Genomic DNA, 288,358 nt, shown 5'->3' on the forward strand with positions numbered 1-288,358 from the left:
ATCACTTCATTCTCTATTTCTTCTTGGTTTAGAACTCTTCATATTATCAATCTAAGATTTTCGTCCTTGCATGGGTGGAGTGTTTGCTTGAAACATTGGACACATCAAGGACATGACATAATATACCAAAAGAAGCTCTCAACATCATAATCTTAAAATAATCTACTTATAATATTTTAATGACACTTGTCAATAATATTAATATAAAATTCTCCCTTGATTTATTAAATTTTTTATTCATCAATTTAAAATATGCTCATATTATTCAATATAATTTATTGTACTAAAATTATTTAACATATCTTCGATGGGGTGTGATTCAAGAAGCGAGAGCTTGGGTCACCATGCCCACCACCCCACGTTTGATTGAATGGAGGTCATTAAATTGTGGAAGTGGCTTGGCTACCCCCATGCATGTGTCCACACGCCCAGCGTTAATTGGAAATGTTAGAGTAGAGAATGTTTTATACAAGTTAGGTTGTGAGGATTTTGGCACCGTCTCTATGCAAGGGAAGTAGTAACCTTCACCATTGTTGATAACCCTGAATCAAGGTTGATTACTATTTGCTCATGATTAAGGCAATTATGTTTTAGTTGGTCCATTGTTCTTATGAGTGAAAACATATAGAGGAATGGAGAACCTCGGTTGAGAAATGTGAACTCTAAAGCTACGTTCCATCTCCACGTTGATTTCTAGAAGGCCAGTTGATAGTCCCTGCATGCATAGGTTGGTGCCTGCTCCATTCAGGGTAACTCTTTTCTTGCCCAATTTTCCTTCCTCTATAATTTTTCTATGATTTAAAATTTGATTTTTCAGATGGATTCATATCCCCAATGAGAGAACTATTAGTTGGCTTATTGAATGGGTGTTTTGGTGCTATCATTGTGTCTGGATAAATTTTGATTTTCAATTTAATTTGAGGGAAGGGTCTTTATTTTTAGTTTGTGGAGCTGGGGAGGAAGGGGATCCACTGCTATAGGTCCTTGTTTCTCTTGAGGTTCCTATAGCGCTGGTTTGCTTGTGCTGTTAGTATTATGTGTTGCATTGTGGGTGGGGTGTAATTCTCCGAGTTTTACCACATGTCATGAAGTTTATGGCTAACTTGTAACCTATGCTAGGTATGTAGGACATCTCCAAGCAGGCTATTATAATTAGTGTCTTAAATCTTTATTTGATAATGATCACCAACCGTTGCCTCAATGGTGGTGGGAATTTCATGCTTTCTTTTAGGCTTGTGGAGGAGGTGCACAAAAAGTATTTACTTTTTCAATTTCCTTGTCAAAATGCCCAAGTAACAAGGGATAGCTTTGACCCTTTATAACACTAAATTATGTGACCAACTAGCATTGGAGTTCTCCTTGTTTGGAGTTCTCCTTGTTTGTGCTTTAAAACTGGAGGTGGTTTATCATTGATATGATAAAGAGTTGGTTTATCATTGATATGATAAAGAGTTTTCCTTCTAGTTCAAAACTTCAAAAGTCACACAAGTCAACCTACACATTAGTCATCATTTTCGACTACATAGCAACCAATTTTGCTAGTATGCTTGATTGCTAGGTGTGCTTTCATCTTCACTTTTTTGGGTTGAAAAGGAAGAGCCTTCTTTGATAGCCTTTGAAACTTTGCAAAATGAGTAGAAGACATATTAATGACTCCCACCTTTCATTTCCTTCAGAAATACCACATTGCAACTCCCTTTGTGGAATGGAATCATTCTTTGTAATGTTATAATTACCACATGCATACCAACATGTTGGTATCATTCTTTGTAATGTTATAATTACCACATGCATACCAACATGTGTTTCCATAAGGGTGATAAAGGTGGGGTGGGGTTGCAAGGGGGGAATTTATAACCTTAAAGGAAAACGAGAATTAATATTTGCATGGGAACTAGGAATAACAACAAATAATTAAGCAAAAGTCCTCACCTTATTTCAAGGTTTCATCATCTTGAAGGCTTTTGAAATCAAGAATGTCCTAATCTTAGGCAATTTTTAATTTTTCCCTCGTCATTCGTTAAGTGAGAAAGCTATATCCTTGAAATTTCTCCCTCATTTGTAGATCTATTGCTCAAACCAAAGGGATATTTTCATGATTAGAATCAATTGAGTTTTTACATATTATATGTTTGTGTAATATCCATGTAGATTTCATGGAAAATAAGCAAATCTATTCCAACAAAAAGATATTGGTTAAAAATGGAGGTAGCAAAAAACACTTATTTAATCCCATCCATGTAGATTTCATGGAAAATAAGCAAATCTATTCAAACAAAGAGATATTGGTTAAATGGAGGTGGCAAAAAACACTTATTTAATCCCATGTTGGCAAACATCAGTAATAATGTGCAATGACATTCCAATGACAAGTGGAAATCGGAGTAAGTCAAAGGATTGAGCAATTAAACCATCCTTACCCTTTGCATTCATCTCACACTTAAGCATTTGTTGTCACGGTGGGATTTTTATCTTAGTTCAAATGGAGTATTGCTGTGTGGGTGGGATGTATCAATATATTAATATGATAGGATTTCATTACTCGGAAAGCTCAGTTAGATTGCTATTTTGCTGTTAGATACTACATTGCTGACTTGTGATGCCAAAATCTTACTCTACTGATTTTTTCCTCCTCAACACACAAATCACGCTCTTCAAAATCTTCTTGAGAGATCTACTATCTCTTAGTCTACAATCATAACCTTCCGTGGAATTTTTCACTATCATCTTCAACTCACTAGTTTGCACTAATCGTGTTCAATTAAAACTCAAATCCTAAATTCATTTAAAACGCATAACCATGTTAATTTTATGTACAATCCAAAATCAAGTGATCTTAGCCAAATTGGATGTCATTTAATTCGGAACCCCTCTTTTACCAGATATAATTATCAACTAGATATGTCAACATGACAACATTCAATCCACCGATCTGAATGAGCTTCAAATATCGCTGAAATCTAAATAGGTGTGGTCTACTGATGCAATAAAATAGTTTGGATAGTTTTTTGGTTGGAATTTGGTAATTTTTTTTTTTTTAAATCAGAGTTAAGAGTGTTTGAATAGTTTTTCAGCACCATCAAAAACTCTTAGGGCACCCAAAATCCTAAAGTTTGATAACTATAATCAAGATTTTCAAAAATTCTTGCTCGAAATTTTTCATAATCTTATAAAAAATTCTGAACTATTTTGTGAGTTTTCTAAGAATACTCATATCTAAATATCTGGGGATCCATATATCTAACTCAATTTTTTCCAAGCCATATACCTTTTGTAACTTGAATGGGGTCCACACCTTTCAATCCAAATCCGGTAGCTACTCATACTATTGTTGAACTAGATAACGTTACCGGCTGAATTACCAGAAATCCTTGGCAGATCTATTCATGCCTCCATAAATTGAAGGATCTGATGTTTGTTCATGATTGAAATGGATCTGATCCGATCTTCAAATTGCATTGCAGAATCAAATGACTATAACCCTGGAACTTAAGCTACTAATCAAGAACTCCAATTTCCAATCTATGAATCAATTTCTTGCAACGTTAATTTCTTCATATAGCGGTAGTCCCTGTTGTATTGCCGGTAAACACTAAACGATTATAAAATGAGCCTTTAGTTGTTTGGACCAGTTTTGTGCCTAGTTTCCAGACAATGCCAATTAAGTTTTTAAGAAATTGCAGTCACTAGAATTGCTTGAAGTGTGTAGTCACTCGTGTATAGAAACAAACAGTATGAAAAACTTGAACTACCAATAGCAACAATCAAACAATAAGGGCCACTCACTCATTGAAGAGCAGGAACACCAACACCACCTAGCAGAATTAGTACTCCTATAACTCACATAGTAATCCTTAGGAACTAGAACTCCCAATCCACTTCAATCCTATAACGAAACATGGAAACTATCACTAAGCATCTTTCGCTCAATTGAATGTTGTATAAAACTCATAAGCAACAAAGTGACTGCCAGTTATGGCAAGAAGATGCATAGATTTTGCTGGGACGATGGGTCGCAGGGAGATGGCTAGTTTATGAGGGAGATGAGCGACGAGCAGTGTGACACAGTTTTCTTGGAGCTGAGGGGATAAGGCGGGGTTTCCCATTGCAGGCTATGAGGCAACTGGGTGACTCTACAGTGGTGGCAGAGTCGCTGTAATAGCAGAGTCAGCTGAAACTCTGGCACAGGGCACACCTGAAGAAAGCTCTCCTGCATACTGATTGGAAGTGCAGGTTTGAGAGTTTTGATGAACGGACCACAAAGGACTGGGCTGGTTGGTAATAAAGACTACTCGGTCCCTACCAAGTATCCCGACAATTTATGAGGCAACATGTGGAGACGTTTCAGAGGAAGCATGCCTGCAGATTCCGTGATTTCACATCCAGTGGTTTCCTCGTGATACACTGATCACAGTCTGGTTTATGCAAGACAAAGGTGCGTATTTTTGGCTCATCTTACACCCCCGATATGGATTCTGGTGACATTTGGGAATGTTCATACTTGATGAAACTGGCATCTGTTGCCATATTGATCCTCTGCCAAATGGTCAAAGACGCTAAGAATTCAGGAAAACACAAAACTACATTGGAGAAATCGTCGTGACAATCTGGACATACACATATTTCTCTGCTAAACAATCGGGTGGTTGTTTTCGCATGAAGGGTCTCATTGCCGAACATGCAGGATACAATGTATGCTCCCGAAACCATAAAGCAGATTTTAGAGGAAGATCGGGATGAAACAAAACAATGGTTTGAATGCAGCTTTTGGTGGTGCAATATGTTATGTTACTGTTTACAGGATCCCTGTACATGACAAAACAAAGCATCAACTGCTACTCGACAAAGAGAACTACTACAAACAGACTTGTTCCAAGTCTAGGCGGATCGATCCCGCAACCTCCCTGGACAACTTGGCACGCAAGGGCATTAATAATGGCAGGTGGAGTAGATATTTTCAAAATCAAGGTTGGGCATTGGTGCAGAAGTTATCCCATTTAGGGTCGATTGTTTTCCTAACAATCCCAATCCCCGGATAACCTCCAAATCTTTTCTAACCAACCCGCAGACATTCAGAATATTTGTCGCCTATGGACATCTACTTCAGAAGGTACACCCTGTAACCAGGTATGCTGTGGTATGGTCCACAACAGACACTTTTGGCCCATCTGTTAGTATGCTGTGGTATGGTCCACAACAGACACTTTTGGCCCATCTGTTAATCTATGTGGCGGTCAGAAGACATGGACCGGTGCGCGACAGGTCTGATTTCCTCATTGGTGAATCTTGTTTTCCCGGCTAAAGGTGGTGGATCCTTGATGACTGGTGAAAATATTCAGGCGTAGGCAACTACCTAAACTGATCTTTTAATCCACCCACAGCTGCCATGTCATACTCAATACTAGTATACAATTTATTGATGCTGGCTGTGCTCCATATATAACTCAACTCATCGCATTGATACAATTGTTCTGAACTGAAGTCATGCCACGGAAGATACAGAGTGATCCTTGCAGCTGTAAGCACTCTAATTTGATTAGACTTTGAAGGTCACCTTGCTTGTTCGCTCTGGGATTCTTCTCTGCAGGTGATTGGGGTTAATCACAATGGATGTAAAATCACCAAATATGGATCTTGATCTTGACATACAGGGGCTGATCGATATCATGGTGGCCTCTGAAAACTCCTGCAGAATCAAACATCAAACTAAAAAACACTGGACATCATCCACAATTGGGGGCACAGGCAGACATCGAGGTCCGGAAAATGTTGGGACCAGTGGTCTACATAAAAGCATTGATTTACTTGCTTCTGAACTAAACTTGGAAGTGCCGATGGTAGACCAACACTGATCTAGGACACAATTGGACCCGAAGTTGGGTCGCAATAAGGAAAAATGCAAAAAGCCTGTTCGAGCTATGGAAGAAGGGCATAAGCTCATACTGGGGGTAGACCTATATTGGGAGAACATGGTAAGATTACGAAAGAGAATGTTGGTTGGCAGATGGGAGTTCACTCGAATGAATGGCGTACAGATAAAAAACTGGATACAAAATAGCTGGGCTATGCTCCTTGGATATCGTCCTAAGGTCAGTGTGATGGTGAACAGCTGGTTCGGATTTCATTTCCTCGAAGAAGATGATGCAATCAAAATTGATGCTTTAGCCTGGGTCAAGGGGAGAGGTTTCTTGGTTCTCCAGAACTGGAAGGTTGGATTTGATCCTGTAATGGAGGTCCCTAAGAGGAAGATCATTTGGGATAAATTCCCTGAACTTCCAATTGAACTATGGACAATAGGTGTGATTCGAGAATTGGCCAGCAAAATTGGCAACTTATATCATGTGGATGAAGGCTATATGGGGCTATTGGACAAGGCTGCATGGTTCCTAGTTGAAGTTGACTTATCTGGTGGACTATCGGCTGCCATTGACATATTCTGGGGCACATTCTACAAAAGACAGCATGTGGATTACTGGGGAATACCCTTCCGATGTCTGGTTTGTCACAACACTGGACACCTCATGGCCAACTGTCCTAATCGAATCTGGGGCTCCATATGGAAAGCTATGGAGATAATACTTGATAGAAATCCATCTGCCTGGTCAGATCATGTACCTAATGGTGGCCTCTCTACGCAGAGTTCTGCTGATCTAGCAGTGGGCATATCTCACATGCAACAGGAAAACATTAGAATGATGGATGAGATGGATCGGGCTCCCATCAAGGATGGATTGACAAAGAACAGGGGAAAAGACTCCAGGATCAACAATAATTTTGATAACGTTCAGTCTCCTCCTAAAAGGATGGGCAATGAAATCGAAATCTCGGCCCAAAAAACATGTAGGAACTCCTTATTGTCCCCTATATGTAAACGGAAAGAAACTGACACTGAATCTGTTGGGATCTCAGATGATGAAGAACTCCAGGCACTAAACAGATTCCCAGGTAAAGAAAAAGAGTAGGAAAGCCAATGGTTCTTTGGAGGAAGAAGGGAACATTGGCTAGGGCACATTCGGCAAAAAGAAGAAAGAGACTAGATACAAAAGCGAGAACAGGACATTTCGAACATTACCCTTCTATATTCTGTGGGGCATATGGAAAAGTAGGAACGAGAAGATATTTGAAAGAGACTACCCCAGATACAAGAGGTGCCTGTTTAAAGATCTCTGCATATTTTATGGAAATAGGGCCAACAAAAGAGAAGGTTAACTCCAGACAAATCCAATATAAAGAGATTTCGTCACAAAATCCAGATGATTTTTTTAAGGAGCTTCTACTAACAGAATCTGTGGCAGGGGGGGTTTTCTTGTATAAAAGCCTGGCAACTACTTTCAATTTTGTTGGAATAGTGGTACATGGACTAATAAAAGAGCATCACGATTAGTTCTTTGTGGGGCACTCCTATTTGCTAGCTGGCTAGCTATAGAGGATTTATCAGTTTTGGGAAACCCAAAGTGATTCTAGATTGGGTACAGAGATCCACTTTTGGGCAACCTTCCCTTATCTTCTGGATGCTACACATCAGATCTTTCATGGGACCTTCCAGAAAATGACTTTCAGTCATATATTCAGAGAACAGAACCAAGAGGCAGATTTTCTCTCTAAGAAGAGTTGTTTCCAAGCACTGGGAAAGATCTTCTTCACCACTTTTGACAATGGCATCCTCATCAGCACATGGAGTTTTAATTATTAAGGGCATCACTGACTGTTCACTGAGAACGATCCTCATATGTCTTTTCAAGTTTTCTGTTTATTTTCTTTTCTTTTTGAAGAATGTATGGGAAATAATATAACAATGTCGCTGAGAAGGAAAGTTAGAGAGGTAAGAAATCTGTAATGATGTTATAGACCTTTAGAGACACTAGTAGATGCACAGTGATTAAGATCCAAAATTATAAAATCTTCTGAGTTTCTACTGAGACTTATCTAGAACATAGAGTTACATGGACATAAGATCTGTCACTACTGCAAATGTATTTACTTTTATTTTGATTAATGGAAGTTAGTAGGTTTTTTTTCTTTGAAAAATCACAAATGTTTAGCCTACAAATAAATGTGCAAAAGTATCGTATAGAAGCCAATAATAATAATTAATTCTCTATCTAATCATAACCTCTTAAACAATATATTTAAATTTAAACCCCAATTCAACATCTACAACTTGTGCAAAGTAAAAAAGCATCAAAATACATCTTAAACACAAACTAGCATGAAGTTGCATCCAAAAAGGCAGGGCAAAGACTACAGAGTAAACAAAATGAATAATTAATGTTAACCCTGTAACCTCTAACCACCCTTCCTTTGTCTAGCAGAGACATAAAAACTCTGAATATTCAATTGTCAATAGCTGGGTGGGGGTTGCTGCGTTGGCAGTAAGCCAAAGCGCTTCTTCAGCAAAGTGCGATGCTTTGAGTATTTATCATCTGGAGAAAACCGTGCTGTAACACAAGAACCTCATGAGATAAAAGATTTTAAAAACATCAATGCAGCAATGCTATCCTCACATATTAATGACATGACATCAAATAAAGTAGTATTATCATAAAAATAAAGGAGACATACCAGGGTGGGCTGACTGTGTTGGAGACCCTACGGGGGAATCCTTCTGCAAGAAAAAAAAAACATTAAATTAATGTGTGACTCAACATGTAAGTTAGTTTACGCTACATTGCATTGAATATAGAATATAAAAGCACTCATTAGTATCCCTTCATATCTACTTCCTAGCAACAGTGTGGAAGCAAACTCCACACATAAGACAGCATGCCTTCAACCAAAGGTCATTTACATATCAATCTCTGCGTAATTTATGCCAAGCAACATACATGACTATCTAGTATCCAGGTTTCAAGCTTGATCAGAAAAGCATTAAAACAGGCAATCTGGGTAGCAGAGTTTAAGAGCGACCGGTTTCTGCTTGTAAGAGGCTGAATGGACTCAGATATGGAGACCTTGTTTCTGTGGAAGAAAGACCAAAATCTTTTTTCTGTGGATGGAGCGAAGTTCAAGAAGGATCTTATCTCTGTAAAGATATTTTATCTTTGTTGAAGGGCAGAATCCCTAGAAGATCCGAGACCTTTTTTTCTATGGAGGGTCGAAGCCCTAGAGGAGGCCAAGAACCTCAGTCTGTAAACAGAAGGGACCGAAACCAGATCTACTGCATAGATTGAGTTCTGAGGTCTGTTTTGTTCAGATCCATAATTATTGTCTAAGTTGACCTAGGTTGACTTGTGAATATTAAAATGCACCTTTGCTGAACTGAAGAATTTCTCCTAGAAAAGATTGTTGGGTTTTCTCTCAAGTTTGGGCTTCCCAGGTGAAAATTTTGTCTCTTTGTACGCTAAGTGCTTGGCTGTCTCTTTATGATCCTACTGTCATTATTGCATTATGGTTAAGAACTTGTTTAAGAGATCATTGGAAGTAATTATCAGATTAGAAGATCGTGAAACATCAACATGGTATCAGAGGGATGGTAAAAAAGCAGCCTTAATAAAGTTCTAGTCCAAGTTCTGTCAACAATGCTTTTGACCAGGACAAAGAGAGACCAAAATTCTGTCTAAGGCCTTAGAAGACTGTGACAAAGGGGCTGAGAGGTCTCAGGATTGACCTCAGGAAGGCCTCATGACTGATTGAGCAGAGGCCGAGCAGCCTCAGAAGTGGCCAAGAGGTGCGAAGGCCTGTGAAATAGCTAGTGAAGTTCTTAATAATTGGACCAAGGATATCATCAACATACTTATAAGCATCCTTAAAATCCTTTTGTTACTGATGAACTTCTAAATTGTTTTTCCAATAGGGATCCTTTGGGAGGAGGATGTTGACATTGAATTCTTAATTTGGATTCCATAAATCTCTAGCTGCTTACGAATGATAATGACATAAGCTGTTGTGCAAAATCTTGGCCATGAGCAGGTCAGAGCCTGTACCAAACTAGGAGAGTGGTGATACAAGTTAAATTGTCTAAGAGGATTTGAAATCTTTTGCATCCCTGTTGATGAAAATTGTTTCACCATTGATTGCCTTTAGCTTCAAGGATTATATCAGAGGACACGCAGATAACATTTGTGGATTATATCTTCTACTTGCTGCATGTTGTAATCTATGTACTGAAGGAATTTTTCATAAGCTAATGGTTCATCTGAGGATCTAAATGTGTAGATTACAGAGGGCTTGTTTAGGCCTGCCTCTGAGGGAAGTCTGAGGATCTCTTATGATATTTGGAGAAAAGACCTACAATTGACACAAAGTCAAACTCTTGTTCACTATCTATGCAACAAATTCCAGGTGATCAATGAGAGGTTTGAAATGATATGATGGCATCCAATATTGACTACAGCAGGATAAATTTGCACATGTCAAGTCTGATGAAATTTTGGGCTTCAGGTTTGTAAGCCCTAGAAGACCTGAAGCAAATCTTGAGTTAATTCTAAATTCTGTGACATTCTTGAAGCCGTGGCATAAAATCGAATATTTTGAAACAAAACCCGAGCCCCATTCTAAATTGATCTTTAGACTTTTGTTGTAGCGAGTTTGTGCTTGTTGCTGTTCAAGGGTTCATTAATAAACTGATGTTTAACTTGCCATGGCTATGTTGAGCTCATAATGATGCCATTGACTATAGTAAGATTGTTGGCTGTGTCATGATTAATGTACTTAAGTATGCTGAGTGAAAGGCTGCATGAGCTAAGATGACAATTGTTGCCATGATGACCAGGAAGAGGTTTTATACTGCAATGTGTATTGCTCTATCCAAGAATCTTTTTTACTAAAGCCTGGTACTGCCAGTTTTGTTGAAATAGGAAGGGTATTTGGAAGAATCATTTATAGCAGGAGTGCTAACATTATGGCCTAACAGAAAAATGACTGATTTAGTACTAAAGCAGCAAGATTGATAGTAATCAAAAGGGCAACTTGGTACAAAAATTGAAAATCCTAGACCTATATTCAACATTATAGGTCTTGATTGAGGTACTAAAGACTGGTGATACCAAAAAAAATGGAGTTTCCACCTCCTGCACCTTTCACGCCATATAACTATTGTGAATGGAAGCGAAGGATTCTACTTCAAATCAAAAGTAGAGGTTTATATCGAATAGCCATGCAATCAAAGATTGAACCAAAATATGTAGTTAAAAAATCCAAATATTTCAACCACATGGATGAGGCCTTATGTCTCCTATACTTATCAATTCCTCCAAAATTACTATTTCATGTTGAAGCATGCACGGCTCCAAATCAAGTTTGGCCCACCTTGGATATAGTCTTTGGAAGTAGGATGATATGTGGGGTCACATCCATGAAAATGAAATCAACTTATTAGATCCAAGAAGTTTCAAAACCATTCAAGGTTTCTTCACAAGGTTCAAATCCTTGTTACTCTAGTTGAAATAATGCAAAATTGACAAATCCAAGAAAGAAATCCAAATAAATCTCACCATATTGTCAAAATTGGGTCCATGATATGTATGCTATATTTGTCTCTGCATTTCACACAATCAAGATTTTGTGTCCCATGCACTTGCTCTACATGACAAGAGGAATGGCCAACTTGAAATCTAATGAGCAATCCAAAAGAAAAGGAATGAATTGCTCATTAGATTTTGGATGCGTGGTCCCACTCCCTGAATCATGCAGATCATCCCCCTTCCACTCATTATACTCCCTTTCATCACTTCTCCCATCTGGGTCCACATTCCTCCATTTGGTCCACATAGTGTCAGCCACCCCCTCCCCTTGCCCCACATCTTGTGTCGGGCCTGAAAGGATGCCCCGGAGGTTGATGCAGCTAAAAAGAAAAGAAAAAACATAATTGGTCACATTCAACAAGAAATTGTACCACAAAATGCAAAAGATGGTCGAGACAAACACATTTAGCACGTGGGCAAAAGCCATTGCATGAGCTCTTCCCCTTTCATGGCCATCACCTTGGTTCCTAGAGGCCCTTGATGAGTCTCCTTTATCATTCAGGAACCCATGATTGTCCCAACCCTGAGTGGGCGATGAATTGCCCCACCTCAAAAGGGGGTATCCACTGCTATACTTTGCATATCATGGTCTCGTCCCTTTGAGCCTCAGGCAGTTAACCAAAGAAAAACGCAAAAGAAAAAAGGCATTTGAAAGGTGGAAAAATCAAGGTCGAGGTAACTCATGTACCATGATTGCTCCCTCCTATACATTATTTACCCAAGTGTGGGCTTCCCTTTTATTAGCTACCCTTGTGCCATGGGATGTGACCCAGGTTGTTCCCATCTGTCCCCTACTCCACTTCATCATTATATCACATGACACCACCATTTGATGTCACTCCCTTTGGAAGTAAAAACCACCTAATAGGATGATTGGTTAACCCCTTTTGGAGCTTGGAGACATTGGCACATACCAAATCCCACTATGGAAGGGCATGCCATTATGAAGTGCCCACTTAATGACCATGATTTGTAGACTCTTTTACTTTATTATTTTAATGACTTGATATGTTGGAAGGTGCAGAGACGAATTGGATCTTATTCAGGATTGCAAATGATCTCCATTTTGGGTTTGGCCTCCCTATACAGGATCTTAACCCTCTAGAGGGCTACATTGGCACATGTAGGGTGTGTGTAGACAGCCATGGGCCTCCACAACAGTAGACAGCACTCCATGGATCCCCAGAGATGTTCAAAGATTGATCGAGATTCACCTATTGGACAAGGAAGATGCACCTCGTTCACTATTCCCAGCCAGCACCACATTTGTACCATGCTCTTAACAAATGACCCAAGACTTGTGTGTTGACGTGGCATCACCTACACCATCATCTGAGACCTTACAGATGGTCTACAGGCATCTTTGATTTATTTGAAGACCCGTGAGGTTACTTGTGTGTCCCCACACCCATTGGGAGCACCACAAGTCTATTATTTTGAGAACAAGGGGCCAACCCCTTGTCCACTACTTTTGGGTGTCCTATTCATCATTGTGGCACTTGAGGACTTTATCAGGCTTCTTAGAAGGCCCAACGACATGTATTATTAATCATTTGACCTCTTAAGAGGCTTATTCTTTTGTTTATGAGCTAGTTTGGTGGGTTTGTCACCAAAAGTTAGTTATTTTGCACATTATTTTATTCTAGGGGCTAATGTAGGCCTAATTAGATAAATCAAACTCCTTAGAAGTGTATAAATACATATGATAAGAGTTAATTTGGAGATCATCACTTAGATTGGATCATATCTTCTTGTAAGATTTTCGCTATCTTTTGAGGATGAGACCTTTTGGATGAATGGATGAATTTCGATGTTTAGTTGTTCTTCTTTGTCTTGGAGCTTCCATGATTGGCATATCTTGGTGATTGGATATATTCTTCTTACATGTAAGTACCATTTTAATGTTATTTTGATTCTTTATGTTGTTGCATTCATGATATTGGGATTTTTGCTATTCTAGGATTAATTTGTTGCTTTTCTTGGAACGAAATTGTGGAAATTGAATCTCTAAATAGTGTTGTATCATGATTGGGCCATGTTTGAATGAATGTCCGTAGAGACATCCTTGTCTTGATAAATCACCAAATATTGTTGAACAAAGCATAAATGGCCTTGAAGCTACTTCCATTAAGCCCTAATGCCCAACAAAGTTGTCTTTTAGGGCTCCTTGACAAGTGGAAATCAATCCAAACTCTATATCTTCCATGACTCCATCTCTCCCAAAGAACAAAACACTGGTCCTCCTCTGGTGATCACTTTAAAGTTAATTTATTTCACCTTCCCCTCTTTTCTAGGCCTAGTCTAAATAGGTCACCTAGGGCATCAATTAGATCACAATCTAGTCATCCAAATACTTCGATTTTTGGTCCACAACTACATTGGTGTATCATCAAGAAGCCCTCCAAATTTCATGAAATTTGGACACCAAGATCTTGAGATATCACAAGTACTAGCTCGAAGACCAATTCTTGCCATTGGTTTCCTTTAAGGCTACCAATTCTTGCCATTGGTTTCCTTTAGGCTAGTAGCCTCATTGGGATCATTGTGTTGTCTTTCATTGAATATTCATTATTTGATCCCTTTCTCCTCCCTAATTAAGTCAAGCATATCATTGGCTGCTAAATCCTATCCCTTCCATCTTGCCTTCCAACTTCCAAGGCAAGCAAGCCACCATCTTGAGCCTCTCTTGTGAATAGACCTCTAAGATCACCCCTCATCCTATCCTTGATCTATTCCTCTTCATGATCCTTATTATACTGGGTCTCCTTCCATCGGTGAAAGTCCCAAAGAGTAGGGAGCTTTCGCTGGATTGACAGTGGGCTATTACTCCATTGTTTCCCTTGACCTAGCAATTGTCCCTCTAGGATCCCCCTTTAGGACCCCTGCTAGTTTGAGCGGTAACATGCAACACACACAAAAGGTACACATTGCATCTTTATATTTAGAAAACCCAATCAATTTGTGTGGTATTAATGGCTTTGTTCTCGTAAATCACTCATCACTTGGACAATTTTTACAAAAGAAATGATAGCACATTATGAGGATACAAAGAGCAATACCTTCTTTAGCGAATTGATAAATCTCAAACAAAAGTGTTCAATTGGGGAGCACATTGAGGACTTCCAAAGATTGAATATCAAGGTAAATGATATTCCAGAGAAGCATTTAATTGATGTCTTCATAGGGACTTGAAAAGATAGCATCCAACATGAGATTTGCCTTTGGGAACCTAAGTCATTGGAGAATGCATTCGAGTTGGCAAGAGAAGTTGAAAGCAAAATTATGGCAACAAGGAGGTCTACCACTCACAACTATAAAGATGGAATTGTTGTCACTCCTAGCCTCCCACTACCTACAAGGTTAACACCAAATCAACTGAAGGACAAAAAAGAGCAAAAGGGCTTTGTTACAATTGTGATAGCAAATACACTAAAGGTCACAAGTGTGCTAAGAAAAAATTATTTTACATAAATTGTGAAAAGGAGAAAGAAAAGGAACAAGAAACATCAAATGAAGAAGATATACACCAAGAACCAACCCCCGAGATTGAAAAAGAAGAAAGGAATCCGACCATATCTTGTAATGCATTGGAGGGAATTACCACTCCTTAAACTCTCAAGATACGAGGATATATCAAAAGGAAAAAGGTAATAGTGTTGATTGATTTAGATAGTGCCTATAATTTTATTCATTGCAAAATAGACAAGGATTTGGATTGTTTTCTATATTCAGCACTAGAGTGTCAAGCGATGGTTACAAATGCAGGAACTATAAATTGCTCAAGGAAGTGCCATAATATCAATCTAACTATGTGGGAATATGTATTAAATAGTCCAATGTTTTTCATTCCAATCGGTGGTGTTAATGTTGTATTAGAAATCCAATGGTTACAATCTTTGGGGATGATAGTTTTTAATTTTCAAGAACTTTTCTTGAATTTTTTCTTGGAAGGAAGGGAAATTGAATTAAGGGGTATCACAAGTAAGCCTAGGAAAATAATCAACTCTAACGGCATGACAAAGCTTTTGAATAAGGAACAACGAGGGGTAATTGCACAAATATGCTTAGTAGATGTTCAAACATCTAAGCCATCCATTTCTCAAGATCTCCAAAGAGTCATTGACAATCATTCCAAGGTATTTCAAACTCCCAAAAGTCTCCCACCTATTCGCAATCATGATCATGCTATTCACTTGATTCGAGGAAGTGTTTCTCCAAACATCAGACCTTACAGATATTCCTACGCACAAAAGAGTAAAATAGAACGTATGGTTGCAAAAACACTAGAGGCGGGTACAATTCAACCCAGCCAAAGTTCTTTCTTTTTGGTGCATAAGAAAGATGGATCATGGCATATGTGTCCAGAAAATAGAGAGCTCAACAAGCTCACTATTAAAGATAAATTTCCCATTCATGTCATTGATGAATTGTTGGATGAACTACTTGGAACAATTTACTTCACCATGTTGAATCTTCGTTCTAGATATCATCAAATTAGAATGAAGAGAGAAGACATTCTGAAAATAGCATTCAGAACTCATGAAGGTCATAATGAATTTTTGGTCATGCCTTTTGGCCTTACTAATGCACCTTCCACATTTCAAGGTTTAATGAATTCCACTTTGAAACCCTTACTTAGAAAATTTGTGTTAGTATTATTTGATGATATATTAATCTACAACAAGTGTTGGAAAGATCATGTTCAACATGTTGACAAGGTGCTCAAACTATTGGAGAAAAAAACAATTGTATGCAAAACCCTCCAATAGCTTCTTTGGGGTATAGGAAGTGGAATATTTGGGTCATATTTTATTTCATGAGGTTGTTAAGGTAGACCCTAACAAAATTAAAGCCATAAAGGAATGGAAAATCCTAACAACCTTAAGGCATCTTCCAAAATTCTCGAGTTGACAGGCTATTATCACAAGTTTGTTAATAGCAACACCTCTAACAACATTACTGAAGAAAGATGCATTTTTTTGAACTCCAAAAGCAACTAAGGCATTTGAACATCTTAAAGAGGCAATGTGTCGAGCTCTGGTCTTAGCTACACCAGACTTCACAAAAACCTTTATTGTGGAATGTGAAGCCTCAAGAAATGGCATTGGTGTTGTTCTAAGAAATCGGATTCGTCCTCCCCCACCCCCTCGTGTCTTGAATCCCACGAATCGGATACGATTCTCTAAGACACGTGTCTGATTCTCGACTCTAGCGTGCCCTAGCACATGGGATTCGATGGGCATGTGAATCTGATTCGACGGAAAGCCTTTAAAGCCAATTTGGGCCCATTTCTCATTCATTCTTTAGTGTCTCTTGTTGTGGGTGTGTGGGGGCGACTAGCAAAGGGTTTGGGAGCATTTTGGAGGTGATTCAAGCAACACGTAAGTGCATTTTGCTTCTATTTATTTTGCATTTTTGCTACAGCAATTTGCATGTCCATTTTTTTTACAATGTTCGTGCATTTTTTATTTACTTTTTACAGCATTCATGGCTCAATCAAGGGCAGCAGGAAAAGGACAAAGGAAGAAGAAGAATGTCACCATTGGTGATACCCCTCATGTTGCAATTTCATTAGGGTCTACATGTGTTCCTCTGTTGGAAGTGGGCTTGCAACAACAACTTCAAATGTTGATGGCTTAATAAATTTAGAGAGACAGCATGCTCAAGAAAGCAAATATCCCTTGTCGAAGTATGTCACAAGAGATCAAAGGCCAAGCAGCAAGTTGAAGGGAGGCAATGTTACTTGGAAATGCAACTATTGCAACAATCGTTTCAAGAGCACTTATTATCGTGTGAAAGCTCATTTGGTGGACTTACTAAGTTGTGGAATTGGAGCATGTGTAAATGTGTCTTTAGCTAAGAGGAAAGAAATGGAAAAAAAGGCCAATGTTGGTGTGGCAAGGATAGTTGTATCATCTAAAAAAAAACAAGAATGATGATCCCCTTCCATTCTTGAGGAAAAGTAGCAACAAATTTCCATTTGAGAGTTTTGGTGGGGGTGTGGGTCAAGCAGCAAAAAGAAAGGCAATGGCACTTGGTCCAATGGACAAGATTTTTCAAAAAGAGAGACGGGAAGAGCTTGATATCACCATTGCATTCTTTTTCTATCTGAACTTCATATCGTTTAATGTTGCACACTCACCTTTATTTCTTGAGACGTACCGAGCTCTAACTCAAGGGGCTCCATCAGGGTATGTGCCTCCTAGGTCAGAGAAGCTTAGAACCACATTGTTGACTAAGGCAAAAAAAGTAGTGGACAAAATGTTTAAGCCTATTAAATTAACATGACCAACATCATGGGTTAATATTGTTTCTGATGGATGGGCAAATCCAACACCCCACCCACTCATAGTTCATGGTGTCTTCCTTGAATGGACCAATTTTCTTGAAATCAGTCGATGCACTTGGACAATACAAGGATGCACAATATAGTGGTGAGTTGTTCATTACAATTATTGAAGATGTAGGTGTTGATTCTTATGTGCAAATCATTACAGACAATGCACCTGTTTGCAAGGTTGCTAGCATGATTGTGGAAGCTAAATATCCACAAGTATTTTGGACACCTTACATTGTCCATTCCTTGAATTTAGCACTTAAAATTATTCCTTCTAATGAGCCTTGGATTGGAAGTATTATTGAAGATGCACGGAATATCCGCAACTTTGTACAAAATCATACAAATGCCCTCACAATCTACAAGGAGTACACCCATTTATCATTGTTGAAAATTGCAGATACACAGTTTGCCTTTTCTTCCATCATGTTAAAGAGGTTGAAGGAGGTGAAGACTGCTCTTGGGTCCATGGTTATTTCAGAGTTTTGGTCTTTTTGGAGAAAGACAAATCAAGCAGCCCCAAAAAGAGTCAAGGACACAGTGTTAGATGATGCTTGGTGGGAGAGGGTAGATCTCACTATTAAGATCATGGACCCTATTATTGCTTTGCAAAAATTTGTAGATACATACCAACCCATCCTATGAGAGGTTTATTAGGGATGGGATTCCATGATTGAGTCTGGGAGGACCATAATTTTACAGAGTGAGTGACTTGAGTATGAGACATCATCAAAGGCCTTCTTCACCACCACACAAGATATTCTTGTCAGCAGATGGGACAAGAATTGCACACCTTTGCATTATTTGGCTCACTCGTTGAACCCAAAATACTATATAGCCATGAGTGGTTGAATGGTGGGCCTTCCCGTAAACTCCCCCCTCACATGGATGGTGAAATTTCACAGGGGAGGAACGATGCATTGAGGCAGATATTTCAAAATAGAGCTTCCCTTGATGAGGTGGAGGATGCCTTTACAGATTTTTCCACTGGCATTGGGCGATTTGTAGGCTATGTTGTGATTAGAGACAGGAGGACTAAGAAACCCTATTCTTGGTGGGAAACTCATGGGGCAACAAGTATTCCTCTACAGCAATTAGCCATGAGGCTCCTCTCTCAGGTGACTTCATCCTCTTGTTGCGAGAGGAATTGGAGCACATATGGGAATTTGTATAGTGTCAAGAAGAGCAGGGTTGAACAGTCCAAGGCAAAGGCAATGGTATATGTGCAAACCAGCCTTCGTCTTATTTATAGGCAGAGGGATGAGTGGTTGAAGGGAAAGACAAAGATGTGGAATGTCTTTCCTGATGATATGGGTTTGGACAACAGCGTTGAGTTGGCATTGGCCAACTTGGATCTTAATGATCCAGTGCTAGAGCATGTCACTTTTGATAATGGTGATACTCTTGAGGGGTCATCCTCCACACCAGCGGATGCACAGATTACATTGGATACAAAGGAGGAGGATGCAACAAAGGAGAGCAGTGGTGACCATAAGAGTGATGTTGATTTTGATGATGATAATTGATGAGCTACCTACTACCTTGTAGTTGTTTTGTATTTGCTATTTCTATTTCTATTTGCCATTGGCATAGCTACCACCTATGTAACACATTTTGATGTTGATGACTTAATGAGAACACTGCAGTTTCTTGTCTTTCTCCTAATGGATCATTTATGAATATGTCACAATTGGATTTGTACAACTTACAAATTTTAAATTTACAATGTAGAATCTAGATCTATGTCTGAATTTGTATCATGAATGAGAATTTGTTTAAGAAATATATATTTAGTATTTTATATATATATAGTGTCTTGCGTGTTTTGTTCCGAAGGGTCTACATGCCCCATGTCGGACACTCAAATTTGTGTCCTGCATGTCTCGTGTCCCCGTGTCAAGTGACTTAGGTGTTGTTTTAATGCAAGAAGGAAGACCCATTGCTTTTGAAAATTGTCCAATTAAGGGAAAGCATTTTAACAGACCTATTTATGAGAAGGAAATGTGGGCAGTACTACATGCCCTGAAGCAATGGTGTCCTTACCTAATGGGAAGACATTTCAAGGTAAAAGCAGATCATGATGGTCATAAATAGTTCTTGGAACAAAGGTTATCTTCAAAAGAGAAACAAAAATGGGTCACAAAGATGTTAGGTTATGACTTTGAGATCATCTATAGAAAAGAGAAGCAAAATGTTGTTGCAGATGCACTCTCAAGAAGGGATGAGCATGTGGTGGCATTGCTTTGTGTCATTTCTATTATTCAACTTGGTTCGATAACTAAAGCAAGGGAGGAATGGGAGAATGACAAAGAAGTTCAAACACTCATTCAAAAGTTGCAACAAGATCAAAGTGCATCTAATACATTTATCTGGAAAAATGATTCCCTATGGTACAAAGATCGTTTATATCTATGTAGGAACACCTAACTCAAACAAGAAGTTCTTTTAGAATTGCACACCTCTCCTATAGGACGGCAATCAAGATTTCTAAAAACTTACCACAGGGTCAAGAAGGAATTTTTTGGGATGGCCTTAATCGGATATTCAAAATTTTGTGGAAAAATGTATAGTTTGCCGACAAAATAAAGTTGAGACAGTTAAGATCTCGGGTCGTTTACAACCACTAGCCATTCCAAGTCAGCATTGGGAGGAGGTATCGATGGATTTTATCACACGTCTACCCAAGTCCGAAGAAAAGAGTGTCATTATGGTGGTAGTCGATAGACTTACCAAGTATGCACATTTTTGTGCACTATCTCATCATTTCAAAGCCAGTACAGTCACCTCCGCATTTGTCGAAACAGTTCAAAAGCTACATGGAAACCCAAAGATTATTGTAAGTGATAGAGATCCTATTTTCACTCAAAATTTTCGGACATAATTATTTTCTTGTCTTGGTTCTCAATTAGCTCATAGCTCATTTTATCATCCTCAATTTGATGGGAGAACTGAGATAGTGAACAAATGCTTGGAAGGATATCTTTGTTGCTTTGTATCTAATAAAGAAACACAATGGATCAAGTAGTTACCTCTAGTTGAATGGTGGTATAACACTTCCTTCCATACCTCAGCAAAAATAACCCCATCTATAGCACTTTATGGATATCATCTATCGTCCATCACATCGTCTTTAAGAGAGAATTCTAAGGTTCAAGCAGTGGAAGATCACATCGACCATCAATAAATTCTCCAACCCTTGAAGGATTACCTGACTCTAGCGTAGAATCGAATGAAGCAACAGGCAAATCAACATTGCAGTGAAAGAAGTTTTGATGTGGGTGATTGGGTATTATTACGCTAACAACCATACAAACAAATGTCCCTCAAGCAAGCTAAGAAGGATGATAAATTATCAACCAAGTACTATGGCCCTTACAAGGTGTTGCAAAAGATTGGTACTATGGCATACAAATTGGAGTTGCCTGAGCTTCATGAGTACACCTAGTTTTCCATGCTTCATGCTTAAAGAATGTAATTAGTAACAAGATCTCAGTTCAAACTATATTGCCAAAACTTGAAGAGGAAGGAAAAGTCATATTGGAGCTTGAAGAAATGACAAAACAAGAATATGGCAACCATGAAATCGACCAATTTCAAAATATCTCATTAAGTGGAAGAACTTACTTGTTGAAGATTCCACATGGGAAGATGAGTATTTTATACAAAAGCATCTAAAACTGCTCAAGCGTTGAGGACAACACTTCTTTTTTAAGGAGAGGGGCACATTAGGTCCCTATAATACTAGTTTAGCCCCCATATTGTTATTGTTGTGCCCCATAGAAGCCCACTATTGTCATTGTTGTGCTCTTACATTATTATTGTTATGTGGTCCCTAATTATATTTTGACCCTTTAGACTCCTATATATACCAATGAGGTTTTGTCATTTGAATCATCAGAATTGTTCATTTATGTGATTTAAAGGGGTATTGCTCCCTCAAAGTGGCTTATTATCTAGTCGATGATCTATCTTTTCTAATGTTTTTGTGCTATTTTTGATCTAGATACATAACTTATGAGCAGGAAGCAGAGATCTGTCACACAAAACATTACAAGGCTAAGTATATTGCAGCTAGTTTGGCAAGTTGTGAAACAGTGTGGCTTTGAAATCTACTTGCAAGATTGTTTGATCTGGTGCAGAAGACGACAGTGATGACAGGTTGAAGCACATTGAGTACCACTATATCTGAGACATGGTATAGAAGAGACCAATGAGGCTCCAATGCATTTCTACAATCGAGCAGGATGTTGGCATTCTCACAAAGCCTTTGTCCCATGGTGAAGTTTGTATACTTCAGGGACAAGCTTAGATTAGTTGAGAATGCTTCCCTCAATTAGAGGGAGTGTTGATGTTGTAGCATCAATGGGTAGACATTCTCCCTAGGTCAAGATATTGACAGGTCAAAAGTATTGACCAAGGGCCATGTAACATGGCTAGGGAGAATGGCCCAGAGTGCATCAAGGTCTAGAGTGCTCCCCCAAATTGACAAGAGGTACTTGGTTAGTGGGTAGATTGAGTGCCTTTAGCATCAGGCAAGTGTATTACCATTCAATTAGCATGCAGGAATGGTGATTGCCAAGGGCTTCACCACAGGTCTCAGGTGTTGACCAAGTTCCAAGTGACGACTTGGATAATTGGTGACCCAGGACTAGCCTTGACCTCAGAATACCAAAAAGTATTTGGCCAGTGGGACCCTAGAAGGCCTTGGCCAATGGGTGATTAGATCCATTTGCAAAGGAGAGTTGACTAGTAACCAACTAGATCCCTTTGCATGATGTTGATGCAAGATGCTTTCCACATGAAGTGGATGGATACATTACACAACAAGCTCATTCAATCTTTTCCTTGGATGGAGAAATTGTTCAGCAAAGAAGACATCGGAGAAAGTCAAAATTGAAAACCTCCCTATCCAAGAGGGAGTGTTGATTTTTGGTGGCTATAGTCGATATTCAACTCAGCCCTTGAAAAGAAAATCAAAAGAACAAATTTAAAATTAAAATTTGAATTTAGTTTGCGTCCAAAAGGCAAGTCGACCCTCTATAAGGATAAGTTGGCCCAAATAAAGGTCGTGCCCTTTGGGCACCACAAGACCTCTATAAAAGGGACACTTAGCGTCCATTAATTGACACAACAATTTGGATCAATCATCACATCCACATTCTTTGTTCCTATGGAAAGAGGAATACTTTTGGGCAGAGTTCAACATGGACAAGGTTTTGCTTGTAAGAGGCTGAATGGACTCAAATATGGAGACCTTATTTCTATGGAAGAAGGGACAAAATCTGATTTCTGTGGAAGGACGAAAGTTCAAGAAGGATCTTATCTCTATAAAGGTATTTTATCTTTGTGGAAGGGTCGAAGCCCTAGACGATTCGAGACCTTATCTTTTTGTGGAGGGTTGAAGCCCTACAGGAGGCCAAGAGCCTCAGTGTTGTAAACAGAAGGGAGCAAGACCTAGATTGAGGAGTTTTGAGGTTTGTTTTGTTCACATCCATACTTATTGGATAAGTAGACCTAGATTGACTTGTGAATATCGGAATGTACCTTTGATGAACTGAATAATTTCTCCTAGAAAAGATTGTTGGGTTTTCTCCAGAGATTGGGTTTCCTAAGTGAAAAAATTGTCTCTCTGTGTACTTGGTTGACCCTTTCTAATCCTACTGTTAGTATTGCATTAAGGTTGAGATTTTCTATGTATAATTGCTTAATGATGAATGTGACATAACTGAACTTGTTTAAGAAATCATTGGAAGTAATTATCAGATTAGAAGATCATGAAACATCAACAATCTTGCCCCAAAAAGGGGAAACATGAATGAAGTTCCAACAATTATTTTAAGCATAGGTTGATCTTAAGCATAAGCAATGCTAGCTAACCAATTTAAACAAACTCTCCTTTGAATTTTGAAGATGTTAATGACCCATGCTAATAAGGCAAAATAACGGAGCCCTGCAACATTTATATAAACTATAGTTAAAAAATTGTTAATGACACAAACCACAACGATACAAATTACAGATAAACAACTCAGATACAAGCTAACCAAGTGTAAAGAACCGGCGTGTGGGGGAAAAACTGCCAGCAGGTGGTGTAGTATGTTTCCATCTTGAAAAGCGCATCTGTGCAAACTAGGAGGTTTACTTCATCTTTGAATATATAGGGTCAAACACATTGCAAAATACTAGTTTAATTAATTCATAATCCCTCTCAAGTTTTCTTAGCTATTATATATGACAAGGAACCATTTGTCACAACTGTTTCTAACCCCTACAAATGGGAACAACTAAAGAAAAAGGCATTTCTTGGGTCTTTTGTGTTTATTGCCCATTTTTTCTCAAGAACGGGACCTCCCATTCTGGTTCTAATAATTAAGGCTCTAAATAGATCTAGAGAATGGTGCATAGATAAGGATAAAACATATGAGATACAACATGGTTTGGTTGGTGTACCATTAATTACTCATACAAGTGACTCTGACTCAAATAGTGACACTCCTATTGATAGTATTGACTCTAGATATTGGTTGGTGTGCCATTGGTTACTCATAGGAGTACATCCAACTCGGATAGTGACACTCCTATTGATAGTCTTGACTCTAGATACTGATGACCTTGTATGAAGTATTCGACTCATGACTCTTTACTATTTTTGTGTAATTTCAATTTACTATTTCACACTTCAGTACCTCTTATTTTGCTTAGTACTATTTAAAATGACGAATAATGAATCTCAATCAATGTATTTCGTTTATAAATTTGAATTGTGTTTATATCGTTTACAAATTTGAGTTCAATAATTACAATGCACAATAATGAATTTGTATAGGAAACAGGATGAATTGTTCTTGTTGGGATGTTTATTTTTATTTTTATATGTTTAAGATTATAATTTTAGAAACAAGGACCCCTATGTCTCCACATCCCCCATGAATTTCCCTAAAAATTAAGGGTGTCTCCACACGTCCCCCTTGTGCATTTCAACAATCTTGTGCTCCCACATCCCAAAAACTTGGCAGAGGATTGCATATCAACACCCACCTGTGGAGCTAAATGCACTTATTATGAATTAATTAAAAAAATTATGCATCGTTGGTAAGAATTAGGTACACACATTCCCATATGCAATGTTTATGAGATGGAGAGTGATAGCAGTGACAAAAGGTTTAAAAACTTAAAAGAACATCAATATGGAAAACAAATTCAATAGCATAGATCAGCCATGCATCATTAGATACCATGGGGCTATAAGAAGCAAAACCAAAACAGCTCGTATCAAAATAGCACAGGTGGTAACGTCTGAGAAACCCATATGTTGTTGTTGATCGAACACATCCTATGGGTGTGGATATAGTATCATTTTGAGGCCATATCTGTTGACAAGATTTTCAATGATGAATGTCTTAGTAAGATAAATAAAGTTCATTATCAATGTCACTAGAGGGGGCATTATAGAGGGGGAAGCTTTGGTGTGACAACTTGAATATTGTATTGTTTCACACACAACACTCACATGTATTTACAAAAAAACTTCTAAAAGACGAGTTAATGAAGCATAAGGAGGTTAGGAAGGCTTTCTGTGTGGTTAGTGCCAAGAGTTAGAGGTGAAAAGAAAATGAAGATGGCCAATGTCACAACAACATCTGACAATGACTTGGATACAAAGTTGCTTCATGCAATGTTTACTAAAGGATTTATTGAACGTATATTTACGATGTTTATCAACCTAAAGAATGTTGATTTTGAAGTAAAGCAAAGAGCCAGGAAAGTGGAGCCAACACCTAAAAGCATAACTCATTCAATGTCAATGTCAGTTGGCCAACACCTAAAAACATAACTCAGTCAAGAGGATTCCAGGGTTTATACAATTTATAGAGTAAGTTTGTAAAAGCATTTCACTTACTGATCTAACAACAAAAATGGTCAATTCCATTTGATAAAGGCAGTGGAAGCTACATTTCAGTCCGTAAAAAAGGCAATAACATCCAATCCAGTTTTAGAATTTACAAATTTCCCACAAACTTTTCTTATTACTATGTGGTATTTCAGAATCCACAGTCTATCAATGAAAGCGGGAAGTTAAAAAAAAAAAACTCTTGCGTTTCTGGTAAGAATGTGTTGGTTCTCACACATTCAATCACCAAGTTTAGGCAATAATACTTGGTGTCAGCACATCATCATCAAGAGAGGCCACCAAAGCCTCAAGTACTCCTAACCCAAAAACAATTATCCATGCAACAAGCCAAGTGGGTAAGCAATTTACAAGGTTCTTATTTTTTACCATAAGAACAAGATTAATAATGTTGTCACAAACTATATTTGATGTTCATAATTACAAGCTATTTTTAAGGCTGAACCTGGATGGAAAGAGGAGATATTGTGTCTATGGTAAGGATGTGTTGATTCTCATGCATTCAATCAAAAAGTTCAGGCAATAATAGTTCGGTCAGCAAATCACCATCAAGACAAACAACCAAAGCCTCGAGTACTCTTAACCCAGAAACCTTTATTCAAGCAACAGGTCAATTGGGTAAGCAACTTACAAGGGTTTTATATTTCACAACAAGAACAAGATTGGTAATGTTGTCAAAGACTCTATTAGAATGGAAGAATTACAAGCTATTTTTATGGTTGGGCCAGGAAGGGAAGAGGAGATGTTGACAGAATATGCCAATGATCCAAAAGTTGCCTCCATGTTGCTAGATAAAGATAAAAGCACACATAGGAACAAGGGTTTTTTCTGGGGTGACATCATCCAATACAAGAATTGGTTGTACCTTGTACCTAACTCCAAATTCAAAGAAAATGCACTTGGAGAATATCATTCTTGACTTGTTTGACATGTAGGATTTTTAGGAATATATTTCAGCACAAGGGCAAATTCTTTTGGGAAGGGATGAAAATAGATATCAGAAATTTTGAAGCTTCTTGTGAGGTTTCTCAAAAGAACAAGACATAAATAACAAAAATCCCAGCAATACTTCAATCATTGCCCATTTCAGATCAGAAATGGGAATTGATCAATAATGATTTTATAATAGGGTTCCCTAGTGACATAAGGAAAAATTTGACTTTTGTGGTCGTTGATCCATTCACTGAGTGTGCTCAACCATTTCTTTGGATATTTGAAATTTCAAAAAGCTATCTCACTAAAAAAACAGACCAAAAAGCCAATTGACCAAAAATATTCAAATTTTAAAGAAAAACATACAGATTCATATGCATCCACATGAATCCAAAACCATTTAATACACAAATATGCAATAGTTCTCATTTATATAGGAAGTAAGAGGGCACATTAGGAAAAATAACATTTAGTGGAATACATCTCTGAGTCTGAACCAAGAATACATCAACAAAGAGACTCTAGATGGCCTCTAGCATCAAACCAAATCATGCTATAGCCTATAATAAATACCTACATATCATCAAAATCATTACCTATATCAAGATCCTCATATATCACCCTCTAAACATTAAAACAAGATAGAAAAAGCTTAACATGTCAAATCGAGATCTAGTTTGAGTGATGGGTACATACTAGGGTCATGATAAAGGAGTTCAACAATCAATGCCACTAACATTAAGGTACATAGAGGGCTTGGTGCTCCTAATTAAATGTTGGTTCCATACCCTCGTACACAATAGAATCAAATGGAAACATTGCAATCCCCCCAATCCGGAAATCCTAAAAACTGTTAGGTCTGCTAAATTTTGAGTAGGATCTAAAATGCGACTTTCTCCATATGAAATCCAATGAGGTTGGAACCACTCTCAAACATCTTGAAACAATTGGTAATGCTAAAAGTTTAAGTAGGACCCTGGTGTTGAATATTAGGCTACATTGTACAAAACCGTTCGGCTTTGTACTGAACCAACATTTTTCGATTTTGTGCTACAACTAAGACCAGTTTAGGTATCAAAATGATCAGCCTGGCCGATTCCACCAGTTCCAACAGGCAATGTTACACCCACAACCACTCTAAAATCAAGCAGTGGAAATGCAGAATCTTCTTTTTATGACTAGAGGAATCAGCAACTAGGCCAGTTCGTACCCACGTGACACAAGGACAATTCCGACTGCTACCACTATAACCTCTAGGTGCCTGCGTACACCCTTTCCACAAACACAAGAAATCAGGGGGGTTTGAATCTTGAATCTCTTGGAACATAACAGTACATTATCACGACAACCACCAATCGAATTGGCCCTCGGAGGCTATGGAAATGGAAAATCATTGGTCCAAACCAAAATCCCCACATTTTCACCTTTTTGGAATTCAGTATGTTCCAAATTTTGGGATTCATTTCCTGTCTTCATGGATGCAGACCAAATTGTGGATTTGGCAAGCTTTAGTGTGGAATGGTTTTGAAACTAAGTAGACACCAACTCAGTGGACACCCTTATAGATTTTCCATGAGATTCTGCAACTATTATGATGAACAATCTAAAACTAATTTCTTTTCACCAATACACATAATTTCTCTACTCTAGATAAGCAGTAGAATAAAACACAAAGAAATAGAAATACAGTCACACAATAACACAATAATTTTCTTAGGAAACCCAACTGGGAAAACCCAATTCTTGTTGTAGAATTTATTGATTGAGTTCAAGCAATAGATATCTTTACAAGACAATATTGTTTCACTAGAAAATAAACTTGTTCTCACCATTGTTTTACAAAACGGCCGAATCGACTCCGACTCGGCCGAGTCGAACCGAGTTGATGGCCTTTGCAATGAAACGGTGGCTAACCCGGTTCGGTTGACCGAGTCACATATGACTCGGCCGAGTCATATGTGACTCGGTCAACCCGGCCGGGTCCGTTATGACTCGGCCGAGTCAATGTAGGGCCGGCTGGGCAGCGTAACAGCTCATGAAATTTCACTTTTTATGTGATTTTTGCAAAAGTTAAATGCAGTTAATGGATTCTAAAGGGTAATTGTAATTTGTTAAATGCTTTTGGGGTCCATTTCCCCCTCCCAAACCCTATTTAAGACAGCCAAATGCTCTCATTCACTCACAGCAGTCTTATGCATTTGAGTGAGAGTCTTCTTTGAGAATTAGTGAGCAGTTCTTGAGCTTGTTTTGGAGCAGCAGTGAGGAGTCTTGGAGGAGCATTGTAGCTGGAGTGAGGAGCTTCTTGGGCAGCCATTTGGAGCAGCATTGAGGAGCTGATTCTTGGAGCAAGCTTGAGGAGGCTGTTTGTGCCTGGAGGTATTTTTTTCCACCTCTATAAATCTGTTTTTGCTTAGTAAATTTTAGGTGCATATCAAGAAAGCTTAGAGAGTGTTTTTTGTCAAATAAATGAACATTGAATCAATTTTTTTTTTTTTTTTCATTTTCAGATTGTTTTCCTAGTCAAAAAATGGCACCTAGAGCAAAAGATCCTGCTTGGGCATATGTTGAAATGGTTGATAATCAGATGCATTGCAAGTTTTGCCATAGGAAAATTAAGGAAGGTCCTGGGGGGATTAATAGGCTGAAACAACACTTGGCAGGGATTAGAGGCCAAATTACCGCATGTACCTCTGATGAAATTGATGAGATTAGAAAGAATTTGTTGGCCAGCTTTGAGAAATTTAAAGAAGATAAGGCTAGGCAAAAAGAGATACAGGCTGAAATTGGGAGGAAGAGGGAGATACAAAGAATGATGGCTACCAACCCCCACTATGATTTTGAGGGTTCTTCCTCTATCCCTCAAACTGAGGCATCCAACCCTTTCCGTTATGTTCCTCCCTCTTTTGGTTCTGTTCAAGATAAGGGAAAGGGTAGAATGAAGGGTCATGTGACTATCAAAAGTTATTTCACTCCCTCCTCTCCATCAGATGCACATGGTCCTGAAGTTAGTAAAGGTCAAATTCAGCCCACTTTAGATGACCATTGGAAGAAAGAATTGAGGGAGATTGCTTGTGACTACATAGCTAGATGGTGGTATGATGCTGATATCCCCTTTAATGCTGCTCGTTCACCATATTATGAGCCTATGTTTGATGCCATACATGCTGCTGGAAAAGGCTTCAAAGGCCCTACTATGCAAGAGCTAAGGGGGTTTCGTCTGCAGAAAGAAATTCAATCCATTAATGAGTATTTGCAAGAGTTCAGGGACTCATGGGCAAGAACAGGGTGTACCATCATGTCAGATGGATGGACTGATCAAAGAAACCGTACCATCATAAACTTTCTTGTCTTCTGCCCACAGGGAACCATGTTTTTAAAATCAGTTGATGCATCTGATAAGGTAAAAGATGGCCACTTGTTGTTTCAGCTATTGGATGAGGTTATTGAGGAGGTGGGGGTGGCTAATGTTGTTCAAATCATCACAGACAATGCCTCTAACTATGTTCTTGCTGGTAAAATGTTAGAGGAAAAACACAAGACCATCTTTTGGACCCCATGCGCTGCACATTGCATAGACCTCATGCTTGAGGATATTGGAAAATTAGATTGGGTCAGAAACACTGTAGATAATGCCAAAAGCATAACAAAATTTATCTACAATCATACACTGGTTTTGAGTCTCATGAGGAAACACACTAGAGGCAAGGATATTATTAGGCTTGCCATCACTAGATTTGCTACACATTTTTTGACATTGCAATCTATGCTTTCCCAACATAGAAACTTGCAAAAGATGTTTTCCAGTGATGAATGGAATTAAAGCAATTGGTCTAACAAACCAGAAGGCAAAGAATTGAAAAGGAAAGTCCATGATGAAACTTTTTGGAGAAAGGCAGCAGAGATTGTGAAGCTTGCTGAGCCACTAGTTAAGGTGTTGCGGTTGGTGGATGGGGAAAGGTTGGCTATGGGCTTCATTTATGAGGCTATGGATCAAGCAAAGGAGCAAATAAAGACAGCATACAAGGATAGAGTGGCAAAGTATGGGCCCATTTGGGCAATCATTGATGAAAGATGGAACAATCAACTCCATCGCCCTATACATGCAGCTGGGTATTTTTTGAACCCACGGTATCATTATAAAGCTAAGGAGTCAGGAGCTTTGAGGGGGAGGTCAGAGATGGACTGGTTGATTGCATTGAACGCATGATCCCATCGGAGTCTGATCAGCTGGAGATACATCAACAGGTCACATCCTTCAGCAATGCAACAGGTACCTTTGGGAAGAACCTAGCAAAGATTGCAAGAGAAGCAGATGAGCCAGGTAAACAAAAATTTCAATTTTCAATTTCTTAATGGTTTTACAGTTTTACTTTTTTTATTAAAGTTTGTTAAATCATTTATAATTTGAAAGTTAGATATAATTTGTAATTTTGTTGAGCTTCAGCCTTCATCTAACTCATAATTCATTACACTTCTATGTTTTTTGCAGCACAATGGTGGGAGGCCTTTGGTGGCCAGTGCCCTCAATTGCAAAGGTTTGCAATTCGTATTTTGAGTCAAACTTGCAGTGCATCTGGGTGTGAGCGCAATTGATCTGTCTTTGAGAGGATTCACACAAAGAAGAGAAACCGTTTGGAGCAAAAACGGTTGAATGATCTAGTTTTTGTCCAATACAACCTTCGGCTCAGACGGAACCAATTGCTGAACAAAAGACCTGATTCAGATCCCATTGTGTTGGAAGACATTGATCCAACATCAGATTGGGTAGTGGAGAGTCGTCAACCAGAGTTTGATCCTGATGAGGATCTTGATGAACTTGAACTGGAACATCCACTTCAGCCTGTTCAGTTGAATGCAGATCCCAATCCACCAGCCTCAGTCTCACAGCCAACAAGGACTAGGAGTAGGACTCCAGTTGTTGGTGCTTCCTCTGCTCAACCACGACAGAAGCGCAGCCGCATATCTACTCTATCTCAGCTTGCATCTGCTGCACAGCCTGCTAGTGATACTGGCACCACTTCTACAGTTGCAGTTGGAGACAATGATGAGGAGGAGGAGCCATGGGGCCCCTTGTCTGACTCTGATGATGATGATCCAGAGATTGGTCGAGATGATCTTGGCTCCTCTGGCAGTAGCTACTAGCCAGTAGTACTAGTATTGGAGTCTGGTCACCATCACAGTTTACTTTTGTTGTAGAGGCCATTTCTAGCCTCCTTGGTTATTTGTATTTTGTTTTGAGTCTTTGATCATGTATGACAGTTGACTATGTATTGCCATTGGGTACCATTTTGATATAATGGATTGGTTCATGAGCCTACTTTGATCATATGATCATTGCCTATGTTGGGTACCATTTTGATATAATGGATTGGTTCATGAGCCTACTTTGATCATATGTTGTCTTCCATCTATATTATAATGCTGTGTGTTTGGAAACATGAATGAAAATCTTTAAAATTATGTTTAAAATATTTAAAATTATGTTTTTTTATAAAAAAAAAAAATATTTAATGTATTTTTTACAACGACCGAGTCATTGAAATCGAGCCGGCCGAGTCATTACCGAGTCAGAGTCGGAGTCGAAGTCGATCCTCAGCCAAGTCGGAGTCGGAGTCGGAGTCGTAAAACATTGGTTCTCACTGCTAATGCTTATAGCGTGAAACACCCTGCAATCAACCCGACTCTGCTCCTATTTCCTTGTACAATCTCTACCCCCAATTTCTAGCACATGAAATCTCCTATTTTCTAGCACAATAGTGGCCCCTATTATTTAGGAATTTCTGCCTAAATCCTAGTGCAGACTTGCAACAGAAATATCTCTCCATCTCAATGTATGGCTTCTCCAAAGTAAGCTCTCTATACAACAAGCTCTCCTCGCACAAACTTGTGCAAACAATAATGATACAAAGATGTGCCTTCGTCCTCCTTCTAAGCAATTCAATCATGCTATATCTGGTAAGTGCGAATTTAGAACACGTGGAGTTCGACTTGTTAATTGAATCAACTGCTAGTGTAACACATCCTTGCTTCAATCAAGTTTGACGCTCTCCAGCTCATCCTCTTCTAAATTAGAATTGGCACTTGGAGGTCTTCTTAACTATCCCTCCAATTCTGCACATGAATTAACTTGCTAGATGAACTCGTCCTATCGCCACAAACTCGTCCATGCTGAAGGAAAGATTGATCGTGGTCTTTCTTGACTAAGGCACGAGTCAAGAAGACCTTCTCTTGCTACTATTTTCAACACTCCCTCTTAGCGAGGAAGGGATTTTGTACAACTCCCAACTCATCTTTAAAATGGACAAAACTGCTTCTTGCTAATCCAACTTTGGGCAAAAATTAAGTTGTTCCATGAACTCATCCTATCACCACAAACTCATCCATGCTAAAGGAAAGACTAACCGTGGTCTTTCTTGACTAAGGCACGAGTCAAGAAGACCTTCTCTCACTACTATTTTCAACACTCCCACTTAGCGAGGAAGGGATTATGTACAACTCCCAACTTATCTCTAGAATGGACAAAATTGTTTCTTGCCAATGCCTTGGTCAAGATTTCTATTGTCTGCTCCTTTGTTGGAATGTATCTCTTTCAGCACACAATCTCTGAGATGATGATACTTGATCTCGATATGCTTTGAGTGATCATGAAACACTGGGTTCTCAGAGAGCTGGATGTAACTCTGATTATCACAGTGTATCACAATAGGCTCCATCCTCTCTTGAAAAGTCCCACAAGTAACTTCCTCATCCAAATAGCTTTGCACGCAACCAAATTAGTATCCATGTACCCCGCCTCTGTTGAACTGAGTGCAACTGATCTATGCTTCTTGTTGTACCAGGAAACAATCATTGACCCAATGTTGAAGACGCAACCTGAAGTACTCTTGCAATCTGTGGAGCACCCTGCCCAATCTGCATTTGTGAAGCCCTCAAGCCTCACTCCATCAACCTATCTGTACCATAATCCATAATTTGTTGTGCCTCTAAAATACCTCAAAACTACTTCACAACAACCCAGTGAACTTTGGTCGGCTCCATCATGAACTAATTCAGTTGGTTCACTACAAAACAAATATCAGGTCATGTGTTGACCAAATACATCAACGACCTAATGAGTTGCCTATATATATTGTAGCATCTACTCGCTCTGCTCTATTAGCATGGCCATGGGCCTACAATCCTGCATATTAAATCTCTTGAGAATCTCTTGCGTGTAGTTGCCCTATCCCAATAAGATCTCACCATCACCCTACCAAACCTCAAATCCAAGGAAACAGTGCAGAAGCCCTATATCCTTCATCTCAAACTCCCTTACAAGGTTTGCCTTGCAATCCTAGATTAGGTTGTCCTCTCCAGTCAATATAAGGTCACTAATGAGCAGAGGCCCTGCAACCACAATGTAGTACAATTTGGGATCCACCTCACTCTTAGTGAAGCCCAATCCTCAAAGGTAGTTGTCAATACGAGTGTATTGTGCTCTTGGTGCCTGCTTGAGCCCATAAAGAGATCTCTTCAGCCTGCAAACATGTATGTGTGTCTCTGTTGGATTGCTTAAACCCCTCTGGCTACTCCAAATCAATCTCCTCTTCAACCACTCCATTGAGGAATGTTGTCTTCACATCCATCGGGTGGTTCTTCCAATCCATTTGTGTTGTAAGTGCCAGAATTGTCCTAATGGATGAATATCGTGCTACTGGGGCCAAACGTCTCATCATAATCTATGCCCTCAACCTATGAGAAGCCCTTGGCCACAACCATGGCCTTGTACTTCTCCACACTCCCATCTGCTACATGCTTCACCTTGTACCCCCATCTCGAACCAACTACTGATTTTCCCTGAAATTCGTGGCACAATCTCCCAAACATCATTCATGATGGAGGAATATTCCTCCACCATGGCATCTCACCAAACCCGCTAAGAGGCTACCTCATCATAACAAGAAGGCTATATGTCCAACAACTCTGCCATCAATGCCATATATCTGATGCACCTCTGTGGCTACTTGCTCTGCCTAACATGATGCTAGGAGTCTCAACCTACTCCTAGGCCTCCTGAATCAACTTCTCATCCCACTTTGCTCTCTTCCTCCATGTGTTGGCCTACTCTCGTCTTAGTCTCTCCCCATCATCATCTTGTTGTGCATTCTGTTGTGCGACCCTCTCGCAACCTAGTTGAGACTCAAACTGTGATCCTAGTTGAGGCTCCTCCTTGGGAGCGAGTAGCTCCTCCTCAAGTACTCCTACCTGCTCTCGCTCTAAGGACTCCCTCAGAGCTTTGACCTCCTTAAACCTCACGTCCTGCGGCTTGCCTGATAATTGTCTTCTTAAGTGATGGAATATCACCCTATACACTTGAGATGCCTCATTGTAGCCCACGAAGATGCCCTTCTCTGTTGTGGGCTCAAGTTTCTTCCTGCTACCTTTGGACACATGGCAATAAACTTTTGTGCCAAAGATACAGAAGTCTGAAACATCATGCTTCTTGCCTGTGAAAGCCTCCTCTGGTGTAACTCGTCCAAGCACCTTGTGTGGACTCATGTTCTGCATAAATACTGCATGTTCTACATAAATACTGCAGTGTTGCATGCCTCTGCCCACAATAACATAAGCAATCCCTGTTCATGCAACATGGCCTTGGCCGCTCCAACAATATTGTGGTTCTTCCTCTCAGCCACCTCATTCTGCTAAGGGTTGCGGGCCGCTATTAGCTCTCTCCTAATGCCCTCTTTCCAAGTTTTCCAAGAATAATAGTCAATGAAAGTAACATAGTACTTGTGTTTCATAAGTGATGGAGAAGAGAAGGGTCCACATACATCTGAATGCACCAGTTCCAAAACCCCTCTAGCTCTGTTGTCTCAGCCCTAGACAAATGACTTGGCATACTTGCCAAGCATGCACCCCTTGCACACTCTAGTCTTGTGAAGATTGATTAGGCCATTGTAGGCATTGATGTGCCCATTGTCCAAGATTTCCTGAAAAGGAAAGTCAACAGACATCACATCAACTTAGGGGCAATCTCATAATTGCTCTTAAGACCAAATGAAGGCCCAAAAGGACCAATGCCATGGTGAGAGAATTTCAAATCAGTTGTAATGTTTTCTTAAGATTGCAGCCATATCCACAAAGGTCCATTAAAGAAAAGGTAGGGCGAAAAATGTGCCTAAAAATAGCCCTTTTGCATCATTGGTCAATGATCATCTTAGTGAAGAAGGAAAGCTTGTTCCACATGTGCATAGATTACCAAAAATTGAACGAGACTATTATGAATCGGCACCCTATCCCATGCAACGATGACTTATCAGAATAATTGCATGGGGCAGCCATGTTCTCAAAGATTAGTTTATAATCAGAGTATCATGAAATCAGCATAAGGAAAGCTAGCAGTACAACACTTCCTTTAAGGCTCATCATGACCACTTCAAATTCAAGGTAAAGCCTTTTGGGTCACAAAATTCCCAGCTACCTTCCAAGGTACCATGAATCAAATATTTCCATTATATGTAAGGAAGTTTGTGCTCATATTCTTCAATGATATTTTATATCCAGTAAGAATACGCAAGAACATCAACATCATTTATGGATTATTTTAAATTCTTGTGAAAGAATTCACATTTTGCTAAAGAATCTAAGTCTGACTTTCCAAAAAGAGAATTTGTGTATTCGGGGCACATTATCAGCAAAGGAGTTGCGAAAGAACAGTCTGCTAAGATTCAACCCATTCTTGATGTAGTCGACAAATGTTTTCTTTACGCCGAAAACCCTTCTTAAAAATAAACCATATCAAAGCAGAAGCCAGAGGGCTTAAAGAATGAGACTTACCTTTAACGTGTAGACTTTCTCTCCATTTTCATTGATATAAAACATGAGATACATTGTTGCTGGTGCAGGGTCTTCGGAATCACTCCAAATGTGTGTTTGTATGACTGTCTGTAAATTACAACAAGAACTAAATATTGTGCCAAAATCACCAAGTACCGGAAGAGTAAAAAAAAATTTGTGAACCTCAAAGCCAAGAAGAGACTGCTCGATATTACCGCAAATTGCGCTTCTTCCTTCTCGGATGTTGTTCCTCCTGTAGAAATAATGAAGTGCCACACAGTAGTACTTCATATTTTTACGCCGTAAGGCGTTCCCCTCTGAAATCAACTCCCCTCCTTACCTACGTGTCATCTTGTGCACCATACGATTAGATGTTAGACGATTGCACAAATTTCAAGCGTTAGATCAAATTAGTTACAAATTAAATCAAAATAGTTACAAATTAGTATGCATTAGTTATTGGTTATTACGTGTAACGGTTCGCGACTAACGCTTTGCGACTACCATTCTTTGAAAGACTACCATTCTTTGAGGCAAAAAACAGTTTACAACCGCACTAATAATTAGGGCAAACCTTGAAGCACCCATAGTTGCATTCACAGTTAACGACAAAGCTGCACACAACCCTTCTTCCTCTGTAACATCTACAAATGGTGGAAACCAGCTAGCCACACCCTCCTTGCGTGACTGAAGCCACGACCTATCATCGTCCTCTGTTCGTGTGCAACTAAAATTCGAGGAAGCGCCGAAAGGTACCGTCTTGATGCCAGTTTATTAATCTCCTATTTCACATGTTATGGGTTCATATAGTATGCTATTTTCTTGATATGCCACAAATTCTTAAAATAGATTGCAACAGGGCAAATTTGGGTCATAAGAGTTTTCTTTTGGCAGTGCATATAGTGTTTTCTGTTTTCTCTGTAATGGTGTATTCATTTTCCCCGTGTTTTTTTTTAATTGCCGGATTTGAAACTCTATCTATGATATTTCCGCTGAACTGCGCGTTTGTTAAGGTGTGTGACCAATGCAGTATTGAGGGTATGTACTGCAGACACTCTATGGGAGGACTCATGTTGGTCAGCAAATCCCACTACGACAAAGACTACATAATCTATGGGAAGTTGTGAAACCCTTATACACAAACATTCATCGACATTAAAAAATAAATTAGACTATTCTTATTAAAAAAAAACAGGGTCAAAATGCAGTGGAACAAGGAAATATTTTCCTAAAGACCAGGTTCTGGTCATGACTCTGCAACAGAGAATTAAGCTAGTTCTTTCAAAGGAAAGTACGCAACCAGAGGCGAGTCCAAGACCCTGTCGCTTGACGTAACAGAATTAAACTCAGAGGGATTACTCGTTTAAATTCTTTAAAGAAAAACATGGTTTGACCGCATTTCCGGGGGGACAAGCTTCCAAACCCCAACTGTAATCTAACCCAACAAATATCAACGGAGATAATTCCAGCTAAAAGCACATCAAGAAATAGTGAATAAGTATACTGTCCAATAACCTTGATGATTTACCAAACCAAACCCTCTGGTTCTAGTCATGACTCTGCAACAAAGAATTAAGCTAGTTCTTTCAAAGGAAAGTATGCAACCAAAAGCGAGTCCAAGACCCTGAATGTGAGGACTCAGGCCTAAACCCTGTCGCTCAATGTAACAGAATTAAACTCCAGAGGGATTACTCGTTTAAATTCTTTAAAGAAAAACATGGTTCGAACCTGTTTCCAGGTGGACGAGCTTCCAAACCCCAACCGTAACCAAACCCCAACTGTAATCAAACCCAACAAATATCAACGGAGATAATTCCAGCTAAAAGCACATCAAGAAATAGCGAATAAGTATATTGTCCGGTAACCAAGACGATTTACCAAAACCAAACCCTCAGCAGAATAGCATAACCAGAAGGACATATAGAAAATAATAGTCGATATGCCAGCAACGTATGGCAGCATCGCATAAGTTTAGAAAACGTTCTCTGGGGAACATAACCCAGGAATAGTAACTCAAGATAATACAAAATCGACCATTTTATTACACATTAACAAGCTTAAGAGCGTAAATGTCTTTCAGTGCCAAAATTAAAACAGAGAATGGACTTACAGAAGGTAGCTATTACAATTACAAAGTTGGCCATTGTGGCTCAAAATATCAGAGGTGAAATCCCCTCAAATTTAACAAACTTCTTAAAAAAAAATAAAAGACATGATTTAGAAATAAATTAGACTACATTCTTATTAAAGAAAAAACAGGGTCAGAATGCGGTGGAACAGGGAAATATTTTCCTAAAGACCAGGTTCTGCTCATAACTCTGCAACAGAGAATTAAGCTAGTTCTTTCAAAGGAAAGTACGCAACCAGAGGCGAGTCCAAGACCCTGAATGTGAGGACTCAGGCCTAAACCCTGTCGCTCGACGTAACAGAATTAAACTCAGAGGGATTACTCGTTTAAATTCTTTAAAGAAAAACATGGTTCGACCCCGTTTCCGGGTGGACGAGCTTCCAAACCCCAACAGTAACCAAACCCCAACTGTAATCAAACCCAACATTCTCAGCAAAGGAGTTGCGAAAGAACAGTCTGCTAAGATTCAACCCATTCTTGATGCAGTCGACAAATGTTTTCTTTACGCCGAAAACCCTTCTTAAAAATAAACCATATCAAAGCAGAAGCCAGAGGGCTTAAAGAATGAGACTTACCTTTAACGTGTATACTTTCTCTCCATTTTCATTGATATAAAACATGAGATACATTGCTGCTGGTGCGGGGTCTTCGGAATCACTCCAAATGTGTGTTTGTATGACTGTCTGTAAATTACAACAAGAACTAAATATTGTGCCAAAATCACCGAGTACCGGAAGAGTAAAAAAAAAATTGTGAAGATTTCCTTAGAAAAAAGCTTAGTCTGCTGTGAAGAAAGGTTAAAACATGGTTGCAGGAAAGAAAAACGAAAACAGAAAACTAACCAGCTGCTAACTTACTCGGAATGCCAACTCTGGCAGTGAGGACAACGATTGGCACTTCGAGCGCCTTTCAAAAACCTCAACAGAGCTCTGGTTCAAAGCTGGAATGAGACACGGTAGGAAGCAGCAGACCAAGCAGGAGCATGAGCATATAATATGTTCTATTTATGTTTATAATGTTACCAAGAAAATAAAATTAAAAAAAATTAAAAAAATTAAAAAAAAAAAAAAAAAAATTTACTGGGTTCATGCCATTATGACAAAGTAGGCACTTTGGCATATGAGCCGATTTTGTCCTAAATTGAATATGTTAACCAATGTATCTAATGTACTTGATATGTTTCAAACTTTAACAAAAATAAAATCTATTAATACATATAAAATGTATAAGTATAAACGTAAGAAAGGCCACTATTAATATATGAAATGTATAAATAGAAATGTAAGAAATGTCAATTGATCATTCTATTGGTAAATAGATAAAATGTTATAAAAATGGAAAAAATGTATTGATTGGTAGATTAGTGTATTTATGAAGCTCATAAGTACATGTATTATATTATTTTTAGTGTAGCATTTACTAATCAATCTATAAAAAAGAAGAGTTGCTAATAGAGGTTAATGGAGTTTGATAGTATTGTATTTACATTAGGGCCAAGAATTGTATTCACTTTCTTTCAGCGAGACTTATTAATAAGTCAAGAATGTTGGTAATATGATAAATATTTTGAAAATTAGAATGGATATGGAAGTTCATAAGTCTAAGAAAAATTTCTTTTCATCTTCACCCGTCTTAGTATGGCACAAGCATAGACTCTTTCTTCCCATGTTGTTTTGTGAAAGTGAATTTCATCTTCAACCCTCTTTATATGACACTCATTCTTCCCATGGTGTCTTAGTATGGCACAAGCATAGACTCTTTCTTCCCATGTTGTTTTGTGAAAGTGAATTTCATCTTCAACCCTCTTTATATGACACTCATTCTTCCCATGGTGTTTTGTCAGTTGGGAAACAAATGGTTTCACTACGAAGCTCGTTAGAATTAACTCTTATATTATAAATGTTTGTTTTCTTCCTAACATAAGCCAAGGCACATAATTTTTTTATTGTTTTCAATATTTAACTTATTTTCCCATGTTGTTTTGTGAAAGTGAATTTCATCTTCAACCCTCTTTAAAATACAGTCATTCTTCCCATGGTGTTTTGTCAGTTGGGAAACAAATATTCACTACGAAGCTCGTTAGAATTAATCGTATATTATAAATGTTTGTTTTCTTCCTAACATAAGCCAAGGCACATAATTTTTTTATTGTTTTCAATATTTAACTTATGAGCTCCTTATAATAACTTAGTTTCATTTTTCCCTCCATAAAATAAAGTATTAAGTGAAATAATAATAAAAAATAATCATAAAACATAATATTCATTGAATTAAAATATATTAATAATAAATAATATATGGATTCAATTCATACTGTTATATTGTAATCTCATTTTTGTTAATAAAACTACAAACATATCACATTAAAAGAAACAAAAAAATAAAAATTCATATTGATAACCATATATTTATATAAAAAGGTATAATTAATAAATATTAAAAATTTAATTAATTTAATTAATAAATATATAATTAAAAATCAAAATATTTATAAATATAAAATAATGATGTAAGAGCATTATATAAGTTTCATAGTTGGACTTATAGAAAGTGAATTTCAATTTACAAATGGGACTTGGATTCCCGAATTTAGGATTTATGGAGGGATAAAGAGATAAGGGGAAAATTGAAACTAAGATATCATACGGAGTTGATCAACTCTAATATTGAAAACTATAATTATTTATCTATCTTTACTAGTGTTAAGAAGAAAATGAACATTTCTAAGATAAGAAATAATTCTCTTGAGCTTCATAATGAAACTGGGCATTAGCTTATTCCCAAAACAACATGGGAAGATTCAGTTTGTCAAAATAGATGTCAAGCTACCAACCTTCTTGACCCATTAAGCTAGAAAAACTATGGTGATCTGGAAATGCTTCTCTAACTAATTTTCAAAAATAGAAATAATATGTTAAAGAATTTTGATTATTCTTTTTTCCTTCTTAAGGACTCATGATTTCTAAGGCTAAGGAAGCATGTATTGCAGTAAGATTTCATTATAGCATGGTCTTTGCCTTTTCTTGATCTTTTTTTCTCTTTTAACACTTGTCAAAGAACCATTATTTTGTTTTCATTATGGCATGGTCCTTGCTTTTTCTTGATCTTTGTTTTTTGTCTTTCAACAGGTGAGAAAGAAGCATTAAATTAGTGTTATATGACATAAGAATCGTGATTTGTAAGGCTAAGCAAGCATGTATTGCAGTAAGATTTCATTATACCATAGCCTTTGCCTTTTCTTGATCTTTTTTTTCTCTTTCAACACTTGTCAAAGAAGCAATAATTTGTTTTCATTATAGCATGGTCTTTTGCCTTTTCTTGATCTTTTTTACCTCTTTCAACACTTGTCAAAGAATCCTTAGTCTGTGTTCATTATAGCATGGTCCTTTCCTTTTCTTGATCTCTTTTTTTGTCTTTCAACAATTGTCAAAGAAGCATTAATTAGTGTGATATGCTAGAAGCATTAATTAGTGTTATATGACATATGACTCATGATTTGTAAGGCTAAGAAGCATGTATTGCATATAGCATGGTCCTTGCTTTTTGTTGATCTTTTTTTTTGTCTTTCAACAATTTTCAAAGAAGTGTTAATTAGTGTTATATGCTATCTATTGCCTTACTTAGCTAATTAGTATTATATGTTATCTATTGCCTTACATAGTGTTATATGTTATCTCTTGCCTTACGGCGTTTCCTTTGCAACATTTGGTGCAAATGCTAGTTATATGTGAGTGGGATTTATATGTAACGTGGGGGTCGATGCTGATGTTAGGGTTATGTTAGGGTGGACGCTAGGCATTTCTTAACCAAGTGAAAAATGTCTTATTGCCTATCTATTGTTTTAAATGAAATGATATATGAAATGATATTATAATAATTTTTTTAATATTAATAATTAAATAATCCAAATAAAAAATATGGAAAAGGGAAAAATATTACTTTGGCCTTTGATATTAATTTTTATGACTAAACAAGTATAAAATTTTAAATCTGAATAAAACTAAGGGTGTTCATTTTCGTAGTGTTATGTAACATATTCTTGAATTTCTTCCTATACTATCACTACTATGATAGTGTAACAATGCATGATAGTTTGTGTCACTATCTTTGTTCTTTTCCTAAATGGCCGAGGTAAGATTTAATGGCGTTGGGGGTTGTCTTACTTTGTGTCATAGATGTGTTAATTTTGTAGTATTGCTATCTAATGAAATGATATTTTATTTTATTTTATCTATAATAATGACATATGATAATTGTTATGTTATATTAATTAGAAGATTATATAGAAATTTATCATAGTTTATGTCATACCATATAAAAATTGATGTCAAAGTATAATTCAATAAGTTTTCCAATTTTCTTAATTTTTTTATTTTTATTTTTATTTTTTGTATCATATGAATTCTAGGCTTCTATTGAAGTTCTCTATTTGTTGCTTATGATGTCTAGAGGAGAATTTTATTTTAAATTATAATTAAGATTGTACAATGTTGAAATGTCATTTAATCGTATAATATTTCATATTGCACTATAGAAGGTTGTTACACAAAGAGATATATCAATGTTAATGGGGCTTCTATAGAGGGAAGGTGATATTGCTAAGATCATAAGGGCATTCAAAGATAGATTCCTTGATACATCCAAACATTTTATGGATTTTTTTCTATGCTAGATTTTCTTTTCATGTGTGAAGGAGTTAAGGAACGCCAACCCCTTTGTAAATGCTTGTGCAATATATATATATATATATATTCTAAGTAAGTTTAATCTATTAATATGATACAAAAAAGAAGTTACAGTGAGGCCTGGCCTCAGAAGTTCTGAACATCATTCATCACACAGTAAGACTGTCTAGCGTTGACTGCCCCAACAGAGGGGAAACCAGTCCAAGAAAGCATAAGAGCCTCAACAGAGGGGAAACCAGTCCAAGAAAGCAAAATAGCCCACGCAGGGGTTATCAGTTTTGATCACAAAACAACAAAACATTTTAGACATTGCAGAGTCATAACCAGGAAACACACAAACTTAACCATAACTGCCCAGTCAACAAGAAAAAACATCCACCTGGCAAACTCGACACCTGGCTGCCAATTGTCAGTCTTAGAGGTTGTCCGGGGCCAGTTCTTCCACAATCGAACACGCATATTTGTCCGAATCGTCATCCTCGTCTGATGTGCCACTGCCATGTGCTAGATGGACTCCCTCAATGCTGCATGCGCCCACACGCGTTCCAGATGTGTCGCCACGACGACTGCCTGAGGCCTGCGTGTTACCAAGCTTGCCTTCCTCAGCTTGTTGGCTGCCAGCCAACACTTTACCATGCAGGGTGGCTCTATCTTCGTCTGCTCGCTGTTTACCGGGGTTGCACCTGCTCCTGTTGCTTGGTTCTGCTTTGTTCAACTCATCATTGTGCTCAAACAGAGGAGCTAGCGGTTCAGTTTCTTTAGTGAGAGCAATTGTAACGGTGGCTATGATTACGGGACGATTCAAGGAAATATGAAATCGAAATTGTGTGGTATAGGGAGTAGGGTGCAGAGGTAGGGGGAAATTGGCAGTGTGAGCCGCCGCATCTCCTCTTCCAATGCCATGGAGCCAGGCTCTTCCTCGTCCGCTAAGGGTGTCTGGGTAACGCCCAGTGAAAGAGCTATGTGGATTGGGATTGTCAGCTGAGGAAGCAGGGGAGACCTAGTCGGGGTTGGACATCGCAGAAGAGCGGGTGCTCCCACCGCGAGTGCCACCTCTCCTACTTCGCATACAATGGCAGACCATGGTGGGGTTGAAAGCAGGGATAATAGCAGAGGGGATGGTGGAGGAACTGCGCGGAGAATGGATAGAGGAAGTGTGGACCTGAGCTAAGTTGCAGAGACTGGTGTGGGAATAATGGAATCCATTGCCCAGGTCAATGCAACTTAGCAACCAGCATCGGCTACCTGTTACAGTGCGCAAACAAGGCTCTCTAGCCTGCGGAGGACAAACACAATGAATCAGGGGGGGAGGAATTACAGAATGGTTTGTAGGCTCCATAGTTATGAGTGATTTGGTTTTGTCTCGGCTATTGCATTCATTAAATGGCGCCTGCAAGGTGCCTTGAATGCATTTCAGGTTGGCATGGTGGAAGTTGCAGGGGGCCATGTGGCCAGCCCTTCCACCGCCCGACCGTCTCATCAACTTAATGACCTTGATAATCACCCACATCCGGGTGCTTGTGCAAATATATTAGACACTATTAAGTAGATGATTTATTTGAGCAATGCTAATAGGAAGAAAGAATAAAGGATTTGATTGAGCTTGAGTTGGTCATAACAAGGAGAACAAAATTATATGAATATTTTGGTATGTATCACTGTGGTTTGATTTGGGCATATGATAATGCAACTAGAGCACTCATGGACTGAAGGCAAAAGCTAATTTTGCATTGCCCCCCTTCGATGATAGGAGTACCAATTTAATTAAGAAGCATAGAGTGTTAGAGCAGTCCTAATTGTAAGACTAATCGTGACACAAGGCGTAACACATAATTGTAAGACTAATCATTTGATCTAAGTATTGCTTAAGAGGAGTTTGGTAGGAAAATCCACCATACTTAAAAGGAAAGATCCCCATTATATCAAAGAAAAAGAAGACCTTGGAGAGAGAAAAACTGTTGATCGCGCGCGCCTGCTCTGCTTCAGCCGACTGCTGCAGCACGCCCCAGCTCCCTGTGCCCCTCAGTCCGCTCTGCCTCTCCAATGGAGGGCAGCGGGGACCCTGATCCCCCTCCTTCACCGCCTCCGGAGGTGTCAGCCTTCCGATCAATGATCGCAGCAGGTCCAAAGCGCCCCCCCTCAGCTTCACAACAGAAGTTTGTAAAAAAGCTGGATACGATTCCATCGGTAGCCCTACCAGAAGAAGAAACTTGCAAAGCTGCGTTGAACCTTGCGGAGAGAGGCCTTATAGGCCAGTTCACAGGCCTCTGGCCATCTCCCAAGTCGGTGGATGAATGGACCCAAAGGAACTGGAAGCCCCTGATCAAAGAAGGAGTTAAAAGCTATTTCGTAGGTAAGGGTTTCTTTGTGTTTGTCTTTGAAAACCCAGATGACAGAGGTTTAATCTTTAGAAATGGACCGTATTTCATGGGGCCCCAGGGCCTTTATCTGAACAAATGGTCCCCGGATTTCGATCCCACCCAGGACATCCCTTCTGCTGTACCGGTCTGGGTTAGGCTCCCACATTTGCCTCTGCACTGCTGGAACCAAAAATCTCTACAGATCATAGGTAACGCTCTGGGAAAATATATAGATCAGGCAGCGAGAAAAGACCAGTACTCATGCGCCCGTATCTGCGTAGAAGTGGACCTAGAGGAGGGGTTACCGGAAGCCATCAAACTCACTGTAGCTGGGTGGACGCATGTCCAGGAGTTGGACTACGAACAGTTACCCTTTAAATGCAGACATTGCCACGGTCATGGCCACTTTGCAAAGAACTGTAAAAAGAGAGCAGAGGAGCAAGCAGACAAACAGAATGGGGAACAATGGACCCTAGTCCAGAAGAACGCAACCACAAAAAAAGGAACAGGCAAAGGTAACACGGACGGAGGCCCTAGCAGCAGCAAAGCCAACCAGGAAACGGAAGTAAATCCAAAAGGGACAGAAAGGGCTCAGAATAATCAAGCCATCCCATCCCAGGAGAATGAAGAACAGGCGGACATTCCACCTTTAAACAAGGAGGTAGGGGAAGCAATCCAGATCGAGGCCAACCAGGGCAGCCCCTCCAATCCCTCATATGCAGAGATAGCAAGAAAAAAACCAGTTGAAAGCTCTGGTTCCTCGGAGGATGAAACCTATGAGCGACAAACGAAAAAAGCTGGAAGGAAATCCCGCAAAGAAAAAAGGGAGGAGGAGGCAGAAAGACTCAAAACACAAGGAAGCCAAGCTACCATAGAAATGACTATTGGGCGAAACATCAGACCAAGGCCCTCCAAGGGAGGGCTCAATACCCCCTCAAGTAAATAATGAATCTCGTCTCTTGGAACTGTAGAGGACTGGGGAACCCCTCTAAAGTAGAAGCAGTCAAGGATCTTATGAAAGCGGAGCCCTCAGATATCCTCATGCTCCAAGAGACCAAAATAGAAGGCCAAGCCCTTCTAGAGATCAGCAGCTCAAAGTGGAATAAAAGAGCAGGCAAAGCTGTCAGCTCAAGGGGTACTTCTGGAGGACTGGCAACACTCTGGAACGATGACCTTTTTCATCTGAAAAACCACAAGGAAACACAGCACTGGATCCACACGGAATTGATGCACAAAGCAAGTAAGTTGTCTATTTCCCTTTTCAATCTTTATGTCCCAGTTTCTTATTATGAAAAGAGAGAATGTTGGAACTCCCTCTCAGCATTTCTAGAGCAGACATCCCCCAGCAATATTATCATAGCAGGGGACCTCAACATCATTATGAAAGCAAAAGAAAAGAGGGGAGGGACAAGTAACAGAGACCCCATGCTAGACGAGGTGGAGGAACTCTTTCAGCGCTGGGACTTGCTGGACTTCAATCCTATCAGAGGCATTTACACCTGGTCCAATAATAGAGTGGGAACTGATCACATCTCAGCACGGTTAGACAGATTCATGGTACAAAGCTCCATAATGATGAATAAAAAGATAATCATCACTAAAATCCTGCCCAAACTAGCTTCTGATCATAAGCCTATTCAGCTTCTCCTGGAAGATGAAGAAGATCTAGGGCCCATTCCATTCCGATTCAGCCCCCTATGGATCGAGAAGGAAGGCTATATAGAGACAGTGAAGGCAGCTTGGGACAAAACATTCACGGGATCCCCAAGCTATGTCTGGGAGCAAAAGCTAAAAGCAACTAAGCAGGCGCTGAAGAACTGGATAAAGAGACCAGGACCCTCTCCTACTGAGCAAAGAAAGGAGTCAGTTCATGCATTGCAGACTCTGCAAACAGAGATGGAAAACAAAGACATCACAACAGAGCTGCTGGAAAAAGAAACAAAAGCCCAACGTTCTGCACACCAAACTTTCAGAAAGGAGGAAGAATACTGGCGACTAAAATCTAGAAGTTTGTGGTTGAAGGCTGGAGACCGAAACACCTCCTTCTTCCACCGACAATACAGAGCGAGATTGACTAGGAATCACATAGCAGAAATTAAAACATCAGAGGGTATCGTTTGCAAAGGTTTTAATCAGGTCAAAGCAGCTGCAGAAACCCACTTTAGGAATCTCTATAGAGAAGAAACCCACAGCAATAATGAGGAAGTCGCTGATTTCATTGCCAATATCCCCACTCTTATTAGCCCTGAAGAAAACGTAGCTCTCTGCAGGCCAACCACGGAGGAGGAAATTATAAAAGTCATCTGGTCCATGGACGCAGATAAGGCTCCCGGGCCTGATGGATTTACAATCCATTTCTACAAGTCTTGTTGGCATATCATTAAAGCTGATCTCTGCAAAATGATACGCTGGTTCATGAAAAAAGCCAAGGTAGGCGGAGGAACTAACTCCACTTATCTCGCTCTAATTCCCAAAGACATCAATCCGGAGACATTCGCAAGGTTCAGGCCGATATCGTTGTGCAATGCTTCATATAAAATTCTGGCAAAACTGATAGCAAACAGGATTAAGCCGTTGTTAAAAAGACTGATCTCTCCCCCACAAGGCGGTTTCGTTGAAGGCAGGCATATTCTAGATAATGTAATCCAGGTACAGGAGATCATCCATTCTAGCAAGCAGCGGAATGAAAAAGGCATGCTGATCAAGTTAGACATGGCAAACGCCTTCGACAGAGTGGATCGCTCTTTCCTCTGCAAGGTCCTGCTCTCATTTGGCTTTTCGTCTCAATTCGTCAACCTCATCAAAGCCTGCATAGAAAAACCATGGATCGCCCCTTTAGTCAATGGCCGCCCCACGAATTTCTTCCAAAGTCAGAGGGGCATCAGACAGGGATGTCCCCTCTCCCCATTCCTGTACATCATAATGGCGGAATCTCTCAGCCGAAAACTCACTGCAGAAAAAATAAACGGCAACATCCCGGGTCTTAAGCCTTTCCACGGAGCTGAAGCCCTGAATCACGCGTTATTCGCTGATGATTCACTTCTTCTAGGCGGAGCCTCCATCAGAATTGCCAGAGCCATAAACGCAGTCCTCAATAATTATTGCAGAGCCTCTGGGGCATTAATAAATGAGAACAAAAGCGAAGTTTATAGCTGGAACATAGATCAGAGGGAGCTCTCTGGCATAACCACTCTCCTCGGTTTCAAAGGACAAGCAATCTGGGATAGATTCAAGTATCTGGGCCTTCCCATTATATCAGGAGCAAATAAAAGATCGCTCTGGAGTGAAATAATCTCGAAAATCAAAACAAAAATTGCAGCGTGGGGAGGCTATTGGTTGACGAAGGGAGGCAAAGTAATTTTAATCAAAGCAATGTTGTCGGCGCTACCAATCTACCAGGCAACGTTTCTCTTAGCACCAAGAAATGTGGCGGAGCAAATATCCAAACTGCTCAGAGACTTCTTGTGGCAGGGAGGAAAGGGAAACGAAAATAAAATGCATCTGGTGAACTGGGACGTGGTAAAAAAAATAAAGGCAGATGGAGGGCTGCAAATCAGAGATCCAGCTCTTGTAAATTTAGCGTTGGGAGGAAAGATCTTATGGAAGCTGATCCATGAACCCACCCATCCGGTTAGTGTAGTGCTGAGCACTAAGTACAGACCCAACAAATCCCTTAGCAATCTTCAGAATGCAAATGTAGTCAACAACACGCAGGTGTGGAAACTATGTTGTAGGAGCAGTAAGTTCTTCAACAAACAGGCCTACAGGATTCCTGGCAACGGCAAACGCACCCATCTGTGGCTTGACAGAATTATGGGGAAAGAACCCCTGAAGAATAATGAGGACATAGCTGATCTCAGGGACTGGCTGAAGCAGGCAGGAGTCAACACCATATTCGAACTGTCAAATTGGGATCATCGTGGAGATTGGGCAGGATGGGATTTCCATGGAGTCCCAGAGCGGTTAACTCACCAACAAATTCTGCTTGAAGATCTGCTGGAGGAAGCAGCGCCTATCAACAGAACCATGAAAGACAAATGGGGATGGGGTCAGTCCGGAGTCTACACTACAGCAGCAGGATATAGAGCATTGCAGGCTTCAAGAAATAGCAGTCAAACCCCGGCTTTTTGGAAGAATGTCTGGGAACCCCTAGCCCTTCCAAAAGTGAATTTCTTTTTCTGGACCCTGGCTCATAACAAACTCTTAACTGGCGATAATCTGGAAAAAAGGAATATAGCAGGGCCGCACAGATGTGTATTATGCAGCAACAACTTCGAAACAGCCCAACACCTTTTCTTGGAGTGCAATTTTGCAAAAGAGGTATGGAGAATTATTTTACATGATTTTCAGATTATTCTGCCTTCACAAATCTCTGTTGCAGATCTATATGCCACTTGGAATCGTTTCTATCCCCAGTGCATCCCTTCCAAATCATTCTGGAATAAAATATGGACAGCTATCCCAAAATATGTTTGCTGGCAGCTTTGGCTAGCTCGAAATCAGCAGATTTTCAGAGAGATGAGGCACACTCCACTGCAAGTCGCAGCAAAAGCTAAATCTTTTCTACTGGAAGCAGCCCAACAGCAGTATTTTAAAGAAGATCCATTGTTATTGCCTGAAGAAAAAAGATGGCTTGGCCCGCTAGAGCCCTGTCCGCACAAGCAGCTCCTCTCCCCACAGAAGGCAAATCAGGAATGGCGCATAAGAGATGAAGATGACAAATTCCAACTATGGTGGCGGTCACAAAACTTAACCACAATTTTCTTCGATGGAGCGTCTAAAGGTAATCCCGGAGATGCAGGTGCTGGGGGGGTCATATACTCTACTGACGGGACTTCAAAAGACTGTTTCAGCTGGGGATTAGGCCAGAAATCTAACAATCAAGCAGAGATTCTTGGGCTTCTCAAAGCTTGCCACATTGCAAGAGACAAAGGTGTCAAAGACCTCCAAGTTTTTGGAGATTCAGAGTTAATAATAAAAAGCCTAAAGCTGGGAAATCTATTTAGCAATGCCAGCCTCAACAAAATACTGGACAGATTGAAGAGAGTTCTTCTAGACTTTGACACATGTAAGTTTTATCATATTCTCAGAAAGTCAAACGGTGAAGCTGACCAGCTGGCAAACAAAGGCAGCTCTCTGATGAAAGGACTGCTAATTGTAAACAGTGAAAGTACTGTACAAATGCCCTGAAAATCAAGCAGATCTTAACCAGCAACAGTTAGAAATCTGCAATGTAATTGGAGCCGCTTGGGCAAAGACCCAAGGTTTTTCAAATAAATAAAATCATAACCGTTTTAGTTAAAAAAAGAAAAAGAAGACCTTGAAGAGGAGTTATCCACTAGACAAGGTATTCACATAGAGCATTCGCCATGGCATGGTAATTATTTACATCATACACAATAGTGTATGTAAGTGGCCGCATATATTAACTCAAATAATCATTTAGTTTTATTAAGGGTTTGGAACCGGGGATTAGGATTCTGAAACTGTATAACACATGCTCATGTCAATGCTATGATTTCTACAACTTAGGATTGTAGGATGAACCTAAGACCAAACAATGTTTTTTTTTTTAAATAACTAATGAATGATGAAAAGATGATACACACAAGGAAGAAGAGGAGCCTATTGGTGGGGGGGGGGGGGGGGGGGTGGGGTGGTGTGTGGGATATTTTTTATAATGTAAATCATTCATCTTCTACGTTTAAATGACATCTGGTTTACTAGTCTTTATCTTCAATGATCTTTTACATGTGATGATTCTTGTCAAATTATCCCTTACGGAGTTTCCTTTGCAACATCTAGTGCAATTGCTAGTTTAATGTTTACAGGGCTAAAAATAGTTTATGGGACCATTTTTCTTGTTTTTTGTCTTTTGCAATTTAATTCTTTTTTTATTCAAATTCATGACTTTTTGTCTTTTGCAATTCAATTTTTTTTCTTGAATTTGATAAACTGGGCCAATCTTCCAACAACCCCCTCGCTAAAAAGACAATGCCAAGAAACCAATGCTAACATATTCTCATAACTTTCTCTAATGTCTTTGAAAGCATCACATTCCAAAATGAAATGTTTTTCCAATTTCACTGGCTCGAACGTGCAAAATGTACACACTCGTTCTTCCCAAGCTTCTTTAGGCCTTTTGCACCCCCCTGTTTCACACCAAAGTTGATGCGAGTTGGTTCTTAATTGAGTAATAAGAATCTTTTCCCTCCACGGAATGCTAGCTCCAATGAACTCTTTTTGTTGTAGATCACATGTAGGGTTGAATTCCTCAATGTAGTACTTCTTCTTTCTACACAACTCTTTTCCCCATATCCGTTTACGAAACTTCTCCATAATAAAATTATTTATTTCCTTGTTATTTGTGGGACAGACATTGAGGTAGATATTCCATTTTTGCATCCATGTGTGGTTTTGTCTCATCCATTTTTTCTTTCTTTCATTCATGCCTTCATTGAAGATAACATTAGGCCATCTACCTACTCCCATTTGCTTAATTCTTTTTAGATTTCTTATGAGTCGCACCATAGCAATTGCTTCGACGGGAGTTGTTCATGTTTCACCTAACATTATCCCATAAGGTACCGAACTTTTTATTTTGAACTTGCTCATGATCAAACATTTTTGGATTTTCTCAATTTGTTTCCATTTTGAGATGGGGGTGTTGCTAGCCCACAATTCACACCCATATAGCATCTTTGGACAAACTAGGAGTCCAAAAAGTACTTTAATGGTTTTCTAATCTCGTAACTCTGTCTCTCTACATTTGTTTTGAAGATAATATAATGTTTTCCACCCTCCTAAAATTTTCTTCTTTCTGCAGTCCTCCCAATTAAGTTTGTTGTTGAAATCAATCATGAGGTACTTGTACTCATTTACTTCTTCAAGAATGTTGCCTTCAAAGAAGAATATATGTTGGCTCTTATAACTTGTTCCCAAAGTTCGAGAAGATATGAATGCCCATTATTTCCTTGTCGAACAAGCAATTCACTTGTACCTGCTTTTTTCTACGAATAGTGGAAATTTCAGCGTGATTTTTGCCAAAATACGGTAGATATTTTGGGGAATTTAGGTTACAGTTATGAGGATTTTAATTGTTTAAGGGTTTTTTTATGGTGTTCAATCCATTTCCACCATGAAAAAAAATGAAAATCACCCAGCAAAAAATAAGCTTTCAGGCGATCACTGGATTAGAGGGAAAAATAACTTTCTCAGAAAATTTGTGGCCTTGGTAGCTAAGGCCAAAAATACACACACGTATATATATATATAGTCACCATGTTATATAGTAAAAGATGTAGTTGTAAAATGTGTATCATTAGACATCTCATTGAAAGTTACTTGCACTTTATATTAAGATATATATGTGAATGATGCCATAATAATTGCACAATTTGTAAAGATATGCACATTTTTGCTTTAAATATAATATAGTTAAACTAGACTAGAACAAGAGCCACGTGGTGGCATGTCACTGCTTGTAATACCAAACTATTCCATTTTAGTTTCTAATTTCAAAGTATTGAATCTAAATTTCCAAGTATAATTTTATAAAGTGTTTTCAATTGCAGAAAAAACATGGTGTTTTCTAATACCATTTTTTTGTGAGTTGATTCTATTTTAATTGGTATTTATTTACATGGAATGTGAAAATAAGGTTTTTTAACAAATACTTTTAGCTATATTTTTGCAAAATGTCATTTGCGTTGTTGCCTTTTTGGTTTAATTGTGTACTGATATTTACAATGATTAGTTTGATACATAACTTATTTGCTAAAACAAATAAGTAAACAGCTAGAGCAATTTGACATTTGCTTCACTTTGCATGAAATCAGCAAACAAGAATTGAGAGTACAAAAGGGTATTTGTTGGTTATTAGTTTTCAGAAGTTTAATTGTCTATGCCATAGTCTTACCAAAGGTTTATGTGCTGCATTATAAAAAGAATGTACATATGTTGTAATATTTGGAATAACAAAACAAAGAAGTGATTGAGTATGAGGACATGGATTGAAGAGTTAGGAATAGAGGATTCATGTTAGGGATGATACAATTTATTGTGCACAGAAGAAACCTAAACTTGACGATAAGAATTAAAGGCTTAGTGCTCCATGAAGTAAATGGATGGTTCATGAAATTAAATGGCTTCAGGAAAATATTCAAATCCATGCTTTTTTGAAATAATACAAGAGCAAAAGGGAACAAAATTTATGGACTGATTGTAAGAATAAAGATGGAGTAATAAGGGAGGGACATGAAACTTGCTCAAAAAAAAAAGAGGCATTTGGAAGAGATGATGTGGATAGAGTGCTATATTCAGTTTTACTGCAGACAAAAAAGATAAATATTGTATGATTACAACTTCCAATTAATGGGATATGGTGCATTACCATTGTAATAGATATGGATAAATAACAAGTGGAATATGCCTTGTTTTGAATATATCTGTGATACAACTGTGAACCAGTATTTTCCTAATTTGTATATTGATTGTGGTTATGATTATGCATGGGCACATGTGCCCTATGATTCCATGAAAAAATAAATAAGTTAATATAATAAACAATAGTAATTACAAAGTGTCTAAAGTTCAAAACTAAAGAAGAGTCCCATAGCAGTTTTTCCTAAATGCTTAATGATATCATTAGAAAATCAATCTCAACAATCTATTCAAATTACAAAACAAGATCAATTAGAACAATTGGGTTCTGAGAGTCTTTGTATTAATGTACAAATCTATACTAGAGACGCTCTATTTGACAGAGATGATCAATGTGTACATTAAGATATTTGTTTACAAAATATTGTTCTGACAGGAAAACAGTATGTGAAACATCAAACAAATGTTCTTGGGTCGATTATGTCTTGTTGTAGTGCTTCTATAGGTTTTAGCCTTTATTATGCATGAGCCTCAATTCCCACCATGGGGAGCAGTGTCAAGGAGCTGTTGAGAGAGTTCCTGAGCATTCTAGAATAGTTGGTGTGTGGCAGGTGAGGTGGAAGCCCGATGTAAGGTGGCTCCAAGCTTCTGTCAGATAAGAACAGCAGGAGTGCCTGTGCCACCATGCGAGGAATTCCCTACCCGAAGGCAAATACACGTCACACGATAGTTGTTATGCTCTTAACCTGCAAGACGATACCAGAATACCAAATATGCGAAGAAATATATCCAAAACATAGAACAATGAGAAATAACAGCAAGTATTTTATTATTCAAAAAGCAATGTTCACTTGCCTCTTCGAGGGGGCAACCTCCAATAGAGCTGAGCTCAATACAAAATAAGACACGATGCTCCTCAAGGGGAGTCTTTATCCTTTATATAGGATTCATACATGCAATACCATGGAGCAATACCATGGTTCTTATTAATACCATCTATCTAATACCATGGCCCATTTGCAACTAACTCTGGTCCCTTCATTAAATGCGGGTTAACCACTTACAATTATTAATATGGGCTTTAATGACTCTTTACTTAACTATAACTATGACTCGATCCTATTACATAAATAAGGGGGTTAGGGTTGGACCCTAACAATTGCAATTCCTTAATGTAACTATCACCCAAGCTCAGAAGGGGTAATGTCGTGGAACATCTTAGTATGACTTCGATAATGTAGCGAAGTGCTCATTTAGATCTACAGACGAAATGAATTCCTGAGAGAAACCCACAATCGAGAGGATTAGCTGGAGGTAGTTCATGCAACAGTAAACCTGGTCTCTGAGGACAGTGCAAAAATGTCGACTAAAGACTATGTGTAGTGCAAAGCCAAAGGGTCATGACACAACCATTCTTGAAAAATAAGAAAGGATGTTCAATGTCGAGCAAAGGGGCAAAATGTTGAATTTATAAAGAAAATTGGATAAGGCTTATCATGTTGCAGTTAGGACTGTGGGCAGGAAAACTTGTGATTGGGGCAACACGATTCTCCTATTGTATGATTGGACATTGCACATGGATTATCTACAAGGTTCAAGTGACGTGGTGGGTAACTGAGAGTTGGTAGGACGAAGTAATAGTTGCATAATAGCATAAGAAAAGTAGTGTTGAGACTCACTTACTTCAAGCTTAGGAGGTCGAGTCGTATTCATTTTCAGTCACTTCAAGTTAGTAGTTGCGTGGTTGGAAGGTCAGATAATTGGGAGGTTACATTTTTGCCATATTTTTTCTAGATTCAATGTTCGACTTAATATTGAGTTGATTGTAAAGTCGGGAGGTTAGATAGTCAGATGTTTTTTGTTTTATTGCGATTATTCTAATGTGAGTCGACTATATCTTAGTCGAACAAATTCATTAGGTCAAAAAATGTTGAGGTCGTGAAGTCTGGTAGTTTGATATTCAAGAATACTGAGGTCTGAAGGTCGGGTAGTTTGACAATCAGGAAATACTGAGGTCAGGAGTTCGGTTGGATTATTTATAAAAATCGCAGTCACTCGATGTTTTTAGTCGGGTGAATGGAAGGTCGCGTTGTTTGATAACCGGGTGGTTTCATTAGTTCGGTATTTTCGCAGTCGGGCATTGCTGAAGGCACGAGGTCCGGTAGTTTGACAGTCAGAAATGCTGAAGTCAAGGGTTGGGCCGATATAATAAAAAAATTGTAGTGACTTTGTGTTGGTATTCGGGTGGTCAGATAGTCAAAAGGTCGTATTTCTTTTTTACAAAATGTTTCTAAATCTGACTTCCAACTTCGAAAAAAATTGTTTAAAGCTTTTTTCTTTATGCATTTTGTGAAGAACAAAAGAAAAAATTGCAAAACAGACAAATAAAGGAGATTAGAGTTTCAGTAACTAACTCTGAAAGCACAAAAAGTACAAGATTATTGTTGTGATTGTTAGGTGTTTTTTTTTTTTGGAGTTGAACGTATAGTCGGGAGGCCAGACAGTTGAGCGTTTTTTTTTTTTTTTTTGTAATGTTTCGTTTATTCTATCATGACCTTGAGTAGACCATAGTCGCGTGAACTCATTAGGTCTGGTAGTTTGACAGTCCGACAATATCAAGGTCGGTAGGTTGGCCAAAAGTCCGACAATGTTGAGGTCAACAAGTTGGCCTAATTATTTATAATAAAAAAAATTATGGTGAATTCGAGTTCTTGGTCGTGTGGTAGGAAGGTCAAGTACTCAGGAACTTGTATTTTTTTTTACAATTTTTTCTTATATCTAACATGTGACTTAAGTCGTCAATATATATATATATATATATATATATATATATATATAAACAACAACATTATTTAAGACACTTGTTTTTATATAAAAAACTACATTATTTAAGACTTTTGTTTTTATATAAACAACTACATTATTTAAGACTTTTGTTTTTATTGATTTTGTGACACACAAAGGGAAAAAAAACTTGTTGTAAACATGACAACAGGAATGAAAATTATTTGGTGAATATTTAGATTATAAGTTTCATACCAAATAATTACAAAACAAAGAAATATAGAAAATTGGATTTGCCTTTGTCCAATAAACTGTGAAAAGAGTTCACTGTGTGCACACTGGCAATTATTTTCTTGACTCTCAGCTCAGTTATTGATATCATAAGTCTATGTGGTATATGACACTATAAAGTATTTCTAGAATTCCAATAACTAATTCTCAAAGCCTATATTCTCTATCAGTTTGTGTTTACATTTATATATAGTTATAATTGTATTTAAAGCAAAACACCTCAAACAATTGAATATAAGAACATAATGTAGCAAGGAAACACATGCTCAATCTATTTTAGACCTCTATCGTGCAACAACATATTCCAACTCTTATATGACGAAAATGGAATGCTTCATTACAATTGCATTTAAACAAATTAGGCAAAAAATTGTATGTCTTATTGAGACAATAAAGTTGAAGTTATTCACAAACTTGGGAACTGATTGCTAAATATACAACAAATGTCAATTGGACAAGCAATGCACATTGTTTGTGTTTGTCATTGTATTCAGTTGTTAGAAGAGCAACTTTCATGAACATTGATTGAGCTGAAGAAATAACATATGTTCTGAAAATACCTAGTTTGTTAGAACAAAAATCTGATAACTCTAGGTTCTCTAGTTGCGGTTGTATTCAGAGTTAAATGCTTGACACAAATTAATACAATACATAGTAATTGATAGAAATTTTTTTGACAAAATGTGCAAGTATTTGCCCAATTCCTTGTGCTAGCTTTGTGTATAATAACTCTTCTATTGGGACACTGGACATACCCAGTGTACAACCGAAGTTCAACATTGAATCCATTGTCATATTGTGCTTCATCTTATAGGCATAGCGATTTTCATGAACATATTGACACATGTACATAACAGGAGACAACAGTGCAACGAGAACTAGTGGAATGTATCTTGTTGAGGAACCTTGTACAACAATGCTCAAAAGAATAGTAAGTTTAATGTGCAATATACAATGATAAATATTTTAACAAGAAATAGATGAGTCTGCTATATTATAAGCATTGTGCATGTGAACAGAGATCAAGGCACAATTATAACTGCAACAATTAATATGCTTCCATTTAGTTTAAATAAGAAATTATTGACAGGTGGCAAAAATCCTCTTGGAACAAGTCACTATGTGCTCGATCAAAGTTCCAATTATTATTTTTTTCTTTTGGTATGGCTGCATGGCACCTATAAAAAGGTCATGTTGTTTATCTAAAACTAAAATTAAACTAAGATCTACAGCTCAATCGAGCCATCGATGACCATGAATATAATATTTTGCAAGATAATCAAAATTTTGCATGTGGAAAATTTGTGCCACTTTTGTTACATAACACAATAGATATTCTAGCTTCAATAACTGAAGCAACTGGTGCAATCAAATGTGCATACCAATTCTCATTGTACACTTTGACATATTGTCAATTAAGCAAATCTTACTTGAACAAAGTTTGTAGATCTATAGACAAAATATCAATGATTGTGATCACTGTTTGTTTGAGTCTATTTGTACACTCGCACTATGTTTTGATATGTCTAATATGAAAAAAAACAGTTGTACAATTTTTTTAATAATTGTTTCATTTGCAATGAGAATATTGCTACCAATTGCTTAAAATAACGCCTAGATACTAGAAACATTGAACAAGAGCAATGTATCATTGATTCACAAGTTTATGATATAAACGCATTACTTCCATATGCATATTGACATATAGAGGAAAAAGGTTTTGCAATACAATGAATTTGTGAACTATTTGATGTTAACATATATATCTGTAATACAAAAACAAAAAATATTTTCTTGAGATTTTGTTCATCAAACACTTGCTCCAAAGTCATGTACATTATGCATGTACCAATATCAACTACAATGCTCATTTAACTAATGATTTAATCAATCTAAATACCAACAATTAAAGAGTTTAAATGAGCATAACAGTTCGCAGAATATCATCAAATTCAATTTCCTAATTGGAATTAAATTCACAAAATTGAACAAATAAGTTTTGGCTCAACATTTAAATAAAAGCTTCAAAAATATCTTCGGATTTTGATACCATCCAACCAATTTTTTTAGTATTTTCTAGAATATCTACACATGCATGATTTAAAGTAAATTAATAACAATTTCTATGTCATAAAAGAGAGCAAATTTGCCTATATTTGAGTATTGTATTGCAATGATAAACTAGGAATAATTGAATCTACAAATTTTTAAATTTTTTATTATAAAAAGATGTAAATTGCAAAATTTTCGTAAGGAATCTTAAACAGAATTATCAAAGACTCATTGGAAATGAAATAACACAAGTCATAGAATAAAACCAGAGGCATTTATTAAGTAATTAAAATCACGCACTAACATAAATACCACAATTCATTACACATGAGCACTGAAAATGGTATTGAAAAAAGTTGGAATTTCAAGATTGATTAAAAACGTTCAAGTCTGTAGTCTTCACTGATTTTGGACCCTTTGCACCAATGCATAAAGGTCTATAAATACTAAAATGCAATAAATTAAAATAGGTCTTGGAGCATGAAAAAAAAAATTGAAACTAAAGACTAAATTCTAAAATGTTGTATGTTCAGTTTAAATCTGGCAGGCAAGCATGGATCTTCTCCTCATCTTCAAAGCCTTCGTAATTGATACTAAGTAGCAAGTCAGGTGCATGTACTTCAACATAAGTTGTCTATTGTGAATATAACTCGTACATTGCATAGAAATAATTGAGAAGAATTGATTGATGTTGATCTGACAATTGGCAATTAATCCTTGTGCCTCTTTCTTCTTCCTTTGATATTTGACCTCAAACATGGCAATAACCCTGATTCGCTCAAAAGGCAGTTGCATAAAATTTTGGAAACTTTGTTGTGTCCAATCCATAATGTTTTTTTATTTCTACCTAGTCCTTGGCAACAAGATCTTCTATGGGTAGTTTTAATTCTTTTGGAACTGCTTCCTTTAATGACTTGCTATCTGACGGGTCAAATTATTTTATAAAGTTTGTTCCTTTTTTCCCAAATTGACAAACATTGTTCATATGTGGTTTATATGTATGCTCTGATTTATTTTTGCTCTCTCTACCTACAACTTAGTGAAGCAAGCATCAATCTTTTGTTTCCCTCATAAACTCTTAGAATTTCAGTGGATTGAAATTCATTTTCCCAGTTTAGTATAGAGAGAAACTTCCTTTTAATTGATTTGTCTTATTCTACCAACAAATCAATTCTTTCACTTAAATCTTTAATTTCTTGATAAACCATTAAGATTTTATCCATTTTTTATAGAACTTTGCTTGATTCTTCCTTAAAATTAGACAAATTTGTAAGGCTTGATCTTTGAAAATATCGAGACTCTTTGTTGCTTGTTGATTCTCATTCACTTGATATTTAAGAAATTCAATTTCCTGTTGCAAAGTTGTGACAATAATGGCAAAATTGTTTTCTACTTCTTCCTTCCAGATACGGATTCGATCTTCATGTAATTTTCTCAATTCATGTATCTCTTGTTTATGTTTTGCATTCACTTGTTCCAATCGTTACTGAAAATCGTTCTGCAAGTTTTCTCTTTCTACAGTAAATCCTTGAATTAAATTAGCAGAATGTCACTGCCAGATTTCTTCACTGAACAATTCATTTTTCTTCAATTTTTCCTCCAAAGATTTATTTTTTTGTAAACTATCATTGTATGAAGTTGCAAGCTCATTCAAATGATACTGATTGTAATTGACAAAAGCTTCTAAAGCTTAGGAATATTCCTGAGATTTTTCTTTTACGTCTCCCTGAGCTTGCTAGTTAAATTCAGATACAGTTTCCAAAGTATCATGCTTTCTTTTCTTTGTTCTTTGGACAACTGATTTTGTTTGACTATTAAAATAATAATTTGTCAAAGATGGAATAGTATTTGCAATTATCTCTAATTCAGAAACTAGTTTAAACAACAATGGTTCCCAAGGAATCTTAGTAGAAATCGGTGTCACTGATGCCTGAGGAGATACAATAGATATAATATCCAGTTTGTTATATGATTCCATTTTTTTCTCATTTTCCTTAGTATTGGTTTCAGTAGATTCCTATTTTTCCTTGTACTTAGGTACTTTCATTTCTTTGATTTATACACTTTCTGGTTTCTCCTGCTATGTTTTCTTAGGAGAATTAATGACAATAATCTCATGTTCAACTGTTTCTTCCTTTTTTGGAGTCTTTGCTCTTCTTGTAGTTTCATGTTCCTCTTTTAGATTTTGTATTGATTTGGATTCAACATCTTCACCTGTAATAACAAAACCTTCTAATTTTTCAATATCTAGTGTTTTTCCCTTATGGGAAACAATAGAAGCCTCTGAAGTGAGTTCATTGAAATTAAATTGCAAAAATTCAATAGACTTTAACTCTTCGAATGAAATGTTGAGGTGTAGAGCCTTTTCCTTTAATTTGCGTACATTTCCTCTCTAAATTCTTGCAATTGTCGTCTTGATTCACTATGTAGGAATTTGTCTCTTTGGATAGCTTGTTGAAAATCATAAATGCATATAAAAGCCTCATCAAAAGGTGGTTCCCGATGAACAATTTTTTTAATATAATCCATTGTTATATAATGATGGCCAATGAAACCTTGTGGATCATAGTCATAATGGAACAAAGTAAATAACCAAATTTCCTCAAGCTCTTTGGCTTCTATGATTTCATGCCCTTTGTCTCAGATATTAATGTCACCAAACTTTATTGGGAAATTAGGCTACAGTTCCTTTTGCAGCTCACTCAATTTTTTGGCTTGCCCATACAAAACAGCTTGATTAGCCACTTCTCTCAAAGCAAGTCTTTCTGGAATATATCGGGGCAGAATATGGGGACCAACTTCGTTACCAAAATATCTGATGTAGGAAAATAATTCTTCAACTAGCCAACAATCTATTGATTCTAGGCTTTCTTTCAAATTATCACTTATTCTGGGAGGTATTGTTCCAAACAACAGTTGATGCAAAAGAATGAAAATATAATGGAAAATATCATAAAAATGGTATTTAAAATTAGACTACCATAAAATAGGAGCATAATTTTGAATCGGTAGTTGTTTGTCATATGGGTAATTCCATTTCATGAGGGGAAATGGGACCAAGGCAATAACAACATCTAACAAATAGGGAGACATACAAAAATTTAATTGAACCCGGGGGAAGATGAGATTAACAACTTCACTAAATCTGTGATATTCTGTGACAACATGTCAGCGCAGTTTAGGCGTTTCCCCTCATTCAAAATGCTATGGATTATTGGGATCCATTTAATTCTACAATTCTCGGGATCTTATTCCCCATATAATTTGCTTAGCATTTTAATAAGAAATATAACATGCTTTCCTAAAAATAGTTATTGGATAGTCTTTTTTTCTTTGAGCTTGAAACCTTATGCTTCTTCTCTAAACCATTCTTCAATTACTATATCATAATTCTCTTGACATTTCTTCAAGACAATACTTTGAAACTTATGAAGGAACTCAAAATTAAGTGAGATTTGTGGGGCACTGAGCTTATATATGGCTGATAACACTTCATATTTCTAGGAGGCTATCACAATTTCTTGATGGTCAGATATTGTTCAGTTTTTAATATCAGTGCGAGAGAGAATCCATGAAATCATGTCATAATAGGGAACAAATTTGGCCCTGGTTGCTGCTTTATGTAACTCTGTTGCTCTGATTGTTTCAAACAATTTGTTCTTTGTTTCAGTAGTCATTGGACCTTTTAACCATTCCCTTTGCTCAAAGAATTCAAATATCTCTTACCAGGTCATCATACCTGCTTTTTGCGTTTTGTAGGTTGAATCTGACATGAGTAATGCATCGAAGTTCACTTCTTGTGCTGATTCAACATCCATGCTCTTAATATTTTCTTTAATTTGATCTATTTGTTGCTTTGCCACTGCAAATTTTCCCTTTTTTTCCATTGTATAACATGTAAATAGTTTTAGGCCCATATCCCTCTGCAATTGTGTCTACGAGATCATTTCAAAAATCATATCTCTTCGTATTAATCCTATTCTATCCAGGATGATTTCAAAGGAACAATTTGCCTTCCTTCGACATCGCCAGATCCATGAAGCCATAGGTACTGCTCAAGAAGGCCTTCACTTGATCAAATCACTTTCCAAAAAGGTTGGTATCCTCAGTATTGACATGTCCAAAGCATTTGATTGCGTGAGTTGGTCCTACATTCAACTCATTCTTACTCACATTGCTTTCCCTCATACTTTTATCAATTGGATTATGTGTTGTTACACCTCAGTTTCGTTTAGTGTCCTAATAAATGGGGTGACATCGGGGTTCTTCCATGCTGAAAGAGGACTAAGACAGGGCTTCCCTCTTTCCCCTTTACTTTTTCTTCTAATAATGGAAGGTTTAAGTAGGTTGCTAAAAAATGTTTGCTCAGCTGGAGCTCTAGGAGGGGTCTCGATCACAGATAGGAATTTCCTCTTGCATCTTTTGTTTGTAGATGATGTACTTATTTTCTTAAATGGCTCATACCGTGATTCCTCTTGTTTCAATACCATCCTATCTTTGTTTTGTAAAGAGACAGGTATGGAGCCGAATTATGACAAATCTACCATCATATTCAATTCATGTTTGCAAAATGAGCAAAGATTTGCTACCCAACATTTTGCTTTCGTCAGGCAGGAGCTAGATTATGGTCTCAAGTATTTAGGATTTAGGCTGAAGCTGAATGGATACCATATTGCTGACTGGTCGTGGCTGGTAGCAAAAATTGAAAGTCACATCAACATCTGGAAGCAAAGATGGCTCTCAAGAGTGGGTAGGCTCACTCTGATTAAAATTGTGTTGGAGGCTATCCTGGTATATTGGATGTCCCTAGCCTGGATCCCAAAAGGAATTCTTCGCAGGGTTCAACAGATTTGTTGTCGTTCCCTTTGGAGGGGACAAAATTTGGGGCACACCTTTTCATGGGTTAGTTGGGACAAAATTGCAAAGCCAAAAAAGTAGGGTGGGTGGGGGCTAAGATGGGGTGGAAAATTATAAACTCAGGTAGCCTCTCGAAGGAGGTGATTTACAACAAGTACATCTACCCCCTATCTGTTATTGAATGGATTAGAAGCCCCTGTCAAAATATTATGGGTGCCTAAATCATATGAAAAGCCATAGCTCAATCCTTTAGCATTATCAAGAATGGTTTGGGCTGGAGGATTGGCGATGGGGTACATGTTAGAATTGGCACAGATTCTTGGGCTGGTAGTGGGAATGAGCATATCCTTCCAAGGGAAATGTGCCAGGACTTGACGGTGGCAGGTTTCACTCAGTTAGCACAAATTTCGGCGGTGGGTCGCCTTGATTGGCTGAGGCTGCAATGGTTGGATTTCGAGAACTTAGGATTAGAGGAAAGATGGAGTAGGGTCTGGTTTCGTTTTGTGGGAGCTTTGGAGGAAGCCAACATCAGAATTTTTGATAGGGCAGATGAGCTCATTTGGGCAAAGGCCCCAACTGGTAGGTACACCCCAAAAGAAGGCTTCGCTGCAATCATGGAGGCTTGGGTCTTGGGTGAGGGTTGTTGGTGGTCGCATCATTTATGGAAATTGAAAGCCCCCCCACAAGTGCTCTTCATGTGATCCATCCTCACTAATAAAGTTCCTACTGAAGCAAACTTGAGCAAGAGTATGGTGCAGGATCGCTCCAGATGTTGTCTATGTAAAGTGGAAGTAGAGGATATAAATCACCTATTTCTACATTGCCCAATTTCGATCGAGGTTTGGTCTTTCATTACAACAACTCTCAATATTGATAATCAATGGGAAGGCCAAAACGTAAATAATGCCTGGCATCAGTGGTGGTCGGCTACGACCTCCCAGAAAGTCAGAAATTGCCCTCATCGTTTGTTGGGGTATTTGGTTGTTTAGAAATCACTTGATTTTTTTGGAGTCGCCATCTCAATGGGATATCTCTTATAATCACATGTTGTCTATTTACAATTTGATTCCTGAGGAACCGGTTAGACAAAGGATTAGGGTCATCACTCCTGAAGTTATAGGGAAATGCTTTCCATGGGATTCTTTCGATGGCTCGGCCCAAGTAGAAGGATGTGGGGTAGAGGGGGGGGGGGGGGGGGGGGGGTAGGCGGGAGGGGAGAGGCACAAAATTTTTTGCAGAATTAAATAGCCTTAGACACCTCCTCCTTTTCGCCCAGGAACAAAATTGCCACAAGATTTAGATTTTTGGGGACTCACAGCTTATCATAAATTGGATAAATGGTGTTTATATCTGTCACTTGCACACACTCAGGGACTTGCTGGAGGATGCTTTATCTTTAAAATCTCAGTTTTAGTTTTTTTGTCTACTTTCATATATACAGGAAAAGGAATGAAGTTGTTGATCTTCTATCCAAAGAGGTTGCGCAGTTGATTAGAGGTCATTGGTTGATTCAAGAGTTCAGGGAAGGGGCTTTCTTCCAGTTTTTTCATCGCCCTTTCATAGAAGGGGGGTGGGAACCTCTCGAAATGATCATGAGGATCATTCTTTTTTTGCTTTTTGCGGTTTCAAGTTTATGAGCTAGACCGATTTTTGGACTTTATGGCTTCTGTAGCCTTTATTTATTTGTTTGATCAAGCTGTTATGTAAATATTGTTTATGATCTTGGTTACTTTTCCGATCTACTGACCTTCCATCCCAATCTGCGTCAGTGAACCCACTCAACCTGATGTCATTGCCTCTGGTGTACAATAGTCCATGCTCGAATGTTCCTTGTATATACCTGAGAACATGTTTGGCTGCTGCCCAATACACCCTCTTAGGTTCCACCATGAACTGACTAAGGGTGTTGACAGCATAACAAATGTCTGGCTAGTATTGACCAGATACATCAGGGATCTTATGAGCTGCCTGTACAAGGTGGGATCAACATCTTTATCTTCCAAAGCATCAATTTTCTTCCAGTTAGTGATCATTGGAGTAGCCATAGGCCTACAGTCCTGCATCGTGAATCTCTTCAGGATTTCTCTAGCGTATCTCCCTTGTCCAAGGAATATCTCACCCTTCTGCTGCCAAACTTCCAACCCCAAGAAATAATGCATCTTTCTCAAATCCTTCATGTCGAATTTTGTGGCTAGATTCTTCTTGCAGTGCTTGATGAGCTTGGATGATCCTGTCAGGAAGAGATCATCAACATATAATACTAAGACTAGAGGCTCATTCTCTACAACCAGATAGTAGAAATTGGGATCTACATCACTCTTGACGAACCCCATCTTCTGCAAGTAGCCATCAATTCGACCATACCATGATTTAGGTGCATGTTTAAGCCCACACAAGGCTTTCTTTAATTTGCATCCATGAGATTTCTTCTCATGTGTCTCAAAGCCTTTTGGATGTTCAATGTGTACTTCCTTTTCTATTACCCTGTTCAAGAATGTCGTCTTGACATCCACCTGATGAATCTCCCACCCCATCTATGCTGCAAGAGATATCATAGTTCTAATAGATGTATACATGGCTACTGGGGCAAAGGTCTCTTCGTAGTCTATTCCTTCCTTATGAGCATACCCCTTTGCCACAAACCTGGTATTGTATTTCTCCACACTGTCGTCTGCAGCGTATTTGATCTTGTAGATCCATCTCGAACCTACCACTGATCTGTCCTGAGGCCTAAGCACCACTTCCTAGACATCATTCACTATTATAGAGTTGTATTCCTCCACCATTGCATCCACCCATACTTGATGTTGAACAGCCTCCTGAAAACTAGAGCGTTCCCCAACCTGAGCTACTAAGGCCCGGTATCTGTCTGGTTGTCTTCACTCCCTTTTGCTGTTCCTGGGTGCACCAATGAATTCTTCTGCATCTCGTAGAATCTATCGGAGTTCCCGGCTCGTTCTTCCTCCAGTAGTAGGTGTATCTGTTAGCTCTTCCTCTTCCTGTGATTCCTCTTGTTCCGAAGGAGAATTTATGGTACTAGCTTTCGCTGGTTGAAGTGGTTTGACCAACGACTCATCTTTTGACTTCTCCTCAAAAGGCATTTCTCGAGATTCTCTGAAAGCTCTATCCTCCATGAACTTTACATCTCGTTGAATTATTACCTTCCTACTCCCTTGATGATAGAATCTATATGCCTTCGCATTCTCACTATATCCCACAAGATATCCTTTCTTTGCAGTTTGATCTAACTTCTTCCTCTTCTCCTCGAGTATACGGCAATATGCTAAACTCCCAAATATCCTGAAATGACTAACTTTAGGTGTCTTCTTGACGAAGACCTTTTCTTGAGTAATCTTGCCCAATGCCCTATGAGGAGTTCTACTCCGGACATAGACTATTGTGTTGCATGCTTCTGCCCATAAGAATTTTGGCATATCCTGATCATACATCATTGGCCTAGTTGCTTCCACAATAGTCATGTTCTTTCTGCTACTCCATTCTACTTCGGATTGTAGGGAGTTGTCCACTCTCTTTTGATGCCCTCCCTAGCACAAAAATCGGTTAAGTCCTTGTCAACATACTCTCCACCATTGTCTGAGCGCAACACTTTTATCTTCGTTCCTGTCAGATTCTCCACTAGAGCCTTGAACTCTTTGAATCCACCGAAAACCTTGTCTTTGGTTTTCAGAAAGTAGATCCAAGTCTTCCTGGAATGATCATCGACGAAGGTGACGAAATATTCGACATCACTAAGAGATTTTGTAGATATCGGTCCGCAGATTTCTGAGTGTATCAATCCTAGTACACTCTTGGCCCTATTGTTACTTCTTGGAAATGTTGTTTTGGCATACTTGCCTAGAGCACACCCTCTGCATACATCATCTCGTTCAGTACTAAGATCTGGAACTCCTGTTACAGTTTTTCTGAGAATTCTCAAAGCCCCATGGTGCAAATGTCCCATCCTTTTGTGTCATAGTTCATTCAAATCCTTGTCTCCATTACTGTCTATCAGTGCCATTGGTGATTCTAACTGCAACATGTATAACCTGTTACTTCTGATTCCGATCTGGACCTTCTTTTTCCAACTTGGGTGTTTGACGTATACTTTCTCCTTAATGAAGAAAACGTCATAGCCCTTGTTTTGAAGTTGAGATACGGAAAGTAAGTTCATCCCCAGTCCTGGCACATGCAGCACATTGGTAGCTCGGAACCGCTCTCCTATATCTATTTGAAAAACTATAGTACCTTTCCCTACTGGAGTACACTTTGCATTATTCCACATGGTGATCTGAAAATCCATTCTTTCTTCCTAATAATCTGAAAAACATTCTCGGATTCTTGCCATATGTTAGGAAGCTCCACTATATATATACCAAACCTCCGAGGAGGCAAAAGGCACATACAGTACATTGATAGCTTGAAACCGCTCTCATGTTTCTGTTTGAAAAACTATAGTACCTTTCCCTACTGGAGTACACTTTGCGTTTCTATTTCTGTCTCTTGTGCATTCTTTTGAAAATCTGCACGAGTCTCCTTGAGTGGATGCTTCTGCATTCCCTTTCTGTCGTCGAATCTTTGCTCTGATACCATGTGAAAATTTCTAAACAGAAATTCTATTACTACAACAACTAATTTACTTCACCTACTTATTATTCCCAAATCCCAATAAGTTATTTATGAAATCCCTTTAGTAAATATTAAAATAAATTCTACTATAGATATCACACCATTATATAGAGACAAATATATGCACAAGAATCAATCACATCAACACAGCTATTTTTGGACAATTGTCCCCGGAAAAACCCAATGCGGCAAAACTGATGCAACGAAGGAGGGTTTTATTAATCTTCAGCAACAATCGCTTTTACAAAAAAAAATTACATAGACACTAGGAGAAAACACTTGATACTTTTCTTCGAGACTTTCTGACACCCTGGAGAGCTTCCTTTCTCTACTGTGTCAGCCCTACATCATTATGCGTGGCTCTGCACAGCCTTGGTCCCTCTCTGCGTCATCCATGTGTCTCTTTGATCTACGCTCTCTCAAAGTCATTGCGTCACTTCTTCTAAGCTCCTTGACTGCTGGTAATCCCCCCTTCCTCCACCCTGCAACTCTTCCTCTGAAATTGATCTCCTTCTCTTTGAGAATCGATTTTCATTGAGATACCGAGTATCTGCTGGTGTGTCTCCAATTGACCCTCAAGTCTCCTCTTACACTTTTCATGTTGAGTCTTCAACGGCCGAGATTAAATCCCTAATCAACGACTAAGATTATATTTGGCTTGATCCTCGTCATTTAGAAAAACTCACACAGTTTTATATTAATACCCATTAATATTTTAATTTTCCTAAGTTTAGACTTAGGAACTTCATTAAAAATATTAATTATTTTAATATCTCTCCAACTAGATGGAATTTCCCAAAACAATTTCTAGGTTTTGGAGATCTTATTTGTCTTACCCTTTCTACCAATTTTGATGGCTAGAGCACATTTGATGTTACCACAAATCAACATTCAACATGATTGCCTTGACTCAAAGTTGCATAAACATCTTTAAAATCTTCATCTTGAACATATTGTTCAATATAACTTTCATGTATAATTTAGTTATACTTAAGAATGACAGATGCATTAACAATAGGCCTTGATAAAATATTTGCAACTTTGTTGTATATACCCTTCTTATACATGATTACCAAATGAAATTATTGTTGAAATCCCATCCATCTGAAATGTCTAGCTTGTTGTAGCTTGGTTTGTGATTGTAAATATTGCAAAGGTTGATGGTCAGTATGAATAATCATTTCTTTGCCCATCAAATAATGCTTCCATTTCTTCACACTTTGTACAAAAGCATACAACTCTTTATCATAAGTTGGATAGTTAATCACTACATTGGAAAAGGTTTCAAAATAATAACATATTGGCTTACCATGCTACATCAAAACTACTCCCATAGCATATTCACTTGCATCAGTTTGGATTTCAAATGGTTGCTTAAGATCTCTAAGTGCTAGAACTGGTGTTGTACTGATTTTCTCTTTCAAAGTGTCAAAGGTTTTTTGTCGCTTGCCTCCCCACTAAAAGACTTGCTTCAAACTTATCACAGCATGTAATGGTGCTGCAATGAATGAGAAGTTAGCGATAATTTTTTTCCAATAATGGGTTGCTCCCAAAAAGCTCCTAACTTCTGTTACATTGTTGAGTTTAGGCCAATTCACAATCTTCAATTCACCACCTCGTACAATATGACCCAAGTAAACCAAAGAGATTTTCCCAAATTCACATTTAGACATCGTCGTATACAACTTTTCCTTTTTCAAGACATCTAGCACTTGCTTTACATGCTTGACATGCTCTTCACAAGTCTTATTGAAAATCAAAATATCATCAAGTAGACTATGACAAAATCATCAAGGAATGGTCGCAATACATCATTCATAACTCTAATGAATGTGGCAGGTGCATTACAAAGCCCAAACGACATAACTAACCATTCAAACGAACCTTCTTTTGTCTTGAAAGGAGTTTTCCAAATATCATCTTTAGCAATCCTTTTCAGATAATAATTGTTTCTCAAATCTAACTTACTAAAATAAACAACATCTTTTAACCGATCTAACAAATCATCAATGCGAGGAAGAGGATAGTGATTCTTTACTGTGATCTTGTTCAAAGCTCGAAAATACACACACATGCGCCATGTACCATATTTATTCGGAACCAAAACAATAGGAGATCCACAAGGAGATGTATTAGGTTTGATGACCCCTTTGTCAAGCAACGCTTGAATTTGCTTCTTAATCTTTGCATTCTCCAAAACTAACATTCTATACATGCCAATATTCGAAAGTGGTGCATCCTATTGCAATTGTATCTCATGTTGGATTTATATTTTTCGAGGTAACCCTTCAGGTTCCTGAAACATCTTGTCATAAGTGTTAACAACTTCAACTAATTAATGCTTGAGTTTAGAGTCACATCACATCCTGAGAAAGTTTCAAATTCAGCGATATCTTTAGCTTTAATCATCAACAACACAAAATTCTTACTAGCACTCACAAAACTTTTCATTTGACCTGCACTAACAAAAGATAAGTTCATTTTCTTGCGATGTGCTCTAACAATATCCTCAACTCCATCTTTGAAAAGATGATATTTGTTCTCATAACAATAGAATATGGTTTTTCGGTCATATAAATATGGATTCCCTAAGACAATCCCACAAATATCAAGTGGTACAACATCAAACTCTGCCTCATCTACAAAATTAGCAGTGATGGAAAATTTGAGTTTACATTTTCTTGTCACTTGAAATTTGGCATCATCACATACCCAACCCAAAGAGTAAGGTTTTGCATGAGGTGTAGTCTCTAAATTAAGTTTCTTGACAATTGCTTCAGAGATTAGATTGACTTGAGATCCACTATAAAATAATTTATCAACCTTTCTATGTTTTGTAACGACCCTTCTATGAAAAAGTTCACTTCTTAATTTATCATTTTGAGATTCAACAGGCTTGCTAGAAGACCTAGTGCTTGCATTAGAAGCTATACCTTTCATTCCTGTGGTTGGGATTTTGGTTTCATCACCTAAATCGGATCCTAGATCTTGTTGAGTTGTAGCAGCAATCTTTTGTTTCCCCTTGTTATTGAACTTCTTTGGTCTCATTTCTAGATGTAATTTCTAGCAATGGTCTTCATCATGGCCATCTTTTGAACAATGTTTACAAGTAAGTTTCTCTCCCTCTTTCTTGGCAGTAGCGTTATTCTTATCTTTGCCCTTAAATTTCCCCTTTCCTTTATCTCCATATTTAAAAGGTTTCTTGTTGGACTCTTGAGGAACATTCGTGCCACTTGATTCTAATGAGTTGTTTGAACACATAATTCATCTAGATTGGTGGGATTAAACATGAGTATGGTATGTCTCAAATAACCATGTAATCTAACTATATACTCAGGAGAGTATCTTGTGGGGTCAAATCAACACCCAAGGTTAAAGCTCTTTTTCTAAATTCTTGTGTGTAACTTTGGATACTCTAACATTTAGCTTGTCTAAAATTTTGCCAATCCATAATTGCTTTTTGCATGTAAGCTGATGGATAAAATTGTCTTCTTAATGCAGTTATAAAATGATTCCAAGAAGAGATAATTTTACCACTTTTCTTCAAATTTTTTTGAGTTCTTGCCTCCCACCAGATGACAGTTGCACCTTCCAAGCAAAGAGAAGCAAGTTGGATCTTTGTGACATAATTATCAATCTTGAATCCTGCAATAGACTTCAATTTGACGAACCCAATTATCCAATTTTTCAACATTTACTTCATTGTACATTGGCAATTCAAACTTGACATCAAGCTTAAGCAAAGGAGGCTTAGTATGTCCTCTTGGAGATATAGGAGGAGTAGATCTATGTGAAGAAGGAGGTGAGGATGGAGGTGAAGATGGAGCTGGAGGAGGAGGAGGAGGAGGAGGCTTGCTCCCATTACCACCATCACCTTTTGGTTTATTAGAACTTTCTCCTTGCAACCATGTTGTTCTCTCATTGTACAACACTTTCACCATCTCAGTCATATCAAAGAAAACTTTTTTAAAGCTCTCTCATCCTCAAACATTAGCTCTTTGTTGGGAATCACAATTGTCGTTAAATCAAAACCCGTAGGTGTTAGTCAGCGATCACATCACCAGAAATAAGGATCCGCGAGAAGCGGTTAGTCCATGCTGTGAAACACACGGGGAGGGTTGGTTTATCCAATGTCCAACAATCTCCCCACCAACGCGAGCCAGGTGTGTTTCGAACTCGTGACCTACATTTTGATACCACTTGTTGGGAATCATGATTATCGTTAGACCAAAACCCGTGGGTGTTAGTCAACAATCGCATTGCCAAAGATAAAGTTCCACGAGAAGCGGTTAGTCCATGTCGCGAAACACACGGGGAGTGTTGGTTTATCCAATGTCCAACACTCTTGTCCTTGTCCTTCTTCATGTGCCATGACTTGTGGAGTGTGTGGCCTCCTTGAGCCAATTTGAAGGTTAAGTTCTTCGAGTGTTCCTTCTTCTTTTCTCAATTTAGACCTTGTAAGCATTCAAAAACCTTGCAAATTATGTCAAACCTTCACAAAAACCATGCTTTGATACCAAACTAGTCCAAAATTTAAAATAAAAATAAAAATTGAAGCTTTCATGAAATTATTTGCAAGCTAGTTTATGCCTTTTAGGCAATGGATCGTGATTGAAAAAGCATGCAAACTTAAATAAATTTTCAACTGCAATCTTCTCCAACTTCAATTTTGAAACCGGACATTGCAAAATTACAATTTACTAGTCTGAATTTTTTTGTGGGTACCACAACAATTATGTTTGTGGTTCTAGCCACTTTTCCCAAAATCGATCTTTGAGGGCCTCATCTCTACTCAAATGTTGGGAACCAAGGTTTTAGGAACTATGAATCTGCAAAACCATGGCCCAAAACACCACGGGGAGCATTGGTTTATCCAATGCCCAACGATCTCCCCACCAACGCCAGTCAGGTGTGTATTGAACTCGTGACCTACGCTTTGATACCACTTGTTGGGAATCACGATTATCGTTAGACCAAAACCCGCAAGTGTTAATCAACAATTGCATCGCCAGAGATAAGGATCCACGAGAGGCGGTTAGTCCATGTCATCAAACACACGGGGAGCGTTGGTTTATCTAAAGTCCAACACTCTTGTCCTTGTCCTTCTTCATGTGCCATGACTTGTGGTATCTGTGGCCTCATTGAGCCAATTCGAGGGTTAAGTTCTTCAAATGTTCCTTCTTCTTTTCTCAATTTAGACCTTGTAAGCATTCAAAACCCTTGCAAATTATGTCAAACCTTCACAAAAACCATGCTCTGATACCAAACTAATCCAAAATTAGAAAAAAAAAGTGAAGTTTTCATGAAATTATTTGCAAGCTAGTTTATGCCTTTTAGGCAATGGATCGTGATTGCAAAAGCACGCAAACTTAAATAAATTTTCAACTGCAATCTTCCCCAACTTCAATTTTGAAACCAGGCATTGCAAAATTACAGTTGACTAGTCCGCAATTTTCTGTGGGTACACAATTATGTTTGTGGTTAAAATCGATCTTTGAGGGTTTCATTTCTACTCAAATGTTGGGAACCAAGGTTTTAGAAATTCCGAATCTGCAAAACCATGGCCCAAAACACCCCCGCCCCCCACTATCTTCTAGGTTTGGAAATCCGATTTGGAAAACCATGGCCCAATACACCACTTATCTTCTAGGTTTTCAAAGTAAACAAGAAACAAAACTCTATAGAACAAAAAATAATAAGAAAATTCAATCCAACGTGTATTTTCCGGTCCAAGGAAACTAGAAGTACCCTGACTATCTCTGATTTTTCTACATGAATATTCCAACTTTGTGGATATTAATTTCTGCCAAAGGCCAGAGAAGAGGCTTTCCTACCTTCGTAAATCCTTAAAAGCGCACTGAAGGGGCTGAGCTGAACAGAATTAAAGGTCGGGAGCCACTGGACACTTCTGTGAAACGCAAGATATGAGGGGCAACAAGGAACGCAGCTGTAGACAACCCACGAAAAGGGTTTGCAAATGCTGGTTTGATTACTGGTAACCATGATGGAATTGGGGGACTTGCATGGGCAGCTGCAGGCTCAAGAGAAGTCCTAGAAAAGGATGGCACCCATCCCAATAATTGCAGCACAAAAACAATATTAATCCAAACACAATCACATCAACAGAATTAGCAGTTGCTCGTTCGTTGGAGGCATTAAATAATTGAAGCCTTTTCTGAGAATATAATATCACCAAATAAGATTACACAAAATTAACTATATACTCGCATGGGAACTCAATACTAGAACATTGATATTATTTGACTACTAAATTTAACACTAAATCAATATCATATCAGTATGCATAAAATCATTCATTTGAGAAAATTTCCTTTTTGGAAGATACAAAACATCAATTAATCAATTAAAACACAACAAACCTCTACTCTTTCTATTTACAAAGACACCGTGTGACTTACAACAAAGTCATTGATATTTCACAAATCAATACATGCTTCTAAGCTTCACCAAACAGGGGAACATAAAATTTGAATGATGTAGGAACAATACCATAAAGGCGGGAATAGTTCTAGGAAATAACTGAGAGCATACCAAATCCATATGGTATCAAACAAATCTATATCCATTAGAATGCAGCATCGCTGGACTTCACTAATCACACTTTGAGAAAGTATGTTCATATATGGCACAAAGTGTGCCCTTGAGGTTGAATGAAAAGCACAAGATGAAAGCATTTATAATTAAAAAAAAAAATTAAGAGATGAGGATCTTATTACAAATTCCAAAGCTTGTACAATTCTTCACGTACAAACAGCTTGTACAAACAGCCGAAACAGTTTGATAAAGGTATTTAATGAATGAAACAGCCTGTGAAAATCGTGCGTTTCTTGGGCAGCACATTAAATGGGCACTTTAAATGGTTTCTTCACAGGGCATCTTTATTATGTAAGGCATCAACTTTAAGGTAGACAAATCGGTGTCCAGAACAACTTACAAACGTACCATATCTAAACCATGTTAAAATCTCATAAAAACCCTTCAATTCCACGCCCTGATATTCTCTCTCTGTAAATACCGAGTGCTTCCTCCATTACCTTTGCTTGTTTAAGAAGCTCTGCTCTTTTCTTTCCAGATGGGTGCGTAGACAAATAGTTTTTAATTACTGAATCACCAGAAAGTTTTCCAAGTTTCTCATAAACAGAGGATGCCACACGTGGGTCATATCCAGCTGATGCCATCAAAAGTAATCCTATGTAATCTGCTTCAACTTCCATCCTGAAAATATAAGAAAGAAACCTCAAATGCCTATGAAGGACTTTCTTAATAGTGCTTTCCTAAGGTCTTTGTTGCATTTAGATGATTTTTCCAAAATTGAAACGTGAAAGAAAAGAACCTGATATCGCAGATCTATAATTTAATTTCTTGAAAACAACGACTAAAATAGTACAACTAAGCAAGAATGTGGATATAAAATACAAATTGCATAACACCATAAATTCAAAGATGGATCATAGGCTTAACATTCATCTAACATGTATGCATGTTATACCACAATAAAATTGTATCTCCAGGAGCTTTCTTGTGAACAAAACCACAAAAGGTTGTATATTTTTTTTTTTTCTAAGTAATACTAAACTATTATATTACATCAAGAGCAGAGTTACATTGTGAAAATTACAACAGGGCCTCGGCCCTGTAAAATTTGTCCGTGGACAGACAGTAGACACTTGAGAATTCTTGCCAGAATGGCAGAGGACACATGGACAGAGGACACATGGATAAAGACTTAGGGCCACATTCATGCAGCTGACACATGGACATAAACACTTGCAGAACATCGACACAGAACAGAGATAACATAAAACCGACACAATTACATAGAGACAGAGTGACAGACTCATATATAACCGCATAGGAAGCAGACTGAGAAAAATTCTTGCTGTAGAACCTGGAGTGCGAGCTGGGCATGTCAATCTTCGTCAGTGGTCTGCGGCTCATCTTCTGCCTTGCAGCGTGGAGGCTGTAGGATAGCCTTGCCAAGGTTGCGCGCTCCACGGTCGCTTGGGCCAGCGTCTGAGTCACCAACAGGCTCTCTCAGGCTCGCTCCCGGGTCATGTAAGGGCCGCATCATCTCAACAGCAGGGAATTCCATATCCACCATGGGAACGATCCCAGGAACACGCGGAGGGTTGGCCCGAGGGTTGTCGTCCTCATCTTCCCAGGGATTGCTACAATGCTCAACAGAGACAGTCACAAAGAAAGTAGAATTGGCTAAGGTGCAGGGGAGGCGGTATCTCACCATTGGGTGTTCCGTGTGCCCACAATCCATGCGCGCAGGAGGTTCCCCCAATCTGCCTCTGCCCGGGGGCCTACCCCTCGGCCTTCTGCGTTCAGAGGTTTCCTCAATTGAGGAAGAAGTCGAGGGGGTTCTGCCACTATATCCACCCCTGCCGCCGCTGCCTCTTCCCGAGTGCGATGCATACTGGTCTTATGAGCAGAGCGCTCAATTCCACAGTGAAACAGTGTTGTCGGCTTAGAAATACTGCCAGACCAGGTCTGAGTTTCCCAATTGCCGAGAGCAGTGGCAGCAGAGCCTTGACCCTCTTTCTTAATGTTTGATTGAGAGCTGAGACTCTGTGCCTCCACACCTTCTAACAAAGGACGCAGATACGAGCTGAAGCTCTGAGTCTTCTCACCTTCTAACAAAGCCAGAGCAGGAGCTAACGAAAGACGCATACAGAGAGGCGTAACCAAATTCTCAGAGGCGCAATTGGCATGCTTGTGAGCTTGCCAATTGCCCCACTCTTCCGCAGCAACACACCCACATTCACAATCAAAGTTCAGAACCTCCGTCACCTCCGGCGAGAACGAAACAGTTGCAGGAAGGAATGGCGGAAGAATGTCTGGGAGAATGCTGTTATGAAGCGCCATGATACGCTTCTCAAGACTCGCCTTGAATGTCGACAGGACTCCTCTGTCAACCTTCTTTACTCCCCTCCTTAAATGCTGCAGGGTGGTGGAATGAATGCGTGTCCTTCCGTCATGCTTGGCTCGTCCGGGCGGACACCTGCCCTTTGGACGAGCCTTGTGAGCCACATGTCTAGCGAACACCCGCATCCGGGGACAAAAGGTTGTATATTATTATGCAGACGACCAACATAATAAGGGACCAAACTACCCAAACGCAACATTAAAGATGGCCAAACTACTCAAACATGGAGTTCTGTTAGAACGGACAAAAGAAAACTATTTGCAGCAGAAGGCCTAGGAACCCACTAAATTAGGTAACTTTCAAGCTGCTCTATTTAGCATTCAGTAGCTAGCAAAGACATGATAGTCGGTATTCCCAGTAGCTGTTGAAGAAATATCTAATAGTCAACATGAATATATATGCCGATAACATACAAAGAAATATGATAGAAAAATGCCAGTTCCCTTCTGTGTGTCTGAGATACATACCATAAGCACATTAGAACAGAATGTAAAAACAGGATGATAGAACCGAAACAGTTTTCTGTAAAGAAGGTACAGAATGGCTTTTGCCTCAAAATAATTTATAAGTTGTTATAAAGGATGATAGAGAATTACCACATTCTTTTAACTTTTCACATAGGTAGTAAGCATATGATTGTTATTAATTAGATATTTGCCCACAAAAACGACAGTGAAGAAAACCTACGTAATCTGTAGTGTTTGATCATCAGTCCTGGTTTGCTAACCTTAGAACGCAGCTCCTGAAATAGCTATGGCATTTGTATGGTACCGTATAGCAAACTCCTATAGGTTAATTTCTGAAAACATAGATTTTAAAGATGATTTAGCAAATGGCCTGCTCCCCAAATTTAGCACTATTTTATTCCACAGCTCCTGATCCAGGTGATCAGGAGAATATATAAATCAAGTTTGTCAGACTTAGAATTAGGAATGACTCGGCAGTGACTTGGCACTTTGGAATAATTCAGCAAAGCTCGGAATAACTTGATACCAAGATTTGTGAATCAATCAAGTCGTGGTCAAGCCTGGCAAGTCAGCACCATTTTGAGATTAGACTTAACTGGTTTATATCATGTACAAATTTGAATTTGGTATTTACATTGCAGAATGATGAATTTGTATGGAATGAATTGCTTTTTCTTTATTTTAACCATGGTGAATCGGTAACATGTTGGAGTAATCTTGGCCAGGCCCAGTATCAAATCTTCTGGCTGCACTATAACACCAAGAGTATATCCAATGGCCTGCAAGCCAGATATACCAGTAACTTATGACTTGGCAAAGAGCAGAGATGTCCCATGGATGGGGATGCCTACTCTTCAAGCCTTATCACAGCAGAAAAAACATGTCCCTTGGAAATGAACCCGTGTGGATGTGAGAAAAATAGTGCTCCCAACCACTTGAGCTACCAACCACGGCGACATGGGATGAATTGGAGAATGTCAGGCTCCCTGGCATAGGGGGGCCATCTCATCAAGTAGAATCTCAGAATCAAAACATGCGAGGGGCTTAGGGGACAGGTTATGCCAGATCTGCAATAAACAGGAGACAAACAAAGGAACACATTATATTTAGATGCCCCAGTAATAAGACATATGTGGTCAGTTCCATTGCATGTTCAAAGAATCAAATAACCCCGTCCACTTCTTAGATATCTAGACTAAGAGTTACCTAGCATTATACTTAGGGGAGGCCTTCAAATTTAGATTGCACATTCTCAACACCCCCACTCAATCAGACACTACAAGGATTACATATTTCTTCCTGGTACTCCCAATGGACAGGGTCACCAAGAGATAGGCAAAGAGCAACACCATTTCAACCCCTATAATTTTCAAACACCAAGGTGTAATCTGAACCTTGATAATGAGACCCCATGAGACAATTTATACTAAATCAAAGGCAACCCTCCTTCCCCAATTCTAACAACGAATCACTTCTTCTAGCCAAAGAGACATACCCCAAACTAGATCCATCTCTTCCAACCAATCATATACACTAATATTCTTTTATATGCCCTTGACTGATAGGAGAGTTTCACATTTGACCTCAAAGGAGGACACCCCTTCCTCCTTCACTTGGCAATAGGCACTTGGAACCTTGAGGCTCTTTTCCTTGTATTCTATGTTGGAATATTGTATTTCCTTTTCGCTTTGAAATAGTTCAGCTTAGATCTTATAAATTATCTTTGCATTTTTCTTTTATAGGAGTGGCCCTCACATTATCACTAGGTATCACCACTTGCATGCTAAGTCATTTATTGACCTACTTTTGATCATTTGTTGGACATTTATAAACTTATCTTCTCTAATCCTTCCTAAAAGAATTTTGATACATTAGTTTAGAAAGCTTGCCCTTCCTAATTCTTGCTAAACATACTAGCATACCACTCATTTGAAATAAACGTCCTCCTCACTTCTAACATAAAACCAAGGAGAGACTCAGTAAATCAAGTAGGTGGAAACGTGAAGGTAGGATACAACAATTCCCTGTTTCTTATGAATTTTTTCATTGGTCTAAGAACTAAAACTTGATTCTATATAAATTCCTTGATGCCCCTAATCGATTCAATCACATCCTTGATATAGTAAATTTTGTCCATATCCTCAAGAATTAAAGCAATGCAACATGTGGCACATGAAGCCCAAAACAATGTGGAGTGCATCTCCATTAACATGATACTAGATGTGTTAATTTTTGCAACTGTGGTCAAATTCCACTTTGGACAACTCAGATGACTGAGATGATGATTGCTTTAGATTCCTCTTTTCGAGAGAACCAAACTCGACCTAAAGATGACCTTATTTGGACAAGCGAAACTTAAATTTGAATTTATTTATTCACTCATGTATATTGAGTTAGGTCGGCCCTAAGCACATGTTAAATTGGACAAGTCGGCCTCAACCCCAAGTGGACCCTCATGAAAGCCTATAAATAGAAGAGACCTCAAACTCACTTGGACACATGGGATCAAGCCATCTTCTACTCTTCTCTTTTGTCTTTGTTTGCACAGATCTGACGGATGAAGTTCGCATAAGGGTCTGATATCACAAGGGTGAAGCTCGCACTAATATAGGGTTTTCTAATTCATGGACACTGGCACAGAACTGGGCATTTTAGTCCCTAGACACTGGCACAGAACTGGGCATTTTAGTCCCTAGACACTGGCACACAGTAGTCAAGACAGCATCCAAAGAGCCCTAGGCACTAGCACAGAGTGTTTATGGGAGCATCCGGGAGGCTATGGTTTTTGTTGCTTAGTGTGGTCCCCAGATGCACGCACAGTATGGTCCTGAGAGCGTTCGGGCTGCCATAGACGCTTGCACAGAAGCCTTATGAGAGCGTCCAGGGTTTGAGGCAGATCTGAGTATGTTTGACCCTGGACGCCCTCATCCAGTTCACCTGGGAGCATCCAGATCTGTTCCAGACACAGTCTTCCAGTTCTGCAGAGAGTGTCAAGGATTGCTATAGACACTTGCACAACTCCTCCTCCCTGCGTCCGGGACTCAAAGATGAGATTTCAATATTCCGAAGATTCTGCTCAGTGATAGCAGTGTTCAACAGTATCCAACAGTTGACTATAGTTTGTGACAGCACATTACAACCATCAAAATGCGGGTTTTGATTATAAGCATGATTAGATTTGTTTCATGGATATCATAGTTGTTTTGTTACATAGATAAAGTTATGGATCATTGTACTCTCTTTTGCTGAATCATTTGATGATGATCTAAGAAGAAAAAGGTTTGCAAGGGTTTTCCCCATAGGGGCTTTTGCCCTGGTCTCGAACCAATCTTGGTGTCTCTATGTGTGTGCATGCTTTTCTTCTATCGTTCCTTAACGTTCCGCTGCATTGATTATGATGATGTTGTTCTTTCTATATAATTGCATATGTTGATGAATAATGATGTAGATTTGAATAATGTAATGATGATATGGGGTGAACTTAATGTATAATGAAGAAATGCAATTATCAAAGCAAAGAACAATGTAGCCCTATGAAAAATTAACATGGTATCAGAGCTGGGCTAAAGAAAAGTCACGGGCATCATTGTTACGAATATAAATTATATAAAAAAAAATATATATATATATATAAATATTAAATAATCAAAATAATGATTATGCTAAGTAGTCATTAAGTTAAGTGAAAAGGCATTTCTAAAAGACATGCCCAGTCATGAAAGGACACCTGCCTAGGGATATAAGCAGGGCCTCATTGTAACAATTCTCATCTTGTACATTTTATATATATTAATAAATTATTATTACAAATACCTTTTGAGTATTTTGCAATTTAAAGTCAACAAGCTATAAGTTTTGTTGTTTCAGTGGTATCAGAGCCATGCGAGTCTTTGAACGTTATCCACCGCACAATATGTCGTTAGGTTTTCGCCCTGAATTCATTGAGTAGTTTATAAAATTCAAGAAGCATTTCAACGATTAAAAAAATCATGTGCAGAAGTTACAGAACGTCTAAAGGAAATCGATAATAAGGAAGATGATAGCAACAATGAAGAAACAAAACAAGGTGAAGCAGGAGGAGAAGATTTTGATCAAAATGATGATAATGAGAATGAAGATGTAATAGATAATGATGAATATGAAAATTATGTCGATGAAGATTATGGAGATCAAGATGATGACCCAGATGAAGATGATGTGGATGAGAACTATCTTGAGAAACAAGAGGATGAACAATATCTAACCATGAGGAAGATGTAGAAGAAGACATTGACGAGGACGAAGAGGAAAATGTGGTAGAAGAAAAAGAAGATATTTTTTATGACATATTTAAAAAAAAAAGTGGATTATGGGAAAGAGGAGAAAGAAAAACATGATGAGAATAAGCACAAAACATTACATTTAATAATGGTGACGATTTTAAAAGAAAATGTGTTCTCTGTGATCTCAATGTATATGTACACTGTAAGACTGGTAATTCTATTAGTTTCTTAAAAATTATGGAAAGAGCGCAAGGACAACCAAGAGGCGCATTAGGAGATGGTGTTTGGGTTGACTTCATCAATGGATGAATACATTGCGCCAATGTTGATTCTGCAGTTTTCCCTGCACAGTTCAAAGATACGGATTTCTTCCATCAACTAGAAGAAGATGGAATTTCACTTGAGTTGCCTTGGGAGAAAGTTACTACACATTTCAATCAGGCTAGACTGTTTGAAGAATTCCACGAATCAGAAAAAGAAAGTATTTTATATAGGCTGATCTTATTCAAGTTTTCTAATTATGATGATGGGTACCTACGACGGCAGCCATGACTTGGGCTCGAAATAATGTTCAACTAAGTTCAGAACTAATTGGGAGTGCGCTCAAGGTGGATGAAAATCATCCAATTCTTTATCTATGCTTGGCAACATGGAGTTAAAAGTAGATGCTTGGCTGAAAGCAAAGGAAACATTTAGAATTGCACAAGACGTGACAGGGGGCAAGGATTCTTATGCCAATCTTTCACTTGGGAATTGGAATTATTTTGCAGTAGTTCATAATGAGAAGAAGAATTCAAAGTTGGAGGCCACACATCTTGAAAAAGCTAGAGAACTTTATTGTAAAGTAGTGGCACAAAGGCCATGCAATGTGTATGTTGCGAATGGTGCAGCTGTTGTGCGGGCTGAAAAGGGTCTATTTGATGTTTCAAAGGACATTTTTACGCAGGTGCAAGAAATTGCAGTAGCTAAAATTCTGAGAAATGTTTCACCAAAAGTAAAGGAGGCTTTGGAAGGTCACCCTATTGCAGTGACTGTGGAAGGCTTGACACTCATGCGAGGAAGTCCACAAAAAGCCCATGTTTTATATGTTCGAGTTGAGGAAGTTGGCAGAGGTGAACGCTAGCGACGTGCTTGTCAAGTCATAATTGAAGTTTTTGTAGAAGCACGGCTTGTGCTATAGAAGGATTCTAGGAGCCCTTTGAAGTTACATGCAATGGTGATAAACACCAGTCATAGAAAAATGAAAAAGTTCCAAAGAAACAAGGGGAATGTTTCCTTTGATGCTCGACCTATATTAGAGCGTTATGGTCACAAATATTGGGGTGAATATGTGATTTCTAAAGCCCATTTGTCTCAAAATTTTCGTACGATGAAAATGGGTACTATCAGTATTGTGCATCCATTCCATTTCCAGAAATTGGTAGGGAATATGTTGTGGAAATTGTTGAGGTAACTTTTGAGGAAGCCACTGCGAAGGGGACAGGTGAGGAAAACGTTGTGGAGGAAACTACTACAGAGGAACATAGTCAAATAGAAGAATTCATTGTAAAATATGAAACCCTTGCGCAGAGACCACACCGTGACATTCCGAGGCAATGTTGCAGCGACCCTCCATGCGTCTTTAGCAATTTTCAAAAGATTTTTAAGAAATAAGCTTAGTTAAAATACGATATCAACGTCATGATAATTGGTGATCATTTGAGCATTGGTGTAATCATACGTGTTGAGAGTGATGGTTGTCAAGTTTTGAAAGGAGTTCCAAAGAGATCAGAACTTCTCACAGTTAAGGTACGAGACATTAGAAAGATATTGTTTGACAGAAATTTTAAAGCTCAAGGTCAATACATGAATACAATCACTCTGAAAGATGTTATGAGAATTCTTGAAGGCCCATTCTCCTATCTGCTCCCGTTTTGTGCCTGTCCCACCATCCGTTCACCCGCTACCCAACAAACTGGACACTACCATCCGATGGCTGGTCTGTACCTACGATCACATGATGCCTAGCAGGCCGACAATTGTTTTGACAAGGTTATTTTTGTGTCACCTTTTATTCTTTTTGTGTCGCCTTTTTGTGTCGTGGTCAATCGTTCAAGCCAATCATCAAGATCAAATGGCGTGACCTTTCGGTCACAGCTCAATCCGTCATACCGTTTATAAGTTATATAATTGAAGTATATAATAATATAAGTTAATTTAATTATATAATTTAATTAATTAAAAAAAAATCTGAAGGAGAAATCGAAAAACCTTGGTTCTAAGACAATAGCACTGATGACTTACACATACCGAAAGACATAGGCAAGGAAGGAATTATTAGCGAATAAGCTTCGAGGACAAAGCTTTTCGAAGAGGAAGGCAATGTTACAAATATAAATTATATAAAATAAAATAAAAATAAATAATGTAAATATTAAATAATCAAAATAATGATTATGTTAACTAGTCATGAGGTTAACTGAAAAGGCATGTCTAAAAGACATGCCCAGTCATGAAAGGACACCTGCCTAGGTATATAAGTAGGGCCTCATTATAACAATTCTCATCTTGTACATTTTATATATATTAATAAATTATTATTACAAATACCTTTTGAGTATTTTGCAATTTAAAGTCAACAAGCTATACATTTTGTTGTTTCAATCACCCCGATGATGACACTTTTGATGGAAGCAAGAAGTGGATGGTAGAGACCTAAAATAATTCTAGGGTTTGAAGAAAACCCTAGGCAACTTGATTGTTAGGGTTTGATGGATTCTATGAGGTTAGGGTTGGAGAGAAAAATATGAGATATGGAACCTAGCTAGTCAATGTGAAGATGCTCAAGCACTTGACAAAGATTTGATGAAGCCCTAGATGGGATAATCCCTAGCAGATCTGGTTGGATAATTGAAGGCAACATTGGTATATGGACCATGGACATTGATGGCTCTTGAAGGTTGGTTCAAGAGGGAGAGGATCACCTCTCATTGAAGATAAGTATTTCTTAACTTATGATGCACCTATGGATCTGATGATTATGTTTATTACTTATACTTCTTGCATATGTATTTGAGCATATGGATGTTTCTAACCTCCTTGACGAGATGGGATGAGTAGATCTTTCTTGAGGATCATTTGAGATGCAGGAAAGAAAATCTAGATTTGGAAAGAGGTAAAGAGGTACTTGATGAAAAGGTGACAAGTGCTTCAAGCGGCCTATGTCTAATGAAAAGGTGCACAGGTATTTGAATACCACAAGGTATGCATGGTATGTTGTATTTCAGCTGTAACATTGGATGGCTCGGTAAGCCCTAAGGTATGATGAGAATGTCTCTTTCTTTGATGGCTCATACATGCATATGAAAGTGACTTGGATCTATGTTTCCTATGATGAAATGATGCACTTGGTGTTGAACATTTTGATCTTCTTGAATTCTATGAGGTTATCTAATGTTGATACATTGATACACTTGATGTTTGGCTAACATCCATCTGTTGGACATCTTGATCATATAAAGAAGGCTATCACCTTGAATTTAGTAAATGATACTCTTCATACTTGTCATGATGGATTTCATATAGAAGGATAGCTCATTGACTCCTATACATGAGTCTGCTAATAATGCTTGTGATAAGCATGATGAAAGCACATGGAGAGAGAGATTGAATCTCTTGTTGTTTTGGTAAAGCTTTATTGAATGACCTAACTTGATCTCATTGATCATGATAAGCATGGTAGCCTTGATGTTAGAGGTATAACTATGAGACTGATATTCTAGATCCCTTACTACCTGTGGTCATGTCTAGAATCTTGATGATATGTTTAAACTAAATGTCCTCAATTAATGGAGTGACTTGATAGAAAGTGTTGTTGTGTTCATAATCTCTGAGATATGATGTTGCAACTATCTACTGCTTTGAGTCTAACCTTTGATGAAAGGTTGATGTCATGATGTTGATAGCCATGATAGATATATGTTTATGATCTAACAAATTTGTTGTTGCTTGAGTAGAGACAGATTGATGACATAGATTCCCAGTTAGAGGGAGAATCTTTTCTCAAGATTCTTACTCTTATTACTATTTGGCATTTGCATTATGTATAGTTGAAGTTTGATTTATGTGCATCTGACATGATTGATCTGTACCAAAGTCTAAGATCTGAAGCTTGTACAGAAATTAGGGTTTCTTCTCTGGACGCAAGCACTGAACTAGGAACTATCGTCCTTGGACGCACACATGCTAAGGCCCAGGTAGCGTCCAGGCAGCTAAAGACGCTCCCATGCTAACCTGAAGGGAGCGTCCAGGGGTTTGACTACAATTGACCATCATCTGAAGCTTTTTGAAGTTGTCTGAACTCTAAATCAAGGTGTCTCTGACATATTCTACCACTGTAATCTAATTTCTAAAGTTGTTGGGTTAAATTGTTGATCACATAAAAATGAAGTATTGTGCATGAAATTGGATGGTCACCTGGAAGATGTCAGTTCCACAAATGTGTTGCAGATAACAAGATCTGGAAGCAGGAAAAGCTTGAATGTTTGCCATAACATGAACATGCAGACTGAACTTGTTTTTGCAAGTGACTGGGACATACATATAGATACGTCACTAGTTTGTGCTACAAGAGTTTGGCATGATTTGGCTGATTGGTATAGATGAGCATTCTTTAGTGACAATAACTTTGAATCGATGATTAAGATATGCTTTGACTATAGATCTCTCTACGATAGCAAATTTGGACTTGACCTGATGTCTAATGATCTGATTTGACAATTGTTGATTTTCCCTGATGTCAATTCTATGTGGGTATTCGGAAATTGGCCTCCTCGTTCCTAGCACAATGGTTGAGGTAATGATAGTTGTGATTCAGCATGAAAATGGAACCTGCATGACTCATCCTTGGTGTATGCATTTGCACATAGTGACACAAATGACTTGTATTATAATTATGAGAATGACTTAATCAAGTTCGGATTGATAATGCATGGTTGATAACAACTTGTTGCCATAATAATAAATGAAGTCATGACTTGATATGAGCTCTCCCTGTCTCTTGGTTGAAAGAATTGATATTGTGATGTTGATAACTTTGATAATGGTTGTGATCTAACTTCTAAACTTTGATACATTGACTCAATTGATGTGATGGTACAACGTTGATTTATGTAATGTTGGCTTAGCAAGACATTATGCTTAGAGCATTGCATGAAGCAAGCTCCCCAACCCTGATATGTCTATTTTTGACAGTTATCTGATGAAGTCGGGATGATGAATTCCAAGGTATGCCTTTGATTTTGATTATGGTTTTGGTTTATATCCTGATGGTCTACTCTTGACAAGTGATGAGCCTCTGATGATCTAAATCAGAGGGAGATAGCTTCTAAAGCTCGAAATGATGTATCATGGCATGATGAATCAATTTTTGGAATTCAGAAAAGAAATTCTATATTACAAAGCTATTGGAAAATGTTTTTGAATAATGAAAATGCAAATCCTTGAATACTATGATTTGAAGTTCAAAGATGTTGTTGAACTTGACATGGCATCCAACTGTTGATTGAAGCATTGATGTTCCATTTTGAACATCCATCTATATATATATATGATGTGCATAGAACCTGAATAAATTCATGAGTGAGCCGCTTCATTCACATAGAGTTGACACCAAGCACCCTTTGAAATATTTGCATGAGATATTCTATTTTTGAGGTTGACATATATCTCCTATGATATTTGACTGCATGGATGTATAGTTGTTGATAGAGATTGTTGTTAAGCACATTTGAATGTTGCTTTAGTATGAGATCTGCCATGATATCTTGGATGAGAGGTCCATAGTATGATTGAGGATGAGTACGATGTTGCTAGCATGGCTAGCTGTGAGGCGGGATGAAGAAGCTCCTTAGAGATTTGTCTAAGCATGATCTGGATATGACATGGATATATGGTGATGACATAGAGTGAGATTCGATTGGCAGAAAGTCCCCTATTTATAGTTGGGACCGAAATACTATCATATATTGAGACAGTCGGTTGTTCGAAATAGGCTCAGGCTCGTGGTTGGCACCTCCTTAAGAGGGAGGATGATTATAGTATCCTTTTGAGATTTATATGATTATTTATGTTTAGACATGATATTTGATTTGATGTCCTGTATGAACAGGAAACAACTGTTATTGGGACAAGTCGATACCAGATTTGAGTATGATGAGAGCAGCGCTGATCGAGGACACTAAGAAAACTCTTCCTCCCTGTCTGAGCTCCCAGGGTGAGGAATTGAGATAGAGGGCTCCTGGGGTTGAGGGAACTCTGGACAATAGGGTATGACCCCTATCTGTTACCCATAGGGTTGAAGATGTTGCTCCCCTATCTTCGCTCCCCTGTCTGGTCTTTGCAGAGTATACCCCAGTTGGCATCATACCCACAAGCTGGGCTTGTCGAGAATACCGCTCCTCGTTTGGCCAACGAGTTGAGAGTGTACTTGGGGTGTACAACCCAAGTCGATTATGATGCAGGTGTTCTACCACATGACTATTTAGGGTCATCGATGGGAAGATCAGTAGGCAATAGGATGGGTTGAGATAACCCTATGTGATTCCAGGTTGAGATTGAGCTCCCTGATGAGATCCCAGGGTCAAGATGTGCTCCCCTGTGTGTTTGGATATCCTATTGCTCAATATGGGGTTGTAGATGTATAGCTCCCCCATGAGATTCCGGGTCAAGATGTGTTCCTAGATGTGGTTCCAGGTTGGGATGTGCTCCTTGATGATATGCTTTCTGATGACGATTAATGATAATATTTCGGGTGGTAGCCCGCTAGCAAAGATTTCAAGTAGCAACTAGATGGATAGCGGGTGGTAGTTTAAGCTGACCTCCTGTAACAAATTCTTCTTCTAGATTCGAGAATGTTCAGCATACGAGCAGGAATAATCAAGAGATAAGCAGGAATAATCAAGAGATAAGCAGGAATAAGCAAGGGATAGATCGAGATGTACATTGATGATTTGTGATGATGAGATACATGAGGTGGTCATGGCATGATGACTAGATGACAAAGATGATCAAGGATGATACGTGATGACACTTGAAGGCACCAGAATGGCATATTGATCGATGGATAGATATTGGCAGGTGGAATTCTCCCTAGTTGAGAGGGAGTGTTAATTTTTGCAACTACGATAAAATTCCACTTGGGACAGCTCAGATAACCGAGATGATGATTGCATTTGATTCCTCTTTTCGAGACGACCAAAATCGACCTAAAGATCACCTTATTTGGACAAGGTAAAGTTGATTTTTGAATTTATTTATTCACTCATGTATATTGAGTTAGGTCGACCCTAAGCACATGTTAAATTGGACAGGTCAGCCTCAACCCCAAGTGGACCCTCATGAAAGCCTATAAATAAAAGAGACCTCGAGCTCATTTGGACACATGGGATCAAGCCATCTTCTACTCTTCTCTTTTGTCTTGGCTCGCATAGGTCTAACGGATGAAGTTCGTGCAAGGGTCCAATGGATAGATATTGGCAGGTGGAATTCTCCCTAGTTGAGAGGGAGTGTTAATTTTTGCAACTACGATAAAATTCCACTTGGGACAACTCAGATAACCGAGATGATGATTGCATTTGATTCCTCTTTTCGAGACGACCAAAATCGACCTAAAGATCACCTTATTTGGACAAGGTAAAGTTGATTTTTGAATTTATTTATTCACTCATGTATATTGAGTTAGGTCGACCCTAAGCACATGTTAAATTGGACAGGTCAGCCTCAACCCCAAGTGGACCCTCATGAAAGCCTATAAATAAAAGAGACCTCGAGCTCATTTGGACACATGGGATCAAGCCATCTTCTACTCTTCTCTTTTGTCTTGGCTCGCATAGGTCTAACGGATGAAGTTCGTGCAAGGGTCCAAAATCATAGGGGTGAAGCTCGCACTGATCTAGAGTTTTCTTATTCATGGATGTTGGCACAGAACTAGGCATTTTAGTCCCTAGTCGCTGGCACACAGTGGTCAAGACAGCATTGAGAAAGCCCTAGACGTTGGCACAGAGTGTTTATGGGAGCGTTCAAGAGGCTAGGGTTTCTGTTGCTCAATGTGGTCCCCGGACGCATGCACAGTATGGTCCTGAGGGCGTCCGGGCTGCCATAAACACTCACACAGAGGCCTTATGAAAGCATCTAGGGTTTGAGGCAAATCGAAGTATGTTTGACCCCAGACGCCCTCATCCAATTCTCCTGGGAGCATCCAGATCTATTCTGGACGTAGTCTTCCAGTTCTGTAGAGAGCATCCAGGACAGCTATAGACGCTCGTAGAGCTCCTCTTACCTGCGTCCGAGACTCAAAGATGAGATTTCAATATTCCAATGATTTCGTTCAGTGACAACAATATCCAACAGTTGACTACAATCTGTGATATCACATTACAGCGATCAAAATGAGGGTTTTGATTATAAGCATGATTAGATCTGTTTCATGGATATCATAGTTGTTTTGTTACATAGATAAAGTTATGGATCATTGTACTCCCTTTCACTGAATCATTTGACGACGATCTAAGAAGAAGAAGATTTGCAAGGGTTTTCCCTATAGTGGGTTTTTCCCTGGTCTCGAACCAATCTTGGTGTCTCTATGTGTATGCATGCTTTTCTTCTATTTTTCCTTTACGTTCCGCTACATTGATGATGATGATGTTGTTCATTCTATATAATTGCATATGCTAATGAATAATGGTGTAGATCTGAATAATGTAATGATGATATGGGGTGAACTTAATGTATTAATAAAGAAATGCAATTATCAAAGCAAAGAACAATGTAGCCCTATGAAAAATTAACAAAATGACACATAATTAACGGATACCAAGCATAATTATTTGTTATGACTTGCACAACATGCTACACACCTATATCACGAATGAAATCATCCAACAATTCACATAACAATGTTGTGTCTTTAATATGTATAGATGCATCATTGGATTTATGACACATTGTCCCACTGAGACAATTAACCAAGAAATGTAGGAGGGTTCTACACTTTCCATCCATCTAATTGTTAGACAACAACATGTATCCATCAATTTCCCATGAGCTTTTAAACTCCTCCAATCTAATAGTGATATCAACCTTTTCCTTTTCAAGGATTGTCCCCCTCAACTCATCATAAGTAGGGTCCATATATTCTAGGAAAACAACAACAAGAACAACCCACATTCCCTAGTAGAATGAATTTTCATGGCAAATGCTAAATAGTTTTTATTTCCATAGAAAACACCTACAAACAACCTGTGTTTTTTTCTCTTGTTTTTTAACAATTGATCTGATGGAACATTTGTTGGGAAATGCAATGTCGCAGCTATTAATTCCAAATTTCGTCAACCTTAATACTTGTTTCTGAAATTTATTATTCTTCTTGTGTTTCTTTATTAGATCTTCTTCATCAAACAAATATCAAGAACGAAATAGTAAAGACAGTGGAAACAGAAGAAGTTAGGCTCCAAGCCAAGGCAAAACCCCTCCAAGGGGAAAACCCAAAAATTCTTATCTTCTTATAGAATTTGCTTCAAATTAAACAACAAGACCCAAACCCTAGACCAAGTCCTCCTTCAAGTACCAAGTCAATGCTTCACCTTATCATAGCTCAATCCTGCATCAACCAACTTCTAACTGCAACTTTGACCACAGCCTCTTCCCTACAATTTCGTTATCCAACTTCGTCCTGCGAGTTTCGACCTTGTAGTTGTTGTAGAAACCCTAGTCTAGCTTCTTCAGTCCTTCCTTGACCAAGACAGCTCCTCCAAGATCAATGAGGTCAAGATCGAGTATTGTTTCTTCCAACAACAAGATATTGCACTTCGCTCTTATGCAACTCAAACCTACAGTTTCAACCTCCTTTGTAGCTGCAGAAACCCTAAAATTCTGCACGTGTGAGAGAGATAGAGCCAAAAAACAAGTTTTCTTTGACTTATTTTGCCTTCTAGACCTTCGCTCAACCTTCCTTGTCTCTTCTAGTTGTAGATCGAACCTTTTCAAGAGAGATCGAATTTGTTGATCAATGAGTGTCAAATGAGGTCGAACTGCTCCTTTATATAGCCTTTCCAAGTGGTCAAATTCCTTTCCTCAAACCAACTTGAAGCTTCCAAGGCTTTCTAGACTCAAAATAAATTCTTTTATAAGATATATTTTGCTCGGAAGGGTCTTGTAAACATGATGTTGACTCTCTTGACTCATGACAATATATCCTATGACCTAACAAACCCTAGAAGCACGAAGAATGTGCTTTTACCTAGAAGACCATCAATAAAGAGCATGAAATGGGTACAAAAACAATTATAAAGACAGAGACTCGTTACATTTCCAACACTCCCTCTTAACTAAGGAGGTATTCATAATTGTACAACCAATACAACATCATTCTCAAACTGAAGAGTTCTCATAAAAAGAGTCGAATTGATAAGCCAAACTATAAGCATCAATATTATGACCAACATTATCTTTGAGGCCTAACTAGACAAGTTCAACTTCATCTGAGAGCATTACGTTGGGAGGCTTTACATGTGATACCGCACTACCTCTATACAAGACACAGACCCCATCCGAATGTTCTCAAGGTATGTCGTTTTAGGACTATTATTATCTTGGACTTCCAAACCTGAATCCTCAAAGAATATCAGTCCTCTTCGACCACTCTTATTTTGGACACTTGTCCTATCCTCAAAGAGTGTTGGTCCCTTTCCTTTCTTGGATGATATATCCTCAAGGAAACCACAGATGCTTATCCAATCCTCCACCATTCTCTCTTCAAGGCCTTCACTTAGACTAATGGTTGTTAGTCCTGGTCAAGTAACTAACACATGAAAAAGAGAATGCACATGTGATGCCCAACATCACTCCCTCTCAATCAGAGAGGATATCCTTATTTTCCTTTTCATTTGAGAATAGATCCCTGCTCCTATTTAAGGAGACTCCTTTGCTCCCTCTCAAAACCAGAGAAGATTTCAAACTTCCTTTCTATTTGGGAAGTTAATGTTGAGAATTGAGGGAGGGCATGATTTATTTCAAAATTCTCTTACATGATTACTAATTGTGTACATCTTATTATCTTAGTTCCTTATTACACTGTGTGTTCCATACATCAAATAGCAACCAAATCAATAAGACAGTGATACAATATTTAGGCTTTCAAGCCAGGGCTAAAACCTCTCCTCTTGAGAGGAATACACTTCAATCTCTTCTTATAGATGTTTAGTTGACAAATACCAAGACCCTTCACAAAATAACTTAACTCAAGATTACCTCCAAGATGCTTGTCACTATCCCTTGTAGTCTTTGACCTTCAATCCACAGTCTTCTATCTTTGCACTATCTTTATGTCACTGTACTCCTTCAGATTTCGGTCTCCTTACACCTTCGTTGTCTTGTTACTATCCTTGGCTTCTGCAAATCTTCTCTTCCTCGGCTACCTCAGTTCTTCACTTCAACACAAGTATGTTGCTTTCCCTTCGTGGCACTGTCTTGTGACAGTCCTTTACTTCTTTGCTATGATGATGACGAGACAGAGTTCATCCGAGACTTCTGAGATATATATATATATATATATATATATATGACACAGTTCTTCACCGAGAGCCTTGAGATACATATGTAATATAGACTACACAGAGACCCTTGAGATATATATGTAAGACAGACTTCACCGAGAGCAATCTGAGACTTCTTCGTTCATTGTATTGTGTTTTATCTTCTTCGTTGAATACTCAAAGATATCTAAAGACTTGTTTTTTTCCCCTAGGAAAAAGTCGTAATTTTATTCATATTGAAAAAATTACATTTTGACATTTTGTAGATGCCGAGGCATATGCAAATGGCTGATCCTGCAATGACAGGCAGCGTAACAAAGACAATAACACTAGGTAGCAAAGAACAATTCCTGTAAATACAGGTAACAACAGAGTAACAGAAAAAAGAATATGTTCCAGCGAGCTTATACTTTTCTTCCTTTCTTCTTCTCCACCCGACGCCATCCTCCTGAGTCAGCAGTGGGTGTGATAATTGCTAGCTGGTTTTCCATTGTGATTATTTGTAGTTCTTTGTCTGATTCTGAGCCCTCTGAGCTGTGAGTTCTCTTTATACCACTTGTTTCCATTTGTAACTCCTGATGCGGATCTGTGATGATCGGTCCCGTATGAGTAGAAGGGGTATTCGCTACCGGGGTTTGTTTTTGTCCCATTTGTGGGGCTGGTTCCTCCTGGTTCTCTGTGGGGTCCTCATTGAAGTCCTCTTCTTCTAATGGGTCTGTGTGCTGCCAGCCTTTTGGCTTTTTTTGTGTTTTCTTATTTTTCCTGGGGTCCTTTCGAGCCAATGGACAGTTGTATTGAAGGTGCCCTGTCTGCATACAACTCCTGCATCGGAATGCTGTGTTTTCGTAGTCAAGCTGTTGTATCCATTGTGTATTGTTGTAGTTCAGCGTGATATGATCTGGTAGCCCCTCACTCAAATCCACTTCTACACAAATTCTGGCGAATGTGAAGATTCCTCTGATAGTTCTTTCTTCATCCATCTTTAGGAATTTCCCCAAAGTGTTCCCTATGGCATTTAACACTTTTTGATGCCAGAAGTGTAGTGGGAGTCCATGTAGCCTCACCCATACAGGCATTTTTGAGACTATCATTGTAGCTGCATCGAAATCCGAGAACCAGGGGGTGATGAAGAGACCGGCACTGCCCCAGAACCAAGGGCCCTGATTGATAATGTTGTCTCTTTCCTGTTCTGTATTAAATCTAACTATGAAGAACCCTTTAGGGCAGAGATAAATTTCACAGTTAGGTGACCATGTTGAGTAGATCCATTGATGCAGGGCATCTGATTTAGGCCAGAAGCCATTGAATCTACAAATAACTGCAGTATTAGATAAATCTGTATATATGCTATTTACCTCTGGCATAGTTACTTGTAGAGTTGGTGATTCTGGTTTTTGTTCAACGATGTAGGGTCCTGGCAGCTCCGATGGTGGTACTGTTTTATTGTCCATTTTTTTCCCTCTCACTGCATCCCGAAAAGAGCTGGTGTTTTTTGAACTGGTTCCGCTACTTCCACCACACAGTCGCAGATTAAGAATGATGGTTGAATCATTGGAGATGTCGTAGTGCTGGAGTGTTTGGCTGTCCTGTAAACTATACCCAGAATATATGAGGTTTTGATATTGGGCTGGGGTTCCAAGGTGATCATGAATCCTCTTCTTTAACTCGTATACGTTCATCCCCTTGCTGAGTCTGATACAAATGTGTTTGCCTTCAATAGATTTAATGAAAATCTGGAGCAGATCTGTGTTTGTGAGGAGTAGATCCTGATTCACTGGTTTATGAACCAGATCTGTCGGAAGTATAGCAGATCTAGGGTTCGCATATCTTCCCGCTGGGGGTGAGGGAAGGCCGTCTCCAACCAACGGTTTATCCAACGCAGTTTTCGCAGGTTCGATGCAGGCTGCTGCAGATCCAGCTCTTCCAGCAATGATGTTCTTGAGAAAGACCCGGATCTGGCCGTCCCCATTCTGTTTGGCTCCCGCGCACGTATTATTCTCCAGCCGTTCCGCTTCACCCTTGTCCAGCAGCACACATTGCGGATCTGATCGCTGGTAGTCTCCGAACCCTCTGATTGAGCGATGAATCGAGATGTTGAATGCCCAGATCTGCAAAAGAACCCCAAAATACCAAGGAAACTCCATACTCCCAGCCCATACTGTATCTTCGACCAAAAGAAACGGCCCTATCTCAATAGATCGGCTCCACAGCACGCCAAATAGGGATCTGGGGCCCTTCATATACCTCGGCTTCCCATTCACGCAGGCAGATCTGCCAGTGTTATGCAAGGCGTATGCGGAGGAGAGCGCATCCAGAGCGGCCGCTAGCAGATCTCTGCAAAAACGAAAACTAATACCTGGATAGGTTCTGGGCTCTAGGGCAGATAAAGTATGCAGATCGCTGGCCACGGGCAGCTTTCCTTTGTTCTTTGGACGGAGCAATCCAGCCCAGTACCAGAGAGAGGCATTGTGCTTTGGATCTTCAACGATCCAGTTTCCATCTCTTCCAAAACAGCTCAGATCTGCATTGGCCGCGGCGGCGCAGATCAAATCTCCAGAAACCCTGACTCCGTGCGTCGCCTCCATCGCTCTCCCTCTAAAGACTTGTTGCTTGTAATGTGAAGTCACTTCTTATATATACAAAACAATGTTGGCATGGTAGGTCAACATGAGAACCTTTGAGTTAGGTCGACATTTCATGCAGGAGATCACTATCTTTATTTTATCCGACTTGCAAGGGGATAGTGACATTCATTTTGGAGCGTAGATCTTTGACATCATGACTTCTATAATACTTATGCTGAGATAATAAATCCTAAAGACATCAAGAAGAAGTCTTTGACCTATGATAAACACATCTTGCTCATGAAACCCATGATGCAAGGAATAATAATAATTCATTTGTTTCTTCTCTTATAATTACAAGTCATAATGAAAATCGAACCTAGTTACATTTCCTTCAACACTCCCTCTTAACTAGGGAGGTATTCATTAAATGGTACATGGCTATTCTCAATAATAAAGAGATCTCATAAGAAGAGTCGGACTAGTAATCCATCTGTATAGCATCATTATAACCAACATTGTCACATAGCAAGGCCTTGACTAACAGCTCTATATCTCAATAGATCAAAGCACAATATTGGCGAGACCAATGATTATAGACACCTTTATCATTGTCTCTCAAGGTACATACCCACCGAAGTGTTCACTGAGTATGAACTTCTAGGATTATTCTTATCTTGGGTTTCCAGCCCTAAAAGAATATCGGTCCTCTTGCCTACTCTTGTCTTGGATGCCCTACACATCCTCAAAAAGCATCAGATGCCAAATGATTACCCAATCCTCCATTCTTTCTTCAAGGTGAAGACAAGAATGTTGCATCTATCTTTCCCTCTCAACTAGGGAGGATATCATGTGTTTACATTTCTCTTCATGGCCTTCACCTAGACTTATGGTTGTTAGTCCTGGTCTAGTGCATGACACATGAAATAGAAAAACACAATTGTCACTCCGTTTTCGTCAGGGGTGATCCAATCCAAGCTCCCTCTTGATCAAAGACCTGTCAGAGCTCCTTCTTAGCTAGGGACTCTTCTATACATCAACAACTTCTTCTTTGTGGGTCCTTCAGTTGCTTGATCAACTTCTCTCCTTGATGTCATGAAAACCAGTTGAGCTTCTACCTTGTAGGGCAACCGCCATTGATCACATTCTTCCTTAGTTAATCATGTCATTCCATTCTTCATGGAAAGTGGCCTTCTTCATATCTGGAACCTTCATCATATGGCTACTACTTCATCATGCTTCTTCTATCCACCACATGAATGCTAATTGTACTTGTATTTACAACTCTTGTTTGAGTGGCCCTGCATGAACTTATCTAGATATTTTTCAAGAAATCAAAACATACTAAATCAAGTCATACCTTACAAGATGACTCTTCATCATGACATCTTTCTGTAGGTATCAACATCCTGCATACATGTTGACACATCTCCCAAAGATATCCATTGTCCAGGATCTTCATCTTTTCCATCAGAGTCTTCATATCTTTCCGAGAAATTTTCTAGTCAAGTCTTCTTGATATTTTGGATGTTGATTGCCTTCATCAGGGTTGCATATCTCACGATCTCTTCCTTCCTCACATATTTCATTCCCAATAGATTTCAATCGGAATTTCTTCATTGTAGTCAACCACCTTATACTTCATATGAGGACATATTATGTTGAGTTCATCTAGTGTGACTTATGTCTTCCTGCATCCTTTCAAAGGAGGAGATCCTTTTTCTCTTGATCATGCTTCTTAAGATATAAGCAATGATCCATGTTACCTGCAACCATATGACATGACATTATAATATTAAACACAAGCATACATACCTTATTTTACCTTCAGGTCATCAAGGCTTCTTCCAGCAACTTCCTTGATTGTAAAGATCTTCAATCCCTTGATCTGCTTCAGGTCATCATATCATCATCCATGAACTCCATAAGTTGGAGTTCCTATTGAAACAATTGCTTCATCCCTAAATTAGTGAATCTTCTAGTGAAGATTCTATCAGAGAATCTTCAAGATCTGAAATATCCCTATCTAGCAAATGTTTCCCTTTTGATGCATGATGAGTTTTCTTCAAATGTTTGAGTTCTGTAAAGTTGTTGCCTATAGCTTGCCTTCTTTCATAGAAACCTTAAGTTGTTGACAGAGGTATCTTACTTATCCTTGTGAATCTAGTCACCCTCGTGATGATGTCAGGTGATCTTGTTTCTAATAATTCCATAATGTCACACCACATCCTATAACATATTGTAGTCACATTCTATGCAGGATATAGGAGCCAAGAAAGAGACTTATAGAGAGGCAAACTTAAATAATTCCACTCCCTCTTACCATGGGCTTCATTCAGCTCCTTCCATCCTATCCAGTGACATGAATTTTCTTTTCCTCTTATCAATGTCCTTTTAAGAACCATACTTTTCTTATAATGTTCGTAATTGCTTTTCTAGCTTCCCTATTGTCTACCTTATGAATTCAATGATTTCGCTCATTTATGAGGACGAAGACTATCCTCCTCATTTTATGCAAGAACCTTTTCATGACGACTATGACTATCCTCTAGTGTTTCTATTTCCTTGATGCTTCCTTTGCTAGAGTTGCCCATCATGAACCACTAGTATCCTTTTATCAAAACTTTCTTGGAGATCTTCTACCACCATATGTGTGATCTTGACATCACCGAAACTATTTTGTGACCTTGAGATCATCTTGACTCCTAATTCATCTTCAAGATACTTTTGACTTTTATATTTGAACGCATTGTTGACATGCTAGAGATATTGCTATCTCACAAGTGGACTTTATCACACTCTGTATTCCTAGGAGTGCATCAACAAACACTTATATCGAGCATTATCCAAACTATGGTGGTGATATAGAGAGACTTGTGTTTTGATCCGAGCATCATGTTCATAGACAAGATTCGAGACTTTGACATGTATATTGTTATGACACTGTACCGAGGCAGTGATGTCTATGAGCATTGTACATACGAGTTGTGTAGAGAGACATTGTGTTGTGAGCCCGAACTTGTCACCGAATAACATAGGTAACTAAGTTGTGGGTAGCACCGTATAGAGAGACTATCTTATCATCGAAACTGCCTTGTTACAGCAACTAGATTGAGACAGTGGTATAACATGGATTGTGAGAGGTACTCCTTGGATCCATTCTGCAAAATATATATCCCTGAGACTATAATTTATGACGAGATTGTCTTTTATTGCATAGAAGAGGTTCAGTGGTCAAGAAGTGAGGATCCCAGGGATGACATAGATATTTTCTATGGAACTAAACATGAGTTGATGGTTGTAATTACCGAAGTTGATACTTCATATACTGTTGATACCTCAAGTTGACACTTCATATAATGTAATTTGGCACCGAGATGAAAAGGAGAACTGAACCTTCTTACTGTGATTTCAAGTGGACATTGAGACTTCCAAAGTCTTGGTATCAAGATAACTGGACTTAAGTATATATTCTTGCGACAGTAAGGGAGGTGATTGTGAACATAGACCTCTTTGTTTAGGATCACCGAGAATAGAGATGACTGAATCCCAAACAACTTGTTACTATGATGACTTCGAGACTGCTCATAAGTTCACTGTGATTTTGTCTGAGCTCCCTGTGGCAGAGACAATGGGAGGAATCCAATATGGAGATGATAGTGTAATTGATCCTTTCTGAGATAGCCTTCATAAGTGTCACTTAGATGCCCTTGACTGAACCATAGCTTTGATACCATGTTGAGAATTAAGGGAGGGCATGATTTATTTCAAAATTCTCTTACATGATTACTACTTGTGTACATCTTATTATCTTAGTTCCTTATTACAGTGTGTGTTCCATACATCAAATAGCAACCAAATCAATAAGACAGTGACACAATATTTAGGCTTTCAAGCCAGGGCTAAAACCTCTCCTCTTGAGAGGAAAACCCTTCAATCTCTTCTTACAAATGTTTAGTTGACGAATACCAAGACCCTTGACAAAATTACTTACCTCCAAGATGCTTGTCATTATCCCTTGTAGTCTTCGGCCTTCAATCCACAGTCTTCTATCTTCGCATTGTCTTTATGTCACTGTACTCCTTCAAATTTATGTCTCCTTATACCTTTGTTGTCTTGTTACTGTTTTTAGCTTCTACAGATCTTCTCTTCCTCAGCTACCTCAGTTCTTCGCTTCAACGCAAGTATGTTTCTTTCCCTTTGTGGCATTGTCTCGTGATAGTCCTTTACTTCTTCGCTATGATGATGACGAGACGGAGTTCATCTAAGATTTCTAAGATATATATATATATATATATATATATATGAGACAGTTTTTCATCGAGAGCCTTGAGATATGTATGTAAGATAGACTTCACTGAGACCCTTGAGATATATATGTAAGACAGACTTCACCGAGAGCAATCTGAGACTTCTTCATTCACTGTATTGTGTTTTATCTTCTTCGTTGAATACTCAGAGATATCCGAAGACTTGTTGCTTGTAATGCGAAGTCACTTCTTATATATACAGACCAGGATTGGTATGGTAGGCCGACATGAGAACCTTTCGAGTTAGGTCGATGTTTCATGCAGGAGATCATTGTCTTTATTTTAGCCGACTTACAAGCGGATAGTGACATTCGTTTTGGAGCATAGATCTTTGACATCATGACTTCTATAATACTTATGTTGAGATAATAAATCCTAAAGACATCAAGAAGAAGTCCTTGACCTATGATAAACACATCTTGCTCATGAAACCCATGATGCAAGGAATAATAATAATTCATTTGCTTCCTCTTATAATTACAAGTCATAATGAAAACCGAACCTAGTTACATTTCCTTCAATAGTTAACACCACAAGCCTTATAGATTGTCTCCATAAGAGTATCAATTGCTTGTTCTTCATAGCTACATGGCTCCCTCTTTTCTTCGCATTTCTTTTATTGAGTTTGCTTCCTTGCGAGGTATCATCGAGCCACCTTCACTCTTCAATCTCGCAAAAGATCCAGGTCATCTCTCTTGCTCATCACTTTCATCTTGTCATCATAGATGAAGGCATTACATTGAGCCTTTCCAAACTTCAAGTTGATCATAGCTTCTACATGAAAGTGATCTCCCTTATCGACCTTTAGGTTATCTTCTCGCACTGCTACCTTTCAACACCAAGATGAATATATCTTGACTTTATAATTGCTAGGTATCCAATGTTGAGCTTGTCTCAACATTCTTCATATATTCCTACAATATCCTTCCAGATAGCAAAATAATATGTTAACCAGATAACCAACAATAATTAAAATTAGACTTACCTCACCATGATGACCTTCTCATCCAAGCACCACCATCCTCATGGTTTATCTCCACTTGAATCTTCCTTCTCGGGCATAGCTATATGAGCCAGCCACCCCCTCCAGGTCTCGATCCAACAAGGGGAAAGGGGCATTGAGTGAGCCCTACCTCCATACCCCCTACCTTACCTTATATAGTGGGTGGTAGTGGCCCTACCTCCATACCCCCTACCTTACCTTATATGGTGGGTGGTAGTGCCCCTACCTCCATACCCGTGGTTGGGTCGCCCATTACTGAAGATAGGGAATATATCTATATGGGTGGGCCCTACCTAGATAGTTGGATCAATCGATCCAGTATGAAGAGGGGTAGTGGTTCGCCCCGGCATCAAAGTGCCTAAAGATCGAACTTGATTACCAAGTTAGAACTTTTCTTCCAAAGATTATACAGAATGTTAATCATTATTCTATATAATCTAGAGAAAGTCTTAATTCTTTATTCATCCATGAGTAAGTCAAATTCTTCTTTCAAGCATCATATACTACGCATCTCTCATGACCAACTTTCTTTTACAAGATTGTGTACACATGAATCCTATCCAAAGTTTACTTCAAATATGCAATTCTATGCTTTCATTCAATCACGTAGCCATATACCCTAAAATGAGCCTGTAACTGACCCATTGCATTCCTTCATCCTTCAATATCGTTTCGATATTATATGGAATGTACACTACCTTGTCATAATGCTTCTTCTAAGAACCTTCCAAGATGATGGTTCTTATAGGATCATGATGATCCACCTTAGCAAGATGACTGCCTCTAACATAATATTAAATAATGCCTAGATGGTCAATATACAAAATGGTCTATCTATCTATCTTTAAAGACTAGATGAAAACAGCGTAACCAAGTAGACTCTAAGTATGTTACTATCACATGCTTCTCTCTTGATGCTATACAAAATCAAGATTCTTCTAGAGTAACCAACAGTCCATACTATTCTAAGAAAAAGACCAATCTTCATAAAGAACCTGATAGACAGGGTGTCTTCTTTAATAGTAAAGACCTTTCACATCTTCTTTCTTTGGCTTCTTCTCAGGTTCTCCCATTTCCTCAGCTACATGAGCCTCGCTTTTTTCCTTTCTTTTGTTGTTTTGTTCGTTTGGACAGACCCTCTTAAAGTGTCCATACTCATTGCACTTAAAGCATTGAACCTTGGACATATCTTTCTTCTTGGACATTCCAAACTTTCCCTTTTTTAGCTTCTTGATTCTAGCAATAAAAGCTTGAGATTGTTCCTTTGATCTAGTGTCATTCTTTGCCTTGATCCTTGTTTCTTCCAAGATGCATTGTACCCACAACTCATCAAAAGGAGTTGAATCTTTCTTGGAGTAGATACTTGTTGCAAAGTTGCTCCATTCTAGTGGCAATGCATTCAATACACAGATGGTCATTTCCAAATTAGAAATTGTCTCTCCAAGCCCCTGCAACTAATCTCTTGATTGAGAGATATTCATTAGAAAGCATGCCATGTCTTCATCCTTTGATTTCTTCATTTTATACAGTTTATTCCTCAAAGACACCTTTTGTCTTGATGTACTTACAAAGTACAAATTCACCAACTTTTCGTATATAGCCTTAAAAGTTTTCAAATTTGCAACAAATGGAAGAAGAGGATCCTTAATGGATCAACTATGATCCATTGTACCCTTACTTCTCCTTTCTTATACTTTGTTAGTTCCTGAGTCTTGTCTTTGCTAGGTTCGGTAATTTCACCAATAACGTATTCCATTACCTCATGTTTTGTTAGTGCCACGTCAATCCTTTTCTTCCATGCTAGGAAATTTGATGCTCCAACAAGCTTATTGCTTTCCTTGCAAAAGGAACCCATATGACCTGTAGATTTAGACATGGAGTAACAATATGATACTTACTAGATAATCAAGAGTCTTCCATTTTTTGATGATGTCTCCAACTATCTTGAGGCTTTCAAGATCTTGAAACAGAGTTCAACGATCCCTTTTACAAGTGATAATTCCAAAAACCTTTGATGCTTCCTTCAGGGAGGCCTTCCAATGAGTCTTCAGCTAGATCATTTTTTCAAGAGAGAACAACAACCTTCTTGTAGTCTTCCTTTCCAAGATTTCTTTTGATGAGACCCTTCTTCTAGATCAATAGGTCTTCCTTTCTCCTTCCCCTTGACAAGCAAATCCTTCGTGTCCACAAGATGATCCTTCCATTTGCCTCCTTTTTCACCTTAGCTCTGATAACATGTTGGAAAATGCAATGTGGCAACTATTAATTCCAATTTTCCTTAACCTTAATACTTGTTTGTGAACTTTATTATTCTTCTCGTGTTTCTTTATTAGATGTTCTTCATCAAACAAATATCAAGAACGAAATAGTAAAGATAGTGGACACAGAAGTTAGGCTCCAAGCTAGGGCGAAGCCCCTCCAAAGGGGAAACCCAAAAAACTCTTCTCTTCTTATAGAATTTGCTTCAAATTAGACAACAAAGACCCAAACCCTAGAACAAGTCCTCCTCTGAGTACCAAGTCAGCCCATCACTTTATCATAGCTCAATCCGACATCAACCAGCTTCTAACTGCAACTTCAACCACAACCTCTTCCCTGCAATTTTGTTCTGCAACTTTGTCCTGCAAGTTTCAGCCTTGTGGCTGAAGTAGAAACTCTAATCCAACATCTTCTTGAGTCCTTCCTTGAGCAAGATAGCTCCTCCGAGGTCAACGAGGTCAAGATAGAGTATTCTTTCTTCCAACAACAAGATACTGCACTTCGCTCTTATGCAACTCGAAACTATAGTTTCGGCCTCCTTTGTCACTGCATAAACCCTAAAATTTTGCACGTGTGAGAGAGACAGAGCCCAAAAACAAGTTTTCTTTGACTTATTTTGCCTTCTAGACCTTCGCTCAACCTTCCTTGTCTCTTCTATCTGGAGATCAAATCTTTTCAAGAGAGATCGAACTTGTTGATTAGTGAGTGTCAAATGACGTCAAATTTTTCCTTTATATAGACTTTCCAAGGGGTCGAATTCCCTCCTTTAGGCCAACTTGAAGCTTCCAGGGTCGACTTGTACTTAGGAGGTTTTCAGGACGTTCTAGATTGTAAGTAAATTATTTTTTATAAGATATATTTTACCCAAAATGGTCTTATAAACATGATGTTGACTCTCTTGACTCATGACAATATATCCTATGACCTAACAAACCCTAGAAGCATGAAGAACATGCTTTTACCTACAAGATCATCAATAAAGAGCATGAAACCAAATGCTTTATAATAATAATTTTTTATTTTCTTCTTTTGTTTATTTACATAAGATACATTTTGAAATGAGTACAACAACAATTATGAAGACCAAAACTAGTTACATTTCCAACAACGTTGTAAGCCCTAGCTTTGGCTCTAGAAACAAACAACAGTGATGTTCTTCTAGAAAGTAAACCTATGTAGTAACTCTCACCCCTTTGATATCCCTGTGGTTCTTGCAAATCTTGTTATTCCTCTAGCCACAAGTTCAAACAGCATGGCTTCTTTGTCTTCTTTCTTGTTCATTTTATTAACAGCTTGATGAGCTCTCCACAAGATTTCTTGGGGACAATTCCCTACAAACTTCAACCTTGTGGCTTGGGATTTTGCAAGGTTGTATTTCAAATGACTAATCCTCTATCCATCTAATTTTCAAAACAAAGTTTACAATTCAGCCTTCAGTGATTTGACCCTTCATGAGGCTCACTACATTGCCAAAATGGATCCAAACCCTTCACTTGTTAGTGGGCAACTAAACGAACCTAGAGCAAAATAATTTAAAAAAAAATAACAAAATCCTTATAGAATAAATCAAACCTAGAAAACCATCCAATCTCTTAAGGAAAAAATCAAGAAAAAGAGGCAAACACTATGCACATTGCAAGCCCTGAAATAAATCATGAAATAACACAAATTATGTGTTGGAAGTTTAACAAACCCATGGGAATCTAAAGACAACAAATGGTAATTTATTCACCCTCCAAAAAATATTCATTTATGGCAATCAAAATCCTCATTTCCCCTCCTAAAATCATTGGAAGAACCACACAGCGTGTTTCTTCAAAAGCCCCCAACAACATCTCAAAAAAAAATAATAAAATCTAATTTCCACCTCATATAGGTGGTATTGTTGGCCCATAAATAAATTTGTATTATGCCATGATATTTTTGTATTTATTGTGATATTTGCACGAAAGTTTTGTAGTAATTAACTCTAAGCCTTTTCTTTCGTTTCCACCCATTGAGGAACTTAGAACTAAATATTATAAAGCTAAAGTTAACAAAACTAATGACTATTAAAGAATGTTCATGCCTTCTCAAGAATGCTCAAAGTTTGTTCAAAGACCTTTATCTAAGTAACTTGACTTGCATGTTTCTCATCTAACTTAACCGGATTCAACAATAGTATGTAACTAAGTAGAAGGAAATTCCTCACATCCTCATCTTATACAACACTAGCTAACAAGACTAGGGCTTGAAATTTGGAATTTTTGAAACCCATTCAAGAAGACCCGCAGCACAAATGGATCAGTCTTTAAACAACTTTTGGGGATGGGTCTAGACTCTAGCCCTCCAAGGGTTGCGGCTAGGCTTAGGAAGCTTAATGAGGCTTGCGGCCTAGTGGGGAGAGGCTTTAGGCCTCACGGCTAGGTCTTTTAGCCCTCTTTATGATAGCGGCTAGGCCTCCAAGGACTAGAATGGCTACGCAAATGAGCTTTTGGCCCTTGAAACCCTTCTTCAATGGATAAGAAGCCAACGAAACCAAGATTAGTCCACAAAATGACAAAAATACAATGAGAAAATTCTACTAACCCTTGTCAGAAATCACCTCACGCATGCAAGACAAATTATTAGCCCTTGAAATCACTTACAAAGATGAATTTGGCCCTTCTAGCGCTATGGCTAAGGCTTGAAGGCCTAATTAGGCCTGCAGCTTGCTTGTGGATGTTGAAATGGGGCTACGGCTAGGGCTTTTAGCCCTCAAACCCTTGTGGTTAAGCCAAGAATGGCCTCTAACCCTTGTGGCTAGGCTAGACAAGCCTTTAAATGTTGAGAAAATGCCCCAAATGCTTATGACCTTGAGAAACCACTTGCAAAACAAATTTAGAAGATAATTATTCAAGAAAACCCTAGTTGCAGCAATAAATAGGCCCTCTAGGGCTAGCGGCTTCCTCAAGGAGGTTGGACATTGCAAAATTATCAGTTGGGTCTTGTAGTTTGAGGTCCCTAGACCCCAAATCAGCCCTTCTTGACTGAACGACTTCCTCCTTTAGGTTGGACAGCTTCTTCCAAGGCTGAAAACCCCCTCAAACCCTAGTTGTCTAGGCTAGGTGAGGACTAGGACCTTCATGCTTGAGTTTCTCTTCCAAATTTTAGTCCTTTGGAACCTACAAGATGAATAAATAGAGCCCAAGACACAAGATCTAGAAATTTCTAAAATAAAACCCCAAAATTATTATTTACAATTGAGAAAAATAACTTACAAGGGCTAGGAATAATTTACAAATTATTTACAATAATCTACAAGCAAATATTAGCTCTAGCTAGCAAATAATTCATTTATAGCCCAAGTAGACTTTTTTCCAGATAATTTGACGGATTTTAATTTTAATGTACAAGCCCAAACTTTGCACAATAGACTCGTTAGATAAGCTCAGGGTCCAAACAAAATGTGATCACCTCAAAGTCCATGAATTTGGGCTTTCCCCAAAGGTTGAATTACCTAAAAAGACCTCTACACACTTGAAAGATAGATCATTAGTTTCATAGCGGTTTGATTCACACAAATAGGCCAAAGATCTAGAGATACTTGCTAGATCTACCAACTTCTAAGTCTTTACTCTAGCCCAAAACCTAAAGCAAGATACTTGTGCTAATAGATAGTCCATCCATTGGCTATGAAACAATAATCTTCAATGATAGCATAAATTAGAGCATTATACGCATTCAACACCTACCACGAATCATTAAGCGAGAGACATCTTGAATTGAAACCCCAAAGTCTTTTTATTAATGTAGAAACTCCAGCAAAGTTAAAGCTCAATACAAAAATGTTCAATCTAGTGAGATCAAGATACCATGATGAGCCTGAGGGCTTCCTTATATAGAAAATGAGAGATAATAACCCCTCCAAGCGGAAATAACAGTGAGTTGCATCGATCTATGGCTTGATCTTGGAAGAAAAAATTTGATCCCTTGACTAGCTTGCACAAATCTCCAAAAAAATTCGACCTTCCTTGTTCACTGTGCTAGAGGGGTCAAACTTTGAATTCTGGACCATGGAGGTCCTCCAAAAAAAATAGAATTTTCATTACTTGTGCAAAATAATTATCTGCTTGGCCAAAAACTTTGATTTGCTAGAGAAAATAGTCTTATGGGTCCAATGAATTTCTAGACTGGGTCCTTCTGCCTTGGAAATGAGGCATTTTATTTTTTACTTGAATTATTTTCCTTTGAAAATAGCCTCATATATTTTTTGATGAATTTTCCACTTGGAGGGTAATTAATTTTCCCTTCATTTTGTTTTTTTACTAATTTATGGCTAGTTTTAATTTTATTTTTGCCATAAATTAAAATTAAAAAGACTTCAGAGGGGATTAATTATTTTTCAGCCCTCTAAGGATATTTAAGAAAATATTTCGGTAATGTGTTCTACTTATGAGGAACCATTCACCAAAAATATTTCTAAACACATTTTCACATCAAATATTACAAATTCAACCCTTAGAAGGGGAAATACACAGACATAAACCACTTAAGACTCAACCAAATTATGCGACAAGACATATGATCTAGTATGAAAAATACATAGACTCGATTAACACTAGGACTCACCTAAGACTTCGTCAATGAGCTCCACCCTAGCCTTGGGGTATATATGGGAGAAAAACTTTGCCAATTATCTGTGTTTACAAACATAAATAATTTGGGGAGGTTAAAAAACTCCCTAGAGTGAAACCCTTTGAGAAGAATCATAGGCTTACCTAGGTGTTGTTACATGGCTTAATAGTCATACTAGAATCAGTTTTACAATACAAAGGCAGAATTTGGGATAATAATGATAAAATTGACTAAAAAAATTTGTTTGTTGCTTTATACACTACTTCTTGCACTGTTTTCATGTACATGGTCAACACCTTCCTCTTCAGAAAAGCTTTGTCCTCAAAGCTTCTCATTTATAATGTGTGTCATCTGTTTCTTTGTTTTGTAATCTATTCCCAGCTATCGGAATTCTTCGAGTCGTTATCATTGACGATACAAGATGATAGAATTCTCCAAGTGATAAACAAAATTGTCGAATTGAGAAGGAATCTGACCATCCTAATCAATCTTTTGTGGAATCTTGTGGTTACTGGAAACTTGAGATGAATTGTTATTACAAGACTAGTTTATGGTGGCAACGATATTCCTTGGAATATATGTCACATGTTTTCGATGAAATATGTAACTAGGTTCGGTCTTCATAATGACAAAGTAATTATGACTTTATTTAATGAAAGAAAGAAAAATAAATTTATTAGTGTAAGTCTTGAGGCATGGGTTTCATGCTCAAGAGAATTTATTTTATAGGTCAAGCACCCATTGAATGCTTCTAGGTTTGTTATAAAGTCATTGATTCATTGTCATGTATGAATGACCCATTTGGGCATGTTACATATTGTAAGAAAATTATTTGAGTCAAATTAGAGTCAAAAGACCCTCCAAAACCAAGTCAATCATGTAAGCATCAAGTCGGCGTAATGGAGCAACAAGTCCGCCTAAGAACATGTCAAGTCAGCGTAATAGGAGGCATAAGGAAGCCTATATATAGGGCACTCGGCCTCATTTGGAGGACACACTCTCACTTACACAAGTTCGATCATAGAGACGAAAAGAAGTGAGAAGAAGAGGAGATCGAAGGAAGGAAAAGAAGTCGAAATTTTGGTTTTGTTTTGGGCTACTTCTAGCCACACATGCGAAGGAATTAGGGCACATTTTGTTACAGTAAAACTGAGTTGCAAAAGTGAAGTTAGGTCACCAAGAAGAGTTGTTCTGGAAGCCAAATTCTCTAGGAGAGAGAATCTACCTAAGCGAAGAAGAGAAGTTGCAGTTTCTAGGCAAAATCGAAGTTGCAGTTGCAATTTTTGGTTGCAGTCGAAGTTGTGGTTTCTGGGCAAGTCGAAGTTGCGGTTTCTAGGCAGGTCGAAGTTACAATTTTGGGGCAAGTTGAAGGTGCAGTTGCAGGATAGGTTGAAGTTGTTGGAAAGAGGAGCTACTCAAAGGATCATTGACTTGGTCTTGGAAGGGTTCTTGGTCAAGGGTCTAGGTCTTGGAATTCATCAATTGAAGATTCTATAAGAAGAAGAATTCGTTGGGTTTTCCTCTCAAGCTTGGAGAGGTTTTGGCCCTGGCTGGTCGCCTACACCTTGTGTCCTTTGTCTCATTGTTCTTTATGGATTGGTAGTTGTTTGATGAAGAAGAACACATAATAATAATAAAGTACAAGAAGAATCTATTTCAAAAAAAGGGTAAAAAGCCCTCACAAGTAGTTATCATTACAAGAGAAGTCGTATAATCTCTATGCCCTATATTTCTCAACATAGTATCAGAGCTAAAGTAACAAATCGAGGAAGGGCATCTAAATAAGGAACATTCAAGCATTCAAGTGTTGAAACTTTAGAAGGGCATCATAACAGATCTAGAAGATCATCTGATCCTAAAAGCATTTTGAAGTCAAGATTTGTTGAAGAATCTAGGCCTTGCATAGTTAGGTTGATTCTTCTTAAACATGATAACAATTTGTGAAGTGTTTATACATTTTATCTTAATTTGATGTTACTTCATTATTATCATATGTGAGTTAGCTTCATCAAATTGCTATCAAAACAAAAGAGACAATAACACAAGTGATTGGCTTTCTGCCAGGGCCAAAACCTCTCCCTCTTGGAGAGGAAAACCCATGCGTAAATTCTTCTTATAGAGATTCCATTGACGAATACCAAGACCATGACCCTTGACACAATCTGCCTCTCCAAGACCAAGCCATCAATCCTTTGTTGTTGGAATCATCATCCTTGCTGCACCTCTGCCTCACTGAGATATTCATTACCATGATTGACTCTTGGATTTGCCACAGAGGTGATCTCAGCATTTCCATTATTAGTTATCATTGTTATCATCTTTATTATCATGACAGTTATTTAACATATCTAGAAACCCTCATCATTGCATTGGTACTGAAGCTGCTACAGGAATACCAATTTTGGATCTCCTTCATAGACAGTAATACTGCTTCTTCTTCTTATGCCGAGACAGTGAGATTTCACAAGGACAGTGAGGGATCCGAGTCATCTTTCATCATATATATACATGGACTGTTAGGAGATAGGTCCGCCAAGACTGTGATAACGTCCATCCTTGTATTGGGATCTTCTTTACATTTGAGACTAGGATCATGATACCCATCTGAGAGATATCAAGCCACTGTTCTCACCAAGATTTCACATTACTGTATTAATGCTTAACCAAGATTCTGAGCTACTGCACTTATCACCGAGATTACTGTGGGGATATTACCTCGATCCTCTTCCTCATTGGTATGTAGAGAGAATGCTGAGACAAAGATAGTGACATACCCATAGCTGAACCCTTTACCTTGTTGCGGATCTCTTTCTTTGACTGTGGCCTCTTGACAGCACCTCCTTGACTACGGCTACTCAATTGCGGCTCCTCACTGCGACTACTCAACTGCGGCTCCTCACTGCGGCTACTCAACTGTAGCTCCTTACAGTGGCTCCTTTAACCCTTATTGCAGCTTCATTCACATTTACTGCAGCTCCCTTATGACTGTGATTGCAGCTCCATCATATGTGAGTTCTGTCTCTTCCTTTTGCGGATACCCCAATAGGGTATTTAAAGTGGTTGTGCACTATATATTAAGCCACCGTTCATCCATGAACCGACGGGTCTGAAGCCGACATAACATTTTTTTTTATGTATTTAATTCTTATTTTGAGCCGACATGAACTTCCTTTGTTGTTTTCGCTTGCAGACTTCTGATGCTTGAACTTGAGGCATTGATCTTGGTCTTGGAGGGTTGCTACACTAGTTGAAGACTTGTACACATTTACATGGACTCATGACATGATTCTTTAACATAGAAATAAATCCTAAAGACATCAAGAAGTCTTTCATCTAATGACACTTCTTGCTCATGAAACCCATGCAGCAAAATTACAAACATAATTTATTTTCTCTTATTACATCAAATACAAAGATCATGTCATTATGAAGACCAAACCTAATTACACTTTCTTCAACAAGATTTACAAAGAAGTGTCAAAACCAAGATTACTTGGGAGCAGGAGCGAAAACGGGGAGCGGGTGTAGGAGTGACATTTTCAGAAGCTCTCGATTTGGGAGCGATTCCAGGAGCGTTTTTTATATAATATACATTGTTTTTATATTTTGATGCATATATGTCAACAAAAACATGTAGAATGAAGAAAAAAAAAAACACATAGATTGAACCATATAGCAACAATCATCTAGAAGTTATAATCTTCATCAACCACGTCCACAAGTCAGTAACATAGTAACATACAACATATTGAGTCTCGTGATTCATCAATCTTAAAGTTTCAAGCTTTCAAAATTCAATATATAACATTTATCATCATTGATCACCAAAGTTGTACTTGTAAGCTAAGTGTAACCATTACAACAAATAATATCTAACATGAAATGAAATGTTATAAAATGAAATGAAATGAAACAAATTTCAACCTTCACGAAGCATCATATTCATAATTCATTACTAATGAGTTATAATTGCCAACTTCAAACTTCAAACTTAAATTGTCATATATTGCTTACAAATAATATCATAATAAATATGAAAGAGTCAATAATTATAAAAACTACTAGAAACTAGAAAAGACAAGTAAGTCTATTATCTATTGCTAATGCTTGGGCCTCTTGCCGCCACTAGAAATGTCTAATTTTTTAGTCTTGTTGGAAAATCAAGATTTTTGTCATTAATATCACCCTCTAAGCATTAATATCCAAAGGTATCTTTGTCATTACCTCTGGATCTGTATAGGGATCTTTGTCATTAAAATTACCCTCTAAGCATTAACATAAGATAGAAAAAGCATAGCATGTCAAGTCAAGATTTTGTTTGAGTGATGCGTACATTTTTAGGAGGGTCATGATAGAGGAGTTCGACAACCAATGTCACTAACATCAAGGTACATAGAGGGATTGGTGCTCTTGATTAAATACGAGTTCCATACCCTAACAAAGGACAAAATCCAATGGAAATAATGCAATCCCCCCAATCCCGAAATCCTGAAAAACTGATAAGTCTGCTAGATTTTGAATGAAATCTAAAATTCTACTTTCTCTCTATGAAATCCAATGAGGTCGGAACCACTCTCAAACATCCTAAGCCATTTCATCGTAATGTTAAAAATTTAAGTAAAAGGATGAAAATGAATATTAAGGAGAATGTCACTTTTAATTTAAAATTTAACATTACCATGAATCGCATATCAATACTAGGGCCATAGGCTTGATCTTTAGGTTGTCCCACTCAAAACTTATTTGTTTCTTTGACGAAAATTGCATTTGGAATATTACTGCAAAAAAAAATGCAGAAAAGACTAAACGCTCCCGAAAAACCAGGGAGCGTTTTTTTTGCCGAGAGCGATTTCAAGAGCGCGCTCCCGACTAGCTCCCAAGTCGCTCCCACTCGGAGCGCGGATTGGGAACAGGGGCATGAGGGGGGTGCTCCCCTGCAACCCTGGTCAAAACCCTAGATCAAAGAAGAAGTCCTGGGATCCTCATTCAAGTCATCATCAAAGAAAAGGGCCTCAAAGACCCTATCTCCACTAAAGAAAGAAAGGACTTGGAGTTAAAGCATCTTCAAGACTACTCATCCAAGGGTAGCTAGATAGGGCGTTGTCATCATCAAAGATATCAAGGCAATCTCCCTCTCTTTAAAGCAAAGGATTTCATCTCAAATGAAAATCCTTATCCTTGAAGAAAATCTCCAAGAAGCATCAAGACGTCATCAAGATGTCATCAATCATCATCAACAAAGGGATCAAGTTGAAGAGTTCATCTTCACTTGACAAGTAAGTATCTTTATTCCTATAATTAAATTTAGTAAAATGACTTCATTTTGCAAGGAGATCAACAAGTTGGTTGGGTCATCGAACTTCCTTGCATGGAAAAGGAGGATAGACTTAGTCCTCAAGGAAAATGAAGTTATTGATCATGTCAATGGCAAAGTCTCCAAACCATCTAAAGGGAAAGCACTATCTAAATATATGAAAAAGGATCTAAGGGCTCAAAGGATTCTTATAGAATCCATCAAGAATTCCCTCATCCCATATGTAGCAGAGTTGGAGCCTCGAGCTTCCTTGCATGGAAAAGGAGGATAGACTTAGTCCTCAGGGAAATGAAGTTATTGATCATGTCAATGGCAAAGTCTCCAAACCATCTGAAGGGAAAGCACTATCTAAATATATGAAAAAGGATCTAAGGGCTCAAAGGATTCTTATAGAATCCATCAAGGATTCCCTCATCCCATATGTAGCAGAGTTGGAGACATCAAAAGGGATATATGATAAGCTAGCAAAATTATTCTCTGAAAGCACGACAGGAAAAATCATATCACTAAGATCTGATCTATGCAAATTGAAAGCATCAAAGGATGAAGGGATATCTACATGTCTCACAAAAGCATCTCTAATAAGGAATCAACTTCAAGATCTAGGAGAGATGATATCCAATAAAGAAATGATTACCATTGTTCTAAATGCTCTAATTGATGAACATGGAAACCTTGCATCAAAAACCTATGAAGAGGATAAAGCTATCCCATTCACTAATTTGTGGTCACTATGCAAGAGTGAAGAAAACAAGTTAAAGGCAAAAAGTGATACAAGATCAAATGAGTAGGGTCAAACATTTGTTGTCATGTCAAGAAGCAAAGGGATATTTGGCAAGTTTGGTCCTCAGAAAAAGAAGAAGATCAATATGTCACAGATCCAATGCTATGGATGTCAAGGATATGGGCACTACAAGAGAGATTGTCCTAAGCTCAAGAAGGACAGCAACAAACGAAGAAGGGAAGAAGCCCATATCACTAAAGAAGCTGAAAAGAAGAAATTCAAGGAGGAGGAAGTAAAAGATCTCTACTATTATTGAGATAACTTTTCCTCACCTAGTTCTTCTCAAGTTTATGTTTTCTATTATAAAGTAGAAGCATGATAGGATGCATCATGATAGGAGATGGCATCATAGAAGCATACGATTGAAAGCAAGAGCTCGTGACATCATCATAAAGAAGCATGAAAGATAGTTAAAATAGAAGTCTATGGCTGCCATCTATAGAAAGATGTAGCTCTTGGTAACCTCATTAGAAGCATAAGTAGCACTTGTGGGAAAAATAAAGTCATCTTAGCATAAATCCCATCATACATCATTCAAAAGGAGCATTTGTAGGATGAAGATGATCAAGATCCTTTGTTGAAATCTTCATTGGAAGGTTCCCCTATTGAAAGAAGCAAGTGTCTCGCTGGAAATTCCAACTTGTATGGGATTCATGGAAAGATGGTATGATGTCTAAAGAAGTGAAACAGATCAAGGAATTGAAGTTCTTTCAATCAAGGAAGTTGTTGAAGGAAGTCTTGATGACCTAAAAGGTGTTGAAATTTGGTACCGGAGGACAGGTGGTTCCCTTAGGCTTTGATCTTTGGCCTAGGGAAAAGTGTCTAAAAGAATTTAATTTTTTTCCTAAAGTGACTTTATAATTTTATAAAGTTAAATCTAATTTAAAAGTGACTTTAAGTGATAAAGTTACTAAGTCTAATTTTAAAGTGACTTTTATAAAGTTAATGAAAAATTAGAAAGGAAAAGTGACTTTGGAAATAAATGACTAAGTGGGTCTTTATTAAAGTGGGGTGAATTAAAAAATAAAAAGTGAGATTTAAATGAGCATTTAATCTCAGCCATTGATCTAAATATATTTCAGCCTTTGGATTTAGAGATCACCCAAAAGTCATTTGGAGTTATATTAAGGGAGGAAAAGGAGGAAAAGATCACATTCGATTCAATTCTTTCATGAGCAGATTGGGAGAAGGAGAGCAAGAGAGCAAGAGAGATTTCTGAGCAGGGAGGAGAAGGAGACAACAGCTTGGCACACATTCCAAGGCAGTAGTTGAGCAGATTTGTACAGCTGATTCAGCACACAGTGAAAGGCAAATTTTGGCACGATTTTCGAGGAGTGGTTTGCACAAAAATCGAGGAGCAGTTTGCTGATTTTTCTGCACGCAAAACGAGGGTCATACAACAGCATTTAATGCTAAAAGTGGGCACGAAAATTGAGGAGGCCGTACAGCATTTATTGCTGTCCTGTTTGCTGTAATTTCTAGTTTGCTGTGAAGCATGGGAAAAGAGATAAGTTGTAAATTTGCTTGCTGATTTTTTGCTGAAAATTTCTCACTGTAAAAGGCAATTTTCAGAAATAAAGAAGAGCTCTCAAACTGGTTTTCCCTAAGAGTTGTAGGGGGTTTTTCCAGGGTCACATTGACCAAAAATCTCAGTGTTTAAATGTGTTTTAATGGCTGTTTATTACTGCTGACTTTTATTTCTGCAATTTCCAGCATTCTGTAAAATTTCCAGAATTTGTGTTTTCAGCAAATTTATTTTTTCCAGCTTGTTAAATGTATGGTTATGGGAAAGGGCATTTAACTATATGGTAGAAATAAGGAGAAACTGAAAACCGGGGTGGAAAAACATAAATTTCTACATGGTATCCGAGCTTGAGTGCTGAAGGGCAGTTTGGGACAGCAAAAGGAAAAATTACAGTAGCTGATTTTTCACTCAGAAAATTCCAGCAAGCTGATTTTTTCATAAACAACAGTTTTATCTTTACTACAGCAGTGCTATTTTTCAGTTTTAGGACAGCAGGATGTCATTGGGATTGAGGGTGGAGGATAGGCTGGATGGGCATATAAATTACAGCGTTTGGAAGGAGAGAATGCAGAGTATCTTTGAGGAGGCAGAAGTCTGGGATATCATGGTGCATACCACACAAAACCCTGTTGTTGTGCCTACTGATGCTACTCAGTTGACAGCTTATAATAAAAAGAACAACAAGGGTAAGAGGCTGATTCTAGACGGAATCAAAGACCATTGCATTCCTCATGTGAGAGGAAAGAGCAATGCCCATGAGATGTGGACAGCATTGTCCAATCTCTACCAGAGTACCAATGAGAACCGGAAGATGGTCCTGAAGGAGAAGCTGAAGAACATTAAGATGGGTAATGATAGTGCAGCTGGATATCTCACAAAGATTACTAATGTAAGAGATGAGTTGGCAGCGATTGGAGAGGCCATTCCACCCACTGAGTTGGTGCGGATTGCAGTGAATGGCCTCCCTCGTTCATGGTTGAACTTTGCTGATGGGGTTTGTGCACGTGAGACCCTTCCCACATGGGAGAGGTTTTGGGATGATTGCATTCAGACAGAGATCAGGAAAGGTCAGCCAAGCCAGTTGAGCAGGATGAGGATGTAGCACTGGTGGCAGGAGGCAAGAAAGGCAAAGGGAAGAAGCAGGCTTCCACAAGCAGTGGTGGGGGCAAAGGCAAAGGTAAAGGTAAATAGGGGAACACACAGAAGGACTATTCCAAGGTGAAGTGTTGGAATTGTCAAAAGATGGGACACTATGCAGTTGTGTGTCCGGAGAAGAAGAAGAAGAAGGGGAAGAACCAGGACGTGGCAGCTTCAGCAGAGATTGAGTACTTCGCTGGTCGTTTTGACCGAGAGTTTGCGTTCACTACGTGTGAGTCCTCTAGTGCAGGATCACCTGCCACACAGGTTCAGAGGGAGCATGCTTTTCCCTCGATTAGCAGAGCATCTTCAGGTATCTGGTATGTGGACAGTGGGGCTTCACGTCATATGACAGGAGTCCGTGAGTACTTCTCAGAGCTTTCAGAGAGTGGCACTGATATTGAGGTAGTACTCGGTGATGACAGAGTTGTTAGAGCAGTTGGGGTGGGGACAGTGACATTTCAGAGGGAGTCCAAATCTCCCTTGAAGGTGTCAGAGGTTCTTTATGTGCCAGGGATGAGGAAAAACCTCATATCCGTCTCAGCTTTGGAGGACAGAGGATATGAGGTACTGTTCAGGGGAGGACAGGTGTTGATGTATCCCAGGGGCACTCCAGCTGATTCAGCTAGAGTGATAGGTGTACGCCATGCAAAGATGTACAAGTTTGCATTCCAGCCCCTTTTGGCATTGAGCAGTAGTACCGACAGCAGAGCTAGCAGTTCTGAGCTGTGTGAGATTTGGCACCGCAGGATGGGACATATGTATCATGGAGCCTTGAGGACATTGCGGGAGATCACTACAGGTGTGCCAGATTTCAGTACTGATCACTTTGATACTTGCAGAGGTTGTGCGATGGGCAAATTTGCCAAATCCCCTTTTCCTAGCAGTGACAGCAGAGCGACGGGGATACTTGATTTGATTCATTCCGATGTGAGCGGTCGGATGTCTCATGTTTCCTTGAGTGGATATGAGTACTTTGTTTTATTCATTGATGATCACTCCAGGAGGACCTGGATTTATTTTTTGAAGACCAAGAGTGAGGTCTTCAAGCGGTTTCAGGAGTTCAGAGCTCTTGTGGAGACTCAGACAAGTCGAAAGATCAAGTCCCTGAGGTCGGACAATGGAGGAGAGTACACCCTTGGAGAGTTTGTTGACTATTGTGCGGAGGCGGGCATTAGGAGGGAGTTCACTGTTCCTTACAACCCCCAGCAGAACGGGGTTGCGGAGAGGAAGAACAGATCCATCATAGGGGCTGCCAAAGCCATGTTACATGATCAGGGGTTGCCATTGTTCTTGTGGGCAGAGGCCTGCAACACAGCTGTTTACTTGCAGAACAGGAGTCCGCATCGTGCCTTGGGGCACATGACTCCGGAGGAGGCTTTCTCTGGGAAGAAGCCTGATATTGGTCATCTTCATATCTTTGGATGCATTACATACTCCTATATACCCAAGGAGAAGAGGACCAAACTAGAGCCCACCGCAGAGAAGGGTATCTTTGTGGGCTACAGTGAGACCTCAAAGGCCTTTCGGATTTACATTCCTGCACAGAGGAGAGTTGTTGTCAGACGGGATGTGAAGTTCGAGGAGGACAGGGCCTTTAGGAGGTCACGGGAGTTAGAGTATCTGGATCATCCAGACCCTCAGCAGCAGTTGAGTCAGTCGCAGGGATCCAGTGGGCAGGGATCAGGAGGATCCCGAGGTACATCTATGAGGATGTCAGGTCCGTCAGTGAGCAGTGGCTCGCCGAGCCAGAGGGGTGGTGCTCCGGGCAGCATGCAGAGCAGTTCACTAGGGAGTCCACTGATGAACAGTTCACACGGTACCTCAGCTTCTACAGGTTCAGGTGCAGGCAGGAGGACAGCAGACAGACAGTCAGGAGTTCAGGCTCCTGATGATGATGAGGAGGAGGAGTTTCATTCTCCTATGGGAGAAGCATGCTCAGGGAAGAGAAAGCCCAAGTGGCTTCAGGACACCTTGAGAGATGCCACATCTGTTGCTGAGCCGAAGAGGCCGGTCAGAGAGAGTAGACCACCTGAGAGGTTTTGTAGCTATATGGCGATGGTTACCAGCATCCTTGACTCTGAGCCTTCTAGCTATGAGGAGGCAGCTAGCCAACAGGTCTGGAGAGAGGCCATGCAGGAGGAGTATTCCTCTATGATGAAGAATGATGTTTGGGAGGTGGTGTCGAGGCCTGAGGGCAAATCCGTGGTTACTTCCAGATGGCTTTACAAGGTAAAGCATGCTGCAGATGGCAGCATTGAGAAATTCAAAGCGAGGTTTGTGGCTAGAGGGTTCTCCCAGGTAGAGGGAGTTGATTATGAGGAGACCTTCGCTCCCGTGGCTCGATATACTTCGATCCGCTCCATTATATCGATAGCAGCAGAGATGGGTTGGAAGATCCACCAGATGTATGTGAAGACCGCATTTCTCAATGGCTTCATACAGGAGGAGGTGTACATTGAGCAGCCACAGGGCTTTGAGGTGCATGGGAAGGAGTCCCATGTGTGCAGACTGAAGAAGGCCCTTTATGGCCTGAAGCAAGCTCCCAGAGCTTGGTACTCCAGGATAGATACATATTTGCAGGGGATGGGTTTCACAAAGAGTGAGGCAGATCCGAACCTTTACTTTATTGTGATTGGTGAGGAGCCTCTCATTCTGGTGATGTATGTGGATGACTTGGTCATTACAGGGGCAGAGAGACTCATTGAGCACTACAAGAGAGATCTTGCGGCGGAGTTTGAGATGAAGGACATCGGCTTGATGCATTACTTTTTGGGTTTGGAGGTGTGGCAGGAGGAGGGGCATTTCTTCCTGGGGCAGGGGAAGTATATTGTGGACACCCTTAGTAGATTCCACATGGAGGATTGTAGACCCATGTCGACACCGATGATCACCAACTGGAAGAAGCTTCATGCTTCGGATTCCGAGTTGGTGGATCCCACATTGTACAGGCAGTTGATTGGTTCCTTGATGTATTTGGTCAACACTAGACCAGATATCTGTTTTGCAGTCAACACGATGAGTCAGTTTATGTGTGAGCCTAGGAAGGTTCACTGGGTGGCTGCAAAGCACATTTTGCGGTACTTGCAGGGGACAGTGGATTATGGTCTGGACTACAGGCAAGGAGATGGAGTGAGATTGGCAGGATACACTGATTCTGATTGGGCAGGTTGTGCTTCTGATAGGAAGAGCACTTCAGGGTGCTGTTTTGGGTTGGGTTCAGCAGTAGTGTCATGGTTCAGCCGGAAGCAGCAGTCAGTAGCACTGAGTTCAGCGAAAGCAGAGTATATGGCAGCCAGTCTAGCTAGTTGTGAGGCTATCTGGCTTCGCAAGATGTTGTTTGGCTTATTTGGTCAGCCGTTGAGACCTTCAATGATTTACTGTGATAATCAGAGTTGCATTAAACTCACGGAGAATCCAATATTTCATGACAGGTCAAAGCATATCGGGATCAGATATCATTTCATCAGAGACTATGTTCAGAAGGGAGTTGTGAAGCTTGAGTATATTTCCACTGATGAGCAGGTTGCAGATATCCTTACCAAAGCCTTACCACGGGGCAAGCATGTCTACTTCAGAGACAAGATGGGTGTGGTGAGGAACACCTTCCTCGGTAAGAGGGAGTGTTGAAATTTGGTACCGGAGGACAGGTGGTTCCCTTAAGCTTTGATCTTTGGCCTAGGGAAAAGTGTCCAAAAGAATTTAATTTTTCTCTTAAAGTGACTTTATAATTTTATAAAGTTAAATCTAATTTAAAAGTGACTTTAAGTGATAAAGTTACTAAGTCTAATTTTAAAGTGACTTTTATAAAGTAAATGAAAAATTAGAAAGGAAAAGTGACTTTGGAAATAAATGACTAAGTGGGTCTTTATTAAAGTGGGGTGAATTAAAAAATAAAAAGTGAGATTTAAATGAGCATTTAATCTCAGCCATTGATCTAAATCTATTTCAGCCATTGGATTTAGAGATCACCCAAAAGTCATTTGGAGTTATATTAAGGGAGGAAAAGGAGGAAAAGATCACATTCAATTCAATTCTTTCATGAGCAGATTGGGAGAAGGAGAGCAAGAGAGATTTCTGAGCAGGGAGGAGGAGACAGCAGCTTGGCACACATTCCAAGGCAGCAGTTGAGCAGATTTGTACAGCTGATTCAGCACACAGTGAAAGGCAGATTTTGGCACGATTTTCGAGGAGTGGTTTGCACAAAAATCGAGGAGCAGTTTGCTGATTTTTCTGCACGCAAAACGAGGGCCGTACAACAACATTTAATGCTGAAAGTGGGCACGAAAATTGAGGCCGTACAGCATTTATTGCTGTCCTGTTTGCTGTAATTTCTAGTTTGTTGTGAAGCATGGGAAAAGAGATAAGTTGTAAATTTGCTTGCTGATTTTTTGCTGAAAATTTCTCACTGTAAAAGGCAATTTTCAGAAATAAAGAAGAGCTCTCAAACTGGTTTTCCCCAAGAGTTGTAGGGGGTTTTTCCAGGGTCACATTGACCAAAAATCTCAGTGTTTAAATGTGTTTTAATGGCTGTTTATTACTACTGATTTTTATTTCTGCAATTTCCAACATTATGTAAAATTTCCAGAATTTGTGTTTTCAGCAAATTTATTTTTTCCAGCTTGTTAAATGTATGGTTATGGGAAAGGGCATTTAACTATATGGAAGAAATAAGGAGAAACTGAAAACTGGGGTGGGAAAACAAAAATTTCTACAAAAGGATAATGAGGTATGTATGCTTGTATTTGATACAATAGATTCATGTCATATAGTTGCAGGTAACATGGATAAATGCTCTATCTCGAGAGCATCATCAAAAGAAACGATCTCTTCCATTGAAGGATGCAGGAAGGCATGGGTCACACATTGCTAAGATTAAATCAACATTATATGTCCTCATATGAAATATGAGCTGGTAGACAATATTTGTAGGAACTCTAATTGAAAGTTCCTGGAAAGGAAATGTGTGAAGAAAGAAAGAGATCATGAAATATGCAACTATGGAGAAAGCAATCAACATCCAAGGACTAAAAGATTTGACTATGATATCTCCATGAAAGATACGAAGACCTTGATGAAGTCTGAAAAAGAAAGAGACCCTTGACAGTATATATTTTTTGGAGATGTGTCAATATGTACGCAGGATGTTGATGATCACAAGAAGATACCATGATAAAAGACCATCACAAAGGTAATTTTGATTTAATATTCATTTCTTATTTTTGAATAATATTTGGATGGGCTTATGCAGGGCTGCCAAAGGAAGAGTTGTGGATGTCTTCCACAACTGATGCCCATGTAGGAGGATGAAAGATCCTTAAGGAAACATGGCATGAAGAAGGAAGCATGGCATGAAGAAAGACCAAATATGGACTAATAGATTATTTTCCAATGAAAGGAATGATGACATAACATGATTCATGGATTAAAGTGATGGATGGTCGATGCCCTAAGAAGAAGTCCCAAAAACATGAAAACTCCTAAACAAAGAAAAGAAGTTCATGACATCATAAGGAGGTGTTCTTCAAGCAGTTGGTTGTCCCATGATCTCCACCTAAAGAGTTGTTGTAGATCCCTAATTAAGAGGGAGCTGGGAAACAAATTTTTAACTTGGTAGAAACTTGGAAGCAAATTCCTAAGCCAAGAGGGAGCTTAGGTACATTCCTTCATTGGAATATATATATCCTCCCTAATTAAGAGGGAGAGATAGACACATCATTCATGTCTTCACTTGGGAAGATAAAATGGAGGATTGGGTCGACATCTAGCATCTGATACTCTTTGAGGATGTGTTAGCGCATCCAAGATAACTGTAGTTGTAGAGGATCGATATTCTTTTCGGATTGGGAATCCAAGATAAGAATAGTCCTAGGGGAACATACTTTGAGAGAACACGAGTGGGGTATGTTCTGAGAGAGATAATGATGAAGGTGTGTATAAATCATTGGTCTCACCAGCATTGTGCTCTGAACTTGTGGAGAGATAGAGTTGTTAGTCAAGGCCTTGTTATATGACAATGTGGGATGATATGATGCTAAACAGATGGGTTACAAATCCGCCTTTTCCTATGAGAATTCTTTAGATTGAGAATGTCCAAGTACCTTGTATGGATTATGAATACCTCCCTAGTTAAGCGGGAGTGTTGAAATATGTAACTAGGTTTGGTCTTCATAATGACGAGTAATTATGACTTTATTTAATGAAAGAAAGAAAAATAAATTTATTATTGTAAGTCTTGAGGCATGGGTTTCATGCTCAAGAGAATTTATTTTATAGGTCAAGCACCCATTGAGTGCTTCTAGGTTTGTTATAAAGTCATTGAGTCATTGTCATGTATGAATGACCCATTTGGGCATGTTACATATTGTAAGAAAATTATTTGAGTCAAATTAGAGTCAAAAGACCCTCCAAGACCAAGTCAATCATGCAAGCATCAAGTCGGCCTAATGGAGCAACAAGTTGGCCTAAGAACATGTCAAGTCGGCCTAATAGGAGGCACAAGGAAGCCTATATATAGGGCACTCGGCCTCATTTGGAGGACACACTCTCACTTACACAAGTTCAATCATAGAGACGAAAAGAAGTGCAAAGAAGAGGAGATCGAAGGAAGGAGAAGAAGTCGAAGTTTTGGGTTTTGTTTTGGGCTACTTCTCTCCACACATGTGAAGGAATTAGGGCACATTTTGTTGCAGTAAAACCGAGTTGCAGAAGTGAATTTAGGTCACCAAGAAGAGTTGTTCTGGAAGCCAAATTCTCTAGGAGAGAGAATCTACCTAAGCGAAGAAGAGAAGTTGCAGTTTCTAGGCAAAATCGAAGTTGCAGTTGCATTTTCTAGTTGCAATCGAAGTTGCAGTTTCTGGGCAAGTCGAAGTTGCAGGTTTTGGGCAAGTTAAAGGTGCAGTGGCAGGATAAAAGAGGAGCTACTCAAAGAAGGAGCATTGATTTGGTCTTGGAAGGGTTCTTGGTCAAGGGACTAGGTCCTGGAATTCCTCAATTGAAGATTCTATAAGAAGAAGAATTCGTTGGGTTTTCCTTTCAAGCTTGAAGAGGTTTTGGCCCTGGTTGATCGCCTACATATTGTGTCATTTGTCTCATTGTTCTTTATGGTTTGGTAGTTGTTTGATGAAGAAGAACACATAATAATAATCAAGTACAAGAATAATCTAATTAAGAAAAAGTAAAAAGTCCTCACAAGCAGTTATCATTACAAGAGAAATCATCTAACCTCTATGCGCTAGATTTCTCAACAGTTTCTGGTCTAACTGATATGGATTTGCAAATTGGTTGGGATGTTTGCTTTTATGATTTGGTTGTCGATAAGGAGCTCTTGTGATTAGATTTCCCCTTATCCTGTTTGTGGCGATTTCTTGATTTACTTGAAGTATCTTATTTTCTTCAAGTACAAAAGTCACTTGATCAATCATTGAATCTTCACTTGAAATCTCGATCGTTTGAACTGCCACATCTTCTTGAGTTCCGATATTGACTAGATAGATATTTGTTCTTTTTATTCAATTTCTGGTAAACTTTCATTGAGTTTATTCTTGAGAGCTTCATTTTCCTATTCTAATTTGCGGTTCGTAGCTTTACACTTCTTGACTTGTGTAAGTAGTCCCCGACTATGATCTTTTAAAAGAGAAATTTCTTCATTTTTATTGGAGATGACCTCTTCAAGCGCTTTCTGCTTCTTGGATATTGTTTTTTATTCTCTTGAAACATCAGTTTCAAAATATCCGTAAAGTCTTCTAATGAAGGCATTATCAATTTTGACTTCATTGTCATCTCCTAGAACCTTATCTTGTTTGTGGCGATTTCTTGATTTACTTGAAGTATCTTATTTTCTTCAAGTACAAAAGTCACTCGATCAATCATTGGATCTTCACTTGAAATCTCGATCGTTTGAACTGCCACATCTTCTTGAGTTCCGATATTGACTAGATAGAAATTCGTTCTTTTTCTTCAATTTCTAGTAAACTTTCATTGAGTTTTTTCTTGAGAGCTTCATTTTCCTATTCTAATTTGCGGTTCGTAGCTTTACACTTCTTGATTTGTGCAAGTAGTCCCTGACTATGATCTTTTAAAAGAGAAATTTCCTCGTTTTTATTGGAGATGACCTCTTCAAGCACTTTCTGCTTCTTGGATATTGTTTTTTAATTCTCTTGAAACATCAGTTTCAAAATATCCGTAAAGTCTTCTAATGAAGGCATTATCGATTTTGACTTCATTGTCATCTCCTAAAATGTGATCATCTTCTTCTTATAAGGAAACATCAACAAAAAATTCTCCATGTTTAACATGAACGTAGCTAATTCTTTAAACCATGGTAGACCAAAATTATGTCAATCTCTTTGTTAAACATAGTTACGACGCTGAATTGAGATATACATTCATAATGATGAATTGTCACTTGTAAATAATTAATTTCATATGCTTTCTTGCCAAAAATATTTTCTCTTTCACCTATATTTGGCTCTAGAATTAATATTTTATTCGCCAAAATTAATATTGGTGTAATTTTTCTTGTCACTTGCACTCATAACGAAATTAATCTCTTTCCCTTGGATATTCCCTTTTACTGTAAATAATATGCAATCTGCGACTAAAAAACCGTCACAGGAAAATTTTCCTTACTTCGTTTTTGAATTATAATCCATTATTTTTTCTCCAGTGATTAACTAGGTTTTGCATTCGTTGATAATTTCGTCAAACAATACTTTGTTTATAGAACTTATATATTCTTCATGTGAGTGACCCACTTCTTTAAGATATAATAGTGTTTTTTTTAATATAACCATATAAAAATATTTAGTTACCTTCTTGTTTTTATTTTTTCTTTGCTTCTTTGAAATAACTTTCCATTAACTTCTATCAAAAAAACATCCCATTCTATAATAATACTCTTTTTTTAATAATAAAACTTCGAATATCTATAATTTTTGTTTTTTAATTAAACTTGGAATATACCATTGAATATACCTTTATTAATTGTTTATGTTTATATAGGTTTTATAGTTATGTTTTATTTGTGACAATTTCAATAGCGATTTTAGGGGTGATAGAGTGTAGTTTTCCAATTCACCCTAACAATGTAAATCTTCCTAGAAATCACGATGTTTCAATTTGCATGATCCAAAGGATGCATAAACTTGCCTTAATCTTCCCTATGAATTGTTTTGTTCATGTACATTGTTTGAGAGTTTTTCATGCGAGATTCGTGTAAAGGAGAAGGCCGGTTTAACTTCGCCACATCAACCCTGCATTCTCCCTTACAATATTCCCCTCATAGATTCAACTACCCAACTTGAATGGGTCGGGCCGTAGTTAAGGTGGAACGGTCCACAGTAATGGTTACCGAAGCCCTATAAAAACAAAGACGTGATCCCTCTCGTTCGGCAAACACAACGCAAATGTATGGATGCAACAGAGATGAACGCGATGGGGTGAAAGCATACGACGAGTAGAGGAGATGGAAATTGATGGCAGCATGCACGCAGGCGGAAGTCATTGCGACAGATGGAGACAACGGAGTCTAGAGACGATGGTCGTTACAACAGCAGGGGCTCTGTATGGCTAGGTACGATGGTTGTGTGGATGGGTTTGACTTCCTTTTTCTTTTTCCTTTTCTTTTCTTGGTTTTTTTAATAATTTTTTTTAATTTAATTTTTACTTTTACATTATTTTTTTGTTTAATTATTTTAATTTTTCTTCCTCCCTTTTCTTTAATATATATATATATTCTTTTTTTTTTAATTCTTGAAGATACCTTTATTAATTGTTTATGTTTATATAGGTTATATAGTTATGTTTTATTTATGACAATTTAAGAAGCAATTTTAGGGGTGATAGAATGTATTTTTCCAAATCACCCTATTTAAATCTTCCTAGAAATCGCGATGTTTCAATTTGCACGATCCAAATGATGCATAAATTTGACTTAATCTTCCTTGTGAATTGTTTTGTTCATGTACACAATTTGCGAGTTTTTATGGCCAAAGGCGTGACGACAGAATGGAAAACCTCCAACAAGCTTTCTATGGCTAAAAGTTTCAATCGAATGACAACGAACTTGACAAAAAATTGATGGCCAAAGGCCGGGATCGGAGAATGCAACTCTGATACCAATGTAACAAACAGTTCAAACTTCACAATAATCTTCAAAACACTAGGAATACAAAGACGTCCATTAAGGATACACACACACACACACACACATATATATATATGATGAAGAATATGATTTGGTTACAACTGAGGATCTCGTATATATACCTAGGTGGGTACCCCTACATGAAAGGTCATGTCTTTAGAGACATGCTTCTTCAATATACTAATCATTATTAACTACTAACTATTAATTATTTATATTCATGATAGAATTCAACAACAAATGCCACTAACATCAAGGTAAATAGAAGAGTTGGTGCTCTTGATTAAATGTTAGTTCCATGCCCCCATACAAAATGGAATCCAATGGAAACGTTGCAATCCTCCCAATCTTGAAATCCTAAAAACTATTAAGTTTGTAGGATTTTGAGTGGGATCTAAAATTCTACTTTCTCCATATGAAATCCAATGAGGTCAGTACAACTCTCAAACATCCTGAGTCAATTAATGCTAATGTAAAAGATTTTAGTAAAAAGATGTCTTTTTACTTTAAGAATTTAACATTATCATTAATTGCATAGCAAAGTAAGGCCTTATGCTTGAATATTAGGCTACCCAACTCAAAAATTATTGTTATTTTCCAAAAAAATTGTGTTTCAAATGTCCCTCGTTGTATTGTACTGAACTAGTCGGTTCGGTAAATAACCAACCTTTTCTAGTTCCTGTGAAAATTCTATCATTGCAACAACTGATTTATTTTACCTACTTATTTCTCAATAAGTTATTAACGAAAACCCTTCAGTAAACATTAAAATAAATTATGTTGTAGATATCACACCATAATACATAAACAAACACATGCACAAGAATCAACACATCAACACAGATATTTTGGACAATTGTCCCCGGAAAAACCCAATGTGGGAAAACTAGTGCAGCAGAGGAGGATTTTATTATTTAGCAATTCTTCAATACAACTGGGTGCCAAACTGGCTTACCCAACAGAGAAAAATTCTCCAGCACTTCTCCCAGTCTCAGCGTCAAGCTTGCTGGCCTCTGCGCAGCTCCCAGACCCTCTGCGTCAGCTCCTGCCTCTTTGCATCAGCACTGGGCCTCTTTGAGTCACCCACGCAAGCCCTCCAATGACTGCGCAATCTACTGCCTTTGCGTCTGCCTCTCCAACCTCTGCACTGTTCTTCTGGTGTTGTTCCCGACTCTCTGTTCCATACCCGCTCTCCAGACCACTAGTTCAAATTTCTCAACTAACCCCGCTCCACTAATCGAACTCACTGGTCTCCCTCAGTGCATTCTCCAACTGACCCTCAAGCCTCTTCTTATACTTTTCCTGTTGGTCCTTCAACGGCCGAGATTGAATCTCTGATCAATGGCTAAGATTAGATTTGGCTTGATCCATGACTTTTGGAACCTTCTATAATATTTTATTTTTCCTAAGTTTAGACTTATTAACTCCATTAAAAATATTAATTATTTTAATATCTCCCAAACTGGTTAGAATCTACCCAAACCATTTCTGGGTCTTGGAGATCTCATGTGCTTTAGCCTCTCCACCAATTTTCATGGCTAGAGCACATCTGATGCTACCCCAAATCAACACTCCCTCTTAGCAAGGACTGTGCTCTAGTAATACTCCATACTAAGCATCACTCTGACTATACGGCACCGGTACCTGTGCTAATGCTAGGCCTCCCTGCCCAACATCCTCTGCACCTCGCAGAATCTGACAAAGTTCCCTGTTCGTTCTTCCTCTGCCAGCAGGTACTTTTGTTAAACCCTCCTCCTCCTGTGATTCTTCCTGATCCGTGGAAGAATTCTTTACTTCTGTTGGATGAAGATGTTTGACCAACGGCTCCTCTTTTGACTGCTCCTCGGAAGGCATTTCTTGAGATTTTCGGAAAGCCCTGTCCTCCATGAACTTCACATCTCGTCGAACTACTACCTTCCTGTTCCCTGAAAGATAGATTTTGTATGCCTTAGCGTTATTGCTATATCCCACTAGATATCCTTTCTCTGCTGTTTGATCCAGCTTCTTCCTTTTTTCCTCGGGTATGCGGCAATATGCTAAGCTCCCAAATATCCTGAAATGACTGACTTCAGGCGTCTTCCCTGTGAAGGCTTTCTCTGGAGTCTGGAGTAATCTTTCCCAATGTTCAATGAGGAGTTCTATTCTAAACATAGACTGTCGTGTTGCATGCTTCTACCCATAAGAATCCTGATCAGACATCAGGGCCCTAGTTGCTTCTACGATAGTCCTGTTCTTCCTTTCTACTACTCCATTCTGCTCTGGATTGTAAGGAGTTGTCCACCCTCCACTGATGCCCTCCTTAGCGCAAAAATCAGTGATGTACTTATTGACATACTCTCCACCATTATCTGAGCGCAAAACTTTTAGTTTTTTCCCAGTCAGACTCTCCGCCAGAGCCTTGAACTCTTAGAATCGACAGAAAACCTCGTCCTTGGTTTTCAGAAAATAAATCCAAGTTTTCCTTGAGTGGTCATCAATGAAGGTGAGGAAGTACTCGGCACCACTAAGAGCTTTAGTGGACATAGGTCTGCAGATATCTGAGTGTATCAATCCTAGCACACTCTTAGCCTTGTTTTTACTTCTAGGAAATGTTGCTTTAGCATACTTTCCTAGAGGACATCCTCTGCATACATCATCTCGTTCCGTAATAAGATCCGGAACTCATGTTACAGTGTTCCTGAGAGTTCTAAGAGCCCCATGGTGCAAATGTCTCATTCTTTTGTGCCATAGTTTTTTCAAATCCTTATCTTCATGACTGCCTATTAGTGTCATTGGTGATTCTAGTTGTAGTCTGTACAACCTGTTACTTTTGATCCCAATTTGCACTTCTTTTTTTTCCAGCTCGGGTGTTTGACGTATACTTTCTCCTTGATGAAGAAAACGTCATAGCCTTTGCCTTGAAGTTGATTCGAATTGGATCCATGAAAATTATCAAAGTTCTATGACTGTATCAAATCAGGACAGACTTCAAAAACTTGTGAACAAAGAGCTATCAGGAAGGACCTCTGGACAATGACAGTTTGTAGCCAGCAACGAACGACGAGGACCTCGGTCAAAGCGCGCTGACCGAGGCCCATGGAGACCGCGCATGACGCAAACTAGCAGTTAGGAAGTCCGAATCAGAAAACGGAGGCCGTTTCTGATGCGCTAATCGCGCATCACTGGGCAAAACCCCTCGAAATGGAAAGGCCCCGAGCGCTCGGTCACAAGGAAAGCCGAAAACAGTGGGAAAAGCGCTGAAATGACAGGTGGGTCCCGCGCTCTAAAACCGGCGGAATATCAGAGGCGTGTTGGGCGGTAAGCGAAATTGTCAAGCGACCCAGCGATGCCATACGGCGAACGACACGTGTCCGGCGGATGAGAGAGAAAACCGCTCTCATTGCGGGCTAACGTCCGAGCAAGTCAACCGCGCGATAAGAGCGAACACTGTAGGATCTGGGGGCTCCAGATCTAACGGCGAAGATTGCGCCCGATGGAAAACCGAATCTGTAGGGAGAATAAGCTACGGCATATAAAAGTCTGAAGTCCGATTTGACCACTGAGTTGGCGGATGAATCATTTCACAACGTAACCGAAATATCGAACCGTTTGAGGAAGAGCTGGCGCAATTCGTGAGAGGACAAATGGCCACTTCCCTGTGAGACATTACACAGTGGCGATGATGTAGAGGCAGGGAACTCCAAGAGAACAGCAACAAGCGATCTGAAGGGGCAGAAGAGGAAGCGAACAGTCATGAGACAAATTGGCTTTAAGCCATGAAAGAACAGACAGAGACGGGAGAGCGAGAAGGAGAACAGTGAAGAAGATAGCAAGACAGAAGCAGAAGCAGGGAACAGAGAGCCGAGCTGACCTAAGGCAGCATCAAGCAAACAGAAGGCTTGAGAGGTTCAAGCAATCCCTGAGAGGATATCTGTCGGGAATTGAGTACCAAATTGGATTCATCCCATTCAGACCAGTTGAGGTCGAAACTTGGTAAGGAAGAATCTGTGCACTCTAGTGGCTTGAGGAATCCAAGAACCACCCTACTAAGCATCATCTGTTTCAGGAGACTCAAATTGAGCTCTGCATTGTAAAAACTTTGTTTTAAAGACACAATAAAGAAGGCCACCACTGGAAGCCGGATAGGAGACGTAGCCTAGGAGGATTGGGTGAACTCCTTATTAATTCGTTGTGTCCTTGCATTTGCTTACTGTGTTTCTCTTACTGTTTTCCATTATCCAGTGTCCATATATTTTGCAATCTGATCGATCCGTTACCTAAGATAACATAGACACACACCAGCACATGAGTCTGTAATACCTTCATTCATTAATTAATTAGATGAGATCACTCACGAGTGATTTTCAAATCAAGTGGTATCAGAGCTTTAGGCTATTAAGGTTAGACAAGCTTGTGTTGGATTTAGCTGTTTAATGCTAACTAGATCAAAGCTCAAATTAGGAGAAGGAGAGTTGGTCGAAACTAATCCTGAAATTGGGAGAGTCTATCCTCAGAAGACAATGTCAGAGGAAGGTTCTATGGGGCCAGACCCTCAATTCATAGATAGTTTCCTAGCCATAAGGTCCATGGTAGAGGAAATGTATAAGGACTTTAGAAAACATAAAGATGAAGACTCATCAGGCTCCAAACAAGATAAAGGAGAAGAAGAGTCTCACTTCCATGACCACTCAAAAGGAAAAGGGAAAGAGGAAAGCTTTCTCACACCTCCTAATAGCCCTGAACATAACAAGAAGGCATCTCTGATTAAAATAAATGTTAAATTTGATTTACCTATATATGATGGACAGTTGAATGCAGAAAAGTTGGACAATTGGATTAGACAAATGGATGTTTATTGCAGAGTGCAGAATATTTAATCAGACAAGAGCAAGATTCCGCTGGCAAGCCTACGCCTTGGAGGCACTACCTTGGTTTGGTGGGAAGGCAGGACCCAAGCTGACATGAAAATACATGGTAAGACTATCTCTGTCTGGAGTGAATTTGTTTCTGCAATCAAAAAGCAGTTCTATCCATTGGCCTACATGCAGCAAGCCATGATGAGCTAGCAAACTTTTCGACAGTTGAAAGGGCAAAGTGTACAAGGATACACGCAAGAATTTAGAAAGAGAGCATTGATTCTAGGAATCTCATTAGACTCACCTGAAACTCTGTTGAAGTACATTGGTGGTCTACACAGCTACATGAGGCACACTATCCTCATGTTTAATCCCACTAGTATAGATGAGGCATCTGTACAAGCTACTCATCTAGAAGCTAGAGGAAAGAATGGAAGTCCAGAAGTTGGGGGATCATCCCAACCCACTGCAAGCAGGAATAAGGAGAAAAGAAAGTAGAAATGGAAAGCAAGGAAGGCTAACACTGCACAGAAGAGCAAGGCTTCATGCACTCACTGTAAAAAGGATGGGCATGATGATGAGTACTGTTGGATTCTACATCCGGAGCTAAGACCTAAGAAGTTCGAGGGCAAAAAGCAGAAGACTGCTGCAGCTATTCAGAAAGATTTGGGGTCAGACTCAGGAGAAGACTACTGCAGCTATTCAAAAAGATTTGGGGTCAGACTCAGGAGATGAAACAACCATTGCAGCCACAGGTATAAAAGGTAAGAATTCTGAAGCATCTACTAATAATTCTGCACAATCTACTATTGATGAAGAAAATGAGAGAAAAAGACATGAGCTTTTCCATATTCGAGTTATTTCCAAACATCAAAAGATTGATACTTTGTTTGATAGTGGCTCACAAGTAAATTTAATTTCTGAAGCAATTGTAAAGAAATTGGGATTAGCAACTACACCTCACAAGAAACCATACCCATTAGGATAGTTAAATGATAAAGCACAACTACAAGTGACTAGACAATGCAAACTCAAGTTTTCTTTTGGGTCAGCATTTGTAGATGAGGTTGAATTAGACATAATTCCTTTGGATATATATGGAATTGTTTTAGGAAGTCCTTACTTGTATGACAGAAAAGCTATTTTCTATAGAGCTGAGAACAAGTATCTACTTGTTAAAGATGGAATCGAATACTTTGTAAGAGCTCATAAGCTCAAAAATAATTATACTCTCATAAACTTAGGGCAAATGAAACGAATGATAAATTCATGCAAACAATTCTTACTGATGGTTGTAAAGGAAAAGAAACCTCATAAAACCAATGTATTTGAGGGCTGTAATGCTAAACAGCAAGCTGATTTAGAAAAGGTTGTTTTAGAGTATGATATCTTGTTTCAACAACCTAAAGGTCTGCCACCCAAAAAGAAAATAGTGCATGATATTATTTTGCAGCAAGATGCTCCATTGCCTAACATTGGAATGTACAGGTTGTCCGCTTTAGAGAACGCAGAAATCAAGAAGCAGGTGGGGGGTTGCTCGAAAAAGGGTTCATCAGACCTAGCACATCACCATGTGGGTCACCAATAATTCTGGTGAGAAAGAAAGATGGCTTGTGGAGAATGTGCATTGATTACCGAGCACTGAATAAGATAACAATCAAAAATCATTATCTCCTTCCTCGCATAGATGATCTTTTAGATCAATTGAAGGAAGCTGTTTATTTTTCCAAGTTAGACTTGCATAGTGGATACCATCAAGTCAGAGTTGCAAAACAAGATGCATGAAAGACTGCTTTCAAAACAAAGCAGGGATTGTATGAGTGGTTGGTTATGCCTTTTGGCTTAACTAATGCTCCTGCTACTTTCATGAGATTAATGAATGATGTACTCAGACCTTTTCTTGATGATTTTGTTATTGTGTATCTGGATGACACTCTGATATTTAGCAAAACATGGGAAGAACATTTAAAGCATGTTAAGCAGACACTAGATGTTTTGAAAAGAGAAAAACTTCATGTTAAACTCTCAAAATGTGAATTTGGCAAAACATCTTTGAATTATTTTGGACATATAGTAGGGGGTGGTGAATTGAAGATAGATCCCTCTAAGGTGGCAATCATTGTGAACTGGCCTAAACCCAAATCTGCTACAGAAGTTAGCAGCTTCTTAGGAGCAGCGCAATATTGGAAAAAATTGATTTCTAACTTTTCCTCAATTACAGCTCCCTTACATGCTTTAACAGGATTGAACAAGGTGTTTTAGTGGAGAGGCAAACAGCAGAAAGCCTTCGACACCTTGAAAGAAAAGATTAGTACAACACTTGTACTAGCACTGCCTGATCTTCAAATACCATTTGAAATCCAAATGGATGCCAGTGACTATGCCATGGGAGCAGTGTTGACACAGCACGGTAAACCCATATGTTATCATTCTGAGACATTTAATTCTACAGCAGTTAACTATCCTACGTATGATAAAGAATTGTATGCATTAGTATAGAGTGTGAGAAAGTGGAAACATTACTTAATGGGCAAAGAGACAGTAATACATACTGATCATCAACCACTTCAATATCTACACTCCCAAACTAAGTTGCAACAATCAAGACACTATAGATGGATGGGTTTTCTACAACAGTTTCATTTAGTCATCAGATATAAAAAGGGCATACACAATAAAGTTGCAGATATGTTATCTAGACCCTTTATAAATGCATCTACTATACTTAAGCATAATTTTGTGTTACATGAGAGTTACATTGAACAATATGCTCAAAATATAGATTTCAAAGATGTATATGCAACTTTAAGTCAAGGCAAACGAGTAGAAGAATTGGATTATCATATAAAGGACCGACTCTTATATCATTGTGGGAAGTTATGCATTCCACAAACTGAAAGAGTAAAGATAATTCGAGAAGCACACACTACTCTAATATCAAGTCACTTTGGGGTAAGTAAAACAATTGCACATCTACAAAGATTTTGTTATTGGCCAAAAATGAACGAGACAGTTTCTAGATATGTAAGAGGCTGTACTATGTGTGCTAAAAGCAAGCCCAGCAACAGAAAACTAGGCTTGTACACTCCATTACCAGTTCCTTCTCACCCTTAGGAAAGTGTTTCCATGGATTTTGTTGGAGGACTGCCTAAATCTAGGAAAGGTCATGATTATCTATATGTTGTTGTGGATAGGTTCAGCAAAATGTGTATTTTGATACCTTGTAATAAATAGATTACAGCTGAACAAACTGCAAAACTGTTTTTTCAACATGTATGGGTTCATTTTGGATTACCCACTTCCATTGTATTTGATCGAGACACCCGATTTGTGGGGAAGTTTTGGTCAAGTCTGTGGGAACTGATGGACACCAAACTGAAGAAAAGCATAGCTTTTCATCCACAAACCGATGGCCAAACCGAAGTATTCAACAAGACAGTGATGCAGTTGCTCAAGGGATATTGCAGCAAGCATCCTAAGCTTTGGGATGAACATTTATGTTATGTGCAGCATGCTTACAACAGAGCAAAACATTCTTCTACACAGAGATCTCCTTTTGAAACCTGTTTTGGTTTCATACCAAGGTCTCCTTTGGATTTTGTCTTTGGTAAAGACACCACAGTTGAGGGAAACAGTGATGTGGACAAGGCAACTAGGTTCATTGAACAAATCCAAGAGATCCACCAGGCAGTACAGGAAAGGCTGGAAAAGAGCCAAGCCAAATACAAGGCAAGGCATGACAAGCATCAGATGGAGCATAGTTTCCAAGTTGGTGACCAAGTCTGGCTGTATATCAGCGAGGACAGGATGCAAGGTGAAGGTAAAAAGCTAAAGCCTATAAGGTATGGACCCTTCAACATACTTGAGAAAATTGGTGAGAATGCTTTTCGCCTTGTTCTACTAGCTTACATGCACATCTACTCAATCGTGAATGCAAATTGCTTGAGATTGTTTGAACCTTCACTAATTGAGGATCCCGAAGAGCAGAGTCAATTGCCTTCTATTGATGACCTATTACTTGAATATCTTAATGAATTGCAGGAAAACACAGTTCTGGACAGGAAGGTAAGAACGACGCGCAGGGGAGAAGTTGAGTACCTCAGAGTTGGGCTCGAGGGTTCAAAGCCGAGCAGTGCAAAATGTATAAAGATTGGACAAATGAGACAATTGTACCCTCACTTAGTCGATGCTTGAAAACTGACTTTTGGTGGTCCAAAAGCTTTTTCAATGGAAAGGTCGTGATCCGAATTGGATCCATGAAAATTATCAAAGTTCTATGACTGTATCAAATCAAGACACACTTCAAAAACTTGTGAACAAAGATCTATCATGAAGGACCTCTGGATAGTGGCAGTTTGTAGCCAGCAAGGAACGACGAGGACCTCGGTCAAAGCGTGTTGACCGAGGCCCATGGAGACCGCACAGGACACAAACTAGCAGTTAGGAAGTCCGAATTAGAAAACGGAGGTCGTTTCTGATGCGCTAATCGCTCATCACTGGGCAAAACACCTCGAAATGGAAAGGCCCTAAGCGCTCGGTCACAAGTAAAGCCGAAAACAGTGGGAAAAGTGCTGAAATGACAGGCGGGTCCCGCGCTCCAAAACCGGCGAAATATCGGAGGCGTGTTGGGCGGTAAGCAGAATTGTTAGTAGACCTAGCGATGCCATACGACGAACGACGTGTGTCCAGCGAATGAGAGAGAAAACCGCTCTCATCGCGAGCTAACGTCCGAGCAAGTCAACCGCGCGATAAGAGCGAACACTGTAGGATCTGGGGGCTCCAGATCTAACGGCAGAGATTGCGCCCGATGGAAAACCAAATCTGGAGGGAGAATTAAGCTACAGCATATAAAAGTTTGAAGTCCGATTTGACCCCTGAGTTGGCGGATGAATCATTTCACAACGTAACCGAAATACCGAACCGTTTGAGGAAGAACCGGCGCAATTTGTGAGAGGACAAGTGGCCACTTCCCTATGAGACGTTACACAGTGGCGATGACGTAGAGGCAGGGAACTCCAAGCGAACAGCAGCATGCGATCCGAAGGGGCGGAAGAGGAAGCAAACAGTCATGAGACAAATTGGCTTTAAGCCATGAACGAACAGACAAAGACGGGAGAGCGAGAAAGAGAACAATGAAGAAGAAAGCAAGACAGAAGAGATAGAAGCAGAAGCAGAGAATAGAGAGCCGAGCTGACCTAAGGCAGCATCGAGCAGATAGAAGGCTTGAGAGGTTCAAGCAATCCCTGAGAGGATATATGTCGGGAACTGAGTACCAAATTGGACTCATCCCATTCAGACCAGTTGAGGTCGAGACTTAGTAAGGAAGAGTTTGTGCACTCTAGTGGCTTGGGGAATCCAAGAACTACCCTACAAAGCATCATCTGTTTCAGGAGACTCAAATTGAGCTCTGCATTGTAAAAACTTTGTTTTAAATACATAATAAAGGAGGCCACCACTAAAAGCTGGACCGGAGACATAGCCCAGGAGGATCGGGTGAACTCCTTATTAATTCGTTGTGTCCTTGCATTTGCTTACTGTGTTTCTCTTACTGTTTTCCATTTTCCAGTGTCTGTGTATTTTGCAATCTGATCGATGCGTTGCCTAAGATAACATAGACACACACCAACACATGAGTCTGTAATACCTTCATTCATTAATTAATTAACTGAGATCACTCACGAGTGATTTTCAGATCAAAAGTTGCGACACGAAAAGTAAGTTCATCCCCAATCATGGTACATGCAGCACATTGGTAGCACGAAACCACTCTCCCGTTTCTATTTGAAAAACTATGGTACCCCTCCCTACTAGAGTACACTTTGCTTTATTCCCCATGGTGATCTGAAAGTTCATCCTCTCCTGATAATTTGAGAAACATTCTCGGATTCCTGTCATATGCTAAGAGGCTCCACTGTTTATATACCATACCTTTGATGATGCAAAGCTAGTCACACAAGCCACTTCTTCTTCTAGCCTGGAAGCCATCATAGAGAAATCGAAATTACTGTCTCTTGTGCAATTTTCTTGAAATCTGTGTCTCGTGACGTAGATGCCTCTGCATCATGGTCTCGACCCATAAATGATTTTCCCTTCTTGTCTCTGATTACTTCCTCTGATACCATGTGAAAATTCTATCACTGCAACAACTAATTTATTTTACCTACTTACTTCACAATAAGTTATTTACGAAAACCCTTCAATAAACATTAAAATAAATTCTGCTACAGATATCACACCATAATACATAAACAAACACATGCACAAGAATCAACACATCAACACAGATATTTTGGACAATTGTCCCCAGAAAAACCCAATGTGGGAAAACCAGGGCAGCAGAGGGGGATTTTATTATTCAGCAATTCTTAAGTATAGCTGGGTGCCAAACTAGCTTACCCAACAGAGACAAATTCTCCAACACTTCTCCCATTCTCAACATCAGGCTTACTAGCCTCTGCGCAGCTCCTAGACCCTCTGCGTCAGCTCCTGCCTCTCTGCATCAGCACTGGGCCTCTCTACATCACCCACGTAGGCCCTCCAGTGACTGCGCAATCTGTTGCCTCTGCGTCTGCCTCTCCAACCTCTGCGTTGGTCTTTTGGTGTTGTTCTCGACTCTCTGTTCCGTACCCGCTGCCTCTTGCTGCTCTCCAAACCACTAGTTCGAATTTCTTCGCTAACCCCACTCCAGAAATCGAACTGACTGGTCTCCCTCAGTGCGTTCTCCAACTGACCCTCAGGCCTCTTCTTATACTTTTCCTGTTGGTCCTTCAACGGCCGAGATTAAATCTTTGATGAACGGCTAAGATTAGATTTGGCTTGATCCATGACTTTTGGAACCTTCTAATCCAATTTTATATTAATACCCATTAATATTTTATTTTTCCTAAGTTTAGACTTAGGAACTCCATTAAAAATATTAATTATTTTAATCAGTGTTGAAAATATCGGTATTGGCAAAATATCGGCAAGGGTCCAGAAAATATCTTATCGGCAATATCGGCAAAAATATCGGCAAAATATCGGCGAATATCGGCAACCATAAAAAATCATTTTTTCAAATTTTTAAATATAGCCGATATTTTGCCGATATTTTCAAAATATCGCGATATTTTGCCGATATTTTCCGATATTTGCCGATATTTTCTATGCGATATATCGTTTTGCCGAAAATATCGCGATATTTTCGAATATCGCCGATATTATCAACAGTGATTTTAATATCTCCTTAACTGGTTAGAGTGTGCCCAAACCATTTCTGGGTCTTGGAGATCTCATGTGCTTTAGCCTCTCCACCGATTTTCATGGCTAGAGCACATCCGATGCTACCCCAAATCAACAGTTCCAGACCTCAAACCGGACCGGTTTAGGGTTCAAACCAATCGGACCAGCTAGTTCCACCGATTCCGGTCCAGTTCCAATAAAACTATTTAATTTGCAACGTTATTGGTAAAATGTTCTTGCTTGAAGAAAAACAAGGAAAACATGAACCCGGTAAGTGGATCTGCATGAAGCATATTATTTGCCACACATTTTAATTTTAAAATGTCAAAACTTAATATAACACTACATGGAAATAGCAAATAAGTAATACTTACCATTCTCATTATCGACCTTGGGCTGGCCTCCATCAACATTTTTGGGGATTTACTCATTACCATATATTGGATCAATGGGACACAACAATGCCATAGCCCCAACTACAACCCCTTATCAATGAGATACACAGGTTGACATCTACTATTGCTCATATATCTTTTACACATGTTCACAGGGAATACAATCTTATGGTGGACTTACTCTCCAAGGAGGGGCACCGACTAGATAGGGGCAGATTACTGATTCAGGAGTATCAGAACGAGACCTTTTTTGGATTTTATCACCAACCTTTTCTGGAGGCACAGATGATAGTATAGAGAGAGGCCTACCTCTACTCTATTTACTATTTTTTTGCATACTTTATTTTTGATACATATATTGTGCCATCATAGACTTATATTTATTTTTTGATAAATAGCAGCAAATTTTGACTATGTTATGCACAGTGTGAAAATTTGAAGACCCAAATTCCTACTGCAACAAACTAATATTACTTCTCCTACTTGTTTAATTCATGGAAGTTACTTACTATGTTACACTATAAATATCGAAGTAAATACAACTGCAACCTTCACTATTTAAATTATATGCAGAAACAAAAATTGAGCAAGAAGAAATAACACACACACAAGTGACACCGTTGTTTTTGGACAAATATCCTCGAAAAAACCCAATGCGGGAATACCAGTGCAGTAACTAAGGGTTTGTATTATTATCCAGTAGTTTTTGAATACAATCTTTGGATGCCTTACTGGCTATCTGATAGAGAGAATCTGACTGGCAAAGAAATTGGTGAGAAATACTTCACACTATCACTAGAGCTTCAATATTGTTCCATGCTCTGGATGGCAAGGCCCTCACTGCCTCTGCCTCAGCCTATGCAGTTCAGCGTCACAGCTACTAGGCACTATGTCACCCTTCTTGCTAGTCAATTTGCCTCTAGAACTTTGACTCTCTGCCCTTCTAATCTCACACCCTGGCTTCTGGCTCTAGAACTCGACTCTCCAACAAATTCTAAATCTCCTCTCAGGCTCTACGCTGCCTCAGCGCAGCTCTACATTGCCCAACATGGCTCTGCACTACCTCTTTTGGATCTCTCTCTGCCTCCTTTGCAATGTATCCCCGAATCAGGAAACTCTTCCTCCGAAAAACTATCCCTACCCCTCACTGCAACAAATCTCCTCGATGACCTCTCCAGCAATTACTGCACTACTCTCTTGAGAAAATCAATCTTTGATCTCCCACTCGATGTGTTTTCCAAATGCCCATCAAGCCTCTTCTTATAATCCTTTCATTGATCAATCAACAACCAAGATTAGATTCTAATCAATGGCTCAGATCATTTTGACATGATTCTTGTCTTCTTCTAGAAGTTTCAACCCCAGTTTAATTAATCCCCTTTAATTATTTTAATTTCCTAAGTTTAGACTTAGGCATCCATTAAAAATAATAATTATTTTAATAAAATTGTCTCTGGGTGGAATTTCCCAAAACGATTTTTGGGTATTCTCAAATACATGTGTCCTAGCCTACTGCAAATTTTGAGGCTTAGAGCACATCTGATGCTACCAGAAATCAACACTCCCTCTTAACAAGGATTGCGCTCTAGTAATGCAACCTACTCTCCCTCTACGTTGTTGATGTCTAACATCACTGCCCACCAACTACTGCACAAATGTTCCATCTGTGTTGTTGTTGACTCTGTTGAATTGTTGTCAACCACTGCATCTGCACTGCAACTCTAATGTTGCTGCCACTGCAACATCTGCAGCAGAAAAACATCCAAAATACTGAACTACCTATGTTCAGTATGATCCATCTGTCATCCAGTTTTGACTGTTGCTAGACTCTACGTTGTCACTAAAGCTTTTGCGTTGTTGCTAACTCTGCTCTGTGCCAACTGATCTCGGACTTCCTAAAGCTTCGATAGGAACAGATCAATGTGTTCCCCCTTCTGCATCCTCACGGATCTCATTTTCTCCTCCAAGTACATCTTCTGTTGCTCGGAAGATCCTTGATACAACGTAGCCAAGGCATCCCACATCTCTTTGGTCGTCCCTTTGCTAGCAATGTGACATACAACGTAATCGCTGTTGGCATTATGATTCAAGTGTTGTCCTTGATGGCAACTCACTCAGAGGTTGGTACAGATGCTCAGAAGTTGGTACAGGAGATGGCAACTTAATCAGAAGACAGATCCTAGTACAGCTTGCCAAGGAAGTTCATACACGCAGGTTTGTTAAGACCAAGTCGCGTGTACACGCAGGTTGGCTTCAGAAAAAGCGCGTGTATGTGGAAAAGTACCTTTGGTCCATGGCGGTTAGTCCTTGGAAGTTGTGCCTATGGTTTCGGACCATTATGTCTCGACGGACGTGTTGATCCCTAGTTTCGAGGTTGATGGTATTGTGTTTCTATGGTTTTGGCTCTTGGTATTGAACAAGGCCTAAGGCTATATAAGGAGAAGATCACTAGGCAAAGGAGTATGGATTGTGGGTGTCTGACGCAGTGAGAAGATCTGGTATTGCTGGTTATCTGTTCGGGACGCTTGGCAAGGGTCGGATCTGACAGCAAAGGCAGAAGTAATCATTTCTAGATCTGCACGCGGGTTGCCTTTGGAGAAAGCGCGTATACACGCGGTTTTGGTACAGTGAAGTAGCGTATGCATGATAAGTGTTAATATTTCAGGTTGCTGCTGATTCTGGTGGTTGTTGCAGAGTTCTAGATTCTGGTTTGGGTTCTGTGTTCTTGATGACAGGGTTTCAGTGATTCGGTATTGGGTTGTTTAATGAATTATGATGCAAGTATAAGTTGATGATTGTATTGCGGTAATGTTTGCTTTGTACTCTTGGATCCAGTATGAAAATGTATGAAACGTGGTCCCTGAAGGTTGTAGGGTCAGCACCTACGTACTAGTAAATGGATCAGCTAGTACAAGAGCTGAGGGGGTTGTAGCTCCCTTCCAAAAGTAGTTGGAAAACGAGAGAGGGTTGTAGCCCTCTGCAGGTTGTAGCCTGCGTGCTGGTAAAGGACTGCACCAGTACATTGTAAAAGAAGTTTCTCATTAAAGAAGAAAGAGACAAATTGCAGCAGGTGGTTTTCACCCACATTGGGTTTCCACCTTATATCATGGTGTTCATGTGTGTGGCTTTTGTGTGATGATCTATTCTGTTATACTGCATCTGTTTACTGTTAATATGCTTAATAATATCCTGATGCATTTACTGAAGATAAGATTAACTGAATCATAAGATCTCTGCATATACGCTAGTTGCTTTAGACACAGTCGCGTGTACACGCGGGTTCACTTAACTGAAGTCGCGTATATGTTTCTGAGTATGAAATTGAAAAGTTTTATCTGATCTGATAATACTGATTCACCCCCCCCCCTCTCAGTATTATTTCCAACAATTGGTATCGGAGCAGGTCCTTCAAAGAAAGCTTGATCGCTTGAAGGAAAAGATCCATCAAATGGCTAATCCAGAAAGAGAGGCACACATCAGGCCACCAGTCTTTGACGGGAACAATTTTACTCACTGGAAGATAAGAACCACTGCATATCTACAGTCGCTTGGAGCAGAAGTTTGGGGAATCGTAGAAGGAGGATACAAATTCCCATCAGCAACTCCTACAGATCCAGCAGAGAAAAAGCAATATGAGCTCAATGCCAAAGTAGTTACTGTCCTATTGAGTACTTTGACTCAATCAGAATTTATGAAGATCATGCATCTCAAATCAGCTAAGGAAATATGGGACAAAATCGTTACAAGCTACGAAGGAGATGATCAGGTAAAAATAGCAAAGCTTCAAACTCTCAGAATCCGATATGAAACTCTTAAGATGCGAAGTAATGAAAGCGTAGCTAATTATTTCCTGCGTATGGATGAGATTGTGAATTGTATGAGGGATCTGGGTGAAGAATTTGAGGAAGTTGTCTTAGTTCAAAAGGTTTTGAGATCTCTGTCTACTAAATTTGATTCTAAAGTATCTGCCATAGAAGAAAAGGAGAATGTGCGGAAAATTACCATGTCACAGCTTCACGGGATCTTAACTGCTTTTGAAATGCGACAAGAGGTACCACCAGAGGCCGCATTCGAAGTGTCAGAGGAAGAAGATGAGGTAAATTTTGTCAAGAATCTTGAACGGGGATCTGGACGGTTCAAAGATAAGCTACCTTTCAAATGTTTTCTATGTGGTAGAGTTGGTCACTATGCTGCTAGATGTCCTCATAACAAAGAAAAGATATATGAAGAAGATGGTAGAAGCTATTATACCCATATTAAAAGTTCATTAAATGATAGTGAGGATATTAGAAGTCTCATGGCACATAAGAAGAAGAATGCTTCATCCAATAATAGCGAGGATATTAAAAGTCTCATGGCACATGAAGAGACGAATGCAGAAACTGAAGAAGTTGCCAAACTAAAAGAACTATTGGAGACAGAAACCAGGGTAAGGGAGAAATTGCAGGATATAGCAAAAGATCAGAGCACAACTATTCAGAGACTTGAATCAAAGATCCTCTCTCTAAAAGAAGATCTTGAAGATCAAGAACATGAAGTGATCAAACTAAAGCGACAAGTGGAAGAAGGGAGAAAAGTTGAAGAAGACCTAAGGAAGAAGTATCTGAAAAAGGAAGAACAACATCAAGTTGAGGTAAATATCTTGAAAGGTAAACTAGAAGAAAAGGATAAGCTTTTACGATTTCAAGATAGTTCTAAAGTCTTGGATGATATTCTTAATAGTCAAAGATCTCCTGCTATCAAGACTGGTCTTGGTTTTCATGAATATGTTGAAGGTGAATCTAGTTCACAAGGTGAGACAAGAAACTCTAATGAGAAATCTGAAATGCTCAAGGAACAACCAAGGAAAGAAATTCCTCAAGGAAGATCCTTTACTCCTAACTATGGACGTGATAGACGATTATTTCCTCCGCTGAATAATGTTGAATGTTATGTATGTCATAATCTTGGACATGTTGCAGCCAGATGCAGAAGTAGAATGGTTCAAGAAAGATCATCGCATCCCAGGTACTTCAGAGGGTATTGCTTTGCCTGCAATGCATATGGACACAAAGCAATTGATTGTGATAGAAGGAACATGAAAAATATAAGGTGCTATACATGCAACAACTATGGGCATAAAGCAAGGGAATGCAGGAGCAGATTTCAAAATTCAAGACAAAAGGACCATACATCATCACAGTTGCAGGAATTGAAGAAGACAGAGACAGAAAGGTGTGGGATAACTCAGTCAGCTGACATAACAGACACAGGGGAATCTGAAAGTGAAATTCAGTATTCCATCCTGCATACGCTTATATAATGAAGACAAGTCGCGTATATACGCGAGTTACAGGCTGCAAAGTCGCGTATATGGAGAAAGGGCAGCAGAACAGACCCAGGTTCAGTCATGGTTGGCTCAGGCTCAGGGGGAGCAGAACAGACTCAGGAAATGGTTCAGACATGGTTGGCTTACACTCAGGGGGAGAATATTCTTCAAATAATGCATTGTTGGCATTATGGTTAGAAGGTGTTGATAAAGTCTATGAAGCTAAATGATACATCTTACTGTTTAGGAATGGTATTGCAGGCTGATGCTTATGGTACAGATCATGATGCTGTTGGTGGCTTTCATAAGTCTTGGTCTAGATATTTCATCACTATGTCATGTATCTCTTTTATGATGTCAAGGTCATGTAACGGCCTATGTTGGTTTCCCCACTATGCCTGGGATGAATGATGAAATGTTCATGTATTATCATGTATCTTCACATGGTTAGGTGGATGAGTCAATATTGGTATATCCCCACTAGGTTGGGTGATGAATGTATGTTGAGTCTTTTGGTGATAGGAAGGTCTTCTATGATGTATAAGTCTTTGTTCTTCTTGAAGAACATCTTTTGCAGATCTTGCCTACAGTCAAGGGGAGCATGAACAGCACAATTCAGCAAGAGCAGGATGGATAGATTGGTACACTTTGGCATACACAAAGGGGGAGCACATTTGGAGATTTCAGCATGTACTCAGGGGGAGTATGGACAGCAGTATGGACAGGAGAGGGTATACCAAAGAAGAGAATATCTTGGTCCACCCTTTGCCCTTGATGTCAAAGGGGGAGAGTGACTTGGTGTGGTGGTTGCCATCAAGTCCAAAGGGGGAGATTGTTGGCATTATGATTCAAGTGTTGTCCTTGATGGCAACTCACTCAGAGGTTGGTACAGATGCTCAGAAGTTGGTACAGGAGATGGCAACTTAATCAGAAGACAGATCCTAGTACAGCTTGCCAAGGAAGTTCATACACGCAGGTTTGTTAAGACCAAGTCGCGTGTACACGCAGGTTGGCTTCAGAAAAAGCGCGTGTATGTGGAAAAGTACCTTTGGTCCATGGCGGTTAGTCCTTGGAAGTTGTGCCTATGGTTTCGGACCATTATGTCTCGACGGACGTGTTGATCCCTAGTTTCGAGGTTGATGGTATTGTGTTTCTATGGTTTTGGCTCTTGGTATTGAACAAGGCCTAAGGCTATATAAGGAGAAGATCACTAGGCAAAGGAGTATGGATTGTGGGTGTCTGACGCAGTGAGAAGATCTGGTATTGCTGGTTATCTGTTCGGGACGCTTGGCAAGGGTCGGATCTGACAGCAAAGGCAGAAGTAATCATTTCTAGATCTGCACGCGGGTTGCCTTTGGAGAAAGCGCGTATACACGCGGTTTTGGTACAGTGAAGTAGCGTATGCATGATAAGTGTTAATATTTCAGGTTGCTGCTGATTCTGGTGGTTGTTGCAGAGTTCTAGATTCTGGTTTGGGTTCTGTGTTCTTGATGACAGGGTTTCAGTGATTCGGTATTGGGTTGTTTAATGAATTATGATGCAAGTATAAGTTGATGATTGTATTGCGGTAATGTTTGCTTTGTACTCTTGGATCCAGTATGAAAATGTATGAAACGTGGTCCCTGAAGGTTGTAGGGTCAGCACCTACGTACTAGTAAATGGATCAGCTAGTACAAGAGCTGAGGGGGTTGTAGCTCCCTTCCAAAAGTAGTTGGAAAACGAGAGAGGGTTGTAGCCCTCTGCAGGTTGTAGCCTGCGTGCTGGTAAAGGACTGCACCAGTACATTGTAAAAGAAGTTTCTCATTAAAAAAGAAAGAGACAAATTGCAGCAGGTGGTTTTCACCCACATTGGGTTTCCACCTTATATCATGGTGTTCATGTGTGTGGCTTTTGTGTGATGATCTATTCTGTTATACTGCATCTGTTTACTGTTAATATGCTTAATAATATCCTGATGCATTTACTGAAGATAAGATTAACTGAATCATAAGATCTATGCATATACGCTAGTTGCTTTAGACACAGTCGCGTGTACACGCGGGTTCACTTAACTGAAGTCGCGTATATGTTTCTGAGTATGAAATTGAAAAGTTTTATCTGATCTGATAATACTGATTCACCCCCCCCCTCTCAGTATTATTTCCAACAATCGCTCACTCCGTCGAGGATCAACCGCTTGGCCTTCGCCATCTCAACCTTGTACTTCTTGAGTGGAATGTACTTCTTGAGTGGATCTACATCGGCAGGTTCAGCTATCACACTATCAACATAGGTTTTGATATCATGCTCATCTAGAAGGCAAGAGATCCTAGCCTTCCAGATCACATAGTTGGGTGCTCCATCCAGTCTATCTTGATCTCTTAGTCCATTAGCTGCCATCTCTGCCAACAAAAGTCGAACTGCTCCCTCTCCCCTCTGCGCAACTGCGAGGCTTGCCTACGCACTATTTGCTGGAGTTAGTAGATCTGCTCCTCGCTACTGCTGCTCAGCAAACGAGAAATAGAATTCCTTGGCTTAGAATTCACTGAGAAAGGAATTCCCTCAAAAAGTGTCTTCTTCCTTCTTCTAACGTTTTTCTGCCCCAGCAACTGCTGCAGAAAACTGCGTCCCACCTGAAGACTGCTCAGCGCTGAATCTGTTGTTACGCTGCTCCCTCTGCCACTAACAAATCACGAACTGGAAATCTTACCTCTCTATCAACTCACTCAGGGAGAGAATTTTCCTCGAGAATCTTGCCCTCCTAGCCTGGACTGCGCAATCCCTCTGGGAATTCGATCTGTTGCCTAAGCAGCTCTTCGATCTTCCTCCTTCTCTTCAACGTTGGGCTCTTCCGGTCTACTCTCTTGCTTCACCTGCACTCTGATACCATGTGAAATTTGAAGACCCAAATTCCTACTGCAGCAAACTGATATTACTTCTCCTACTTGTTTAATTCATGCAAGTTATTTATTGTGTTACACTGTACATATCAAAGTAAATACGATTGCAGCCTTCACTAATTAAATTATATGCGGAAACAAGAACTGAGCAAGAAGAAATAACACACACACAAGTTAAATCGTTGTTTTTGGACAAAAATCCCCAGAAAAACCCAATGCGGGAAAACCGGTGCAGCAGCTGAAGGTTTGTATTATGATGCAGTAGTTTATGAATACAATCTTTGGATACCTTATTGGCTATCCGATACGGAGAATCTGACTAGCAGATAAATTAATGAGAAATACCTCACACTATCACTGGAGATTCAATATTGATCCAGGCTCTGGATGGCAAGGCCCACACTGCCTCTGTGTGGCCTTTACATCAGCCTACGCAATTCAGCATCATAGCTACTAGGCACTATGTCACCCTTCTTGTTGGTCGATTTGCCTCTAGAACTTCGACTCTCTACCCTTCTGGTCTCACACCCCGGTTTCTGGCTCTAGAACTCGACTCTCCAACAAATTTTAAATCTCCTCTCAGGATTTGCGCTAGCTCTTCTAGATCTCTCTGCCTCCTCTGCAATGTATCCCCGAATCAGGTAACTCTTCCTCCAGAAAACTATCCCTGCCCCTCATTGCAAGAAATCTCCTCAATGACCTCTCCGACAACCACTGTGTTGCTCTCTTAAGAAAATCAAGCTCTGATCTCTCACTCGAAGTGTCTTCCAAATGCCCATCAAACCTCTTCCTATAATCCTCTCATTGATCAATCCAGATCATTTTGAACTGATCCTTGTCTTCTTCTAGAAGTTTCACCCCCATTTTAATTAATCCCCTTTGATTATTTTAATTTCCTAAGTTTAGACTTAGGCATCCATTAAAAATAATTAATTATTTTAATAAAATTGTCTCCGGGTGGAATTTCCAAGGTTATCTTAGAATATATTTTATATGCTTATGATAAAATATCAAATCAACACTGAATATGCATATGATGATGTACAGCTATATTGCCAATATTAGCTAGATCAATGCGATCTATATGTCGAATGTATACAAATATACATCTACAAAATGTGATTTTGTTATATTAATAAAATTACGCTTTTTTCCGTGGAAAAAAACCAAATAAGTAGCTATGAAAAGTAAAAGCAGCAGCAGAAAACAATTATTATTCATAACGCAAAGAATGCCAAGCAACTCGAACAAACTTTAAGAGGCCAAAGAAACTGATTCCGGTAGTTGCACCTCAAATACACATCAAGGATGCCCTCTAAAATACCAATGCTCTCTGATTTGAAATAGACCAAGATGTGTCTTTTAGCATCACAAAAATTCAATATAGACCTTTACGAGTGCTTAGCAATAAATTCAAATTTTGAACTCAATTGAACCTGACAGGTTTTACTGAAGACTTTGATTTAGAATTGTAATTGTAGGAATAAGCATGAAGGAAGAAAAATCATATTTTTCTCCAACCACTACAGAAGTTGAGAATGCATGCATACCTTCTGGAAAAGGGAAGTTTCAATAGTAGATTTGACATTGCATGAACAACATCAGGCATGCCAATGAACTGCAGAAGAATGATTTGTAGAATTGCAAACCACAAATTGCTTGTCATTCCTTCTGCTGCATGCCTTGCCACAGCATGTCCAACCTGCTAATCACAAAGCATATAACCACACAGACAGATTTGCTTAGTGGGATAAACTTTAGTAAACATCAAAAGGGAAATTGTTTGCAAAATTTGATGCAGAAATAAGAATTGTAATGACTTAAAAATGTTCAAGCTCTAACACAGAAAACAGATGTCAAGCCTGGGGCAGCAGCCCACCTAGGGTCTGATTTCTGCTCACATGAGTGAGAAGAAGCACCATGCAGAACAACATAGAGCTTAGTTTGAACGTACTTAAAACTTTATAATATTTAATTCAGAGGTGTGCAGGTTTGTTTTTTCATCCCTGTATCAGGCGCACCTTTTCCTGCCACACCCATGCCCTTGACGTGTTAGTCCTTTACAAAGGAAAAGTGCCACACCACTGCACCCATAGTTTAAAAAAATTCCCCCTCGCCACACCCACTGTCATACCCATACCTACCCCCAGCCACATCCATAAAACAATGATTTAATATTTTTTTATTTGGATACAGATGGGAATAAAAGCAGAGCAGTAGAGATATCTATAGAAGATTCAAGACATATCCAAATGGAATCTGGTAAGTCATTATTTTTAAACTCATTTTCAAAATTAAAATTCATAAGAGATATCTATAAGCGTTTGTAAATCTACTATGTGAAAATTCGAATGGAACAATTCCTGAATAAGCCTTAACAATATCTCTGTGTGTTTTCAAACATCTACATGACTGTTCATAATTATGAACCTCACTGCTAAAGTTTACAAGTTCATACAACCAGGCATTAACACTAGAAAGTAGTAGAAACTAATGGATGTCAACACTGCTAAAGCTCCTTTTACCAATTCTTGCAACCTTGCTCTAAAATCATCCGTAAAATGCATGACATTAGACCACAATTGGTTAGTGCCTCAAAGCTAGAGTATATCTTATAAGCCGCCAAAAAATATCACTGACAATCATCTTTCAACTGGATCTGCCACTAGCTAGATATGGTGCCCTCGTGAATATCAGCTTTTCAGAAAAGCATTAAGCCTCAACACTTATTGTACATCCTTCTTTCCCTTACACTTCCTTCTCCTTCATGTTCTTTGAATCTTTTCCCAACATGATACATAAACATGGGACTTGAAGCCCACACGCCTCGCCAACACACATTTTCTATGGAAATAAAAATTGTTCTCTGCAATCCATACTCAGATCTGATTAGAAGGCTTCTATTCCCAGTGTAATCTGCAAATGAAACAACCCACTGACAATGCAATAATAGTCAGGACTACGAGTTTCAAGATTTGATGTATAATGCCAAGACCAATGTCAATCAGGTCTAGCTCAGGTGGTTGGGAGGAATGATTGTTAACTGCGCCACCTGGATTCAATTGCCACAAATGACATATGGAGCTCTTAATGTGTAAGATACCCAACCGGAATAACTAAGAGAAAACCACAGAGAGTCCTGAGTTTGTATGGTTTGGTTCACTGTAGCATTTTAACAAACAGTTTGTGTACCAAATGCTGTAGGTGCATTTCTTGCTGTTGGCTCATGTAAATACATAATATGCTGGAACAAATACTTGTGAAAGCACTTCAGAATATTAATTTAATATCAACTTTAGACCCAGCAAGCATAAATAATACTAATAACAAGAGTACCAACCACAAACTTCTTCACTCTTCACTGAAATACATGTTCAGAATTTACACAATGATGCTGTAGATGCTAGCAGCCATTTAACAATTTTGATAGATAAAGGGAAGAGCTAGTACAAAAACAAAATCTGATATATATATATGCACTGTATATGATGCCATTAACTCACAGTTCGCTTCAGCATTGGAGATACCAGATTTGAGTAATTTACTGGCATATTTTTGTCTACCTCTTCAATGTATATCAGAATCTCAGTATCAGCTACAGCAATTTAATAAACATGTCCCTTGACTCTGCTAAACTCAGCTCACAAGGGGTAAATCAACCAGCAGGCAGTAAACTTGTTCCTTCTCTCTTCTAAAACAGAAATCATCACAGCAAAACTCTCCAAATGTGGTACCTTGTGGAGTGTGTTTAACTAGCTGTGAACATGGGGGAACTTGGCCCTTATTTAACAGAATTCAGCGACAAGAATGATGCCAATTATCAGCCCACAGAGAAGCCATACGTTCAGCATTTTAACTCAAGGGAAATTGTCCCTTTCACAAGGACTTCGCACTAGCCATTAAGGAACATGACTGACAACATAAATGAAGAGAAGTCAGCCCAATAAATGAGAAACTCGACCTTTATTCAGCTTTGAATTTCGACCCACTAATAAATTTGACCTATGTTTAATAGTGGAATTCGTCCTCACAGGCCCAGATTTGGATTTATGTGCTCAGACTATCATGAGAACTTTGAACCTGCCAAATGAAATAGAAAGCACCCAATAAGCTTATAAAATCAACTGATAACACTAGAATACCTCAATATTTCCGGAAATCTTCTTCTCCATTGAAGCTCTATGGTGAAATCTGAGTGATTTCACTCACAAATCCCAAACTAGGGTGTCTCGTTGCAACACTGAAGTCTGCTATGGCAGTTAGGGTTCCAAACCCTCAGCTTCTCCTTCAAACTCTCTCCAAGAGCTCTTTCTCCAACTCATAATGCACGAATGAGGAGAGTCTCCTCATTTTCCTTATTTAATGAGTTTAGGGTTGTATTTTTACCTTCACCTTCCCCTTTTTTCTTTTCTTTTCGTTTTTTTATAACTCACTTAGCTTTTCCCTCCAATTAAATATCTAAAAGTACTTTTCCTTTCTTTATTTAATAAAGTCACTTTTATAAACTAATTAAAGTCACTTTTAATGCTGGAAAATGCTTAATTCGCCTTTGTGGTCACACTGGCCACCCAAAGCCCCTTTTTATCATTCTGCCCTGTAGATCTTTTCACCCCGATTCCAACGAGCTATTACACTAAGGTGTTTCTCCAAGTAATCAGCCTGAAACAACACCTTAAGCATAAATAATTAAAATATGCCTGTTATTAATGCCATTTTACAAAAATCGTCGGAATGCAACGAAACCAAGAGCAAACCGTGCAGAATTGATCTTGATGATGAAATATGGTAAGCGATCCCAGTCGGACCCATAAAACTCCTCTAAAACCCTCCGAGCCCACCAATGGAGTAATCCTGCTCCTATGACCAGGCTGACACAAGCTTTGGAAAACCCTCCTAACCACCTCGCCTAGTAATCCAAAATTTGGGGACAATACATAATGACTATAATGTTGTAATGGCATCAAGCCGTGTCATTGACCGCCCTTGTGCTCTGAAGAATCTAGAGTTCGCACCAAAGTACCATCCTCAATATGAGAAGTACTAGGGTTTTCCCCAGGCAGTGTAAACCTAAAAAAAAAAATATACCAAGACCAATGTCCCTCCAGGTAGAGTGCTCTCTATAATATTTGATATGTATGGAGTGGTGGATCCCTGTGATCTTAAACGAAAACCATATTACATTTAACTATATTGTGTTAGTTTTTGTAGCATCGAATGTGTTCTAGCCTTGAAATTTTGTGTTGAGGCTAGAATGCATGAGATCTCAAAAACCCAGAAATCGTTCCTCGAAATTCCGCCTAGAAATGACTTAATTATATTATTAGTCAGTTTTTAAATATTTCCTAAGCCTAAACTTAGGGAATATGACTAATTAATCATAATTAATTAAGTTATGGTGTGAATGTTCTAGAAACTCACACAAATAGACTTCAAGTTAATCCTAGTCATCGATTAAGATCTAATCTTGGTCACTGAAGTCTCAACAAAGGATTACAATAAGAAGTCGATGGGGCTTGGAGAAAGCACTTGAAAAGTTTGATTTCATGAGAAGAATGATTTCTAGAGTAGCAGCAGCCAGTTGTCGGAGAAAGAGCCAGTGAGATCGAAGCAGTGAGAGAGGGGCAGAGATAGTGATCCATAGGAAAGTTTTTTCAGAATCGAGGAAGCAGCAGCAAGTGAGACGAATTATCCCAAAGAGGCAACACTGAGGGGCAGCACAGTTGCCTCAGTCAGGGAGTTCGATTTGGAGAGAAGAAAAATCGTTCTCAGTTCTAGAGGCCGGGAAGGAGTCCCAAAGGACCAAAGAGACGATTTTCTCAACATCCAGAGGCAGAACAACTTCATCGGAGCCTAGTCCGAAGCAAGTCGTCCAGCCAGCTACACAGAGCAGCGCAGACGTTGATGTAGAGCTTCAGGACACCGAGTTTTGATAAGGAAAACCAAGCCAGAGATTGCTTGTGGGAGAAGGGTAATTCCCTTCAACATTTTGCTTAGATTTTCTTGTTGTTTGGATTGCCAGTTGGGCATCCATAGATGTACTCAGATTTCATTGTTGCACCAGTTTTCCCAAGTTGGGTCTTTCCAGGGACATTGGTCCAAAAATAATTGTGTCATTTTATGTGTGTGTGCTAGTATTTCTTCTAGCGTTTATTCTTCCGCATTTTTATTTGTGTAGGTTGCAGTGTGAGTTATTAAGTGTTTGTTGTAGGAAACAATTAATAAATTGTTAATTAAAAATACCAATTAGGTGAATAATTTCCAGTTGCTGCAATAGGATTCGGGTTTTTGAATTTTCACATGGTATCAAAACATAGATGATTAACCAAAGAGCTCAGTAGCGAAGAAAGGAGTTTCGTTGTTCAGTGTGGGCAGCAGATCGAAACCCCAAAGAGTAGCACAGTCACTTTGCCAAGAGGCCAAATTTCTTGAGATTCGATTTTTCTGAGTGAGACAAAAAAATTCGATCTCTCCTGATCAAGGGATTCCACGGGAAGAGGGTGCAGTCAATATTTTCGCAAAGCAGATCTCTAGCTAGATGCAGTTGTTTTGCAGCAGTTTACTAAATCAAAGCTAGCATCGCGTGGAAGAAGAACACACGCTGGGGGAAAATTTGCCTCAAGGAACTTCTAGTCTCAAGAAGTTTGATTTTCCTTGCAAATCAATAATGGTTGTGAGCAGAGGTTCTCATTCCAGAAGGGAGTGTGAATAGATGAGCAAAAGGGAAGAGGAGATTTTCGACATTGTTTGAGATGGCCACTGCTGGACTTCGTGATCAAGACAGGTTGGATGGGGCCTCCAACTATGTCATCTGGAAGGCAAGGATGTTCTTCCTTCTGGATGAATATGGCCTGAAGCCATATATTGATGAAGTGGTAGCAGTACCCCAGGATGCAGATCAGTTGAAGGAGTACAAAAAGGAGATGGCGAGGGCAAAGAGATTGATTCTAGATGGCGTCCGAGATCATCTTGTATCACACATAGCGGCCAAGGGAACAGCCAAAGAGATGTGGAATACACTTTCCACGTTACCGAGGAACTTCCGAGCAGCGAAAGATGTACTTAAAAGAGAAGTTGAGGCTCATCTGGATGCAGAAAGGGGAAGGCATAGACTCCTTCCTCACCAGCATTCAGGAGGTCTAAGATCAGCTTGCAGTTGTTGGGGCAGTGCCTCAACCCACAGAGCTAGTGTAATTGGCACTCAACAATGTCTCAGAGTGGCACATATTTGTCCAAAGTATCTTAGGCAGAGACACCTTGCCAAGGTGGGACAAGATGTGGGCCAATTTGCAGCAACAGGAGTTGAAAAGAGACCTCATAAAGAGCTCCATTGGTGGCAATAGTAGTGGATCGAAGCAGGTGAAGGAAGAGGAGCATGTGGCCCTCGCATCAAAGCCTAAAGGGTCCTAGCCAGGGACAGGAGGAGCAGCAAAAGAAGAAGGACTTGTCGAAGGTCAAATGCTTCAGATGTGGTGAGCTTGGTCACTATAGCACCCAATGTCCTCTAAGGAAGAGGAGAAGCAGGACTAGTAGGTAGCATCAGTAGAGATCGATAGGTTGTTCTGCAAGCTAGAGGAAGACTTCGCCATGTTTGCTGATATACTACCCCCAGAAGTGAAGTGGGGTGACCTGGTGTTGTAGCCCCAGAGTGCTACATATAGGCAGGATTCTTGAGGAGGTCCACCTCTTGAATCAGTACCTTGCTATGGGAGCCCACAATGTATCAGTAGTAGGATGAATCAGTGGTAGTTGATGCAGTCAGATGCCAGAGTGATGGATGCAAAGTCTAGTTGCAGTCAGATGTTGGAGAGCGCAGTGCAGAGTTGGCAGCAGTGCAGGTGGCACAATGTAGAGTCAACAATAGCGCAGATGCCTCAGTGACAGTGCATATACTAGCAGCAGTCAGAGAATCGGGAGACAAATGCATCATACTGATTATAGTTGCTTCAGTAGTTAAGATGTTTTTCAGTTGCAGATGTTCCAGTTGCAGCAGCAACAGATGGAGAGGGAGTTGTAGTGCAGATGCAGTGTTGGCAGCAATTCAACAGGGTCAGCAGCAGCACAGATGTAGCACATATTAGAGTTGTGCAGTAGTTGGTGGGTAGCAGCAGCCAGACATTAGCAGCATGACAGGAGATGATGCAAAGACATGGTATTACTGCAGGGGGCAGCAACTCTAGAACACATTCCTTGCTAAGAGGAAGTGTTAGTTTTTCTAGCATCGGATGTGTTCTAGCCATGAAATTTTGTGGAGAGACTAAAATGCATGAGATCTCAAAAACCCAGAAATTGTTTCTGGAAATTCCACCTAGAAATGACTTAATTAGATTATTAGTCAGTTTTGAAATATTTCCTAAGTCTAAACTTAGGGAATATGACTGATTAATTAGAATTAATTAAGTTATGGTGTGAATGTTCTAGAAACTCACACGTATCGACTTCAAGTTAATCCTAGCCATTGATTAAGATCTAATCTTGGTCGTTGAAGTCTCAACAGAGGATTATAAGAAGAAGTTGATGGAGCTTGGAGAAAGCACTTGAGAAGTTCAATTTCTTGAGCAGATCGATTTCCAAAGTAGTAGCAGTTAGTTGCCAGAGAGAGCTAGTGAGATCGAAGTAGTGAGTGAAGGGCAGAGACACTAATCCGGAGGAAAGATTTTCGAGATCTAGAGAGGCAACAGCAAGTGAGCCGAATTATCCCAGAGAGGCAACGCTAAGGGGCAGCGCAGTTGCTTCAGTCAGGCAGTTCGATTTGGAGAGAAGAAAAATTGTTCTCAGTTCCAGAGTCTGAGAAGGAGTCCCTGAGGGTCGGAGAGATGATTTTCTCAGCATCCAGAGGCAAAACAACTTCATCAGAGCCCAGTCCGAAGCAAGTCGTCCAGCCAGCAGCGCAAAGGCTAACATAGAGCTCCAAGAGGCCGAGTTTTGATAGGGAAAGCCAAGCCAAAGATTGCTTGTGGGAGAAGGGTAATTCCCTTTAGTATTTTGCTTAGATTTTCTTGTTGTTTGGATTGTCAATTGGGCATCCATAGATGTACTCCGATTTCATTGTTGCACAGGTTTTCCCAAGTTGGGTTTTTTTGGGGACATTGGTCCAAAAATAACTGTCATTTTATGTATGTGAGCTAGTATTTCTTCCAGCGTTTATTCTTCTGCAGTTTTATTTGTCTAGGATGCAGTGTGAGTTATTCAGTATTTGTTGTAGGAAACAGTAAATAAATTGTTAATTAAAAATAACAATTAGGTGAATAATTTCCAGTTGCTGCAACAGGGTTTGGGTTTCCGAATTTTCACATACTGTGGCCTTTGGTTATGCTATGGTCAATCACCAACTATGCTTTGATCTCGACTATCTACTGAATGGCATAGAATCCATTTCTGTTTGTGCATATATATATATATATATATATATATATATGTAGATATATTTCCCATCGCCATTCAATTGCCAATTAATCAAGCTGCTTATGTCTACCATTTAATCCAGCAAGACATTTCACGATACTCCAACAGCAAAGATATATGTATGTATTACTCCAGCATCAATACAGAAAATAAATGCTCCCCTCCATATCAGTGTACCTCAGCATTGATACATCGATATCTATTTATTCAAATTAAAACCAGCAATTAAATCGCTACAATGCTTTCCCGCATTAACAAGCATGGGAGGCTTCATCTTATCATCGATACCCAGTATTGGAATATGAATTCAAGATAATCCAGCATCTTGTCACAATGCTTCATGCTAGGAATTAGATCACTCCAGCATGTACAGACAAGAAATACTATCCAAACTGTCACATTGCCCCAGCATTAATATGAATATTCAAACATAATTGAGGAACAGCAATCGAATTGTTTTTAGTATAGGAATGAGAATAGCTTTGTTTGTAAATGAAGAGACATGAAATATATGTCATATACCACTTCGTTTTGGTCTTCTTGCTCAGTGGTTTTTCATCGCATTAATGGTGCACATAGACTGTAGGTATAACAGGTGAAAAATTAAGGAATAGTGGAGTGCATCAGCTGATTGCCAAGCAATTCAATGCTGGGGAGTGCCAAGTCAACCCCACATCTTATCAAATGATGCACTGGATGGTGAACTCTTATGCCACAGAGGTTTGATGGAACATGAGGAAGCAAGGAAGTTGTTTCAACTTTCAACAATTTAAATCACCCATATGCAGTGAATGCAGAATGTCCAGGCAGACTAAACACCCAATGGTGAATGCACATGGGCCTTTCATGTAACATCCCCCTGTTCTACCCCTGCTTATTGTAATGATAATTGTGACTGCCACGCCAGCGTGGAGATAACCACAACTAGCCGAACCTCTGCTTAAACACCCAATAATTAAAATTTAAAACTAACTAATTAATTAATACAACTAAGGAAGGGGCAGCCTTACGGATCCTTGGTCTGAGGGAAGCTTGCTTACCCACCTGGTTTGAAAAGCCATGACCCATACCTTGAAGAACTAAATCCAGCAGTTTCAGCAAGCAGGTTTCCATGCCAGATTGACAAGCCTTTTTGCCACCAACTTCGGGAGGGATAAGGTCAACATAGCAGGGGTTGAGTTCACTATTTCAGTAGAAGTCATAATAGCTTGAGCCACAAGTATCCCTAACCAAGGAGAGATCTGGTTTAGAGAGATGGATTTGGACATTGAGAATTACAAAGTTTTCCTAAAGCCATAATACAAAAATGCTCCATCACACATCTTTCCTGTCAGACGCTTGACAGGTATGCTCCATTGATGAAGATGATTATTAAGTACTTTACATGTGAAGGGAGGTTTTCTAGATTGTACCAATACCACATTAGGCTGTTGATGCATTTCACAGCAATAAACTCTCAATCTACCTCGCTACCTGTATAGAAGCCTTGTCAAGAGAACAGAGAAAGTACAAAGCAAAGGGAGAGATCACCAAGCAAACCTGTTTCATCATGGCTTGGTCAAATTATTGTTTTGCATCAGTTGTCACAGGTCAACTTATCTTGGGAGGCATTCATGCAGTCAGCTTCTCTTTTGCCTTCTACTAGTCAACCTAGCAGTCAAAGTTCACCATTGGAAAGATCATCAAGACCTCAAGAAGTTGGCTCTACAAGCAAACCAGTGACAAAAACATATAGCAGAGGTAAGAGGCTTGTGTTTGCTCCTAACAGTGTAGAAAGAGTCCAGCCTCCTACAGTTGAACAAGAAGCATTAGGACATCATCATGATGCACCTTTGCATAAAAAATAACAGGTACATTTTGATACTCACATGGCAGACCTAGAAAGGCATGAGAAAGACAAGTCACCTGAACAAATCATCCAAGAGAAAGAGGCAGAAATCAGAGAGCTTAAGGATGACTTGGCAAAAGCAAAATTCATGATTGCATTCTTACAGCAGGAGAACAGGCAACTTAAGGTAAATCAGTTTTTGCTTTCTAAACCTAGGGTTGATTTGGTGGTAGATGATGATAAAGGTAAGAGAGTGATAGATGTTGAGCAGCTTGAAGATAAGGAGCCTCAGATCAAGCCAAGGAGGCCAAAGACCAAAGGAATGAAAAGAAAGGAAGCACTAGGGAGTGAGCCATCTCCTCCACTAGGTCAGCAAGACTTTGAAGACACCATTGCAGCTGAGATTGAGAAAAAGAGTTGTGGCTTGGCAGGGTTAATGAGCACTTGGAGAAGCTCCTCAAGAAGGCCAACAGGGACATAAAGCTTCAGAGAAACATGGCAAGGCATTACTTCACTAGAAATCAGATTTGCAAAATTAGGGTTAGGAGCATGAAGAGGAAGCTAAAGAAAACCCTAAAGAAGCTTAAAAAGAGAGATAACCTTGACCTACTTGATGATGCATCATTGATTGTTTAACTCATCATTCAGGGAGAAAAAGGAGCAATTTTGAAGAAATTTTGGCAAATTTTGGTGATTTTGGGTATTTTTTGCATTTTTGACAGTCATGGTGCACAGAAGCACAGCGAGCTCACGCTGCGCTTCTTCTAGGGACCTCCAAATGATGGATTCTTTGCATGGTTGGATAGATCTTGGCAAGTACATTGCAGATGTGGACTTGGTTTGCCATGTCAGCCTCTGAAACTGAAGAAAAAGTCAAAAAATGGGTCAAAAAACATGTTTCTGCCTCTTTTTTCAGCCCCTCGCTGCGCTTCTGGAGAAGTCTTGGGAAAATCAATTTTTGGAAGCCTTAGAGAAGTGTTTTTGCAGGCTTGAAGGTTCAGGCACCAGCAAACATCCTAAGCTTTCTCCAACATCTTTCAGATCAGCATTTAGATAAGGGAAAGTCTCTTGAAAGGCTCCACAAGTCACACGCTGCGCTTCTGAGAAAATTCGCTGCGCTACTAAGAAAATTCACTACGCTTTTGCCAGGAGGCCATTTTCTTGGGTTTTTCAGTCAAACTCGAATTTCCATGATGTAATTTGTCTTCTAGGATTTTGACATGATGTAATTAAATGTAATTATGCTTGTTAAGGTGAAATTATTGTAGATTCATGTGTATTAATGCTTGTAAAGTCAAACTGAATCAGTTTTGGGCCAAATTGGGAGTTGGTTTCAAACCTCCCTAGTCTTAGGCATGGTTGGAGATATTCTTGTAAACAGTTCCTATGATGGTGGATTCGACCCCTGAGAGGGGGAAAGTGGTTTTTGGTCTATATGTAACCTGATGCTTGATAATCATAGCTTGGAGCTAGTGTACTTTTTTGCAGTAATACAACAAGCAGTTGCAGCTATTATCTTGGGATTCTTGTGGTATGCTTTTGTCACAGTGTTTTTCTTTGTTTATCATTAAATTGAATATATATTTTTCCTCACTACCATATCTATGCTTTCTTGTGATTATCTCATAGGTGTTTAAACAAAATTCATAAGTCATATGCTCTGTTTTGATGAGATTTTCATGCTAGTGTTCTATTCCTTCTGGTGGGTGAATTCATGGTTACATGCTCATTCCGATACTAACTTTTCATCCTTACACCACAATGACGACCTACTTTTGTCACTGAGCATACCTACCTTGCCCCATTATATCTCTGCAATTGATCTTTTGAAACCCTAGCCCAGTTCATAGATCTATGAGCTTCATCTAGAAAACCCTAAAATCAAACCCTAGTGATCTTAGTATCTAGCCTAACATTTGATTTCCTCTCCAGTCACTTCATTGGCTATGAGATTCTTGAGAAAGCCCTCTCTTATTTGGTAGGGCTAGCTACCAGATCCAAAGTTGGTTTGAGGTTACCTTTGTCGGTCTCCTTTCTCAGCCTTGGGACATTGTGGAGAGCTAACACGGGGTAGACGTCTTCTCCTCCACACATGCAAAGGGTTGACTATGTTTTAAGTTTTCTTGCGTTGACCAAGTTGCTGCAAGTTTGACCAACATTGACTGGGCAGCATTTGACCTTGTTTCACTGTGTTTTTCTTGGGAGAATTTCTATTTGGGCAAGCCACATTCTTTGGCATAGATTTCGCGGATTTATGGGCAGGCTTACCAGCAGTGATTGTAGGTTTGACTGTGCATTGACCAAGTTTAACCGATTTCTTCAGGATTGTTTTGCGTTGATTTGGAATGTTTTTGGAGGCCAAATTGACTAGGTTTGACCGAGCTGATTTGGAGGAGTAATTATGTTGATTTGACCAACGTTGACTTTCTGGTTAGGACAACCTGTTGACTGCAGTTTGACTGGACAGATTTGACTGTGTTTGAGCAAGTTTTGTATATTGTACTCTCTCTCCTGAACTTTTGAAGAATAATAAGAAGCTTTGATCAAAGGGTTTTCCCCACATTGGGGTTTTTCCCTAACATCCGCCAAAAACGGTGTCCTCTTGTCTTGGCTTGTCTTCTAGTTATTGTTTATGTTCTATCTGCATTTACTATTGATGTTAATGTGATTGCTAATCTGGAAATTGATATTGAGCTAATAAGAAAAATTGAAGTAAATTGCTCTTAAGCATAGAACATACAATTGTTATCTAAAATTAACATGGTATCGGAGTTGAGGTGAAGACAAAGCCCAAGCAAGAGTGAGAAGAGCAATCGCTGAAATTTGTTGGACAAGGACAAGATTCAATGCCCTCCGCATCTTACTTCAAATTTGCTGACAAGCTCAATGATAAATCTGATTATCATGCAAGGAATATGTCTCTTGACTTGACCTTGGAAGAGCAAGATGCTATGGACTATGTGTAGGGAAAGATTACTGAACCTCCTTCAAATGCATCGGCTGCTGCTAAAACAAAGTACAATAAAGGTGAAGTCAAAGCTAAGGAGACCATCATGGATTCTATTAATAAGCATTTGGTTGCATACATCTCTGATTTGAAAACATCTAAGGAGATGTATGATCGTTGGTTGGCATGTTCAAAGTTAGCAATCCAAACCAAGTCCTCTTTCTCAAAAACAAGTTGAAGGACATAAAGAAGGGAAGAGGTGAAGATATCCAATCCTACTTCATCAGGATTACCGAGATCAAAAAATAATCTTCTTTTAGTTGGAGAAGTTATTTAATATTACTGATAGGGAGCTCACTCTCATTGCCCTTGGAGGTCTCCCTCGTGAATGGCATGTGTTCAACACTAATATCCTCAACAATGACAGGATTCCAGGTTTTGATGAATTCTGACTAGATGTACTCAAGAAGAGACAAGGATGATGGAGAGAGTCATGTCTTCAAATAGGAATGATCCTACTGCATTCTCCGCTCATGCTAAAAGAAAGAACAATGCAGGTTCAAAAAAGCAATGTCAAGGAAGATTGGGATTCAAAGATGGAAGGAAGGGAAGATGCTTCATTTGTAATAGGTTTGGCCACTATGCTAGGGAGTGTCCAAATAGAAGGGATACACCTCGGGATGATGACAACAACTACCACAACAATTTCTGAGGCAACAACAATCAAAGGAATGGCAGGTTCAACAACAAAGGAAAAAGGAATGCTCTCGCTACTCAACATGGAAATAGTCAACCTCCCAAAAGATCAAGAAACTCCAGGTATGATGAATCTAATGTTGTAGATAACAAGCAAAAAGCATTTTATCTCATATATGCCCTCTCTACTGCCTCCCCTCCGGATACCTTGGGAAATTGGTTGATTGATAGTCGTGCCTCAAGGCACTTCACTAGGTATAAGAAAGCTCTTTCAAATCTGATAGAAAAGGATACAAATTCGGAAATCATTCTTAAAGACAATGTCACCTATCCCGTGAAGGGAGTTGGGAATGTTACTCTTCAATTGAATCAAGGTAACACCATTCATCTACAAGAAGTTCTATATGTACCCGATTTAAAGAAGAATCTGGTATCTATCTCGGCAATGGAAGACAAAGGATTCGAGGTGGCATTTATTGATGGAAAGGTACGTGTTTGGAAAAGAAATTTCAAAGAAGCATTTACTCTTGGATTCAGGGTTGATAGCCTATATCAAGTTGGAGGAAGCCCCATTGAGAGCTATGTGTTGTGACACATCTCTTCAATCTGAATTATAGCACCGAAGGTTTACTCATCTACATTATAAAGCCCTACCCAATGCAAGGAAGATGGTGACAGGTATGCCCGAATTGAAAGTAGAACATGAAGCTGATTGTCAGGGATGTGCCGAAGGAAAACATACAAGGGGACCATTCCCCTAAAGTGATAGCAAGACTACCGACATTTTGCAATTGGTTCATTTTTTGATCTATCTGGTATGCTACCCGCGACATCTTTGGGAGGATATTTATATTATGTTATCTTTATGGATGACTTCTCTCGCAAAACTTTCTTTATGAAGAAGGATGAAGTGTTCACAAGGTTCCGTTCTTTCAAAGCCTTGGTTGAAAATCAAACAAGGAAGAAGATCAAAATATTGAGGACCGATAATGGGACCGAATATGAATTAAATGAGTTCAATGACTATTGTAGAGACTCTGGCATTAAGAGGGAGACTATTACCACATATACTCCTGAGCAAAATGGTGCCGCTGAAAGGAAGAATCATTCCATTATAGAAGCTACTTGTGCCATGCGTCATGATCAAAGCCTTCCGAAGTTCCTATGGGCAAAAGCTACCAACATTGTCGTATATGTTCAAAATAGATGCCCTCATCAAGCGTTGGACTCCAAAACTCCTAAAGAAGTTTTCACCGATAAGAAACCTGATGTTTCTCATTTCAGAATTTTTGGTAGCCCCACGTATTTTCATGTGCCGACAGAAAAGAGAAGCATATTGGATGTATCTAGGAAGAAAGGAACATTTGTGGACTACAGTAAAACTTCTAAGGCATATAGAATCTATGTGCCTAGTCAAAAAGAAGTGGAGAGAAGTCATGATGTCACCTTCAATGAAGATGTTGCACTTCGAAAGATTAGGAACCTTCCTATTCCAAGGAAGGACAAAGAAGCAGATACAGTAAACTAGGGAGAACCGCAGGATGAGCTGATGCCCGATGTTGAAGGACCAATGTATCCCAATGATCCATCTCCTCATGACCCCTCCTCAAAAATGCCGAGAGACATATTGCACCAAGGGGAACTCTCGAAGATGCCGAGAGACATATTGCACCAAGGGGAACTTTTCATGAAAGTAAGAAGCCGAATAGGTACCAAGGGTACTTAGCTGCCATGAGCACCATTGTTCAAACTAAGCCTTGCACATTCGAAGAAGTTGTGAAGCATCAAGTTTGGAAGGATGCTATGAATGAAGAGTATGAGTCAATTATGAAGAATGATTTTTGGGATGTGCTCCCTAGACCCAAGGACATGTTTGTTGTCACCTCAAAATGGCTCTACAAAATCAAGCATGGAGTGGATGGAAGTGTTGAAAAGTTCAAGGCCAGGTTTGATGCTTGAGGCTTCTCTCAAAAGGAAGGTGTGGACAATGATGAGATATTTGCACTAGTTGCTCGATATACCACCATTCGTTCAATCATAGCCCTTGTTGCCTCTCAAAAATGGAATTTACATCAAATGGATGTCAAGACCCCCTTCTTGCATGGCTCACTTAAGGAGGAAGTCTATGTTAAACAACCCGAGGGGTTCGAAGTTCAAGATCGGGAAACACATATATACAGGTTGAAGAAAGCCCTCTATGGGTTGAAGCAAGGTCCCCAGGCTTGGTATGAGAGGATCAACAACTATTTGGTGAAGTTGGATTTACAAGAAGTGACGCTGAAACTCTCGAAGATGCCGAGAGACATATTGCACCAAGGGAAACTCTCGAAGATGCCGAGAGACATATTGCACCAAGGGGAACTTTTCATGAAAGTAAGAAGCCGAATAGGTACCAAGGGTACTTAGCTGCCATGAGCACCATTGTTCAAACTAAGCCTTGCACATTCGAAGAAGTTGTGAAGCATCAAGTTTGGAAGGATGCTATGAATGAAGAGTATGAGTCAATTATGAAGAATGATTTTTGGGATGTGCTCCCTAGACCCAAGGACATGTTTGTTGTCACCTCAAAATGGCTCTACAAAATCAAGCATGGAGTGGATGGAAGTGTTGAAAAGTTCAAGGCCAGGTTTGATGCTTGAGGCTTCTCTCAAAAGGAAGGTGTGGACAATGATGAGATATTTGCACTAGTTGCTCGATATACCACCATTCGTTCAATCATAGCCCTTGTTGCCTCTCAAAAATGGAATTTACATCAAATGGATGTCAAGATCCCCTTCTTGCATGGCTCACTCAAGGAGGAAGTCTATGTTAAACAACCCGAGGGGTTCGAAGTTCAAGATCGGGAAACACATATATACAGGTTGAAGAAAGCCCTCTATGGGTTGAAGCAAGGTCCCCAGGCTTGGTATGAGAGGATCAACAACTATTTGGTGAAGTTGGATTTACAAGAAGTGACGCTGATCCGAACCATTACTTTAAAGTTGAGAATGATAGCCCTCTCATCTTGGTACTTTATGTGGACGATCTCTTTCTAACATGTGCAGACCCTCTCATTCATCAATGCAGGAGGGAGTTGGCTTCCGAATTCGAGATGAAGGACCTAGGATATTGATGCACTACTTCCTAGGCTTGGAGGTCTAGCAAAAGCCAAGTGAGATTTTCTTTTCCCAAGGAAATTACATTGTGAAGCTACTTGAAAGATTTGGGATGGTGGATTGTAAGTCTGTGACTACTCCGATGGAACTTGACTTCAAGAAGTTATGCGGAAGTGTTGCTGGGCCCGATTTGGGAAATCCTTCTAAGTATCGTTAACTCATGAGGACCCTGATGTTCTTGGTGAACTCCTGTCCTGTTAATTTTTGGTATGTTCTATGCTTAAGAGCAATTTACTTCAATTTCTTTATTAGCCCAATATCAATGTCCAATTTAGCAATCACATCAACATGATAGTAAAACGCAGATAGAACATAAACATAAACAGTAGAAGACAAGCTAAGACAAGATGACACAAGATGTGGCACCAACCAGGGACAAACCCCAATGTGGGGAAACCCTTGATCAATTCTTCTTATATTCTTCAATGGTTCAACAAAGAAAGATAGTACAAATTTACAAATCTGATCATTTATGACAGCAGGAGTAAAGCCCTAACCAGAAAAGTCAACATTGGTCAAACAGGGTAGAATTCTTCCTTCAAGCAATCCAACTTTAGCCTCCAATACCAAACCCAAACAGTGCAAAACCGCCCCGAAAAGTCTAGTCAAATGTTGGTCAACGAAAGTCAAACTGCAGCCATCGACTAGGGCAGTCAATGCTGGTCAAACCAGAGGTCAGATCACCTCGGTTTCAGTGCCCAAATTTGCAGCCTGCCAAGGAGAAGATGCCACACACCCAAAGTGTAGTCAAAACAAGTCAACGCAAGTGGTTAAAGCAGCCAAACGGTCTCCCTACAGCTCGGTCAAACCTAGTCAACGCAGTCAAACAGAAAAGTCCTCCTTCCTTCGCACGTGTGAGAGAAAGCTGCCAGATTTGCATACCCAATCAAGTGAAGAGAGAGAGATGAGTGAAGATGAGATGATGGGATAATGACTTGAGGTCGCCTCCTTTTATATGCAACGTTGAGGATAAACTGGGGGTAAAAATGCCTATTTCGTTTGTTGGCCGACCTTGACAATTTGTCAATAATACAAATAAATTCATATCTTCAATTTATACATGTTGGAATCAGATGATCTTTAGATCAATCCTACACCTCTCGGAGAGAGGAATCCAAGAAAAATATCAATTGTCATAAATAAGGTGAGCCATATGGAGATTGGCCCTAGTTGCCAATTTTAACACGTCCGGACATATGCTTTGCAGTGAATACATTGAGTCAGTTTATGGTCGAACCTCATCACATACATTGGATTGCTGCCAAGAATCTTTTGAGATATCTTCGAGGCACAATCACCTATGGACTGAGATACACTGTCAGGAATGTGAGGCTCCATGGTTATTCAGATGTTGACTAGGTTGGCAGTGTGGTGGATTGTAAGAGCACATCTGGAGGTTGCTTCTCACTAGGTTCTGCTTCGATATCCTGAATGAGCAAGAAGCAGAAATCGGTTGCCTTCAGCACTACTGAGGCTGAATATATTGTTACTAGTATGGCCTTTTGTGACGCTGTTTGGTTGAGGAAGCTCTTTAGTGAGCTATTTGGGCATGTGCTAGATACCACCGTGATCTACTGCGACAACCAAAGTGGGATTCGTCTTTCTGAGAATCATGTGTTTCATGACTGCTCCAAGCATATTGATATCCGGTACCACTTTATCCAGGATATGGTACAATGGCGAGCAAAAAGGCTCTGTCACATTGGAACTGATGAACAGGTCACAAATATTATTACGAAAGCCCTGGGGAAGGTCAAATTCTTAACCTTCAGCGAACGACTTGGAGTCGTGGAGAGACCATCTTATGAGGGTCCCATTTGAGTTGGATATTGAGCTCTAGGAGTTCCGGGGGGCTTGGGGTACTTCTTTGAGCAATGAGCGACCACAGGGTGAGTGGTTCACCTTCTCCTAGTGGTGCGTTGTGTACAGGGTGAGTGGTTCACCTTCTCCTGCCAATACATCCTACCTTTACAGTCTGGGACTCATAGGAAGTACCTCTCATCTGGCCAGTGTGTAGGGAAATGAGGATAGGGACCATAGTACTACCGATGGACGCATCGTGTACTACCGTACTCCCTATGCTAGGATGTTTGATATTGATCTGAGATCAATGGAGACTGACTTTGGGTCAGTGGAGAGTGATATGATACACTCTCAGTCATTTCTTCTTCATTATTTCTTCATGGTTCAACAAAGCAGTGCAGAGCAAAGCAGAGCAGAGATGACAAGGATGGTACAGATTGTCAGATGGTTTGGCAGGTGGAGTTCTCCCTAGTTGAGAGAGAGTGTTAAATTTGGCAACTAGGGCCAAACTCCACCTTGGAGAGCTCATATGATGGAGATGATATTTTTGTTGGATTCCTCTTTCCGAGAGGTGTAGGATTGATCTAAATATCATCTCATTCTGACATGTATAAATGAAATTATGAATTTATTTGTTGTGAAATTGTCAAGGTCAGCCAGAAGTCTAATGTAGGCTCAAGAAGCCCAAAATTCATGCATCTTTACCCTCAACGTTGCATATAAATAGGAGCCTCTACCTCGTTTGGACATTTCATCATCTCACACATATCTCTCTCTCTCTCCTCATCTGATTGGGTCGTACGAATTTCAGGGCAGCCTTCTTCTCCTCCACACATGCGAAGGGTTGACAGTTTTTTCTGTTTTCCTGCATTGACCAAGTTGTAGCAAGTTTGACCAGCATTGACCGGGCAGCATTTAACATTGTTTGACTGCATTTTTCTTAGAAAAAATTCTGATTGGGCAGGTTGCATTCTTTGGCACAGATTTCGAGGATTTCTGGGTAGGTTGACCAACGTTGACCGCAGGCCCTTTGACCGTAGGTTTGACTGTGAGTTGACCAAGTTTCACTGATTTCTTCAAGACTGTTTTGGGCTGATTTGGACTGTTTTTGAACGTCGAATTGACTGCTGATTTGGAGGAGTAATTCTGTTGATTTTACCAACGTTGACTTTCTAGTAGGGGCATCTTGTTGACTGCAGTTTGACTAGACAGATTTGACTATGTTTGGGCAAGTGAATTTTGTATATTGTACTCTCTCCGTTGAACTTTTGAAGAATAATAAGAAGATTTGATCAAAGGATTTTCCCCACAACGGGGTTTTTCCCTGACATCCGCCAAACACTGTATCCTCTTGTCTTCTGGTTATTGTTTATGTTCTATTTGCATTTACTATTGATGTTAATGTGATTGCTAATCTGGAAATTGATATTGGGCTAATAAGAAAAATTGAAGTAAATTGCTCTTAAGCATAGAACATACCATTGTTATCTAAAATTAACAATATGAGAGTGTGTGAGTTGATTGCCAAGCAATTCGATGTTGGGGAGTGTCGAGTCAACCCCACATCTCATCAAATGATGCGTTGGATTGTAAACTATTATGCTACAAATGTTTGATGGAATAGAAGGAAACAAGGAAGTTGTTTCAACTTTCATCAATTTAAATCACCCATATGCAATGAATGCAGAATGCCCAACAGACAGAAAACCCCAAGTTGAATGCACATGGGCCTTTCAAATGCCCAGTGTCCAGAGAAGGGAGAAAAATTCTAAATACACAGTATTTAGAATAGAAGTTTCGCTGGAGATGTACTACAGCTCCTATAATACATCCATTGTTCACTTATGGCCAATTAAATAGATGTGAATTTAATATTAGTCGATAAATGTATTTATTGACAAATGATTGATAGAATGATGTTGGTACAACTACTCTCGTGACAGTTTACTTATAGCATTGGCTAGTTGCAAGGTGAAAGGGTACATGCCCCTTCACTTTTCATTTAATTAATTAAGCTATTATTATTTATGTTTATTATTATGTTTATAACATTGCCACCCTCTCAATAAAAGTTTTGTCCTCAAAGAATAAGCAAACAAGAATTTTTTTAGTTGGGCACATCTCTGTGATGAAATGAGGTTTATCTGTTTTTATGGTTTTGACTTCGTTCATGCTTTGAGTGTTGGTCACATTCTTGTGTATTGCTTCCATCTTCTTGAGTAGACACTTCAACACCATCTAATTTATAGTGTTGGCCTTTCCAAATAAACTCCATGAATTGTTCTTCAAGATTTGTAGTATAACTTCCCAACTATATCAACCATTCCACACATAACACTATATCCATTTCTTCAAGTGGTGGATCGTAGAATTATGTTTGTAGTTCCAGCACTATATCCATTAAAGTTGTATCCCAACCATCTTTTGTATTTTACATTTTCTTTCATTGTGGCTTTATATGCTTTTAACTTTCTTTCAATTGCATCAACCTCAGGGCCAAGTTTTCAGGCCCTAAATCAAGGATGTGGATAGAGCATGCCAATCCTAATGACCAATGACTACCCACACAGAATGAGGATTGATAATCGGGAGAGATGGAAAGTGGTACGTACGGATTACCTTGGACACGCTATATCAATCAATGCGTCCCCAGTAGTGCCCTTCCTAACCCTAAGGCCTCGGAGATCGCATTGGACTAGAGTCAAAGAATAACCTCAAGGAATAAGTGTGGGAACAAGAATACAATCAAAGATCGGTCGATCGTCCAATTTTCCCCATGATCCATGTCAATATGCCCATAACATTAAATGAAAGTGCATGATTGCAAGATTGGTTATAGTACCTACCAAGAGATGACCCACCTTCCTTCAAGAAGAAATGTCAATGGGAGATAGACTTGGCCGAAGCAACGAGAAGAGAACTAGGGTTGTTGGTTGGCTAGCTGTCAAATGAGGAGAAAAAAATTTGTCATGGGCTACCCACTTTTGGTGGGTAACATGTACCATCCTCAAAATGAGGGGAAGTGCCCAATGGGTAAATGCGTTATGTGGAAGTACATTAAAAAAATATGAACATAAATAAAAAAGAAAGAAATATGACCAAACTTTGCATATTTGGTGTTTAGTGGTTTTGATTTACATTGATATATATGAACATATAGAAATAATTTTAAATTTTGCATTATTTACATTTTTTTTTAGGACATTGTCACTTCATCCCAATTCCCCAATTGGTTTTGGTATCGATTCAGTCAAAGAATAACCTCAAGGAATAAGTGTGGGAACAAGAATACAATCAAAGATCGATCGATCGTCCAATTTTCCCCCTGATCCATATCAATATGCCCATAACATTAAATGAAAGCGCATGATTGCAAGATTGGTTATAGTACCTACCAAGAGATGACCCACCTTGCTTCAAGAAGAAATGTCAATGGGAGATAGATTTGGCCGAAGCAACGAGAAGAGAACTAGGGTTGTTGGTTGGCTAGCTATCAAATGAGGAGAAAAAAATTTGTCATGGGCTACCCACTTTTGGTGGGTAACATGTACCATCCTCAAAATGAGGGGAAGTGCCCAATGGGTAAATGTGTTATGTGGAAGTACATTAAAAAAAATATGAACATAAATAAAAAAGAAAGAAATATGACCAAACTTTGCATATTTGGTGTTTAGTGGTTTTGATTTACATTGATATGTATGAACATATAGAAATAATTTTAAATTTTGCATTATTTACATTTTTTTTTAGGACATTGTCACTTCATCCCAATTCTCCAATTGGTTTTGGTATCGATTCCACCATTGATAACTTTCGTCGAATCAACTCATCAGATTTTGGTGATCCTATACAAGCTAAGTTGCAATATGCTCTCTTTATTTCTCACATTCCAAATATCAATACATTTATATATGCAAATCGCTCCAACTTATATGTCCTTGTCAATATGTGGTTCTAGTGATTGATAACATCATGAATTAATATTTGAGACATACTTTTTTATAACATGTTGCCTTCAATTTCAATGTTTTATTTGCAACAACCTCATATATATTCATCCTGCTAAACTAATATTTATAAGGGTAGTCTAACGTGGCCACAATTTTGCCCAGAAAATAGTGTAAATTTCGGCAAGATATTGACAAAAAAACTAGCAAAAAGTTTTGGAAATCTAGGTTACAGCTATCAAGCTTCAAGATTTTGGGTGCCCCAACGGTTTTTGATAGTGTTGAATCCATTTTCACCATCAGAAAAACAATTTAAACACTCCTATGGTTGGATTTCAAAAAGAAAAAATAGTCAGATTCCGGCGAAAAATGACTTTCCAGACAAAAGTGTGGCCTCGGTAGACAAAGCGCCAATATTTATATGCTTACTTAAGTCAGATCTTGATGCAGGTTGGGATATTACTATACTTGAATGTTTCTTTTTATTTTATTTCTTCTTAGAGATTGAACACATCATTGCTGGAAATATTGAGAGGGGAATGAATCAGTGTTTCACTTCAATTAGTTAACTTTAACTTTACAGAGCATCGATCATCATTAGCATTAGATTAAAGCATAAGTTAGCATCACATCACATGAGCAAATAACAACACCATTCATTAATGCACAACATCAAAAACAGTACGCCAGAAATTTTAAGGTAGAAAACCTTCTGGGAGAAAAACCACCAAATGCTTCTTAATATAGGTCTTCAAAATTTACATCAATTAGGAAGCTCCAACTTCCAACATTTACAGCAACAATTGAAGGAGGTTTTAGATAGAGGAGGAATGACCTGTTATAGAGTTTTGCGAACCCAATGTTTCGGACTACCAAGTGAGTCCATCATAAAGGATGCATCAATAGATATTCTTCAGATCTTAATGATGTATCCATGAGCTATTTTTAGGGTATATATATAAATATAGGTTATTAAGGAGGGACATGAGAAATTAGGTCAGCCATTATCCTATTAGTTTATTATTATTATTATTATTTTGTTTTATTTATTTATCAAATTATTTATTACTATTATTATTATTACATATTTTTATTATTATTATTATTATTTTATTTATTTATTTATTATTATATTTAATTAGCTAATTAATAACTTAGATAGGTAAATTAATTAATTAATTTATTAAATAGGTTAAATGGATAAATAAATTAATTAATTAATTTTATTATTTAAAGAATTAATTATTATGTTTACTAATTTTATTTTTATATAAAATTAATTATTTTAAATAATGGTTTGATTGGTTTATTAATTTGTTTAAATTAAATTTTTTTAATAAATTAAAAGAGTTGATTAATTAATTTTATTATTTATTCTTTATTAATTTATTAAATTATTAATTTGATTAATTAATTAATTAATTGAAAAGTTAAAGGGATAAATTAATTACTTAATTTTATTATTCATTGATTTAATTATTATATGTATTACTTTTATGTAAAATTATCAATTACTTAACTACTTTATTTGATTTAATTAATTAAAAGAATAGATTGATTAAATTTATTTTATTATCTATTATTTATTAATATGTCTATCAATTTATTTCTTTTTTATTACTAATTAATTTATTTATATTTGCTTAATTAGTTCTATTTAATTGAAGGAGGTTCCAACCCCCTAGTTTACAAGCCTCAACCTAAAGGACGTTCCAACGCCCTAGTTCACCAGCTCCGACCAGAAGGACACTCCAACGACCTGGTTTACAAGCTCTGGCCTAAAGGACGCTCCACTCTCCTGCCTTGCACCACCCTGCCACCCTATTCAACAAGCGGATCACGTTTCACAATTTTCATACTGGATCCACCTGTGCTCAAATACAATACAAAACAACTGGAATACAATCAAATCTGCTTCTGCACAAAATATCAAACCCAAGCTTCATAAAATTCAGTTCACTTCCGCTCACCCAAGCTTCATAAAATTCAGTTCACTTCCACTCAAGTTAGATCATCATGTCATCAAACATATAGCACTGTAAGCCCTGGCACATATCCTCTACTCACATAGTCCAACACAATAACAATAACTCTGCTCATAATACAAATATACTCAATAGTCCATAACCAATCTGGTCTTTGTAATGTAATACTTGTGAAACCCTAGCATTGATCAATGATTCCAAACAATGTCAAATCTGCAATACAAGGTCATCAACAACAATACCAACTTTTTTCTACTTAAAAGGTCAAACCCTAGATTCAACAACTGAGTCCAATACTGCTGTCATATATATTTGTTTACAAACCCTAGCAGTAGTATTTCAAACTCACAGCCACAATAATCTGTTCATCACTGTTGTACTATCTCTGCTCTGGTTATATCACTGTCACAATAAATACCACTGCTATCACTTGTGCCCACAAGCACAATCCCATAGGGCCATATGCCACAAGTCTGACCTATCCCCAGATGTAAGTTGTCTCAACTTTGTCTTAACGAACATAGGATCATAGGATGAAAGACTAATTGAGCCTCTGCAATGCAAGCTCAACAATTCAACACATTCCACTGTAGAATCCTAATGCCATCAGCTCATCGAGTATTACAGTACAATACTGGTATATGTAACACTTTAGATCATCTCAAACCTTGTCAACGTAACTCTGTCAAACCTTAGCAGAAGTTCACACTTGAAGATACTTCTAGTAGCATGCAAACTTATGGGTCAATCCTCACACTGTTTCAACCAATCAACTACAGAGCTGCTTTCAGAAATCAATTCATACCTCAGACACGCTGTATCAGGGATTGTCACTGTTGAAGATACTTTTTGAACAATTTCGATTTTTGCTAAGTTCAAATATACTACTTGACTGCTAGATACCCTTGAAGTAAACTGCCCTGATTATGAAGTTCAGGGTTACAACTTCAAAAGCTATAGAACTGATCTCCCATGGGTTCAAGTCCGTGTTTAACCCTGAAAGTGCTCAGAGCAAAAGTAGACCCTTGCTGTAGATATAGCCTCTTGATCAAGGATCTTATTGTGATCAAATCTTGAGGGACACTCTGAATTAGACAGTAAATAAAGTATGTTAAAAAAAAAGTGTACCGAACTTCAAAGTCAAGCAATGCTGTAAGAGATGGGACAACTGTCAAGGTGCTTCTCTGATTGGGGTATGGATCAGCCTTAGAAACAATGAGAGATGACCAACAAAGTAACTAATAAAGAAGCGCCAATCAAGACCCAATATACCAGCAACTTCAGCTTCACATGATTCTATATGCTTCTGATCAAACCACAAGTGGTGACTTGAACAAAAACTGATGTGACAGAGAGATATCAAATTGACTACAGTTGATCTCCTTTCAAACCCAAATAGGTAACCCTAGTCATGCTGGAACATATCTAGTGAACAAGACGAGGCGCAACACTTTAATTTTACCTTCTACTGCCCATGGAAAACACGCACAGTACCCACCTAAGGGAGCCTCAAGGTCTGCTCGCTTCCTACAGGACTGTCCCATGAATTCCTTGTGTGATGAAGCTTTGAGAAGTCAGATTAGCCTCAGGCCGAAAAGGAAAGAGACCTTAGAAAGATGCAATAAGATTTCGCACTGAAGCTTCAATTAACTAGGTCTGTTCAGAGATGCGAATCAAGCTCAGATCTGTCGATGATTGCCGTAATTTTGTATATGAATGTGCACTTGTATAACATCACAATTCTGCCATTTGTAACACCTCAGGATATGCTTCAAATTTAACCTTTGAACAAGGTTGAGAAGGCTTCAGATAGACATCGTTTATGCTCAGAATACTTCATCAGAGACCAAACTTCAGACTGATGCAAATTGATCCTAGTACTGCCCTACCACAGGGCCAAAAATATTCCAATAATGACCTCATATCTGTGTACTTAAATTGCTTTAATTGAATCCAAAAGAGTCTGAAGAAGGTGTCTCAGGTGTGTAACCAAGGAAAGGCCGAGTAGGCCTCACAAACTACCAACAGTATGCCACCAACGAAGCCCTTAGACCCAAAAGAAAGAAAAAAGGTATCCCACAAATAACCTCCTGTGCTTCCAACGAATATTCTTGATCAGAAGACAAAGAAACAAGCACCAACACCACTGTAAATTCGGGCCACCCTAAAAGATAATTTGTTGCTCCACAGGGCCAAAATGATTTTAGAGATAATCCACTTGAGAATGGTGCAAAAATTGTATCTTTGGAGGACTAGAATGTCTTGTATTTATAGAGGCCGAGGTGCCTTTAAGAGGGGCAGTCCGACTTGAAATGTAGAGGGATTTCAAATTTAAATTTTCATTTTTGGAGCCAAAGATTAACTCCCTTTTTGGAGGCCAACTTGCATTTGGAGGGAACCATTGGAATTTAAATTTGATTTGTAGCCACAGCCCCACAAACAATAGGATACAAAATATTTAATTAACTCTTCAATGAAGGTCCTTCCTGTCCTCATAATTTGAGTAATTTTCTAGCTAATGATCTATGTTGCAGGAAACGTAGGGCAAGGGGGCGTTTCCGTACGGAAACGGGTACGAAACGCTGAAACGCATTTGGTACGGCCTTGAAACGCGTTTCAGGCCGTACTGCCATGTTTCCCGAAACTGAAACGTGGCCAGTACGGCCTGAAACGCGTTTCAGGGCGTACGACTCACGTTTCAGCATTTTACTTGTGTTTTTTGTTTGTTTTAAATTTAGTTTGTTTTCTAATTTATATTTAGGTTATCCTAGTGACTTCTAGTTGCTTCTAGATGCCTGTCTAAAGTTATAAAAGTGAACTTTTGTCCTAGTGTTGATATGCAATTCATGGTAATATTAAATTCTTAAAGTAAAAGTGATATTCTCCTTTATTTTTTATTCTCCTTTATTTTTCATTTTCATCCTTTTACTTAAATTTTTAACATTACCATGAAATGACTCAGGATGTTTGAGAGTGGTTTCGCCCTCATTGGATTTCATATGGAGAAAGTAGAATTTTACATCTCACTCAAAATCCAGCAGACTTATCTGTTTTTCAGGATTTCAGGATTAGGGGGATTGCAATGTTTCCATTGGATTTTGATATGTACTAGGGTATGGAACTTGTATTTAATCAAGAGAACCAAGCCCTCTATGCAGGGGAGACTCCCAATAATGAAGAGCATGTAGGGTAGTAGGGTATGAAACTTGTATTTAATCAAGAGCACTAAGGTCATTTGACTATGTAGGAGGAGACTCCCAATCAAGCAAGAGACAAGAAATTAGAAATTTCTCGTGGCTGATTTTGGATATTTCTATTTTCATTATGTGATCATTCATGAGTAAATGTGATGTAAATTTAGAGACTTATAGTTTATGCATTGACAATTGACAATTTTATCATAATGTAATAAATTAGAATGTATCATATATGCTTTATGATTGCACATATTTCTTAAATGTCCTAATATATATATATATTCGCGTTTCGTATCGCTTCCCGTTTCGGAAACTCATACTCGTTTCCCCGTTTCATGCAACTTAGCTAATGATAAACCACCACATCATCTCCTTTTGAGGACTCTGACTAGAGGATGGGGGCTTTGACCTTCTAAGAGATATATCTTTCAAACAGAGAGGAGCCTCGTGGCATGCCACATACTGTTGGAATCAGCACGACGAGGACTATCATAGTATCAAATGGTGATGGTCTTACAATCAAAATCACTGCCCTCTACATCCATTTTCCTCAACCAGTGCGGATAATCTAGGGCTTCCCAGCCTTTCTTCCAGGACTTTTGTCATTTGGAGCTTCCAACTGATGCAATCCAGACAAATATTAAGAGCGTTCATGGACCAACGTTGGCATCAATGACAACACCATTCAACAATTATCAAATTCCTTGGTTTTGCTGACTGTTGACAAACATGGCTGCACATCATCATGTGACTGAATAGGAACCCTATTAAGGTTTCCGATTGTATAGCTACAAGATGAATCTTCCCAATTTACCAAGAGGGACCTTTCAATGTCAAGGAATTTTGCAATTACACCTATTTTCAAATCTATGGATTTCATATGCAAACATGTACCAGGAATGCATGGTAGAATTTGATCCCTGAAAAGTGATCAATTTTGCACCTTGAAAGGCCCTTCAAAGCCTTTGACCCTTCCTGTACTTTATTGTCAAAAGAAAGAAGGTCACCGGTTTACCCTGTGAAAACTGATATGAGAAGACATTATTAATTTTTTATTTGAAGCGCAAGCTGGAATATTACCCTTGAACTAAAATTACAAATCACAGTGACAGAAAGAATAGCAATGTTTATCAGTGCTTCAAATCAGTGAGTGGAATAGGAGTGTTTTTAAAGAACTTCTGATACTTGCTGTTTTTTTATTTTGAATCTAAAAAAAAATATCAGGATTGAAGGAAGAGCCGTCAGGAATTCAAATTCTCTCATTTTATAGGGCTGGGCCTTTCCATGAGGTGATTACGTTATTATCAGTAATACACTGTTACATGTACCCACACCTTGGATACACATCCCAAAGGACGTCTTATTGGGTACATGGGGTATATATCAGGTAGGCTAGGCTGTACCAGATCTGGTATCGTTCACAAGGGTATGCCACTGTTCCTAATCCCCACATTCCAGACATATGGACATACCCTATGGGATGAGGGAGATCCACACATCCCTATGTGTGTATCAGGCCCAAAGTAATAAAAAAAAAATTCAAATTAATTTTATTAATAAATTATTTTTAATAATTAAAAAATAAATAAAAAATAAAAACAAAACTAACTGTATGGCCTCACCTCCGCTTATATTAAAAGTAAAACTATGTTACATGTGTTTCCAGAACAGGGGAACGTTGGGAATGGGTACATGTTTCTGGAACGTCTGCAGGAAACTACAGGTCGGGAGCAGCAATAACGTATGTTAAAAAACTTTTAAAATAACAAATAACAGGGAGCACCAACAAAGAATCAGTCAATTGCCCAACAATATTGGCATCAACCAGTCAACTCTTAACTATGTATATATATTAATATATATTATAAATAAGAATGTTTATAAATATATAAATTTACAAATATTAAACTCTAAATATTAATGTTTATAAATAAATAAATTTATATTAATATATTTTAAAAAAATACGCAATATATTAAGAATTATGCATAATTTATTTTTTTTGTCAACTACGTTTAGTTCAAGTTGTTGGGAAGAATGTTCTTATCCTCCCAAACTGAGTTCAATTCCCACAAGTGACATGCTGATGGCTTCAAGCCTAGTTGTAAATTAACAGGTAATACTAACTTTCTCCTAGCTCATAAATGTTTCAGCTGTTGCTTGAGCTCTAAGAGACCACTTTTCTCATCTACAAAGTCAACCTCTCAATCATGATCAGAATTTGGCATTCGTCTCCATCTCCCCTTCATGGGCATGGCTTTGACATTCACAGAGTGAAAATGGACTTGATTTCCTTACTGTGACTTACAGTGATGCTTACATTATCCAGCTATAAACCAATTGCCGCATTAGCAGGTAGTATCACACTCTGTTGAGCCACCCCTAAATCTGCCATGAGAAAACTTTGAGCAAGATATCATGTTGACCATATACAACCTAGTAATGATATTGACTTGGATACAATTTTGTTGGCAACGTCAGCAAAGGCAAGGGCCTATTCGTTTGTTTTTTTCATCTTGTCTCAACTCTCATGTAGCCTCCGCGTGTTCCCAATGTCAACCTACAAAGATTCACCTCTCCCCATGGATTATGACCCTCCACGTGCTCCCAACATCAACCTACAAAGATTCACCTCTCCCCATGGATTATGAGCCTCCACATGCTCCCAACGTCAACCTACAAAGGTTCACCTCCCCCCATGGACTATGAGCCTCCGCATGCTCCCAAACATAGGAAATGCATACAGAGGAGTATTGGGAGCGGTGGCTCCAAGAGCTAAAACATTTCAAAAACAATCCCCAGCTCGTGGAACTGTTCACACAGATTTGAGGTGTTTCATTCTAGTTGCAAAACTCACAGAAACACAGGAACTTCAGGAATGTGTTTCCCATAACCTGGGAGTGGTTCCCATGCTACCAAGTATTATAGGTTCTTTGACTCGAATCTTAATGACCTAATCATTGTCTCTTGGACATTCATTTGGAGCTGAATACTTGCACTGGCAAAATATTTGCAGTGTTTCCATATGATTTGACATTTGTCAGACTGGATTGGCATTCTTGTGGCATTCGAGAGATAGTACATAGATGTTTTAGATGACTACTTTGCTGATTTTACACAGCAGATTGTCTTTGGACTTGGAAGTTTTTTGTAGTGGAATTTATTCACTCCTATTGCTAATTTTTCTTGCAGAAACATTTGTATCAGATTAAAAAAGTGTCACAACAGCATTTGTCAAGCTTGTGGAGGTCGGTACATGCTAGAAATTTACTATTAAATTTAGTTTAGGACAGTTTTTATTTTCTGTTGGGAGCAAGCATGGAGATAAGTTGCAGTAGGGCGCAGGCGGTAGACAACAGCGTACAAGTCATCATTAGAGCTGGGTGTTGATTTTCTAGTGCAATCAAGACTAGTACAGTTTTTCAAATTGATAACTACTTCCAATGATACAATTAATCTTCTTATAGCATTCCAATCTTTTCATACATGAAAAACTTCAATCATTCACTTTCTTTAACAGAGCAGTAGAGATCACAGTAAACAGTAAAACAAGAGACAAGCGACACCAGAATTAGGCTATCAGCCAAGGCAAAACCCACAAGGGGAAAACCCAACCAATCTTTCCTTATGAGGGACAGTTTCAATTCATCAATAGTACATCAAAATATTCCAACAAGATTCCAAACTTTCTGACCTCAATAAATGCCAAGTCAAACCAGTCAACGGAGAGAGAAAATAGTCAAATCTGGTCAAAGTCTGATCTGCAACAGAGGCCGAATTTCCACCTGAGGTAGCTCAGAACAAGAAACTGAAATTCGGTCAAAGTCTCAGTCAAATGAACCTCTAAAATGCTCGGTCAAATCCTCAGTCAAACCATGGTCAAGTTTCAACCCAAGTCAACAAACCCAGAAACAGGAGCAAAGTCATGGTCAAACAAAGTCAAAGTATCCCTGAACAGTCAAAGAGCTCAGGCAAACAGAAGCAATCTCTCCAATTCAACGCTAGTCAAACAAAAAATAGAATCAGTATTCCCTTCCTCATGGGATCCATTTGTTTAGGGAATTTGTGCATGAGAAAATCTGCCCAACTTTGATAAGCTATGGACTGATTGTGTCCAAGAGGAGGCCAGACTATTGTCCAAGAATAGCTTGCAGAACCCAGGATGAGGAAACTCAAGCTCTTGCAGCTCATGCAAGGAAAGGAAAAGGAAAAAGAAATTTTGGGAAATTTGATAAGAAGAATACAAGTAAAAGACCTGCTCCATTTCCAAATAAACAGAAGAAGGCTATGTCAAAGGTCAAATGCTTCAATTGCCATGATTTTGGACACTATGCATCCCAGTGTCCTCAAAGGAAAAGGAACGGAAAGCAGCATCCATCAGCAACCAATGTTGATGATGATAATGCTGAGCATCCACTTCAGAAAAATTCAAAGGAATTTTTCTTTGCCCCTGCTCTTTCAGGCACCATTATCAATAATGGTGATGTTTGGCTGGTAGATAGTGGTGCTTTTAGGCACATGACAAATTCTTGAGATCCTCTCATTGATTTGATGGAGGATTCAGAGTCATAGTTGTAAAAACCGACCACCATGAACTGGAAACCGGTCAAACCGGCGGGTTCATTAGGCAACCAGGTCAAACCGGGCAAAAATCCCAGTTTAAGGGTTGACTTCGCCAAATCACAAAAACCGGACCAAACCGACCGGTTTATGACAGAACTGGCCGGTTTATGGTCAAACCGGCTGGTTCCATCATAAACCGATCGGTTTATTACCAGGCCAGTTACGAACCCCACAAAATGCAGTTTTGTGAGTTTTGAAGCTGTTTTGAGGGAAATTTGGGGTTGTTTTCCTCCAAAAACAGCCCCTCCAAGAAAAGCATGCCTACCCTCTCATTTCCCTGACACATCTCAACCCTAGCAATGTTGGCAATTACTTTTCATTTTCATCCTTTTACCTAAATTTTTAACATTACCATGAAATGACTCAGGCTGTTTGAGATTGGTTTCGACCTCAATGGATTCCATATGGAGAAACTATAATTTTAGATTTCACTCAAAATTTGGCAGACTTAATAGTTTTCAGGATTTCATGGTTTGGGGGTTTGCAATGTTTCCATTTGATTCTATCATGCATGAGGGTATGAGATTGCCATTTGATCAAGAGCACGAAGCCCTTTAAGAACCTTGATGTTGGTGGCATTGATTGTTGAACTTTGTTGATGTTGGTGGTATTGATAGTTGAACTCCTCTACCATGGCCTTAACAAGAATGTACCCTTCACTCAAAGGAAAACAACTGGTTAGGCACGCTAATCCTTTTCTACCACATTATAAGGTTGAGGAGATGAACCCTTCACTCAAACCAAAATCATTGGTTAGGCATGTTAAACTTTTTCAACTTCTATCATGTTATAAGGTTGAGCATTCCAAGTCTGAAGACTTTGAGCTAGATGATGTTTATGTATCTATTGTTGATGATCCAATTTCTAGTAGCGTTGAATCAATGATGAGTTTCATGAGTGATCATGTTGATCAGTGATTTGTAATTTTGATGTATATTTTTGCTACTACTACTACTAAAGTTGTAGAGGAGTTTTTGGAGTCCTCAAACTCTAAGCCATATTATTTATGTAGCTCATGTTGATGATCCCTTGTCTAGTAGTGGTGATGAGTTTGATCATGATGAGGAGTGACCATGTTGTTGATCACTGATATGTAGACTTGTAGTAGATTAGTAGCCCCATAGCTTAGAGCATTGTTTTCGGACTCGAGGCCATTTAGAGCCTCATTGATTATGTATTTTGCAGATGATATGTATTGAACCCGGTGCCATTTTGATATATTCACCTTTACATGGTATATAGATGAGCAAACCTTGCATATTTTGTCTCTATGGGTTTGGAATCATGGTTTTAAATCTTAAAAGTAGTTTTTTTTATTAAAAACTAATTATTTCATGTATTTTTTTAAAGACCGGTTCATTGAGATCTGACTAGTCCCGATTTGAAACCCAGTTTATTCAGTGGACTGGTCCAATCACCGGTTCCGGATTTTAAAACTATGTTGAGAGTGACAGGTGGAACCTGCAGATAATGCCAAGTATGTAGTGGAAGGAATTGGCTCAACATGGCTTCAGCTAGAATCTTGAAATTAACTACATGTGACAGATGTATTAGTTGTACCAAGATTGAAGAAGAACCTGCTCTCTATCTCAATATTGGAGGATAGAGGTTACAGAGTTGCATTCGTAAATGGTCAAGTTCTTGTATGGCCTAAGGGCTCGAGCATAGACTTAGCAAGAGTGATTGGTGTTCGAGAAGGAGGACTGTATAGATTATTAACATGTCCAACCTAGGTCGTGGCATATGCCAGTATTAGCTCATGTGAGTCTCATATGGAGATTGATAGTGAGGAGTAGGAGGCTCCAAAGGATGCAGGTACAAGTCCATCTATTCCATATGTTCATCCTTCAAACTATCAAGAGGAGTTAGCAAAGCCAACAGAGCCTATGGATCTACCAAGAGATGTTGTTGACACTTTGCAAGATGCAAAAGGACATGCAGTTCCCTGAGGTACTTTCATGGAGAGTAAATGACCACAAAGGTTCTCAAGCTATACAACATTAATGAGCAACATCATTGATTCAAAGCCTTCCAGTTATGAGGAGGCAGCTAGCCAGCAGGTTTGGAAGGATGCCATGATGTAGGAGCATCAGTGCATCATGAAGAATGATGTGTGGGTGATAGTTCTAGGACCAGAAGAGAAGTTCGTGGTGACTTCTAAGTGGATCTATAAGATCAAGCATGCAGCAAATGGCAGCATCGAAAAGTACAATGCGAGGTTCGTGGCAAGAGGGTTCTCCAAGAAAGAGGGAGTGGACTATGACGAGACATTTTCTCCAATTGCTAGGTACACTTCTATTAGAACTGTTGTTTCTCTTACTTCAGTTATGAGTTGGAAGATACAACAAATGGATGTAAAGACTGCATTCCTTAATGGTGTGATTGAGGAGGAAGTGCACATTGAACAACCTCAAGACTTTGAGGTACATGGGAAGGAGTCCCATGTTTGTTAATTGGAGAAGGCTTTGTACGGACTCAAGCAGGCATCTAGGGCATGGTATTTCGAGATTGATGGATACTTGATGAGCTTGGGCTTCGCTGAGAGTGTTGTGGATCCTCACTTTACATCATGGTTGTTGATGGTGATCCTTTGATCTTGGTGTTGCATCTCGATGATTTGTTCCTCACTGGGGCAGAGAGGCTCATTATTGGGTGCAAGAGGGAATTGAGCTTGAAATTCAAGATGAAGGGTCTTAAATTGATGCACTATTTCTTGGGATTAGAGGTGTGGCAAAGACCTAATAAGATCTTCATCTTAAAAGGGAAATACATTGTTCAAATTTTGAGGAGATTCGATATGATAGACTCCAAGTCCATGGCTACACCTACGGTGACCAATTTGAAGAGCTGAGTGATTCCAATTCAGATTCAAATTTGGTGGATCCTACAATGTACAAGCAATTGATCAGATCCTTGATGTACCTGGTTAACACCAGTCTTGATTTTTGCTTCGCAATGAAAACCCTAAGCCAATTAGGCTGAGTCGAGGCAAGTACATTGGTTTGCAACAAAGCACGTATTGAGGTACCTGCAAGGTACAATTGGATATAGTTTGAGATATGTCTCAGGTGGGGAAGTGAGGCTGCAGGGATATACATTCAAATTGGGCCAAAAGTGCAAAGGACAGAAAGAGCACCTCGAGTTGTTGCTTCAGCTTGGGATCAGCTATGATATCCCTGTTTAGTAGAAAGCAGACTTATATTGCACTCAATACATCAGAGGCAAAGAATATCACAGTCAGTACCGCAAGTCAAGAACTAGTGTGGCTTCAAAAGCTACTCGTAGGGCTATTTGATCAAGAGCTTGAACCAACCTTGATATTTTGTGATAATAAAAGTTGTATCAAGCTTTCGAAGAATCCAGTTTTCATGACAAGTTGAAGCATATTGAGATCGAATATCACTTCATCCAAGACATGGTGCAAAGAGCAGTGAAGCTCCAGTATGTTAGAAAATCAGGAGACTTATGTATTATAGATGATTTTCCTTAACTTGATAATTACTTGTGATATGTGTTGGCCTTTTATTACTTTATTAGATCTTTGTTCATCAAGCAATTACCAAAATAATGAAGATCACAACAAGACAAAGTACACAAGATATAGGCTCCAAGCCAGGGCAAAACCCCTCCAAGGGGAAAACCCAGAAAAAATGCTTCTCTTCTTCTTTAGAATCTGCTTACAAAGAGACTTCCAAGACCCAAAGACCAAAGCCAACAACCCTACCAAGCACCAAGTCAGCCCCCAGCAAGATCTTCTCCAAGGCAACTTCCAAACTTCGACCTACTACAACTTTGTCCCAGAATTTCAGCCCTACAACTGCTTCTCAAAATTTCGGCCCTGCAATTTCAGCCTCCTGCAACTGCAACTTCACAAAAACCCTAGCTTCGCACATGTGGGGAGAGAGAGAGAGAGATGTTTAGCCCAAGAAACTTTGCTTTTTGCTTCCTTCCTTCGTCCTTCTAGCTCTTCTTCACCTTTGCTATTGCATATCGAACTTGACTTGGATGATGGTCTTAAATGAGGTCGATCTCCTTGTATTTATAACCTCCTTGACGGGTCAAATAGCCCTCCTTTAGGCCCACTTGGTCTTGGGATACTGTAGATTTTAACCCTGTACAAAAATTACCGGCATACGAATTCTTAAAACACAGAAAATAAACAATGCGAAAGCATAACACATAAAACACATATACACAGATTTTCCCCTGGATCGCGAAACCGGGACTGCCAGCTTGATTTTTCATTATGTTCCTTTCAATGTTACAATACATATTTTTACATGCCGAAGCATCCAATACCATTGACCGAAAACCATTGCACCCAAAACCATGTGCGAAACCATGCACAAAACCATAGGTAAGTCCGCCCACCTAATATAGTCGTGGAAAGAATATAACACAACCCAACAAATACAAAGTAGTTTTTTCTTAATAAAATAAATATCTTTCTGTATTACAATGAGTCCAAATGGGACTACGTCACATGACCAATAATATTCTTTATCCTAGAAAACCTAAAAGCACAAATAACATGATTTTTACTCAAACTTGAGTATGAAACCCATACTCCAAAATAAAATATAATTTCTCTTTCTTTCTTTTTCTTTCTTTATAAAGAATATAAAATGTCATGATTACAATTGGGTCATTATGAAGACCGAACCTAGTTACAATTTTCAACACTCCCTCTTAACTAGAGAGGCATTCATAACCCCATTACATGGTACAAGAAATCTCAATCTTGAAGCATTCTCATAAGAAGAGTCGGATTGACAAGCTATCTTTTTGTCAAGCATCTTTATCATAACTAGCACTATCCTTAAAGGCCTTAACTAGACAAGCTCATCCTTATTCGAGAGCATTATGCTAGGAGGCTTTACATGAGCTGCCAGACTACCTTTAAGGCACATACCCCATCTGAATGTTTATCGAGTATGTCCTTTTAGGACTATTCTTATCTTGGATTTCCAAACCTGAATCCTCAAAGAATGGCCATCCTCTTTGACTACTCTTATCTTGGATGCCCTAATTCATCCTCAAAGAGTATCGGTCAACAACTTATTTCCCTGGATTCTACAATCCATAAGACATCTCAATCTAAGATGTTTATCCAATCCTCCGGACTCCATTCTTTCTTTATGGCCTTCAATAAGACTTACGGTTGTTAATCCCGGTCTAGTGCACCAAACCAAGCTTACCTCTAAAGTACTCAAGCTTCTTTTTCGGTAACGCTTTAGTTAGTATGTCTGCTACCTGTTCATCTGTAGGTAGATAATGTAGCTCCACGACCCCATCTCGTACCAAGCTTCTGATGTAGTGGTACTTATTATTTATATGCTTTGTCCTAGCATGAAACACCAGGTCTTTTGTCAATCTTATGCAACTTTCATTATCAAAATGTATCCGTGTAAGGCTAAGCGGTCCTTCAAACAAGTCCGATAATAACTTCCTGAGCCACACTGCTTCCCGACAGACCTCACTTGCAGCAATGGTATCCTACTTTCTAGTCATCCATGAGACCATGGAAGATCCTAGGCTAAAGCATCCACCTATTGTGCTTCTTTCGTTTGTCTCACTACCACCCCAATCTGAATTTGTATATTCCATGAGTTGGATTTCATTACCAGTGTACCAGAGGCAGTGATGTATAGTTCCACACAGATATATTAAGATATGCTTGGCTACAATCCAATGATCATGTTTTGGCTCCATCTAAAACTGACTGAGGACATTTACTGCAAAACAAATGTTCAGTCTCATATTTACCAGATGCATCAAGGACCCAATCAGTTGTCTGTAGCAAGTAGGATCCATCCGACTAGACTCTAAACTCCTCAACTTCTTTAGATTGGGAATTATAGGAGTCATCATAGGCTTGCTATCCATCATGTCAAATTTTTGAAGTATCTTGATCACAAATTTTACTTGACCAAGATATATCTCATCTGGCTTCTACCATACTTCTAGTCCCAAGTAATAATGCATAATCCCAAGATCCTTCATATCAAACTCAGCTGCTACCTGCTTCTCGCATTCCTGAATCCAATGCTCTACACCTGTGACTAGTAGATCATCGACATACAAGAGTATGATGATTGGTTCAACCTGGACCACCTTGATATATGTGTTAGGATCTACAGTACTCTTGGTAAAACCAAGTCTCAATAGGTATGCATCCATTCTTGCATACCAAGCTCTAGGTGCTTGCTTTAAGCCATATAGATCTTTCTTCAACCTTTAGACATGAGTCTCCCTTGAATTTATTTCAAATCCTTGAGGCTGCTCAATGTAAACCTCCTCATCAATGGTCCCATCCAGGAAAGTTGTCTTGACATCCATTTTATGGATGTTCTATACCATAGTAGCAGCCAACGAAACAAGTGATCTTATTGTTGTATATGTACTATGGGAGAGAAGGTTTCCTCCTAATCAATCCCTTCTTTCTGTGAGAATCCTCTTGCTACAAACCTTGATTTGTATTTATCAATGCTCCCATCTACAGCGTGCTTTATCTTGTAAATCCATTTTGAAGTGACTATAGACTTGTCACTTAACCTAGGGACAATCTCCCAAACATCATTCTTCATTATGGACTGGTACTCTTCTTGCATAGCATTCGTCCACTCTTGATGTTTAGCTGCATCTTCATAGGAGGAAGATTTTGCTTCAATAATCTATCATATATGCAACATACCCAGAATACCTCTTTAGTCTTTTACTTTCCCTGAAGGTCCCTGATGTCATATGTCCTTCTCCTTCTTGTAGAGTAGTTCTCAACCAAGAAGACCTCTTTCGATTTTCTAGAATAATCATTTGCTATGTTAGCTCACTCAGACCTTCAACATCTTCTTGAGCAAATGTTTGAACTTGACCATCATTGTCCCTTGAGATATCCTCAAAGATAGGTATCTCTTCTTCATTAAAGTCAACCAAAACATCTTTTGATTTCTTGTAACCTATGCTCTCATCAAAGATGACATCCCTACTTACTTCAATTCAACGATCCTCCATATAGATTCTAAACGGCTTTGATGAAGCACTATACCCAACAAAGATGCCCTTTATGTTGAAATTTCTAATTATTATCCATTAGAAATTTTATATGTATTCTCTGGTTTATTTCGCCTACTTGTTTAACTACTAACAAGTTATTTACTCATATAAACACTGAAATAAACACAATACAATCTCAACCATCTACAGATCAACAACGGTAAGAAATAGACAAACACACAAGTGACACCGTTATTTTTGGACAATCGTCCCCGGAAAAACCCAACTTGGGAAAACCGGTGCAGCAGTTCTAAGGTTTTATTATTATGCAGTTTTTCCTTGAGAACAACTAGGTGCCAAACTAGCTCAACCAACAGAGAAAATAACCAACAATAATACCTCTCTATTCGAAAGCAGATATTCGAAAAGTTTGCCCCACGAAACCCTCTCCATAACAATCAGAAGCTCAGTGTTAGCCCTCCTAGCCTTTGCGTCAACCCAAAACCCTCTGCATCAACCCTCTGAGGCACTGTGCAACCTCTATGGCCCTCTGCGTCACTCCTGCAGCCTTTGCATGGATGACGCAGGCCCTTCTGGCATCTACGTGGCTCCCCCTCTAGCTCAGCGTCTACCTCTGCGCTGGACTTCCAGAACTATCTCTGCCTCTTGATCACTACCCCTCGCTGCAACTCTGATCACTGATTCGATTTGTCTTAGCAAACCCCGCTCTAGAAAATCGAATGACTGGTGTATTCTCCAACTGACCCTCAAGCCTCCTCTTATACTTTTCATGTTGGTCATTCAACGGCCGAGATTACATCTCTAATCAACGACTAAGATTAGATCGCTACAACTCTGATCACTGATTCGATTTCTCTTATCAAACCCCGCTCTAGAAAATTGAATCACTGATCACTCTAGTGTATTCTCCAACTGACCCTCAAGCCTCCTCTTATACTTTTCATGTTGGTCCTTCAACGACCGAGATTACATCTCAAATCAACGGCTAAAATTAGATTACTTTTCATGTTGGTCCTTCAACGTCCGAGATTACATCTCTAATCAATGGCTAAAATTAGGTTTGGCTTGATCCATGTCATTTAGAACCTCCTAACCCAGTTTTATATTAATACCCATTAATAATTTGTTCTTCCTAAGTTTAGATTTAGGAACTCCATTAAAAATATTAATTATTTTTATATCTCCTTAACCAAGTAAAATTTGCCCAAACCATTTCTGGGTCTTGGAGATCTCATGGGCTTTAGCCTCTCCACCAATTTTCATGGCTAGAGCACATCCGATGCTACCCCAAATCAACACTCCCTCTTAGCGAGGACTGTGCTCTAGTAATACTCCAACTGAGCATCACTCTGATTATACGGCACCGATACCTGTGTTGATGCTAGGCCTCCCCGCCCAACATCCTCTGCACTACTACATCATGTACCGCTACTGCCACTGCTGCATCTATACAGTAGCTCCCTCTGCATCCGTGTTGCTGCTAGTCCTTTCTCCCAACACTACATCTGCACTGCAACCCCGTCTCATCATGTTGCATCGTGCTACTGCTAACTGCTACTGCACTGCAACTCAATTACTGAGAAGTAAGTAACTGATCCACCCAACTACTGACGTGCACTGCTACAACCTCCTTTGTGCCTCTTGCACTGTTGCAAGTCTCTCTGCGCTGCATGGGACTTTTGCACTTCTAGCACTCTCTGCCACTTCATCCACATCCATTTCTACCGACATTCACCATCCTGCTACTCTCACTCCGAGGCTCACGTAGCCAGGTATAATCCAAGAGTTTGGGTACCTCAAGGATCCTGCCCCTCATTGCCTATAATCCTGACTACAGCTCGATGTCTCCCCACCTCTTCTCTAGAGATACATGAGCACTCATGGCACAATCGTCATCCTCCTCTACCTCCTTTTCTGCCTTCGCTGGCGCTGCCTTGGAGTCAGACACTTCTCCCTTATTCTTCTTCCTTAGACACTGGTTCGCATAATGCCCCAGTTCCCCACAGTTGAAGCACTTTATCTTGGAGAGGTCCTTTTTCTTCCTCTTCTCCTGCTTCCTTGCAGATGCCAGAGTTGCATCCTCTTCCTCCTCTTTCTTGACCCGGACTCCTTGGTTGCTACTTCCCGTCTTTGTTAGCCGTCTGATCTCTTCTTGGCAAAGAGCTTCCCACAATTCTTCCCAATCTAGAAGATTTGCTCTGCCCATAATGCTCTAGACGAATGTCTCCCACTCCTCAGAGACTGCGTTTAGGGCAGCGCTCACAATCAACTCCTGATCCGGCGTGGCTCCTACGGAAGTCAGTTGGTCCCGGATCTCCTTCAATCTGTCGAGGAAGTGATCTATCTGCTCCCCCTTTTGCATCTAGTATGACCACAACCAGTTCTCTAGTAACATCTTCCTTTGCACGAAAGTATGCTGGTACAATGTCTTCAAGGTGTCCCACATTTCCTTTGTCGTCTCCTCGGCAATATGCTAGACCACATGATCCTTGACCCCATCAAGGATTATGCATTTCACCTTGGCCATCGCTTCCTCATACTTTTCATTGTCACCTAGGTCAACTAGGATAGCCACGGTTTTCAAGGCGAAGGCCTTGATGCGATGTCTATCGATAATGGACAGGATCCTGGCCTTCCAGATGACAAAGTTGGACGCCCCGTACAACCTGTCCTAATCCCTCGGTCCATTCATGGCCATCTCTTTGCTCTTCCTTTTGACTCCTCCAAGTCTCTACTTCTCTCTGGAAGTTCTCTCTTTGAATCCCCCTGAGTCTCTACTTCCCGCCTAGAAGTTCTCTGCTAGACTCCCTCTGAGTCTCGATTTCCCTCATGGAAACCCGCCTACCAACTGTCGAGTTGTACCTCTCCGATCTCCTATGCACCTGCAACACTGATCTGGATTCCTTAGCTGGAAATCCGCCTAGGTAGCAACTCCTTCTACCTTGGTTTTGCCCCGTTAGGTACTGTTCTGTCTCGGCAACAACAGCACCCCACTAACTTCACTCCCCGCAAACTGCACGTAGCTTCCTATGACACAGCAACTGAAGGACTGAGCCTCTAGGCTCTGCGCAATCCCGACACTAGCTGAATTGCTCCACTAGCCAACTGGGTCAACCCTTCTGGTCTCTGTGTGGCTCTTCGTGAGCCTTTTCTGCCTTTCTCAGCCTCTGCGCTAACCTCCCTCTAGCTTGAACTAATGACGCAGTCCCTCTCCGTCAACCCTTCTCCGCTGCTTTCTACTAAGAATAGCTTCTGTCTCTCGGGACAATTGTTTCTGCTACAAATGCTCTGATTCAGCTGGTGCCTTCAGCTCTCTTGTGATCTGCAACCCTCTGATACCATGTTGAAATTTCTAAGTATTACTTGTTAGAAATTTTATCTATATTCTCTAGTTTTTTCGCCTACTTTTTTAATTATTAACAAGTTATTTACTCATATAAACACAATACAGTCTCAACCATCTACAGATCAACAGCTAAAAGAAATAGACAAACACACAAGTGACACCGTTATTTTTGGACAATCATCCCTTGAAAAACCCAACTTGGGAAAACCGGTGCAGCAATTCTGAGGGTTTTATTATTATGCAGTTTTTCATTGAGTACAACTGGGGTGCCAAACTGGCTCACCCGACAGAGAAAATAACCGGCAATAATACCTCTCTATTCGGAAGTAGATATTTGGAAAGTCTGCCCCACGAAACCCTCTCCAACACAATTTGAAGCTCAGCGTCAGCCCTCCTAGCCTCTGCGTCAACCCTCTAAGGCACTGCGCAGCCTCTATGGCCCTCTGCATCACTCCTGCAGCCTCTGCGGGGATGACGCAAGCCCTTCTCACCTCTGCGTGGCTCCCTTTGGCTCAGCATCTGCCTCTCTGCCTCTGCGCTTGACTTCCGACACTATCTCTACCTCTCTACCTTGTACTCACTACCCCTCGCTGCAACTTTAATCACTAATTCGATTTTTCTTAGCAAACCCCGCTCTAGAAAATCGAATGACTGATCACTCTGGTGTATTCTCCAACTGACCCTCAAGCATCCTCATATACTTTTCCTGTTGATGCTTCAACGGCTGAGATTACATCTCTAATCAATAGCTAAGATTAGATTTGGCTTGATCCATGTCATTTAGAACCTTCTAACCCAGTTTTATATTAATACCCATTAATATTTTATTTTTCCTAAGTTTAGACTTAGGAACTCCATTAAAAATATTAATTATTTTAATCTCTCCTTAACCGAGTAGAATCTGCCAAACCATTTCCAGGTCTTGGAGATCTCATGTGCTTTAGACTCTCCACCAATTTTCATGGCTAGAGCACATCCGATGCTACCCCAAATCAACACTTTAGACTGGTAGGATCCAACTTCTTTCTCTTGTCCTTACGTGTATCAATATACACAAGACACCCAAATATTCGAAGGTGATCCACACTTGGCTTCTTTCCCATAAATACTTCTTCCAGAGTCATGTTGTTGAGGATCTTGTGAGGACTTCAATTTTGCAAACACACAGTTCTCATACACGCTTCTCCCCATAGGAATTGAGGGAGATCTTGATCATGTAGCATGGCCCTGACACATTCTTCAATAGTTCTATTCTTCCTTTCAGCCACGCCATTCTGTTCAGGATTATAGGGAACAATAAGCTCCCTCTTGATCTCAGCTTCCTTGCAAAAAGCTATCAGCTCTTTGGAGGTGTATTCTCCACCATTGTCTGACCTTAGAGTCTTGATATTTCTCTCGGTTAGGTTCTCCACTTCATTCTTGAACTCCTGAAACTTTTTGAATACCTCATCCTTGTTCTTGAGGAGGTATAACCAAGTTTTCCTTGAGAAATCATCAATGAAGGTTACGTAATACCGGTGTCCACCAAGAGACTTAACTACCATAAGTCCATATACATCTGAATGTATGAGATCTAAAACTTCCTTCGCTTAGGTTCTCCACTTCATTCTTGAACTCCTGAAACTTTTTGAATACCTCATCCTTGTTCTTGAGGAGGTATAACCAAGTTTTCCTTGAGAAATCATCAATGAAGGTTACATAATACCGGTGTCCACCAAGAGACTTAACTACCATAAGTCCAGATACATCTGAATGTATGAGATCTAAAACTTCCTTAGATCTGGTATCACTTCTTGCAAATGGCTTCTTTACGTTCATGCCTAGAGCACATCCCTTGCAGATTCCTTCACGTTCTTCCTTCAATTCAGGGATGCCATTGACCATTTGACTTAGAGATGGCAAACTCTTATAATGAAGGTGTCCATACCTTCTATGCCACAATTCAAAAGGACTCGCATCCAAGTGGACTGGGGCATGAGATAGAGGTGTAAAAAGTCTATATAATGTCCCCTCACGAATCCCAATCACCTTATCATCATCATCAATACTAGAGCCCTTACCCCAAACCAAAACCTTGCCATTAACAAAAGCAACTCTATCACCCTTATCCTCTAGACAAGAAATAGAAAGTAAGTTTTTCTTCAAACCTAGAACATATAGAATATTGTTGAGGTGAATTCTTCCACAAGACTCGAGCTCCAACGAAGTGGATCCAATCATTTTCACTAGATAGCTCTTCTTCTCTCCACATTCGATTGAATGAGATGAGTTACCCTCATATAGGGTTTGAAGTTGATGGCATTCTTCCGTCATATGTCTGAAGGCACCACTATCAATAACACATACATTCTTGTCCTTGAAAGTGTCGAATAAAACGGAGAATAGACTTCCATCTACTACTTCTTTTGCGAGCTTGGAGATGATCTTGAATAGACAATCCTTGATAGATGTAACGCGATTTCAAAGAAACTTGAAACCCTTCCTTATCACTCTTGCCATAGTGCGAAATAAGATGTGATCTTCAGTCTCCTTGTACCTTAGCTCTGATATTGTGTTGGAAAATCAGAAGACTTATGTATTACAGATGATTTTCCTTAACTTGATAAATACTTGTGATATGTGTTGGCCTTTTATTACTTTATTAGATCTTTGTTCATCAAGAAATTACCAAAACAATGAAGACACAGACATGTTGAAACTTCTAAGTATTACCCGTTAGAAATTTAATATGTATTCTTCTAGTTTATTTCTTCTACTTGTTAAATTCGAACAAGTTATTTAAAACATATAAATAACGAAATAAACACAATACAGTGTCAACATCTACAGATCAACAACTGAAAGAAAACAAACACACAAGTGACACCGTTATTTTTGGACAAACGTCCCCGGAAAAACCTAATGCAGGAAAACCAGTGCAGCTATTCCGAGGGTATATTTATTATGCAGTATTTCCTTGAGTACAACTGGGTGCCAAACTGGCTCACTCGACAGAGAAAAACAACCGGCAGTAATACCTCTTTATTCAAAAACAGGTATTCAAAAAACCTGTCCCACGAAACCCTCTCCAACAACTCTAAAGCACTGTGTCAGCATCCTACTGCTCTGCATCAGCCCTCTGAGGCACTGCACAACCTCTGGGACCCTCTAAGTCACTCCTGCTGCCTTCTGCATGGATGACGCAGGCCCTTTGGCCTCTGCGATGTCTCTACTGGGCTTTGCGTGGCATGCTCTGGCCGCTGCTTCTCACACTCTGCCTCTGCGCTGGTCTCTCGGCACTATCTCTGCCTCTTTGTCCAGTACTCACTACCCCTTGCTATTGATCACTGATTCGACTTTGCTTAGCAACCCCACTCTAGCAAATCGAATGATTGATCACTCTGGTGTATTCTCCAACTGACCCTTAAGCCTCCTCTTATACTTTTCCTGTTGGTCCTTCAACGGCCGAAATTAAATCTCTAATCAACGACTAAGATTAGATTTGGCTTGATCCATGACTTTTGGAACCTTCTAACCCAGTTTTATATTAATACCCATTAATATTTTATTTTTCCTAAGTTTAGACTTGGGAACTCCATTGAAAATATTAATTATTTTAATATCTCCCAAACCGGTTAGAATCTGCCCTAACCATTTCTAGGTCTTGGAGATCTCATGTGCTTTAGCCTCTCCACTAATTTTCATGGCTAGAGCACATCTGATGCTACCCCAAATCAATAAGACAAAGATCTTTGTTCATCAAGCAACAAGACAGAGTACACAAGATATAGGCTCCAAGCCAAGGCAAAACCCCTTCAAGGGGAAAACCTAGAAAAATGATTCTCTTCTTCTTTAGAATTTGCTTACAAAGAGACTTCCAAGACCCAAGGACCAAAGCCCACAACCCTACCAAGCACCAAGTTAGCCCCCAGCAAGATCTTCTCCAAGGGAACATCCAAACTTCAACATACTACAACTTCGTCCCAGAATTCCGGCCCTGCAACTGCTTCTCAGATTTTCAGCCATACAATTTTGGCCTCCTGAAACTGCAACTTCACAAAAACCCTAGCTTCGCACATGTGGAGAGAGAGAGAGATTTTTAGCCCAAGAAACTTTGTTTTTTCCTTCCTTCGTCCTTCTAGCACTTCTTCACCTTCCCTATTGCAGATCGAACTTGACTTGGATGATGGTCTCAAATGAGGTCAAGCTCCTTGTATTTATAGCCGCCTCCTTAAGGGGTCGAATATCTTGCTCTTAGGCCGACTTGGTCTTGGGATACAAAGTGGTTTTTTCTTGATAAAATAATATCTTTCTTTATTACAATAAGTCCAAATGGTGGACTATGACACATGACCAATAATATTTGGTATCTTAGAAAGACCTAGAAAATCTAAAAGCACGAACATGTTTTTTGATCAAACTTGAGTATGAAACCCATACTCCAAAATAAAATTTAATTTTTCTTTCTTTATAAAGAATATACAATGTCATGATTACAATTAAGTCATTATGAAGACCGAACCTAGTTACAATTTTCAACACAATACATATCCACAAATGAGCAGATTGTGGACATTCTTACCAAGCTTTTGTCTAGAGTGAAGTTTGTATACTTCAAAGACAAGCTTTGCGTGATGCAAAATGTCTCCCTCGTTGAGAGGGAGTGTTAATGTCTTTGTAGGATTAGTGATACCATCTCTTGAGAAGCCATGTTAATTTAATTAGGTCAAGTTGATTTGATCAAGAGATTCACCAGAGTAGTCATGCTATTGATTGGGCCATGCTAATTTAGCCAAGGTGAATGGCCCAGGGGTAGACCTTCTCCTGAGAAGCCATGCTGATTTGACCAGGGAAGTTAGATACATTTACCCAAGAAGCGATGCCAATTTGGCTAGGCCACACTGATTTGGCCAGTGGGGTAAATGGCTCGGGTTACTCACATTGCTTGCCCATGGATGGAGTGATCTATATCTGTCAATGTGCATGTGAGGGGACACTACATCAACATAGCAAGCTCATGAACTTTTCTTGAGGAAAGAGAAATTTCATCTAAGGAAGATACCTCCCTCACTAAGAGGGAGTGTTGATTTTTTGTAGCATCAAGAGGTATTCCCCCATGGAAAAAGGGGTCTCCAAGTCAACCTAGAAAAATTAAAATAAAATTTATTTTTGGAAGTGACAGGTCGGCCAAGGAAGTCAAGTTGGCCCAACCAATAAAAGCATGTGTCCCTTGGATATTTCACCCCAATTCAACGAGTATAAATAGAAAATGTGATACCTCATTTTTTCTCCACCAACAAAGAGCAAGTTTTCTTCTCTCATTAACAATCTTGAACAATAGCATGTGTGATGAAAGAGTCTACGTTTGACCGAGTTTGATTGGTCGTGACCGAGTTTGATTGGTTGTTGACCGAGATTTTGATCACTATTTGACCAAGTTTTTAACTAGGGGTTGACTTCAAACCACAAGACTATTGACTACAGGCTTACCACAATTGACCTTAGGGTTTTGACCATAAGTCTGAGTTTGACCAAAGGGCCGAATTTTGACCACCATGTTTGACTAGCGTTGACTTATGTGTATTTTGGTTGGTTTGACTAGCATTGACTTGCTACTATTTGACCTGGTTTGACTAGTATTTCGACTTGGATTATTGACACAAAGTTCTAGATGAATTGTTGATTTGTAAACCTTGTTGAAGAATAATTTCTCCTAAAGAAAAGTTGTTGGGTTTTCTCCCAAGGTTGGGTTTCCGAGAGAAAATTTGTGTATCTATTGTGCATGGTTGTCTTTCTATGATCTTTACTATTTCTGTTGCATTACTGTTGAGATTTTCTGAAGTGTAATTATTCAATGATAGTAGTGGCACAAAATATTGGTTGAAGATCATTAGGAAATAATATCTCGCAAAAAATTGTATCTATTGTACTTCTTGTAGAAAATTCAAGACTCAAGCTACAAAATCCTTTCTTGCATACAAGTCTAATTCTTGGTTACAATAAATTCTAGCTCTTTGAATTTGTCAACCTAGAAGGATAGAGGATTTGGAGTAGATGGAGATGGTGCTAGAGATGGAGCGTTTTTTGTGATCAACCCACACCCTTGAGGGTGCTAAAATGTCTGGCTTACCTAACAACACCTAACTTTCACCAGTGTTCCATGGGGATGCGTCCCCCCACCTGGGAAACGCATCCCTGCACTTCCTTGCGCTATGGGGACATGAGGACGTCCGGGGGACGTTTCCCCACGTCCCCAAAAAACCGAAACGCAAGGAAACTCGAAGGGGGGATGTTTCCTCCCAAAAGAGGAAACGTTTCTTGTGTTTCAAACAAAATTGAGGTCAAATTGCTAAAAAAAATTATAAAATATCATAAATAGACTATGAAATTTGAATCAATGGGGGCAAAGTGTTTTTTGGTTTATTCATATTTGAAGGGACCAGCAACACAATGGGATGTCGATCCAGAGGATGATGCACAAGTAGATATGGGGGTGGGATTTGATGAGACACGGATGGGGTTGGTTGGTGTGCCACTTAGAATGTTTGAAAATGCAAGTGATTCTGATTCAGATGGTGGCATGGTTATCCCTGATTTATTCATGCAACAGCTTGATTTATTCAGATGTAGACTTTAGTTTGTTTTGAATCTTGATATATGATATATTAGACTTGACTCAATAAAAATTTGAATCTTGATGTAACAGACTTAACTTTTATTTCAATATTCAGTGTTCATAGTTGGAACTTCAATATGGTTTAAACTTTTATATTCATTATACAATGTTACAGTTACATGTATGATTCTATCATGCTTTTCGTTTTAAATTTGTTTCAGTTATATGATTCATCCATTTATCCTTCATGATGTAAGTGTTATATAATGATAAAGACATTTAAATTATAAAATTTCAATGATATATTTATAATTTTTTAGTATTTTACTATTTTTGTCAGGGTCCCTTGTGTTAAAGACTCTGACATCCCCCCATGTTTCCTAAAAATTGGTGGGGAGCTTTTGCATAGGCCGCTCCTACATTTCCTCGCTCCCCCATCCCCATGTCCTGGAAACTTGGTGGAAGTATGGCTTTCACCCATGCTCTTTCTTTTCACTTTAGCTTCAGCTAATGTGTTTGGCTTTGTTTCATTGAAGAAGAAACTCAAATGACCTAGGAATGCATTCATGTAATACATCAAGGTGGTTTCCTAGGTAGGTTGGCATGATTGTGGGATCTCTTGCACAACCTTATCAAATCTTGCATTAAATTCATCAATATATTCATTCTCATTTCTTTTAATATTAGTCAAAGCATTTAAAATTAAATAAACATCCTTTTTCTCAACACGTCTATTAAAGAAAGCATTATGACAAGCATCAAAAGAACCAATGCTACTATTAGGCAAACTTAGGAACCATGTACTAACATGTTTCATTAATGACAAAGTGAAACATTTAAATAAAACATCTAAATGGCAAACCACCAATGTGTCATATGTTCTATGAACGCATCCCAATACTCTCTAGCCCCAATAACATTGTCCCCACTAAAGGTGGGCATTCTTTCAAAGAAGCTAGCATGCCATGGGATTCACCTATGTTATTAGTAAATCAAAAGGTTTGAACAAATCAACCACAAAGAAGCCATTATATCTTGAGCAAGTAAATAACTTTCCAATAATCTTCTTTTATCACGTAAAGCTTCAAACCTTGATCTATTATTTTCTTCCATGACTTTTTTTTGTACTTTCTTCTCTGATAGACAAGTTCAGTCTTAGGGACTTGCATAAGCTTACCTTGGGGGTTTCTTCTTGTAAAGTACATCTTTATTGTATTTTGTTGTTGTGTCAAGTCACCAAATGAGACCTATCAAATTAGTCTTACAAATCTCACATAGTACAAAACAAAGGAAAAACCTACCAAGAGAATGGCATTAGAGTGTAGGGATCTTTGACCTTATTTGTGGCAACAATGACAAAAATGTTAGCCATGTACGAGAAAGATTAGAACTCTATAAGATGATGATGTTGTTGATATGCTGAATTATTTGACCGTATCCTTGATGACAACACCAAAAAACGTTACCACTTGAATTAGTTGCCTCAACAATATAAGATGAAGGTGTTTAGTAAGCACACAAAAGATGCACCGATTGTCACCTTGAGACACACTCCTCTCACTTTATCCCAACTTTATAGTACCATAAAGGGTATCCCAATCTAGAAACACTTAACCAACAAGCCTAAAAAATAGTGCCTAGAAACACTTAGTATGGTGAAGATTAGGAGTTAATTGAAACAAAATGCTAAGTCCGACATATGAATGATAATTGCAAAAAATATAAACTAGCATTCAAATCTCACTCAAAATACAACATAAATGGTTATTTGATGCTAAGAGTGAGGAAAGGGTACATACATCAGGTAAGATGAGTTGTCCATCATTGCCACTTGATTTGTGACCTAATTTGGCAAACCTTGCTGCTATATTACACTTCGAAATCTGAAAAACAACCAAAAGAACATAGAAATACCAGATTTGGAGTGTCTTTGAAGCAACCCAAAAGTGTGGAAACACACTACGATGATAGATGTCTGGGTGCTTGAACTCAGGAATTGAAATAAAAGTGAAAACACAGCCTAGCAATGATAAATATGCAAGTAAATGATAAGCTACAGCAATCTGATCCAAAAACTTGTGTGAAAAGGGGGTCCAATCCCCTTAAGGTCAAAACAGAAAAATGCCATAATCAAGATAAAACCTTTTACAACAACACTTAGGGCAGATTAAAGCATTTCCAAATATTGATAATATGCATTTTAAATACTTCAAAAGTGAAACTAGGGCTTATATGTCTTATGTTCACTAGAGCTATTAGGGTCAAGATGAATTCCCCTTTTAAGTTGGTTATTCAATGCTTGTGGATTTGAGCAAAGAGGTAGAACCCTAGAAGTCAAAAATATCTCAGTCTAATTAAAACAAGTTATGAAACCAGCCCTACTAGAGGGGATCCCTCCAGGGGGAAAGACTTCACCCATAATATCAATTACAAAATGAAATAAATCAAACCCTTGTTGATGAACCCTAGGGTATGGCCCAACGAGGATATTTAATCATTTACCTCACACCAACAAAGGAAAAATGAGAGATTTACCTTAGACAACTCCCTCCAAGTGACAAAGTTGCCCTTCAAATGGATCAATCTTGGTAGCCATGTTAGTAATCTTGAATAGACACAAAATTGCCTTTGAAAAATATGTAGAATAACCAAGAAAAAGAGACTTTAAAGTTGACACCAAAGCTTCATGAAAATAATTACATTATGGCATCTCAATAATTCACAGCGATTTGGAAGGAGAGTGAACTCTCTATTTATAGATAAGGCTCTCAACATCTCCCCTTTTTATTCCTTAGAAAATGTCTAAGAAACATTGAAGAAAGGTTGACTTGTCATTCACAATAGACATGGAGACTAATTTACTACAAGATTTGAATTTAAAATGCTTTAAACCCTCAAAAAGAGATTGAAGGAGGGCTCTATTTGCTTCAAGGAGGGCCGATTTGCCTTAAAGGTCCAACATTCCCTTGAAAAATGGCTTGAGATGATTTGGAGGAAAATTAAAAGGCCCAACAACTTGCTTTTCTTGCTCAACGCTTGCCTGGAATGGACCTTGTGACCTTCAACAACTAGGAAAAGGTGGACGGCTCCTTCACTTAGTCCAAATTTTCGCTGCTTTTGTGATTTAAGGCTTGACTTTGGTTGCTTTTACCTTAGTCTTGTTCCATAGGACGAATCTTCACTTGAGTTGACCCTTGCTTTGCTCATAAGATATGCCATGTTGCCCTATTTAACCCTCACAACTACCCCAAGAGAAGTCAAACCCCCTTTTAGTGAAAAAGGGAATACTTGAAATGGCATTTTCATAAGGGCAATTTGAGTGCTTCAACTTGGAGATGATTTAGCGTGCCTTGGAGAGTGCAATGGACCTCCTCTTTGCCTTAGAGAATGTGAGGCATTACCTAGGGTAGTGCAAATGCATTGTGAATTGTGAGACTGCCATGAAGAATGATGGACATGGCCAAAGAAGTGAGCATACATAAGAGAAACGATCCATGTGGGGAATAAATATAGGTGTGCTATGGTGTTTCCATCATAGTGCGATCACCCTTTATAGGACTAATACAACAAGTGATCCTTTAAGCCATGTATTCTAATAGATCCACCTCCATGATGTCTGAATACCAACCCAAGACATAAGCATTTACGTTGAGGCAGAGAGTTACAGCACACTAAGGGGAAGTTGGAAAAACCACAAAACCAAGCACCATCAAGATGAACTAAGAAGATCGGTCATGATCTTCCACCTAAGGCCATAGATTGCACACATTTGAGCATATAAATTGTGTGGTCCAAAAAAAATTGGGTATCCTTGTTGAAAGAGGGTTAACAGCATCCAGTCATTAGCATCACTGTTACATATTTTGTTGGTTCCTTTTTCCTTTAGACAACTCATTGTTCAAGAAAGCATAAAGATGCATCATTCCAATTCAAGATTCTTCACCAGGCATTAGGAGGTTGGGTCACAAAATGTGGTGCAGGTATTGACAGAGGCAACAATGATTTGGACCCCATGTATTGTGCATGCTCTCTGTTGTCCACAATTTTGTCAACAGCCCTAAAACGCAGTGTACAAGGAAGTGGAAAAAAAAAATTCAAATATCAAAGTCATCTGGCAGCATGAAGTTATCATTGTAAACCTAATTGTTGTGGGGTCTATTGTAAATAATGCTAGTATGCACATTTAATTATGTAACAACACCTAGGTAAGCCTCTGGTTTTGGCAAAGAATTTCATCCTATGAAGTTTTTTAACCTCCCAAAATTATGTGTGTTTGTAAACATGCCTAATCGGCAAAGTTTTTCTTCCAGCTATAACCCCAAAGCTAGGGTGGAATTCGTTGACAAGGTCTTACATGAATCCTAGTGTTTATCGAGTCTATTGTAAAAGTGTGCTTAGGAATAATTTTAGTGCATGGTCCTTCGTATTTAGAACACCATGGCTAAATTATTTTATTATAAACACACTTGGTTTTATACTAGATCATATTGTGTCGCAGAATTGGGTAATGTCTTGAGGGTCTGGCCTGAATGTGTATTTTCCCTTCTAAAAGTTGAATTAATTGTAATATTTTGATGTAAAAATATTTTACTGCATGGTCCCTGGTAATCAGACACCATGGCTAAAATATTTGAGGGTGGAAAAATTATTAATCCCCTCTAGAGTCATTTAATTAGTTTTTTCTGAAAATTTAAATAAAAACCCTAAGTCAAAAAATTAATTAATTTTGAGTGAAAATAATTATAGAGAAATTAATTTCTCTCCCAGTGGAAAATAATCTAAAAATTGTGGGTCAAAAAAAAGTCAATTTTTGGAGGCTCTTGGAAAAATAGATATTTTAAGAAAATTTGAGCCCTTGGACCTTGGTGGTTAAGTCAAAGTCAATTTTTTTAGGAAATTAATCCAAAATATTAATTTTTGGATTAATAAAAATGGTTTTTAAGAGAAAATCGAATTTTTCCTCAAAAATAAAAATTCGACATTGGAGATTAAAAGATGATCAAGTTATTTTCGACAGTTGAGATTATTTTGACAAAGATCAAGCCAACTAGTCATTATTTTCCACTTGTAGCGGTTTTCTCTATATAACGAAGTCATTTAGCTTCTATTTCCCATCTTTGGATGTGGTGATTTTGTAACACCGGTACTAAGCTACTGCTCTGTTGGGAACAGTTTTTCTCATAATAGAAAGACTTTGGGGTTCAGTTCATGGTGTTTTTCTATCTGTTGATCTGTGGTATGTGTTAGCTATGTGTTGATCTTTTATATTGTGCTAAAATTATTTAACTGTTATTTCATTTGTCAGTGATAAGAGCATTCTATTGGTACAAGCTATCCTAAGTGATCTGATTCACCATATGAGCTAACAGTTTGTCATAAGATTTGATAGAGATTTATAAGTACACTAGACCTTGGGCTCCAAGTTCACAGACTATGGGGAAGAGTTGACCTTGTTTGGGCTCTAAGCTTTGATTGTCGTAAATTATTTTGCAGGAGGGCTTTGACTGATCTATATTTCGAAATCATTCATCCATAAAATTTACTTAAAAAGGATTTTCAAAATATTAATTGATCTTGGGCTAAAAAGATTTGACATGCTAATGAGAGCTAAAAAAATTCTTTTGAAAATATTGTACATTCGTAAATATTTGTAAAATAATTTTCTAATCCTTGTTTTATTTTGTAGCACTTGCGGTTTTGCAGTTCTGAATTTGTGTATATATTTGGGGTTCTGGAATTCTTTCATTCATTTTGCAAGTGAATCCTCAAGCCATTAAAGGAAGTCAAATTATTTTGTGGAGGATAAAGCCCTAGAGCTGGGTTTGAAGGGTTTCACCCTTCCAAGCAAAACATCCAACCCACTCTAGCAAATCGTTGGGGTTTTTTAGGTTGATCTAGGCCTAGGAAGGCGAGATCTACCTTCTAAACCTCATCCAAGCTCAACGTTCGGCTAGAAAAGGAAGACAATGGCCCTTAAGGAAGCAAATTTCGGCATTTTGTGGATATTTTTGTATTTGCAGGGGTTCTGAAAAAAAAATTAAGGCCCGTAAGGCCTAGCCGTCATCTCTTCTAGCCTAGTTGTGGCCTTTTCTACCTCTGTGTCAGCATTTTCTCCCTCTTTTTGTGAGTCACAACCCTTTAGGGCTTACCATGAGCCTTAGAAAGCCCCTCTCCATGGGTTGCAGGCCTAAAGGCCTTCCCTTGCCCCTGTCGCAACCCTTAGAGGGCTTTCCCTTGAGCCGCAAGGCATTTTTGGCTTTGTCGTGGCTTTAGAAGGGTCTCAAACCCTCTCGGCCCTCCTCCCTTGCCCCTTTCCCCTTAGTCGCAGGCCTCTTAGGCCCAGTTGCTGCCTATAAGAGGCTTTTCCTTGTGTGTCATGGCCTTCTTAAGCCTTCTCCCCCATCATTGCCCTTCTTTGGCCCCTTAGCCCTATCGTTGGCCTATTAGCCCTCATTCCGCCATTCTTCAGTCATTGAGTTAGTTTGCATTGGCATTTTGTCTCTAACGTTTGGTTTTGCAGCAATTTTGGAGCTAACTTGGTGGTTGCATGTGGTCAAGTTCCTTGGAAGAGCTCTCCACTCATCTACAAGGCCATTAGGTCTAGTGGTTTGCCCTCTAATCCTATTTGCCTCATCATTGTTTCCCTTGAATTCTGAAGCATTTTATGACAGCAGTGTATTCAAAGCCTAAACGCGTCTAGAGCAGTCCTAATCTCATTAATTAATCACCTAAGGCATTAAAAATTAACCTTACGGAATTGATTGCATATAAGTGAAGTCTAGAGCAGTCCCAATCTCATTAATTAATCACCTAAGGCATTAAAAATTAATCTTGTGGTGGAATTGATTGCATACAAGTGAAGTTTTGTGGACTGTGAAAGAAATTCAAGATTTAATATCTTTGCTACAGGCATCTAAAATCGCCTACAGTAGTGATAAATTCACATAATATTGGCATAATAGTTAAAAGGCAAGCATATTTTATCATTAGTAAATCATTGACATTAGTTGGGCTTGCATTCCTTGGCATATCTTGTCATTTCTTGAAGGTTGTCATAATAATCAGAGGTCTGATATATGCATATTAAAGTCTGATATAAGCATAACAGTGGTGTCAAAAGTTGTTGACAGACATCTCATTCCTTTGGGCATTCATTCCTTGCATCCTTGTGCATCTTGAGTAAGTGTTTGCTAGTGAAATTTGGTGTTTTCCTTACTGTTGCAATCATTGCACTCAAGCATATCGTTGTTTGCACCCTTATTGACAAACATAAGTGCTCTAAAGGGATAATTGAATTGGTAGTTATTGGATAAGATTGGCATATTGCTCTAAAAGAATATATTGTTAATGAATGTTCTCTTTCTCCCATTGATAGCTAGCATTATTGTGATTTTGAAATATCTCTACTTATCATTGCTATCACATTGCTAAAGAAGTAATTGGTTACAATGTAAGCAATTGTCTATTGAGATCTTAGCAACATTTTTGGCACCATCTATTTGTTCCATTGAGCACGTTCTTGTGGTGAAGATTGTCATTTTACATTGTTGAGATCTTAGCAACATTTTTGGCACCATCTATTTGTTCCATTGAGCACGTTCTTGTGGTGAAGATTGTCATTTTACATTGTTAAGTACTTCATTGTTTTAAATTGAATATCATTGTGATTTATCTCGAAGTACGTAAGATCCCTTAAAAACTTCACATAAAGAAAACCACTCATATTTTGCACTTACATTTCTAGGATTAGCCTTGCACTAATTAATTTACCTCCAAACATATGCTTGGTTGATAGAAAGATAGAACCACTTTTCTCACCCAGCTTGCGAAGCCTAGACCCTTTTTTGTGGTTAACACGGTGACCTTGCAGTCATCAGAGTCACAGTCTCTGCAGCGCTGGAGGCATCAAGTGGTTAAAACTCCTAGGGAGGTATCATTAATATAGCCTTTGCTATCTTCCCCTAGTTTTCTCTCTTACAACCTACACTAGGGACTAGTTTCAAAATAGCTGAGAGGAAGGATTCACTTAGAATAGGCATCTAATTTAAAATACACCAAGATCTTGCATTTCACTTATTTTTAGGTATTGCATTCTATATTGGATAGTGAAGCATCTTAAAGCGGCAATTGTTCATCGGACTTGGTAAATAATTTATATTAAGCAAGTATTTTAACTCCATTAAGGCACTGGTCTTTGAAAGTAATCTAATCTAATCACTTAACTTGCTAAATCAACCAGGTTGCTAGGCCATTCAATTGTGTCTCCCAAACTTTTTGGTTGCCAACGATGCTTTCATCTTCACATTTCAGAGGGACTACCCCCCATATAGCCTGTTGTAGGGAGACAACTAGAACGAAGAGGGCAAGGATCAAAGTGACAGCCCCCACCCTAAGTCGTTGTCGCATTCACCGGTACAATTTGAGCGAAAACACACTCAACAATGCATTAAAAGATATCAGAAAAGTAACTAGAAATGTACAATTGTTTATTTACAACCACTATACCTCAGCCATATACAATAGTTACTCAAAAAAGGAATTCATCAAGCCTGGTGATAATAGATATGCTAGCTACCTCCTTGTATTAAAGAGGATGATGGAGGAGCAGGAAATGTTGCAGCAAATGGTCGCAAGCCCTAAATGGACTAGATGTCCAGAGTCCAGGTCAAATAATGGGAGGAAGGTGAAACTTCAAGGTGGAATAATGACTAGTGAGCAGATTGCAAATACTTGGTATTGTTCATAAGCCTATAGCAGAGGTCATCTGAGATGCAGCCTCGGAGTCTTCTAGTATTTGGGAGATTTAAGAGACCATTAATTGTATGTTGGAGGAGATAGAACTACGATTCGTGGAAGGGATTTTAAATTGCAGATCTACACACAGAAAATATGACCCATCATTTGGAGTAGATTGGAAAACATGAACAAACCATTACACATGGCAGAATATGCTCCTAATCTTAAATGGGGGAGAGGTCTGAGAGGGTGTCTTCTATCTATGATCTAGAGGTAAAGCATGGATTTAGAAATAGCATTACAAAGATGTTCCCTACAAAAGAGGGAAAGTTGGTTCGACAACAGTTTTTCAGTTTTTCAAACTTAGTGGCTCATTCAACAAACCATATGTGAGGGATAGTTTACAAGAGATGACCCAAGAATCACCAATGGCGTGGTAGAGGATTCATGGCAATGGAGATCTAGAGCTTTGCACTCTTGTTGGACATTCTTAATCTCAGATTGCCCTCTCTTTTGCAAACGAGAGGAATTGGTCCACTTATAGCTTATCCACTCTGTTAAAAGGAACAGAGACACCTCTAAAAGAGTGGACAAGCTCATTATAATAGATAGTGTTAACACCTTCACCACAAGAAGATACATGAATTTTTAAAAGCACTAACAACTCGATGGGATATTGATAGAGAGGATGTTCTACAAATAGATGGTGATCACCAAGACAAGAAATAAAAATCGTTTTCAGATCCAGTGACATTTGTTGTAGACGATGGTGATTGACAGTGATATTGATAGGGATTCTAAGCCATGATGATAGAAGTAGAAGACCAATCAGTAGCACAGGCAAGTTTTAAATTTATAATTTGACATTTCTTACTTCAGTACTATTAAAACTTTTATAATGATTAACAGTGTTCCACGGGGACGCGCTTCGTCGCTCCCAAGACAGGGAAACTTTTGGGAAACATTTCCCCGTGTCCCCTTTTTGGGGAAACTCCGGGGGGGGGACCTTTTCCTGGTGACAAAAAGCGTCCCCATGTGTCCCCCCAAATCTTTTTGCTAATAACAATTTAAGAAAAAAAAAACAAAACAAAAAACAAATTTTAATATAATTAAAAAAAAAAAGTAAAAAAATAAACCCTAAAGGATAAATTATAACTTTAAAACATAATCATTCACATTTCTCATTCATTTTGTCCATGGGGTCTTGGATAGATCGTGATCAGGTGCTTTGTTAAGGCACTCCTTGATGTGAAGTCACTAGTTCAATTCCCCACCCCAATCAGGGTGATATATTGGACATGATGAAGATGTAGTCTTGCCAAGCTTACGAAAAAAAAGTTTGTTTGAGGTAGCTCAATTGGCAATGGCCGTGAAAATGAAGTCTCACCGAACCGGAAGTCTTGGGTTCAAATCTTGTGCTATCCCCCCAATCAGGGTGAGAAGTTGGACATGATGAAGATGTAGTCCTACCAAGCTTACAAAAAAAAACATTTCTCATTATTTCTCATTAAACCTACAATTTTTCCTTGTCGCCCGACATTTTGCTTCTACTGTCCCTCGACATTTTACCTTGCCGCCCAAGATTTTCCTATTGTCGTTGCTCGACATTTTCCATCTGCAATTTGTTGTGATTCAGATTTACCATCGACCATGGGCCTGAGACATTTGGCGCTACAATTTTCATTTTGTGACTTGGAGATGCCGGATTGGAGTTACGATTTTCATTTTGTGACTTGGAGACACCGGATTGGAGCTACAATTTATTATTTAGTACTTTTTGAGAAATTTACTAGTATTTCACTGCTTTCTATGTTTACTTTTAGTTTAGTATTCTATGGCTATTTTAGACTTTAGCGTAAGGTCATTGTAATATGATGAATTTACTTTTGATGTGCATTATGTAATTTCAATTGTCAAATGATTAATTTAATTTAGACGTACCTTGCATAATATTAATGCCAATTGCCAAATGATGAATTTAGATGGTACATTGCATAATGTCAAATGATGGATTCAATTCAGTGATTTACTTTTAGATTTACAATTTTACATTGATGATTGCAGAAATGTGAAATAATAATTATGATTCATAATCGTCTGATACGAAATGATGATCATATTTAGATGTACATTTCATAATTATTAAAATTTACTATTTACTAACTTACTTATTGACATATTGTTGGGATTTTATTTTTTATTTTGATATATTAAATTTTTAATAATTTTATAATTTTTATGATTCTCACGTCCCCGTTTTATCCCCGAAATTTCCCTAAATTTTGGGGTTTCTTATATACGTCCTCCTTGTGCATATCCCCGCTCCCGCGTTTCCCGTCTCCGTCCCAGAAACTCATGGAACATTGATGATTGATGATTAATAATTATTCATGGAACATTGATGATTGATGATTAATAATTAATAATTATTGGTTGTCATTATATTGATGATTAGTAATTATTGGTTATGTCATTGTATTTCATTTTGATTGAGTTCATTGTGTTATCATGTATTATTAGTTGTAACTTCCAACTCATGCGTATGAGATCAAATCTGAGAGTTTGAAATACAATGATTCATTACAAATGAAATGACAAAATGGACAAAATGTGAATTCTGAGAGTTTGAAATACAATGATTCATTACAAATGAAATGACAAAATGGACAAAATGTGAATTGTGTGTTACAATTTATCATTTATCATGTTATATTCCAAATTTTAATGTTTCATTGTTCAACGGAGATTATTTTGTTTAAAGCTTGATGTGTAATCAGTTGTAATTTAGTATATAATTTATTTTTATACATTTGCAGTAGGGTCCTCTATGTCTTGTACCCCAATGTATTCTAGCATACCCAGAAATTTGGCTGGGGTCTCCACTAATAATGGATGTGTCCTCCAAGTCCCTGCATACCAAAAGCTTGGTGCAACGGAGATCAATATTAGAAAATAAAGCTCAAAAGAGTGATTCCTTCTGATCAAAGTATGCAGAATTTAACTTGTGCAATATATTGATTTCCCTTGATAAAGAATATACTTGCAGAAAAAGCTGCTTATCGTTGTTTTGTAAAATCCAAAGTTGGTATATAACTCTTCCAAGCATTCAATGATCAGAGGTATACATCAATTTCCCTTCAACAAACTATAACAGGAAGCTGTTTCATATTTTCTTATTACATAACACAACTTAACACTCTTCTAATTCTTTCAGAATTGTCTTTTATGTTTTACAGTTTTCCTTGTAAAGTTATTCTCTTAAATTACCTGTAACAGGTACTTAATTCACATTACAACCTTTTCCAACAGTTCATGAGTTGTTAGTTGTAATATTATATCGTGATTGACTAATAATCTTAGGCCCATATGAAGTGTTGGGTACGTCCATTGCAGAGGATGGTTGAAAGTATTCAATATATTTTATGCCCCATTCTCTCACAATCTTCTACATTGCTTTTTATTAGTAAGCCCTATAGTTCTGCCTTTATTTAGAATTGTGAGTCAGAAAGCTATATGTAATACTCTATTTCAGAAAATATAGAGACCTTAAATCTAATGTCATGTTTTTATTGGCCTCTTCAAATAGACTTCTTAAAAGGGCAAAAAAATTAGGCCCCCTGCATATAATCACTATTAACTTCTCTAGTTACAGTATGTATTGTAGAGAAGGCTACTACCAGACATGAAAAGCACTGGAAAGGATCATTTGGAAGATGAATTCACAACTCACTCAGAGATGAGTCTACATATCTAGGAAGCAGCACCAAACACAGTTATGAGATCAAGGGGACAGGCGAAATAGAGATGACAAATAAGGAAGCCAATTATAGCTCAATGAAAAAAACTAAGACCAATCCTACATTAACTTTTTATTCCCAATCCAGCATGAGTTCATATTATTTCTCCTGAGATTAAGATGTAAATATATATTTAACCTATTTCAACTACAGTAATGTCATGATATTTTCTTCATCTTACTTGGAAGTATGATTTTAATTTTGACTTTTCAATGTTGAATTATAATAAATAATGGCAGACGTGTCCTCAGACACGTAATTTTATTAATCAGAAAAAAAACAATTACATAATTGATTTTGCAAGAGTTTACACCCGAACAACCAAACACTCTTGCAATGAGCTATTTATAAGCTCCATGTCCTAACTACCTCTAATTATGGATCACTTATTAAATAACAAGTGTCCATTTACATTAAATGCTATTCAAACCAACTAGCTAACTAATCTCCTAAAATAGAGCCTAAGATACGACACATTTGGAGAGCCATATCTTGTTACAACAATATACTAATTTCTAATTGTCTCCATTAATTAATCATTCTAGAATAATAATTATTAATTTAATTTCTTAAATTAATAATTATTTTATTTCAATTTTATAACCTATGATAATAAATTATTTTTGGATCATCTAACATTCCCCCCTATAATCCAAAGATACATTACAACAGATACCAAGTTCATCCCTGAACTTAGTAAATTTTATTCTGCCAAGCGGTTTCGTGAAAATGTCGGAGATCTGATCTTCGGAAGGACAATAAACTGGCTTGAGGACATCTTTGGCAATGAGAGATCTGATATGATGATACTTGGTGTCCACATGCTTTGTCTTTGAATGAAAAACTGGGTTCTTGGCAAGTTTGATGGCTGACTGGCTGTCAATGAATAATGATATAGCTTCTGCCTGAGAAATGCCCAAGTCCTGCAAAATTCTGCGCAACCAAACAATTTCACATGCTGCTTCCCATGCTGAAATGTACTCTGCTTCTGCTGAAGAAGTGGCCACTGTAGCTTGTTTCTTACAACTCCAAGATATTGTTGCTGACCCCATATTCATTAAATAACCTGACGTTGATGCTCGATCATCAATACTCCCAGCAAAGTCGGCATCGGAATATCCACCAAGTACAAAAAATTTAGTCTTTGTGTAAAGAAGACCAAAATCTTTTGTTCCTTGGATATATCGAAGAACTCTTTTGGCTGCATTCCAGTGGCTGTCTCATGGTTCCTGCATAAAACGTGAAAGAATACTGACTGCATAAGATAGATCAGGATGAGTATTTGTCAAATAAATCAAGCTGCCAATCAACTGTCTGTAAGTTGTACTGTCCACCTTTCCCCCCCTTCAAATTTTGAAAGTTTCAAGTTTTGCTCCATGGGGGTAAGAACGGGCTTGCAATCCTGCATGCCAAAACGCTGAAGAACCTCTGCTGCATACTTACTCTGAGAAATGAAAATATGATGTGGACGTTGGAAGACTTCAACTCCAAGATAGTAGTGAGGTAATCCCAAATCTGTCATCTTAAAACCTGCATGTAACTCCTTTTTCACCTGTGCAATATGATCATCATGATTGCCAGTGATGATCAAATCATCATGATTGCCAGTGATGATCAAATCATCTACATACATAACAAGAATTACCAAATATTTTCCCTGTTGTCGCACATACAAAGTATCATCAGATTCACTTCGTTGAAAACCAACTTTCTTAAGGTATTCATCCATCTTTGCATACCAAGCTCGGGGAGCTTGTTTTAATCCATATAAAGCCTTGATCAATTTGCAGACTTTATGTTCTTGTCCTTCAACTTCAAAACCTGGTGGTTGGGTCATATACACTTCCTCCTGTAAATCCCCGTTGAGAAAAACACTTTTCACATCCATTTGATGAACTTTCCATCCTTTTTGAGCGGCCAATGCAAGTGTTAATCGGATGGTGTTCCATTTAGCTGTTGGAGCAAAAGTTTCTTCATAATCAATGCCTTCTTGCTGTGCAAAACCTTTTGCGACAAGTCGTGCTTTATACTTCTCAAGTTCACCCTTCTGATTATACTTAATTCTGTAAACCCATTTACATCCTATGGGTTTAACATTTGTTGGACAATCAACAAGTTTCCAAGTGTTGTTATCAATTACTGCTTGATATTCTTCAACCATAGCCTGTTGCCATTCTTTATGTTTTACTGCCTCTTTGTATGTGGAAGGTTCAGTAAAATCATTTGCTATCAAGGCAAAATTGCCTTCACTTCTATGTGCCCTTCTGGTGCCAGTTTTATTCTGTTCATCAGGCTTGACATCTTTCAAAAGTTGAACTGCCCATTTCGGAAGTTGGTGCTCACTTGTTTGCGCTTCTGTAAAGTCCCCATCATTGTAAAGAGGATTAATATAAACTGATGTTCGTCGTTCAGGTGAAGAATGTGGAGAATCACTGTCAAAAGAACTGTTGCTGCTTGGAGATGCGGATGAACTGCTAGAAGACCCAGATGATGTTGTTGATGTAGATGGACTGGATGACTCATCTTCAGAGGAAGGAAAATCAAGTTCATACCAATTTGGTGAAGTTGGTTGACTTTGCATTTTTCCATTTCTTTTACTTCCCTTAGTTTCTAATTTCTGAAGAAGATTTTCAATTTCTTCAGCACTCTTACTCTCTGTTTCATCAAAAATGACATCCCTTCTTACAATGAATTTTCCATTGGTCAAAAGACGATACCCTTTCTTCTCATCAGAATAGCCAATCATTGTGCATTTTAAACTTCTTGAGTCAAGCTTAGTTCGTTTTTCTTTCGGAACTAAAGCATAACACACTGACCCAAAAACTCCAAGATGTTTAACTCGAGGTTTGAAACCAAACCAAACCAAGCTTCATAAGGTGTGATTCCGTCTAAAGAAGCAGTTGGAGATCTGTTTCTTAAGTAGACAGTTGTATGTATTGCTTCCGCCCAATATGTTAGACTTAACCTCTTGAATGTTAACATGGATCTCGCCATTCCTAACAAAGTGCGATTCATTCTTTCGACTACTCCATTTTGCTGTGGAGTGTAAACATTAGTGAGATGTCGTCTTATGCCATTTTCACTGCAATAAGTTTTGAATTCATTTGAAGTGAATTCTCCCCCATTATCCGTCCTGAGAGTACCTATCTTTTCTTTGACTTCATTTTCAACAAGTTGGCGAAAAAGTTTAAACTTATCAAATGCTTCTGACTTGTTCTTCAAGAAGTAAACCCCAAGTCATTCTGCTGAAATCATCAATGAATAGTAAGAAATATTTGCAACCACCAAATGAAGTTTGTAGTGGACCACAAACATCACTGTGAACTAGTTGTAGCCGCCTGTTTGCACGCCATGAACTTGTTGGAAAATTTTCTCGATTTTGTTTGCCATAAATGCAAGCTTCACATTTTGCATTTTCCCTTTTGAATGTGGGAAGTCCTTTAACCATTCCTTGTTTCTGCAATTGAGAAAGACTCTCAAAATTCAAATGTCCATATCTTACATGCCATAGTCTTATAGGTGAAATACCTGTAGTCACTGCCCCTGCAAAATCAGAATGCCTTGGAATAACTGTCCCTTTCATCCGTAACAGTTTTCCATCTTCATAACCTGTCATAACTGTTTTCAAGTTTTGTTTCACTGAATTAATCTTCACTAAACCATCTTCCATAATCACCTGATGTCCTGCTTGTCGAATCGTGACTAAAGAGAGCAAATTTTTCTTGAAACTGTGTACATACCATACATTGGAAATCATTTTTTCTCCAATACCAGGGAGAAAAACTTTTACTACTCCTTTTCCATAAGGAGTATGTTTTGTATCATCAGCAAGAAAAATGGAATTAAGTTGGCAATCTTGAAAATTCCAGAAAAAATCACGTCGACAAGTCATGTGCTGAGTTGCCCCGGAATCCAAGATCCAGGCATCTTCATAGTCACTTCTAAGATGGGATGAAATTTGTGATGCTGGTGAGGAAGTAAAAACATATTTTGAGTTATCTTCATCTTGATCATTTGCAAATTGTGCTGAATGCTGCTGAAACTTGGGAATTTTATTAAGTGATGTTCGACAATCTTCAGCATAATGGCCAATTTTGTTACATCTTCGACATACAATTTGACTTAAGTCTCTTCCTCTTCCTGAAGATTGTCCTCTGCCTCTGCTTTGACCTCTATTTTGAGATTGTCCTCTACCTTGACTATTATATCCTTGTCCTTGAAAATTGCCTCTTCCTTGGTTGTTTCCTCTACCTTGAAAATTATTTCTTCCTCCTCTGTTAAAATTGTTGCCTCTGCTTTGGCTTCGACCTCGATTATGTGCTGCTTGATTCTGATTCCCTCTGCCTCTTCCTCGAGAACTATCTGCTGATGACTTACTAGTGCTGGCTTCTGTAAGAAAAACATCTTCACCAACTTTCTTCTTCTTCCCAAAAGTTTTATCATGTTCACTCAACATTTCACAAAGCTCATCAAACTTTAGTTTCTCTAATTTCCCAGTTACTTGTAGAGTCTCTAAAAAATGCATGTAAGAAGAAGGAAGTCCAGCAATTACAATTGTGACCATAAAGCTATCATCAATTGCGAGAAAACCAGCATTAATAATTTCTTGCCTGATATTCTTAAGTCTTGAGAGATATTCAAGAATATCACCGCCTTCAGTTAATTTTTGTTGCAACAATTTTAATTGTAGATCGACTTTCTTTGATTCAGGCTGAGTATCAAAGAGGTCTTTAAAAGTTTTCAAAGCAGTCCATGCATCTAAAGCATTTTCTATATGGACATACATTTCATCATTCACAGACGATTTAATAAGAGCTAAGGCTTTAGCATTCTTGATTTCCCATTTTGCCAGTGCATCTGCATCTGTGGGTTTATTCGGCTTAACATCTCCATCACATATTCCCTGCCATAATTCATTGTAAATGAGTGTGCTTTCGATGAGTCAATGCCATGTTTTATAAGATTTGGTGCCTTCTAGTTTGTCGGAATCAGAAAACAAATTAATCAACTTAGACATTTTAGCGTTGTAGCGTCGCACCAAGAATCAGAACAGAAATGACAAGATAGTCAACACACCACACAAAAAACACGATCTATCGGGGCTTGGCCTTGACCCTCGAATAGTCGTCAAAACAGGAGACAATTGACTGAGCTTTGCACTTGGCTCTAGTCAATTTCTCAAATTTTTACAAGGTAACTTTCAAAATTTGATTTTTACAATGGTGCTTTTGCACAATCTGGTAAAAAAATTTACCCCCCCCAAAGTAAAATTACTTTGAGTTACAATGTGATGATCCCAATTGAAAAAAAATAAAAAATAACTTCTTGAAAGAAATTACCCAACAAACCTTATCTCTCCAATTTACAAATTACAAATAAAAATCTCCTTATTACTCCAAATACAAAATAATACACTTATATCTCCACAAAATAGTCTTCAAATTTACAAAAATGTAATGCACCTTATCGCTCCAAATACAAATCAAAACACTTCTTATTTCTTTTTTAATTTCTTTTAAACTCATTCATTTAAAAGAACTTTGTGAAAGTCTTAAACCTGAATTAAAATCTTAAACACATTCATTCACTTTTTTTCAATCGATTTTCAGGCTGGCAACTTTCACGTGGGTTGCTGACTAACTCTCGTTGGTTTTCACGCCGGCTTCCGCTAGTTTTACTGGCTTTGACTGGCTTGGCTGGCTTCCGCTGGCAGGTTGGCTTAGCTGGCTTCGGCTTCGGCTGTGGACTGCCCTGCGTGAAAGCTCACAAAGATCACGCTCAATACACAAGCGAAACTGAGCTCAGTTTGTGTCCATAACCAATTAAGTGCACTGGAAATTGCCCCAGAGGATCCTATGTCCAACGAAGTTCGTTCAATGTGTTTTTCCAATCGTGCTGTTTGCTGCTACAAACTGAGAAAATATGATGAAACAGTGAAGGAGAGTACAAAAGCACTTGAGCTAAATCCAGCATATTTAAAGGCATTAGTTAAAAGGGCAGAAGCCCGTGAAAGACTTGAACAGTTTGAGGAAGCTATTGCAGATATGAATAAGGTACTCGAGTTGGAACCTTCTAATGAGCAAGCAAGGAGGACTATCATTCGGTTAGAGCCTTTGGCTGCGGAGAAACGTGCGAAGCTTCAAGCGGAGATGATGGGGAAGCTAAAAGATCTTGGAAACTCAGTCTTAGGACGCTTTGGCATGTAAGAGATGATTCTCGAGGGGTAGCGAACGGTTTAATAGTGCAATCCAACATAAGTGCAGCACTGCATCGAAGCCACGTCCTTTACCTCCATTAAAACGCAGATAAAGCTTTTCCTATGCTTTGGGAGGAAAAATAGGCATATCCATGATTGGCTGCAGATTGTTTTAACAGTGGAGAGATTCCAAATTTTACATACAGTAGCTGGCTTTTGAGGCCCGTCACGATCATTAATAACAGAACAGACACACGTGATTGCGAAATTGCTGCACCCTATTGAAAGGCTGAGTTAGGAATGTTTGTGAGCCATTAAAGTTGCAGGTGTGAAGCTCAATACAAGAAGGCAAATAATGAGCAGGGCTTACAAATTCTGGAATGCGAGCCTGGGCTGCTGGTGGAACTACAGTAATCACCAGGCCAGAAATCGCAGTACCAAACTTTTATTTCCTCTGAAGGGGATGTCCAAGAACGAAACCAATAGGTCTTATTACAATAAATTTGATCATTTCCTCATTTGTGACAATCACAAATCGAATGTTCTTTTCTTATCTTTGGCCAATTCAATCATTAATAAAATTTCTGTTCCTTTTAAACAAAAAACTTGACAAATACCATACCAATCATTTTGCTGATCAATTCAAGGGAGTCTTCCACAAACTTGTAGAGCTGGAATCTCCTCTTCACATCCACTGCAGCATTACTGGAGCTCTGATACCACAATAATGGCAGAGGTGTCCTCAGACACGTAATTTCATTAATCAGAAAAAAAACAATTACATAATTGATTTTGCAAGAGTTTACACCCGAACAACCAAACACTCTTGCAATGAGCTATTTATAAGCTCCATGTCCTAACTACCTCTAATTATGGATCACTTATTAAATAACAAGTGTCCATTTACATTAAATGCTATTCAAACCAACTAGCTAACTAATCTCCTAAAATAGAGCCTAAGATACGACACATTTGGAGAGCCATATCTTGTTACAACAATATACTATTTTCTAATTGTCTCCATTAATTAATCATTCTAGAATAATAATTATTAATTTAATTTCTTAAATTAATAATTATTTTATTTCAATTTTATAACCTATGATAATAAATTATTTTTGGATCATCTAACAATAAAGTAATTCTTTAAATTGAACTTTGTAGCTACCCCGCAAACAGAATCGCTACTCCCAACATTTGCAGATAGCAACAATCTCTTGCTATGCCCCTAAACCAGCAGCAGCAAATTTGATATTTCCAGGTGGCTCAAGAGCTTAGTCATACAATAATGTAGCTTATTATTAAAGAATAGTCCAATTTGACAAGGAGTTGAAATCACATTTACCATTGGACTTCCACCAAGAAGCGCATAAACAACTGTGTCATGACCAACTTACCTCTTGCAACGTCAATTTTGATAATATTTGCAATATTCCGCTTTGTCAAACAGTTGAAATCACATTTACCATTGGAATTCCATCAAAAAACGCATAAACAATTGTGTTATGACCAACTTACCTCTTGCAAAGTCAATTTAAATTTTAGATTATATTCGCAGTACAATATCCAACATAAAATAAGCATAACGAACTACCACCAAATACATGGTAAACATACTCAACCCAATCAAAATATATATTGCTAGAAAACTAAGGAGGTTCCTTGGTTAAAGCAGTAATGCTAATAGATTACTCGGATGCAACAAAGCAGTCCCCAAAACTAACAATCTTCTGAAAATCGACATACCTCATGAGCAATAACTGTGGCAATCTCTGCATCAGACGGAAATGCATTCAGCAATCCAGTGAAAACCATTATTTTCCCACCGGGTAGGCAAAATGCATTGACAATTGGATCATCTACCACCAGAATTTCCCAATTAAATGCCTTCAAGTGCTGAGTTGATGCCTTGTCCCCCCGCTCTTTTCCCGACCTGCGACTCTTCTCAACCCATTTGTCATCTAGGATTTCATCATTGTTATACAGCTGTTCTTCTTTATATTCTTTTTCGCTCCTTAAGCCCCAGGGATCCTGACTAGTATGAGCATCAGATGGAATGGTTTGTGTGTTAGCATAGACAACATCATTCCAGCTTTCCTGGTGTCTTGTTCCCCTTTGTAATGCTTCTATGATATCTTTGGCTATTAGTCTCACTCGCACGCTTTGTGGATGAATCGCTGGAAGAATTTTTGGTTTGAACATCTTTTTCATCTATAATTTACAGAGAAATGATTAATTCAGACTTCTTGCAAGCCCTTTCAACCAAAGTTCTATAAGAACTTGGCAAGGCAGAAAAGTAAGAGTCAATTTGAGTTTGACTTTTAAAAACACTAAATTTGAATGGAAAAAAAAAGACAATTTTCATTGATACTAAAGTTTACAATGTCCATATAAAATCATTTTTTTAATAATAATTCATTCCAAAGTAAATAGATGATAGCACGTTACTCCTAGGCATAAGGTTAAACTACATACCCATTGCTGTATCCTTAACAATGACAGTTTGAGATATGAACCAGCAAAAGTTTAAACTACAACCATTGCTGTATCCTCAACAATGATAGTTATTTAGGTTTAGGTTGAAACTGCCTTTTGCAGATATCATTTAGATTGAAAGTGTCTTTTGGTCGTATAATTTAAAACTACTTCAAGGTTAATAGCTCATCTTCATCTTCGTCATAAGGAAAACATGTTCGAATAGCTCGGCTTCAAACATGTTCGAAGCCCAAGACCCAAAGCCAAAGTAGAGTAAAAGTAGAAGTACGAATGGAAGTTTGTCCCCTTATGAACTACCAACAACATTTCAGGTGACTAGTAGATAATCGTATCGAGAGTATATCAAGAAAGGCTAGAGATTGTATCGACGGATACAATAAATGATAGTACATGCAACAAAATGCCGTGGATTCTGGACATCGACAGGAAACCACCTTTATATTATGAGACCAAGTTATGAAATTTCATCTACTAAAATGATGTAGCTGTAAGTCAAGGTATCAGAGTGTATCAAGAAAGGCTAGAGATTGTATCGACGGATGCTATAAATGATAACACATGCAACGAAATGCGATGGATTCTGGGCAACGACAGGTGGTTTGCCACCTGTATGTTAGTGATGAGACCAAGTTATGAAATCGGATAAATAAACAACGGATAATGAGTTTTTTTCCTGTCTTTTAAGGATAATAAGTTTTGTCTTTTTAAGGATAGAATAAAGTTTGATAGTCAATCTGACTTGTGCATTGGCTACGGACTAAGTCATGACTCGCATTGCGGCATGGGTCCGGACCAAGTTATCTCGGAATAAGCCTGATTTGAATATTTCCTCAAAGATCGGAATCGGAGTCACACTTGAGTTGGAATTTGGTAAAGAGGCAATTAAAATACCGGTATAGTGCCACTAGGAGAAATACCTCAACAACAGCCCAAACCAAAGGCGAGTTAGACTTATAATGCAAAAATAATACTTTCAAGTTTCAATCATCTATTTCATCTATTTTACCAGAACAGAGCACACACAGCACCAACAGTATCAACAGTATCAGGAGAAGAGTGGCTCACCTCCTGAAATTGGTTTTCACCGATCTTTTTTTCCATCTCATCGGATATCAAAACGAAATGTTTGCGATGAGAATACGGTACAGTTTCCAAGTTTGAGAAATAAACCGAAAGAACCAGACCTGAGCTGAGAACTACAATAACGAAAAGTTTCCGTGGATTGTCAATCCATCGCCGCGGCCCTCTTGGTCTAAAGTGATGTACATTATATCTATCCACATAGTAGAATCGCCTTCCCTGCCCTATACTTCGAGTCCCATATGGCGCATATGGCCCAAAGCAGTGACTCCTTCCTTGAATCCCAGTCGACAAAAGAGAAGGCTTACTGAATTTATCCACCTCCTTGTTTAAGGTTTGCCGGGTTTGCCTCAAGGCACTTGAAGGATGTTCCCCACAGTTCCAGCATTGCCCTGCAGCAGAGCTTTCACCTTTGTTTACAGTGCTAGAATACTTGCGACCTAGAGCTTTTACATAGTCCAAGGGCTTTCGGAAATATCCGCGTGTTATACAATCACCACCCTCTGATGACTCAATTGCACGGCCATGAGTGACTCTGCCATTCAAACCTAGAGGTGAGCGGCTAATGGTGGAAACCCTCTTGTACGCTAAATCAACAGCCCGTTTCAGATCTTTCCCATAATGAGACACCGCCATTGATAGAAACAGGCATCAAGACTATGTTCAAAAAGGTTGCAACGTTTGTCACATTCCTTTTAGGCTTCAACTTCCTTCGTTATCCCACAAAAACATATGATGTCATCCTCCGAGAATCCTTTCTCCTTTCATTCACATTCAATTCCTAACAAACAACTAAAGCCATACAAATGATTCAAATATTTCCTTCTTCTATATCTGAAACCCTAGTTGATCACAAACTATCTCAAATTCTTCAACGAAAACCGTTGCTTCAGAGGATCGGAAGCCAGTGAATGAAATTTACGGTTTAGGATATCCTCACAAAGAATTAGATCCCTGAATAGCCAATATCGTTAATAATTGCAGACGTTCTTTACTTCGAATGATGGCCCCTAAATCTTATTGCGTTATGCAGGTGCTGCCATGGCGTGCCCCTGAGAAATTGGCAACATTGCAGAAACCAGGATGAAATTTGGAATGATCCAGCTTATGCTACGAATGTTTGCGATCTGCTTATGACGCGTGCTTTATCTGGTGTCGCCATTTTCCTCACCCAGCCCGATTGACCGTTCGAGTTTCTTCTTGAAGGTGTGTATTTAAAAACTAGGCATTGCCCCTCAATGTGCAAAGACAAACCGAAGGTCAAGAAAATTTGAGAAAATCATCGTTGCAAAAATAGAGTTCACTTATAAATGCAGGCTCATAACTAAATTCTAAGTTCATAATTAAATTTTAGAATTAGAATTGTAAATCAGTTACTTTATCTTTAATTTGTTCTATAGCTCAATAACATAAAGAAACAAATAAAGGTTGAACTTTATCTTTAATTTGGTTCTACAACTCAACAACACAAATGTAATGGAGTCAATTGTTTTCAACAACACAAGGTAACCTCAACATAAGCAATAGAGCATCAAATTCTCAATATCTATTATCATTGTGATGAAAATTTTCTCACAAGACCTAAATGTAAGGAATCTAAGTTATTTCTCATAGATATCCCTCCATTATGATTATTTGAGGAAAATTCTAGAGAAAGACATCACCGAGCTAGATCCAACACAAACTACATCTATTACAATACCCACTTAAGAGCCTCCTTGTATGTAATTTGAAATTTTCCTCCATACTTTTTCATGAATTATAATTCCCTTAACATTATATTTCCTTGGAGATGTCAAAATAGTGAAGGTGGTTATTTAAATTGAATGTAACAACACCAATAATTTCATCCATCATTAAATAGTAAAATAAATATGTTATTAAGTCAATACGATATATAATTTACAATAAGTGTTGTAAAATATATTTATAAAGTATGAGAATGTAAAATTCCAAATAGAAAGATCTTTCATCAAATAAAATAAGAGATTGTGATATTTAAGCCTTATTACAATCCATTTCAATGACTTATACACTCATTTTTAAAAAATGCATAAATACACATTGAAACTTTTACACTCACTTTTAAAAAATGAATAAAGAAACATTGAAATTTTTCAATATCAGTTCATTGCATCTCACCCTCTCTAACTCGATAAAACTGACAAATAAAAATCATTAAAGCATTATATTCGATCATTTAGCCAATTAATACCATCTAGTTTGTATTAAATATTCATCTTAATTTGTAATTAGTTTTGGAAAAGCCTTAGTGGCTTTAAAACATCCCATGACTTACCCCTCCCATAAAAATCACAATCATGAAATCCCATTAAATATTACTTATACTTGCCAAAGTGAAAAGTTTAACCAGCTAATTACAGTTCTACTAGGATAGAAGTTTGAAAATGTGATGCAAGAACTAATAAGAGATTTTGCTATAAACGAGGGTTTCAATAAAAAGATAAAATATATTACAGACTACGAGATTAACTTGTCCCTCTTCTCGGTGGACTGTCAAATCTTTACACCAGAAAATCATTTATACTAATGGGGTTTGTATTACGAATGAATAAAGTGTACCAAAAACGGTATGGCTTTGTTCACGACAACCTAGTTATTCTTTTACTTCAAAGAAAAAAAAGGGTAAAAATAATAAATAAATTAAAAAACAAAAAAAATGTGGGCAATATGATTAGAGAGTCTCTAGAGGGGAAAAACCACCATATTTTGCCAGGAATCAAACTTGTGAGGGGCTGCAACAAAGCCCAGCTCTCACCAACCCAGATTGCCTTTTGTGACTACTCGGTTGCTTTAAAGTTTCAATGTCAATGGTTACACCTTCAAAAATAATTACCAATCATTTTTGATAATCTGATTTTTTTTCAAGGTTTCAATGTCAATGGTTTTGTTTTTTTGACAATATGGCTATCCGAAGTTTTTGATTGATTTAAAAATAAATAGAAAAATTAATTAGATACTCTATATTAAATTGGTATATGAAATTTAGGAGTTAGGAAAGAAGGAAAGGAATATGTCTAGTATTATGAGACAAGTATTTCGGCATAAATCACATGATAGAGCATTTGTCGATGCGTTTCAAACCAACCAGTGTGGTTCATCGTCAAGACAAGTTGAAGAATCAGATCTAGCTTTGAGCAGATCTATATATTATTTTATTTTTTTTAAATTACGGTGAATAAGTAATTTGTTAAAGTAATTTAGGAAAAAACTAAATTTAGGCATTGTCACTATAAGAGTATATTCAAGAGTTCTTCCATTATAATGTCAATATCCAACCGCTTTTAAGTCAGATATATCATGATTTATGACTTAGCAGAGCAATAGCCAAAGTAATTCCTCTTACATATTTGTAGATGCCTCAAACGATTTTGGATTTACGCTTTCAATGTCTGGGAGTGAAAATGTCGGTGTGGTGGCTTTGCTCAAATGTATCGATAGCAATTCAAAGAAATTATCATCATGTGCTATGAAAGTTTCCCTGGCCCAGATGCTTTGAAGCAATATGATTGCTGACTTGAATAATCTCAAGCAGGCCTGAATCACAAACCAAGTCAAAGTCATAGCAGTGATGGTGGTAGGGCTGCTAGAGGATGTCGTGAACAAAATGATAGATCTGGGTCTAGTTTGGCAGATCAAGAAATTCATCAATATTTGTGTCATATCTCATGCCCGAATGATGCAAATCTAACAGAAACAACCCCCATGTCCTAACCAATCTATGTTGGGAGAAGTGTTTGAAGATTTGACACAAGGGGGAGAATTTTCAAATCTTTATTGAGACCCTTAATGGGAAGTCCTACCTTTTTTGGGTGTCGAGCTTAGGTTATGTGGCAAATATCAGGCAGCTGATAGAGAATCGGTTGGGATATCTTGTAAATATACAATGTTTCCTTCAAGAAGGGAAATAGCTACAGTATCATCTTCAGTTGTAGGATGATAACATCTTAAGAAATTCTATCATTAGCTTGAATCTAAGGCTGTGAGGGAGTGCTTTGGGAGCTAGGAACCCAGGAGGCTTTGTTTCCTACAAGGATGTGGCACGTGGCAAAGGCTTTAAACCATCGAATCTACCACGATACAATCTTGGACCTCACATTGTTGAACAATAGCAATAAGCGCCTGTCATTGAGGTAAACCTAACAAAAATAAATAAATAAAATTTTGTTCTTTAATCCAGGGCAGTGATTTCCAAATTCAATGGTTTTTGGCCCAGATTTTATGCTTTGCATCAGTGGGTAGTAACACCCTCATCCCACATCAACCTAAGTAATTGGCCAATCAGGGTAAATATGCGACGAGAGGCCACTATAATGGGATTCAACCTCCTAGGTGACCTTAAGGAAGTGGAATCGACGAAAACCCATGACATAGACCTTCTATAACTGCTACAGGACTCCCGTAAGCCTTCCTAGTCATCCTCGTGACCAGTCCCTCGGTCCCACTAGGTTTTTTAGACCATTAAACCCCTGGACGCTCCCTTGATATGGACAAGGGTGCGTATGGGAGGCTCTAGTCACTCCCACGGCAAGGCATGGATATGTCTAAGGACTTTTATCCTTTGTCATGTGTTTGCAACTCGAGGATTTGTGCCACCTTTTCAGGCCTAGAGCCCAGGTCATTGCCCAAAACTCCATGACACTTTCAGAAGTAAAAGATAACAACAGAATAATGATACAAATGCAATTACTTGAACAAGGACTTGACTGGACCCCTACTAGCCATGACAGCCATTTCGTCAAACATGTCACAAATATGTAATCTTCATGTTTAAACAAAAAATTTGAGCATGGGGATCTCATACTTATTTGAGAATCGCTAAGAAGCATTGTTCCCTTGTATAATTAGTTGCATTATCATCTATTAGGTCATAGGTACATTGTTCATTCATTTACAAATCAAAACATGAGGAGAGTCATACATCATCATTGTCATAATGCATGCTTATAACCAACATAATAACAACAAAAATATCAAGGATACATCAGTCATAGAATCTGCATATAAACCAGTACATTTACACATAAGATACTAAGGAAAGGACTCATTATTAAAGAATGCAAAAGCCAACCCGGTATGGGACTACCACATTCCACCTAACCATAGATTGGTTGAGCCAAATCTCTCTTCAATCAATCACCCACATGCCATATTCCAAGCATGAATGTGGGACTCAAACCAAAAGAACCAACCAGGGCATCCCGAAGCTAAACCACCTCAGTCTTATCAATAGAAACCAGGCTTTACCGCAATCCACACCAGATCACTAGGCCAAAACAAGAAAGGATGCCACCAGATTTCTCCACCTACATCGTGAGGAATTTTCCTGTCTCCTAGTCTCTGGGCTTTACCACAATCAACACTAGATCACTAAGCCCTAACCGAGACTCCACTCTCCAGGCTTTACCATATATCCCATCTCGGGATTACTAGGTCGGATGGAGAGCACCCACCTCTAAGCTTTACTGTATATCCCGCCATTCACCGATTGAGGATTCCTGGGCCTATCAAGGCAACACAAAATCTGGCTTTACCACAACCCACAGTCTAGTTCAGGGGTTACTAGACCATGTGTTCTTTTATTTAGAGACCCACCTCACTCAGCTTCGAATCCATCCAGCAATCCAGCTCAACCAAAACATGAGAACCCCATCACACCATGGCTATCCGAAAATGGCAAGGCTAGGCTGAAAAACACTATCACACCTGGTAAAACCCATGCCAATGACATAAAGAGAACCAAGAACATGCATGCAACACCATGCATGCCAAATATAGCAAGGAAACCACACATGCAAATCAATACCTGCAAAGAATCATGTTATCGTTGCTTGATCTTGCTCTTCCTTGCTTGATCTCTACTTCCTCTTTGCCTCCTTTGCCTTTCTTGATCTAATGCTGAAATGCTCCAAGAAAACTCTAAGTTTCCAAGAGTGAGAGAGAGAGAGAGACTAGTGAGAGAGCTCCAAAACTTAACTGATAAAAGGTAACAGTGATCCTCATAAGCCTTTTTATCACTTAGGCCTCTATTTTCTTCATTTTCCTCCTCACATGCAACCTATGACCTTTCACTTTCCTTTTCTCCTAATTTCCATTTTTTTCATAAATAAAATGCCAATTAATGCCACTTTGCCTTTCCAAGTGCCTTAGTCATTGCCTTTGCCAAGTTCCTTAACCATAATAAACCAAATGAACACCCACACTAGGATGTTTTGCCCAACATCCAGCTTGGAATAAGTGTCCCATAATTTGTGGTTATTATTTTGCCTTTATTAACTTTTATTAGATGTAATTTTCACTAGGGTTGTTACGTGGGTTTTTACAACCTAGACCAAAAATTGTGGCATATACCTTCGCTCAAAAGGTTTCTTCATTCTTCAGTTTGATACCTAAGAAGATGTGGAGAGATCATTGAAAGGATCCTGGTTTTGAGGAAATTCAAGGCTCTTCATCCCTTGGTTCTCGAATTTTGATGCCACAATAATGGTGGTCCCAACAATGCCGCAATAATGGTGGTCTTGAGTAAATTGGGATACCCTAGGGTCAATCAAAAAGATGGACCTAGGGAGAATGGAGAAATTGTTACTGACCTTTGCCAAAAGCTATATAGAAATAGACCTAAGCAAAGGTCTACTTGACCGGATCCAACTGAAACATAAAAAAATTCCAGTGGATCGAATAGTTGGAATATGAAAATATGACATTCAAATGTCGATCATGTTACCAAACAGGACACTCGTAGAATAATTTCCTCGGGCAAAAAAGAACCCAAAAAAGAAAAAGAGGTTGGCCCGCAAAACAAAAGGATGGAATATTTCTAATCCCTATCTCATGGAGGAAGAAGAAGAAAGAATCACAGAGAACATTCTAAACCAAGAAATGGGTGATGCTCAAGTCTAGAATGGAAATGAGACCCACAAGCCGAATGGTGCAAAATCATAAGTGATACATGAACTAGAACAACAAAGAAAAGTGGCACATAGTGAGGATGGGACTATGGGCACAAAAATAGCCCATGTTTCAGAAAGTTTAGATTCAGATAAAGAACTCCCACCAAAGATAATTGGGAGTGATTTGGTAATAGTTCCAGTCGACCCCAACCTAGGGGGGTGACAGGAGATCCAAAAAAAGAAAGGTGAGAAAGAGAAGTTAAGTGATTAATATCACACTTAACTTCGTAGGTTTTTGTTACTTTTTTAGTTTATTCCTTTGTACATAAGCGAAGAGGCTACTTGTATTGAATGGAATTAACATCTACAAAATGTAATTTTATTCCCTTTTCCAAAGGTTGAATAAAATTACAGGTTTTTTCCCCTTGGAAAGAAGCAGAGCAACAATTGATATGCTAGATATACTAAGGATTTATGCCTTAGCAAGAGCATAGATTCCACAAGTGGGGGGGGATATTCCTTGAGCCTTATGACAGTGGATCAAAGATGTCCCCCCATGGGATTGAAAATCAGATGGATGGGATAACATCCCATTGTGAAAACCACTTAGTCATCCCATAAGGAGACTCTCTATACACTAAATTGGTGTATGAGACCTCCTTATTTATGGGATAAGGGACATGTGTCGCAAGTGGTTTTGTTAGGCTCAAGAGTATAGAGGTAGTCTCTCCTGTGTGACTATGAACCCTTCAATAATATGTGACAAGTTTTCTCAATTGCAAATGACATGTTTATTGATTCTCCTAATATGAGAGAGAGAGAGAGAGAAATTTTATTAAAATATACATATTATATCTTCTTTAGATTTAAAACTATAATCTTGCAAGAGAAAACACATGTTCTTTGTAGCATCCTCTGCATTGACTACGATCCTTATAAACATTTTTGTACATTGAACATCTTAGTGTGATATTTGATTATAGGCAAAAACTTTGTTTTAATATAATGGAATTTATAATGTTGTAATTCGTGTATGCCTGATCATGGTATGGAAATGTATGAATATTGTTTAATGTTAATCATGCATTAATGCTCTATACAATACCAAAATTAGAGTAATCATATATTAATGCTTGAAATAAATGAATTATGGTGTAAACACTTTGTCCCACATTTACCCACTTTTACAAGCTCTCCAGGGTAAACACGAGATGAATGTCACTATGACATGATCCGACCTCCAAGTTCCAGTTATGGAAGTTGGGTCAACTAAATGACAACTTACAACCATCCCTTAGGGACTACAGACCACTCAGGAGCCTGCAAACCACCCCAGGTGATCAATCCCTGAGTTGGAACTCTTTTTCACTAGGTTTACACCCCAACTAAACCCTTAACACCCTGTGCATGTGGTTATGGGGATCCAACCACACCCATAAGCCTGCATGCATGCGGTTATGACAAAAATTCCCCAATTCAATGAATGCGGTCGCGTTATCTATGCCGCTTTTTCAGGCAAGCCTCCAAACCACTGCCCAAAACCACTTGTAACTTTCCAGAATAATGATTAAGATAACAACAATGTCAAACATTCAAACTTGAACAAGATCTTGACCGGGACATCCCTAGTACACAACAAACATTTTGTTAAACATATGGTAAACATGAAAGCTACAAGTCATGAATGCATATCTAATCATAAACTTTTGAATTTCATCTAAGAATCACTAAGAAGGCTCCAAGCCCTCTCTGACCAGTTGTAACAACACTCATTAGTCCATGCATTCATCAACCATCCACTAACTTAACAAATCATGAAAACGAGCCACAGCTAGAGAAAATCATATAACTAGAATAGAGACCATAACAAATCAACCATAATATCATGATGATAACCAATACAAGTGCTCATAGATCACGAAAGAAAAATAGCTCATATAAACATATGAAAATTCCAACCAAATCAGGGACTTTCACATACTACCCAACCATAGTTTGGTTGAACCAAAATCTCCCCTTCATCTAATCAACCTCATGCCATATTCCAAGCATGAATGTGGGATCATAAGGGTTAAAACAAAATAGAACCAACCAGGGCTTCTAGAGGCCAAACCACCTCAACCCTCAAGCATAGTGATATCACCTATATGGTCCAAAAATCACTAACATCAACCAGATCTGTGTCTACCCAATCTGTCCAGGGCACCAATAACTAGTAACTAAACCCACAACATCTAGGGAACTTGATTTGTTCAAAGGCTCCAAAGCGTTTGTCCCAACCCCAAGATTCTAGGGACTAGTAACTCAACCCACAAACTCCAAGGAAACCCAAGTTGTTTTAGGGCTCCAGAGTGTTTGTTCCAACCCACAACCAAAGGGAACCTGAGAACCAATCAAAAAAATCGAAGAATGGGGAACCCACCACACCATGGTTATCCACGAAATGGTAAGGCAAGGCTGAAACCACTCTCAATCCAAGAAAATCTCCATGCCAATGACAACACATAACCAAGGAACCACATGCACATACCATGCATCCAAAAACCAACAAGGAAATCACACATGCAACCTATTACCTACAAAGTATCCCTATTGTAGTTGTTGACCCAACTGCCCCCTTGTGCTCCCTCGCTTTCCTTTGCCTTCTTTCTCCAATGCAAGTGAATGTTAGAGTGCTCCAAGAATGCTCTAAGCAATGCTGCATGAAGTGCGGACGTTTTTTGGAAGCAGGGACGCGGAAGCGTCATTTTCCAAAAATCTAGGAAGCGAAGCGTCTACAGAAGTGTCTGCTATATATATATATATATATATATATATATATATATTGCATTTATACTCAAAACAAACATCCCAAATACCAAATTAGTTGTAGAAGACATGAAAACATGCATATTTTTGCATAAAACAAGATAGATATAGCATCCATTATACATTAATGATTAATTATTTGAGCATCAACCATCTAGAATCTAGATTCTCCTCCTCTTGTCTAGCCTTTGCCTCTACCTCGATTGTCTAGGGATATTAGTCAACATTGCCCAATTTTGATCAAACTACCTAATTCAAGACTTAAAATATGGTAGAAAAAGCTTAACATGCTTGATCGATGATTTTGACTTGATTGAAAGGTAATTTTTTGCTAAGGGCATGCCGCGTGACAAAGGAGTTCAACAATTAACACCACCAACACTAGGGTACATATAGGGCTTGGTGCTCTTGATTAAATGCTAATTGCATACCTTCATACTTGATATAATCTAATGAAATGCCACAATCTCATTGATCCTGAATTCCTGAAAACTATTAAGTCTGCTAAATTTTGAATAGGATATGAAATTCTATTTTCTCCATATGAAGTCAATGAGGCTGGAACCACTCTCAAACATCCTGATTCATTTCATGGTAATGTTAAAAATTTAAGTAAAATGATGAAAATGAAAAATAAAGGAGAATGTCACTTTTACTTAAAGAATTTACCATTACCATGAGGGAGCATATATATATATATATATATATATATATATATATATATATATATATATACTATATATATATACATATATATATATATATATATATATATATATATATATATATATATATATATATATATATATATATATATATATTTTTTTCGCCTTCATTCCTCACTCTAACCCAAGGTGGACCCACCCCCAACAAGAAAACTCACTTAAAAATAAATAAATTGATTTTCTAAACAGCGCGGCGCTTTTCCATAATTGTACGGAAGCGTATGCTTCGCCCTCCGAAGTGCCACGCTTCGTACTGCCGAAGCGCTGTACGAAGCGAGCTTCAGAGGAAAGCTTCCGAAATTTCCAAGAAGTGTCCAAAACAGGCGGAAGCACGCTTCCGAGGATGCATCCGCACGGGACACGCTTCGGGCCTTGGAACTGGGGGGGACGCTTCCTGCAACATTGGCTCTAAGTGTGCAAGAGTATGAGAGAAAAATGAACAAGAGCTAACCTCAAAACTGTCAAAAGCTAGCAATTGATTCTCTTGTGCCTTTTCATCATTAATGTCTTCTTTTTCCTTTATTTTTCCTTTAAGTTCCCTTGCATGCATATTTGTGTCTCTTCATCTTCCTTTTCTCCTATTTTCCTTCATTTTCATAATTAAATGCCATTTATTGTCTTGCCTTTGCCAATTTCCATAGCCATTATTAAACCACAAGTGATGTCCACTATGATGTTTTGCCCACCATTCAACTTGGAATATGTGTCCCATGATCTTGGTCTTATTTTATTTACATGAAAAATCAACCAAGGGTTGTTACAAACCCCTCCCCCTTGGGGGAACACTAACCTTGGTGTTTAATGACACTTATAACCAGCAAAACACGTTGCCCATGGAGCTTTATAACATAGCTCGATGCAACATTTACATCATACCAAACTGCTGAAACCATGAACACCATATTGCTTATTGGAGCTTTATAACACAACTCGACGTGTATTTACAACATACTGCTTATTGGAGCTTTATAACACATCCTACTGCAGTATTTACAATACACATGCATATATAAATATAAATCAAAACATGTATACCAAACACATATGCTCAACCAGCAAATAAGGAAGGATAGAAAGCCTGCACCTGATCAGTTATCTCCCATGTAGCTTCATCGAGCCCAAAGTGTTTCCAATGCACTTTAACTTGCTCGATTGCTCGGTTCCGGAGCATGAGTTGTTTCCGTTGCAAAATGCACAGAGGTTCTAGCTGGAATTCTTCCTTTGGTTCCACTTGCAATACAAACCAATCAATCACATGATCAATATCACAGACATATCTCTTAAGCAATGAAACATGGAAAAAATCATGGAATTTCATTGTTGGTGTTAGTGCAAGTTGGTAGGCCACTGGTCCAATCCTCTCAAGGATCTCAAAAGGCCCACAATACTGAGGTGTCAGCTTGGCACGTGATCCAATCCTCAAGGAGCTCCTCTTGGATTGATGCGCAAATACACATGTTCCTCAACCTAAAACTCCTTGAATGCTCTATGTTGATCTGCATAACTCTTATGCTTGTCCTATGCTACCTTCAAATTCCTTTTAATAACCTACATCTCTTGTTCCATCTCAACCAACATATCTGATCCAATCAACTCCTTATTCACTAGATCACTCTAGTTGATAGAAGCATTAGAACTTTGCCCATAAAGAGCCTCAAGTGGACTCATCCTCAAGGACTACTAATACCCATTATTATAAGCAAACTCTACCAATGGAAGATACTCCTCCTAATAATGACATACATCCTCAATGTGTCCTCAAGAATAATGTTAACCCTATCTCTTGGTCCATCTATCTATGAATGATAAGTTGTACTAAAAGCTAACTTTGTCCCCAAGCCTGCGAACAACTCCTTCCAAAAACTAGAAGTGAACTTGGCATCTTTGTCTCATATGATCTTCTTGGGAACACCATGTAATCTCACTATCTCCCTGACAAAGATCTGAGCTACCTCAGTAGTTGAATTAGTAGACTTCACTACAATGAAGTGAGCTACTTTACTCAATATGTCAACCACAACCATGATGGAATCATGATGGTTCGATGCCCTAGACTATCCTGTAATAAATTCCATGGAAATGACCTCCCATTTCCGTTATGGAATTGGAATAGGCTACAACAAACCAACCAGATGCTTACACTTTGTATTCACCTGCTGACAATCCAAACATCTTATAGCAAACTCAACCACCTCTTTCTTCAAGTTCAACCAATGATATAACTTTTTAACTGTTTTCAAAGTCTTTTGATATCCCAAGTGACCTGAATACAACATGACATGAAACTCCCTCAAGATAAACTTCTTGAGCTCACTACTATTTGGCACATAAATCTTGTTCCCGAATCTGACCAAACCATCTGCCATGAGGTGATACTCCTCGTCTCTATCACCTTCACCCTGCTGTTGCAGTCTTTGCTTCAGCTATCGGTACTTGTCATCATGCTACCCTACATGCAAGATCCGCTCCTGTAAATCTGTCGCATAAGAGATCACAGCTGAAATATGATTCACCTACACTCTCCCACTAAAATCATCTGCAAACTAGTTCTCCTTGCCCTTGATGTATTTGATCTCAAAATCAAACTCACAAAGGGTAGCCAACCACCTACCTTGCTTAACATTCAAATTGGGTTGGTCAAACAAGTACCTCAACCCATTGTGATTACTCATAAAGACGAACTTCCTACTAAGAAGATAATGTCTCCACATCTTCAATGCATGAATGATAACTGCCAACTCAAGATCATGAGTCACATAGTTTCGCTCATGCTCATTTAGCTTCCTTGACTCATAGCATACCACCTACCCTTCCTGCATAAGGACTCCACCCAAGTCCTTCCTTGCAAGCATATGTACAAAGCATGAACTATTTATCACGATTTGCAATCTTCAAGACTAAAGAATTTGTAAGCAAATGCTTCAACTGCTCAAAACTAGCTGCACACTTCTTAGTCCATTCAAATCTTTCCCTTTCTCTGCAAAGATGTAATAGGATAACCAATCTGTGATAAGTTCCTTATGAACCTCCTATAATAACCTGCTAGTCCCATGAATGATCTGACCTCATCCACATTCCTAGGGGTTGACCACTCCATGATAGCTTTAATATTTTTCAGGTCCACTGATATCCCCTCCTTGAAAATAGCATGCCTGAAGTAATGAATATGAGATTGAAAGAAACTCCACTTGCTGAGCTTGGCATACAACTAATGCTATCTCAACAATCTCAACATTGTTTTCAGGTGTTCCATGTGTTCTTCCTTATTCTTGGAGTATATCAATATACAATCAATAAACACTATCACAAACTTGTCGAGATAAGGATGCAACACATTGTTCATCAAACACATGAAGGTGGTCGGAGCATTAGTAAGACCAAAAGGAACCACCACAAACTCATAATGTCCATACCTCGTGCAGAATATGGTCTTGTAAATATCTTCTTCTTTGAGGTGCACCTGATGATATCCTTATTTCAAATCAATCTTCGAAAACATTGCTACTCCCTTCAGTTAACAAACAAATCATCAATCCGAGTGTTGGGCAGCGGATCCCCCCATAGCAGATTTTTGGGGCTTGTAGCCCGAATGTTGGTCAAATGTAATGTAAGACCCCGCAAAATGTGGGCGTGGAGCGCAAGAGTCTAGGGTTGTCCGCCCTAAAATATTTTAATTTAATATAGTGTGTCAGCCTACCCATGGTCCGCGGACTATGGGAATGTATAAATAGAGCGAGGCTCTAAGTGTAGAAGTCAGTTCAGTTTTGATCTTAAGTGATATGGGTTTTTGAATGCAATATTCGCTCTGAGTCTGTAAGTCCAAGTCTTGGTTTGTAGGAGTAGGAAGAGGCTCTACAGCTATGTGCGTAGAGGCCTGGTAGAGTTCGTAGCTGTGTGCGCGGACCCCTGCAGCTGAGTGCGCAAGGCGGAGTTGGGTTTGTAGCGGAACAAAAGTTTAATAAAAGCTAAGTTGATTCTGAAATACTGTGCATTTATTCGTAGATCTGTATGTTTATGCTTTTGTTATATGTTTATGCATCTCATTACAGTCTATGATTGTGCACACTTGTTATGAATGTTGAATGATTGATAAGAATATTGGGCCCACAAAATTAAGATAAGATCTATAATAATAACGCAGTAAGGATAAAGAATCTAGACCGTGCCTCTTTGCGCTCTTTACAGAGCTATGCGAAGGTCAGATAGTTGTGCGGAGCAGCGCAAGCGCGCAGGATTGGTTCGTGAACTTCCCAGACTTCATCAAGACATCCCTAGGGTGCGGAAACTTGGTTCCAACACCCTCCCATACTACCTCGGGTGAGACCTTAGTCTCCGCACCGTGAACTGTTGTCGAAAGGGCCGGTAGTTTCGTGATTTGTTTGGCTAAATCACATCTGGACCTGGGTTAGGCCCCAACAAGCCAACAAATGGTTCTGTTGTCGGGACCGGGATCTGCCTAAGGGATGTCTGATGTCGGAACACTGAAATCCTACGAAGAAGGAAATTGAAGAGTGGTTGGATCAGAAGCTTCACGAGTTCATGATATAGGAAAACAAAACTCCACAGATATCCGAGAAAAGGTGTTTGGATCTCCGCAAATATCCAAGAAAAGGTGGTTGGATCGATACGTATATACGGAAATCCATGAGATCTTCTTTGCATCCTGCTCTTCGGAACTATACGAGTGGATCGCGAGGCTAGCAGACAGCCAGGGAAGGTACAAGCTCGATCAACTGATAGTGTGGACTCCAGAGTTAGTGCGCAGGATAGAAGCATCATAAGATAAGATCGCGGGAGCCATGGACCATTGGCTCGACCGGATAATAGGGGGATTTATCATTGAGTTCGCGATAGACACAACCGTGAGCTATAGTAAAGCAGAGCGATGTTTTCTCAAGGGACTGCGAGGTAGGTACATTAAATCCCTGAACACCTGGATTAAGACGTTGTTATGTGAAAAACGAGTGATGCGAATACATTGATGATTGGAACGACGCGGAGCGGAAGGATATACAAAGGGATGAAGGGATTAGGAAACAATCCTTTAATTTCACCTTTGCGAGAGAGCGAGGAAGAGAGTGCTCGGGTTTCTCTGAGAAGTGCGGTCAGCTTGATAAGACAGCGCGTTTTGCAGTTATCACCTCCACTTACGCCATCACCCGCTTCACCTACTTCACCTCCATCTTCACCCACCCCACCTCCACCACCCCCATAGTTCAGCATGGCGAGCATAATCAAGCTACCCATATTCAGAGGAGTAGGGAATGAGGCTCTGGATCAGTTCTAGTTTGTGGTAAGAGCGGTGTAGGAAGCACAAGGGGTCATAGATGACAACATTAAGAAGGTCACATTGGTGAGCACGCTGCAGGATCGCGTGTTGACATGGTATATCAAGCACTCGAATGATCACCCAAATGCAAGAATAACGGAGATCCAGAATGCTTTGAACAAATAATTTAGCCGGCCGAAATCAGAGACACAGTCAATCATCCGATTTAAAGAGATTGCGATGCTTCCAGGCGAGACCCCCTGGGATTTGGATCAGAGACTGAAAAGTACGATCCGCGAGGCTAATATGACGCTAACGGATGCACAACACTACGCGTGGTTTGTTGCGTCTTTAACACCACACTTGAGGACAATGTTGTCACAACATAAGCTTTCAACCCAGGCTGAAGCATTGGAAATGGCGATGAGGTTGCATGAAACACCGATACAGGATTCGGGGTTGGGAGTCCAACAAATCCACGCGCAATTACAGAACCTATGCTTAGAGATGTAGAGTTTCAAGCAGGATAGGGCACCACGGCTAGAGGCATGTGAAGAAGTGTGGTGCATAAAATGCAAAGGCTAGGGACACGACAAAGACCACTAACCAGTATTCGTGAACTACTTGGCAGGAGGGGGACAAATATCATTGAGACCAAAGGCACAGGTAGGGTCAAGTGCGGCACCCGCACTCTAGTGCGCGATATGTCAGATAGGAGGAAAGCACACCACGGACAACTGTCATTTGTTGCAGAAGTATACATAGACTCCCCAACAGCTATTTTTCAATTTTTGTAGATTAGTGGGCCATGACGAGTGTACTTGTCGTAGCTACGAGTTAATGATGGAGCAGACCCAACGTATAGAATGCAGACGGAAACGTGAGGCCTCGACCCAGCCGTGGGGATGGCACGTGCTGGATTCCAGGGATGAGGTCGAGGAAGAGGAGGAATGGGACCAGGAAGGGGCCACAGACAGTTAATTTGTTACAATTGGGGAGGACCAGGGTACTACGCTCACGATTGTACCAACTCAACAAGAATATCTTGTTCATACTGTTCCTATTTTGATCACGAAATGGTAGATTGTCCTACATTGATCACACAGATGCGTGAGAAAGGGTACTACAGCCTACTCCGACTCAAAATATCCAAATGATGAGGTCTGAACCACATGAAGAAGACCCCAACATGAACATGATGCTCATAAGTGGCGCGACCACAGGGGAAGATAAGGGGAAGCAGCCTGAGGAAGATACATGGGTTCACAAGGCTCCTACAAAGGAACTTGAGTTTGACTTGGAACGCGTAAAGGAGACGTTTATGGAAGCTAAGAAGAGCTTCGTGGAAGCCTCTACTTCAGGTAGTAAGGATCAACCAGAGCCAAGAATGGGTCCTTCTATGCTAACTACCTTTTTAGAGACATGCATGAAATTTTTGTGCGATAATAAGGCAGTTAAAGGACTACAGGAGCTGATAACTAGGTGCACAGGGTCAGGGGAACCGCGCGTATTGTGGAAGCTGGGAAAGCATGCATTACGCACCGGGAGGGAGATGAGATTAATGGCGTAGATTGGCGAATATGAAATGGACTAGGTAATTCTAGACCTAGGTTCGTAAGCGAATGTATTACCAAAAGAGACATGGGAACGCATGGGCAGGCCCACATTGCAGCGCTCCCCTATTCAATTACGGATGGCAAACCAACAAAAGATCTTTCCCATGGGAAGGTTGCAAGGGGTAACAGTGGATATCGAAGGCACGAGCACGTAGATGGACTTTGAAGTGATAGAGATTGTTGATGACAACAATCCTTATCCCGCGTTGCTAGGAATAGACTGGGCCACTGATATGAATGGGGTCATCAATTTGAAGAAGCGGAAGATGATATTTGAGAAAAAGTCTCTACGCGTAGTAGTTCCACTAGATCCGTCCGAAGGTGCGCGCTACACCGAACCTGTGCGCGACGATGACAATGATGATGAGCTAGATTGCATTTGCTAGATAACGACGCAAGACCAGGATCAGGTGAACCCGACAGCAGATGGGAGAATCTCATGGGAGCGTGACAGTTCCTATACTTCGGACTCAGATGAAGAAATAAAATGCTGGCAGAACCGGTTGCACAAAGTAACAACATTGAATTGCAACATGATGATTAGATCACTGCGGTGTGTGACGACCAAAGCAAGGGAACTACCAACCTATGATGGGGTAACAGGAGTGGATGAATTTTTAGACAAATTTGAAAGTTCAGTACTGGAACAATAGCAGTACGATGCGATGGAATCGGCATTTCACACGACACCTGCATGATGGTGGAATACACACCAAAAGAATATTGGAAACTAGTGCGAATGTCGAAGACGGATGTGCTTATGGTTTGGAAGTCCCCAGCATCAAACGCGAGCCGGGCAACCAAGACGAAGCAGTCTGCACGCCCACCTATGTCGATGGGTGCAGTCGTGTGCTGTGAAAGCACGTCCTGGATTGAAGATCGAAAATCAGCATTCGACTCGACAGCAGGAAAAGTGACAAACATTCCACGTCAGAGCCTTCACACAGCTATGCAGAGTCATGAACAGAGTTCACCAGGCAAGTCAAACTGATTGGGACTTGTGCGTGCCAGTGGTCCGATGGGCCAATAAGATCATAAGTAGAAATCGGAGCGTGGAAATGACCCCAACACTGACAAGAAGAGATGACACCATGAGAGAAAAAAAGAATCCCCAGACCAGAGCTCCCGCAGTTCGGGCAGGCCGCGAGGACCTGGATAAAGGAATTAGGCAGTTACAAGAAGCCATTTGACGAGGGAGCTTGAAACTTCGCAAACTCGATGAAGATTGGGCACGGCTGAGGAAGAAAAGCGTGACATTGGACGAAGAAAACAATGAACTGGAAACCGAAGTCGCGCAAGTGGGCCACGAGAAACTAATCATGATGGGGCCCAGTCTAGCTAGCCCTACTACTGCAGTGGAAGGATTTGCGACCCTGCTAACATGGCTATGACCGCACCTTACTAAACAGGGGAGCATACCATACAAAGAATAACGTGATGCACTAACAGACACAAGGGTATTTGGAGGGTGCCCACGGCTCGGGCTAGCAAGAAAATTGAAGCCTCGTAGCGGGGGTGTGACCACCTGACCATATGTAGGAAGCACAATCCCAGCACTCCAAGTAGTTGAAAGAGGGCATAGGATTATAAACAAGTCTGTAGGAGAGCTGTGCGGAAAGGAGGTTCCGCGCAGGGTCAGTATGTCACAGGGGTCGCGGTCGTGCGTAATGGGTTGCACTGCTGCGCGAGTAGGTTGGGAGGTGACCGTTGATGTCACTGTTCATGATAAGAGGTCCAATTTAAGGCAGAAAGGAGCAGGCGACGAACCATTAAGACATGAATTAAGAGCTAGATTCAGGACGATCTTCCGCCAAGAAGGTATTAATGACTCAGAAGTGGAGGAAATGGTCGAATTCAAATTCAAACGTTGTTATAAAATCCCTTGGGGTAGCCTCGAGGTAACACTTGGTTGTGTGATATTTGAGCCAGTACAGAGCATTGAGCACCAAGCTACCTTGCCACCTATGACTACGTGACCGAACAAATCCAATGTAAAAACGATGACTGATGCGAGAACTAGAGTGCGATTCGTGGAAGTTACTCCAGATCTCCGTGTGACCCAGGAAGAGCCTGGAGAGGCAGCAGATGCACCAAAGGTTCCAAAGTCCCCACGAACGTCGCGACCACAGAAAGACAAGTAGCCAATGGGGCCAGTTCGGTTATCACCACAGAACCCACGATTTAGTAAATTATTAATGGCCGAGAAGGGCAAAGCTATTACCGTCGAAACAGAAGAGGAGGAGGAAGATTTGAAAGCCCTGATCGCCCAAATTGAAGCACAGGACAATGAGGCGGAGAATGTTTCCCAAGTACCTTCGGCAATAAAGTTACCCTCCTACATCTCCCCATGGAAAGGGATAGCCAAGATACCGAAGGACCTGGAGGCCACAAAGAGTGCGCTTCAGACCCCGCTTCTTCCGGATGAAATAAGGTTTGAAGGTCCGCCGCTAGGACGGGTACCTAATATAAAGTTTGAAGACTGGGACCTCGTGGACAGCGAGAAGTTCCCACAGCTGGCCGCGAAGCAAATATTGTAGCAGAAATGGTTACGCAGTGTGGAGAAGGCCGAGTTACTACATCTGCGGTGGATACCCCACTACCACCGCGCGACCGTCACAATTTTTGTCATTTGAAAACTACTATGTCTAGTACATGATGGGTATCTCTGGTTGGAGGAGTCGATTCCCATCACAGCCGATTTAATTCACCGGATTTCTCGGTTGCCCATCAAAGGAAACAATCCCGCAGCCATAGCAGGAAAGAGCAGCGACTTGGTGCTCGCAAAAGCTATGAAGGTAAAATATAAGTTGGAGAAGAGGAAGTGAGGGTATGTAATAGTAAGCATCAAGGACAAAGAGTTGCGTGTAGCCACCTAGCTATTGGCTGGCAAGCTAATGAGGAAATGTTGCGCAGACGAGGTGCCAGCATCTGTAATTGCATTGGAAGAGCAGTGCATAGAGGGGGTCCAGTTCAACTGGGTGCAGTTTCTCTGCGATGAGTTTTTGATAAATTGTAGGGAAGCCCAGGAGCAGGGTAAGACCTTCCACTATGCGTGGTTGCTCTTATCCATCATGTTGGATGCCGAGGAGCTACCGAAGGAAACCAGTTTCACGCCATTAAGAGGAACCTACCCGAAGCCACGAGGTACACCTTGCTTTGGGCAACGAAAGACGCGAAGAGGATTCGCAAGATAAGGTGTTTTGGGTGTTCATGGAGGCGAGTATCCGAACTTCGATCAACCGCAGGCCGCACTTGTCCCCGACAGTATACAACAGTTTGCAAAGCGCGGCAGAATTCAAGGCGGATATGCATAATTTGTATATCTAAGCGCGCAAGGATCCAGTCCGAGCATGGGTAAAGCTATCATTCATTGCAACAGATGATGCAATCTTTGACGTGATGGCGTCATGGTCTCCGGAGTGGCGCACCTCGGACTTGGAAGAATTGGAAAAGATCGCAACAGAGCAGTGGAAGAGGGAGACCAAGCTACGCATGGCGAAGCTGGCGGAGAGAAAGCGCCATGAACAGGAAGCGACCACGCAGCGGAAGGCAGTTGAGGCAGCAGCGACAGTGCAAATGGTAGAAACCACAACCGTTCCCACCGAAGAGACTGCGGAAGGTCAGGAAATGTCAAGGGAGAAGGACATATAGGAGGAGGGTGAGGCAGAGGAACGCACAACAAAATCAACCCAACTCAAGAGGTCGCGCATTCAAGAGAAGCCAACCGCGTGGAAGAAGACAAAGACAACGAAGACCTTGAGGGAGCCCTTCTTGACGGTGGCGAACCAGTTCGCGATGTCACTAAGGATGCTCTTGAAGAATTAATGACAGAGCATACAATTGTGTTGGGGGCGCTCAGAGCACAGTTGTAGGCATTACAGGTGCGACCCCCAGGAGTGATGACACGCACCTTGTAGAAGGTGCCTCCAAAGCTAAGCAGATGTTGCGTGCCCGCACAACGAACACTTTGGTGTTACTAGAAGGCACAGTCTTAGCAGAAGACGGAGGTGACATGAGGGGCTGGGGGTTGAATTTGGCCACCCTTCCCAGAGAAACCCTATACCAGCTGCAGGATGGGGTAACTGCTGAGCTTCGCGCCAGGGAGGGCCGCACCCTCCAAGTCTTGAGCGAGCAAAAGTTAAATTTAGAATAGCTAAGTCTGTAGTGCGACAACTTGGTCGCACAAAACCAGGGATTAGAACAAGCCATGGAGGAGGCCTATAGCAGCATTCCAGAGTTGGCCGTGCTCGCAGCACTCCCCACCGCGAAAAAGATTCACCAACTGGCAGCTAGAGTCTGCAAAACCCAGGAGGAGGCCGCGAAGGTTCAGTTGGAGCTGAACTTGCAAATCGCGGAGTTGCGACTGAAGGCGTAGCCCTCTACACCCCTAGAAGCCAGAGAGCAGCGCCACCGTGCCATTTAATCAGGGTTGGAAGTGATAGAGCACGTTGTACAGGATTGCACGAGATTGTTGGATCAGTCCCTCTTCACACTCACTTCACTGCAAGAAGACCCAACGCTACAACAGTTAGAGATAGAAGCACGGGAGTTGCAACAGGCCTATGACAATGTCTGAGGGACCGTGCAAACGGTCACCCTTACTCAGTGATTGGCCAAGATGAGGGAGGCCTAGGCTTTGAAAGAACAGGTGGACGCCGCACGCCAGAGAGAAGCAGGACTTAAAGCATGCATCCAACCTTGGCTTGAGGAAGCATTCACAGTCATTGCCACAATCGAGGGGAAGCTGGCCCAGATGCAGGATATATATGCGCAAAGGCAAGAGGGTGCCTCTAACAATGATGCATCAGAGAGACGCGCATAATTGATAGAGCGGACATCGGAGGAATGTGGGGCAGACGTCCACAAAGAACAGAAGTTGTTGGATGGGCTTCGAGCAAAGATCACTGCACCAGCCGAGTGACTTGGGACAAGTCATGATGATTGTGTTGGGGGCCCATTGGGCAGCAGATCCCCCCATAGCGGATTTTTGGGTCTTGTAGCCCAAATGTTGGTCAAATGTAATGTAAGACCTCGCAAAATGCGGGTGCGGAGTGCGAGAGTCTAGGGTTGTCCACCCTAAAATATTGTAATTTAATATAGAGTGTGTTGGCCCACCCATGGTCCGCAGACCATGGGAATGTATAAATAGATCGAGGCTCTAAGTGTAGAAGTCAGCTCAGTTTTGATCTTAAGTGATATGGGTTTTTGAATGCAATATTCGCTCTGAGTCTGTAAGTCTGATTCTTGGGTTGTAGGAGTAGGAAGAGGCTCTGCAGCTGTGTGCGTAGAGGCTTGGTAGAGTCCACAGCTGTGTGCGCGGACCCCTGCAACTGAGTGCGAGGGGCAGAGTTGGGATTGTAGCGGAACAGAAGTTTAATAAAAGCTAAGTTGATTTTGAAATATTGTGCATCTATTCGTAGATCTGTATGTTTATGCTTCTGTTAAATGTTTATGCATCTCCTTACAGTTTATGATTGCACACACTTGTTATGAATGTTGAATGATTGATAAGAATATTGGGCCCACAAATTAAGATAAGATCTATAATAATAACGCAGTAAGGATAAAGAATCTAGAATGCGCCTCTCCGTGCTCTTTATAGAGCTACGTGAAGGTCAGACAGCTGTGCGGAGCAGCACAAGCGCGCGAGATTGGTTCACGAAATTCCCAGACTTCATCAAGACATCCCTAGGGTGCAAAAACCTGGTTCTAGCACCCTCCCATACTACCTCGGGTGAGACCTCAGTCCACGCACCACGGACTGTTGTCGAAAGGGCCGGTAGTTTCGGGATTTGTTTGGATAAATCACTTCTGAACCTGGGTCAGGCCCCAACAAGCCAACACTGAGGCAAAGGATACATGTTCTTGATAGTCACCTTGTTCAACTGCCTGTAATCAATGTACAATCTAAGAGTATCATCCTTCTTATTTACAAACAATATTGGTGCACTCGAAGGCAACACACTTGGTCTTATGTATCCCTTATCAAGAATTTCTTTAAGTTGCATCTTCAATTCCACCAACTCTGGAGTGTTCATCCCGTATGGTGTCTTAGATGTTGGTGCTGCTCTCGGCATCAACTGAATAGAAAAGTCCACTTCCCTGTGAGGTGGTAACTCTGAAATCTCTGCAAGAAAAACATCCTGAAACTGTTGTAAAACATGATACCTCTTCAAGAATTCACTATCCTCATTTTCCTTTCCTTTGTCACTAGAAATATGCATTGCAAACAAAACACATACTTTCCCGCAACTGTGCTTTTCCTGCAAAGTTGTAACCATTTGCACTGATGTAGGCTTCTTCTTTCCCTACAAGAATATTTTTTCTCCATCATCATCTAGGCACTCAATAGCCTTGTCATAGTAGTCTACCTTGGTCATGTGAATGGACAACCAATCCATGCCCAAAAGCATATTGTATGATCCCAACATAAGCACATTTAGATGTGCTCATGTAGGCATACCATTCAGCTCAAATGCACAAAATCTCACGTAATGATGAACTCTTCTCTTGGTCTCTGTAGCCAACTACAACTACCAAGATTGAGCATGCACTTATTTATTCAAGCAACACTTATCTACTAGGTCAGGATTGATATAACTATAATTAGATTCAGGATCAATCAAAATGGAAATAACTTGATCATGAAGCTTACCTTCCATCTCAATAATGGATGCTTGATGATCAACCTGCCTGTTATCCACTGCTGCATAAATTTGAGGAATATTCTAACCAAAATATCCAATTGTCTGTGCCTCCTGAGCACTGTAAATTTGAGGTCTGCCACCTTGGTGCGATGGAAAATCTCTCCTGCAATGCTCTCCACCACAAGTCCAACACTATAAAGGTTTCTTTCCATCGCCTTTGTTCTACTCCTCAGGCTAAGACCCATGCCCTCTGTCAATTGCATTGGACTTCTTAGAGGGTTCTACATTCTCCTTATCACTTGCATCATGAGGTCTTCCTTACTTTTTACCCCACTTCCCTTTAGTCTTGTCATTTCCTTTCCAATCTTGCTTAGGCTCAAACTTGCACTTAGACTACTCATAACAATGCTTTAGCTTCACAATGAATTCCTCCAATGACTAAGGCACGTCATACTCAATCCAATCTTTAAATGCTAAAGGAAATCCACTAATGAACATTTGAACCTATGTCTTCTCATCCTTGAGGAAAGGCACATACCTCAACAGCTCTAGAAACTTAGTCATATACTCTTCATTTATCATAGAACCCATCTTAAGCTCATAGAATTCCTTGGTCTTTTTGTCATAATATATCTTAGATAAGTACTTCTTCCTGAAGAGTCTTTTAAACTCATGCCAGCTCAAGTCCTCTATCCTAATGCCTCTGACACACTTCACATCTTCCCACGAGATATATGCTCTTCCCTTGAGACTGAAGATTGCTCTCTTGTCTTTCATATTATTTGAATAATCATGCAATCTGAAGAAATTCTTCATCCCATGTAGCCATTATTCTTCATATTCTGGTTTCTTCACATCCCCATCAAAAGTAGGAGGCTTGGCTTTCTTGAACTCTTCTGGAAAATACAGCTTCTCACTCCTCCTATAAGGATGTTGGCAGCAACGACGATGATGTCTCTTCGAACCAAAACTAGAATAAATCCACAAGTGTTAGGCCACCTGTTAGGTGTATCCAAAGATATGCCACCTTTGACTGTGTCATCTCTATCCAACCTGTATCCTAATCGAGACCTACTACCATATGCCCCATTAGTATTTTCCTCCTTTCCATGATTGATCCTCAGCTGTCCCTATTTCTGCAAATCTGAAAGACTTTGAAGGATGACTGCATTAACCTCTACCTGTTTTTCCTAAGTTCTAGCAAGCCTTTCTTGTGCCTCAATCAACTTGTTGTTATCTACGTTACAACTTCTATTTTATGCCTTCAAACTTCTCAGTGTATCTGCTAAATCAGGAGAATATTCTTCTCCTTGTTCCCCAACTGAGCTTTCCCATTCCATAGAATTCATATTAGGCCTGTAAGGGGAGTCATGTGACCTGTAGTCCACCATTCTAGTTTTCATCTTTGATCTTCTCTCTCCTACAAATGTGTCATATTAGATAAACCAATAGAAGACATAATCAAATCATACCTTAGTGAAGTTTAAGGGAGGCTATCACATCTGCACAAATCAAGTCAGATTAACATGATATAATCTCACAAGCATATCAACACCTACATAAATATCATGGTCATAACAAGTAGTAACCCACATGCATGGATGCATAACCAGATGCATTTCCCATCCGGTCCAAGTGTTTGAACCTGGAATCTTTGATACCACCCTGTAAATGTCTCTGCACACATTTACCCACTTTTACAAGCTCTCCAAGGTAAACATGAGATGAGTGTCACCATGACATGACCTAACCTCCAAGTTCCAGTTATGGAAGTGGGGCCGACTAAATGACAACTTAAAACCATCCCTCAAGGACTACAAACCACTCAGGGGCCTACAAACCACCCCAGGTGATCAATCCCTAAGTTGGAACTCTTTTTCACTAGGTTTACACTCCAATCGCACCCTTGACACCCTGTGCATGTGGTTATGGGCTCCAACTGCACCCATAATCCTACATGCATGTAGTTATGACCAAAATCTCCTAGTTTAGTGCATGTGATTATGAGATCTATGCCTCTTTTTCAGGCAAGCGTCCAGACAACTGCCCATAACTGCCTATAACTTTCCAGAATAATGATTATGATAACAACAATGCCAAACTTTCAAGCTTGAACAAGATATTGACCAGGACATGCCTAGTACACAACAAACATTTCATCAAACATATGGTAAACATGAAAGTTACATGTCATGAATGCATATCTAATCATAAACTTCTAAATTTCATCTGAGAATCATCAAGAAAGCTCCAAGCCCTCTCTAACTATTTGCAACAACGCTTGTTAGTCCATGCATTCATCAACCATATAGTAACTTAACAAAACATGAACAAGAGTCATAGCTAGATAAAATCATATAACCAGGTATATAGCCAACATATAACCAGAATAGAGACCATAACAAATCAACTATAATATTGTCATGATAGCCTATACAAGTTCTCATAGATCACAATAGAAAAATAGCTTATATTAACATATGAAAATGCCAACCAAGTCAGGGACTTCCATGTACCACCCGACCATAGATTGGCTAAACCAAAATATTTCTTTCAGCTAATCACCCTCGTGCCATATTCCAAGCATGAATGTGGGACGTAACACCCTCCTCCCACATCTACCCAAGTAACCATGCCAACCAGGTAAACATGCGATGAGAGGCTACTATGATTGGATTCGACCTCCTATATGACCTTAAGGAAGTGGAATCAATGGAACGCAACAACCAACCTACCCACATCAGCAATAGAACCCTTTGGAGACATGTCAGCCACTCAAACATCATGTCCTTGGGTCCCACTGATGTTCTGGACATCTTAAGCCTCAGTCGCTCTCATGCTATAGGCGTGAGAGCATCCAAAAACCCATAGTCACTCTCACAAGCTTGCCTACCAACGTCTAGAAACCCATAGTTGCTCTCACAGGCTTGCCTACCAACATCCAGAAACCCATATTCGCTCTCACAGGCTTGCCTGCTAGTGTCCAAAGACCCAAATTTCCAGTTTTGTACCAACAAACTTGGGATTTGAGCCACATTTTCAGGCCCAGAGCCCAGGTCACTGCCCAGAATGGAATGTTAACTTAAGATTAGTCAAAGAACAGGGAAGCAATTATGCAAAAGTAATAAGTTAAACAAGACCTTAATCATACCCCTACTAGCCATGACAAACATTTCGTCAAACATATCATCAACATGTAACCTACAGGTGTAAACAACAAAACTAAGTTGTAGGGATCTCATACTTATCTAAGAATCACTATGAACCATTGTTCCCTCATGTCGTTTGTTGCATTATCATCTATTAGGCCATCGATACATTATCCATTCATTTACAAGCAAAAATGTGTTGAGAACCATACATAGATGTTGTCATAAAACACACATATAACCAGCATAATAATAACTGAAATATTCATGAAAGTACAACCATATAGACCACATACAATCCATCAAAATGCTCATAGAAATACAAGGAGAAATAACATTTCATTAATGATGCAAAAACCAAACCCGAGATGGGAGTTCCACGTTCCACCCGACCATAGAATGGCTGGGCCAAATCTCTCTTCAGCCATTCACTTCCGTGCCATATTCCAAGCATGAATGTGGGAGTCAAACTAGAAGAACCAACCATGGCATACTGAGGCTAAACCATCTCACCCTCATCAATAGAAACCAGGCTTTACCGTAATCCATCCAAGATCACTAGGCCAACGCAATGAACACATCATAACATGCTTTATTGTGATCTCCACCCGCTCACTAGGACAAACAAGCATGGATGCCACCAGATTGCTCCACCTACATCATGAGGAATTTTCCTGTCTCCTAGTTTCTCAGGCTTTACCGCAATACAAACCCGGATCACTAGGCCCTAAGCCAAGACCCACTCTCTAGTATTTAACGCATATCCCAAACTTGGGATTACTAGGCCCAACACAGAGTAAACCATCTCTTGGATTTACCGTATATCTTTCCATTCACCGGAAAGGATTCCTAGGCTCACCGAGGCAATACATTCTTGAATTTATCGCAACCCACAGTCTGGCTCAGGGGTCACTAGGCTAGTGGCTTTACCGTGATCCACAGTCTGGTTCAGGCACCACTAGGCCATGTGCTCTATCATTCGAAGATCCACTGCACTGAGCTTCGAATCCATTCGACAATCTAGCTCAACCAAAACATGAGAACCTCATCACACCATGGCTATCCGGAAATGGCAAGGCTAGATGGGAAATACTATTACACCTGGAAAAACCCATGCCACAACAATGAAAGAACCACATGTAATACTATGCATGCCAAATCTAGTAAGGAAAATACACATGCAAATCGATACTTGCAATGGATCCTGTTATAACTACTTAATCCTGCCTTTCCTTGCTTGATCTTTGCTTCCTCTTGCCTTATTTTCCTTTCTTGCTCCAATGCCAAAATGTTCTAAGAAAACTCTGTGTCCGAGAGCGAGAGAGAGAGAGAGAATAATGAAAGAGCTCCAAAACTTAATTGACAAAAGGTTACCAATTGGTCCTCAAAAGCCTTTTTATGGATGAGGCCTCTATTTTCTTCATTTCCATTATTTTCCTTCAATTTCCTCCTCACATGCAACCTGTGACCTTTCACCTCCCTTTTCTCCTAATTTCCATTATTTTCATAAAGTAATGTGCAAAAAATGCCATTTTGCCTTTCCAAAGCCTTAGCCATTGTCTTTGCTAATTTCCTTAGCCATAAATAACCAAATGAACACCTCCTAGGATGTCTTGCCCAACATTCAACTTGGAATAAGTGTCCCATCAACCGTGGTTATTATTTTTGCCTTTATTGACTTTTATTACATGGAATTTTCATCATGGATGTTACATGGGATCATAAGGGTTAAACGAAAATAGAACAAACCAGGGCTTCTAGAGGCTAAACTACGTCAACCCTCAAACATAGTGATCTCACCTATATGGTTCGGAAAGCACTAACATTAATGAGATTGGTCTCTACCTAAGTTTTCTAGGGCTCCTGAAACTATTAACTAAACCCACAACCTCTAGGGAACTTGAGTTGTTCCAGGGCTCCAAAGCATTTGTCTCAACCCCAAGGCTCGAGGGACTAGTAACTCAATCCACAGACTCCAGGGAAACCCAAGTTGTTTGAGGGCTACAGATTGTTTGTTCCAACCCATAGCCATAGGGAACTTGAGAACCAATTAGAAAAATCCAAGAATGGGGAACCCACTACACCATGGCTATCTAGGAAATGACAAGGCAAGGCTGAAACCATTGTCAATCCAGGAAAATCTCCATGCCAATGACAACACATAACCAAGGAACCACATGCATATACCATGCATCCAAAAATCAGCAAGGAAATCACACATGCAACCTGTTACCTGCAAAGTATCCTTGTTGTAGCTCCTAATCCAATTGTCCCCTTGCGGTCCCTTGCTTTCCTTTGCCTTCTTTCTCCAATCCAAGCGAATTCCAGAGTGCTCCAAGAATGCTCTAAATGTGCAAGAGTATGAGAGAAAAATTAACTAGAGCTAAACTCAAAACTGTCAAAAGCTAGCAATTGATTCTTTGAAACTTATTTATAATTGATGTCTCATTTTTCTTCATTTTTCCTTTAATTTCCCTTGTATGCATATTTGTGTCTCTTCATCTTCCTTTCTCCTATTTTCCTTTATTTTCATAATTAAAAGCCATTTAATACCTCTTGCCTTTGCTAATTTCCATAGCCATTATTAAACCACAAGTGATGCCCACTATACTTGTTTTCCCACCATTCAACTTGGAATACATGTCCCCTGACCTTGGTCTTATTTTATTTAAATGGAAAATCAACCAAGGGATGTTACAAATAGAAAATGAATGAAGAAAAGGAAAATAGGAGAAAAGGAATATGAAGAGACAAGAATATGAATGTAAGGAAAAATGAAAAAAAGAAAAGAAAAGGAAAAGGAAACAAAAAGAGAGGGGGGACATTCCATGTCTCTCTTAGTTACTCTTGATGACTTCTTAGTTATTATGGGAGCATTCTAGCATTCACCTGGACATTGAGGCATTCTCACTTGGACTTGGAGAGAGGGAGCACTAGGATAGAACAAATCAAGCAAGTTAAGGAATTCGTGGGCAATAAAGAAGAAGGTTGGAAAAGCAGTTACAACATGAGAACATTGCAGGTAACAGGTTTCATGTGTGATTTCCTTGTTGAGACTTGAATGCATGGTACAGTCATTTGGTTATTTGGTTACTTTGTTGTCATTGGCATGTGATTTGCCTGGATTGATAGTGGTTTCCGCCTTGCCTTACCATTTCATGGATAGCCATAATGTAGTGGGTTCCCTATTTTGGTTAAGCTTAGGATGGCGGTAGATTTTGGATCTTGGTGAGTTGGTCTCAGGAAAATTCTGAAGGGTCGAGGGTGGAGATGGTAATTTGCCTGGAACTCTTTATGGATGGATGGAAACAGGAAAAATCCTATAGGTATGGTGAAGAAGTTGGAGGCATCCCAGATGGTTTTGGTTTTGTGATTTCTGGACCGATTGAGGTGAAATCACTGCAGTGGAGGGTCGAGGTGGTTTAAACTCTAGAATCCCTAGTTGGTTTTGTTTTGGTTTATCCCATGTGATTCCACATTCATGCTTTCAATATGGCACGGGGTGATTGGTTGAAAGAGAGATTTGGTTTAACCTAATCTATGGCCGGGTTGTACGTGGAAGTCCCTGACTTGGTTGGCTTTATTCATATGTTATTATGCATTATTTCTGATCTGGATTTAGACAGGAACGCAATAAATTACAGAGATAACCATAAACACAGAGATGCGATAACCATAAATACAGAGATGCAGCGGAAATAATACTTCATTTCATTACTGTAAAATACTGAAATATGTTTACAAATAGAAATAACCCAGCTAGGGCGATGGTAGCTTATCTCTGAGAAGAGATGTGTCGGCTACATGCCTCTAAACTATTCTGAACTGTGTTACAATGAGGCTCGAAGGCCTATTTATTATTGAGAAACAATGGAAAACCCTTCACATCCCGAAACCTAACCCTAGAAGATGAAACACCAAATTGTGGGCCCCGTTTTGGGGTGAGTTGGACAGCCAACTTCCCGGGGTCGCGAATTGTTCATACTATCTCCGTTTGACGTGCATGATAGCCCGTTGGAAAGATCTCTCCGAGGATTACGATGGAAAAGATGATTTTTACATAGAAAAATCACTGGCGGTGGATTTCCCAAAAAAACATCGTTTAGGGCCTCAAAACGGCTCCGGAAGTTTAGGACCCGAAAAACTGCTAAAAATAGTAAATTGTACTATAATTAAGGAAACAGAAAAATTGAAAGAGACAGTTGTGGGGGTCCAAATGGGATAGGTGGGTGGCCACCAACATCCACCTGGATCATTCCTCCCCCCTTAGGAAGCAATGGTCCCCATTGCGTTGAGTTCCTCCCTGAGATGAGGAAGCTTCTGCTGCGCTGTTCTGCAATCTCTAATGTGTCCAGAAATGGTGGGAAGCATGGTCGGTGATGGTCCACATTGAACACTCGATGCAAGCGAAGGAATGGAGGAATGTTGTGCTTCAAAGCATTGTTGCCCGTAGCCTTGGTACTGGTGTAAGGACCATGTCGGAGTGGCCTGAGCTTCTGATGGGTTTTGGTAAGGCGTTCTTTCTGTCGATGAAACCAAACTTTGTTCCCCACCTGAAACTTGTGTGGTACCCCTGTGGGTGAGAAGAAGTTGTTCCTGTGTTTTGTTCTGACTGTATCCCTCTGTTGCTGCTGCTGCGTGGAGGAACCCTTCGTGGGGGTCATGGATGTAGCAACGATCTTCCCCTTACTTTGGGAGCGAACCAGACAAAAAATAAATTTCCTAGTCTGTGAGATGAGCTTGCTGCCTTTCTTAGCAGTGATCAAAGAGGTGGCGGTAGGTGGGGCTACCTCTGGTATCCTGTATAATGAATTATCCAAAGAAATGATGACAATGCGAGGCCTTGACTCATACACAGCATGTTGCCTCCACAAGTATGGCTGGCCTAATAGTACATCACAAACATCCAGAGGTGTAACATCACACAATACCTCGTCTGTGAAGGGCTTGATGCTGTAGGGAAGGCGGCACCGCTGGCGAACTTTGAGATCTCGTCCTTTGTGAAGCCAACCGATACTGTACGGCTGTGGGTGTGGTGTAGTTGGTAGGCCCAACCACTTCACGACCTCTGCTGAAATGAGGTTCTTTTGGCTGCCACTGTCGACAATGAATTGCAGTGGCGAACCCTTCACCCACATCTGTGAGTGGAAAAGACGTTCCCCCTCCTCTGGATCTTCGGGCTCATTTTTCTGGATCTTGGCAGTAGCAACAGTGGCGCTGGGATCCGCATCAATGATCTGCTTCCCTTTGTCATTCCCCTTGTCGGGTTCTGACTCAGAGTCGGAACATGCATCTGATTCGGAAGCCTTCAACTCAGCCACCAGCGACTGCTTGGTCCGACACTCACTTGTGTTATGAGTGGGACTCTTGTGGAACTCACACCACTTTCCTGTGTCCTTCTTCGGCTTCGTGGTGTTGTTCTTTTCTTGCGGCTTCGACGGGTTGTCTTGGGTCACCCCGCCTTGGCTTTGTCCTTTGGGCTTTGGATTTGCAGATCCAAAGTCTCGCTTCTTCTATTTGAACTTTTGCTCGATTTTGACAGTGTATCGGTATGCTGTGCCGAGTGAGGAGATGTTCAAGAACTCCATCTCTTCCTGGATGTATCTGTGTAGGCAGCTGCGGTATTTGAGTACCAGATGCAGCTCAGAATCTTTGATACCCAATTGTGTGCGACGGGTATGAAAAATGTTTGTGAACTCCGGCACATCTTGGTCTCATCCCTGCCGCAGTGTGGTCCATTTGATGTATTTGTCCTCATAGCTTTTGACAGGGTAATACTGCTCCTTGATGGCATCCCGGAAATCATTCCAAGTGGGTGCGGCTGAAAACAGTGAGCCTGTACTTTCATCCTTCTGTTCGCAGTAGGTTTCCCACCAGTCCTTGACGTGGGGGGTTGCTTTGAGAAGAGCGAAAACAATCTTTTCCCGACTTGAAAATTCATGAACAGAAAAATACCCATCGAGCAGATTTAACCATTTATCTATGGCATCTGCATCTATTTGACCCTCGAAGATGGGGATTTCAAAATTAACTTGTACCTTAAACGGTGTGGCATTTCTAGAGTAGTTGTTGGAAGCCGATGCGTCGCCTCTAGGTAGCCGCTGAAGGATTTGGGCAAAGCTGTCCATCATCGCGTTCCTTTGTCGCTCGAGGGCTTCTTCGAGCAAGATTTTGATAGGATCTCCTGCCCCCTCGTTTTTCTTCTCATCTGCCATGGGAGGTCGTCGAGATTTGCGAGGCTGGCCTTGCAAAGGTTCAACCAGTTCTAGACCTAACTCCTTATATCCCGACCTCGATGGGGACATGAAAAGAAAAACAGAGAAAAAGCAGACCCCTCTGATACCACTGATCCGGATTTAGATAGGAACGCAATAAATTACAGAGATAACCATAAACACAGAGATGCGATAACCATAAATACAGAGATGCAGCGGAAATAATACTTCATTTCATTACTGTAAAATACTGAAATATATTTACAAATAGAAATAACCCAGCTAGGGCGATGGTAGCTTATCTCTGAGAAGAGATGTGTCGGCTACATGCCTCTGAACTGTTCTGAACTGTGTTACAATGAGGCTCGAAGGCCTATTTATTATTGAGAAACAATGGAAAACCCTTCACATCCCGAAACCTAACCCTAGAAGATGAAACACCAAATTGTGGGCCCCGTTTTGGGGTGAGTTGGATAGCCAACTTCCCGGGGTCGCGAATTGGTCGTACTATCTCCGTTTGACGCGCATGATAGCCCGTTGGAAAGATCTCTTCGAGGACTACGACGGAAAAAAAATGAAAGAGACAGTTGTGGGGGTCCAAATGGGATAGGTGGGTGGCCACCAACATCCACCTGGATCAATTTCTTATTGATATCAATGATCACATGTATTGGGTATTGTGTTGATTTTTTGACTAGTTTGTCATGGTTTCATTCTGCTTTAATGTTGGTTATAAGCATGGTTAAATGATGTGCTCTTGTTATGGATCTTGTTCATGATTCACTGAGTTATTTAATGGTTATATGAATGCATAAGATAACTAGTGTTGTTGCAACTAGTTCGATGGGGCATTGGGCTTTCTTCATGATCCTCTAATAAAGCTACAGAAACAATAAACATATACACGTTCATGACCCATGGTTACTATGTTTACCATGTGTTTGACGAAATGTTTATCACATGTTTGACAAGTTTGGGCAAGATCTTAGCCTTAGTATAGATTGTGTAGACTTATCATCATCATAGACTAGATTCTGGACAATTATGGGTTGTTATGTGTAGTTGGTCTCTAGTTAGCCCTAAAAATACGGAACAGGGCTTCTCGCTGCAGTCTCTTAATTGAGGAATCTCAGTTGTATCCACATGGAGGAAGGCCTATGCATGCGTTTGGAGCCTTCTGGTCACACAATTTGGCATGTGTGCAAATGGGCTGTGAGGTCAGGTCAAAAGATAGTTCCATCTTAGGGTAAGATCATCAGTGGATGTTGTCTCACATCTGGTTGGTCTGGTGTCCTTGAGAGAATTCGCTAAGTTTTCCTGTTAGTAGACCCCATTTCCATAACTAAAACTTGGATGTTGGGTCATGCATAGTAACTCTCGTTTTATGTTTACCCTGGTGACCTTTTAAAAGCAGGTAAATGTGGGGTGGGGTCTTACAGGGTGGTATCAGACCGAGGTTGCAACACTGGACCTCGGGGCAGATGCAAATTGTTATGCTTGCGTGTCAGTGCTTTAAATGTTTTTCTTGCATGCATGTTAACTATTTATTGTTATGGTTATGATATCCATGTATGAGCTAGTATGCTTGTGATGTATTTGTCTAATCTGGATTGGCCTATGCAAATGCAATAACCTCCCCTCTGATACATTGAGGTATGCTTTTGATTATGTTTTTATTTAGCTAACAATGGCATATTGTAGGAAATAGAAGGCAAGGAGACGAAGAGCATAAAAGTTGAGCACAATTCACATGAATTTCCATATAGGTCAGAAGAGAGATTGGTAGGGTGGGAGATATCAATTAAGAAACAGGGAGAGGGATGTTCTCCTGGTTTGGCAGATTCATTGGGAAGTTTGATTTCATAAATCGTGAGTTGCAAGGTAGAAAATGAGTGATCGATTAAGGAACATGAAAGATTTGCAAAGGATAAAGAAAATCAAATTGAATTCAATGCATTGATTCTTCAAAGTCTTTTAGACTTACAGAAGTAGGGATGACTGGGGATCAATCATGGAGATAGGTAGGAGGAGAAGACTAATGGGGCATGTAATAACAAGTCTTAGAGAAGGCACATGTTGGATAGGGATGATACAATAAAGGGTGGAAAATCCTTGGATACACATGAGAGGAAGGCTAGCACTAATGGATTTTATTCTAGCTCAGGTTCTGAGAGACGTCATCGTCATCACCTCAAACATCCTTATAGGAGGAGTGAGAGGGGGTACTTGCCAGAAGAGTTCAAGAAAGCGAAGCCTCCTACTTTTGAAGGAGAAATGAAAAAACAAGAAGATGTAGAAGCATGGATACTTGGGATGAAGAAATTATTCAAATTGCAAGATTATTTAGAGAACATGAGAGCCAAGATAGTTGCCTTCAGTCTCAAGGGAAAAGAAAATATCTGGTGGAAAGATGTTAATCATGTCAGAGGCATCAAAGAAGAGTAGTTGATTTGGGAAGAATATGAAATACTCTTAATGAAGAAGTACATGTACTAGAGGTATTATGACGGAATTTCAAGGACTTCTATGAGCTCAATATTGGTTCCATGATAAATGAAGGGTACACAACCAAATTTCTATAGTTGTTGAGATATGCGCCTTATCTCAAGGATGAGAAAGCAAATATCCAAAGGTTCATCAATGGATTGTTATTATCATACAAAAATTGGATTGAATATGATGAGCCTCGGTCACTGGATGTTAAATTTGGAAACTAGGGCCAAACTCCATGCGGGTCATCTTATTTATGGTAGCTGATATTTTTATTGGATTCCTCTCATCGAGAGGTGTAGTATTGATCTAAAGATCATCTGATTTAGATAAGTATTTATGAAGTTATGAATTTATTTATATTATATGACAAATTGTCAAGTCGGCCAGCATCTTATGTAGGCTCGGAAGCCCAATAGTCATGTCTATTCATCATCTATGTTTTAGTATAAATAAGAAGAGACTTGAAGTCATTTTGAAGAAGACATACTCTTCATGTGTGGTCTCCTCCTCTCCATGTTTTGGGTTTTGGAAAAGGAGAGACACAATGAAGATACGTTATGCCCTAGCCGCAGTAAGCCGCAGGCTTATGAGAATGTTCTACGTAGCAAACAGAGACTTATTCATATGCAATCAAATGAAGACTCTTACACAATTATGGAAACCTTATACACTGAGACCTTATACGATGTTCATACGCTGTTCATGATGACCTCTTATATGTAGTTCTTGGAGACTCTATACACAGTCTTAAGACTCACCTATACGTGGTCGTGGAATCATCTATATGCAGTTACGCAACCATAAAATCATCTATACACAGTCATAAAGACTCATCTATATGCAGCCATGGAAACATCGAAATGCAGTCATGAACCAACGCAGTCATGGAGACTGATCCAACAACGAAGACTCTACACGTTGAAATGGTGACCCTATACGCAGTCATACACAGTTCATGGAGACAATTATGCACAGGTCGTAAAGGAACTTATACGCTGGTAAAAAAGACACTAATACGCAATTCATGAAGACTCTTATGCACAGGTCATAAAGATCCTTATTCATGGAGACTCTATACATGATATACGCATGGAGAAAACAACATAAGGCCATTGTCAATGCATGAAGCCATATTCAATGCATGGAGCCACAGTAAAGGAATGACGCTGCAGAGAGCTGCAGTCAAGAAAATTACTGTCTTGCTATGACTTGATGATGAGATAAGGATTCAATAAGGAGATCCTTGGCTTATGTATCATCAACGTATTCCTGTGGCAAAAAGGATCTATGAAATCCTTCAGCAGCATTATCATGATATGGGCAGCATCACAAGCATGAGCAGCATAATGATATAAGCATGGGCAACATAATGATATGAGCATGGGCAGCTTGATGATAAATGAGATCATGGGCAGCATCATGAGCATGAGCAGCATAATGATGCATGATGATATGAGCATGGGCAGCATGATGATGAATGAGATCATGAGCATGGGCAGCTTGATGATGAATAAGACCATGGAAGATGCAGCATGATAAGCAGCGTGAAGATGATGAACGAAAGGCAACAATACGATAGGTGAAGCCATCACCTTGGAGAATCAGTTGAAGCAAAATGTCTTCAACTGATCTCATCATTATAGGAGATGATCTATGCTCAGATCTAGATAAGTCAAAGTGTTGACTTCTGTTGTAAATGTACTATCTCTCTCTCTGTTGAACTTTGAAGAACATAAAATAAGAATTGATCAAGGGTTTCCCCACACTGGGGTTTGTCCCTAGCTAGCGCCACATCTTGTGTCCTCTTGTCTTGGCTTGTCTTATACGATTGATATTTATGTTCTATCTACAGTTTACTTTATGTTGATGTGATTGCTAATCTAGAAAAGAAGTTTAAATAAATTGCTCTAGCATAGAACATACCTAAAATTAACATGGGATCAGAGCTGAGGTGAAGACAATGCCCAAGCAAGAGTGAAAAAGCAATCACCAAAGGCAATAAGGACAAGACAAAAGGATCATTGGGTTCCACATCTCTCTTCTAAGTTCATAAAAGGTGAAGTCGAAGTAGAGCATATTATTAGAATGGCGTAGCGAAAGTTTCTGATGGCCCATCTAAAGATCACTTCATTGGGAAGTTCGGATCTAAGGGTGGAAGGAAAGGCAGATGCCTTGGTTGCAATAAGTTCGGCCATTATGCGAAGGAGTGTCCGAATGGTAGAGATACATCTCTTGATGAAGATAACAATCATTCCAGGGACATCTTCAATAATCAAAGGAATGACTGGTAATGTAGGTCATCAAGGAAATGGTCGACTTTTCAAAGTAAGTAAGGAACCCCGAATCACTTTTATGTACCTGATTGCAAGAAGAACCTGGTGTCCATCTCCGAAATGGAAGTCAAAGGTTTCAGGGTGGCACTCATCGATGGAAAGGTACGTGTTTGGAAATATAATTTTCAAAGATGTTTTTGTGTTCAGGTTTGTATCAAATTGTAGGAAGTCCACTGGGGACCATGTCCATTGGCACGTAGCACCGAAGGTCTGTGAGTCAGATGGTGACAGGTGTTAGCGCTTGAAATTTAACCTCAGGTTGAAAAAGGTAAACTCCAAGGCAACATCAGACCACTTAGCCTCGTAGCTAGCCCTACGGGGCAGGAGAGGGCTCTCTCCGGTCTATCTCGGTAAAGATCTTCAATGGGCGAGATAACCAATAAGGAAACACTGATTTTAGGCTAATAAACTGATAAAAAGGTTTGAATTGCGATTTTTAGGGTTTTGGTGGAAAGTTGGGGAAAGGCAATTTTGGGTGCGGGGATTGGACACAGTTTTTGCAAGGGGTTCTTTGGGGTAAGGTAGGAGACTGTACTGATGCCTTTGAATTAAGTAAATGGATAGGAATGACCGGTGAGGAGCTAAAGAGAGCAAGAAACCTTCAAGGGTTCTCTTTAGATAGATGGAAATATAAATATTAAGAAAACTTAAAAGCAGAGCATGGCAATCATGAATTCTACTTTAACACTTCATTTGCCTAATTTGCAGAAGGAAAAGTAAGAAGAAGAATCACATAAAAAACTTACAAGTACAAAGAGAAACACACCATCAATACATGTAACCACAAGAATCCCAAAAAGGACTGCAAAACCCTGGTCTTTCTTCCTTTGCCAAAATTGCAGAGATACAATGAGTAATACAATAGAAGCTTTCTCCCTCAAGAGTCCAACCTCTCCAACCTCTGAAAATGACTAAGAAAATACATAATATAGGCAAGCTAACACCTTTCCTTGCCTCTAGGGGTCGAGCTCATCCTTCTAGGAGCTGTTTCAACCAATTCTAAACTGAGCACTAAAATCTAGGCAGTCAAAACAACTTGCCTCTATAAGCTAGGAAACCAATTCATTCATTAAATGTTTGCTATTTCATGAATGAATCTTCTAGAATAGGTAAATAAGTGTCATGTCAACATGAAAATACATTAATTACATAAAAGAGGGTGAAAAATCCCATCACAAGTCAAAACTGGTCAAAGCTGGGCGAATTCCTGAGCTGTAGATGAAAAATTGGCAAACTTTCCCAACAGGTCGCGCCCTGATCCTGAACAAGTCGCGCGCCTTTGGAGTTGCTTTTGAAGCACTTCCAGGTGTCCAAATGAAGCAAAAGTGGGCTTGTTGGAAAGGTCTGGATTCTACTTTCCAACCCAAGTGGAATTTCTGAATTTGGTGGCCATTGGCCCCTCCAAAATTGCAATCTCCCAAGACTGCTTCCTTTGTGTCAAAAAAGTGGCAGCAAGTCATTTTTTGCTTGTTTTTTGACCTTCTGGAGGCTCAAAATTTGATGAAATCTCTTGGTAATTGCTGAGCAGGTGTATCTTTGCATGAAAAATCCAAAAATGCTGAGTTTTCCCAAAATGGAGTTGCCCATCGAAAAGGTCGCGCGCGGCGCGCGACGTGTTGGTGAAGAAAACCTGTGTTTGGCACAAAAAAATCACAATTGACAAAATTTTCTCCAAATTTCTTGAAATTTGGGCTGGGAGTCCCCAATAAAGTACCATGCTCAGTCAAAGAGGCTTTGGCCAAAATTTGGAGTGGATCGGGCCTTTTCCGTCGTTTTAGTGCCTTGGCCAACCTCCTTGGATCTGGCAATTGCAATTTTGACATTTCTCTAAAACCATGACACCTGTGAAAAAAGTGAAGGAGGTTTTTCTTCTTTGGCATGTTATGGACAAAAACCTCTCTCACTTTTCCAAAATTAATCTTTGATTGCTCTGAAACGGCTTTTGAGTGAAACTTATCCCGATGTGTGGAACAAGGGATTTTGTCGAAATGAAGCGAAATGAAGGGGATAAGAGGCTTATAAATTCTTGGGGAAATTTTTGGAAGTAGGGAGGGATGTTAGGAAGTAGGGGAAAGTGGAATCTCAGAGATTGAGTGAGGGGAAGGGGTCCACAAGGGCAAAACACAGGCCCAACCTAGAAAATTGCCAGGTTGTAGCTAGAAACTAGGGTTTGTGCAAAAATGAGGATTTTGGGGGATCTCAGTGATGGGAAGCATTTGATAAGGTATATGAAGGATAGGGGAAGGTGTATGAACATCTGGATACAAGTTTTGCCGATGATTTGACCGTCCAAGAGAAATTAGCTTTCAAACCCTAGGAAAGGGAAATGACCCTGCCTAGGCGCAACTGAAGCATGAACAAGGTGTAAAATGACTCATTAGACACTGACATGATAATGAAAACCCTATGAATGATGATAGACCCAACTGAATGATGACATGGACCGACATTTGGACAACTTTAGAAGGAGTGAAAGCAAACCCTAGACCTAATGCCTAGTGACCAAATTTTGCTTGAAAACTCTTTGAAATGACAAAATTTGACCTGGACACTCTGAGACCACTTTGTAAGAGCATATTTGATCACTGGAGGAAGGCTGGAAAGACTGACACTAACATTGGCTCCAATGGGGATGGTAGCTCCTTGGAGGTGCCAAGAACGACAGATCTTTGGGAGAGCAGACAGTGCCTTCATCCATTGGGCAATGGAGTCAAAAACTCAAACTAAAATGCATGACTGAAAACTGATGACTTGACAACACAAATTGACTCTCACTCAACTAAAAACTGACTCAATACTTAAACACAACCGACAAACTGGAAATGATGCTCAAAGGGGAGCTTATTCATCAAAACCTACTCTAACAGTTTCATTCATCACCTGATCAAGTGAAATGAAACAACCAATGCAACCAAGTAAGTATCCCATCTGCTGTTCGAATTCTCCACAAGTGCTCACTTATGAACAACAAGAGAGAACTACTGAAAGGCAACTCCCATGACAACTTAGAAACAGATCCGTTGAATGATATGAATTCTCTATCCACCTCCAAAAACACTGCATAAGGATCTTGAAATTCAAGCACACTGGAACTTAGCTCATCCAATGGATTACTTCTCTTTTTCTCATACCATGAATGCAAACTTTGATCTGAGCCTTGTGACAAGACCTCTGCTGAAAATGAGAAAGAAACCGGCTGCCGGATCAAATTCATATCAGCACATGTTTCAAGCTCACATGTAGTCAATGGAGAAATACTTTGACTGCAAACCTCATCCAAAACATCAGCTATTGGATCATGAAAAACTTGAAAAGACTGTCGTAATGTATCCATTGAAAATGTATGACATCCTTCTAGCTGTTCATCTTTTTCTTGAGAAATTTTACGAAGATTTTGCCTTATAAACTGAAATGCTTCGAAACAAAAGGGTATAGAATCTTCCTGCATCATCAAATCATGTATTTCATCTTCCACAGCTTCATCTGTAATCTGCCCTTCAATTTCATTTGGTGGTTGCAAATCTGATGCTACAGGCTGCTCAAGAATTTTGTTGTTTGTCTCATCCTCAACATTAACACTGAGAGATTGCTGATTTGTTATAGGCTGTTCATTTGAAGATTTACTATGCAATCTACCCTTCAAGAACTGAAATGATTCAAAACAGAATGGTACGGATTCACCTTGAATCATTAAATCATGCGTGTCCACTTCCAAGTCTTCAGCTGCAACTTGACAATCAATGGCTTTCGGGGGCTGGATATCTGAATATGAGAAGTCTTGAACAAAATTTTCATTGCTCTCAAGATGATTCAAATCAAGACTTGTTGACATTTGATTTCTGATTGCATGGTAGTTATCTCTGATGAACTGAAACGAATCAAAACAAAAAGGCAAAGATCCTTCACTTACTTCAAACTTTGCTGCACTTTCCTCGTCAATGTCATAGCTGATATGTGATGGCTGAACATTGTATTCAAGCTGCTGAAAATGAACTTTTTCCTCCCACAAACTAGCTACTTGTTTGATTGCAAGATTAGCTTATGTTTGGAGAACATAATCATCATCATACTGATCAAACTGAGGCAAATCATCAGTATAAAAGACATCATCAAGCATACATGTCATATCAACAGATCTCTCTTCTCCAAGGTGATCTACAAAACAATCATTATCAGATCTATGACAACTAGGATAAGAAACAAAATGTTTTGGATCAGCAACTTGTTCTTCTTCAATCAGCGAGCCTTGAACATCATAATCATTCCTTGTGTTGATCTTGTCCATCATCTTTTCCACTGCACTTACCAAAATGTCAAGCTTCACCTCTAGAGATGTTGATTTTTCCGGATCTATGTTTTTCATCTCTTCTTCCTTCAACCTTGCCCGTCGGATCAGCAGATGCGCCTCTACATTTACTGCACTGTTTTGCATCTCATGAAGCGTTGCAATATCCCTTTCTCTCAGCTGAAACTCCATCTCCGGATCAAAGGCACCCAGATAGTGCAAGAGAGCAGATCTAGGAGGAGGCCTTATATCAATTGGCATCGAATAATAAACTTGGTTAAATCTGGCTGAAAACTGTTGTACTGTCTCCCCTGGCAATCTTTTCAGCTGGTTATACTCTTCTACAATCAAGAAAAGGTTTTGTCCGATCATCCACCTGTCGAGAAAAACTTTGACGAACTGCTGGAAATCTGAGATGCTTGCATCAGGCAGGGCTTTGAACCAACTCTTCACTTTAGCTTGCAAAGAAAGAGCAAAAAGCCTAATACTAACATCTTCTTCATCAACTTCAAAAAGATCTAGAAAATTCTCAAAATTCTGCACATGTTGCTCAGCGTTGACATTCTTACTTTCACCATCAAACCTCGGCAAGTATAGATCATAGTTTTTGGGGAAAGCATGGAGAACAGAAGGTAAAACAAGAGGTTTATACCGATCTGGAATTTTACAAGGTGTAGGGGTATGTACAGCAGGTATAGAATCAGTCTTGGTTGCTTGAGACTCATCAATTTGAAGATGGTCATCACAAAATTCGGAAAAAGGATCCTGATCAAGCTCAAAGGCATGCAAATCTTTGGCATTTACAATCTTCAAAGGGAAGGAATCAAATGCAGGCCTGGGATCTTTTCTCAAGCATAGTATACTTTGCAAAGCCTTCTTTACATTCTTGGGAAAAGAGAAGAAATAATTTAGAACAAAGAACAAAATGTCTTGGATGCAATTCCAACTTGAATACCTGATCTGTCCATGTTGTCCTTTCATGTTTCTGCTGGTCGGGATCATCCTCCAGTGGAGTCTTTGGATCTGATCTCGAAAATGATTTAGAGTCGCCAGGTGAATGATTTTAGCCTTTCAAGTGTCTGATCGTTGTCCACCATCAACAATCAGATCTGAACTTGATACATGTACTGGGGTGAAATGCAAATGAAGTGTTGTATTCACAAGCTCACGGAGATGGACTGAAGCAGCGTTTATCTACTTCCGCTTATGCAAAGCAAAAGCGTTTCGAAGGCTACCTGGCATAACTTCAGGCTCCGTCTAAGACTTATGAGACAAACACATCAACCCACAAATAAGTTTTTTCTTCCCAGTATGGTCGCCAATATGTTAGCGCTTGAAATTTCACCTCAGGCTGAAAAAGGTAAATTCCAAGGCAACATCAGACCACTTAGCCTCGTAGCTAGCCCTACGGGGCAGGAGAGGGCTCTCTCCGGTCTATCTCGGTAAAGATCTTCAATGGGCGAGATAACCAATAAGGAAACACTGATTTTAGGCTAATAAACTGATAAAAAGGTTTGAATTGCGATTTTTAGGGTTTTGGTGGAAAGTTGGGGAAAGGCAATTTTGGGTGCGGGGATTGGACACAGTTTTTGCAGGGGGGTTCTTTGGGGCAAGGTAGGAGACTGTATTGATGCCTTTGAATTAAGTAAATGGATAGGAATGACCGGTGAGGAGCTAAAGAGAGCAAGAAACCTTCAAGGGTTCTCTTTAGACAGATGGAAATATAAATATTAAGCAAACTTAAAAGCAGAGCATGGCAATCATGAATTCTACTTTAACACTTCATTTGCCTAATTTGCAGAAGGAAAAGTAAGAAGATGAATCACACAAAAAACTTACAAGTACAAAGAGAAACACACCATCAATACATGTAACCACAGGAATCCCAAAAAGGACTGCAAAACCCTGGTCTTTCTTCCTTTGCCAAAATTGCAGAGATACAATGAGTAATACAATAGAAGCTTTCTCCCTCAAGAGTCCAACCTCTCCAACCTCTGAAAATGACTAAGAAAATACATAATATAGGCAAGCTAACACCTTTCCTTGCCTCTAGGGGTCGAGCTCATCCTTCTAGGAGCTGTTTCAACCAATTCTAAACTGAGCACTAAAATCTAGGCAGTCAAAACAACTTGCCTCTATAAGCTAGGAAACCAATTCATTCATTAAATGTTTGCTATTTCATGAATGAATCTTCTAGAATAGGTAAATAAGTGTCATGTCAACATGAAAATACATTAATTACATCAAAGAGGGTGAAAAATCCCATCACAAGTCAAAACTGGTCAAAGCTGGGCGAATTCCTGAGCTGTAGATGAAAAATTGGCAAACTTTCCCAACAGGTCGCGCCCTGATCCTGAACAGGTCGCGCGCCTTTGGAGCTGCTTTTGAAGCACTTCCAGGTGTCCAAATGAAGCAAAAGTGGGCTTGTTGGAAAGTTCTGGATGTCTACTTTCCAACCCAAGTGGAATTTCTGAATTTGGTGGCCATTTTCCCCTCCAAAATTGCAATCTCCCAAGACTGCTTCCTGTGTGTCAAAAAGGTGGCAGCAAGTCATTTTTTGCTTGTTTTTTGACCTTCTGGAGGCTCAAAATTTGATGAAATCTCTTGGTAATTGCTGAGCAGGTGTATCTTTGCATGAAAAATCCAAAAATGCTGAGTTTTCCCAAAATGGAGTTGCCCATCGAAAAGGTCGCGCGAGGCGCGCGACGTGTTGGTGAAGAAAACCTGTGTTTGGCACAAAAAATTCACAATTGACAAAATTTTCTCCAAATTTCTTGAAATTTGGGCTGGGAGTCCCCAATAAAGTACCATGCTCATTCAAAGAGGCTTTGGCCAAAATTTGGAGTGGATCGGGCCTTTTCCGTCGTTTTAGTGCCTTGGCCAACCTCCTTGGATCTGGCGATTGCAATTTTGACATTTCTCTAAAACCATGACACCTGTGCAAAAAGTGAAGGAGGTTTTCTTCTTTGGCATGTTATGGACAAAAGCCTCTCTCAATTTTCCAAAATTCATCTTTGATTGCTCTGAAACGGCTTTTGAGTGAAACTTATCCCGATGTGTGGAACAAAGGATTTTGTCGAAATGAAGCGAAATGAAGGGGATAAGAGGCTTCTAAATTCTTGGGGAAATTTTTGGAAGTAGGGAGGGATGTTAGGAAGCAGGGGAAAGTGGAATCTCAAAGATTGAGTGAGGGGAAGGGGTCCACAAGGGCAAAACACAGGCCCAACCTAGAAAATTGCCAGGTTGTAGCTAGAAACTAGGGTTTGTGCAAAAATGAGGATTTTGGGGGATCTCAGTGATGGGAAGCATTTGATAAGGTATATGAAGGATAGGGGAAGGTGTATAAACATCTGGATACAAGTTTTGCCGATGATTTGACCGTCCAAGAGAAATTAGCTTTCAAAACCCTAGGAGAGGGAAATGACCCTGCGTAGGCGCAACTGAAGCATGAACAAGGTGTAAAATGACTCATTAGACACTGACATGATAATGAAAACCCTATGAATGATGATAGACCCAGCTGAATGATGACATGGAACGACATTTGGACAACTTTAGAAGGAGTGAAAGCAAACCCTAGACCTAATGCCTAGTGACCAAATTTTGCTTGAAAACTCTTTGAAATGACAAAATTTGACCTGGACACTATGAGACCACTTTGTAAGAGCATATTTGATCACTGGAGGAAGGCTGGAAAGACTGACACTAACAACAGGGAAGCCTGAATTCAAAAGGAGCATGAAAGTACAGGTCTGAGATGTACCGAAGGAAAATCTTACAAGGGGACCATTCCCCTCATGTAGCAAGTCCACAGGTTTGGAACAACCCGTGGAGTTTGAGATTCATAAACGGGAATCTCATGTATACAGGTGGAAGAAAGCCTTCTATGGCTTGAAGCAAATCACCCCGGGCATAGTATGAGAGGATTGATAGTTGTTTGATGAAGCTGAGATTCACTAGGAGTGAAATCGATCCAAACCATTACCCAAAGGTTGTGGATGATAGACCTCTCATACCGGCACCTTATATGGACGAACTATTTCTGACAAGTGCAAACCCTCTCATTTGCAGAAGTAAGAGGGAGTTGGATTCCGGACATAGGTTTTAGCATGGTGAGCTCATATTTGGCTGAGCCTCATTATATTGTTGCCAAGAATCTTTTGAGATATCTTCGGGGCACAATATCTCATGGATTGAGATACATTGCCGGAAATATGAAAACTACATGATTATTCGAATTCTAACTGGGCAGGCAGTGTGAAGGATCACTAGAGCACTTCTTAGTGTTGGTTCTCTTTGAATTTTGCTTCGATATCATGGATGAGTAGGAAGCAAAAGTCGATTGTTATAAGTACCACCGAGATCGCATACATAACTACGAGTATGACCTCATATGAAGTTCCCTAGTTGTGGAAACTCTTCAGTGAGTACACATGATGAATACCACTGTGATTCTTTGTGATAACTAGAGGTGGGATTCAATTATTGAGGAATCTCGTATTCAATGATTGCTCCAGCAGATAGACATTAGATACTGCCTTATCTGGGATATGGTAAGTCGATGAGCAAGGAGGCTCCATCGCATTGAGATGATATACAGGTCACTACACTTTGTCAGAGCCTCGGGGAAAGATCAAATTTGTGATTTTCCCGAACGACTTGGAGTCGTCGAGAGACCCTTGTAAAAGGGTCCTGCATGTTGCATACATTGAGATTTGGGAGCTCTGGGGGGCTTGTGGTTCTTATTGGAGCAACATATGACCACAGGGTGACTCACCCTCCCTTGGTGGTGCGCACTGTGGACAAGATGATTCGCTCTCTTGTGGGACAGGATGATTCACTCTCCTGTGGACAAGATGTTTCGCTCTCCTGTGGACAAGATGATTCGCTATCTTGTGGGACAAGATGATTCGCTCTCTTATGGGACATGATGATTCAATCTCTTGTGGACAGGATGATTCGCTCTCCTGTGGACAAGATGATTCGCTCTCTTGTGGAACAAGATGATTCACTCTCTTGTGGAACAGGATGATTCGCTTTCTTGTGTAGCAGGATGATTAGTTCTCCTATGAGGTCTGGATGATGTGTTCTCCATGGCAATTGTGTAGCAGGATGATTAGTTCTCCTGTGAGTACAAGATTGATTAGTTCTCCTGTTGAGGCATCCTACCCATGTAGTCTGGGACTCATGGGAAGTACCTCTCATTTGATCAATGAGCAAAGAAATGAGGATAGGGACCATAGTAGTACCGATGGACGCATCGTTGTATCTACCATACTCCCTATGCTAGGATGAACTTCATTGATCTGGGATCAATGATACTGGTTCGGGACTAGTGGTAGGAGTTGTACCCACTATGACACTAACTTCGGGTCAATAGAGGACTGGTTTGGGACCAGTGGTACATACTCTGAGACTAACTTCGAGTCAGTAGAATCTTGGTTTGGGACCAGTGGTAGGAGTTGTACCCATTATGACGCTGACTTCAGGTCAGTTGAGACTGGTCTGGGACCAGTGGTACACACTCTGAGACTGACTTCGGGTCAGTGGAGAATGGTATGACACATTATTGATCAATTCTTCTTCTTCATGGTTCAGCAAAGCTAAGCAGAGCAGAGCAGCAGAGCTAAGCAGAGTTGAGCAGAGTAGAGCAAAGCGGAGCCAGCAGAGCTGAGTAGATCAGAGCAGAGCTAGCAGAGCTGAGCAAGAGCTGAGAAGAGCCAGCAGAGCTGAGCAAGAGTTGAGCAAAGCCAACAGAGCTAAGCAAGAGCTGAGCTGAGCCAGCAGAGCTGAACAGAGCAGAGCCAGCAGAGCTGAGCAGAGCCAGCCGAGCTGAGCAAGAGGTGAGCAGAGCCAGCAGAGCTGAGCAAGAGCTGAGCAGAGCCAGTAGAGTTGAGTAGAGCTAACAGAGCTGAGCATAGCAGTGAAGGGCGCAGGGATAGTACAGTCGGACATATGGATCAGCAGATGGAGTTCTCCCTAGTTGAGAGGGAGTGTTAAAATTGGAAACTAGGGCCAAACTCCATGTGGGTCATATTATTTATGGCAGTTGATATTTTTATTGGATCCCTCTCATCGAGAGGTGTAGGATTGATCTAAAGATCACCCAATTCCAATAAGTATTTATGAAGTTATGAATTTATTTATATTATATGACATATTGCCAAGTCGACTAGCATCTTATGTAGGCTCAGAAGCCCAATAGTCATGTCTATTCATCATCTACGTTTTAGTATGAATAAGAAGAGACTTGAAGTCATTTTGAAGAAGACATACTCTTCATGTATGGTCTCCTCCTCTCCACGTTTTGGGTTTTGGAAAAGGAGAGACACAATGAAGATACGTTATGCCCTAGCCGCAGTAAGCCGCATGCTTATGAGAATGTTCTAAGTAGGAAACATAGACTTATTCATACACAGTCAAATGAAGACTCTTACGCAGTTATGGAAACCTTGTACATTGTTCATACGTTGTTCATGATGACCTCTTATACACAGTTCTTGGAGACTCTATACACAATCTTAAGACTCACCTATACGTACCCATGGAATCATCTATATGCAATTACACAACCATGAAATCATCTATACACAGTCATAAAGACTCATCTATATGCAGCCATGGAAACATTGAAACGCAGTCATGAAGACTGATCCAACAATAAAGACTCTACACACTGAAATGGTGACCCTATACACAATCACTCTATACGCAGTCATACGCAGTTCATGGAGACTATTATGCACAGGTCGTAGAGACACTTATACGCTGGTAATAAAGACACTAATACACAGTTCATGAAGACTCTTATGCATAGGTCATAGAGATCCTTATTCATGGAGACTCTATACATGATATACGCATGGAGAAAACAACATAAGGCCACTGTCAATGCATGAAGCCGCAACATGAAGTCGCAGTCAATGCATGGAGCCACAGTAAAGGCATGCAGCTGCAAAGAGCCGCAGTCAAGCAAATTACTATCTTGCTATGACTCGATGCTGAGATAAGGATTCAATAAGGAGATCATTGGCTTATGTATCATCAACGTATTCCTGTGGCAAAAAGGATCTATGAAATCCTTCAGCGGCATTATCATGATATGGACAACATCATGAGCATGAGTAGCATAATGATATAAGCATGGGCAGCATAATGATATGAGCATGGGCAGCTTGACGATAAATGAGATCATGGGTAGCATCATGAGCATGAGAATCATAATGATGCATGATGATATGAGCATGGGTAGCATGATGATGAATGAGATCATGAGCATGGGCAGCTTGATGATGAATAAGACCATGGAAAATGCAGCATGATGAGCAACATGAAGATGATGAACGAAAAGCAGCAATACGATAGGTGAAGCTGTCACCTTGGAGAATCAGTTGAAGCAAAATGTCTTCAACTAATCTCATCGTTATAGGAGATGATCTATGCTCAGATCTAGATAAGTCAAAGTGTTGACTTCTATTGTAAATGTACTATCTCTCTCTCTACTAAACTTTGAAGAACATAAAAGAAGAATTGATCAAGGGTTCCCCACATTGGGGTTTGTCCCTGGCTAGCACCACATCTTGTGTCCTCTTGTCTTGGCTTGTCTTTTGAAATTTATATTTATGTTCTATCTACAATTTACTTTATGTTGATGTGATTGCTAATCTGGAAAAGAAATTTAAATAAATTGCTCTAGCATAGAACATACCTAAAATTAACACTGGAGGAATCCATAAAAAATCTTGAAGCATTGTTATGAGCAATCAAAACGCAAGCCTGAGTTCAAGTGTGATTGGAAGGGTAATGAGAAGACTAAAGGAAAATGGATCAAGAAGTGAGGAAGGTTTCAGGATGTAGGTGACAAGGAAAATATGGCACCTCATAAGAAAGTCAATGCAACTGAGAGAGGACACAAGTCCCAACCTAAGGAGTAGCATAATAAAGGAGATGGTAGAAAACCTTTGAGATGTTGGACTTGTGCTAGAGACCATCGCAAGAGGGATTGTTCATTGCATCAGGGCGACAGGCTGTAACACCCTCCTCCCACATTTACCCAAGTTAACTGGTCCGCGAGGGTAAACATGTGACAAGAGGCTACTTTGATCTGATTCAACTCCCCATGTACAGTTAAGGAAGTGGAACCGGCAAAACAAAACCAAACTAACCTTCCATACATGCTATAGAACCTCCAAGAGCCAACCAACCTTTCCAAGTGACCAACCCTTGAGGCAACTTAACATTTTAATGTACTATAACTTTAGTTTCTCCCATGACATGGACATGCATGCGACCCTCCAGGAGCCAACCAACCTTTCCAAGTGACCAACCCTTGAGGAAACTTAACATTTTACTATACTATAGCCTTAGTTTCTCCCATGACACGGGCATGCATGCGACTGGGACTCACAGCAAGGGCATGCAAGCGACTGGGGTCTTTTTCAACTAGTTAAGAGCTAACGACCCTAGATTATGTGCCACTTTTTAAGGGCCAGGACTCAGGCCACTGCCCAAAACTCGATGAAACTTCCAAAAACGAAATATAACATCTGAACAATGATACTAATGCAAATACTTGAACAAAGACTTGACTGGAACCCTACTAGCCATGACAGGCATTTCGCCAAACATGTCACATATATGCATTCTACAGGTCATAACAACAAATCTTAGCATAGGGGTCTCATACTTATTTGAGAATCGCTAAGAATCATTGATGCCTTATCACATTAGCTGCATTATCATCTATTAGGTCATATATCCATTGATCATTCATTTACAAATCAAAACATGATGAGAGCCATATATCATCACTGTCATAAAACATACTCATAACCAACATATAAACAACAATAAGAACAAGGGTACAACAACCATAGTTTCCACATATGAACCAATACATTTGCTCATAAAATACCAAGGAAAGGAACTCTTATTAATGAATGCATAAGCCAACCAGGTATGGGACTTCCACGAACCACCCGACCATAGATTGGATAAACCAAATATTTCTTTCAGCTAATCACCCTCGTGCCATATTCCAAGCATGAATGTGGGACTCATAAACAAAAGTCAACCAGGGCTTCCTGAGGCTACACCACCTCACCCTCATCAGTAGAACTAGGCTTTACCGCAATCCACATTGGATCACTAGGCCCTAATCGAGACCTCACCCTCCAAGCTTTACCGCATATCCTGGCATTCACCGACCAAGGATTCCTAGGCCTGATCAAGGGCACCCACCTTTATGATTTACCATATATCCCATCATTCACCAATCGAGGATTCCTAGGGCCACTAAGGTAACACAAAATCCGCTTTACCACAACCCAGAGTCTGGTTCAGGGGTTACTAGGCCAAGGCTTTACCACAATCCACAATATGATTCAAGGAGCACTAGGCCATGTGTGGTCCGGATTTAAACAGGAATGCAACAAATTAAAATATAACCATAAATACAAAGATTCAGTAGAAATAACACTTCATTTCATTAATATCAAATACTGAAATATGCTTACAAACAGAATGGAAATAAGACTAGCTTGGGTGATGGTAGTTTATCTCTGAGAATAGATGTGGCGGCTACATGCCTCTGAACTGTGTTACAATGAGGCTCAGAGGCCTATTTATTGTTGAGAAATAATGGAAAACCCTAAACATCCAAAAACCTAACCCTAGGAGATGAAATGCCAAACTGTGGGTCCTGTTTGGGTAAAATGGTACATCAACTTCCTGGGTTCGTAACTTTGGCATACGATCTCCGTCTGACGCGCACAATACCTCGTTAGAAATATCTATCTAAGGACTACAATTTTTGAGTGAGCAACATCAATTTATGACACATGTTGCTCTTGGTTTTCCCAAAAAAACGTCGTTTAGGGCCTCAAAAAGGCTCCGGAAGTTTAGGACCCGAAAAATTACTAAAAATAGTAAACTATGCTACAATTAAGGAAATTGAAAAACTGAAAGAAACAATGGTGGGGGTCCAAGTGGAATTGGCAGGTGGCCGCTAATATCCACATGGATCAATGTGTTCTTTCTTTTAGAGACCACCTATCTCAGTTTCGAATCCATTCGACAATCCAACTCAACCAAAACATAATAACTCCATCACTACATGGTTATTCCAAAATGGAAAGGCAAGGGTGAAGAACATTGTCACACCTAGAAAAACCCATGCCAGTGATAGCAAGCAAACCAAGAACACACATGCATAACCATGCATGCTAAAACTAGCAAGGAAATCACACATGCAAATCAATACCTGCAAATAATCCCGTTGTAACTGCTTGATCCTACTCCTCCTTGCTTTCCTTTGTCTTCTTTTCTTTTCTTGATCCAATGCTAAAGTGCTCCAAGAAAACTCTAAGTGTCCAAGAGTGTGTGAGAGAGAGAATAGAGAGAGAGCTCCAAAACCGAACTGACAAAATGTACCAACTGATTCTCAAAAGCCTTTGTATTAATAAGGCCTCTATTTTCTTCAATTTTCCATTATTTTCCTTCATTTTTCCCCTAATTTCTTTTATTTTCATAAATAAATTGCCAAAAATGTTATTTTACCTTTCCAAAGCCTTTGTCATTTCCTTTACCATTTTCCTTAGCCATAATAAACCAAATGAACACCCACACTAGGATGTTTTGCCCAACATTCTTGGAATAAGTGTCCCATAACCATGGTTATTATTTTGCCTGTATTAACTTTTATTACATGGAATTTTCACCAGGGCCATTACACAAGCCTCAGATCTGCAGTGCTAAGGAGGTAGAGAAAGTTAGGGATGTAGGTTAGAGCATTCCCTGGATCTATGCAGTAGTGGATAACATGTAGGCAAACCATCAGGCATCCATTATTGAGATTGAAGATAAGCTTTGTGATCAAGTTATTTCTATTTTGATTGATGCTAGATTGAATTATAGCCATATTAGTCTTGACCTGGTGGATTAGTGTCAATTGAATAAGAAAGTGCATGCAAAATCTTGATTGGTGAAATTGGCTACAAGGACTAAGAGAAGAGTTCACCATTGGGTGAGATTGTGCATTTGATATTAATTGCATGCCTACATAAGGACATCTAAATGTGCTTCCTTTGGGTTTCTTATAACATGCTTTTGGGCATGGACTGACTGTTTATTCAAATCACTAAGGTGGATTTCTATGAAAAGGCCTTTGAGTGCCTAGATGATGATGGAGAAACGAGAATCTTGCAGGGAAAGAAGAAGCCTACATCAGTAAGATTGGTTATAGCTATGGAAGCTAAGTGCAACCACATGAAAGTATGTTTATTGTTTGCAGTACATGTTTCTAGTGACAAAGGGATGGAAGAGAAGGATGATGAAGTCATGAGGAGGTATCCTGTCTTGTAGTAGTTTCAGAATGTGTTTCCTGCAGATATTCTAGGGCTTCCTCCTCATAGAGAGGTGGATTTCTCTATTGAGTTGGTACAAGGAGCAACACCAGCATCTAAGGCACTGTACATGATGAGCACTCTCGAGTTGGTGGAATGTAAATTTAGGCTTAAAGAGGTGCTTAATAAGGGATACATAAGGCCAAGTGTGTCTCCTTGGGGTGCACTAGTGTTGTTTGTAAAGAATAATGACGATACTCTCAAATTGGGAATTGATTGCAAGCACTTGAACAAGGTGGCTATCAAGAACAAGTATCCATTGCCTTAGATTGACGATTTGTTTGATTAGTTGAAGGGAGCAACAATATTTTCAAAGATTCATCTAAGATCAGGATTTCATCAGGTGCGTATCAAAGAAGAAGATATCTACAAGACTACATTTCGTACAAGATATGGACACTATGAGTTTGTGGTGGTTGCTTTTGGTCTTACCAATGCTCCAACCACCTTCATGTGTTTGATGAACAATGTTTTGCACCCTTATCTAGACAAGTTTGTGATAGTCTTTATTGATGACATATTGGTTTATTCAAAGAATGAGGAGGAGCATGCAGAGCACGTGGAAACAATATTGAGATTGTGGAGAGAGCATCAATTGTATGCTAAGCTCAACAAGTGCAGTTTTTTTCAAACTCAGATTCATTACTTGAGACGTGTTGTTTCTGAGGAGGGGATAGTAGTGGATCCTGAAAATATTAAAGCTATCATGGAGTGGCTAGCTCCAAAGAAAGTGGATGAGGTCAGATCATTTATGGGACTAGTAGGTTATTGTAGGAGGTTCCTCAATAAATTCTCTAAGATTGGCTATCCCATCACATCTTTCCAAAGGAAAGGGGAGAAGTTTGAATGGATTGATGAGTGCGCAACTAGTTTTGATCAATTGAAGCATCTACTTACCAATGCTCCAGTTTTGAAGATTTCATATCCTGATAAGGAGTTTGTGGTTTGTACAGATGCATGTAAGGAAGGACTTGGTGGAGTCCTGACGCAGAAAGGGGAGGTGGTGTGCTATGAATCAAGCAAGATGAATGAACATGAGTAGAATTATGTCACTCATAATTTTGAGTTGGAAGCCATCATTCATGCATTGAAGACGTGGAGACATTATCTCCTTGGCAAAAGGTTCATCTTGATGAGCCTTTTTGTGGTCTGAGGTACTTGTTTAACCAACCCAATATGAATGCAAGGAAAGCTAGATGGTTGGCTACTCTTAGTGAATTGGATTTTGAGATCAAGTACATTAAAGGCAAGGAGAGCCAGGTTGAGGATGCTCTTAGTAAGAGAGTCCAGGTGAATCATATTTCAGTTCTGAGCTCTTATGGGATAGTTTTATAGGAGAATATCTTGCATGTAGGGCAACATGATGAGAAGTACCAACAATTGAAGTAGAGATTATAGCAAGAGAGTGAAGGTGATAGGGATGTAGAGTATCAACTCACAACATATGGCTTGTTCATATTCAAGAGTAGGATTTATGTGCTAGATAGCAGCGAATTGAAGAAGCTTATTTTGAGATACTTTCATGTCCAGCCATATTGAGGCAACCCAGGATGCCAGGAGACTTTGGTAGATATAAATAAGTTCTACTATTGGTCGAAATTAAAGAAAGAGGTGGCTGAGTTTGTTGCAAGGTGCTTAGACTGTCAGCAGGTGAAAGTTGAATGCAAGCATCATGTTGGCCTATTGTAGCCTATTTTGATTGCACAATGGAAATGGGTGGTCATTTATATGGACTTCATTATAAAATTTCCTAGGACATCGAGGTAGCATGATTCCATCATGGTTTTGGTTGACAAGTTAAGCAAGGTATCTCACTTCATTGTAGTGAAGTCTACTAATTTAGGTAGTGAAGTGGCTCAGATCTTCATCAGGGAGATAATGAGGTTGCATGGGGTTACCAAGAAGATTATATTAGATAGAGATGCCAAGTTTACTTCTGGGTTTTAGAAGGAGTTGTTTGCAGAATTGGGGATAGAGTTAGCCTTCAGTACAACTTATCATCCACGGACAGATGGGAAGACAGAGAGGGTTAACGTGATCCTTAAGGATATGTTGAGGATGTATGTCATGCATCAACATAGGAAGTTGGAGGAGTATCTTCCACTGGTGAAGTTTTCTTATAACAATGGGTATAAGGAATCATTGAAGATGCAGAGTCCATTTGAGACTCTCTACGGGTGGAGTTGTAAAACTCCTATCTGCTGGAGTGATATAGTGAATAGGGTGTTGACTGGACCAGATATGTTAGTAGAGATGGAGCAGGAGATGTAGGTTATTAAAAGGAATTTAAAGGCAACACAAGATAGGCAGAAGAGTTATGCAGATCAACATAGAGCATTCAAGGATTTTCAGGTTGGGGAGCACGTTTATTTACGCATCAAGCCCAAGATGAGCTCCTTGAGGATTTGGTCATGTGCCAAGTTGGCACCTCGGTATTGTGGGCCTTTTGAGATCCTTAGGAGGATTGGACCAGTGGCACACTGACTTGCAATTCCTCCATCAGTGAAATTACATGACGTTTTCCATGTTTCATTGCTTAAGAGATATGTACAAGATGTTCATCATGTGATTGATTGGTTTATATTGCAGGTGGAATCAGAGGGAGAGTTCCAAGTAGAACCAAAATGCATATTGCAATGGAAAGAACTCATGCTCTCGAACTAAGCAATAGAGCAATTTAAAGTATAGTGGAAGTGCTTTGGGCCCAATGAAACTACATGGGAGATGGTTGATCAAATGTGGGCATTATATTTTTCTTTATTTGCTGGTTAAAGCAAATGAGTTTCTAGTATATGTGTGTGTGTGTAGAAATTAATAGAAATTTTTTACTACTGATGAAATCAAACGGAAATCAAGGGATTACAAATTTCATTTACTATTATGCAGAATGGAAATCACAATTTAGAAACACATGCAATGACATGCAACCATTAAAACCACATGAACACAATGATTTTACAAGGGAACCCAATTGGGAAAAACCCCTCTACTGCTTTTTATTAATCATATGAGAATGTGAAACTATTATAATTTCTCGCTTCGATCCTAAAGCACACCTTGCACTATAAACCTGTTCTCCTGCTGATTGTCTTGATCTGGTCAACACTTAGCCAATTCAAGGCCCCAAATTTCTCCTATTTCCTTGTTCAATCCTTGAGGAAATTAACTCTTAAAAGATAGGAATTTCCTCTTATTTGCTTGCACAATTCCCCAAGAATGATTCACCTACTTTCTTGCCAAGCCTATACACTCAATTAGTATACAATTGATAATTACAATGTTTCTTTTCCTCTACTCCAGATAAGCAATTTGAATTCCATGCATGTCTAGGCTATTTTTAGTTAATTGACTAGTTTAATTGAGAGATCACGAAATTAACAACAATTCTACTACTCAAGTGATCTTCAACTGACACAACTAGTTACTTGAGCTCAGTTAGCTGAGTCAAACTGAAAATAACTGAACTATATTGCTGAGTTTTAGCAGTCACTACATGCACAACTCTATTTCTAACCTATAACTCAAATTCACTGAGTAAACTTGTAGACAAAGCAATGTCACACAAGTTAATTGCAATCAAAGTCATCCTGTTGATGTGGAAAATCAAATTACTAGATTTGACTAAGGCACAAGTCAAATTTATTCTTTCTTGCTACAATTTCTAACACTCCCTCTTAGCAAGAAAGGGATTTTTCACCACCCCTATCCTGCACCTGTGGAATTCAAATTTGCCTCTTGACAATGCCTTTGTCAAGATATCTACATCCTTCTCCTCAGTTGGAATGTATTGTAGCATCATGATTCTCCTCTGCACACAATGTCATAAGTGGTGGTACTTGATATCAATGCGCTTGGACCTGTCATGAAATATTGGATTCTGGTAGAGTTTGATACAACTCTGATTATCACAATAAATAATTGTCGAATCCATTTCTTGACTAAAAATACCCACAAGTGTTTTCCTCATCCATATGGCCTCACATGTTGCTTGACTTGCAACCATGTATTTAGCCTCTGCTAAGCTGAGTGCCACAGGTCTTTGTTTCCTACTATACTAGGAAATAGTTGCAGACCCAACATTGAAGATAACACCTAAAGTACTTTTCCTATCTGATGGACTCCCTACCCAATCTACATTAGTGAAGCCTTGGAGCTTCACTCCCTTTGTCCTCATGTACCATAGCCCATACTCAGTTGTTCCTATAAGGTACCTCAACACATGCTCTATTGCCTTTCAATATAGCTTGGTAGGCTTCGGCATGGCTTGACTCAACTGATAACTACATAGTATATATCAGGCTTTATGTTCACCAGATACATCAAGGATCCCACAAGTTGTCTATAGATGGTAGCATCTACTGCCTCTCCTGAAGAATAACTCTCCTTCCTCCAGTTTGTAGCTAGAGGTGTGTCCTTATGGTTGTAGTTCTCCATGTGAAATCTCTAAAGTATTTTAGAGGCATACTTCCCCTGAATCATAAACAAATCACCATCCCCCTGCCATACTTCCAGCCCAAGGAAGTAATGCACCAATCCCAATTCTTTCATCCCAAAATATCTTGCAAGGTCCTCCTTGAAATAATGGATCAACTACTCATCCCCTGTAAGTATCAAGTCCTCAACATATAATACCATGATAAGCAACTTGCCATCTACCACAATGTGATAGAGATTGGCATATGCTTCACTTTTGGTGAAGCCCAATCCACTGAGATATGTGTCGATCCGAGTGTACCATGCTTGGGGCGTCTGTTTAAGACCATGAAGGGCTCTCTTGAGTCCACACACATGTGTCTTCCTATCATATGTCTCAAATCCCTTTGGCCACTATATGCAAATTTCTTCCTCAACAACACCATTGAGGAATGCAATCTCCACATCCATCTGATGGATTTTCCACCCCATCTGCATAGCTAATGCTAGAATGGTTATGATCGAGGAATATCTTGCCATTGGTGCAAATGTTTCCTCATAGTCCACTCCCTCTACCTAAGAGAAGCCTTTGGCCAAAAATTTGGCCTTTTACTTCTCGATGCTCCCATTAGCTGCATGCTTCACTTTGTAGATCCATCTGGAACCAACCACTGACTTGTTCTCTAGTCTCGACACCACCTCCCATACATTGTTCTTCGTGATGGAGTCATTCTCCTCCATCATGGAATCAACCCACACTTGTTGAGATATTGCTTCCTCAAATGAAGAAGGCTCTAACTCAATGAGTTCTATCATGAAAGTCATATACACATTGTACCTGTCTGGTGACCTCCTCTACTTGCACTGAGATGTGGGAGCTCCCACATGCTCCCGTGCATCCTATACCAATCTGTCAGCTTCTATGGTTCTCTTCCTCCCCTTTCGAGAATATTCTAGTTGAGTGAGTGCCTCCACTCGACCTCCTGTCTACTCCTCCACTTGTGGCTGCTCCACAACATCCTGAAGTTTTGCATGAGGCTCCTCTCCTATGGGATACTCGGATCTCTCTCTAGAGAGAATATCATAGGCTTATCCTCATCAAATTTGACATCTCACCTTACTACTGTCACCATAAGTGAGGGAAAATACACCTGATAATTATGTGGTGTGTGTGTCTCCTACAAATACTCCCATCTCATTTGTAGGCTCAAGTTTTTTTCTACTATTCTTGGAGACATGAAAACAAATAGTAGCTCCAAAAATTCAAAAATGAGATACATTTGGCTTCCTCCTAGAGAAATATTCTTTGGGTGTGATCATTCCAAGTATTCTATGAGGGCTTCTATTTTACAAATAAATTGTGGTGTTGCATGCTTTTTCCCAGAGATGTAATGGCAACCCTTGATCATGCAACATGGCTCTTGCTGCTCCCACTATGGTTTTGTTCTTCCTTTCAGACAACCCATTTTGTTGTGGGTTATGGGGTGATATCAGTTCTCTTCTAATACCCTCTTTGGCACAAAAGTCATTGAAGGTGAAAGAAACAAATTCTCCTCCATTGTCACTTCTAAGGGCTTTCAATTCCTAACCAGTCTCCTTTTCAAGCAATGCTTTGAATTCAACAAATTTTGAGAAAACTTCATCCTTCTACCGCATGAAGAAGATCCAGTATTTTCTAGAAAAATAATCAACGAAAATCACATAATACCTATGTTTTGTTGTAGAGGTTGTAGAAAATCATCCACATAAATTGGAGTGGACTCTCTCCAAGATTGCTCTATCTCTACTATCTCATCCTTGGAAGGTGGATTTGACATATTTCCCCAATTTGCATGCCTTGCAAACATCATGTTGGTCAAAGGTACATTTGGAATGTCATTTTTGGTGTACTCCAACACACCATTATCATCGAGTACAACTTCCATCATGTCCTTCCAAGCTATGAAATTTGAGGTTCCCTCAAGGGAATACTCCAAAATATGTTGAAAGACATTTTCCCGCATAGAAGAAAAACTGCTTCATTGAATCTGTAAATCGAAATCTCTGAAGGAGAAGCTCTATAGACTAGTTTATAGTGTGATTTATGCTTTGATTCCATGTAGAAATTAATAGAAATTTGCTACTACTGATGAAATCAAGAGATTACAAATTTCCTCTACTATTATGCGGAATGGAAATCACAATTTAGAAACACATGCAATGACATGCAACCATTAAAACCATAAGAACATAATGATTTTATAGGGGAACCCAACTAGGAAAAACCCCTTTTCTTCTTTTCATTAATTAGATAAGAATGAGAAACTATTACAATATCTTGCTTAGATCCTAAAGCACACCTTGCACTGTAAATATGTTCTCTTGTTGACTGTCATGATCTAGCCAACACTTAGCCAATTCAAGGCCCCAACTTTCTCCTATTTCCTTGCAAATTCCTTGAGGAAATTAGCTCCTAAAATATAGGAATTTCCTCTTATTTTCTTGCACAATTCCTAAGGAATGATTCACCTGCTTACTACTAATCATGTGCACTCAACTAGTATACAATTGATAATTACAATGACTTTTCCTCCACTCCAACTAGGCAATTCAAATTCCTTGCATGTCTAGGCTATTTTTAGCTGATTGACTAGTTTAATTGAGAGATCACTAAGTTAACAACATTTCTACTATTCAACTAACCTTCAATTGACTCAACTAGTTACTTGAGCTTAGTTAACTGAGTCAAACTGAAAATAACTAAACTAGATTGCTAAATTTTAGCAATCACTACATACGCAAATATACTTCTAGCCTATAACTCGAATTTACTAAGTAAACTACTAGACGAAGCCATGTCACACAAGTTAATTGCAATCCAAGTCATCATGCTGATGTGCAAAATTGAATTATTAAATTTGACTAAGGCACAAGTCAAATTTAGCCTTTCTTGCTACAATTTCTAATGGGGTGTGTCTCTCATTGTAAATATCACATCGAGTTGTGTTATAAATCTCTAGTAAGAAGTATGTTTGTCATGTTTTCAGCAGTTTTCATTGTAAATGCTACATCGTGCTATGTTTATAAAGCTCCAATAAGCAATATGTTTTGTTGGTCATAAGTGTCATATAACACCAAGGACGGTGTTCCCCCGAGGGGGAGGGGTTTGTAACAACCCTAGGTTGATTTTCCATGTAAATAAATTAAGCCAAGGTCATGGGACACATATTCCAATCTAAATGAGGGGGAACAACATTATAGTGGGCATCACTTGTGGTTTATTAATGGCTACAAAAATTGGCATTGGCGAAAGACAAAAGGCAATAAATGGCAATTAATCAAAGAAATAAAGTGAATAGTAGAAAAGGAAGATGAAGAGATAAGAATATACATGCATTGGAAAAATGAAGGAAAGAGAGGGGGAACATTCTATGCCTCTCTTAATCACTCTTAGTTACTCTTGATGACTTCTTGGATTCCTAAGAGCATTATAGCATTCACTTGGACATTGAGGCATTCTCGCTTGGACTTGGACAGAGAGAGCACTTGGATGAAAGCAAGCAAGCAAGCAAAGGAATTAGTGGGCAATGAAGAAGAAGGTTGCAAAACCAGCTATAGTAGGAGAACATTGGAAGTAACAGGTTGCATGGGTAATTTCCTTGTTGAGATTTGAATGCATGGTGCATGCATTTGGTTATTTGGTTACTTTTTTGTCATTGGCATGGTTTTTCTTGGATTGGCAATGGTTTGAGCCTTGCCTTGCCATTTTATGGATAGCCATGATGTAGTGGGTTCCCTATTTTGGTTAAGCTTAGGATGGTTGGTAGATTTTGGATCTTGGTGAGGTGGTTTCAAGAAAATTATGAAGGGTCGAGGTTGGAGATGGGCATTCTCCTAGAACTCTTGACGAATCGGTGGAGACAGAAAAAATTCCTTTGGGTATGGTGAAGAAGTCGGAGGCATCCAAGCTGGTTTTGGTTTTGTGATTTCTGGACCAGTTGAAGTGAAATCATTGTGGTGAAGGGTTGAGGTGGTTTAACCTCTAGAAGCCCTCCATGGTTTTGTTTTGGTTTATCCCATGTGACTGCAAATTCATGCTTGGAATATGGCATAGGGGTGATTGCATGAAAGAGAGATTTGGTTAAGCTCAATATATGGTCGGGTGGTACATGGAATTCCATGACTTGGTTGGATTTATACATATGTTATTATGTGTTATTTCTTATTGATATCAATAAGCACATGTATTAGTTATTGTGTTGATTTTATGTTTTGTTTGTCATGGTTTCATTCTGGTTTAATGTTGGTTACAAGCAAGGTTAAATGATGTCCTCTTATTATGGATCTTGTTCATTATTCGATAAGTTATTGAATGGTTATATGAATGCATAAGCTAACTAGTGTTGTTGCAGCTAACTCGACAGGGCATTGAGCCTTCTTGATGATCCTCTGATGAAGCTAAGGAAACAATGAACAAATATGCATTCATGATCTGCAATCACTATGTTTACCATGTGTTTAACTAAATGTTTATCATGTGTTTGGAAAGTGTGGGCAAGATCTTAGCCTTAGTATAGATTGTGCGGAATTATCATCATCATAGACTAGATTATGGATAGTTCTGGGTTGTTCTTGGTAGTTGGTCTATAGCTAGCCCAGAAAATCCAGAACAGGGCTTTTGGCTACAGTCTCTTAACTGAGAAATATCGACTATAGCTACATGGAGGAAGGCCTATGCCTAAGGCTGGAGCCTTCTATCCGCATGCACAACTTGGCATGCGTGCGGCTGGTTTGTGAGGTCAGGTCAAAATATAGTTCCAACTCAGGGTAAGATCATCAGTGGATGTTCTTTGACATCTAGGTGGTCCGGTGTCCCTAAGAGGTTTCAATAAGTTTTCTAATTAGTATACCCCACTTCCATAACTGGAACTTAGATGTTGGGTCACGCATAGTAACTCTCGTCTCATGTTTACCCTTTTGATCTTCTTAAAGTGGGTAAATGTGGGGTGGGGTGTTACACTTTCAGTTGTGAAGCATTAGTCCACATTAATAAAGAAAACAAAACAATGCTTGAGGAAAAATCAACGAAGTACACCTTCATTGGATATGGTGTTAATGATTTTGGTTACACTTATATGATTATGAAAACCATAAAATCATCAGGAGTAGAGATGTGGTATTCAATGAAAGAGTTTTGTACAAATATCAATTGAAGGGAAAGAAACAAGAAAAAGAAAACACATAATACACAATGCTTGATGAGATCACAAGAAAATAATTCATACGAGGAAATCATAATGATCAACATCAGTAACAGTAGCAAGGACAATAGCAACATACACTTCAAACTCCTGCTAGTGTTGTTAGAAGATCTACGAGGTTAAGCAGATCCCCTGAATGATATTCTCCTTCATTATATTATGTATTGTTGACTGATTCTGGTGAACCAGAAGGATATGAAGAAGCAATGCAAGTAGAAACCAAGAAGAAGTGAGAAGAAGCCATGAAAGAAGAGATGGATTCCTTGGTATATAACTAGACTTGGTACTTAGTAAGGTTGCCTACAACTAAAACATCATTGCAGAATAAACGGGTTTACAAGTTGAAGGAAGAATATGGAGGAAAACAAAGGTATAAGGCTAGACTTGTGGTGAAGGGGTTTGAACCAAAGAAAGGTATTGAATTTGATGAAATATTTTCTCCTGTTGTTAAAATGAATTCAATCAGAACTATTTTAAGTCTAAGATAGCAAAAGATTTGCATCTTGAACAGTTAGATGTAAAGACAACCTTTATCCATGGGGATTTAGAGGAAGAAATCTATATGCAACAACACCAAGGGTATGAGGTCAAAGGGAAGGATAAATTAGTGTGCAAATTTAAGAAGAGCTTGTATGGCTTAAAACAAGCTCAAGGCAATGGTATTTAAAATTTGACAGGTATATGTCTGAACAAGGTTATACTAGATGTCACTGTGACCACTGTGTTTATCTTAAGAAACTAAATGATGGCAACTATATTATATTGCTATTGTATGTAGATGCCATGCTTGTTGTGGGCTCTAACATACAGGAAATAAATGTGCACAAAGGAAATTGGATATTTCATTTGCAATGAAGGATTTGGGTGTTGCAAAGCAAATCCTTGGTATGAGAATGGCTAGAGACAAGAAAAGTCACAAATTAACATTGTCTCAAAGTGAGTACGTAGAAAAGGTGTTGGAAAGATTTAATAAGCAGAATGTAGAACCAATTAATATACCTTTGACTAGCCATTTCAAACTAAGTAAGGAGATGTGTCCCAAGACCCAGGATGAGATGGATTATATGTCTAAGTTTCCATATGCATCAACAATTGGAAGCTTAATTCATGCAGTAGTGTGCATAAGGTCGGATATTGCACATGCAGTGGGAGTTGTGAACATGTATATAAACAATCCAAGAAAAGAGCAATGGATGGCAGTGAAGTGTATTCTTAGCTATTTGACAGGTACCACTAATCAAGCATTATGTTTTGGAAGCTCAAACATTGTTTTACGAGGATATGTTGATGCAAATATGACAAGTGATAGAGATTATAGTAGGAGCACTACAGGGTATGTGTTTACTGTAGGTGGAACAACTATAAGTTGGGTTTCAAAATTGCAAAACATTGTTGCAATTTCAATAATAGAAGTTGAGTATGTTGTTGCTACAAAGGCTAGTAAAGAAATGATTTGGTTACAAAGATTTATTGATGAGTTGGGAAAGAAACAAGAGATGAGCATGTTATATAGTGATAGCCAAAGTGCCATTCATGTTGCAAAGAACTCAACATTTCATTCGAAGACAAAACATATACAACTCAAGCACCATTTCATATGATTAGTTCTAGAAGATGGACAGTTGAAGCTGGAAAAGATACACACTAGCTAGAATCTTACATATATGTTGGCAAAGGTGGTAAACAAGGAAAAACTGAGTTTCTGCATAGTTTCCATTGGTCTTCAAGTATGATGGTGAAGATGAGAAAAAAACCAAATCCAAGTGGAGACATTGTCCAGTAAGTGAAGCGATGATGGAGTTGATATAATCAATCTCCAAGTGGGAGATTGTTGAGTGTGGAGCTTGATTATCTTTATGGTTGTTTAAAGGATTTTTGTTTAAGCCGTGGTTGGATCCTATTCCTTGACGGGGGGTGGGGGGGGGCTTTCCCCCTCACTATTACTTCCAGGGGGGGTAGATGCAATTCTTTGGAGCCCCCCATGGTAGGAGTTCAAGGGGCAGCACCCTCAAAGAAAAAATTAGATGAAAATTTGCCTTGTAAAATATTGTAATTTCATAACCAATCTGGGTTGTTCATTAGGCAAAAGATCTGATGGTAGAAGTTATGTTAATTTAGGGTTTTTTGCCCTAGAAGGCAACCCTCGGTATATATGAGGGAATTGTATTGCAGTTATGTATGATTATTTTGTGCAAGAAAGAGAGAGGATTTTGTGTGAGAGTGATGAGGAAATTAAAATGGATTTGTTGTAGGTTGTATCTCTTAAGTTGCTAGATAATATAAAATGAAGGATTGGTTGTTTCTCCATGGACATAGCCCAAATTGGGAGAACCTCATATATCTGTGTCTCTCTTGTTTTATGCTTTTCTGTGTTTGTGTTTCCACAATATTTCATGTGTTCTATTTCTCTTTTAATTAATTTCTAACAGTGAAGATATTGTGAGAGGAGAAACTCCATGAAACACTCTAGAGAGAAGGGCATACAACCTTCATCAATTGTTAAGGACTATAGTTTGAAGAATTTATTGACAAGGAAGGAGTGACAAAGGTCAAATACCGAAGGAATTTAAGAAAGCAAAGCCCCCAAACTTTGAGGGAGAGAATAAGAAAGCCGAAGAGGTGAAGGCCTGGTTACTAGGGATGAAGAAATATTTTAGGGTACACAATTACTCTGAAAACATGAAAGCCAAGGTATCAATTTTCAACCTAAAATGAAAGGTTAATAAATTGTGGGAAGAATTAAGTAATGATAAATACCTTGGAGAAAAGGAGCTCTCGTGGAGTGAGTTTGAAAAATATTTCTAGGAGAAGTATATATCGAAAAGGTTTATGATGGTAAGATCAAGGAATTTCATGAGATCAAGTTGGGAAACTTATTGCAGATGAGTACAAAAAGTAATTTTTTAGAACTACTGAGGTATGTACCTTACATCAAGGATGAAAAAGTAAAGATTCAAAGGTACCTCTGCGGGTTGCCTCAAGCATTCAAAGACAAGATCAAGTTTGTTGAACCCGGAACATTAAAGGATACTATTCAGAAAACTAGTTACTATTATGAACAATCCAAACACAAGTCTGAGAACAAGATTGATTGGAAGAAGAAAGATCAAAGCAATTTCAAAGGGAAAGGATCAAAACCCTTTGGGCATAATAAGAAGGGGAAAGGGTGAAATTCACCACTCATACCAAAGGTGAATTCCAATGTACATATCATGCTAACAAAGACTATTCCTCCATGCTAATAAAAGAAGAAGCCAAGGGGAACAAGAAACTTCAATGTTGGAATAATGAAGGAAACCCCTTGCGATGGGATTGCCTCAATTGAAGAAGAAAAATAAAAAAATGTTATACAACCTAGAAGAGGCAATGATGGTGAATGAGGTGGCTTAGAGAATGCATTGAATTTATGTAGCACTGGGCAATTTACAAGCGGATCATGAGGCCTCAGCCATCAAGATGGAAGGTAAGATTATTAAATAATCAATTTCAATTTTAATTGATTCAGGATCTAACCTCAGTGTTATTAGCACTGAAGTTGTATAATATTATACCATGTAAAATAAAGAGAATACTAAGTCGTGGCTGGTCTAGTTGGCCACAAGAGCCAAGAAGAAAGTAATAAAATTAGTGGAATCATGCCACCTTGAACTAGCTGACATGTCTACGACAGTGAACCTCAACACCCTTTCGTTGAGTTCATATGGAATGGGTGGTATCCCACAGGACCACGGTGGACTATTACAATAAAGCATTAGAATGCCTTAATGATGAAGGAGAGGGAAGAACATTGAAAGGAAAGAAAAACCCTATTTTTGTAAGAGAAATTTCAACATTATAGGCAAAGAATGATAATTG

At 39.3% G+C, this 288,358-nt stretch overlaps 2 protein-coding genes across 6 annotated transcripts; both read right to left on the bottom strand.

Annotated features, from left to right (window-relative positions):
* Window positions 1-8,103: 8,103 nt before the first annotated feature.
* On the bottom strand, window positions 8,104-39,605 carry LOC149143965 (H/ACA ribonucleoprotein complex subunit 3-like protein). 4 transcript variants are annotated; one of them, XM_089448261.1, is made up of 4 exons: window positions 39,446-39,605; window positions 39,164-39,271; window positions 8,563-8,605; window positions 8,104-8,438 (listed from the first exon to the last, which is right to left on the bottom strand). In XM_089448261.1, the coding sequence occupies exons 2-4, from the start codon at window positions 39,215-39,217 to the stop codon at window positions 8,341-8,343; spliced, it is 195 nt and encodes a 64-aa protein (XP_089304387.1). In that variant the 5' UTR covers window positions 39,218-39,271; window positions 39,446-39,605; the 3' UTR covers window positions 8,104-8,340. The 4 variants fall into 4 exon arrangements, with proteins under 4 accessions (XP_089304387.1, XP_089304389.1, XP_089304388.1 ...); XM_089448263.1 differs by having other exon boundaries at window positions 39,164-39,290; window positions 39,446-39,591; XM_089448262.1 differs by having other exon boundaries at window positions 39,431-39,584.
* A 35,582-nt stretch (window positions 39,606-75,187) lies between these two features.
* On the bottom strand, window positions 75,188-222,274 carry LOC149143966 (Peptidase family M48 family protein). 2 transcript variants are annotated; one of them, XM_089446531.1, is made up of 5 exons: window positions 220,983-222,274; window positions 219,168-219,632; window positions 200,492-200,575; window positions 149,705-149,856; window positions 75,188-75,861 (listed from the first exon to the last, which is right to left on the bottom strand). In XM_089446531.1, exons 1-5 carry the CDS (start codon window positions 221,631-221,633, stop codon window positions 75,612-75,614), a joined length of 1,602 nt encoding a protein of 533 aa, XP_089302657.1. In that variant the 5' UTR covers window positions 221,634-222,274; the 3' UTR covers window positions 75,188-75,611. The 2 variants fall into 2 exon arrangements, with proteins under 2 accessions (XP_089302657.1, XP_089302658.1); XM_089446532.1 differs by lacking the exon at window positions 200,492-200,575 and having other exon boundaries at window positions 220,983-222,271.
* Between the last annotated feature and the right edge of the window lie 66,084 nt (window positions 222,275-288,358).

Source organism: Pinus tabuliformis, chromosome X (assembly GCF_031772625.1).
Source record: "Pinus tabuliformis cultivar Carrire ecotype Pingquan chromosome X, CPIR1, whole genome shotgun sequence".
In the NCBI taxonomy this organism is placed as follows: Eukaryota; Viridiplantae; Streptophyta; class Pinopsida; order Pinales; family Pinaceae; genus Pinus; species Pinus tabuliformis.

What these genes read in the sequence shown, in the direction of transcription:
- LOC149143965 (XM_089448261.1), bottom strand. Translation starts at nt 39,217, where the DNA reads ATGTATCTCATGTTTTATATCAATGAAAATGGAGAGAAAGTATACACG. An exon ending in AGAAAGTATACACGTTAAAG is followed by an intron (nt 8,606 to 39,163) that starts GTAAGTCTCATT and finishes TTTTTCTTGCAG; the next exon opens with AAGGATTCCCCCGTAGGGTC. An exon ending in AACACAGTCAGCCCACCCTG is followed by an intron (nt 8,439 to 8,562) that starts GTATGTCTCCTT and finishes CTTGTGTTACAG; the next exon opens with CACGGTTTTCTCCAGATGAT.
- LOC149143966 (XM_089446531.1), bottom strand. Translation starts at nt 221,633, where the DNA reads ATGGCGGTGTCTCATTATGGGAAAGATCTGAAACGGGCTGTTGATTTA. An exon ending in CCACAGTTATTGCTCATGAG is followed by an intron (nt 200,576 to 219,167) that starts GTATGTCGATTT and finishes GTTGTTTTTCAG; the next exon opens with ATTTCGAAGTGTAATATAGC. An exon ending in GACAACTCATCTTACCTGAT is followed by an intron (nt 149,857 to 200,491) that starts GTATGTACCCTT and finishes TGTGATTAGCAG; the next exon opens with GTTGGACATGCTGTGGCAAG.